Below are 288358 nucleotides of genomic sequence, written 5' to 3'. Positions count from 1 at the left end.
AGTATTTATTTATTTATTTCACTTATTTTTATGAATTGTTTTTTCCCTGTTTTCTGAATTTCTTTCTTTTTTCGTTTTTTGGTTGTTGTTTTTTAATATTTGTTTTCTCTTCTTTGTTTTATTTTTTTATAAATTCATTTTCTGTTTTTGGGGAAATATTTTTTTCTGGTATTCAGAATATTCCTTTCTGTTTTTGGAATGCCCCCCCCCCTTTTTTTTTTCTCAAAACAAGAAAAAACTAGTTAATGTCGGATGATTTCCTTCAGGACGCATCAGAACAGCAAGTGCATCAATATGAGCCCACTGCATAACTGCAAACAATCGTGGGGTAAAATATCACTTGTTTTAGAATGAGGAGGGTCGCTTGTTCCTTTCCGCTGCTGGGCTTTGCGACCGTCGCTCCTCGGGAAACTGGCAAATCTGCTCGCACAAGGACGTTTCTCCAATAATCTGCAAGGCGGTGGTTAATGACAGCAGCTGTGAGGCAGGCATGCACCACTTCCAAGCTGATTTAAGTTTAACGAGCCACTCCAGAGTGCTATTGATTCAAATCTATATTTGACAGGATACACTGTGAGCATATATTACATGGGTAAGAACACCTCTTAGACACTCTGAGAGTATTGCCATCTGGAGGAGGACATTAAGAAAAGATAGGGTGTCTTTTCTTACACTGCTACACCTTCATTTTGACACTGTCTTTCAACTGAGAAACAGTCCCATTAGGATGTTTGTTTCAGATGCTTTGCATTAACAGACTTTCAGACAGGCGGAACAATGGATATTTTGCAGCTCTTTTTTTTTTTTTATCAGATAAAACAAATGATGAGTTTAGATGACTTTTAAATGAATGTCATTTGGTCTACAAAATAGCTTTGCAACAGTTTAAGTAATTAAAGCCTAAAATATTTTCGTCACTGGTGTTTGGACACTTGGCTTCTTCAAAAAACGTGCATTTTGCTATATGGTTGTTATGTGATCGTATTTTTAGTTGTTATGCACAGCTGCTATGTCACTTGTGAAAATAATGTCATCAGTTTCTATGCAGTTGCTATGGTCCTGTATTAGCCATTCTTATTCTAATCACTCTTATTTTGTCATATAGACCCTTTATTCAGTCATATAGAATTGTGCCTTGCCCTAGCAAGAGTTACTGACTGACACATTTGTCAGTATGTCGATGTTTTTCTCAGCGCGTCAAGTGTTTCTCATCCCGACTCTTCCATACAAGCGTTCTTCCATGCAAGCAATTCTTCCATGCGTGTCGAGGTTGTTTCCACACATCCAGCCCTGCTCTTAGTTATTTTGTATTTTGCTTATAAAGACTCTGTTTCCCAACTCCCGCGTCTTGTCTGCGTTTTGGTCCTAATTCCACATCTCACGTGACAAAAACAGTTGAAATCATGAAAAGCAGTGATAACATTTTAGACATGTTTTGGCGCTTTAATTGGGATATAAAAATTACTTAAAGGAATTGGCAACGTCATTATTAATAAAAGGTATTTTTAAAACAGCTTTGCTACTCTTTTTTTCAACATGACTTTTTATGTTGATTTAAAAAATGTTAAAGAAAGGACAAAATCTGTGGGAAAATATTTTATGATCTGATTGAAACAAGACTCAAGTTTTTGACCATAACTCCACTTTAGAAAAGGTGGAAGGAATTATGAGCAGTTCGACATAGCAGTCAGGTATAGAAGCAAAAACTAAACATACCAAAAATAAAAAACTTGAATGAAAAGCCTACTAGAGCATCTATCATTTATTTGTGGTCAAGGAGAGGCACTGAAAATGGTGGCAGGTGTGTCCTAATTCCCATTTAACATGACTTTGAAAGTGATTGTTTAATTCTGATTACAAACACATCCTCACTTGTGCAACTACATTGTCTGAGTTCTTGTAGCATCCTTAAAACATTTGTTTAAAAGATCTTTGTGCAGTTTGTCACTTTTTTACCACCTCTGGCCCAAAGCATAACTGCAGCATCTGTGTCAGGCTCATTCATGGTTTGCGTGCGAGTATTTGCACGATCTTAAAGCGACAGCCGCAGTTGACAAAGGAAGACATGACTTCAAACGAGGTAAGAAAAACTCCGCCCTTCCCCTCCCCAAAGAAACACTCTACTATAAAGGGAAGATAAAAGCTGATAGGTGCAGTTAGAGTAAAACAGTCAGGGCTCTTTGTACTCATTTGGGCATTGCATGATGTAGAAAAAGCTTTAACATTACCTTTTTAAACGACCCAATGCACTTTTAAACTTCAGTTGAGTTGTGCATGTGATAGATGAACAATGGGGACAATTTTGAAATGATCACATTTGAACAGGGGTGTGTAGACTTTTTATATTCACTACTTGTAACCATAAAAGCAATTATTGTATGTGATTTTTGAGAAATAGGTACAATAATTTAATTGAGATCATAATTGTTAAATTAATAAATGGTGTTTTAGACACTCAACCTTGTCGTGTTACTCTTCTTCTTTTTTAAACAAGACTTTCATGTTGTTTAAAAAAAATAAATGATAAGGAAAGCCTCTGTGAGATAACATATTTAAAGTGCACTTGTCACTAATGTAATACAGAAAGACGTGCACTCAACAGTAGCCGAGTCATAACGAGTGTACACATGATAAAATAACAAGCCAGTGCATGACATGAGCTCCGTGATCCTCATGGCTGAGCGAGGCAGCAGAGGGTTACCGCGAAGAGCAGATGGTGCATGGTAATTTTCCGTTCCGTAACTCTCACTTTTAGGATTTTTAAATATTTTTTCCTCATGGTAAGCTGTGTGAAATTAAATTTAAAATGCCTCCTTGATTATATGCATTTACTTTTTTTTTTCTTTTTTTTTTGAAGAGGAAGATAACAACTGTTTGAAATGTTTGAACGAAAATTTGCGATGAGTTGGAATCTGTTTTCTCCACCAAGCCAACTGACAGCTTCCTAATGCTGCCACATTAAAGTGGTTTTCTAGTGCGTGTGATGCAGCTTTAACTAGGTCCCCGGGGCATTGTTAGTTATCATTGCTTACTGCTGGAGTGAGCCCCGGTGAAAGCAATTTTAGCTTTCCCCCCAATCAGTGGCGCAACATGAGAGATGGCCAACGAGAACAAATGGCTCGGTTCAACACTTTCCTCCGCCGATCTTATCTGAAATGCGGCTCGCGTCCCGAAAGGGGCGCACAAGCAACCCCCTCCCTTAAAAAAAAAAAAAGGGAGATGGTTGGCCCCAGGCCCTCCCAATTCATGCAGATATCCTTAAATTAGACTCATACTGATGCACCAAAACATCCTCTGAGGGCATTAGATGTGAGCACTTATGCCGCAGAGTGTGTGGGAGGCTTTCTGGGAGCGTGCAAGATCAAAATACATGAGAATGCCATCATCAAGCCCCACCACTGCCAAGTTTCCCTTCAATGCCATCAATGCGCAATTCAATCCCATGGGCATAGGAAAGGCACTAGGGGTGTAACGTAAACCGATTTGAATCAGAAAATCGGTTTTGATTTCAAAGATGTGAGTGCATCGAAACAAACCGAATCGTTCCACATGTGCTGTGCTTGAATCGTGTGTGTGTGTTTGCGTGTGTATATATATATGAGAGAGAGAGAGAGAGAGAGAGAAATTCATTCATATTGTAAAATGACAACAATATACTGATTGCATTATCTCGACTGCTCCGTACCATGACAAATCAAATTGTAATCCGACTGAATCAAATGGAATCAAATCGTTCCACTTTGAAATGAACTGTCCTTGAATCATATCACACCCCATATATCAAGCTACATATTGAATCATCTTTTATTGGAAGATGCACACCCCTAGTATAGTCAAATAAAATAGAAAAATGTCATATTTATTTTTTATTTTTTTGCTTTTTGTCTTCTTTTTTTCCTCTTTACCTGCTCTTGTGCAATGTACCGGACACTTCATTGGATACAGATACACTATATATGACTAATTATGCCATTTAAAAGGTAATTACTCATTAGCCAATATTACTATAAGGTGCCTTTGAGACTTCAAAATAGTTTTATATGTCAAACTTCACATTCAATGTGCTAAGCAGATGGTAGAAATGAATATTGGTCAAGATCCCACACTTTAAAAAAATAAATAAATAAATTACCTGCATGTAGACAAAATCCATGCAAACCGCAAAGTATGTGACCTTGATGACAGAGTGAAAATTACTGGCTAATGTTAGCATTTTTAGAGCACATGATGGACCTTCACTTGGTAACAAGATTCACTTCGGAAGCTGACTGTCTACTGTTTAAATAGATTTAGACTTTCTAAAGGTTTTTATATAGCCTAAGTGATGTCATAGTGTGCATGTTAAACTCCAACTACACGCAAGATATAAGGAGAAGTATGTAAGTATATAGTATTTACACTTAGAGTCAAATGTCATAATGTCATCGAAAATGTCAGAAAGTTTCTTAAAGGTCTCTCCTTTGGTCTCTTGAGGTCTCCCTAATTTGTTGGAATTTAGATGTTTCTGGGGTTGGTGAAAGACTCTGGTTGGTAACCCGGTGGGTAGGAGATGATGTCTGGTCGGTGCTGGATTTCACTTTCCTTTCCTTTCTTTGATCCTTCCTCGGGTTTCCTGACAACCTCACGACTCGAGCTGGATTCTGAAGTATTCAGTTTAGGTGAACGGTATGGTATTTTTAATAGGTTTTAGGTGAATTAATGAGTACACACTCACACGCATGCACACACACGTACAAAATAAAAATTAAAAAAATATTTAAAACAAAAAGAGAGAGAGCAATGATGATGACATGTTGAATCGGTAAAATTACTGAATGAAAAATACTGAGCTCTCTCAAGAAAAGAAAAGAAAAAAAATGTTTATTAAAGGGACGGTTACCCCATAAAGGCGGTTGACAGCAATTTCAAGAGCTCATGTATAATGTTCAATAGTATGTGCGCAAATGTTTGGCTACTTATCATAAAATCTCAGGGTTTTGTTATTCTAGTATATTTTGATGACAACAACAAAAGCACTTTATAGTGCTATTGACCCTAAAAATTTATTATATTAACATTACAAAGACAAACTATAAAAAAAAAAGTCCTCAGTATCATTCAAAATTTCAAACAATAAACCAAATGAGCATACAGTATCGCTAATTTAGAATGGCAAACTGTTTCCATCCATTATCTGAACCGCTTGTATATTTGATTTCATTTTAGGTGCCAGAAAAAGCTAAAGTTAAAAATCCCGTATACAGTAGATCTAGAATAAAGTCAAACGAACACTGAAGTCTTTGCTGCGACGATGTACAGAGACTTTTTAAAGCTGTCTGTGTACTTAGCAAACGGTGCACTTATTGTGTGTGTTCTGGCCCACGAGTGACTGAGTGAATACGAGCCATGCCTCAGTCAAAACAACCAATTTCTCTGCTTCTCTGAACTGAATCCAAATGTGAAGGAATCAATTAATCTCAGTGAGGACAGTCCTTTATGCGTTTTATCCACCAGCAGGCAGGAAGCAGGTCTGATGTCCTATACTTCACAGAGAACACACACACACACACACACACACACACACAAACACGCACATACACAACCACCGGCTATACCTATTTTCATATTATAGCCTAACTATAAATTGTGGGTGCTTAATTGCTCATCATTTCCTAAAGCTATAACGTTTAGATGGGTGCACTGGTCTCAGTCAGGAGGCCCTGCATTATGTAAATCAGTGTGTGTTGTTATCATTTTGTGCCGCTGCAGCTGTAGACAAGACACTTTAACCCGTGCCAAGGCGCTAATGGGAAGAACATCTCAGATGTCGAAGCTTGATTGGCCCTGTCGACAGTCAGGTACTAACACTTTTAATTACGGGATAAACAACGCGGCTAAAGGTTTTGTCTCCAGGGTTTTTTTTTTTCATTTTGACTAAAGTGTTGCCTTTATTTTACACCATTATAAATCTAAAGGATTGACAAAGAAACCCTCGTATATAGCTAAATGTGGTAGCCAACATAAAAATAGCTTTGAGAATAATGCAGTGCGCTTGAAATGTACACTATGGAAAAGACTGAATAGCATAAATTATTACAAAATTAAGTTTTGTCCAATCAAAACCACCATCTAATGCATCTGTGTAATCGTAAATAATAGTGACATCACAGCTATTGTATATCCAATTATAAATTTTTTTAATCAGTGAGTGTATGTTAGACAACAGATGAATGTTGCCATTACATACAGTACATAAGAACGTCCACTTTTCTGTACTCTCTTTTTATGTCCATTGCAAGTCTGGCGTGCATCTGCACAGGGGCAGGCTAAACCAAGTTTTGCCATTTTCACAGACCTGAGGAAGCGGGCACGGCATGGCACATTTTGTTAAAAAGAAGAAAAAAATCTGTAAAGTGGGCACTCGGAGACCGCCTTCCACCAAGATTGTGCTTGTCTGTGAAAGTCTACTGTCCAACTACAGATGAAAAAGCGAGAATTATTTAAAACAAGAACAGCTTTGCCTTCAAAAAGTCAATTTATGCTAATGGAAAACAAACAATGCAAAATGGCATAGATGAGTGTCAAGGTCTTATAACCCTCTCAGGAATAGGCTACACATTGTGGTGGTGCAACACATGTGGGAGAATAATGTAAAAATATTTACAGACATATATTCTTTATCCTCTGCGAGGAATGGCTGATGCAGCTAAATGAGAAACGGTGACCAGCTCCATATCCATTTGTCTGTTTTATACTGCCCCCAGGTGGCCATGATGCAAACACCAGAAGGAGTAGCACAACGTCCATTTGATTGAAACAAAAAATATGGCAAAAAATTGTTTCATTCTTTACTTTGTATTTAACAATGTATGTTAACATAAAATACAATATAAATACAATATCATAGACATGGATTTAGTGACTGTTCTACATACTGAACTATTACTCCTACCCCTTCTACTAACTTCCACGTCTCCCTTAGTCGCCATGATGTTATTTCCAGCAGTCCTTCCACGACATGTCAGCTCGTCCACGTGGATGAAAACAAGAGTGAGAAAGTGTCTTATTACGGCTACACTGCCTACAGGCATCTTTGCCATTAGGGATTGCACTGAGCATCGCTCATACATTAACTCAATTTAAACAGCTGATCAATACAGGATATATTGGTGTGTTCTCCCAAATCAGAATCACAACATGACACTAACCATGTGCTTCACCCTGTTCTTCCTTGTTTCGACACCAGTGACCTGCTCTGATAAAGTCACTGCTGCATGTAAGGGGCGTGTACATTTTCTACAGCTTGTAAAGGTTGTACTGGATATGTATGACATTCACTGAGAAAGAAAGTAACACGGCGCATTTGTCTCGTGTCTGAAACCGGAACAGTACTATGGGTATGCTAGTGTTTATTTCTGAGTAGCTTTATGTACCGACAGCAAATGACTAGCTATCCAGCTCTCGGGAATTTGGAAAAAAACAACTACACTGTGTAGCTGTCACTAAACTACTGATGATTATTATTGCTGTCTTAATTTCATTTTCAACTACAATGGTTCTTAAGTTGTACGCTACTGGTGCTTTTGCAGCCATTTATTGAACAGCCAAACACACAAATACCAAATGGACTTTTAGCTTAATTTCAATTCATAAAACTACTTTATTTATTTATTTTTACATTTATATTCTTATGGTGCAATTTGTATTTATATAACAAAAAAGTAGGTTTTGGGGGCTGGAACAAATTAGTGGCATTTGAATTTCAATTCATGTCAATGAGGAAAAGTGATTTTATAAATTGTGTCACGAGCTTGTTCACGGACCCAATCGTACTTGCAAAGGTTAGATGATGATGCTCATTCTGCTCATTGTTATTGCTAAGTGTTGTATACATGTACAGTACATATGCATTTGTTTACATTCTCATTCACTCTCATCCACACAGAAATCAGACAAGAGAATACAAGCTTGTTCTATTCCATCAAACTAAAATGTAATTTCTTGTTAGTACGTCATCCTCTGTACTAGGCTGTGGCCTGCAAACGTAAAACAAACAAACAGGTAGCATATGATGTTCCTTTTTTTTTCTTCCTCCACTTGTTAGCAATCCAGGCTGCTTGTTCATCTGCTCTCTCCTGGGTGTTGATTTTGTTTTTATTTGACTGTGTTATTTTGTTTTGATCTGCACAGTAAGGAATCATCCCAGTGTACCTAATTACTTACGAGCTATAATGCTACGTGCTAACTTGATCTTTGTAAACATCACATGAAGAGTGAACCTTTTAGCATCCGTGCATGTATCCTTCAAATTTTGAGGGCTTGGGGACAAAAGGATCTGAGGTCTGAAAATAGGGTTCGGGTTGCATTCATGTCCTTGAGCAAGGCACAGAACCCCCCCTTTTTTAAGATATGAGCCATTATTAGGCTATTGCTTTGACACAAGAGCAAAGACTTGAGACATGAGTGCTGTATGAGCAAAATCAACTCAACAAGCAGCGGCGTGGCAGATAGAATTAGCGAACAATTCTTCAAAACGAGTCGTCAAGCTGTTTATTTGAATTAGCCACATAGCTTGCTTTAGATAAGTATGTCTACATGAATCCAAACAAGCAATGCAAAATGTCATTGAGAGGCTAAGACGACTAGCATATATATGGAGGTGGTTGAACACAAACAATGGAGCGACATATTGTATGTAGACAGATAAGATGACAATACTCACAATGATGACTCTTGATGATGGTCTAACTGCCGTATCTAACAAAGGAATAAAACACGACGATGCGGCATTCAAAACGTTCAAAATCACACAAGTAGTTCAAAACGAACTTTCTAGTAAGTCTTCTCTTAATGTTAAGGCACAAAACGTTTACTTTCATACCTGAATGAGGGAGAAATCACACAGATGCGTCTTCTCAAGCGGCAATGAGCATTGCGCCGAGAGCTCCCTCTTCCGCCCTTGTCAGACATCACTAGTCGATCGCAAATCACACTTTTCAAAGAGGCTATATTAGCAGATCACAGATGACATGGTGTACAGTTATATAAAAATGTTCTCAAATGATATTAATTGTATTAAACATTTTAAACCTGTTTTTAAGCCTTTTTCAAAGACGTTTTAAACACTGTCCATAAGTTCCTAATAAGTCTGTTTACATTCACATTCAAATTTTTCTTATCAGCTGAAATATTAATTATTGGTTATTTATGACTAGACTAGACGTATAACAATAATCTACCACACAACCGTAATTACTGACTCCAAGTTGCCGAAGGAGCAGCACAATGTCCATTGAAGTGAAGTTTTGTTTTTGTTTTTTTACAATTTCTTAATGTCACTATTGCACTTTTTTTTTAAATTAAGTACAATATGATCGAGTGGTATTTTTCTCGTTATGAACAAACATTTTTGAAGGTTTTTTTGGAGGCATGATTGTTTTTCCTTTCATTTCAATATAGGGAAAGATTATTTGAGATCTCAAGGCAACACCGTGTTAGAAAATGCAATTGTCTTCAAGCAAAAATAAAGGCTTGTGTTTGTGCCTTTTACAACATACCAGCGGGCGGTCAAATTTCTCACTACGACGCTCATATTCATCACAGAGATGTGAGCAACGCTTCATTGTCTGCTCACATCAGATCTTTAAATGTGAAACGTGCCGCCGCATGTGCTAGCATCTCATATGCGCAGCATTTAAACTTTAATTGTGTCGAACTGCTTAAAACAGCTGGTGGCTTCCGTATGCATTTCCATGTTTACTGCTGATTGTGTGCACCAGAAAAATAATCATTCTTGGCACAGCGGGTCACGGGTGAGCTTGTGGAGGTGGATGATTAAGATGAAAACACATTGTGTTGGATGGAGGTAAGTGACCTGCCACTCTGTTCAGATAAGACTCCAATTAATCCAGACTGAATTGCAATAATGTAAAATACAGATAATTACTAAATCACCAGGCTGCATAGCTTTGATAGATTTTTGTTACTCAGTGTTATTGCTGCAAGGAATAAGAAATTAAATGGGTTATATCACAGCATTTTCAGATGGATTACAACTGCTTTTAAATAACCGCAAGAGCAATTTCATCAGCCCTGCAATTCGAGAAGCCACTGACAGGCACTGCATGATTCAAATTGAACTTGCTCTCATCATTTTAATAAAGCGCTACAGTCTTCACCCCCAGCGGGCACACACACGCACAAGCACACATTCATGCATAGACTATACAAATAACGTACACACAATATCCACACAACATTTATAAAACCAACAGAGTGTTGCTCCTGTTTTTGGAAATGTGTTTAAATCCTCTTAATGAGCAATCTGAGATTGCGGTTTTATTGTATTTCTTTGTACTCCCGAGGAGGGAGTGTAAATTCAGGCGTAGATGAGGCATAAACCCCAGCTTCATTTAATGTAGTAAGTATCCTAGTCAATGTACGAGCTCACTGTCTTGAGACTTACTTGAACTTGACTGGCGCACCTTTTGGTTTTAGTTCCCCAAAAGACTTTCAATGAGTTTTCACATTGTAGCTGAATGGCATTATTGTAAAGCTGGGACCGTCCTGTTGTCACCCTCGTTATGTGCACCTTTCTCTAAAAGACAATTCGATATGTGGGGTGGGAAACGATTGAAGGTTGGTTCGATCTGAAAGAGGGGTGATTTGATTCACTTCAACTCGGTGGGATTACAATTTAATTCAATATGGTACGACTCAGTTCGAGACCCAATGATGCAATAACTTTTTTGCAGTTATTTTACAAACATTTGAACTTGTCATTACTCGAAATGTGAAATTTCCTTCCAAGATATATTTACGATTCGATGCATGAACAATTCGGTTCAATTTGATGCACATGTATCGTTTAAAGAAGAAAACGATTTTCCGTTTTGAAACGTTTTTTGTTTAACCCTTAGTTGTTGTTTATCTCGTATGTTGATATTAGTGGTGTCAGGCGATTAAAATGTTTAATCCTAATTAATCACATGGATTCAGTAGTTAACTCATGATTAATCACAAATTTTACATCTGTTCTAAATGAACAATAACATGTACAATAAAATATTTTTAAATTCTCATACTCTTGTTACATAAAAGTGGGGGAAAAAAGTTAACTAATAGAATTATGGCTGCATATTTTAGTCATTGGTACAGTAATTTCATAATAATTCATCAAATTGAGTTACAATCAAGATGATGTATTGTACCGTAAAAACAAGTGTGATATTGATTTATGTTGAGGTCATTTTTTGCCACTAGATGGCATAATTGCATTTGTAAGACGTTGGGCATTTTTCTTTTCATATTGAGAGCTATGTAACCTTTAGCATGAAGTATACTTGCGAAATGCTGCATATTTTTAAAACTGTAAAATACAATTTGACCCCAGTGCACATTATTAGAAAATGTATTACTGCTAAATTTTGACGTGCTGTGTTGCGACTGGAACTCCGCCAGTACAGGCTTTCCAAGTAGGGTAAGGGGCGGTCGAAAGTTGCGTGTTAAAAAATGTTGTGGCGTGAAAGGAACTCAAAATTAACACACACATTTTGACACCCCTAGCTGTTATTTATTATTATCATGCATTTTTTTTGTACGTGTATAATAGGAACTAACACTGTCATACGTTTTGAAATACCAACACTCTGAGTACAATTAAACAAATGTCTTTTATACTTATGATAAACACCCCAGAAAGTAAAGTGGGGCGCGAACCCCTTTGACGAATGTCCCTGTGAAGAAGGCATTGTCAAACAAATCATGTTGTTTGCTGCATTTGAAGCAAACGGAGCTTAAAACAGTAACCAGTGGACAAGTAATCAAAGGCATGTGATGAGAGATTTCATGGGTGGTTATCTCAAGGTCCTTGCTGCACACTTTTGTGTGAGATTGCGCGCAAGAGGCGGTGCCAAGCGCCCAGGGCTGCTGCAGAGACCGCTCTCCTTTAAAAACCATCCTGGCACCGAGCCCCCTATCCAAGCCAAGGCCCGACTCCGTAAGCATTCATTATTGCGTCAATTAGAACAAACATCTCAACCTCCCCCAGCTCCCATGCTTTTAGCACAATTTGACAAGGTCGCATCCCGCCTGTAAAATGAGACATGCCCAAATTTGATGTAGTTATTCAGTTCACTATCTAGACTTTTTTTTTTCATAGCAAGTTCTCCCACGGCTTTCGCACGAAAAGCTTTTAAATGTGTGTAGGGGGGAAACTGGCAGCAGTACCAACAAAGAGTGGAGGAGGGCCTCGTTGCTAATCTGTGCTCTTCTTAAACACAGGCGCAGAACAGCTTTTGTGTTGATGCCTGTCAAATGTACATGAAATACACGATATTGCACAAGCGTTGCATTCATGCATGGCAAGGGACTACAACTCGCAAAGCCACTTTACTGATACCAAGGCACAAAACTTGGGTCCAGAAAGTCTTTGTTCTAATCTGAAGGACATATCTACTCACTAATTTTATTCAGAGTAGGCTCCAGAATGCCATTATCGTATTGATGAAGCACACAAAAGAAATCGATAGAGGCGGGCTGATGGTAAATATTCCACAAAACCGTGTGAAAGAGGCTGCCAGTTTACAGAAATCAAAGCCAAATGATTTATTGGAGTGGCTGCTTGGACAAAGATTCATGTGAGGCGTGTCAGCGCACACGTGAGGTGTGTCAGACAAATTCCAGGACAAGTGTAATTAAATATACGACATCAACCACACAGAGTTTCTGGGGCGTTTGCCTCATTCAGTGTGCGAGAAGAGGTGAGAGTTGTGGCAAGGTAACTTTTGACTGCTTCACCGTGAAACTGCGCCTGCTCAAAAGGCCCAGAGCATCTGACAGCTCCTGGATATGAAGAACATTGCCATGTTGGACCGACCTCCCTACTCACCTGACCTTGGCTCCGTAGGGATCATCAAGGCAACCCCTTTGGAACACGACAACACTGAAGAGGATCCAGGAAGAATCCTTAAATGTGCATGAAGATGTGGCATAAAAAGCTGTATTAGATTGGAGAGATATTACTACAAAAAGGAAAATGTGTAGTTTGTATATTCATTAATTTGTGGTAACTGTCCTGGATGTTTTCTGACATGCCACTGTATCTAATATGCACTATGAAGTGCATTCACAAAGCATTTTAGATTCTGCTTTAAATTGCTTTCTTCCAAAAATCTACAAATATGAATTTGAGATATTTTGGTAACAATGGTACAATTTATTAAATGGGGGAAACAATTGACATATAATACAGAAATCTAATAACCAGTGGCCGGCTGTGCATTTGGTACCTGATAAACCAACCATACTAAACAAAACAAAACAAAAATATGCAAAATCACTATGTCTCAGTTTAACCGTGCAGTTAGTGGCCTGATTTCGCCAGCCCCATTGTTTTTTCAATTCCAGTCAGCAAGCCAATAGTTTGCGTATGTCAATCACACCTTTGCCATAGTGATTCATACGATAAACCTATTAAAAAGGAATTTAAGTGTTAAATCACTAGCTATTTTCGTTATACCGGAACTAGAACTACTTCCTCTTTACTTGTCTAAGAATCATGGTAAATGTTGGATAATGGTGGAAAAAATGTCTGACTAGCGATTAAATCTGTTATGAATGATTCCTGGTGAGAATGTTTTGTATATTCAGCAAAAATGGTGTCCCTTTTTTACATTAAAAAAATCTGGTCACTCTAGCCTAATTATAACAGAAAGCAACGGTGCCACATGCATCATCTGGAGCAGTTCAAAATCAATCATTTGAATGAAATTATGACCCAAAAATATAAAAAATGTGATGATGATTATTAAATGTATTCACCTGTGCTATCAGGATAAAACAATTCTGAACGTGTGGGTGGGAAAAAAAATGTGACAAGGAGACTTTGAATTCTAACTAACTCATTATTTTGTGATTTATGTGCAGAAGTTTAACAAGAAAATGTTGTGAGTGAAAATGTAGACTAATGAGTTAACTTCTTGCGCTAGCCACTAGCTAGCCAACTAGCTAGCAGAGTTGACCACAAGTTTGCCGTTGATTATTGGTGTTTCAGGTTGACATTTTTGTCCAGTTTAGCAGCTCAATCATTTATTCCACCGCTGCTACTCACAAACATTAACGGGATGCAAGAGCCTGAGTGTAAAACATCTAGTAAGTAGGAGCGAAGGGTGGAGACGTGTTTTGCAGTGGGAAGCTTTGAACCTCACATCCCACATACACAGCAGGGTGTGTATAAAAAGATTCATTAACATGCCACTTTTATAAAAGACAGATAAACTTGGGAGGTGGATATGTCATCCTAAGTTTGGATCAAACAGGTTCATGAATGACAAAGAAGAAGCCACAATGTGATACATGTCTTGCTTGCGCACGCTGCTCAGGTGAAACAACAACAAAAAAAGAACAGAGAGGAACTACAGAAACGAAACATCAGGCATTAGCGCTGCCATTATTGACCAAAACAACAACAGAGAGCCTCTTGTCATATTAGTTTTCACTTTTGTCGTATGGAACAAAGCATAATATGGCTGCCTTTCCACTTTCATTTTTAGTGCTTGAGTTGTCAACTGGGCCTGGACGTGATGGTTTCATCAGCTCCTTTTCTTTCTTTTTTTTCTCATAACTTCACTTTCAACCTAAGTAGGCCAACAGACTTGACACTTTGAGTAGAGGAGCCCAGCATCACATAAACGAAATGCAGATGATTGGTAAAATGATATGCTACACAAAAGCAAGTCTCATCAGTCTGTCACGTCGGCATCTTTTGGTGTGTAGTGGCACGCCTTGGGCCATGTGGGCTCTCCAACAGGGTCTGTGGAAGACTGACAGGCACCAGGGATGGTGACAAAAGAGAAATGAAGAGAGAGTACAAGTCAACAGCTTTAGGTTGATGTCTTTAGAAGTGAAACTCACGCCACTACAGTTGGCCCAAAACTTTCAGAGGATTGAAGGAGTTTTTGGACAGTGAGCTGGAGTTTGGAAAGCTACTTTCCACTTGTTTCAGTTGTGAGATGTTTACTTATTTTCGAAGGATATAGGTTCCATCCAGTCAATCATCTTTTGGGTATAAGTATTGTATAGTGGTACTGTTATTTGACTGTGTTGAATTTTCAAAGTGAAATTCTCCTTGTTTTATGTTTAGCTTGACAATAAACAGGAGTGGGTATTAAACAGCTTGAGGTTTCCTTTTTGAAGAAGTATTTACCGTCTGCCAAACTGGGTGAGTTCAGCTGAGTTCACTGCAAGCACAAAGCGCTCATATTTCAAATTTGCACAACCGAATGACGGCTCGTATCTCGAAAACTCGTAGGCATTTCAGGGTAATACATTTGGAAAGAAGCTCAATTCATTAATTTTCAGGTGTCTACTCCACAGTATCTTCATATATACAGTATATATATTCCCTTTGTTGTATTGCTCTATGACATTTGAGTAATCTATAGATATACGACCTCCAAAGCACTCATCCTTAGCACTTATTTCGCCTGACAAACAATAGGGGGGGCAGTAACAGTAAAGGAAGACTAGTAGTGTTTCTTGGAAATTAAGCTAATTGGATCATTTGCTGCTTGGATGCAGCAGAATGACGTTCTTCCTCTTCAAATTTACAAGTAAAGCAGCCAGTAATGCCAAGCAATTAGAAAGGCCTGCCACCACACAACAGGGACTGGAGTGATTGCTAATGTGGATTATGCTGCATTATCTCGCCAGTGGAAGGAGACGGGGCAGCACTGAAACGTGCTGTTATACAAGCGCCAAGGACAATGTCCTAAATGCCACACTTGAGCAGCTATGAGGGATTTGTCTTTGAGTAATTTTTGAACATATCAATCCCCCATGCTGACAAGTCCCATCTCATGAAAAGTCACTGTCAAGTACATCTTCTTCCTTCTTTTTGTTTGAGTACAGTGGACCCTCAGAAATTGTAATACTTGAACAAGAATCCAGGTGTTGAAAAAAAATGTCCCTCCTTTCCTACTGTTCTTGAAAGTGGCTTTTCTTTAAATGCATAACCTTTCATGAGGTTTCAGTGATAATAATCCGATGAGGAAAATGATAACGATCATAATTTATTACGGAAAAGTAATGTTATCAAACATCAAATTGTAATTGTATAAGTTACTTATTTGTGTACATACCTGGCATTTAATTAAGGTAAAACGTTGATTGTGTGGAAGTGATTAATCACATCTCAAAGCAGTTGAGGCAAAATGCAGTGCGATACTTCACTGCAACCAGCAACACTCTCTTGACTCAGCCTACCCTTGTTTGTGGTCTAAGGCAGCAGTCCCAAACCACCGGGCCACGGACTGGTCCAAAAGCCACAGAGGAACGGAACACAAAACATTTTATTGATGATCTGGTTCAAGTGTGATTGTCACGTGATATTTAAACAAAAAAAAAAAAGGGAGAAATATATTTGGGTTAATCCTTTTCGTTGACGGAGAGGTATTACTTTAGCTAATGCTAAATGCTATCTTGGTTGACAGTTCTACAGCGCTAAACTAGACATTGCACTCGATACGCAAGACAGCCATATAAGCTCTGAAAAAGTGTTGAAATCAACTCTGAGAGTCAATTCATCATTGGGCTTTTTGCTGTGTACATAGCGCTGATATTTTGTTATTGTGTCCACCTTTTAAGTTTGTGTCTGATAACTTAGGTTATCTTTAGTTAAGTTATGTCTGTATCCCAATTAATGTGCCTTATGCAGCTGCTGAATGTGCTAACACATGAAGTATCTTGTAATCTAGTTTAGTTACTTTAAAAATCAAGTAATGAGTAAAGTAATTAAGTTACTACTTAAACAAGTAATCAGATTATTTTTCAAGGTAACTGAGGCAACACACTGATTTTTAATCATTTGTTTGGATGCCAGTCTGTCAAAATATTGCTTTATGTGAAACTGGGACAACCCATTTTTAACCTTCAAAACAAAAGACAGCAACCAACCAATAGTTTGTCATCTCCAGTCAATGTTAGTTGATATCTACAATGGCTACTTTCTTAAAGGATTCTTGGTTGTTTTCAACACAGTATCCCAAAAAAACAAGTTTGTAAACAAACAAATAGGTGAATAGTGATTGGATTGTCTGCTCATTGTCAACTGCTACTAAAACGGAACTAAAGTTAATGTAAATATCTCAACTATGTCTTCACTACTGCATAAAATGGAAACTCATTTTCATTTTTTTCCCCCTCACTCCTCGTACTTTATAATTTATTTCATTGTGAGTCAAACATTGTCTTCACTTCTTGATTTACTTCATGAGAGCTGGCATAAAAGTAAATATGGTCAGCTGTGATACACTTTGCTTTAAAGTCCTCTGTGCCAGGTTAGGAGAGTGTGATGCTCGGGCCAACAACAGAGCAGAGCCGAAGCATTTCCACACAAAGCACAGAGTGGAGCCTGAAGAGCTGCATTCTCATTTTTGTGTAGTCGCAGCCTGCTGGTCCGTGGTTACATAGGCATTTGGGCCAGTGGTTGGGAGAAGCGCAGTGTGAATGATAAGAGCCAGGACAAATTACAATGACGAAAGAGGAGGCCCCTCTCCCCCACTCAGCCATGGTGGCATCACAGGGGTGGAAAATGACAATTCCTTGAAAAGGTCATACATGACGCCTGCTCTGTGATATGAGCTTACAGCCAATCTGACAATCTTAATTCAAATCATGACATTCCGCACCAAAAAGTGGGATGTTTTCATCTTACCGTGTCGGAACAGAAGTCTGACCTTTTCCTTGTAGGAGTTTTAACAAATGCTAATCATCTCTTTATTAATAGGTCTCGCAGATCAGGCTTCCAGCAATGTGTGCATTTCATACACACTCATCAAATATTGCTCATATTCCAGTAATAGTTCCTACCAATGATCACATTTTAAATATATAGTTATGATATGATCAGGAGCTTAATTGGTTGTTGTTTTTCAATCTGCGTAATCAAATATATCTTTTATATGTATTTTTCTTTTTTTGTGTGAGAATATAAGAAACCTTGAAATCAACCTGAAATCAATTTCATGCTTCAACCAACCACCAACCCATACCTGTCGTCCCACACACAAGATACCACAGGAAATAAAATGTCTTTCAACAACTCTGCAGCAAAATGAACGCCATTTATTTCAGTGATTGAGTGATGTTCCCGCGTGCCGGTACAGGCAGCCAAAGGTTTACCTATGCTGAATATTGTGAATGTGATCAAACGGAACTTGTGTATGACATCTATTGATGTTTTGGCTTTTAAACACCTACAGTATAAGTTAAGGTTTGGTGACTTGAGGGACAGGCTTACACATGGACAAAATTATTGAGACACCTATCCATTGAACAAAGAATGAAAATGTGGTTTTGGACTCACCAACTGTGTTATAATTCAACTATATATATATATATATATATATATATATATATATGAGAGGTCTGGGCTTGCAACTTTCATTCATAAATAATAATAACAATAATAATAATAATAATAATAAATAATTAATAATAATAATAAATCATCCAAATAAACCTTTATCTTGTTTTGTGCATCAGGAACAGAAAAGGAGTCTTCCCCAAATAGATTTGAAAGCATACTATTAGGGAAAAGAATCTCTGGCCACCTTGCAGTCTGATTTGATTATGAATCAGACGACTACCATTATGAAAACACTACTGTATTTGGAATGACCCTTAGATTGATGTTTAAAATACAATAGCAGAAAGTGGCTGGGCTAGCTTGAATGGCGCCATGTGCGGCCGCACATATTGCACATACCAGAAACTGCCTAGCGTTACACACATTTTATTTTAATACATTTTATTAAACATATTAAAATGAGAGACATGTTGGCTTTGTTTACCAATTAAACACAATTAAAAGAAGATTAAAAGAAATAAAAGATGGTGGCAGCACTAGCTTGAATGGATTCATTCTTAAATTTAAACTTTACTCGTCAACACTTCCTGATCCTCTATCAGCTGACTAACACTAACCAATCAGATGCTAGCATACTTTAGGTAAATGCTAGTGAATGACGGAGAGCAGCAGATTTGACACATCAACTTAGATACTTGTACAAAAAAAAATACCATAATGTATGAACGTGTAAATAATAATATACATTTTAACAAATTACCTTAAATGCTTGATCGTCCGGGTGTGGACCTTCACAAAGGAGGCATCTTTGTCGCTGGCCAGTGGCCGTACACAACGGTTCAAAGAGCGAATGCTTAACATGATATGGTTAATCTATGCTAAAGCAATTAGGCTACTATCTCCTTATTTGCAAACCCAACCGAAAAAGTATTGGCACAAACAGTCGAGTAGTACGCTACGTGTATTTCTCGTAAGTTTTTTTGTTTTTCTCTCGCAAATCTGCCACTATATAAAGTCGCAAATTTGCCACTTAATTAAGTCGCAATTTTTTTTTTCTCTGAATATTGCCCCCGCCCTCTAAAACAATATATTTATATGTGGCCCTAATACGCCGTCGTACTATTCCGACAAAAATCCGAAGAAAATTTGTCACAGCTATCCTCCTCATTTTCACTTAGTCCATGACTGGGTTTTCATTTTGCTGTAAAATGTAAGAATTGCCATGTCAGTAAAATGAACGGGATGGGGTATCTGCTCCAAAGTCGTCAACATAGCGGAATATTCTGTAGATACAAATCCTAAGCAATGAAAGTTGCAATCAAGCATGTGATTTGCTTCACCCTCTGCGAGTTGTCGGGAAGCTGTTGGTCCCAAAGTCAAATCAAACATCGTTGACATACACTTGAAATATTCCAAAGGCCTTTCTTCCAAGCTTGATATCTGAAATGTGCGTTATTCTTTTTCCAACCTACCTTCTGCAAAAAAAGGAAAAGCATATTAACTTCAGTTGACTTCCCACTTTCTATTTAATGTGCTTAGTGTCACAGTTTGATGGTAAGCGATCTCATTTCATCATTTCATCTGCGTCTCCGTCTGTCTCTCCATCATCTCTCACAGGCTTAAAGGTTAAGATGCTCATGTATCCAGATCTACAAGAAAAGCTGTCAGCTTCAAAATATTCAACAAAACAGCCACATTCATTGGGCTTTGATCTGTGCTTTCTCTGCAAAAACCATCCCGGGCTCTCGATGAAATCCAAACAGAGGCGGCGACACCGACGGGCCGCTATATGGACCAGCGCAGATACGGCTGCTAAGCCTTCCTCACAGCTGGCTGCTCAGATTAATAGGCAAGATAGACACAGCGTATGTGTTTACTCATCACTCTGATTGCACCTGCCTGCTGCATAGCCTTTATTTGAACTGGTCAAGATTATAGGCGACGGTATGACAAGCTTTATAAATTAAGATATGCAGTAAGGAACGTGGTGACAGCGTAATGATGACATTGCTCATATTGGCTCAGCCCTGCACAGCGATGTTCCCCCTCTAGAATTAAAAACATATTTTACATTTAATAAAAAGCCGTGAAATGGATGTGTGCACAGTATATAAAACTATTTCATAATCCTTTTGTCTGACTGACTTCCTGTTTCATTCAGCTCTTTTTTTTTTCTTTTTCCATGTTGTTGCATGTTTACATTTATTTGAGTTGTAGAATTGATTTTTTAAAAACACACACAAATTAGTTTTTATCATGTCTTATGTACTATACACGAGTTGCCCATTTCAGGGCACAAGATTTTTTGGATGTCGATGTGCCCGCTTCACCTATATCAAAAGCTGGTTGTCTGCGCTTCACCATGTCGAAGATATCAGCATGTGCCTGGCGTGCTGCATTTAAAGGAGGAGCCGCTTTCATGAGCCATGATTGTAGTTGGCTGTAACCACTCCCACAGCGGTGCAGATCTCCCTCTCTCAGATCTACTGGCCTGCACTCATCTGCAAAATTACTAACACCAGGTCTAACCTGCCTCCACGCAGACTTAGGCCATGTTTTTCCTCAAAAATGATCATGTACTACCATCAAGTCCTGATACAGGGAGTCCTTGAGCTACGTCGCACGTGACCTACGTCGTTCGTACCACCTTCTTTTTCTTTCTTCCCACATTAATCACGCCGTTGTGTTGTTGCCAGCAACGGACGTCCATCAGCCAGTTGGCTCGCCATCAGTCGTCAGCAATGAATATCCATGCGAAAACACGAAATATTGGTTCCGCCTCTTTCGGGTTGTTTTTTATTGCATATGAAGAAAGGAATTAGGCAACTTATTTATATATGTATTTGTACTTGACTAGAAACGTCATTCAAGTTATAGGAAATAGAAAGAATATATTCCAGGGTCTAACTTTTCACCATAACAACACCTTTATTAACTATATTGGCAAGAGAGTATAAAATATAGTCATCACTTTTGGGTCATACAAGGGTAAACCTCATGTTTTTTTTATTACATTCATTACAAATACAATGTTAAAAAAATAGAAGGACTACAAATGCTGCCCTGCATTACAGTATATACAATAAATATTATTCAGACAGTAAAATGTGAATGCAGTTACTTCATGTAACTTCTGGTGCATATCTTTTGTCTCTTCTTTCCTTGTTCCTTTGTTTTGAGGTTGGTCCTTTTGGAGGACGAGTTGCAAAAAGGCCAAAGCAAAACACACTCTACTTACTGAAGGTTGAATAATATACTTGTGCAATTTGTGTGTTTTGGGAATAAAAAAAAATGTTGGTCAATTTCGATTTGTTAAAACTTTTGGGGAAGTTTCAGTGTCGAGCTACTATGATGCCACCTCGCCTGAATATTGAAATTTATTTACGGCATAATGCATGACTCGCCATTGTCCTTTCATCCCACCACCCTGGGACAAAAAGGACTTTAATATAAGAACTGCCAGTGGTGCTGTGTCAGTAGCTGAGAGTTCAGCTTTGACAAGGAGCTGCTCTTCAGGATGTGACCCCATGCCACGCATATCTTCTGGTTCATTGTAGCGTCTCTCTTGCCGAGGTTAATGAGCTTGACTTGGAGCGCCTTCGCACGGCGCTACCTTGCACCCTAATTCTCTTTCTGCGTGCAGCGGTTCTATCGTTGCAACGGCTGAAAACAGCAATTTCATTCAGTCCATGCAGTCAGGGGAAAGTTATCAAGTAGCAGAGTGGTCAGTGTTCAGCCGGGGTCATACTCTCGCCAATTAGCTGCGTCCACCAGGTTTGTCAGCATTCAGGGGATTAATTGTCCTCATTTTGCTTCACTCATGGTCTTTGGCAGACTAATCCATGACCGCTCTCTCCCTCAAAATGGGACCTCGGAGAAACATTTGCAAGACAGCGCTTGTATTTTGTAACAATCCTATTACTTTCATGGTGATTTGAATCTGTGGCTTCATACATTTTTAATTGAACATGGTTGTCGCATTAACAGCTGGATTTGCAGCCAGCCTTTTCTCACATTCAACTCAGCCTTAAGTGAGAATGCCTTAAATTAAAAGGCCCATAGAAATCAATAAAAGAGAGAACACGTATCTTCTCCTAATGCATCTGCCTGCTCTTGTGTCTAAAAGCACTTAATGTGCAATAAGGATCAGCCCACCTCAGATGTTGCCAAACATTCCGGATAGCTTGCTTGAAGAAGCTTGAAAGTTTGCTCTTAATGACACTTTTACGGTTTAAGGAGCTCGGCTTCTCAAAGAGCAAAACCCATCATGCAGATCAGCAGAGTGTACCAAAACATGGTTTTATGATTCTGTAAAAGCATTTCACATATCTGTACCATTAAGTAATAACGCAAAAGCAAGTCATTCAGTTGGTTGTTCAATTGCATTACGCGGGCCAGCTGGAATGTTGCAGTGCCGGATATGTTTTATAATATATACAATATCCATCCACCCATTTTCCATTGTGCTCGCCAGTTAAATGCTGGTCAACGAATTATCACAAATATACATTATAGGTAGAGATGGCAGTTTTGAAAAAAAAATGAAAGTGTTAACTCCCGAGATGAATTTAAAGTATTTAAAGTGTTAAAATAAATAAATAAATAAAATAACAGTTTGATTTACTTCCTGTGGCGAGCTGTTAACTGCTCTCAGGTGCAGCCAAACTTGGAGGAGTCACTAGCGGGAAGATGGATCAACATGGACTACAGCCGACAGGTAGTTTTACTTTCTGTTTAACATGCTTGATGCTTGCTGGATAATTGTCAAGTAATTTGGGAACTTTACAGAGCCAAATTCAAACAGCATATTAGCTGTACGCCTTTGGCGTATCATCTCTGAATCTGAGCAAAGTACCCTGCTCAAGTTACCTCCACGGGGCTTTGCAAACCAATGCTGCTGAAGTGTGGTGCAAAAGCTGTAAGCGAGAAGTTTCTAAACCTGTAAGCGAGAAGTTTCTAAACATGTAAGCGAGACGTTTTGAGAATTGTTTCTATGAGAAAAATATAAGACGTCTGTAAAGCTGAGTCTGTTTTTTCAACAGTTGTATTCAAGAATTCTATTCAAAGACCAAAGAAAGCTATTAGAGCAACTTTTGAATCTAAATATACTTTCTATTTGATGATTTTTATATTCATTCCAAAATTTTGGTCAAGCAAATACTGTATATGTGGACACCTGTCTAATTGTTTACATGAGTTTTGGGCATATCCGAGTTACGAACATTCGCAGATACGAACAAAGGCTGACTGATGTCTATAAAGTTATATTTTGGGTGTAAGTTATTATTTAAGCGTGCGCCACCTTCATACATTCTGGTACAGTATTGTACTGCAGTGCCAATTGTGTGTCTATTAATGCCGCGAGCTTGCATCATACAAATGCATATTGTAACGTTTGAACAGTGATCAGGGCAAGCAGTTATTTAATGTCAATTTGCAACGGTTACTGTCGGCCGTAACCGGGCCGAAACACAACACGCTACATACTTAGCAATAACTACCCTGCCCCACCCCCTTTTCGTCACATCCACACAATCGCACACAAACGTGGTCTCCCGGGCGGGAAGTGAACCGGCGCTGCCAGCGCTTACAAATACAATTACCTTCACTGAAACTATCCGGGGAAAGCAGAGTACGCCATCACAGTATGTGACTAAACGGACCAATCACGAGCGATGATACGCCCTGCCATCTACTGTGTACAAGAATAGGTGACGTGCACGCAGCACCCGGCCGCGAGCTTTCGGCGTAAATCATGTGATTAACGCAGGAGCAAACGCAGTAGTATAAATCAGGCGTAAGTACACGCCGAAGTACAAGCTGTTTATGCTTTGCGTTTGGAAAATGAAAGAAGCACAGTCGTCGATGCTCTTTCAGTCATTTATTGGGTGGAACAATCATTCAAGTGCAAAAAAATGCCAAAATGATAACAATGCATTCCAAACCACTATTTAGCGCTACAGCTGTTGTTGTGACTAAGGACATACTGGGACCAAAATTCAGCAAGGAAATTTCACGTAGTAGGCCAATTATCCTGGTCGAGCGAAACCAAACAACCGGCAACCATTTCGGCCTGAAACGGACCAGCCATACAGAAGTTTTACCGAAATTCCTAATGGATAACACACCCCTGGTTGTGACTTTTGGATTGTTCCTAGTTCCAACCCAGAAAATTACACTTCCACTATGAATCCAACCGCAATTACCCTTAATTGCCATTCAATGCTTTGAAAAATCCTGCAATTTTGCTAAGCAATTTTTCCTAAAAAACAAAACAAAACAAAAAAACTCAAGTCTAAATGGGCACAAATTACCACCCTCCAAAAAGTGTGTCAAAAAGCCCACCTAATGGCATTTTAACCATATCAAAAACACAATCCCGCAAGAAACAGAAGACTCAAAAGTTAAGCTGTCTGACATGGACAGAAATGGAGATTTGAGCTGTCCACTCTTTGTGGGTCATTCCCGCAAAACAATTTTATACCCTATTTTGTCCTGCTTGAAGATTGTTTTCTTCCTCTTGAAAGTGCAGTTTCTGTGTAAGTATGTATCCCTCCTCTCGCTTCAATTGGAGGCTTTATCCAAGCTACGTGGTGAATCTGCAGCGCCAGCGAGCGAGCCTTTGGAGGACTGCATGAAAAGAACTCGTTAAAAGTAAGACTCATACACAGAGGCGCTGGGCGTGCGTGGAGCTGAGATCGTTTGTGAGTGGCCCGACAACATGCTTCTAATTGCCCCCACAAACTCTCTCGTGCAGACACCTGTCCGCAAACACAGAGGCGCATACCATTTCCCCCGTCAAACAGTGATCGTCAAAACTGAAAAATGGATGAGATCTTTGTTCCTCAAATGGCTGTAGGTTTCTTAAGTGCTGTCAGAGCAGGGAAGGGGCCAACATGCATTATGGAAGATGGTGCCTCGCTAAGCGCATGGCTCCCTGCCTGCTCTGTGGTACCAAAAAAATAAAAAAAATAAAAAAAACATCTAATGGAGTTGATGTCTGGTCATTTCAGCGGCAAACTCATATTCTTTAATAATATCTTAAGTTGGAAGCTGCTGTAATTAATCTCGGAGGTATACGGCCTCTCAGTTCCGGGGGAGCTAATTCCTTCCATCTCGGGTGTTCAGGAGCATAAATGGGAGTTTACCAGCTTAGCGGCCGACATAGGATCTTAAAAGGGAACTGTTTGTTCTCCACAGATTGGAGCGCTGTCCTCCTTGCAAAGCATTGGGAGAGATAGGCTAACAAGCCCTAATTGTATGCTTATGTGACTGCAGTACTAAAAATGGAAGCCGTTGCACAATAGAAAGTCTTCTTTCTTAATGATATGTAAAGCAGGATGTGCGCTATCCACATTGCTTGCATGCCTTTCCAATTACTCTGCTAAACTTTCTTCCAGAATATTCTCCCTTCACTGGTAGATTTTCATCTGTGCAGCACGTACATTCTGAGAAGACACTTATCTTAAAAGTATTGTTGCAAAAGATTAGATGGCAAAGATCTCTGACATCTCATTATCGATATCATACTGAAGGGGGTTTATGTGGCCTAAATTGGGCCACAATGACAAATGAATAATGTTATATGTCGGATTCCAGCAATTGTATGGAATAATAACGTTATGTCATGCCGGTTTTGCTGAGATTTCGAACCTGTCGTGATAAGACCAAGGTCATCTTTTAGTTAGAAGTGTCTGCATAAGAAATGAGTGTTCCGTGAAGACTCAGCAGAATGGGTTAATAGTCACTGCCCTGGGTTTTCAAGTCTGAGAAGTGGAAGACAGATTTGTATTTTTTTTTGTTATAAGAGAGGTTTAACATCAGAATAAGGGAGCTTGTTCATGTGGCACAGCCGTCCATTCCTTTCCCCTAATCAGTTTCAAGTGAAGGTTTCAGTCCTTATTCACAAGCCAGAAATTCAAATTAGTCAGCGGTGCGGACTGGATCCCGAGTTGACTACGTTAGTTAAGTGAATTTCTCCAAGTGCCATTTTGGGTGGGCGCGAGGAGCCGACTCACCCGCAGTTTGTGTCAGTCACGCAGTGTCTGCAAGTGACAAATTATTAAGGTGGATTTGACATGAAATGTTGGACGTAGTCACCCTCTACCTTTTCTCCACCCATTAGTAGCATGAGTGGGGTACTTGACAGGGTGCGCCATCAGCGAGCATCAGCTCAGGCAGTGCAGCTCTCCTCTCTACTCCCCCGCAGATGCACCTTGGGCCCACAGTGGTCGCCTTCTCTTCTTTGTTCCACGCATCTGCTCAGCGTCACACGACAACACTGATTAGCCTCACTCGGGCTCTTAATAAGACAACGGGAGAGGAGGACAGACAAACACAACAGATCAGTCACGTGTAATCACTTCATACATGTGCCCGATGCTGCCTTGACCAGGACTTGTCCATATTGTGAGTTAAGGGTATTGCCATAAGTCCTAATGAGGCCTGGAACATCTTCCTTACTGCTGAGGAGGAGAACCAGATCCTTTCTCCTGCGTTTTTGCCTCAAGTCCACCATGTATCAACCAAGAGCGATAATCCAACAATTCTTCAATGTCATGCTCTGGAATATGTCAAAGCTTAATGATGAGTGAGTTTGGGCTATAAGGAATGTAACGCAGGAAACAGGCATACTGTAGTACTCAACAGCGGAGCCTGAAACAACCCTCAACATGTCCGTCTGACTTGTTTAATTGAAAAATCATGACACTGAAGGTCATACTCTTCCACTCCACTGCTAAAGGTGTAGCTCCATCTGCTGGATCTGCTCCACTTGGACCCAGTTTCAGTAGACTGTAACAGCAAACAGGAATTACAGTCATCCCTCGCTTTATCACGGTTCACTTTTTACGGTTGTTAATCACAGATTATTCGCTATATCATAGGATTTTAGTTGATTATTTTAGTACAACTGGCTTATTTTAAAGGAGAATTCAAACGTTAGACAAAACATAGTTCGTGAAAGCTCAGAGTGATATCAGCATTTTTCCGTCCTCTGATTGGTTGTGTTAAATATACACATCAAAGATTGATTTATGGAGAAGGACAATATCAGAGACGAATAAAAATTCTGTTTCAAGTAGAGCTGTCAAACAATAAAAAATTGTAATCAGATTAATCACGTTTTAGAATTTTGATTAATCACGATTAATCGCTTAACAAAAAAGGTTTTTTTATCAACATTTTTTTTCCTGCCAAATTGGAAGAGCACCAGGTTATGTGTTAATTAATTTAAAACGGAAAAATATGACCCCAATATTTTAACATGAGCAAATATTCTAAATGTGATACGCAAACATTTATTAAATGATTTACTTTAATGCATGTAATTATGTTTATTGCTCAAACACAACCTGCGCTACCTTAAACGTAGCCATCCACTGTCACGCTAAAGCAGTGGTGGGCAAAATCGGTCCTGCAGGTTTAGGATGAACGCAGCTGATTCCAATCAACAGGATCATTATCAGGTTTATGCAGAGCTTGTTTATGAACTGATGATATATCAGCTGTGTTGGAGAAGGGCAACAATCAAAACCTGCAGGACTCCGGCCCTCGAGGAACGAGTGTGCCCACCCCTGCGCTAAAGGATCATCTATGGTCAAAATTAATAGTGCGATTAATCTGCGTTAATTCACGATTAATGCAATAATTTTTTGTGATTAATTAATGAGTTAACGCTTTAACTTTGGTAGCACTAGTTTCAAGACACATGATTTTTTAAAGAAAGAAGAAAAAAAGAAAGTGCATTGCAAAGATATGTCTACGAACATCCTTGTTAGCTGGCTTGACTCCTAGAAGAAAAAAAAACGAAAAGTATTTTTTAGGGTAATTTCAGAGCAGCATGTGTGAGCGCTACAGCTAGCTTATATGGCCCGGCTGCAGCTATCTTATAAGGAAGAGCAAATAAAAGTCAGCTGTGTCTAATTAGCATCTCTGGTGAGTATTATGGACAGTTTTATTTTTTGTAAATGTTGCTGATAACTGTGTTTGTTTATTTATTTATTTTTTGAGAGAAATTGTGTTTGTTTCTGTTTCATTTTTGTATTCAGTATTATTTTGTGATGTATTGGTGTTATTAAGAGGTGGAAGCTAGCTAGCTAAGTGCATGCTATATTGGTAGAAATGTGCCATGTAATCAGAACTTAAGACCATATGCCACTGAGGGGCAAATGTTTGCGATGGTAGCAAATGTTGATTTCAGGTCAGGGTTCGTCCAACGTTGTAACGCTTCCTAAATATTCTATAAACTAAGTTGTAATGGTTCACTATACAGTTTTAATGGTCTTTCTTGTGGTCAATAAAAAATTTGCATTAGGACATTTAGTGAACGTTTAAGAAACATTGCAACCTTGAACAAACCTTGATGTTAAATGAATATTCACTAGCTTCAAAAAGGTTTGCCACTCAGTAGGATACGGGCTTAAGGGTCTTTCTTGTTCCAAGTAAATTTTGAACATCACATTTTGAAATTTTGAAACGATTCAAACTGTTTAGAGAACATTTAGAGAACATTTAGGAATTGTTGCGACCTTGAAGAATCCTGACATAACAGGCAATTGCGCCAAACAGCCACTGAGTTCTTAGTGGGAGAGGAGGGCCTTTTGACAGACTTGTGTGTCACGCAAGGCAGTTATAAGACAGCCCGAAAATCAGGAAACCCTGAAATGAGAAAAACAATTTAATGCTTTATTTTGACGTTCGCAGTCTTTGATGTATTTAGAAACATATCTTTGAATTCACTTTACAGGGTCATTAAGGGTACCACAGTTGTAACCTGAAGTACCCGCAATTTGTAGGTAAATAATCAGTCCTGTACCAACCAAGAGCTGTTTTCTGTAAATAAGAGCGGTGCAATTGTGTGTTGCTGTCAAATTAAAGGGCAAAGTCTGTACAATGCCGCTACAGATATTCAGAGGCTGCTTCATAACAGGCTTGCAAATTGTGTCTCTCCCTGCTTTCGTATTCCATTCCATCGTTCCATTCTAGAAGTTTGTTGACAAGTATTTTTAATCTGTAACAAAAAAATGGAAAAGAAGTGCCACAGAAACAAGCAATTTAGTGTGCAGTTATATGATTGCTAGCTGGCTAACTGTTTGACACATTTCCCACAAATGAAACGAGTACGTCTGTGATTCATTAATTTAAAATGAAACGCACTGTTTTCCAAACACGTGCCATTTAGGGCAGAGTGCAGAAGAAATAAACATGCATGTGGTGTTGATGCTTGGGGTGGGAATGCGTGTGAGATGCGAGTGGGTGGGCAGCCACCGCTCTCTTTAGGGCCGCGTTCCTGCAGGGTGAACTTCACCGTCTCTTACCCCCTCTGCATGCTGGCGGATGCTCCTCACTCTGATGTGTGTGTGTCCCAGCCCACCTGTTCAGGCCTCATTACTGTCAGGTCTGTGTTAATAAATATCCAGGTGTAGAGCGCTCCTCTGTGCCTGTACTTCATCACCAAGGAGCACCAGTCTACAGGGCGCCCCCTCCTCTCTTGCAGCAATGCTGACAGGAACCATGATTACACTGTAAGCACTGTAGTTATTCACCTTCTGCCCAAACTGCGACACTGTACTCCATCTTACGCTCCACCATGCGGACACATACATACACACACAGTGTGTGTGCACAGCAAGTGGCGACACACACTGACAAACAAACAGATATTTGTGCTTTCATTCCCATTATTTTTACCTTCAATTCATTCCCAGGCAGCACGAGTGCATCCTTTTCATTTGCGCCGTAAGGAATATCCTGCCAGCAATGTGGACAATTTATGTCATATGAGAAACTTGCAGAAATCAACACAGCAAAAGGCTGAAAATGTTGCCAATAACTTCCTCTTTTTGTCCTCCACTTCGTTCATGCATGGTTCACTATTGAAGGGCAATGTAAAAATAATTATTTCTTTTTTTAAGTTGCAAAAAGTTGAAAAGAATTTATCTGACATAGGAAAGATGTTGATCCCATTTTACATGTAGATGCTATCAAATTGAATTATAAGTTGACAATAGGCATTAAGATAATATGATAATATTCCATTGCAAGCTCACAAAATAAATGACAAAATATTTGGAATGCTTACTCGTTTGACACAACAATTATTGTTTCCTTTGACAAGCAATTTATTTGCTGATGCTATCATTGAATTATGTGATTCCACCCAAGCAATGCACTTCCTGTAGTAAAATAAGGTACCCGACATTCAGTATGAACGGCACTATAAACCACTGGAAACTATCAAGCCAGTGATAGCACATCTTAATAAATTAGTGAGAGAGATTTTGCAGGTGGTCAAAAGAGTTTTGTGCTACATGTGATTAATTATCGCTTTGGCTGCGGTCTAATCTGAATAAGAAATCAAAAACAGTTACCTGCGATTGTCAGAAAAGTTCCAGGACTGATCCCAAAAATATTTCGAATCCAAATGACAAATCAAGTCAAAAATCAGAAGTCATCCTTCTGGAGTCGAATGGACATTTCTTCCTGTGCCACAAGGACTCTCCACAACACCATCGTCACTGCCATCTTGATGACGTCCAAGTCTTAAAAACTCGTCCCCTTGATGTTTCACTTAAGCTTGACCAAGAGAAAAAATCATATTGAACAAGGTCAAGTTCTTCTTGGCCAGGAACTGCCGGATGCTCAGTGAGTTGTGAAGCAGCCACGAGTTGTCCTACCACAACTCTCGCCTCTTCTCTCTTGGCTGACATGCTGGTTGATATACAGTGTTTGTAATTTTGGTTTAGGTTTTATATGTTAACAGCAGTTTTGGAACCTTTCTGACACATCTCACAGGGTACCGAGTCAAAGCCTGACAATGAACAATCAGTCAAATAAAAGTAACTTTGAGTATGCTTTATCTTCTTAACGTAACTGATGACAAACAAGTGTATTCCTTTAAATTGAGTCAGTTTTTGGAATCAGGGCTCTAACATTTTACTGTATATATGGGATCAATGTGAATGGTTCAGAAGGGCCAACGTGAGGGTTCTCATCTCAACAACGACGGTGGCCCATGAATGACGAGAAAGACACAAGCACTTGACTCTGGAGAAGCAATCAGACGCTAAGGGCTTTAATGCACCGCCTTGGGTCTGAGCCACAGCAATTGGGCTTGATAGCCGTGTCATTATGAGCGCAGGGCGTCTGGAGGTCTTCAGTGGCCAGGGATTAGTGGAGAAGGGTGAGTCACGTTGCGGCCGAGCAGAGAAGAGCTTGGAGAGCGGGTGGTGGGACACGGGCCTTTCTCACCTCCTTGACTGGCTGTCATTGTCATTCGCTTACAGACTCGCTGATTTAATGCCACATAAGTGTCAAAGAGGCAAGCTTTGACAAGTCAATACTTGAGGTCACTGCTGTATGATTGTTTTACACCATGTGACCATGCGGGGAGATATATGCTTGTTTTTGAGTTTGACTAACGGGAAGGATGACATCAGTGACTTTGTGAATAGCATTTGTGTCTGTATTTTTTACATGCTGTATCCGCAGTGTATGGGCAAAAGTGTCGCGATACCGTACACTTAATCAATCAGAAGAACTTGAAAATCTTCTTGTCTAAAATAAATTAGCTCACAAATGATCTCCGGGTTGAATGGACAATCCCAGGAGTAAAATCTCAACATGGTTCACACGTTGTAATATTTTAAACGGTGGTTGACATGCGGAGACCTCAAAGTGGGCGGAAAGAAAGCAGTTTTCACGAAAACAAAACACATTAAAGGCACAATTTTCATTTGGGCTGTCACTATAGTTACTTTTGTTAAAAAAAGTGGCATGGTGATACAGTAACCGCTCACATCCTACACTGATCAACTAGCATGTTGTTGCAGGCATAGGGTTCTATAGCGCTGACACTTTATATTTATTTTCACATCTAAGCAGCAGTGGCTTCCGTAGGTAAACTTGAGGTATTTCTGGTGCATTTACACCATGATGTATAGTAGCTAGCTAGCATTTGTAGCAGGCAGCTATCAAGGCTAACGCTGAGAAAGCAGACGATAAACATACCTGCAATCATTTGGTTCTGGATTTTCGGCTGCTGGCCCATTTCCACCGACGAAATGTAGAGCGCACATATAGGTGTCTTTGGTGAAATTTTCCGCGTAAAACCCAGCGGAGACATTCCTCTGGAAACTCCCTTCACTCGATCCTGGTCACAACAACGGCATTCACGTAGCGGCAGACACCAAAGCAGCAGAAGTTTGTTATAACCACAATACGTCTGTTAAGTATATTTATGGTGAAATAGTGAGTGAATACACTCCCTCAGTCGCCTGCTTGTGTTTCTTGTCCGAAAATCAACTGGCCACGCCCATGCACTGTGCGCTGTTCTAAAAAAATAGTAGTTTGGGCGTAATTGCAAACTGCCCTTTTGTACAGTTGTGTGAGATCTCATTGTGCAGCGTTGATACGAGTGAAGGAGTCAACATTGGGGGCATGCCATGACACGGAGAGTGAAGAGATGTCATCAGCACTATGGCGATTTATTGATGAGAGCCAGGTGCAAGGCCGATCTGACCGAGTGTGGCTGTGCTGTTTGACACCGTGCAGCTTTGATTAGCTTTTCCATGAAAATGTATGCCCCATGCTCAAAGAAAAGTGGGGGAGTAACTACCTGTCAGGGAATTCACAAACAAGGCTAGACTCGGAGCACAGGGAACTGTATATTTTAAAGTGTAATATCCCCCGCCATTTCCTTTCATTTCATTGCAAGGGTGGTCCCTGTTGATACCCGACCGCACCCTTGAAAAACAGGGGAGTTACAATGCTAACCCCACCAACAAATACGTGAGAGAACCTGCGCTCCATCCACACAACAAAGACTGTCTGACAGCTGCTGTGGATACCAAAAATCCTTGAAAAAACAACAATGAAGTATATAAATTAATCAGTGCAGGTAAATAAATAAATAATGCATATGAGGAGCTAATTAAATGTGTTTATTCCCGTTATCATATGCTGCCCTCATTTCCACCACTTGAAGCCATAAATCATTAAGCGGCTGCTAAATTGGTCTCTGGGGCCGTCCCGGTGGCAGGGGGCGGTCAAATCTTGTCTGGCAGAAGGCAGGTGTGCGGCGGACGGACGGATGGCCTGTGCTCCCGCGGTCCTTGGACAGTGGCGTCTGACAGAGGGGAAGCAAGCGTCACGCTGGGAGGTGAGTGGCCAGAGGAGAGCCGGTAGCAGAGCGGCTGACAGCGCCGCCCGTCACAGGGCCAGACCCGCTTTGATTAATGAGGGCGTTTGAAAGACAATTAGCGGGAGCAGATTTGCCTTCAACTACCTTATCAATCAGAACCTGTTTAATTCAACGTGTGGCGCCCTCTGCACCAAAATGAGAGTGTGAGCACTGTGTAGCACGGCAGGAACAGCCTGCTCGTCCTCAGGAGGTACAGTAGGGTTACGCATAGAATGTGTTGTTCTGTTTTTGCCTCTATTCTCAAATTTGTTGTTGAACTTGGAGCAAACGAACTTCTTATAAATTGCATGCGAGACTGAGACATCCTTAATGCTAATGCTTCCATGTATCCTTGCACACTTTTTGTCTTTGCCTTTACCTGACCTGGTGTTCTGCCTCTCGTTGTAATTAGTGAATCCAAGCTATAGCGTGAATATTTTCACTTGGTTGTGTACTCACATTTTTCGCTATTAATGTCTGTATTTTGTGTTATTTTGAGGGAACAATACATTTACACTGTGATTCAGCACATTATATATGCCAAAATGAGTTGTGGCTCCGAGGGCTTTCTTTTTGTTGGGAGGAGTTCTCAAATGGCTCTTTGAGTACCAAAGGTTGCTGACCCCTGGCTTATAGTTGAACATGCTGTTGTTTAAATATGCTTTTTTTTTTCTTTTTCTTTTTTGTATGTTATGTATTGCTTCATGTGTGTTACACAGCTGTTGTTGGAAGGTTTATAATAACCATAAAAGCTATCCGAATTTTCATTAACCTGAAAGCATGTAGCCTTAAGCTAGCTTATTTTTGATGAAATTATATAGCTTGGTTGATCGCTTTTGGTGTTTAAATATACAATGTTACAATTCTCTTCTGCTTTATATGTCAGTTATGGTCATGTGTCAATATTTTCTGCCAGGATGTGTTGCGCGTGCATTTACTGTAATGCATAATCGCTTTTGGTGTTTAAATATACAATGTTACAATTCTCTTCTGCTTTATATGTCAGTTATGGTCATGTGTCAATATTTTCTGCCAGGATGTGTTGCGCGTGCATTTACTGTAATGCATAATTGTTGACTCATTCACTGCCATTGACGGCTACAGATGTAAACAATTCATTAAAACAATTTCTATTAGTTTAACATTTTTTCCACTTTTGTTAGGTTTTTGTTGTTGTTGAGTATAACCTGGGGGGCGGGGGGGGGGGGGTTACATTTAGAACAGATATAAAATGTATGATTAATCATGAGTTAACTAGTGAAGTCATGCCATTAATTACAAAAAAATGTCATCGCGTGACGCCCCTAATTTTTTATAATCTTTTCTTCTTCTTTTTTTAAAAAAGTAATTTTAATTATTTTATTTTTATTTTGTAATAATCTTTGCTTTTTTTTAAGAAAAGATTATTAAAAAAATTAGGGGCGTCAGACGATTATTTTTTTTTATCATAATTAATCGCATGACTTCACTAGTTAACTGACAATTAATCACAAATTTTATATCTGTTCTAAATGTACAATAAAAATAAATTTCTAGGTTTTCATACTCTTGTTAACAAAAGTGGGAAAAAAAATTTAACTCATAGAAATAGTTCAAATGAATTTTGACGTCTATAGCCGTCAATGGCAGTGAATGCGTTAATAAATAAATAAATAAACAAATAAATAAAAGGGTACCCTCATGAGGATAAGCGCTTCGGAAAATGGATGAATGGATAAACACAAAGAGCATGAAATGAAATATTCACGTAAAAATCTTACGACTAGGCATCCCAATTCCTCATTTCACATCGATAGGTTCGAGAACTGTTGGTAACCAGGTGATGCTTTATTTCTTTTCTTTTTCTTCTTTTTTTTCTTTTTTTTTCTGGTGATGCTTTATTTCTAACTGAACGTATACTGTGTGTCTCCAGTGTTTGATCTTGTTTTAGCCATTAACCTTCATGGCCATTACACTTGTCAATCATTAGAAGTCAAATTGTTTGAACCACAAGAGAAACAGAGGCTGAAAGTTTTCATGAAGCTGTAAACATGCAAGTCAAGAAGAGTCTCTATTGATCCTGTTGCCTGTAAATAAAACAGAGGCAATGGACAAAAAGCAACAAACAACTCTAGCAGAGTGAGCATGGGGAAACAAAAAAAATCAATAGGTTCCCTTCACTGGTGGGTCTTCTCTGGTCAGACAATTCTCTCTGGGTTTTTCTGCAGCGAGTAAGGACAACGAGAGCAAACAGTCAACAAGCTCTTGATTTACACAATATTTCTATCGGGGGCTTCTATAGGCCATGTGCTTGGTGCATTTAACCTGCACGGCCACCTGAGAAAAGAAGTATCAGTAAAGGTGTGTCTTAATAATACGAGATAAATGCTTGCTGTCTCTTGATTTTCCAAGATAGTGTTTCTAATTCTCATCTGCAGCCTTGAACACATTAATTGTCAAAAGTACGCACGGGAAAGAAAATGCGTACAGTAAACACAGCATACTGTAGAGTTCCCTTATACAAAGTGACATCTCCAGCTTGATGATTAAACCACGGCACTTAAGCCATATTCTGACATGATACATTTACAGTCCCACGTATGTTTATAGGATAGGAACTACAGGAACTGTGGCCTCCAGTTCCTATTCCTATTCCTTTTTAACTGCAGATTCAAAATAAAGTAAGCAGCATGCAGAAACCTTAAATACCTCAATTGCAGTATGGATGTAAATAAGTGCAGTAAATAACATCATGACGAGGACAAATGAACTGCCCTGTTGGTAGATGATGAGTTTTTCTGCACAAAGTCATCTGAAAGTTCAACGGGTCTGCCTGCCTGCCTCCCTTTCTTGTTCCAGCTTAGTGGGCAAAAAGGAATGCTGCCTTCCGCCCTCCGTTTCCCATTAGCTGTTTTATTTCACGGGAAATTTGCTTCCTGCTTGCTGTAATAGGTATGTAGGCACCTCTTGATGTGGACATTAGGAGTTTTGATACAATGTTTTATGCAGGAGAGAATATGCATGTATTAGCTTTTTAGTAGGACTTCACAGTAACACATTATGTGACTATTTAGCTCAATTATTTAACGCTAAAAGCATTTTTTTCTGACACAATTACTGATGATGATGTTTGCTCAGCAACAGCATAGAAAGTGACCCCAAAAAAAACAATGAGAATAAGCACATGAAAACAAAAATAAGCAATCAAGTCAATTTTATTAAAGAAGCGCCAATTCACAATCATTCTTAAGCCTCTTAGTGAGCAGATCAATAACCGTATATATATTATACACAGCGGTGTCTGGAGATACGAGTACTATGGTCTATTAGGGCCACGTATAAATATATATTTTTTAGAGGGTGGGGACAATATTCCGAGAAAAAAATTCACAAATTTCCCACTTTATATGGTGGCAAATTTGCAAGAAAAAATTTGTAAATTTGCGAGTTTTTACAGTGGCAAATTTGCGAGTTTATAAAATAGCAGATTTGCAAGAAGAAAAACTTAGAAACTGACGAGAAATACACTAGCGTATTACTCGGATGTTTGTGCCAACACTTTTTAAATAAATAAATAAATAAATATATATATATATATATATATATACATATATATATATCTTTGAAGCCATTGGGTACGGCCAGCTACAAAGACGCCTCTCTTTGCAAAGGTCCACACCCTGAAGATCAAACATTTAAGTTAATTTGTTAAAATCTATATTTACTTGTTTATTTATGTCTCCATAACAATTATTTACATATTCATGCATTATTTATTTTTTTTGTACAAGTAGCTAAATTGATGTGTCAAATCTACTGCTCTCTGTCACTCACTTGCATTTATTTAAGTATGCTAGCTTCTGATTGGTTAGTGTTTAGTCAGCTGATAGGGAATCAGGAAGTGTTGTCGCTCTAGCTGCTGTGAATGACGAGTAAAGTTTAAATTAAGAATGAATCCGTCTCCATCCTGCCTTTTCATTTTATGAATAGTGTCCCATTAACCACCAACGAATCCTCACATTAGAGTATTGTCGTGTATTTCTCGTAAATTTCAGAGGGTTTTTTTCTCACAAATCTGCCACTTTATAAAGTCGCAAATTTGCGAGTTTTTATCTCGGAATATTGCCCCCACCCTTAAATATTTATACATGGCTCTAATACGCCAATGTATTTACGACTTTTTCAAGATATGAGCCTTCGTTCAATTGATTTTTTTAAAAGGATTTATTTATTTTTTGCTTTGTAACTGTAACACTAAAAGCCCAACTAAACTGTACTACTTAGGGTGGATGTTCGGGGTTGCCATGGAAATCACAAATCTTATATTGTATTATTTTCTCATGTCGTTGATCAGGTTTATATGTGACTCACAAAGATAGATAATTGCAAGTAAATGTAGAGCAAATCACAAGCCAAAAACAAGAAGAAGAAGAAAGCTCCATCCTTGTAATTGTCTCACACGGTGTCCTTTTTAATTCATGAAATTTCACCGTTTGCCTCCTGAAAATTCCTCGTCAATTGAGTGTTTGCCATTCCGGACACGGAGTATTGAATGGCAAAATTGCAGTAAGTCTTTCTCAAGCAGACACCAGAACCGGGTGCCATAATGACATTCATTTTCAAACAGGAGAACATTCTAATGGGCAATTAAGATGATCAAGCCTGCCAAGATACATGTGCAGAGCAGAGTGCAGGTGCCAGTGATTGTGTGTCCTTCGCCCCAGCCTCCTTCCGGCGCTGGCCCAGTCTCCATCTTTTTGCATGTGCATAAGTAGCAGTGAAGGGAAAGTCGGGGGGAAAAAGGCTCCAAAAGCACAATATAATTGAACTTTCCACATTATTTCTCACTAATATGTGCTGCCACTTGGTCTCATTAGTGGAATGATGTGCTCTGCCATTCTGGAATGAACTCTTTGCCCGAGTAATTAAGGCTCCTAAAGTTTCTAGTCCTTTGTTTAAAGAATTCGTCCTTGTGCTCTCCATGCCCCATCAGCTGCCTAATTAGCAGGGTCTTTGTGTGATTAAAAATTCTCACAGAGATTCCGTTGGATATTTTCCTCTGTTAATGAGTGTTTGTGGACAGCTGGGAACAGACTGACGATCCCTCCCCGTTGGACCTCCTGTGCGTTGGGTGGACCTCTGTCAGGGCCCAGGAGTGAGAGCTGTCATTTCTGTAATGGGGATGGAAATTGGTCAAAACCTAGCGAGGCCCCCGCAGGAATGAAAGCTCTGAAATATGAATGAGGATGAATATTCATAATGAAGAAAGTGCTGAGTTTTAATCTAGATGTCTGTCCAGTGCTCTGAGCTGCTTGTGCTACATATGTCCATAAACGCTTAATGGCTGCACCGGCTATCCTTTTCTTCCTAATGTATGGAGTGACCCTCTCCACTGAGAAAAAGCACATTGGACCCATTCATTGAATTCAGTTTCTCCTACTTGTAGTAAGTGTCTGTAAGGCCCGCCGCACACCGATCTATGCGAGGGACTAGTTTGGAACGGGCCGATTATTATGAATAACCTACAGACGGTATTAACTTGCCCCATATATTTGGATACATTCACGTAGCACTGCCGTCCATCCATCCATTGAATGCCGCCCGCTGACAAGTGTTATCATAGACAGCATTTACAGTACATACACATACAGTAGACGGCAACGACGTCATGAGTACGTTGACGCCGCAGCCATGTTGGATGAGGCACAGTGAAGCTATTTGTAGAGATGTCCTCAGGACTTATTTACAACTACATACATGTTATACAGACATGTCTTTACACAGTACACAATGCACAATACCAAACAAAAAAAACTTGCAGCTTCACTTTACAAATGTACATGACTCTCGCACGCCAACATTGACGTATTCATCGCGTATAAGCCAGCGTACTTAGCATTATTTTCAGTAAGGCCGTGATTGGCTGTTGCAGATAAGACTGGTGGCTGGCCATCAATCAAACAAAATCACACCAATGTTGCTTCATATATTTAATGTCTTAGTGATAAACAACTTAGCATTAGTATTTTAAAACACAAAATGACCACTATGGCCCGCCCATGGCGACGGGTGTGATCCACACTCTCTCCTTTTTATTTTTCTCCTGTTTAATCTCTCTATTTATAGCTACAGCTGCCATGGCAATCTGCTTTTTCCTTGACAAACACACCATTTTAATTGTGGTTCAATAAAAAATAATAGAGAAAAAAGTGTTTTCCAAATAAGAGCACTGAGGGTCGCAGTTTTGTGTTGCAGTGAGGTGATTTATTTGTGCGAGGGTCAGTTGTCTGGTGTGCTAGTGGAGAGTCGCTAACTGTATGTTTTCATGATTGTCCTTAAAAGATGCATAGAGTTGAAAATAGGTGTCTATCTAGATGGAAAATGTAATTTACTGTCGCTCTTTCTTTTTTTATTTTGTAATTTCATTATCAGCATGATTATATGTATACATCTTTCGAAATTAAAGGCTGCTTTCATCATTACCATATTCAAGGTTTTGTACCTGTCGATGTCGCGCACTGGAATCATTCCACAGTTAAAAGCTCTGGGGGATTTGTTTGTTTTTAATTAAAATCTAATGTAGCTTTCTCACAGCCTGGCAGCTCTGCCCAGTGACTCTGGGATATTTAATAAGCTGCAGTGCTGAAAGTTGTTTCATTAGGTGTGAAAAGGCCTGATAACTCAATAGCCAACAGCCAAACATCCTCTATGTGTCGGTTTCCTACCTCTTTAATCTGCTTTTCATTCTGCCTGGCATGCCGCAGCGGTACAGGGACTCCACAAAGAGGGGAAAAAAACATCCATCACCATTGGGCCTCCAACCAACCAGAGGGTGACAGAGCGAGACAGCCAGTTTGCTTGAAGAGGGCAACAATCACTGGAGTGAATGAAACCTTTTCAGCCTGCATGCACGGAACAGCACATATCCTCCTAGGAGTGTTGAATTTAAAGCTTTTAATCGTCATCAATTTGCGACTATGTTTAGGGGATTAGGCCACTTTCCCACCGCTAAACTGCAAAATCCCAGCTGCATTGAATATATCAGTTGAAACAAGACCAAGGTAACAAACAACAGCAATGGAGGAGAGTCTTTACAATAACTCTCAGCTTGTGGCTGCAAATTTTATTCAGGAACAGGTCAACAAGAAAATGGACCGCTGCAGCAGTGTGGAGACTGTGGAGTATGATGACACAGCGTCTCAAGAGAGCAAAGGCACAGCAACAGGGTGAGCTAATGTTAGCATGTGTGTTTTTGTCATTTCTAGCCATCTAGATCTCCCAGAGCCGTCATTTTGACTGTTCTCAAAATTGGATTTGTTGTTACTCTGTTTACATGAATCAACGATGTTCCTGGCCTTTTGACTTTTCCTCTCTCTGTATATATGTTACCAGTAATTGTGCTTTTACACATAAAAAAAAAAAATACAGATTGACTGAGAAGATTTTGTTTTATAATCCAGATTGTTCCACAAACGGACACCTTGATTTAGGTTTGAAAAAAAAAATGTCTGTTCGACTTTACAGCTACATTATGAGAAGCTGACAGAGAGTCTGGCAAATCACGATGGATCGCTCGGCAGTTTCAGACAGCAAGTCCAAACAAGACCAGCCCACCCCCCGCTAAAAGGAGCCGTGTGCCGCTCCACTGGAAGTGGTGACGCAGCTCAAGGTGGAGTAAGAGTTTGTAGTAAAAATAAAATAAAAATTGGCTCATAGGTGTGATCATGACGTTTTTTGGCAGTACAAGCCTGATAATCAAAATCAATAAAGCTCCACCACCCGTTTGCTACAGAAAAGCAAGATAGGGGCTTTATTAGCTACTCAAAAGTAATCAGCAAATTATGCGATTACGTGAATGCCAGAGCGCAAGCCGTCAAAATGACGGCCCTGGGAGATGTAGTTGTTTTGGAATTCTAGTAGTGCTAGCCTTAAATGTTATCATGCTGATATTAGTAAGGATAATGCAAGCATTCAGCAACTGGTAGTGATTTATATCACTCATAGTCTCTGCAATCTAGGAACCCTGGCTAAGCAGGTACGAGTTATTATAGGACAGCATCAAGGTGAGCATACTGTGCTCATTTTATGGAACCAAGCATATTTAGCTGTGATCGCTACGTGGCAGGTTAACTCATTGTTTTGCTGCAGTGCTATAGTGTTTGAATTTGACAGTCAACATTTAAAAAAAACAACTAATTTGCCGTGCGTGGCCGTGAATTTCACTGTTTAGTGGCACCAATTTGGAATCATGGTAAAAAGACAAAGATTATGGCTATTCACAAATCAGCAGATCTTATCTCACTCTGACCAGATACCCAGTTTATTCATCTGTGTTAGTTTATATACAGTACATATTTCCATGTTCAATGTTTACATTTTAGTTCAGTACTCCTAAGTAACACAGATTTATAAAATATATTTCTTATGCTGTGTATCGGTTTGTTGCCTTGGCATTATATGAAACAAAATACTTTCTTTGGATTATTTGATCATATTTGATTAAATGGTGGCTAACTCCCGCCATGCTAGCTGTTATCTGGTCTTGATACTAATGCTAGGCAATTCTGTGTTCTTAAGTGAAACAGATTCAATTTTATTTCTGCTTGTCTTTGCACACAGTTAGGAGGTGGTGAGAGATTTTTGAAAATGTATAAAATAACTGATATGAACTAATTTTGGGTTAATCAAAACAAACATAAATCGGTCAACTACCAGTAGTCTTTGCATTTCAGCTTATCCTCCCGATCTCAACCTCCAACATGGCAAAACAAATTCCAATTACGTGATCGAAAACTATCTATAGAACCTTTGCTCATTAGAATTTTTTTAGGATTTAATACAAAAGAACAACTGGCATACTGTATTTTGAATAAGGTACTGTAATCGACTCACAATAAGACTGAAGCTTGTTTAATGAGCTCATTTTTAGCGGCGTAACAAACAATTTGTGTACTGAACAGTAAAAGGCAAACCTCTCCATGACTTAGTTTCTGGCATTATAAAATATGTTCGCAGAAGTCTGAAAAGGTGGCTTGAATGTCTCATCTTCTTTCTTAGATTGAACTCTATGCTCATAATTTGTTCCTTCCTTTGCTGCTTTAACTTGTGAACTTTTCCACTGTGGGACTAATAAGGGATCATATCTTATTTCTGCCACCCACATGTACACGTATCTCAGAATAATGTCAAATGGGAACCAGGCCATTAATTTCTCGGTATATTTAGAAATCAGTGACATAACACATGACTGGCCACGCAAACTAAATCAAAGTAACATTGGCTGTGCAAATGTAATGACTGCACAATATTAACCAGTATTTATTGCTTTTGTAGTCATGAGTTTTTTTTATACGTTTTGTACTTTTTGTACTTGACTGCACGCTTGGCTTATTACCTTTCCCTTGTGATGCCTTTGATTTGAGTTTGAGAAAATAGTGGGAATTTATAAAACACCTCTAATAAAAAGTTGTCTGTTCCAAACAAACATGCACATACTTTTACACACGCACACCCCCCCCCCCCCCCACACACACACACACCCACACAAAACACTGCTTCCGTAGAGTTTCCTGGCGGCAATGATGCAGTAATGATCATTAAAGTAAGACTCCGCCACAGAGTTATTTTCCCCCACCTGAAAAATGTGACAAGGCTCGTATCTCATGCCCTCTTTTTTTTTTTTAACATATTGAATAGATAACACAGCACCTAATTTGTGGAGTAGCTGAGGATTCCTCACACCTCCCTCTCTCCTTCAAGGAGGACATGAGAAGCTCTTACGGTAATAAGGCGACATGTATTCCTTCATGTGTACTACATCAAGCCCATTAATCCTTGTAGATTGAAGCCGCCCACTGATTTAGATTGTCATTAAGTGTTTCATAGGCGTTCCACTTGGAGGTTTTATATTCATAAAGTCTGAAGAGGTGGATGTGTGAATTGTTCTTTCATTACCCTTCAGTAGGCAGAGTTTCAAGTAGATGTGCTCACTCAACAGCTTTGTTCCACCTGACATGAAAGGCTATTTACGTCCGTCCATGGTGATGACAATGATGATGATGATGACGATGATGATGATGATGATGACGACGACGACGACGGCTGCAGGGGCAGCAAGGTTTCCATGCGACTGGCTTTCCCAGCTCGCTTCTATTTGACAAGCTTTGAGCATTGTTTAATCTCTGCAGACGTTGTGACCATTGGGCCTAATTGAGCAGAAGGGCTGTGCCTTGAGTGGCACAGTGCCTGAGGGCCGTGCAGTTTATTTATTTTGCACCTTGTGTTAAGAGCATATGCAAATATACGATTTTAGCACGCACAATGTAGTTGATCAAACCTGTTCAGAACTGTAATATCGGAGCTTCTGACAGTGATTTCCAAACTCTATGCTATGGCACATGGGTGTCATGCAGTTTTTATCAATATCAGGAGGCGGCCATTTTGCCACTTGCTGCCGAGTGGAAATGACATCACAGTTGCTCAGGTCTCAGGTAACAACCAATCACAGCACAGCTTCGGAAAAACAGGTGAGCTGTGATTGGCCTGAGGCCTGAGCAACTGTGATGTCATCTTCAGTCGACAGCAAGTGGCAAAATGGCCGCCCGCTGAGATGGATAAAGACAGCTGGATTTTACTTCATAACTTATGTTCCACAAATGTAATATTAATCAGAATGTCATGTTTAGACTAGTGAAGTCACATATAACATATTATTGTCAAGAAATGTTTAAGGTTAGCAACGCTGCCACTGGTCGTCATGGTAACACAAAGGCAAATCAGGTTTCTTGACATTTGCCTGAGACAGGACAGCCTTCTCATAACATGCTGACTTCACAAGAGCATAAAATGTGTGCTGATACTTGACCCTTGGGTGTTTTGACGTAAACATGCTGTAGCTGTGTAAAGACAATCGGCAACTGTTTTGCCTGCAATTGTCAGTCCACGGTGATAATTCCGGTACAAGTTCCCGTGACATTGAAGTCAAACGCAAAGTTTGGGATGGTCATGTTCATTCTTGTTTTGTGCAGCTACGATAAGCTGATGGCTGATAAGTGTAATTATTTTTCAATGACAATTAAAAATTCAGTTTTATCTGCTGCTCTGGTTAGGCATAATTTGCAAAAGTTTAGACTGAAATTATTCCACTAAGCATGTTTTTTAAATCAGTGTTCCACTTTTATTTATGGACCATAGGATTAAAAAGGGTGACGCTTTGTCTTTCTTATGACACAAATCTATTTGGTTATTTAATTAGACGTTTTTGCTGCTCAGACACGTGCATAAAGCCAAATCCCATACCCTACAAAATAAATGAATAATTAAAATAAATGTAGGCTTCAAGGCAATTATAGTGATAACTGCTTGAGCAGCACATTAATACCATTTGTCCTGCAAATTATCTGCCAGTGTGCATAAATGTGCATGCTGTTAGCACTTCAGGTGGAAAAAGGTTCCACAGCAAATAAGAAGAATATGGAACAAGTGAATCAGGCTCCTTCATTTTTCATGAATAAGGTCACTTATCAGTGAATGTAATGTCACCAAGTTCTTTTCATCAATTCAATAACAGTGCAAAAGTGGGGGAAAAAGTAGTCAGGTCATTTCTATATAATACACCCCTGGGCTTTTTTATTATGACTTCATTTCCCACTGTAATATTGGAGCGTCTCTATAATTGTAAAAGTGTAATAGACTCTAATATAATTTCATTTTGAACCCTGAATGTTCTATGCCATCGCTGCTCAATTTGAGAAGAATAATGATTTTTAATGTCCGCACATGGCTTCCCGTGACCTTATTCAATCTGCGGGCTGATCAGGAAATATATTGATTCAATTACATTGCTGATGACAAGCGAACAGCGGAGAGGAGGGAAAAAAGGTCAGCATATATTTGAAAATGTAAATCTTAACAATGTCTTTTGGGTTTCCTGAATAAAAAAAAAGCCATTACCAAATGCCATTTGGCTCCAGTGGCATCTCTCTCTCGCTCTCTCTCTCTCTCGCTCTCTCTCTCTCTCGCTGTCTTTTTTCCCCCCTCACCAGCGGGCGTAGTTAAAATATTTAGGATATCCAAGGCAGACTTTTCCTTTGTTAGCATGTGAGACATATTCAGAACATATGTCTCTATTTAGCTGTGTAGAGTATAACGCTTAATATCTTTACAAATTTGTTTAAATTTTCCGTAACATAGTCATTGTTGGCCTTGGTGAGACGTTCAGTGAGTGACTTTCAAGTCATTTTTGTATGTTGAGCATGGTTCTTGTGTAACCGAAGCTAGTGAAGAAGTAAATTAGCCTGTCTTTGTTCAAACACTGAACAAAGCTCTTAAATTCATTCTTGCTCAAATTACATGCACACCGGGCGCCTCTAATTATTTGTTTGGTCATTAAAAACTCATTAAATTTAAATTGTTCATTTGCATACCACTGAGTGTTGCATCATACATTATTAATTGAAGATAAATAAATGAATCCAATTATACAAAATAAGTAATGCAACATATGCAGCGACAGGGATGTCGTACTTGTCTTTCTTTTGACATTGACGATGCGCTTCAGCCAGATTTAAAAGTCAAAACGTGAACACATATGACCACCATATTTATTATGGTATTTGCTGTGGTGTAAGATTGCACTGCATCATAGAGAAATGTGTTTCTCATAAGGAGCAGCTGTAATTTAGAGCAACTACAATACTAACTATACAGTGGTGCCTTGAGACACCAGACTAATTCTTTCTAAGATGATGGCTTGTAACTCTCATATTGCAAATATCACAGGGAACATAATTTTTGCTGAAGTAGGTCTGACAGTTGTCAGCTTTTCTCTATCACGTCAAACTATAGATTGCCTCTCTGTTGTTTCACAAGTCTGAATGGAAAGAACATGGAGCTTATTTGGGAAATCAGATGGCGCTGTGGTGAAATAAGTTTCTTTGTAATGTATGTGTCACCCGCAGTTGAAATGCACATCTTCAGGATTGTTTGGCCTTAAATGAAGTTGACTGAGTCGAATGGAATCGAGATGTAATTGCTTTTTTTTTTTTTGTATACAAATGTTGGATCTCATTAGATTGTCGAGGTGGAGCTAATGTTATGGCTGGGGAGAAAAAGTGCCATTATTTATGCAATCTTAACAGTGAAAGGCAATTCTTCTTCGACTCATAACCTCACATCTGTTTGTCTGTTGCTTGTGGTTGAATCCTCTTTTCTGAGAACTGAAATTGTATTCCATGTTATTGTGAACAATTACTCAGCAGCCCAGGTGGAAAGCACTCTTGCTTGTTTACTTCTGACTCGGGCTGTTGTTTTTCTGGACGCCATAGTTAATTCTGTTACTTTCTCTGCCCACTATTTCCCAGTTCCAGGGATTGATAAACACTCACCCCTTTTAAAATCACCTCATTAATTAAATGGGATTGGGGAAGGTTCTGAGCTAATGGATTAGACTGGGGCTGGCTGGTTCAGGCCAGTTTTTTAATTTATTTATTTTTTTAACCAGAGGTCACATTTCATTTGCTGCCTATGTCAAGCGACCGGCATCAGGACCTCAGAGGCAATCTAATCAATGTCTGCGTGCCGGAGCCCTTGAATGAATCCATTAAAGCTATGTGGATGCGTCCTGCGCCAAAGAAAAAAAGTCTCCCAATACCGCTGATAGAAATTAGCTATGAATTAAGAGGGAGGCTGGACTCATTCTGGGTACTCGCCAAAATAGAATTAATAGGCCATCAGAGCCTCTTGTGTTTTGAATCCCATTTGTTTGCCGGCGTTTTATGTAAGCACCTCCTCTGCCGCAGCTGGCCCTGAGCGAGACCCTGAACACCCACCACAAAAATTATGTTGATCAATTCAGTACCAATTTTCAGCAACCAACCACAGTGGTAAATTGGGCTAATAAGAAGGAGAGCTAAGAACTGACTGAGTGATAAATTGCCACTCTTACTCTGATGCAACCTCCACCAAATCCACAAGTGATTGGTGACCCAAAATTGTAATCGCCTAAATAGAATCCACAAGATGGTAGCAAAGCACTACTTTTCTATGGCCTGACTGAATGAAGCTCCTCCCCTTCACTTCAACACAGTTCGTTGGTGCCCAGATGCGACAGAATGTCTATTTGCTATGAATAATAATAATAAAATAAAAAACTGTTAATTGACGCCGCCCCAGAAAGGTTTAGAATTGCTTATAGATGCAACAAGGTAAGCAAAGCACTTCTAGTCCTGTTTATTTACAAAGGAGATAATACATCTTTTAGACTGAAAATTATTTGACCAGGTAATCACTGCACCCACATAAATTGAAACAAAGCAAACAAGCCACCTTGTTCTTGAGTTTGTAACACTTTAATATAGACTTGTGATTCGACTACCTACCAAATAAGTTAGAGCAGTGGTCCCCAACCACCGGGCCGCACAGTTGAAAGAAAAAAATAATAATTACTGTACTTCCGGTTAATTGATTAGCCAAGGCTTAAAAATATTTTATTTTGAAAAGTGACCGGATTCTCTCTGTTTGCGACGGACTATTTGATGCATGATGCTAATCAACAAGTTAGCTAATGAGTTAAAAAACAGACACATTTGGAAAGTTTCTTTGCAACGGAGAAAAGGCCCAGAGATGAGACCACACAGGAGCCAATGACCATGAAAAAAAGAAAGGTGCATGGACAGCTACAGGTGTTTCCCACGTATGTGATGGTCCATTCTGCGGCAAGTGGCTCTTAATTTAGCGTTATGGTGAGTGAGTTACTCATGGACTTTAGATTTGTTCTGTGGAGCCTTGTTATGTTGGCGCATTTAAGGAGGGCGCTGCTAACATAGTTACATAAACATGTGGATTCACATTTATTATTATATCTTCAAAATACCCCAGTTTTTGTGTTGCTCGTATCATTCATAAGCATTACCATATTAAAGCGTTGTTGTTACCCTTGTTATGGTGTTTGTGCTGCAAGTACAGGTGCATAAAAATACATAGTGGATTTGCGTTTGTTGTTGTAGCCTTTTATTAATCAGCCGCCGAACAGATAAGCACCCCCCCCCGCTCCCAACCCATTGGGTTGCTGGTCCGCGAAAATTGTGGACTTGTATGAACCGGTCCGTGGTGGAAAAAAGGTTGGGGACCACTGAGTTAGAGGATTTAAGAAAGACTAGTTGAGCTCCGTTGTAAATCTTCAAGGTTGTTGGTCAGACATGGTCATGAAGTCTAATATTTTTTTATCTTCCGAGTAACATTTGCAGTTGTCAGTGTAAAGACTTGACAGATAGATTGCAATGAAATTTACTCCTGGCACTCGTGTCCTCCTCAGGGTACTGCTATAACTTGAGCACCACCATCATTCAAAATGTTAATTTGCCAGCCTTTAGTTTAGGACCAAATACGTGCAAAGTCCAAACTGCGCTCTTCAAATATGCAAAATCAGCGTAGCTATGGCAACACAGAAAACAACCTGTTCTTAAATGCAACGTCTCTATCGAGTGTCATCAAAGGTGAGCAGTTTCACTTTATTTTAATAATTTAAATGTTAGCTGGTAAACACCGGATTGCAGCGCACATTAATTTATTCAGCCATTATAAATGGATGCTAAATAATTTTATGAAGAATTTTCAAAGACAACAGCTAAAAATGCTTCAACAATTGTTGAGTTTCCATCTACCCATTTTTACTCAAAATTTCTAGAAATGCGAAAATAAAACTGAATGAAAATGCTAGAAAATCGAAAAAGGGCCCAAAATTTGCAAAAAAGCTTAGAAGGAGTAGATTTTGAACTGTATTAAAAAAAGGAAAATGTGAATTTAGGCTATGGAAACAGGTTTTGCGAATATTCACTGGCAAGACCTGATACTACGTTTGTAGTCCCAAAATAATGTCGGACGTTCCCGTCGACATGTGTGACTGTGTAGTGTGTCTGTCTCAGTTGTATTTCAGAGAGTTGAGACGATGGGTGGGAGCGCGCGGTTGAGGGGCGCAGGGGTGGGGGTGCGAGTGTTGGAACGCCGGAAACTACGCTAATGTGTGAAACCCCGAAGTCGGATGCATCTACCCCATACCGCCACCTACAGCGGCGGAGTCCCATCTCAATATTTGCAAAACAAGAACAAATGGAAACGGGCATAAGCTGCATGTCCGTTTTGCGCATTTTCAGTAAATTTGCTTTAAAAATTTTAAACAATTATATGGAAACCTGACTACTGATGAACTTGGAAGCTCATGCTGTTTCATATGAATACAGACTCACCTTGACAAACTACTGACAACTTCCAAAAGAGCTGGCCGCTCCCAAATCATGCAGTCAAGCAAAATAAAACCCAGCTCAGAAGAGAGGTCTCAAAGTGCTGCGGCGTACAGAAGTTTGCATATTGAACCCACTGGAGGGCCATTACAGTTCAAACATTCTCTCCACCGCACTGATAAACAACAATTCCCACTTTGCATGAGGTTTGGAGGCTTCAGCTCATGAGAGTGTTGGAGGTCAGAGAAAGAGTGTGTGCACGAAACAAAACGCAACTCCCACAACGGTAGCCATCACAAGTTCTTCCAAGGTTCCAACCAGGGTTCACGTTAGCCAGCTGTAATGTGCGATGTTGAAGTGAAGTTTATAGAAGTGAAGTTTATAGACGTGCGCATGCTTTAACAATGACATCAATATTTTGTTAAATACGCATTACACCACACATACATACTATACGCTGCTTTGCTCTACTGTCTCAGCTCAGCTTGGGTTCGACTCGCCTCACCTCCAAGTTTGTTGTTTGTCCACTTGAAGATACACTACCGCCAAACTACCTAAACCACTAACTCATACTACATTTTAAATTAACAAAACAAACTAAAATAAACGATAATTATACAGAAAAAATCATTTTATACATGAGCTTTCTCTCTATGTATCTGTCTGTCTGTTTATACATCTTACCAAAAGTAATAAAACAATAAATTAAGATGGAGCATTGAAGAAACAATCAAAACTAGCAAACATGCTCTAAACACATTGTGCTCCTTTCGGTGTGTGCCTTGGCCACAAGGGGGCAATATAATACATAGACACATAGAGACGCATACGAGGAAGAGTTTTAAAACTAACTGCATTGTATGTTAGCATTAAGCTAAGTGGACTTTTCTAGGGCAAACCAGAAAAAAATTCCATTCTCTCTTTTGTTTTTATTTAGTGTGACAGTAAACTTCAACTGGGAGTGGTAATAACATTGTTGAAGCCTTTTTTTTTCCTTCAAAGAATTGTACACAATTTGCTAAATTGCTTGTTGTGGAGTTGAGTTTGCTGCCACCACCTAGCGCCATTTTCTCCAATTTTTGCTCGCAAGTCAAAGCAAAAAACCCAGTCAAGCAAAGTTCACACATGGGGTCCATCGCAAGCGAAAGGCACCATTGGATTTTATTGTATCTTTACAACACTCTAAATTAATTGACCGTCTCCTCAAATATAACAACGCACAGCCATTAATGTGTAAACCGTCTACAACAAAAGTGAGCACACCCCTTAGTGGCGTCGTGTCAACAATTTGTGGCTACCATTATTGCCCAGCAGTACTGCCTCAACCCTGTTGAACATAAAGTTCACCAGAAAGTCCCAGGTTGCCAGTGGAATCCTCTTCCTCTTTTCCACGACACTATCATGGAGACAATGGATGTTAGCGACCTTGACTCTTGACTCAGGCCCTCCTGTGCTGAACAGCAATCATGTGAACGTGGGTGCGAATGGTGTTTGTCTATATCTGCCCTGCAATTAACTGGCAGGCAGTATGAGGGGTATTCTCTCAAGCGAGTAGATCATAAGACAACAAGGCTACAACATGAAAATCGACGTCTAAAATAGAAGAACAAACCCGGATGCAAAGCCATTATGTTCATCCAATCCATAAATTCTGTTCCTTTCATGGAGCTCCACTCACACAATACTGTACAGTGCATGTGGATGAGATCTGAAATGGCGCTCGCGCTTGCCCTCTTCCTCCGGTGCCAGAGTCACGCATCATTGTCAGCCAGCCAGCAAAACAAGATGAAATAAAATTCTAAGCCGTCCTGGCAGTCAAGGACACCATTCCCTCACCGTAATAGCCTGTATCGCCTAGCCACTCCATGTGTAGCTTTTCTTCATTGCTCTGGGCTTTTATTCCCGGCAATAAGCTCTTTATCACTCCTCAACACAATTCATTTAAAACCAGCGTCAAGAAGCAATCAAACCTTAAGTAAGCGGATTCAAAGTCAGTGTGTTATTGTTAAGCATAGGAGCGTTACTTCATTTCCATAATGCAGCTGGACAGAGATGCCAAAAAAGGTGATGATAATAGTAATAATAAGGAAAGAAGAGTACAGAACATTTCTTATTAATAAAATGATTTATCCATGTAATGGTGCTTCTGGCTCTTGATTCTCCTCTTCTCATACTCCAGAATGATTTTATGTTTGGGCTTTGTTGTCTCCCTTTCTTGGATGCCGATGATTTAGCAATTCTTGACATATCTATTACACCTCGCAGATTGGCTGCTCTCCTTTCCTGGGGTGAGTTGGTCACCTATAGAAATGACACGTACCTTTCCATTTTTTTCCCTCAGACGTCCTCGATTCACAGGTGGCACATTTAGGAAAAAGTGGATTCTAATTTCAGCAGTGTTCCCTCACTATTAACCATCGCTACAGGAGACACATCAATCTTGACAAGGTCTTTTTGCACAATGCCGAAAACTGCTATACCACAGTGTGTTTTTCACCTGCTCGCTCCAACGATGCCCATATATGGGCATTTCTGCTGCTGGCTTTATGATTAACTATCCGCATTATTTTGCTCTGGCTGTGTCCTCAATGTTGAGATTTACATGTGGGATTTCAGTGGTGGAGATAAAATCACATGCACAGACCCCTCAGATGGATTGATCCCACCTGATTTTTTTTTTTAAACAGTTGATTTCAATTTTGCCTCTGTATTGTTGATGTCCATCAATCAAGTGAAAAGGGAAGACCGTGCTCATGAAGCGAGTAGTTGTTATCTCCTGAAGTGTAATTTTCTCATTTTCAGAGTTGAACGGTGTCCAGAAAAAGCGTTGTCGTTTTTTTGTCATTTCTTATTTTTATTTGTAATTAAGCTCCGCCTTTGCACCTGCGCTCCTCCAGTTTGTAAGAAGACGAAAACTGACATTCAAACAACAGGACATTGGGCCCATGAAGTCTTTTTTTCCTTTTTATTTTTCTTTTTTTTTATTATTGTGAAGTCAATACATTGTTATAAGTGGTGCAATTGTTAAATACATTTTTCATACTTCAAATGTGGTGTCTGCACTGCACCGCAACAGAGAACTGCTTGTAATATGTTGGTTAGCATACTCAATTTATCAACATGAAAAAGGCACAAAATATTCAAAAGAGACAATATGATGCAGTACACTTCCAGCACTGCAAACAGAATTCTGTTTCAACAGATTCCTCCCTCCAGTGTTTCCTAGTTAATGCGCCTACTGCATTACCAGGGGAATAAAGGCTAATGCCGAAAGAAACACAGCCCCAAATTGAAAGGAATTAGTGTAATTAGCATGCTACCAAATGGCTAATGTGATTTCAATTGTAACATTTCATTAGGCAACATGTAATCTTACTCTTGAGAACCTCGTTTTTAAATCATGCCTGAAGATGTCGCTCCATTTAGAATGTGACCCACCCTGTAGTTAAACAAGCAGGTAGGCCTACACAGTGAAGGGCCATACAACAACAATATCAACACCCAGGCTTGTATCAAATAAGCAATACTTGAGCATCCTAGCAAAACAACATGAGTCACTTTGAATATTTTCTTAAGTAAAAGTCTTAATCTGATGTTTGCTGTTCTTAAGTATCAAAAGTCATTTTCTGATATTAAATCAACTTGATATCCCCCTATCAGTTTCCCTATTACATCAGTACATACTGAGCCATTTATGCTAGCCAGTAGGCCAACGAAAAATGTCTTCAAATTGTACTTTTTAGTAATGTAGTAGAAGTATATATTTCATTTAGAAAATGTAGTGGTGTAAAAGTGAAACTTGTGAAAGTGAAGTTGCTAAGCAATGCAGTTAAGTCCAGGTGAGTGCTTCTTGAGTACAGTAACAAAGTACAGTGGTGCCTTGAGATACGATTGAAATTTGTTCCATGACCATACTTGTAACTCAAAATACTCATATTGCAAATCATTGTTCCCCATTGGAATTAATTGAAATGCTATTAATCCGTTACAGTATTGCAAAAAAAAAAAAGCAACTAATGTTTTTAAATGTGGTTTAATAGGGACAATAAAACTGTATATTTTGTACTTGATGAAAACAGATGATACATTTAATGGAATGCAAAGAATTAAACATTTTCCCCGCACATTTTTTGTTTCAATTCAATAGATAGTGTGCTGCTCCTTCTGGTATGTGCACCTTGGCCACATGGGGGCAGTATACAGACATACAGATACACCGAATATGGAGACGTCAGAACTAAGATCAGTAAGCCACAGTGATATCAGTAATTCTTTGCTGAAGATAAAGAATATATATCCATGATTAGTTATATTTGCTTTGACTTGTTAGCAAAAAATTTGATACAAACTCACTTCACAACAAGCAGCAGTTTGGCAAATAGTAAATACTTCTTCTTCTTCATGTTATTCTTCTCGTTAAAAAAAAAGCAGCCTCTCCCATTGAAGTTTGTTGCCAAACTAAGCATCAAACAAAGAGAATAACATGTTGTGTAAATAACCAAACTGCATAGCTTTGCCTTAGGAAAGTCCATTTAGTAAACTCCAACCGGGAGTGGCAATTAACAGCTTGCCGTTTCTTCTTTCGACAAACATCAACTAGGAGAGGCTGCTTTCTTCAAGATATGGTAACTAACTGCCAAACTGTGAAGTTTGTGTCTCAAATGTTTGCGAGCAAGTCAAAGCAACATAATCGACCGAATGATGGCTCTTAACCCGGAAAAAAAAAAAACGCAAGTCGGTTAGTTTGTATCTCTTCTGTATTTGTACTGCGTTACATTACAAGACCGCCACAGCAGGTAGCACAGCAAATAAAGGATTGTGCGAACTGTTCTTTTGGCTCGTAAACTCAGCTAATTAACACTAGCTTGGAGCTTTCTGTATTTTGCCAGCTCTGTGTTCCATTTTCTTTCTTCCTCCCCCCCACCCCAAGGCCGCAGGACGTAAGCTGTGCGAGTATCCGCGAGCCAATTGTCACCGAAAGAGAACGCGAGCCGGTCACTCGTTTGTTGGCTGCCGTCATGATTACATGCGGCGTTATTCTCCGCCTTCTGCTCAGTGTCGCCGCCGCCGCCGCTCTCATCTTTTTAGTGAAAATAATAATAATGATGATTAAAATAGCTTCACTTCAATCTCACTTTCAGTGATGACATTGTTCCAGCCGTTTCCGTTTCTGCTTAAATTATATTTAACTTCATCTGCTGCGCTTTGCAAACAGGATTACTGGTACTTATCTGAAATGAAAGTGCATTTTTAACGCAGTTTAATAACGAGAGTGGAAAATCCAGTCGGTTGCAATAAAGCTGAAACTAATTCATTGCAATGGCTGTCAGCGCAGAGCGCCGGGAATCTCCCTCACGGGCTACATGCTACAAACGGTGAGAGAAAAGAGGCAGAGGGCCACTTGTGTAATCTGACATGAGCGTTGTGATCACAGCAACGGCGAGGAATCTTCATCCTCCCTTTTAAAGGCGCTTCAAAGAGCCAATAAAGGCGGCGATAAATAAAGTGGGCAACTTTTTCGTAAGAGTCTGGAGGTGGCGGCCTCATGCATCTCAAGCGGACAGCAGCTTGGAGCTCTCCGTGCGCGCCGTTCCATTATGGTAATAGTATAGCGAGCGGGGGCGTGCGGCCTGTTTGTTGGCCAAACACAATTAACAAGCTTTCTCCTGCACATCAATAGTGCCATTTGCATAGGATATTGATCTGCAGTCCTTATAATCACAAAATGTTAATTGCACCAATTAATTCTCAATCTGTTTGCGCCCTTGTCTGGCCGCCTTGAGCCCTGAAGGTCGGCGTGAAAATGAACTGCTCTTTGATTCTCCTCCAGGAAAAGATTTTTTTTTTTCTTCCCCAAGACAACACCGTTTGCTACTCGCGAATCAAAAGGCCTGACCATCCTTTATCGTTATTATCATTCCCTGTGAGTAGCAGCTAATGGGTTTGAAATCGTCTGATCTGATTTGTCCTTTTAAACAAGGTTTTTCTTGTCCGCTTCATTAAGCAGGGCTGCCTCCTCTTGTGTGCCGAGCCGGGCGCATTTACACCTCAAAAGCCAAGTCTCCGCAGCCTGTGGTGCCGCTGCTGCACCATGTTATTACATGCTGAAACATGACCTCCTGCTTTATTGTCTCTTTGAGATGATCACGATAATAGTGGTCAGAACTGTCTGCCTGACTGTTCCTCATGTGACACGCGGGAAGGTAGTGGAAGACTCATCTTTCTAATGATGATACTACGTCGTCGTAATGATTGTAAAATGCGCGCTGGCACATGCGATGTCATAAGATCCAATGCAAGAGGTGTCTGGAAATTCGTTTTTGTTTGAGTTGTAACTGAAATAGCACTCAGTAAGTCACAGGCTTCTGCCAAGGCCGCATACTCCTTTTTGGGAGGTGATTTTTTTTAGTAAAGAAAATAGCCACCACCACCACTACTTTACTTGATCAGGCATGGAAACATGCAAATTATTATTACTGCAAGCCACGGGTCCCCAAACCCCAAATACCAGAGCTTGTTTGACATCACGCATGCTCCAATGCCCAAAGGAGTACGAAGAGCCCTGACTGTTTTACTCTGACTGCACCTATCAGCTTTTATCTTCCCTTTTTAGTAGAGCGTGCGGACCCACTTTCTTTGGGGAGGGGAGGGGCGGAATTTTTCTTACCTCATCATGTCTTCCTTTGTCAACTGTGGCCGTCGCTTTAAGATCGTGCTCGCACGCGCACCATGAACGAGCCTGACACAGATACGTTACGATACAGTTACGCTTTGGGCCGGAGGTGGCAGTCGTGAGTGAAAAAAGTGACAAACTGCACAAAGATCCTTTAAAAATGTGAACTTGTGATCGCAATACGTCATTTTATGATATTTATGGAAGTCAGCGTTTGTTCGTATCTGCGAATGTTCGTAAGTAGGTCTGGGCAATAAATCGAGTTAATTTGATTAATGGTCATTTTAAAAATCGAATCGTTAAAAATGTGCTAAATCCTAAAATCGAGTTTTACCTTCTGTATTATTAAAAGTTGTTTTTCTTATGTTCTGATACATCCAAATGATAAGTTATTTAGAAATGTAATTTTGCACAAGTGGCAGAATTGATGGGGGGTTTACAAGACACGTTCACAATAGCTACCAACTACTTAATTGCGGCTTTTAAGCACAAACTATGAATGTTAAGTTCATGTTAAAACTGATTTAAAATCAGTATACATTATTGTTGTCTGAACATTTTGCACAGAAACGTTTGAATAATTGAAACCTTTAAAGGACAGTAACGTCCTAATTCCTCACCAAAATATCAACAAAGTGTTTTTTTTCTTCCATTTGCCCCTCTATGAGAAATTCTATGTCATTCTGCTCTCCAAGCACCAGCCCCTCCCAACCCGAGAAAACGAGCGGGTGCTCACTCTATGACGACATCAGGTGTGGACCCACCCTCGCACTGCCTATGCCAGTGGTGCCAAAGTCCGGTCCTCGGGGGCCTGAGTCCTGCATGTTTCACAGGTTTCTCATGTTCAACACAGCTGATTCATATTTAAGCTCATCAGCAAGCAGGAGCCTGATAATTATCCTGATCATTGAATCAGGTGTGTTAGAGTAGAGAAAGCTGGAAAACATGCAGGATTCAGGATGTTTAGTTTACAGTAATCGTCATTTGTCTGATTTAAAGACCTATTAACAAAAAAACATAACACAAAAGAGTGTAAAAAAAAACACATTAGTTTTATAAAGTCTGATTTAACTGAACGTCTTTTAGGGGCATGGCCTAATGCGTGATGTCAGGAGTTCAACTCGGGTTTGCCGTTTACCACATTGCGTCTGCTCCATTCTCGCTTCAAGTGTTTTCATTTTGTACGTCCCGTTCATAAACGGCAGAAAATTTAGTTTCACTGCACTAATTGTGATTTAATATTTTCCATTGGGTTTGATTTAATTACTTTTCAATACAATCAGCAATCGCCCACTGCTGGATTTGCACCCCCACCCCCCCCCCCCCCCCCACAACCCTCCCAAGCCCAACATCAGTCGGTATCAGAGCAGGGAGACCTTTCCAATGGCCGTCACCCATGCCTGAACAAAATGACAAATGAGGCACGCTGCGTGAAAGATGAATTTCAATCCACTACACCTGTGCAGTCCCACCAAATGAAAGGACTGATTGCCTCAAATTGCATATTTAGAATGCTTAATTCTTCCATTACGAAACCTATTTACATGAATTAGGGACAATTAGCATTTTCAGACCCACTTCAACTTTGTTCGCCCCCCATCCATTAACATTTGAAAGTGTCGACTCCCAGACACCAGAACGCCTTGCCGTCTGATTTGCGCTGACCCCATATGTCGACTGCCTGGAAAGACTTTTTATATTGTAACACCTTGCTAAATGAAGGGGCTGGCATTGTGGTTAATTGGCATTAGACGGTGTGTGGGAGTCTGTTGCGTTAAAATGAACTCAAGTAAGCTTGAAATAATTATTTCAGGGAATTTAATGAAAATACTACTAAATAAAACAATTTTTTAAAGAAATAAATTTTTTCGTAATTAATCGCATGACTTCAATAGTTAACTCCAATTAATTGCAAATTTTGTATCTGTTCTAAATGTACAATAATGTATTTTTCATACTTTTATTAACATACAAGTGGGGAAAATTAACTAATAGAAATATGGCTGCATCTTTTAGTCATTGATACAGTGCATAATCATAAAATTAAGTTAAAATTAAAAAGATGTACTATCCAGGTAAAAATCTAGCGTGATATTAATTTGTGTTGAGGTCATAATTCTACCACTAGATGGCGTAATTGCATTTGTAAGACGTTGGTGACAGCTCAGTGCATTTTTACTTTCATATTAATCTTTAACATGAAGTAACTTGTAAAATTCTGCACATTTTTAACATTGTAAAATTCAACTTGACACCAGTTTCCACTAATATATGCATTATTATTACATTTAGTACTGCTAAGTTTTAATGTGGACGTGTCTGCAGCGTTGCAACTGTTATTCCCCCAGTGCAGGCTTTCCAAGTAATGTAAAAATAAACAAATAAATATATTTGAAATCACTTAAATTGTGGACCCTGACGATCATCTATAAAAGTTTGGCTTTTTGAATGGAATTGTGGAAATGAATGAACTTTTCCATGATATTCAAATTTTCTGAAAAGGGTCTTATATAATACAGGCTTTTAGTTCATGTATTGTCTATACGGAAAAGACGGCTATCATAATTGTGCTATTGATTACACATAACTCACTTTGTCTTATTATGATTACATTTTAACGTTGACTTTCTGCGTGAAAGGAATTCTCTCCTCTGGCGTCAGTCTCGTTGACTTGTATGATCTATGATTCATCGATACCATTGATTTTCCCAAAGTTCATCCAAAACGTTCAATACAGCCGCATCAGTATTTTACATCCAAAAAGATGGTCGGCAAGGCAATCTGCATGTCAGCAAAATGTCACCATAATTGAGGCCGGCTGATGTTATTGTCCCTTAACGAAGTTCTGACTGTTTTATAAACAGGGACGGGACAGGAGGCATCGGTCACCAGGGAGCCTGTTAACATTACCAAGGACAGGAAGATGTTGAATTAAGCAGCCAGGTGCAGATGTGCCACACTCGAATCTCATGTGGAATTCTAATGTTCAAACGTGTGGCCGTGACCCACATTCTGTGTGTGTTCTTGCTAAGCGGTCACATCATTAGGTACACTTGTAAAAAATAACTCGCAGTTATACTATTTCGCAGAGGATAAAGAATACGTGCATGTGAGTATTGTTGTATTGTCTGTTCACGTGTGTTCAGTGTCCGTTGTTTAAAGGGTTCTAACACCAAGACACTAATTAGTGATAACTAAACCGACGATTATATATATATATATTTAAAAAAATAATAATAATAATTCTATGCACGCTGAGAGCAAATTTTTGCGGTATCCATGGAAACTGGTGGTTCCCTCTGATATTAAGATTGTGAAGATTATCCCAGCTTTTAAGTCAGGTGATCCTGGGCTTTTTTTAAATTACAGACCCATTTCAGTGCTTCCATGTTTTTTATTTTTATTTTAGAAAAACTGGTATATAGCGAAGATAAAAGCTGATAGGTGCAGTCAGAGTAAAACACTCAGGGCTCTTCGTACTCATTTGGGCATTGGTGGAGCATGCATGATGTAGAAAAAGCTTTAACATTACTTTTTTTAAACGGCACAATGCACCTTTCATGTGTGCTGCTAGGGAATTATTTTTGCAAAAGTAATAATTCAGTTATGTTGAAGATATGTTTGTTGATGCTATATATAGCATTGGTAGTATATTTTTGTTATTAAAAGGTTTCTTGTGAGGTTCTTGATAAGCCCATAATGGGTTTCTACCTCACCTTCACATGTTTTGTATTTATTTAAAAAAAAAATAATAACAATAATACTGCCATATTTGTTTTTGTTTTTTTAGATTGTGTAAATAAAAACATTAGCACTTATCACTTTCAAAAAGTTCTTCATTAAGTCTTTCAAGTTCAAATGGGCTCTCGTGGGCCAAGAAAAGATCCATATGCCGGTAGTCCATGAACCAAACTTGATGGCGTATATAACAGCAATTCATAACATTTTTGATGTTCAGGATAAAAACAAGGAGTCCCAGTATTGACCCTTGTGGACCCCCGCGTTTAATAGTGAATGGTCTTTTCACAAAGACATCCAGACCCTCTACCTTTGCAGTTATAATGTTTGATACCACTCTTTATTCAAATCTCATTAAATTGTGCAAGCATATCCAGCTAATGAAATGGCCAGTCACATCCCTGCTGTGTGCTTTGCAGCGGTGCGTGGCTATTTGCTGCGCGCACATCTGGATATCTATGGCTGTGGCTCCGCCGGCGGACACTGCGGTGACAGCAGGCTGCCCTCCGAGGGCTCTGGATATCCGGTGTAAATCCGGCCCGGTGGAGCTGTGAAAAAAAGCTAATAATATGTTATTGCAGTCCAGGTCCCCCTGTCGCCTCTCCATCAGAGCACCACTGTCACTTTACACATGGACCACGGTGTGATAATGGACAATAATGCCGAGTATAGCTGAGAGTGAGAAGTCCAATCTGCCTCCCGAGTGGTAAAAGGGTTGAGAGAAAGTACACCCCCTCTGCTGTGGGAGTGCACGCCGTATGTCACGCTAACATGTTCCTCTGGACATCCCTTCCAATCAGTAAGCATACTTTTCATTGTCGTCTCATTCTATAAATCATGACGTGTCCGCGTGAGCCGCGTGGGGCTTTTCGCCATCCAAAACTCATAATTACGCTTTGTTGCAGCGCCGAAGCTCATTATTGTGCTTTGTTTTTGTTATTATTACAGTTTTAGGCCTCCGTATATAGCAGCTACTCTGAAGACCACTGGACAATTATTTCATCATGTGTTCATTCATATTTAATGAAATGTAGATGCATTTTCTAGCCGCAAAAAAAAAACACGGTCATTAGCTGGAGCTTTCTTTGCGAGGGTGTAAACACAAAGATTTGTAGCGATAGAGTTTAAGTTTCTCAAAGAGAATTTCAAATGACGTTCTCAGCCGTGACTGCGGGCGCTACCGCACGTGCACTGTGGACACATTGTTCAACAATCGTCGTCAAGTAAAAAATCAATAAAACAACTTTCAAAGCATGCATAAAAACTCTGTTTTTAAACATAAACATGGTAAATAGGCTTCCTTTGAGCCATGAATTGTTTCTGATTCGACTTTTCCTTTCTTTTTTTAAGTAAAAAAAAAAAAAAAACACAACAACTCAATGATCAGACGTTAACTGGACATCATCAGAGATTTTATTACCATAGTCAAAATATTCTTCTACTGCACTTTACTGACTAGATTTTATTCTATTTTTATATTTTATTCTATTTTTTCAAAAATCCATTATGTTGGTCAGTCCACACACGTGGGTGTCATTTTTATGAATTATTGACTAATACAAGTATTGAAAACATTTTGCTCTCTGATCATGTAATGTTAATAATGGTTGAGCGAACCGTTTTTGAGGTCTCCTGAAAATATATATATTTTTTTATATTTTTTTACACCACTAGTGACTGCAGGTGATGCCACTCAATGTGTGCACATATTAATCAGAGGCACTTTAGCTACCTGATTTACATGGCTGTTTGTTTCTTTTCATGGACTAATGCTGTTTTGCTTTGTTGTGGCCAAAGGGCAACTGCTGGAAGCGCGTTACAGTCAAGTGCACTGGGACGATATAAGGCAAATTATATAATAATTATATATTTCGCTTTGCACAGAATATCCATTTTACAAAGCACTTCATTCAGATTTTTTTTTTCAAGCTGTTTATGGCCAATATTTCTATTCCCATTTGATATTTAAATATAAAAAGAATTACCTGTCATATATTTATTCAAACTTAACTTATCAAATTGTGTTAGCTTAATGCTAACACACCATGCGAACTCCATTGACAGGCTAATAAAACTAGCATTGATGTTGCCGTGGTGGTAGTAGTATGTATAGTGCAGTATATGCATATATTCTTTATCCTCTGGGAAGAAAAATCCCTATTACTGCAGTTCACTGAGTCACAGAGTGGTAAAACTCTCCTTTGTTTGATGTATTTCCGTAGTGAAGCATGAAATCATGACAGGTGAGAACTTCCATTAATTGTCACTTCCCGCCAATGACGACGCCCACCTTTATTTAGCGAGTGCTTAATGAGGTGAAGCCTAAAAAAAATAAAGCGGATTGAGCACCGACTGATGCAGGCTTACGTCCTTCGATAGGGGTGAGTATAGACGGTCCTTCTCATTTTGTGAAATTTTGCAAGACTTTGCGTCATAAAGTATTCGCTTAAATTACGGAAGCCATCCATCGGCGAAAGGTGGGCATTGTCATTGACGGGAATGGTTGATTAACGGAAGTGCCCACCTCTGATGATTTCATGCTTTACTATGGAAATACATAAAGCAAAGGGGAATTTTACAACTCTGTGAAATCTGTGACCTGCAGTAATAGTGATTTTTCATCGCAGAGGATAAAGAATATACACTTATACTGCGCTATACCTATTACTAGCACCTCGAGTACGGCTGATTGTAAAGTCTAACAGCAGCGGGTAGGAAGGACCTTCGGTACCTTTCCTTGTTACAGATTGGGTGAAGAAGCCTTGCACTAATGGCGCTCTCCATGGCTCGACCGGTCCCGCACGGGTGGTGGGCGGCGTCACCCCGGATAGATGACAGCTTTGTCACCATTCTCTTGTTGCCTATCACCTCAACCGTCTGGGGACTGGAGCCCAGAACTGAGCCCGCCTTCTTCCCCAATTTGTTCAGCCTCTTCCTCTCCGCAGTTGAGATGCTGCTGCTCCAGCAGACCACACCATAAAATAAGACTGAGGCCACCACAGAGTCATAAAAGGTCCTTAATAAGTCCTTCCGCACCCCGAAGGACCTCAGTCTACGTAGCAGGTATACTACTCAGTCCCTGTTTGTACAGAGCCTGAGTGTTGTCAGTCCACTCCAGGTTCCTATTAAGGTGAACACCCAAGCACTTGTAAGAGTCCACTATCTCAATGTCTACGGGATGGATTCAATTACCTTTACTCAAGGCGAAAAACCCAACACCAGCTGCTTAGTTTGTCCTGCATTAATCCGGAGGCGATTTTCCTCACACCAGGCCACAAAGTTCTTGTTCAGTTCTCGGTACTCTGTCTCATCTCCACTGTTGATGAGACCAACGATGGCAGAGTCATCCGAGAACTTTTGCAGGTGACCGTTCGTGGCGTGGTGCGAGAAGTCGGCTGTGTGAATGGTGAACAGTAGAGGCGCTAGTACAGTGCCTTGAGGCGCCCCCGTACTGCAGATCACCATATCAGACACGCGTCCGCTCGTCATCACATACTGCGGCCTATTGTGAGAAAGTCCAGAACCCGTGTTGTTAGCTGGTGGCGCACCCCATTGAGCTCCAGTTTGTCCCTCAGGAGATCTGTCTGGATGGCATTGAAAGTACTGGAGAAATCATAGAACATGATTCTCACAGTACTTCCGGGCCTCTCCAGATGGGAAATGGATCTCTGGACGAGAAAGATGGCGGCGTCCTTAACTCCAATTTCCTGCTGGTAGGCAAATTGTAGTGGCGCTGCCAATGTACTCACTAGGGGGCGCAGGTGGTACAGGACCAGTCTCTCCGGGGTCTTTGCCAGGTGGGTCCGGACCAGTAGCCTTCTTGACCTTGAGCCTTGACAGTTCTCTCTCAAGCTGCGCCGACATGTAATTCTTTGCTCGAAGTGCTCTGGAAGTCATCATGTACAAACTGCTTAATTCTCAAGGCACCACTTCGGAGTTTGAAGTCCTCCTTTATTACTGTTAGCAAAGGTAACAAAAGGACAGCATTAGTAGCTAGTTTAGGGCTGACTGTTAAACGAGGTTATGTCTTGCATGTGAGCATTTGGCCTCCGCAGGTGCAGCATTTACGAGCCCCTTTAAGAATGTTTGCAGTCCTCACACAAGCGTTTCTAAATTCATCAGCTCGGAGTAAATTGCAGTCCCCTTGTAATTATTGCAACGTTGAGAGGGCACGGGGGCCATTTTATTTTCTGTCCAATGATTGAATTTCTGCCCTTCTTCTACGGAAAGTTCCATTTCGGCACACGGCACCCGTCTTTGTGCTTTTCCGAGCCTCGTGGGTCCAATTCCCATTATTTACTTGACTGTGACCCCGTATCGTGACCTCCGGAGTCTCTCATTCTCCGCAAGTCTACTTTTAAATTACCCGCCTAATGGCAACCTGCATTGTACACGGAACTGTAATGAACGCTCCAATTATTGCTGAAGGTGACGGAGGTGATTTGGATATGAGAGACGGGGCGATTGGATCCCCCACACTCCATTTCGCTATCTCTCTGCTCTTCTGGCATTCCCACAGACCTGTGGTCAGCACTTTCAGTTGGGAGGAAAGTAAGCCTCCACTTGTGGTAATGCACCCACTCGGTGCGCTGCCAAGCCGCGCACCAATGAGGTGACTGCGGAATTAAGTGCTCGGAATAAATGAATTCATTCTGGCAGAAATGTGTCAAATGACCTTTCTGCTGCTCATTACACATGGCGCACATTACACCAGAGAAATGCTCCTCCTTTGTTTCGCTCATCCTCTTCCCCTCTTGTTAAAGGGGAGTGGTAATTAATTGAAATCATTTCCATGTGTAAGGTTGCGTGGATCCCTCCTCAGGGTGTGTCAGCGGGTCGATAGATATTTGTGTGTGTGTGTGGGAGTCAGGTGATAAGTACTGCAGTCGCACAACACTAAATGACTGGCCAAGCTCGAGAAAACCAATTGGAGTGCAGAGGCGTTTGAGGGCAGGAAGTACCAGAGAGGGAGAGGGGGCGCCGAGGCGAGGGCACTGCCCCTAGCCGACAATATTCTGACGGCGGCGTCTGAAGAAATTGAAATGTTTTGCACCATTCAAGGCTGGCCACATTTTTCATTTCCCGCCATTTTTCTCGATGATTAAAAGGCTGTTTATGAGAAGTGAACAGTCTCCTTGGAGGAGATCGCCTGCCTGAATGCGCACAGTTAGAGGCTGAGGAGAGTTTATCCTCATGCAGAGGTTGCTTGGCAAGGAGCGCCGTGGCTTCATGAGGCCCATACATGCTGCTGTTGATTGCTTTTTACAGAATGGCTATGCAGAGACCAATACATTAAATATGAATACATTAAAAATGTACTCTGGCAGAAAATTGCTTGGAAAACAACCACGCCGCCATTAATATATGTAGAATGCCTTTTATGTCAGGCAACCTGGGATTCGATATCACTGCAAATTAGCACGCCACCCAAACATAGTCTAGAATTTTGCATTTTCATCACTGGATTTTGTCATAAAAGCCCTTGTACAGGGAAATTGAATGGATCAATCAAGCCATTGTGGGCGTGTCCGCTGAATACGTGAAACCACACCCCACTGACAAATCGATGCAACTTTTTTTGTACCTACACATCCCTACATGTTTGAGGCAAGAAAAACGGGTCCATTTACTTCCGCCTCTCCCCAGCCACTTCATCCAGCTCTTAGAGGCATTCCCAGGCCAGCCGGGAAATATGGTCTCTTCAGCGTTTTTCCAGTGGGACATATCTTTCGTTTTTAGTAGGGGTGTGAATTGCCTAGTACCTGGCGATTCGATTCGTATCACGATTCATAGGTCACGATTCGATTCGATGCCGATTAATCCTGATACAAATCTATAAATAGATTGTTGCGATTTTTTTCCTCTAATTTAGAAAATACTAATCAGTAAACTTGTACATGTACACTGTAAGAATTATATAAAAATGTATTTATTTATCTAAAAAATCAGGCTTATAACTGAGCCACTGCATTTAGCAAACAGGTTGCAGTCTGTTTCATGTTTGAACAGCACTGAAATAAAATATTAAGGCTTAATGTTCCATTAATAAAACATTCTTCCATGCTTAATGTGTAAATCATACAATTTTGTTGAATATTCCCATTAAAAAATGTATGTTTAAAAATCGATTCGGCCACATTTTGAATCGATTCGAGAATTGCGCACTGTAATATTGCGATATATTGCTTAATCGTTTTTTTTCTAACACCTCTAGTTTTTAGTCTTTGGTAATTAATTTAATACATGAGCCTTTGGGGGTGATTTTAAATGTGATTTTATTTATATTTATTTCGATACTAACCCTAATAAAGACGTTTGAAAGTGTGTCACACAAAAGTGATGTCATCTTGCAGCAGCCAATAGAAAAGCACCTTCAGATGCTAAGCGACAAATTGACTTTTGGCTCCAATGACTCGGCTCGCCTGCTTTTTCATTCAACTCAGCCGAAATGCACCGCTAGGTAAGAAATGTGTTACTTTTTTCATTTTACCATACCATATTGCATAATGAACATTAAATAATAATAATAATAATAATAATAATACTGAAACTAACAAACTACACTAAAACTAAGCCTTTAAAAAAACTAAAACTAATAAAAACTAACAGAACCACCCTGAAAACTGAATTAAAAACTAACTAAATTTAAAAAACGAAACTCAAAACAAAATAAAAACTAAACTAAAATGAAAATTCCAAAACTATAATAACCCTGATATGTAGACATGTGGACTGCACTTCATAAAGGGGAAGTCAACCCAAATATTTTCTTGCGTGTGGCTCCACTACTCATAACATGCAATTCTGATTAACTCATTCACTGCCATTGACGGCTATAGACGACAAAAATTAATTTGAACTATTTATATTAGTTTAAAAAAAAATCCCACTTTTGTTAACAAGAGTATGAAAACCTAGGAAAAAAATGTATTGTACAATTAGAACAGATATAAAATTTGTGATCAATTGTGAGTTAACTATTAAAGTCATGCGATTAACCACAATTAAAAATTTTAATTGACTGACACCCCAATTTTTTTATAATCTTTTCTTTAAAAAAAAAAAGATTAGTTTAAAAAAATTCTAGGTTTTCATACTCTTGTTAACAAAAGTGGGGAAAAATGTTAAACTAATATGAATAGTTCAAATGAATTTTTGTCGTCTATAGCCGTCGATGGCAGTGAATGAGTTCATCAGAATGAACATGAGGGGCGGAATACTATGTAATGACTGATTGAAATGAAGCAGGGTTCGTTTCTTGCATTTTAAAACTTGCCCGAGCCTTGTGCGTCACATTTCTGAGAAAACCATTTGCCCTTCTTTGCGTGACTTGATAACCGCACAATACTGAGAAACGCTGATGAAAATCTCCCGTTTTTTTGAGGGGGCCTCTCTTTTCATCATCGTCAGTCGCCTTTAAAAAAAAAAAGAAAAAAGAAAAAAGCTTAATTACATCCGCTAATTATTTGCCGAGGAGGTAGAGAAGCATACGAAGGCGCTCGTCCCTGCTCAGGAAGGCAACACAAACATGGAAGGGGATCAGGATCATCAGCATGTGTGATGAGCTCACACAGATAACGTCGCCACAACACTTCCATGACATTGTAGCTGTGTTACCTCATTACCGCAATGTCACAGCAGCGGCGTGGGGATGTTGTGTTTGGGGAAGTGGTGGGGGTGAACGGGGGCATAATAAAGGCGGCGTACGAGGGGGTTGGGGGTCCGCTGCAGGTATCGGGCCTCTGCAGATGAGCTGATTAATTAAAAGAGGCTCAATTAAGGTTACTGAGCTGATCCCCTCCCCACCCCTCGCTTTGCTCATTGGATAAAGGTGGATGGAGCAGAGGGGGGGAAGCATCCTTGCTTCTTTTGACATTAGCTCGCCTGCGCTCACTCCACGCACACACGCATGCGATGTTGCCTCAGTGCGGAACACCACACCTTGGCAGGAGTGACAGTCTTCAGGGTCTCAAATGGGGCCCACAGTGTTTTAATCCCTGCAGCCCATCAAGCCACCCGCCCACACTTCCATCTGTCAGGGTGGAAGCGTTTGGGGGAGGGGGCACTTGGGTGCATCTCGTTCCATCCCAGCGGATTTTGTAATTTCCTTCGCCTCCTCGCTTTAGCTAAAATTCACACCCCTAAACTAGCCACCGTAGCATCAAGTCACTGAAATCTCTTACACTTTTTTTTGGGGGGGGGGGGGGGGCAAAATACAATACGTACTGCAAGTACCATTTTATATCTGGACCCACCTTCAAAGTAAAGGTCCTGAAGTTTGACTTCATATTTTTTGTTTTCATTTAGCGTGTCAAAAAGATTGTCTTAACGTTTACGCTATTAAACACTCAAGACCAAAGTATTTTTAAACTGGCCAATTTTTTAAATAGAGATGAAATGTATCTTTTATCTGAGAACGACACAAGAACTATAAAAAATAAAATAAAATAAACTGCAAAATGTAGTAGAAAGTATTTGAAATATTATTATAAATGTCGATAAAGTTCCAAGAATGTCCTTAATTTGTTTCTTTTTTTCTCTGTGTACTGTTTTTGGCATATTTAATATCCTAGAAATATTGATTTTTTTTTTAAGTCCAGGTTAAAACTATAATTTTTTCTCATTCGTAAATTTGAGCTCTAAGCATTTAAAAATCTTTTATTTGCACTGCATGTTCTCCTAGTAATTGTACTGTCTTTTATTTATGTACTTTGTTTTTAAATGTCTTTAGTTATTAAATGTTTTAAATAAAGCTTGCCCATAGTAATCAATTATCATTAGTGACCAGGATCGTATAGAATGGTTGAAATTGTCACGGGTGTGAATCATTTTCAAAACAGAACAATTTGTTTTTTATGCTACATTTAAAAAATGAGACCAAAGTTAATTGTTTAAAAAGTTTCCCCACAACAACTGAGATAATGAGGTTGCACAAGTGTGCACACCCTCTTTTTCAGATTAAACCAATCACATTCACTCGTGTTAAATAGGAGTCAGCATACACTTGCCACCATTTTAAGTGCATAAATAAAGTTCAGATGTTCTAGTAAGCTTTTCTGGACATTTTTGTAGACACATTTTACAGCGCAAGCCATGGTTTGCAGGTTGGGTCATGTTAATGGTAGAACATTTTTAAATCATTTATATTGGGCTGGCATTTATTTGAACTGGGGTGTGTAGACTTTTTAAATTCACTGTATATTTTTAAAAGTACACAAAATAGCAAGTAAATACAAAAAATATGGACCTAACATGCTTTTCATTTGGCGGTAGCAATATACACTGAAATTAAAGTGGCATCATCACTTTTCACAGTTTTACAGTTCTATGAATAAAATTGATTGTTGTAAAAAAAACAAAAAAAACAGGTACTGTATATCTCAGCCATTTATTTAGTTTGAAGACAAAAAAAAAAGCTTATTTATTTGTGAGAAAACGCACAGCATCACAGTTTTAATGAGCAATTTGTAATTATACAATGTCAAAAACACAGGTAGTAAACATCAGCAACTTCTCCAGGAAATGAATTCAGCAACCGAAAACAACATTGTGTTTAAACCAGTGAGAAAACATCAGCTTCGCAATTACAATATAATCTCAACAATCTTAATATTTGATGGTTCGCTTTAGTGGGGGAGAAAATAAACAATTCAACTTTGATCAACGTTTAAGTTGTTTCTCGTGCGTAATGCAAACCAACAGGTGGAAGAAATGACAACAAGCAGCTTGTTTTTGTGAACGCAGGCACAAAAAAAAGGCCCCATTGCTGGCCCTCATTCACTTCCAAGATGCAAATGGGCGGATTTGAAATTCAGCCTCTGTGTGTTCTGCTTGGCTACTTTAATGTTGTATCTATGCGAGGGATTATTCTCTCTACAGCGGAAAAAAACCTGTGCTTGAATGGAAGCGCCCTCAAAGTAGCTGCGGCTGCTTTCAATGGCCTCCAAACAAGATTAGAGCCGTGGTGCCCTCAGTCCCAATCCTCTGCATTCGCACAGAGCAGAACCAGCCGCTGTGACAGTCTCTCTGTTTTGACAGCGAGTGGGAGCAGTCGCTGTATTTGAAATTGAGAGGTCACAGCGTCAGAAGGAAAATCCCCATCGCCCACCGCAATGTTGGGATATCATCTTCATTCCGCATCGGAGGAATTGGCTAAATGTTTTTTTGTTTTCTTTTTTGCTTTATGTAATAAAAGTGAAATTGTTCATGCTTTTGGCACGCACCATAAGATATAAGCACACCATAAGATGAAAAACTGGCTGTAAAGTGTAAATAGGGAGAGGTAGAGATGTTGAACTTTGACCTTAACAGGGTCAAGGTACATCTTGTGATTGTGAAAATGGGGTCCAGCGAAGGACTTCCATAGAATCACCAGACCTCGGCCATTTTGTGCTCTTGGATGTCAGTACAGTGAAAGACCTTCTCTGCTATAAAGGGTGTCCACAAAGTCTCCTGCAAGAGCAACTGATGACCCTTTTGTTATGGTTAGCAACAATTATCATCTCATTGCACGTGTGCATTTCAGGTGACCTATTGATGAAATAAGGTAAATACCCTGCAAGAAAAGTGTATTGCGGTTTATTGAACCTAAATCGGATATGCAGACTCAGCAAAAATGTAGAGTGAAAATCACTATGGCGTGCCTTTTGTGTCTTCATCAGTCATAGTGACAATGTAGCAGAATAATGAAGCTCTGAGGTTTCTCATCGGCTAAACATTTGCGCACATAAAAAGTGTACAAAGTCTCTTAAAATGTCTTTCCTTTTTCATTTGTTTATTTATTTTTTATCGGATGAACATGATTTTGGCATGTCTCACACACGCTGCCAACTACTGTGTAATTGATACTAAAAAACATTTTTAATAAAAAAAACATCCTCGCTGTCGGAGTGTAACCAATATGCATTTTTAACAGCATAAAATCTTAACTCATTCACTGCCAATGACGACTATAGACGTCAAAAATTCATTTGAACTATTTCTATTAGTTTAACAATTGTTTCCACTTTTAATCACAATTAATCACAGATTTTATATCTGTTCTTAATGTACAATTAAAAATATATAGGTTTTCATACAAACAAAAGTTAACAAAAGTAGAAAAAAAATATTAACTAATAGAAATAGTTCAAATGAATTTTTGACGTCTATAGCCGTCAATGGCAATGAATGAGTTAATTTTAACTTCATGAATATGAAGGCAAAGGCACCGTATGGCGAAATGAACTCATCTACCAAACATCCACGTCACGTCCCTCAATTTGCACAAAAATACATTTATGGAGACGGGGGGGGGGGGGGGGGCATAGTTGGAGAAAGGATGCTCATATGCAGGTATGATCTACTCCTCATTTTCCTTTTGTAATAAATTGTAGAGAGACTTTATGGACACCCTGCACTTCCTGAATGCTAACATAATATAAACACATTTCTAATAAATAAGCTTTGCTGCATTCAAATGAAGAATTCTCACATGCTACATTTGCCTTTTTTTTTTTGTAGTTTCTGTATGTGCCAAGTGTATTTAAATACCTTAAAGCAGGTGTCTCAAACTCAACCTTTTTGGGATCTGTTCAAGATTCAGGGTGTGTCTGGGCCGCATCAAGTATTCTACAAAAAAAAGGGGGTTCAACTTGATATTCGTAAAAAGTACAACTAATCCAGTATTCTCAATCTTTATTAATAATATTTCGGCAGAAGCTTTCGTGAGCCTGCGCCATTAAAAAAAAAAGTGTTTTTTTTTTTTTTAAACGGCACAAAAGGTGGGGCCAATAAATATCATCCTGCAGGCCACAGATGGCCCCCAAGCTGTAAATTTGACACCACTGCCTTAAATAGTGCCTGTATTGTTTGGGCAGCCTGGCAACAGCTGCTGGTGACAAAAGTCAATATTTGCATAGTCGATCTGCTCTGTCCCACAGACCGAGGCCCTTTGGCAAAAATAGGACAGTAGAGGAGAAATTCTGGATTCATACCGTGGTTAGAAAGTGTACATACTGGCCACGCCATTAGGTACACCTGAAATATGTTTGTGACTAAAACATTAGAAACAGCTCTCAGTATGAGATAGATGTATACACACTACAGCTAATGTGACAAAATCATTTTTTTACTTTGCAAAGGCAGAACGTGAGCAGGTGTACCTAACCAAGTGGCCACTGACAGCATTGTACTATTATTATTTTATTTATTTGACATAACCATCACCAGCGTATCTCTCCTCATTCCCCTCAGATTGCACTATTCCTTCACTTGCCTGCTAAACCATACCATTAAATACAGGAAATCTCCTTCAAACCATTTCTTCATCAAACACTAAATCTACTTTTGTTTGTTTTGTTTTTTTGGTCCCTCTTTGTCCCGCGAGGCAACTCTGTGCCTTTAGTCTTGTTTTGACATCTCCTGACAGTCAGTCATACTTTTAGAGGAGATGGAGGAGATCTCTGTCCGTTTTGATGGGAGTCTGCTTTCTTCTCAGAGTTGACGTTTGTCTTGCGTTGAGACTTGCGTGATTTTAAACTCGACAGTGGGCGGGGTCTCACGCCACTCTGCGGGGTTTCACAATCAGATTCATCTTACGTAACACAATTGTCAATCACATTCATTTAAAGTATTGCTTCAGGAAAGGTTTATTTGGCACCATCTAGTGGTGAAAACAAAAGTAAGCAACATGGATACTGTTTGTTAAGCTTCAACTTTCCTGTCATCTTAAAAATGTAACAATAAAAGATGAGCTAAACTGGGGTGAATTTAAATCAAGCTTATGTGATTCTGGTACAGATATTACAATGTAAGTAAGTAGTATGTTTGTACTGACCTAAAAAGCCTTTTGAAAAAAAAAGGAAAAAAAACAATCATAGTGAACTCAGTATTATCTTACACAACATGAACAAATGTGTGCAACGTTAATATTTTATATTATTTCTATTATTTATTTTTTTATTTTTTTACATCTAATATACAGCCTGGGCTAAAAACACCAATGAAATATGAAAAAATATATATATTATGTTAATTTATTATGTATACCCAGTTAAAGTAGTCATGAAACAGCTAAAAAAAATAATAATACAAAAATAAACATCTTAAGAACTTCACTGTTGAACAAAATGACTGTTATAAAATATGAAATGGGAACGGTGCGGGTGGGGGGCGATCAAAGACAATCGCAATGTTTATTAATGTCAAACATTGAATTGGGTCAAATTGACCCAAATTGAGGGTTATTGGGATAAATGAACAAAAGCAACTAAGGATCATATTCTCCTTCTTCCTTTTTAACACACCTTAATTACTTCTGACCCACCCACCATCCATAAGTGGCAAATGTGTGTGCAGAGATCGTGGAGTTTTTCTAACACTTGAAATTATGGCCGTAAATAAGCAACAACTAACACACAAACTAGAGGAAAGCTGAGGGGAAAAAAGTCCAACATACCAGTGGTGTGGTGGGCTTAACTGCACTGGCAGTGATTTTCTCTTTGTCCTGTGGATGGCCACTGTCCTCTTTGGTCTGAAGAGAAACAACCATAAATAAAAATGAGTATGACTTTTATCAAGAGGTATTAATTGAACAATGTTTTATCAATGTGGTTGTCGTAGTGTCAAGGTCAAAATGTTAAGGAATGGATTTGAAATCAAAAAATAAATGTTTTCACATTTATCCAGATTCATCCATCTTCTCAAATCCACAAAGTGTTGTGAAGAATGGATTAATAGTTTAGTTCATAATCTCACATCGAGACAAATAGCTCTAAATGAGCCCATATAAAGTTTTTCCTCTCATGCAGTTCCTCAACTTTCAGAGGAAATGTACGTTTTATCTGGCTATGTACCTGTCGGCAGTGGGAAAGTGACAAATTATGTTTACGAATTGCAACTGCGAAGCGCGGCGTCCTTTATCATCAGAATGTAAAATGTGTATACTGCCGACTGAAACGCAAATCCTTTTTTAATAGAAATGTGATATCATGTTTACATGAGGGCCATACAGATCCCCAGTAAGGAAATGCATTTGCGGCTCGAGTGACTGAGTACCGGTTTGTTGGATGTGGAAGGTGAACAGGAAGTGTCATCATGGTTCAAGCCGTTGCTTTTAATCTCTGGCGATGTTGGTGAACCAGGCCGGGGAACATGGGAGGGGTCCAGGCTTTTGTTCGGGTTCTGCGTATCTGGCATGGACGGCAAGCAGAAGATTTCACATTTATAATTCATATTTACTTCGTTTTTTGTTTGTTTGCTTTTGCCCATTTTGTTTTGGGTTTTTTGCACTATTTTTATTTTTTAATTTTTTTTTACAATTGTATATTCTAATTTCAAAACCATCTTACGTTTTACTCAAAGTATTTGATGTGAGGTAATGCTAATACTTAGCTAATAGCTAATACATTAGTGTGGGGGAAAAATATATACTAAGAACAGCAGAAAAAGTACTTCCTGAATTCAATTCAACTTTTTCAATTCAAAAATTTATTTCACTCTTTAAAAGAAAATAAATGAAAGGGGACATAAAGAAGTAAAAACTTGTTGTATCTGTCCCTGATCAACATGCACAAACACACACACATATATAATCAACACAAAACAAGACGCTTTCAGTATAACAATTTTATAAAATAATTCAACAGTATGTCCTTGTGCTATACAGTGTTCCCTCGTTTTCCACTGGGGTTAAAAAAAAATACCCGCAATAAATGAAATCAGCAAAATAGTTAGCTTTACATTTATTATAAATGTTTTATGGCTCTAAAAACCCTCACCATACAGTTTCTACACTTTTCTCATCGAGGCATTTACATTTTCTCACATTTGTCTTGTTTAAGCATTTTTCTCAATGCTCAAACATTTATAAATTTTATAAAATAACTACATTATTGTAAAAAAAAATCTGCGAAAAGGGAACACTGTATATGATTTTTCAGTAATTGTGCTTTTGCACATTAAAAAAATAATAATAATACAGATAAACTGAGAAGATTTTGTTTTATAATCCAGATTGTTCCACAAACTGACACCTTGATTTAGGTTTGGGGGAAACAAATGTCTGTTCCTCTTAATTTTTACTCACTTTCACTTTCCCTTTTTTTTTTATTATTATTATTTGATTTGTATATTGACTGGTAAAATGTCATGATGGGCTTTATACATCACGGTTAAACTCCATCAATTCATGAAGTTTTTAGTTGTAAAAATAATGTATTAGTGTGGTCTCTGTATCCACAACCGAAAACGACACAACTAGCACATGTTCAAGAATTCAAGGTGAAGAGAGCCAGATTTGATGGAAAGGCCACTCTCGCTGTTCATTTTGTTTACCAGTAAAACTCACTACACCTATTTTGAATTTGAAAAAAAAAATCTGACTCCATTTTTCAATAAAGAAGGATTTGGTGCATGTGCATAGGAAACTGGTCGGGTTCAGTGCCGCCAACAAGGTTAGGAACCGCTGCATTAGTGTGACCTATAACCTCGACAATTCAGTTTCACTAAAAACATTCAAACTCATTGAATGGGAGTCACCAATCACCAATAATCAAACTCCAATAATCTCTCAATAAAGCTCAGAGGTTCTAGTAGGATTTTCAATGGATATTAGTTGTGTATTTGTCATTAAATGATGTTACTCTTCTCTTGTTGATGGAAGTTGTGCATCATCTCCAGTGCATTGAGCGGCATCGCCGGCGTGTTGGTGTCACCCTGTAAACAAAGCACCCAGTGAGCGCTCGTCATTCCATTCACGTTGGGCGCTTTGTGGATGCAATCGGAAGAGTCGGCTGCCTTACTGTAATCCACGGGTTGTCGCGTAACTGATTAGCTGACATGCGGTAAGCAGGGTTTTCTTTCAGCAGGCACGTCACGACTGTTTTTGCTGTTGACAAAACAGTCAAGACAGTCGGGGCATTTGTCAAGCGTTTTCTCTAATGACACAAATGTTTCCCTCTTATTTCAAGACCAGTGCGTTGTGCGTTTAGCGGGTGGGTGTTTAGAAAAGGACATTGGAGATAAAGTGTCACCTGCATCACTGACTGTGTCCCAGATGGGCGAAGAAAATTGGACTCCTATTGTTCTAATCTCCTTAAGTCGGTTTTCTTTTGATTTGGATATAAATGGAGGCTCCCCACACAGCCTGTTGGCGGACACAGATGAGACTCATGTATTCATAGTCTATGGGTGCATGAATAGTGCTTGTGTGTGTGTGCACAGTTAAGCCCATGATTGTTCATACTCAAGACAAATTATGCGCTGAAGCCCATTTGAATTTATCCAATGGATATCTTGAGAATGGATGACACAACACGTTGTGAAAAGTGTTCATGTTCTCTTATATGTGACAATTCTGAGGAAATAATAATTTTAACATCAGTCTACAGCATGGGTGTCCAAACTTTTACGTTTAAGGGCCACATACAGAAAATCAGAAGGATACAAGGGCCATGTAATGTTATGACGAGAAATCTTGTTTAGTCCTAACACAAATAATTTATTAGTGTTTTTGCATATCTAGAAAAACGCTACAGTATATAAAACAATTTATTTGTAATAGTGGCATCTATTTAAAAGTTATCAGGTATCACTGATTGTCACACCCACATAAGTTCTTTCTTCGCATTTGACCCATCCCCTGAAGGAGCGGTGAGCAGCAGCAGGAGCCGCGCTCGGGAATCATTTGGTGATCTAACCCCGCAATTCCAACCCTTGGTGCTGAGTGTCAAGCAGGGAGGCAAATAAATGGGTCCCATTTTTATAGCCTTTGGTATGACCTGTGTCAAAACTGTGTCAAATGCCATTTTTAGTATATGTCGCGGGCCACTGAAAAATGGATGCTGGGCCGCAACTGGCCCCCGAGCCATAGTTTGGACACCTCTGGTCTACAGGATAACAACGCAACTGTACCACTGAAAAAGCGCATTCATTATTGGCGACATGACTTTTCATGTGCCTCATACTCCAGCTATAGAGCACCTCGTTGTCCGCCATGAGTGTGCGCACTAACTCAAAATTTGGCCTGTGTATGAATAACGTAAGGCTCAACTGTAAGTGTATACTTACAAAATATACATAATGACTCCTACGCTCCACATATCGCACCAGTGTGTGTAACCACGTTGGCTCATCATTTCCGGAGCTATAATTAGAGACGGGGAATCATTTGAAAATGACAATATCACATTTACAACCCCGACTAATTAAGTTCCAGCATAGGCCCCGTGGCGGCAAAATCAAAGACAGCCGACCACATGCGTCCACACTGCGGCTTGTGCCACCCTTGCTATCATCACGACCATCATCGCTATGACGGGATACTGCTGGCATACACACCCATATAGATTGGAGTCCCACAAACGTCCGACAGAATGTTTTCGCTTCCAACACCCAAAGTCTTCACCGATAAGCCAAAGTCTGCAACCTGGTTGGAAAAAAGCAAATGACATCATCGCATTGTTCCATTGGGATCTAAATAAATGTCCCCGATGATGTGGCTTGGAATAAATACAGCAATCTGCACCCTGAGAATTTTAGATACAAACCACTCAGCTACCATGCTTCTCGCTGAATACCATTCAAAAAATTGCATCGTTAAACAAAACAGTCCCTATTCACAAAAAAATTAAGTTCATTTCAGTTCCATTCATTTGCAAGCTTGTTTCCGTTCACAAATCAGATCATGTAAATCAAATACACACAGATAACAAGGTTTTCTCCTCAAATGGGTATGTTGTTTGGAAATGTAAAGCAGCCGAGCTCCCTTTCAACCTGCGCGGCACAAATTGCATAGCTGGCTTCTTATGAATGCAACAACATGCTGAGCTCAGCTGGTAGTTTGCTTTAAGAAACTGCTGCTTTACTTTTGTGCAGGTGTTTGAGACCAGAGGGAGGCTGTCCTAATGAGTTATAGTTATTGCTAAATATAGCGGAAATGGTGGGTGAAGAATATTCCAACACAGGAGAAAAGAGAAATTATGGAGTCGGGTTTGAGAAGAATTGTAACCTTACCCTAATGTCAAGTCTGCCGTTGTAGTCATCAAGAGAATTTTTCAGCAAAATGTTCTCAAGTTTCAAATCCCGATGCATTATGTCTGCCAGTTGAAAGAAGCATATATTATTAGACACACATACAAAAGTACTTGAAATAAACATGCGCGACGTCCCCTGCTGGCCTAAAAGGAAGATGAAGGTCAACAAAGCAAATGGCACCACGCAACTAAAAGCTACAGAAACGTGCACAGAAAAACGCACGTCCAGCATGTAGCAATTTGGTCATGAAGCACATCCAAATGTTATCAAATCAAATGTTTGCTCTTTCCTGTTCGTCTTTCATAATCCAAGAATTGTAGTGTCGAAAAAGCTTGATATCAATGCTGAAAATATGCACTGCTTTCAAAGTTAACAAAACAGAAATGTGTTACTTTTTTTGTGAAGGTAGGTGATGGCGTCAGCTAAGCATCCGATGATGTGTCTCGCCTCCTCCTCAGGAAAGAACTGCTTCTGATGTAACACCTGCTTCAATTCACCTCCCACACACAACTCGGTGATCAAATATGTCATCTAGGGAGGAAGCGCAGATGCACCTCACCACCCAAACTGTAAATGTACCTGAACGTACCTGTACATGATAATAAATGCTTACCTGAGCTGTTTCATAGATCTCCACCAGACGTAATATGTGGGGGTGTTCCACTTGTTTGAGTATTTTGATTTCTTGCTCCAGCATCTTGACCTTTGTACTTCCCGGCTAAAAATTAATTAACTAATTATAATAATAATAATAATAATGAAAAACAGTAACATTACATTTTGATCTTATGTTTTTTTTCCAAAAACAAAACTAATTATAATAATAATAATAATAATAAACAGTAACATTACATTTTGAGCTTACTTTTTTTTTTTTTAACAAATCCTTTGAACGGGTTAACCGATGGTTTTCAAACTTTTGACACCAAGTACCGCCTTAGAAATATTGCGGTATTCGAGTACCACCATAATGATCAACATTAAAACTGTGCAATAAAATCGATATACTGTACTGGATATATTTTAAAAAGTGCTTGAATACAGGAAGAAAAAAAAACTACTTATTGATTCAATTCAATTTAGTGTGCATATTTTTTTCTTTATCAGAATAAATGCTTAACAAACATTTATAAAACATTAAATGTCAATCTATTGTACCTAAAAAGTTAAATACAACTGAACTGTCCTAAAAAAAAAAAAGTAAGGTAACGCTTAAAATAAATAAAACGTTTAAGCCACTATAACACTATGCACAGTTTGATCATGTCATTGAGTTTTTCACGTTCCACACCCAAAAATGTTCTTTACAATATTATGTTGTGCAGCCCCACTAATCTAAACACAACATTGTGATTAATATTTTGCTTGTGAAATATGAGTAAGTTAAGAAGCAAAATCCACGTATTTTTATCCATCTCAGGTGGCGGCCATTTCGCCACTTGCAGTTAACCGAAAATGACATCACAGTTGCTCAGGGCTCAGGTAATGACCAATCACGTCTCAGCTTGCGAACGTCACATGAACAAACTCAGAAAACAGGTGAGTTGAGATTGGTTATTACCTTAGCCCTGAGCAAATGTTATGTCATTTTTAGTCAAAAAGCAAGTTGCAAAATGGCCGCCCCCTGAGAAATTTATTCATCAGAATGCCGTGGTTACACTAGCGGGGGCGTATCGAACATATTGTAAAGACAGTTTTCGGGTTGATTCGCTCTTTAAATGAATCATTCCATTCTAAATACTCACCTCTGCTTTGCAAACCGTTTTGATGGCCCATTGGGTCTGTGTTCTAATATGTGTGGCTTCATACACCACCCCATAACTTCCGTGGCCCAGTTTCTTTCCAAACATGTATATATCCTTTGGGGATAAGAAAATATCCAAATTTGTCATCTTTATTTGCTGAAACTTGCACGTGTCAGACAGCAATATCCAGTTGTGCCAATTTAAAAATCTGGCAACATAGAAAACACTGTGTGTTTGTTTTGTTTTCCAATCTGTGGAACTACATAATATAATAATTTCCATTCAAACGACAAATGAGTTTGCGTCTGCATTTGGTTTCAATCTCAGGTCTAATTAACTCACTCATTATCTGTGTGCACGCAAGGCTAACCAACAGTGCTGTGTGTGTGCTGAGTAGCAGTTACGTATACCAGTAAAGTGAGCTACAGCGCAGCAGCAAAATGAACTTTGATTCATATGGTATGTACAGATGCAAAAGTGTGTGACTGTGACTGATTTATGTTTAAAAAAAAAAAAGTCACTTTACCTCCACGTCACCATCACCAACCAGACGAAAGTGAGGCACATCCCTCTCAGAGATGCTCTTGGCCACTGTGTTTTTTCCTAAGCCACTAAATGCTGCCTCTGCCATCTAGAGACAGAAAAAAAAATGCTGTTATTTTTATTTGCCATGCCTTAATTGACCAATAATGACTCTTTGCTTTTCTAATCAATGAGAAATGTAACTGGAAAAATTGGTGAAGCTGGCTTACAAGAAGTGCTATAACGTTGTAAGTGTTTTGTTGTGGGTGAAATACTGTATAATTTGCGTTGGTAGGTTATATTAATTTTGCCAAAACTAGTACCTTGTGTTGGCGATTGCAGACTGTTTTGTGGTACATTAGCTGGCTTTTTCTTGCAGCAGACACGATGCACTTTGTTTGCTTCTTTTTGAAGTGTAAAAATGATGCCAAACTTTGGAGGTTCTATCTTTTGGGCACTCTTTCCTCTTGGCTCGCCGCCATATTTCTACTTGGAGTGGTGCGTGAACATGAAGAAAAATGATCACGACAAGGTTTCTTGTGATCAAATTATTCCAGTTATTCAATTCATTGTTTTAGCTCTATAATAGGCTCATACAAGATTCTTGAGTTGTGACAACAGCGCAACTTTTGACTAAGAGACAAACTATTAATTTTTGAGAACACGTTTACTAAACTGGGTCTTGATGGAAGAATGACTCCCCATCATCCAATCTGTTCTCAGTTCAAATGACTTTACGACCTGTGCTATGAAAAAAAGGAACTGTTCTTCTAAGTATTTAACTTACGTCTTTCGAATAATTTTTTTTTATCAGCTCCAAAAACATTCTTGAGTTAGCTACGCTAATTAAATGAGTAACTCTGACTCAATCTCAGACTTAATACCTTTGGTGTAGCTTGTCATTTTTTTAATCACTCGTCTATGACCAAACTGCTGTCTCTGTCTGAGCCCACATTAACTTGAAGCGCAATTTAACCACCTTGAAAAACAGTCTCTGTAGCCAAATTAAATGTAAAGCAATTATCAAGTGATGACTGGGCGCAATGAAGTGGATCCACCACATGCACAGCAATTAATTATTAACAAGGAAGCTGTGTCTTTAACCTCTTCACTCTGGTGCATCATTTTAGCCCTGACAGGGCTCTAATAACAGGCCTGTCTTTCCCATTATCTCCTGTCTATTTTCACATCAAAATGATTGTGACAGCCTCTGGAAATTCCAATCACCACAATCATATCTCATTTGGGGAAGGTAGATGTGTGTGATGAGTGTATCAGTGGGGAGGTGACGGCTGGAGGAGGCAGGTTCCGGGTACTTCCGGTGGCGCTACTGATAAGGTGGTGGCGCTTATACAACCAGATCTTCCATCAAAAAGAAGTGGATTGTCCAGTCAGAATTTTCCAATAACTGATTCAAATTACAGTAGCAGAAAAAGTATATGCGTCGTACACTCACCCAAAAGTATCAATATTCAAGGAACATAACTTTAAGAGCAGCAATATCACACTTGAATACACATGTAACATAAGTTAGGGGGGGGGGGGGGGGCAATAACCGAGCAAAACAACATACATAAATAAAAACTGTAATTTAAAAAAAAATACTTTGATGGAAATTCTTGCAACGTGTCATTAAGTAGCTCTTTATAGCTCAAGTGATAATATATTGTATTACCTGAACTTCACTGTAAATGCTGTAAAATTTTGAGTCAAATGATTTGTCCCTCCCTTCATGACAAGAGTTAAACGTAATTTCATTAAGTCATTTCTAAAATGTAAGATATGCAGTTTAGATAATGGGTGGATGGATGGATGGCTGGATGTTCTTTTTTTTTATCTCATTAAATAATTGGTTATTCAATAAATAATACATAATTAAACTTTTAATTTTCTTTACTATAAGATTGTTACATTAAGTATAAAGATTTTTTTTTTAATACCATTAAAATAATTGTCATATTATCAATAGTATTCATCATTAAAAAAATACAAATAAAATCAGACAAAGTTCGGTTTTTGCTAACCAACTTTCCCCTGGCAAATTTCAACGTCTCGACCATGAAAGCGTCTTTTAAAATACTGCAGTCAATCTCGTACGCGTTACATTATCCCTTCAATCGGATTGGCTAATGAATTTTGACAGACAACAGCATCGTCCAATCACGTGTTATATGTCCTTAAATGTGCCAGGTCGCTTCTTGGTTTGTGCCGGTTGATTTCCCAAGTGGAATTCAACATGCATGAACAAGCCCTTACGAGTCGGGTTACAGGTGACAAGACGCTCATTTGTTTCGAGGAAGCATCAACCTACCAGTGTTGTTCCTGCTCGCCTTTCCTCTAAAACAACAACCCCATTATGAGAACACCAAAACGGTGGCATGTTTCACTCGTTTTGAGGGACATTTCTCGGACAGCCGGCACAAGTCTGGGAAAGGCGCTCCTCTCCGAATAAATGGCAGCTTTGGGAGGCTTTCAAGAGCAGCGACCTACATAAGGAGCGATGTGCTTCAATTGTCTTGTGTTGTAACAACGAGTGTTTGAGATGCGGGCCACAAAAAAAATAAAAAATAAAACACACAAGCGAAATACAGTCGTGACGTCATAACCACGTTGCGTCAACAAACTGCTAGTTTTCATCGTTTTGTCTTTCATGAAATACATCACGGCGGTACAGTGACTAAGTGAAAATATACCAGCTGACTGACTACATCAAGACATTGACCAGGTAAAGTTTGACTGCCTTTAAAAAAAAAAAAACGTATTAGGACCAATTAAAAGTGTATGAATAGCTAAGTGCCTTTGCCATTGCAGTGTACAACAAAACTAGAAAATAAACATTTTAAAACATAACTTTTTTTTTTTCTTTTTTTTTTAAATCAAACTCAGTTTAATATTTGACAACCCTTTACGATTCAGTGCAGTCAGCACCAACAGGCCCTTCTTCTCTGCTGGCCTAAACTATCATAAACTGTGACCTACACATATAACCTAAAGTCTAAGATTGTTTATTATATTAAATTGTGTTAATTTTTCCCAAAAAAAGTCAACTCTCTTAATTTTATAGAGTTTTTCTTGGCTGCGCCACTAATTATAAAAACTCATAATAAAAATGAGCAAATATCACAATAGTAAGGCAATGTGTTATATACTATATTTGCTACTTTCTTTTATGAATTGATACTACCTTTAAAAATAATAAATACATAAATAAATACATAATGGAATTACTGTACCTTATGACTAGCAAAAAGATGCGCATGCATTTACCAAGTAAAAACTTTAATTCAAAAGGGCACAATAATTTTGGCCTCGATTGCATTGCTACACTTTATATTGGTGCATTTACACAAAGTAAAATGTCATGTAAATGAAAGGTTTGCAACAGCATGCAGATGCCACACGATGGTGGCTACGCACTTAAAATGTAGCTCATAAACACTATGCATCTAGAATGTACGCAAATCTTCCCATGTGACATAAATAACTATTTAGTAGTTTAATGAAATACAGGCCATTTGTAACATGGGCTATTAGTAACTGCATTTGGGAGGAGAGAGATACTTTTAGTTTCACTTTTGATTGAGCATTTAAGGAACACAAACAAAAAGACTATTAATGAATTAATCTCATAATATTTGTATTGCTTTGGCGAATTTGAACATGCCAAACCAAACCAATTATTTATTCTTCTTTTTTTTTATGTTCAAACAGTCGTACAGGCCAAACCTAACCAAAAAGTAGCAGAGAAGGAACTAATCATATTTGTTCCTTTGCAGGAAAAAAAAACAAACAAAAAAGAAGTGAAGAGCATACATTGGTGATCCGTGCCGCGCTGAGCAGACTGACTGAGCGCTGCTCTCATCTCCAGTTTGGGCAGGAAGTAATTAGAGCCCATACTTCATTCAAGTCGAGTCCATACTCTCTCCATCATCCCGTCAGACAGCAATTTCTGCTTATTTATACTCTACGTGGGCAGGAAAAAAGCATTGTGCTTGCTTACAGCTGGTGAGTGCGGGACATTTTTGTCAAAGCACACACGGTGTCACTTTGAAACAAATAGACCAAGAATTTACAAAGGTTAGCCTTGATTGTCTGACTTTTCTTCCCCATCAACTGGGGATTACGCATATTTACTTTTGAACTATAATCCTCCAAAGGTTGCTAGGCTGTTTGGTGGATGCATATCTTTGGGGAAGTAAAACAAAACAAAAAATATGAATACATAAAATGGATATAAAAAGTCTACACCCCCCTGTCCAAACGCCATGTTTTGTGATGAACTCATTCACTGCCATTGACGGCTATAGACGTAAAAAAAAAAAAAAAAAAAAATTTTTACTATTTCTACTACTTAAAAAAAAAAGTCCACTTTTGCTAACAAGAGTATGAAAACCTAAAAAAAATATTGTACATTTAGAACAGAAATACAATGTGTTATTAATTGTTAGTTAACTAGTGAAGTCACGTGATTAATTACAATTGAAAATGTAAAAAATAAGAGGGTTTTAATCATAATTAATCGCATGATAATTTATATGTTATAAATGTACAATAAAAAAATTCTAGGTTTTCATAAAAAATTTAATGAAATGAAAAAATGTTAAACTAATAGAAATAGTTCACATGAATTTTTGACGTCTATAGTCGTCAATGGCAGTGAATGCGTTAAAAGAAAAAGAAGAAAAAATACTAGATACAATGTTTCAAAACATTTTACACCAAAAATGCAACCTAAACCTGTAAAACTCACTTTTTGCTGTTACTTTTTCCAAAGAGGAATAAAGAAAATATGCCACTGAAATAATGCGGTTGCAGAATTGTGCACACTTTTTTAACTGGGATGTATGTGGCTGCTCTTTACAATACACACACCTGCCATCATTTAAAGTGCCTCTAATTAGCTCCGCATAAAGCTCAGCTTTTCTAGTAGGCTTTCCCTGACATGTTGTTTTGCTTTCTAGCAAACGCCTGAAGGTTTTAGTGGTAACACTGACTTGATTTGGAACTGTTCATATAATTCCCTCCACCTTGACAAAAGCTCCAGTTCCCATTTGAAGAAAAATAGCCCCCAAAGCATGTTGCTCTTTTGTCGATGAGCAGAGTTTTAGAATTATGGTGGGGGGGAAAAAAGTTTAGAAAAGATTTATCTTGGTCTCCTTTTTGTATCACAGAAAACTGGCATTTGAACAGGGGTGTGTAGAATTTTTCTATCCACTGTAACTGATCAATTTCAGCGTACCAAAATTCAGCCCTGATCCCATCTGGCATATGGAAATGAAACTTAAATCGTTACACCAGCCACTCCAACTGCATTTCAATCTCAGTCACATTATCGAGCTAACACTTTAATTATTGTACAGACTCTCTGGAGGTTTGTTTTCTTTAATAGTTGAGCGCATTTGGTTCAAGCAGCACTTTGGCTGTAAAATAGCAGCCACTAAAATTTAGCGGCAACATCAAACAAAGTCTCTCTTCCTAACTGCAATTAACGTGTAAGCTCAATCAATTTTGCTGGAGTCCAAAAGTTACATTTTCCAAATGTGGAACTTAATCATATATTGACAGCTTGGCTTTGATGACAAATGATAAACTTCACAGTCCTAATGAAGCGTGGAATTACATTACCTGATGAGGCAAGAAATTGCATGTTTAGAATGCAAATATAGCACTCATCTTCGTCACCCAGTGATGAGGTGAAACCTAATATCACGCAGGCAGATTATCAAAGCTTGCCGTCGAAATCTGATACAGCGAGGACGTCACGCCCAACACATCGCTGAGGAAAATGTAGTGGCCGTTTCTTTAGGTACACCAGCACAGTCACATTGGTTCAATAAAATACAATGGCGCAAATTTGATTGAATGCGGTAGTGAGCTACATAATAGACACAGTTGGTCGGTCAACTGTGACGTGTTTGGCAATTTCATTGGTCAGATGTGACACGATTATTGGCGGCATGATGAATCATCAGTAAAAATTCATACATGATGAACCACGTCACATTTTAAGCCGCAGGGCTCAAAGCGAGAAAAAAGCCCAAAAAAAAAAAAAGTATGGGCTATGTAGGCCCAATCGCTCTGATCAATTTTCCCTCTCAGCTTCAAAATGGTTTGCTTTTCTCCCATGGACAGCTTCTTCATGTTTGCTTAACAGCAAAAGCAGTTTTCACTCGTGAAACCCGTCAGTCACATGTTCCGATACTTTTGCTCACTTGAAAAGTGGGTGGCTTCAAACAAAAGGTGCTGACATTTTGTCTCATTCATCTTTTAACCCATTCACTGCCATAAAGTAATTTTTTTTAAAGATTATTAAAAATTTGGGGTGACAGTTGATTACAATTTTTAATCATAATTAATCACATGACTTCACTAGTTAACTCACGATTAATCACAAATTTTATTTAAAAAAAATAACATTTTCATACTCTTGTTAACAAAATGGAACAAATATTGAACTAATAGAATCAGTTCAAATTAATTTTTGACGTTAATATCCGCCAATGGCAGTGAATGAATAAAAAAAATGTAAAAAAGATTATTAAAAATTCAAGTCGTCAGGCGATTACATTTTTTTTAATCGTTATTAATCGCATGACTTCACTAGTTAACTCACGATTAATCAAATTTTATATCTGTTCTAAATGTACAACAACAAAAATCTAGGTTTTCATACTCTTGTTAACAAAAGTGGGAAAAAAAGTTAAACTAATAGTTCATATGAATTTTTGACATTTATAGCCGTCAATGGCAGTGAATGAGTTCATCTGAAACCCAAATGTCTTCAGTGTACAACAAAAACAAAGGAACTGACCTTGCCGTTCCAATACTTTTGGAGAGGAAACGTACGAAGCTGCTTTCAGTTGAACTCTTCCGCTGAAGCCCCTTTTTTTGCTTTAATTACACCTTTCAGTATTTTTGTGTAGAATCATCAGTAGGGCACATCTTGACTTGGCAACATTTCAATATTTGTGCACTGCAGCTTACAAATGCACTCCAAGTGCCCACGTTTGTGGCGGGATCGTCTGTGCACAGTCCTTTTCAGGTCACAGCCCAGATTTTCAATTGGATTGCCCGGGCCAATTTAATAAAGACATCTTGTTAGTTTGGAAGTAAGCATGCTGAAAAGGTGAATTTCCTCTTCATCTCGAGTTCAAGGTTTTTGCCAAAATGGACTACTATTTGGAAGTGTTCATAAGTCGCTCCGCAGTGGCTATGGCTTCAGAAAAAAATGCATCCAAGTATTAATGCTGCCGCCACCGTACTTCTGTTGATGTGGAGTGCTATTTTTGAACCAATCAGCTAATAATTATGCTGATAATCCATTAATCTGTCGATTATTTTGTCCGTTATTCAATAAAGCACATTTTAGTTTCCATCCCATTATTCAAAAACGGGAAATTGCACAAATCATGACTTCAACCGTATTTTGACCTGGTGTAAAGTAGTTGAACAAATATAGCCGACATTTTGTGCATTCTTACCGTTAAAATGTGCATGTAGCAGTTGTCTCAGTCTTATCGGTGATATTTTTGCCATAGAGACAGAAAATAACGTGAAAACGCCACAGAGAAATCAATGTATTCAAAGTAGGTGGCCTTATAGCAAGTGGCAACCTAAAATGGCCGCCGGTGGTTTCGCTTCTCGCGACCGAGTAATCGTCGTGGTTAGTCCATTCATATCTACGTCCGTGATTTTGAAGCTATAGAAACTGCAAATGATGATTACGTTACTGATTTAGTCCGTCGCAATGTCGGAAAATAGGCAACAATGATCATCGTTGTTTTCCAAAGTAAAAGCAAAAGTCTTATTTTAATTCCTATTTTTGTAGACAGGCAAGGGCAAATCTAGCTTACCGTGTTTGGGAATTTGGCAGACCGCGCTTCGCCTCGCTGGCCGTTCTGGCAGACTGAGGGCGCTTTCTATTACACACCCCCGGCGCATCTGAAAATTTAGTGGCAGAAAGTAGATGAGACTTTAGACCGGGTGAAAGCAGGCACAGGTGTGAAATTCAGGTGTCGAAAGAAAAAGCCTGCCACAGTTTGACTTTTACCACAGCTGCTTCTACTGTGCCAAACTGGGGTCAGTGTGACAGACATGCAGATTAATGTTACAGAACATGAGGCGGATCTCAGCTGTTCAATAAGCCCCAATATGATTGGTTGTTTTTTTTGCAAAGGATAAAGAATACGTGCCTGTATGTAGACATACAATTGTTGTCTAGTTGTGTTCAAATATACATGGCTTAAAGGGTTATAGCACTACAGCTTCTAGCTAGTCCATCTATGCTGTTTTGTTTTGTTTTGTTAGCATTAAGATAAACTGACGTACACTATGTGGTTATTTTATATACACGTGTAAATCTTTGCTTCGTGTTTTGATTGGCAGTTAACCTTGACTGAGTGAAATACAGGTTTTCAGCCACATTAAAGGTTTATCATGGTCTTAATTTTTACTTTTTGGGGGGGTTCTTTTAACAGGGGTGTGTTCACTTTCGATGTCTGCCTGATGTTTTTTGCTTTGTTGTTGTTTTTAATGCTCAGGCAACTTGGTCAATAGGAAACACTTGATTCAGCTGTATTCTATGTATGTGGGATAATAAAGTTGAATCTGATTCAAAACGGAGACTTATTATCTTTGGTTAGCTTTATTTTTCTTGACAGCTATGACACTAAATTTCAGTGCATCTACTAACCCTAACTAACGTTTTGACTTGAGACATTACATGGCCACAATACTGAGAAAATCAACGTCGTCTCCCTGAATCCAACTCATTTGCACCCCCCAACCTCTCAGCCCCCCCTTGAAGAATTCCATGTTTCTAGTGGTCATGTTTACTAAGTGTCATCTGGCATGAAAACACGCTTTGCCAAAAGGGAAGCAAAAGATCAACTTGTGCCATTTGCTCAGAGCCCTCCACATGTTGCTGGGAGATAAGGGCCAACAAATTCAATTTTTTTCTCCCCTCATTGGTTTAATCCCGGTTAAAGCCAATCTGTGCCCTCAGCCTTTGGGACGCGACGAGGGCAGACGTCTGGAGAAATGTGGGCAGTAGCAGAAACAAGTCCAATTCCGTCGCAATGACAAGCCAGAGAAGTCAGCACATTTCTATCAAGTCGCTCGCAACAGCAGCAGCAGCAGCTTGTTATTAAAATCATCCAAACTGCCGCCCCTCACGTCCCTCAGCATAAACACTTACACATCGTAGTATAGCAACGTTAACCAACCCACATGTACTTTAAGCTTTAACTCCAGCCTAAAGAGAATACACAAAATAGTCCACTTTTGAGCCAATATCCTAACGGGTGCGTTAGCTGGTACACGTTGCCATGGCAACGAGTGTGAAGCAGCACAAACGCGTGCTATGGGCGCTTACAGGCCCCCCGCCCCCCTTTAAAAAATCAAACACACACATACACACATATTGATTAAAAACATGACAACTTTGACAGCGGGTAGTTCTAAACAATCCGATAAAAGCGCCTTACCTTGTGAGGTTTTTCATTTTTGAAAGACTTCAGATGAGAAGTCGGCGATTGACTACGGGAAGGAAAGAGGGACTAAAAGCCTTCGAGTCAAGCAGGCCTCTAGAGGTGGTCTTTTAGCGCCCTCACGAGATAGCATACGTTACTACATGTCCCATCGACTTGAGCGATGGGCAGCCTTCTCCTTTTTTTTGTCCTGGTCAGTAGTCGCCCTCCCGCGGGCACAATTCCTACTGCAGCTTTTTAAGTATTTCTTCGCCTGGTTGAACATTGAATTCATTTAAATTGACCATACTTTGAGGTGACAAAATTACAGGTTGTATTTTTTTAAGTAGAAGTGCAGCTACTGTGTAAAATAACATAAAAAATACTCATTTGGCATCTATAAGTTTAAAATTATTACTTTTTTTTAACCGTCTTTGCATGATAATGAGTTTTACTTTTCCATTTAAAAAAATATTTAAATTGTGTTGTTATGATATTGGTTTTCATTTATTAAAATACTATTGTTCACAAACCTTTTGTTTTATGTATCACAATAAATAATACAATAAATTTGGTATATTTGTCCATCATGTGATTTTCTTTACAGTATGTAAAATGTTTTTAATAGAAACAAATTAATTGCTAATGTGAAATAAAGGGTACTACTGTATTGAATCAAAGTGTGGCATTCTGATTCGACTCCGGTACTTAAGCGAAAATGTAAGTACAAATTAAAATGATCTTTAATACTATTTTGATATTTTGGGACAACATACTATAGTTTCCACTAGCGTCCTCATTTCAAAAACATATAGGTTAATTCAGCTGTTTTTAAATTGGTAATTAAAATGTATGTAATTCATCTATTGAAATAATTAGTTGTTGCAATAAATTGTACTCAAATGTTGTCAAAAATTAAAAGTAGTCCTAAAGCCCAGTTTTCAGGCGGTTCTATTACTCACCCAAGAATAATAATAAAAAAATGCCAGAGGAAGAAGCTACAGCATATTTATTTAATATATTACATACAACTTCTCGTCGATTTCTGGGGTCAAATGTCATAGTGGTATGTGAATTTTGACAGTCGTCTTAATAGAGATTCAATAGGCTGCTCCGTATGAATGCTACTGTTGCTGTTGTTATTTAATGAATACACTGATTAATATTGATCTTAAGAGCACCGTTCCATGTGAGTAGCTTGCAAATGAATAAGCACACACAAAAACAATTGACTTGTTTTTGCACATTTAGAATATATCATCATAATGATGACATTATGTGTCCCGTCCTCAACTGTTTTAATCAAAGCGTTTTGATTCAACGCTTACAAAGATTGCGTGATGTCACTGAGCATTTATGTCTGCACTGTATTAGCATGCATTATATTGAACCACGTCCGGGTTCAGTTTGGCGGATAATTATGGTAGAAGTGCATGTTTTTAAAAATGTCAGAATTGGAAAACCCGCACCAAATTACCTCTGACTGCAAAGACTGAAGGCATCTAATAGAGCAGTCCACTGAAGGTTTGTATGCACATTAGGGGTGGGCCAACATTTGTGCTCAAGGGCTGCGTTTGACTTTGAAAATGTGTGTACGTATGTTTTTCTTACTTAAAATATGTATGTAAAATATGTAAAATTGTTTATTTCGAATATTCAATAACAAAATCTTAATTCAATCTCCTTTTAATTATTTATAATTGCTAAAAATGTTAATGAATGTATTGGGGGGAAATTATATTTTATTATTTATATTTTAAAAAACAATCACCCAATAATCAATAATAATAAAAATGTCCCTGTAGTTAAAGCGCTGTATAAAAAGCAGTCCATTCCGTTCATTAACTCATTCACTGCCATTGACGGCTATTGACGTCAAAAATGATTTTGAACTATTTCTATTAGTTTCACATTTGTTTTCCCCACTTTTGTTAACAAGAGTGTGACAACCTAGAATTGTTTTATTGTTCATTTAGAACGGATATAAAATGTGTTATTAATGAGTTGACTATTGAAGTCATGCTATTAATTACTATTAAAAAATTTGATCGTCTGACGCCCCTAATTTTTAATAATCTTTTCTTTTCTTTTCTTTTATTAGGGGCATCAGGCGATTATTATTTTTTTTATTGTAATTAATCACATGACTTCACTAGTTAACTTAAGATTAATCACACATTTTATATCTGTTCTAAATGTACAATACATTTTTTTCTAGGTTTTCATACTCTTGTTAACAAAAGTGGGGAAAAAAATGTGAAACTAAAAATAGTTCAAATTAATTTTTGACGTCTATAGCCGTCAATGGCAGTGAAAGAGTTAATTCAGCAGCTTCGTGCTTAAGTGGTTAGCATATCAGCATCACAGTTCTAAAACCGTGGGTTCAAATTTGGCCTCTAGCCTTCCTTTATATAGTTTTCATGTTCTCCCGTGCTTGTGTGGGTTTTCTCTGAGTATTGCATCTTTCTCCCATATTCCCCAAAACATGATTTTAAGGTTAGTTAAAGACGGAATTGCCTGTTGTATTGACTTAATGATACAGATACTACACAGTAAATTTGACTCTATTTAGAGTGGGACCAAATAGACTCGGTTTTAGAGTAGGCTGATATTTACACTTGGAAAAGAGTAAAATAAAGAATTGGGGAAAAAAATCAAAATAAAAGTCACTAAGGGTTGACCAGAGCTATGCCCCTCCTACTGTTTTCTTATCTCCAAGAGGAGAACAAAAACATAATTGTGGGTCTTGGAGTTAGGAAGATTTCAGCTGACACGGCTCGGGGAGTATATCAGCTGTTTTAAGGTCGTGAGTTCGATCCTCAACCCTTGAGTGACTTTTTTTTCTTCAAATTCTTTATTTTACTCTATTCCAAGTGTAAATATGACTCTAAAATTGAGTCTAATTGGTACCACTCTAAGTCAGATTTACTCACAAACAACACATTTCTCATCAACAAAGCTGAGAAATTAGGTTCCCGTCACTCATCAATAAATTAATGATCCAACTGTCAATTATGTATAGCATTTGTCCTCATTAGGAGTGCGGGTGACCACATCCAAGAAAACAGTTTTAGAGTCTTCAATTAACCTAAGAAGCATGTTTTGGAAATGTGAGAGGAGAACTGAAGCACATGCGTACACAAACACGAAGGCCAGAGTCCACATTCAAACCCTGAACCCTCGGAAATGGGCCCCAATTGTTGATCAGTTATCCAAAATGTCATAAACACTTCTTTAATTGTATAATAATTACAGCAAACAACCAACATCTAATCCAGGGTGTGTCAAACATACAGCCAGAACCGGCGCGTAGTCGTCACTGAGTCTAATCTGGCCTTAACTACACATTTTCAATAAAAGTAATTGTTGTTGCTAATTTTGTCCACTGGAGGGCGCACATCTGAAATTGGCTATCGGTAATTCAAGATTTGAAGCCTGATCTTGATTAAATTGAGAAGGCTAATAGATTCCATATTTTAACAGAAAGTACATCTAGAATGCTGTGCTACCTTTGCACTGTGAAGAATACCGTTCGGTGAAAATGAATGCCAACTGTGAAACTATTTTGAGACTGAATATTGCAAAATATCGCTCAACAGCTTCACGAGTTTGGTAAATATGACTCTTATTTGGTGTTTACTACCTTATTGAATGAAATGTTTGATTCCTCTTAGATCAAATGGACGGCCAAGGAGACGGAGACCACAACGGTCCAAATCGTAAGTTGATGTCATGCGATTGTAGAGCGTTTTGTCTCAGCTACAGTATGTTTTGGTGGTTTTGGTGTTCTGGGGTAGGCCGCAGCGCTGGCCACATAGCAAGTGGCAAAGCTAAAATGGACGGATGCATGGTCGAATCAACTCCAAGTCTGAATTATCTTGCAGGCTACCGTACGTCCATGCCAGTAGGAGATCTACCACCAAGTGATGATAGTGATGATGATGATGATGATAATGATGATGATGATGATGATGATGATAATGATGATGACCATGACGATGTTGGCGATGTGGAAGACATGGAATCCGTTTTCCTCATGCATTTGTTTGTCAATCATTACATGAGATTCTTTGTACCTCCGCGAGCGACGCTGCAACAAGCTAACGCTGACAGTGAAAACATTGTACGAGATGTCAAGATTGAAAAAAGTAACGCTGATGATATCGTTGACCATGAAGATGAGTTGGACGTCTCAGTCGGGGCCGAGGCCGAGTCGGGTGCCCACCAGCCAATGGAAGAGGAAGAAGACCCCTTGCCGGGACCGTCAAGGAGCAGAAGTCGAGAAGACGAGGAGGAGGAAGACGAAATGAGGAGCAGCAGCAGATACTTCCGCTGGTGGCACGAATTTGACAACAGTTCGGACGGCAGCACAGACTTAGATAATGACGAACAAGACCCCGTGCCAGGTGGCGCTAAGAAAAGGTCGCGGGACGACCTGGACGGGAATTTAAGACTGCAGGGCGACCTGTCCCTTATGACTCTGAGCGGCCATCACGTTCACGGCTCCAAGAATCCTGCCAACGAGGAACGAGGAGGAGCTGCCAGGGTGGGCGGCTTTCATTTTGGTGCGCAAGAGACTATGGATGATGCGCCGTCCAGAGAAAACTATGACAAAGAAAATAAGAGCGGCAAGAAACGATTCAAGAGATGAGAGATGTAGTGGCTGTCTACAGAAAAAAAATGATTACACATGTAGTTTTCACTTCATTTTAGTCACTTTTAACTGAGACAGACTTTTATTTAATTTCTGAGTCCTTTCATTGACATGGAATTTGCTTTAGCACAGCAAATAAGTGAAAGAGTCACTTAAATGGGGATACAAGCATGACATTTGGTAGTTTTAGACATACTCTTCAAATTACACTTTTATTTAAAATATATATAATAATAATAATAAAAAATGTATATGTATATATATATATATATATATATATAAAATAAAATAAAAAGCTTAATCAGTTTCTACTACTAAAAACTACTAAAGGCTTCATCTTCATCCGCAGCATGAATGTGGAAAGCTCCATGAGACCGAACTCAAATTTCTTTAAACACACTGAATAGTCAGTGCAGACACAGCTACATGCTACATTTGATCCAGTCGCTAAAAAATCAGGGTCATCTTTATAGCATTGAAAAGGACCATCTTAATCAATAGCATTGAAAATCAATTTTGTATATGTGTCAATGCAGACATTTATCCACTGTCACCACTACTAAAATATAAATAAATCATTGGAATCGCATTAATAAATAGCACGAAAAGGTCAGCACATCAAATCGAATAAATGATAGTCCAACATTTTCATGTGACCAACTCCTGATTCGTCAGGAATCGTTTTTCTCTCTTAGTGTCTTTCTGCCTGCCCTTTTCATTGTTTACCAAAGGTTACAGCTGTGTCTGTCTAATTAGCATTCTGTAGCATTTGACTCTGCTGACTGAAAGGTCACCAACCTTGTCGGACAATGAAACTTAGCAACGTGGCTGAGTTCAGCGAGGGCCACTGACTTACAAGAGTGGCATCATTATATGACATCCATGTCTGGGAACAATCAGATTAAGCTTTAAGATTTTATAACACTGCCTTGTGGTGTCCCCCCCAAAAATTCCCCACGTCCAAAAATCACAGTTTTGCAACATAAATCTTGCACTTTTTATTGTTGATATGTGCGGTTATGGCTCACTTTTTAAAAGATGGAAAATAAAGATCCAAACTGTTGTACTAAAAATGAAAACAGTGATTTAGTATTGTTTTAGTTTCATACAAGAGGAAAATGAAATTGAGTGAATTGACATTAACATTAAATACACACTAGCACTACTACTGATGGAACATAATTTATTTCTATAGCACTTTTCAACAACAACAAAATCAAAGTGAACACCCAATATTGTGAACATACAGTAAAAGTCTGTCTAGGGAAGCAAATAAAGACGTATAAAATTGTGCTATAATTAGCGAAAGTGGCTTAGCATAACATAATAACAAATATAATTATCAAGGATGAAGAGCAAGACTGCAGTTTACGCTATATCTGGGCAGAGATGGCAAATTCAGGTCCAGAAAGTTAAAACCCTGCCACAATTTGGCTTTAGCCCCTCGTACTAGCTAGCTAACTCCCTAGCAAGTAAACAAGCACCCGGGGAGCTAGCGAGCTAGCACCTGGGGCTAAAGTCAAACTGTGGCAGTTTTTTTTACATTCTGGACCTGGATTTGCCACCTTTGTTTCTGGGCCTGAGATATTTGGGGTTACTGGGTCAATCATTTCCTGCAACCGGTAAGATAAACATTCATGGCAGACAGATTGTTTCCATGTGGCACTATTAAAATCTTCACATACCTGCACCAATTAAATACGTTTGGTAAGTGGCACTTATCGTTTTAATCTGCATATGGGCCTTTATTAACTATGTAAAGACACCGGAAATTATTTCGAGCAAAACACAAAGGACATTTTGAGTTCATGACGATAATCCATACAGTACATGTACGCCCCTACAGCAGCAGGTATAATTTACATTACAAATGTAATTAGGCAGGATGATTGACTGTCTCCAATATATAAATAATATTTACATTAATTGCGTACAATCCTTTTAGCAACTATTATGAAATCTGACTAAGACTTAAATTGTGCATCATTTGACATGTACACTGGACATTTACTTTCACTGTAAATACGATACAATATATCAAAGTGCTGTCATGAACAAAATGTTAAGCTGTTCACTCTCTAAGGACATTTTTACAAACATACAAGCGCAGCATTCTTGTACTACGGTAAATTTATATATCGTACAATGTAGATAGAGGCAAGTGATTGTTAGTGCATTAAGGGTGAGGGAGAGAATCATAATGAGTCAAATATGGCGTAATAATTATTGTACAATTCTCTGCAACAGGTTACAAAATCCAACCCTACAAACTCTGGATTCTTGTCTGCTTGCTATCCTTCTCAACATGTTGTGATATTGGCTGTCACTGTCATTATTTTCACGAGGAACTGACTTTATTCTTCAAGGAATGTTCTCAACACATTGAGTCAAAAAAATCAAATCTGGTAATTTTTTGGTAAATCCAGTTCAATGTTGAAACTGAGTTGTTTGGATATTCTCAGATCAGTTTTTGGTTAGCTGTGCTTATCCAGAAACGTCATAGCTATTAAGAAGAAAAGCTTGATCACGATCCAGCATTCCTTCTCGCTCCAAGGGAACAAAACATCAATATGACACTCAAAGCCACTTAGTGATTTCGCTACTGACAAAGATGTTTAGCCTTAGCACTGTCAAAAGTGCTTTACTTACACCCATCCATCCATTTTGTACAACACTTCAAGCCTCTCCCAGGTTGTGAAGACGCCCTGGACTGATCACCAATCAATCACAATCATTCTCACATTTTGAGGACGATTAAGACTCAACTAATATAAATCCTTTTGGACTGTGGAAGGAAGCCGCAACGACAAGGTGAAAACACCATTTTGACAAAGTCCAAAAAACACATTCCACCAGTTGTTTTAAATACAAATATCAAAAATACAGCAAAAATAGTGTCGTCCTGGTTACATGTGATGTCTCCTTGACTTAAGCGATTGTCTCCTCTTCCTCTTCCTGTGGCACTGCTCCCTCCTCTCCGGCCAGGGAAAGACACCGTCAGTTGCTCGGAACGCCTCATCGTACTCATCGCTGTCACTGTCCGCCTCAGCCACTGGGAAAATTATGCCTGGGAACACTTCTTCCAGCTTGCCGGCAAAAAAGGCTTCGAGGCTGCGGCCCGCTTGCGCCACCTCTGAATCGGGCTGAAGTCAAACAGGACAACAATGCTCGCAGCAGTCAACAATAATGAGAACCTAAACAATAGAAGTGAAAAGTGTCATAACTTACGTAGTTGAACTTAGCACAGTTGTGGAACATGAGATAAACATCAGCCACAAACTGGTCAGGTGAGTTGTAATGTTGTGCGCTCCTCTTGAGTCTTGCTCGGATGACGGACAGGTCAATAGGCCTCTTAATGATCTGGTAGTAATGCCGAGCCTACACCATCAAGCATCCACATGTGATATTTTGATATTTCAACCCTCATCCCGGCATTATTGATTTCAAATTCATCAGCATTGAATTGGTGAGAGGAAAACTTGTCTGCAGTGATTTGCACACATTAATAACGTTTCATAATCTATCTATGGTAAGTGATGTATTTTATTAAATGTTTTGTTTTTGTTACGTTACCTAAATATGTATTCTGAACCAATCATCTATGTGGCATAGTTGCCTACTATAATACAGTATTGCCATTTTACAGAGGTGGGAGAAACCGTGAATACAATGGTCCGTCCTTGACGGATGCCCGCGAGTGCTTCCGCATTTTCGGTAGTGCTGTCACCATCGAATATTTTTTGTAATCGATTAATCAACTAATTTGATTCATTACGGTGTACAGTATTACAAAAGCATAACCCACCACCCACGAATACTGTTTATTAACTAGTCATTGGTGTTTATTTCATACTTCGTGTTCGTATAGTGATTAAAAAAAGGGGGGTTGATGTTCTTTCATGAAGGACTACAGAAATTAGTGAACAATTAATGTTGATATGCTGAAATCAGAGGATATGGACAATTTTAAATAAAAAGATGGCTCCCAAAAAATTACTTGATTATTAACTCATTCGCTCCCAGCCATTTTCACTGAAGCAACCCCCTTTGCTTCCGGCTGGATTTTGACTGATTTTGTAAGGCCCACAGAATATTGTGTTCTATTGCCATAAAAACATGGAAAAGAAAGATTAGAGTTTCTAATTTCATCAGGACAAAAAGTATATTTGTATCTGTTTCCGTTTTGCAGCAATTAGCATTAGAATATAGCTAAGTTTCATCATTATTCAAAAATCTGTTTAAAACACTGGGAAAAACAGCTTTTTTTGCAACATGGCCCTGGTTGATCTCTTATACTCCGTTTTTGTACTACCATTGCTTTAGAAGACCTCTTCAGGTCAGACTGCATCAAAGATTTCTGTTTGCTCTAGCATTAAAAAAAAAACGCAAACTAAAAACGTATAAATACGTTTTTGGGGCCATGGCAACATTTACAATAGAACGTTTTTATACGTTTTGGGGAGGAAATGAGTTAAAATAGTTGTCAATTAATATGATAATTGATTACTTGTCAATTAATCGATAAATTTTAATAGCGCTAATTATCAGCTTTATGACGCCAACCCTTGTAAAAAATACACAGCCTGAGCACCGATTGACGCAAGTTTCGGTCCATCAATCGCGTTCAGTACAGATGCTCCTTCTGAGTCTGTGTATTTTTACGAGGCTTTGCGTCATAAAGCACTCGCCGACAACTCTGGCCGTTGTATTGACGGTTTTGCCCACATCTGCCATTTTGTATGGGCTTGATCATTTCTATAAAAACGACCCGATAGTGATGCATTAAGAGGTGGATCTTCCTCACAGAATGCTGAGCTGCCAAATGGACAGCCCGCCTCTGTGTCCATGACATTAAACATTAAGTTCCTGATCTTTCTTTTTTGATAAGCGAAGAGAGAATGTTGACGCCTCAAGGACAACATACGAGACGGGCTTTTGACATGCAGTTGCCTAAATGAAAGAGGACGTATGAAAAGCACTCACAAGTGGACTGACGGGCTCGTGAAAGGGAGCGCTCAGGATGTTATTGAGGATCAGGAGGGTCAGTCGCTCACATTTCTAAAAGAGAATTAACACAAGTGAGCATGTACATAAGCCGTGACGGTTTGTTAAAAAAAAAAAAAGGACTTTCTACTTACTCTCTGATCACATGCAGACAGGCTTGGTGTGTGCTCCCCAGATGTTCTTTTATTTTCACAGTCATACTCAACCTCTGGCTGCTCAACATCTCTGCACAGGCTGCAAAGCCAGTCGCCCCTGAAGGTGACAACAAATTAACATTTGGTTTGGAGGTTAGCAGTAAATCAGCAAAAATGGGTATTCCGAGCAAGAGAATTGTTAACTTACGAAGGGAAGCTTAGCAGAGGTGGGATGTGACATGACAAATGGTAAACTTTTGGACAGCGATCACAACATAAAAGATCGCCGCCGATCAGACACACCGCACAGAAGTCCTCACTCTCAATTTCCGCATTGTCATCCTCAACTTCTTCTGGCCTCCTCGGCAGGCCAGGGTTTGCGATTAGAAGCGGCCTCTGACCGGGTCCAATAGGGTACTCTTCGTCGAGGTCAGAACGCAGAGGCTGAGGGTCATCTGTTGTTTCGTGCTCAGATTCGACGTCAAGTTCCGACTCCACGGACCCCTGAGAGTCCACATGCTGATCAGACAAATGGTCTGAATCTGTTTCCGTATGGAACATGGCGTCAACTTCTGGTTGGTCATCTGACTCTGTGTCTGCAGCGCCAGCGTCCGGTCCTCCTTGCCCGTCCTCGGATCCTGAAGCTGATTCTGAAAACACGTCACAATCAAGACTTTGATCGTAATCCCCCATCGACTCATTTCTGCTGCAGATTTTCAGCACTTCATTTTCCTTGCCCGGACTTTCCAGTTCTGTCTCTGATGAGAGCTCTGGTGATGTATCCGAGTCGAGTTGCGGTTCCGCTTGAGAGACAACCGCCTCTTCTGAGATTGACCTGGGGTCAGAGTCAGAGTCAAAGTCCAGTCCAGAGGGATTATCCTGAGGGTCATCGGGTGGCAGTGTGGATGCTTTAGGAAAGCTGGCCCTTGGACGAGTATCCCGCTCACTGTCTACGGTGAGCCACTGACGATTGTCTGGAGACCGCGATGCTGTGACTGCGTTGGTCTTCAGGGGATCGGGGCCTCTTGATAAAACCTATAAGGAATAGGACAATCATCTCGCCTCAGATTTTTCAATTGAAAGACGCCAGTGACACGAATGTTGTATTTTAAGGGCCGTTTGATCATGCCATACTTTTCTGCAGTATTCTACGTACCTTGTATGTTACATGGTGCCAGGTTTGCTCCTTTTCTGTCGTGCTTGCAGGTAAGGGGTCGCTCTGCCTTCGTCCATGTGGGGGAAGTTGAGAGATGAGAATTTTCAGGCGTTCCAGACAAACCACTGGAACTCTGGCTCTTCCAGAGCCCCTCTCAGAATCCCTGCTGCTTCACAGGAACATGAATAACAAATTGTAAACAATAAAAACGTCTCATCTTGTGCAAATACCACGGTCGGCTGCGCATACCCGTTGTGACCGTTTCTTGACACGCTGTACTTTTCCTTGGCGTCAAGACGAACATCATTTAGGTATGAAGGATCTAACGAGGAGGTACAGGAGGTATAGAGCTTATAACATAATTAGTGGCGTAAATAATTCAAATATTTAATCACGTGCCATCACCTGGCTCAGTTTTATAGGAGAGTAATGGAGACCGTCGGCTTCTGTTGAGGATTACGTCGGATGAGGTTTCCTTGACAATGCAAAGAACACCATCTGAAGCTCTTCTCTGCCTGGAGTCTGATCTGGGATACTAAACATAACATAATCAACATTACAAAGTCTGTTTCAAGACTTCTCCAGACACTTCAACTTAAAGACTAAGTCAACCCAAAATTAGTTTTTGACAATATGTTCTATGCAGCCCCACTAGTCTAAATATGGTATCTTGGTTAATGTGTTATATGAGTAAAGCAGCAAAATCCAGAAGGCGGCCATTTTGTTACTGGTTCAGGTAACAACCAATCACAGCGCAGCTTCAGAAAACAGGTGAGCTGTGATTGGTCGTTGCCTGAGCCCTGACCAACTTTGATGTCATCTTCAGTCGACAGCAAGAGGCAAAATGGCTGCCCCAAGATGGATTTTGCTTCATAACTCATATTGCACAGATGTAATATTAATCAGAATGTCATGTTCAGGTCCCATATATTATTGCCAAGAAATATGTAACTCCTTCAGAGCTGCATTTTTCTGCTGGGCAATTTTTTTTAAAACTCATTTTGACTCTTTTCCCACATAAGAACAACATGAGGAAAAAACGTGTTTTTATCTGGTATAGTGGACGCCAGGATAATATGACTAATGTGTTGTAAAACTTACAGGTTAGCCCTATATGTAACATTTTAACATGAACATCATGTTGTGATTGGTTAGCTAGGATCCAATCATGAACCAGAAGTGTTGACATCTAAATGATGCGTTTTTATTGGTCTAGACACGCAAATATGTCATGTCCACTGCAATTATCTATGGGGATCAATTATTAAGGTTGACTTCTCCTTTAACTCCACATTCGTGTGGAAGCTTGCATTCATTACAAGCCTTTATGATATCTCCTGATAATACACACCATGGCCGTCAAGTTTAGTCATGGTGCCAACATTTTCCAGAGATCAGATGAGATTATGTCTTGACTGTGTGTCTATAACTACCTTGCTTGTTGGTAGATTTGCAGTTCCCACATCAGGGCTATGAGTCGATCCTGTTGGCCTTTCAGAATAAGAGCCGCCGGATGAGGCTGCTAGCTCTATCGGTGTACTCTGACAACATCTCTTTCCGCTAGCGCACGCTGAACTTGGGTTGAGTCTGCACTGCTGCACATCACAGCCACAATTGTTGCCTGTCACGGGCACCTCGAGGGACGTGGATCTCTGTGCGGAACACAGATGAGCAAACCTCAACAGTGTTTCAAGCTGTGCCACACACGCAGGTGCACCTGTTCGTGTCGTGAACAGCAGACGGGTACGATGTGCATACAACAAAAACATCACTCAGAACCGATTCTGGCACTAATTCAAAGCAAGTGGTCCTTCAGAATCACAGCTGCATACTCTTAATTGTTTATGCAATGAAAGGATTGGTTACAGTAGTAATTACCACATGTGCATTCCTCATTGAGAGAGCATTCATTAAAGTCAAAGCATTAAATAGCTGGTAAGTGTTTTTTGTTTTTTTTTCTTGCTAAGTTGTAAAATTGAAAGAAATATGAGCAACAAAGAGCTGGGCAGAATTAAAAAAGCCGAGCCATGAATTACAGTGGTGCCTTGAGGTATTATACGAGATGAGTTTTTGCTCTGACCTGTGAATTCAAATATAATATATACTCAATATATGAGTACTGTATGGTACTGTATGGTGGGAGTCAATTCAATTCACTTCGCAACACTGACAGAATAAGTGAGCAATTCCTCCAAAAAGAGGCTTCGAGCTGTTTATTGCCAAGTCTATTGTCACACCACACATAAAAGGGAAACACCACAGACGAATATCATCTGTGGCGCACAGCGGCGGTGTTATAACCTTAAGCAACAGAGATGGGAACACGCAAGGTGGTACAGATAATGTAACGATACTCACAGGAATAGATTCTTTATCCTCTTTGAAGAACGACTAATAATCCTGGTGTCTGTGTTATACTGACCCCCAGGTGGCCAAGGCTTGTGTTTATCAACTGTTCTCTATGAAACAATATTGCCGGCCAGATTGACAGAGCAAGCAAAATGTACAGTAATTCAGCTGACCATCTTAAAAATGCTTTCTTGACAACTGTAACCCATTAAGATGATTTAATAGCCATTAACGACCGAGAAAAACAGTCTGACCGGAGTACGCCCCGCGCCGAAGCTGCTCCCAGAAGTTTTTACGACTGACACCTGCGATTCAACAAAGCTATTGTTCCAAGGGTCATCTCACGTTCAGGTTCGGGCTCATAGCCTACTATAATATTTTTTGTCACACTCTAGTGACATCAATATGTTCATAAGAAGGTGTTGACTTTTTTGAAATACCAATAGAAAACTAATCATGTCGAGGTGGTTCTCCCCTGGGCCAATGAAGTACAGGGGATGGCCGTTGAATTTAAGCTATACAAACAAATGCATTTCATGGTTGTGTAGTTTACTCTGCTTGCAAAACGCAGCATCTCATGTCTTTGTCAATAAAACCATTGTGTTCAGCTTGAATCTCGGCCAGGACTTTTGTCATTTTAATTGGATCCTGAGTACTTTGTTTTTTGTAACCTGACTTCGCAGAATCTTGCCCCGGGCATGGACCAGTAGAACCATCTTTTTTATACGATCGCGGCTGGAGAGGACAAAGGGTGCTCTGTGTTCATTCAAGCGTCAGCCTTCAGAAACATGTCCCCATCCTCGGGACATTTACCTGCGCTGAGGGCTGACGCGACAACATTAGCGAGCGGTTTCGCCATCCATGGACAACCAGTTACTATGCTGGACGGTCCTTCACCACCTATGCCTGGTGACAACACCAACAACCAGGGGACACTCTCAGCAGAGACACGAACAGAGAGACACTACACTTTTTGGATTAAAGGTTAAAAACAACATCTTAAACATGGAGAGCTCATTTGCCTCGATTCATCCTTTACAGATTACCATGACCTTGATGAACCACCTTTACCACAATAAAAACATATTATACAGGAGCAGTAGACATATATATTTTATTGCTAATGGATTGGTGCTGCCAAACTATATTTTCCTTCTTCATGTTGGTGCTTTACAGCCACACTACAAATCATCCCTCTGCTCCGTTATTGCAATTTAAGTCAGACGTCACATCGGGCTTCTTTGAAGATTCAGCTGAGTCTTCAGCTTCTGTAAGCAGGAGGCTAGAAAAACGATTAGCTTTTTATACACGCCCTTCTTTCCAAAATGAGGTCAGGCCGATATAGAGCACCTGCTCTTGAGTATCATGCGATTAAAACACCTACCTGATCCGTACCTCTTCAGAAGACATATGAAGGATTGCGACTGCTTCAGAACATGCTTTAATCCGTCTTTCTGAAATGGTAGTGTAGGAGTATATCTCCGGGTGTTAACTACAGCTGAACGATACTTCTGCTATTTCCCGAGTGGCTCATTAATGGCAGGTTAAGTACATAAATGATTACGCTCAAGTGGTTTTATGTCATATTCACAGTCTGTGACACAGAAACAATGCATCTCTTGTGTTTCTGACTGTGTTTGTGATCAAGCATCCCGAGGATTTTTAGCGAGATAATTATTGCGGTTGCTCAAACCACTGGCAGCAAATCAGGACTATGTTTTCTCCTAAATTCTTGGATGCTTTGCTGTGAAATGTGAAACTCTGTTTTCCCGTCATCCTTTCTTCATAAAAGCAGAAGCTACTTTCTGTTGTACCATCTGTTTTCAGGCAAGCTGTCAGCTGTGAGAAGTGATCATTCTGGCAATAAATTAAACCGAGTGTTTTTAGTTAAAGAACTTTGCAGATTTTAATTAAAATGGAATAATCTTGCTCTCTCTTACATGTCAGCCAAGTAAATCAGTCACTGCCTGGCTGCCACCATCGTATTTATTTAGGTATTAGCTTAATAGAATTTCCTTTGTGCAAGCAAGTGTTTGAATGCCTAATCTGAAATATGGTCTTGATTCTGCAAGCTTTTTTTTAAAAAGAAGTAAAATCATTAAACACATAATTAAAATAACATGCACCCCAATATTATACGTCCCCCCAACCAAAATCAAACTTAAAAAGCATTTTTCTTTTCTCTTTACTGATACAGTCCCTCGAATTGTTGTATCTTTTATTATCAGAGTGACTCATTTGAATGAATAAAGATTCAAAACATAAATAACAATAAAGTGTACAGATCCTTTCAAAAAAAATTGAATATCATGGAAAAGTTCATTTATTTCCATAACTCCATTCAAAAAGTCACACTTTCATGGATTATCAATTCTGGGCCCACAATTGAAGTGATTTCAAGTACCCATTTGTTTATTTTTACATAATTTGGGCTTCTAGTTCATAAAACCCATAAAAACAGGATAAAAAAATTGGGGGAATACTGTTAAGAAATCACCATTTACTTCTCAGAAAAAAAGAAAGAAATTAAAATCACATCAAATAACTCCAAATATTGTACTTTCAAAATGATGTGTCAATCTGTAATACTAACTGATGTCCTAGAAGACTATTTGGGAACGTTTTATTTTGATGTTGGCCTCACCATGTTGGCTACGTGTTTCATAGATTTCATGAACAATTGCTAAAAAAATTTTTTAATCAAGGTATTTATCTTACATAAATTTGTAACATTAGACAATAAGTATCATGATGGAATAAAAAAAAATCCCCCCTCTTTCTTTTAATACAACTTCTAGGAAGTGGTAAATGTCTATAAAATAAAATAATAATTTCAATCCGTGTATAATACGGGGGCACAATTTTGTTCCTTGCAAAAAATTGTGTATTATGGTTTATCCACTATTATACACTCACTGAAATCATCATCTGTATAATGTATTTATTGCTATTATAACTTTGGATTGTGCCATTTTAGTTAACTGATCATTTGAAATGACTTCTTAAATTATAGAATTGTTGGGAAAACTTTCTCTCACCCGGCCATTCGTTTGACCTCGTAGCATCAGTGCAGAACTGGTTCTCTGTTGCTCTTTCATCAGCTCTGCTGCTGGAGAAACCTGAAACTGTTGTTGTTGGACAGGACTTTTCCCACTTCTGTCGGGCTGAGGCTCCTCATGTTCTGTAACAACTGTTTGTCTGTGATTCTCCTCCACTCTGCATCTTTCCTCAGCCGCGTTGTCTTGCTCCGCAACCGTATGGCCAAGCACCTCCCGCAGACTTGGGCTGCGTGACAATTTCTCCTGGCACGGGACATGGTTCGGGCGTGACTGAGGTTGGTCTGCGCTCTGCTGACCGTTGCTGACTGGAAGGGACCCTTTCTGGTGATGGTGATGGAGATGAGCTTCGGGAAGCGACTGGGACTCAGAGGCGCTTGCTTGTGTTTGGGATGCAGGTCCACGACTGCAATTCATCTGGTTTGGCTCTACGATGGGGACATGCGATGGAGGCGACGAGCACTGGGAAGATGTTTGCAAGGTAGAGGAGTCACTTGGGTCCCAGCACCTCGGCAGCTGTTTGCTCTGCACCCGGCACCCGGGTCCAGTTGGAACATAGCTGGAGTTGTAGAGTGGACCTCCCAGTTGGCTCTTGTCCAGATCTGACTGAGAAGGGATGCCATGCAGGCAACACACCTGGGGCTCATAGCACATTTGGTAGCCACAGGCTGATTCTCGTCCTCTATGGCAAACGGACGGCAGAGCCAAGCATGTGATAGGCTGCGGCCTTAAAATGGTGGAACAGGCCAAGCCCTCAGGGTAGGGGCAGTGTCCACCTTCCACACTCAGCTGGCCTGTGGAGCAAACAGTTACACAGGTACATATGAAATTGAAAAAAACACATGGCTATTAAAAATATATATTTTTCACTTATTTAGCTTTGTGAGGAAATATCATCATTGTCGTCCTGTTGCCATCTTACCTAAAGAGGACATCTGTTTAGTCCAGTAGCTGGCATCCCAATTGAACTTGATTTTTACAGGACTCCAACTTTCAGACTGCAGTGATGAGTCAAGCAGTTGTTGAATTTGCAGAGAAACCTGAAGGAAGAATAAATAGTAATGTGATGGGACGTGCCATTTACTTGATGCAGTGTCCTATGGTATTGAATGAATGATATGGTGTATTTTTTTTTTCTTCTACCGTCACTGCATAAGTGTCACCATGTCCAGATAGAGGCATCTACATTCAACTATATATTCCTCTGAAGCTCATTGAATGTAACCTATTTTAAAAGTATTTTTTCCAGACTTCTCCCCACTTCCAGTGAATGTCATTGGATAATTCTGTCGGCGTACCAATCTCCTGCTGAAGAGCACCGGGCCCCGGCAATGGTGTGTCGTTGCCCAATTGATGAACTTCTGCACGTGGTCCAGTTGGGCACATGTCTCTATCGCCCCCTGCAGCTGGTCCTCCAGACTCTGCTGGAAGTCCTCTGAGATTTTCTGCAGAGGAAAAATAACGTGTGTGCAGTCTCTTGTGCCTACTGGCCCACAAGGAGCAATCACCGATCAATGACTCCTCCAATCAATAAATGGTGTGTTCAGATCATTTGATTTAGCACTATTGGCTTTAGTTTGCTTTCTTTCAGGACTTCTAACATTCTTAACATGTACAAAGGCTAACTGGCTAAGAGATAAGAAGTAAAGAAAAGGAGAACGTAATTACCTCCAGTTGCTCTATTAATAGGTTAGCTCGTTTGTTAAGCTCATTCATCATAATCATTTTTGCCATCTTAATCTGGTTCTCAGCCTTCCTGTGTGCAATCTTGACTCCGTGAACTCTACAAAAAGACAGAAAATGGAAAATAAATCTCATCTGGCAGGCCAAAAAATACCAACCAATTCCACTTGCATACGATTGTAAGAAATTCACAGGGCTCAATATTTAATATGGAGTGGATGTAAAAGGTTCACACGCCCCGGTTCAAATACCAGTCTTTTCTGATATAAAAAAAAAGAAGAGACATAGATAAATGTTTTCCAACATTAATGTGACCTATAATCTTACAATTCAATTGAAAAACTTCATTTAATTAGGCCAAAAATGTACTTTACCCCCTTTTTGTGGCATGTGGCAATTACAAACATTTCTGGGTGGATGTCATTTGCTTTTTTTTTGTTATATTTTTGCTATATATTTTTGCTAAGTTAAAGTTATCGAAAGCTTTTTGTTTAAATCTAATCTAATCATGGCCGATAGCTGACGAAACTTTGCACACACATCAGACCTGTCATGCAAATTTATATTTTATCAACTTCTTGTGCAATTTTCAATAAAAGGCTCAATAACGGCCTCCACAAATCATTAATAAAGCATTCCCGGTTGTACGTTTCACCTACACTTGAGAGGCATATCTATCAGCCTAACACCTACAAAAAAGTCAAGCCATACGCTAAACCTAACAGGAAGTCCACCATTTTGATTTGATTTTGAGAATTGCGTACCATTTTTGGCCGTTTTATAATGAATACGCATGAAACTTTGCCCACACAAGCCCTGGCAAAAACTATCTATTAAACTATCTATATTAGAGGGTTCTTATCCTGACAGTACCCCAACGTGCCAGTACCCCAATGTGCACGAACCCCAACGTGGCCCGGGTTGCCAGGGCCCTAGTTTTATTTAAAAAAAAAAAAAAAAAAAAAAAAAAAAACTTTTTAGATGTCTATATTCAGTTCCATCTCAAAAATGTAAAAACAAAAAAAATGAAAAAAAAAAATGGACTTGTGTTTTTCACATTCCAGCGATGTATTGTTAAATTATGACACATCTTAATCAAAAATGGACCTTTGCAATAGAGCACATGAAATGGAACTCATTAGATTAATTAAGTGTCTGGGAAGTGAAGATAAATGCATTTGTCATGTTACATTTTCAATGCCACAGTATAACACAGAAGTGAACTCAATGCCATCACGGATTTCTTTCGAGCCGAACCAACCTGTCCTCCATCTGCTTTGCGTTGTTCTCCGCTGCAGACCTCCTCTCTTCCACCTGTACCATCAAGCTTTCAAAGAGCCACCGCTGATCCTGAAGAGCCTTCCCAATCTGCACCACCCTGCACACATTAGGTGTCGCGTTCACAGCAGTCACCGCAGAAGAAGTTCATGAATAAACAACGCCAGAAGGAAATGTGTTTCTCCCGGGATGCAGGTGACCTTAGAGCCGAGTACTGTGCTGTAACATCACCGAAAAACAAAAGCATATGAATACTGAATCGATGTGAGGCGAGCCAAGGGTAGTGTTTATGCAGATACTAATGATAAAAGTGACAGTTAACTTTTTAACCTGCACTAAGCCCTTCTTTGCAGTGTCCTTGTGCGTGTGAGAAGACTGACCTGTGGGTTTTGTGGGAGGACAGGTGACAGCTGCTGCAGCACAGGAGGTCACATGATTCACAGAGCAGCTCCAAGGGCTGCTGTCTATGAGAGTGGCACATGAGGAGGGAACAAGGATACGACCCTGTACCCAAAAAAAAAAAAAGATAATATGCAACAGGAATTCGAAAACAGGTGACTCGGGTAGACAACTCGGCATGTGCCAAGCATTTGCGCAACAGGTGTGGATGCATGTTAACGAGGTGCTTCATTAGGCACGTATTGCATAGCAAAAAATATTGTCTTCAGGAAAATTGTGTTTTTTCTTTGTCTTTGAAGATCAGGGATGAGCAACTTTAATAATAGAAAGGGACAAAAAAAATCATCAGTGCTACTGGGCAGAGGACCACACACTTCCTAACTAGATATACGACAAAAAAATATATATATATTAAATATGGACAAAATACGTGCATTGGTATAAAAATGTTGTGACCAGCAAGTGTGTTCAGAGAGAACAAACAACTACTTTAATATCCATGGATCCATTTTCGATCACCTATCATGTGCAGGGCCAGGGAAGAGGCTGGAGTCAGCTTAAGTACAGTATGAGAATGACAACACCAGCAATAGCTGCCATAAGTGAAATAAGCAGTTTTGAAATGCTGCCAGAAAATGATGATGTCATATTGATGTTAGCATGGTAATCATCTTTAGCCAGGAGATTACACATGAACCAAAACCCTGCTGTTAAAAAGCTCTAACTAAAGACACTATTCATTTGCATTATTTCTCTACTATTAGCCTATTTCTCCTAGCCTAGCTTAATGGAGTACCCATGTACTGTAAATAGATTCTATTTTCCAAGAAGTTCGAAAACCTGTCCTGTCAAAATGCTTTGTCTAGTATCATTATTATGCCTAACTACAATTAAGCTGATGATTGATGCATTTAAAATAATTCTGGGGATGGGGATCAATAAGCCATGGGTTCAACCCGTCAGCCCTTCTTTAGGATATTGTTGTAAATGATGTGATCGGTGAAATCTGTTGTAATAGTAATAATACGCCCAACGGAAAAAATATAATTAAATAAATGTTTAAGATGTGAAAATATATCCGCATAAAGCCAACAATGGCTGGAATGTATCCCACCAGGTTGTCGCATTTGGCTTTTCCACGTCGCGACAATAGTGAGGCACTCTCAAGAGGCAACACCAGCGCAAAGCCACACGCTGGCTTTCACTTTGGACATTTTGAAAATATACCCTCCCTCCAGGTGCTTCTGCTTTTCTATAGCTAACAATGAGGCACTCTAAAGCATTTTTTTCCAGAAAAGGTTGCAGAACAGACACACATAAATACACAATACACATATATTGTGTTTTACAACAATACTTAACTTTATTTACAGTTCATTATTTACCAATAGATGAAATAGTGAAGCTTTTGGTAAATTGACGCGGGCCATGAGCACGTTGCTGGTTTTCACTCACTCTCTGAGTTTCTGCCACCGGACACACAAGGCAGAACTTGGCTGTAAGGGAAAAGGGCCTTAAGTAGCTACGCCAGTGGACTATGCGAAGGAAAGATGCACTTTCGGGTGTGGGTGTAGCTAGCTAGCTAACCACAAGTCGCATTTTTGTTGGATAACCACTGATGCGGACGAAAACACTCGAGTAAAGCAGGGTACTCCATCATTTTAGCCATGCCCGAAAACATCTGAAAAACTGAAATAGTTTCACACTGTATCTCCACAATTGAGTACTACATAGTTCATGTATTAGCTTCTAGCGAAACAAATCGCTGAATTCACTTTACAGGCCCAATTAGCCATGTTCCCTCCCAGGTGTCAAGTGACATGTTCGTGTTGATAGATGACACTACATAGCATACTTTGCTACAGACCACCGGGCAGCATGAATTCCGGCTACTATTCAAGTTGGACTCAAACAGAGCAAGAGCAATCTGAGCGATAAAAAAAAGTGAGCACAATATTCCGTGCTGTCCAATCGATTCTTTGATGTAGCAGCCAGCTGCACTCTAAAATATCTTTCAAACACTTGTAAAATAGGTCAGCATGGAGAGTGCCGAACACTCTCTGTTGGCCGACCCGCTCACACTTACAGTATGTGGCTTACGAGTGCAACGTTGTTCAGAGTTCACAAAGGCAATGTGACTGACCGCATCCTGTCTGCCAGCTCTTCTCACTCTTCACATATTATCACTCTTCATGTTATCAGTAAAGCCTCACCATGAGCGAGCGCAGAGGACAAACGAGTGGTCTACAAACGCTTCCACTCCACTTGAGGCTCTTTAAATAGCGCCACGCTAATATTAGCAAATAATGAAATCTTACAGCCTCTTTACAAATCTGGGACACTTAGTCAAATAAAGGTGTGATGAAAATAGAGACCTTCAGGAACCATTTGCAGCTATTGCTAAAAGGCAGACCATATTTCCTGAAATAATGGTATGGGGTGTATTTGAAGTAAGTATTATTAAATAAAATGTAAAGTAATCAGTGCTTTGCGACGTTTTGCTTCCATTTAATAGACAATGTGCACTTGTGCAGTACTACTACTTCTGGCGTGCGCACTTAGGCCACCTGGGGGTAATATACAGGCATGCAGATTTACAACAGTACATGGAGAGTGTCACTAGTCATTAAGCCGGTTTTAATAGGATTTGCTCTTTGCAGAGGATAAAGAATATATGCCTGTGAGTATTGAGTCTGTTTGCAAGTGTTGCTGCACGTTTTTGGCTCAAATCGCTTAAGGTTCAAATACCGTGACACGGATTCTATTTGTTAGCCCATCTATGGGTGTTTTGCGCTTTTTGTTACCCTAAAGGTAGTATAATTTTACTAAGGCAAATATATGTGGTTGTTTGAAATGCACTAAGTGTAATTCTTTGTTTTATGTTTACTTTGACCATAACTGGGAGTAACTATCTGTCAAACAGCATTTATTTGTTGATAGTGGACTTAGGCATTAATTGAGGCATGGAATTTATTCAAATGGAGGCCAATGATTAAGAAAATAGTTTTTCACGTATTTGTACTCAGAGGTGGGTGGTAACGATGAACTTATATATGAGTGGAGTAACAATGCCGTTGACCCGACGTTGGGAAAAGTGACGCCACCAGCGGCCATCTTACGTTGCCATTCACTAAGCTCACCTAACTTGAATATATTGATTTTCCTGCGGCATTTTCATGTTTTTTTTTCTGCCTCTATGGCAAAAATACCACCGTGAATGACATACAGTTGTACCAATAAGTCTGGGAGAAGTGCTACATGTGCATTTCATCACTAAGAAATAGACTTTTAACTTTTAAGATTTGTCTACATGTTGACAGGGGCCAATTGCCAGTCCAACAAGTTACATTTACGCAGTTACTTTTACTTAAGTAACTTTTGGGATAAATTGTACTTTTGAGGGTAGTTTTAAAGCAAAATACTTTTTGCTTTTACTTGAGTATTTTTGTTAAAGAGGAACTAAATCCAAACATTGCCAGCATTAGTCAAAACACTGTACTGTACTCTGATGAATATTGCATTAGTGGAATAAGAATTAGATGAATAATTCATCAACGTATTGGGGGCCGCAATGTTCGGCGAAATCGTCTTCAGCTCCAGACTGGAAGTGACGTCACAGCTGCAGTTGCACTTTGTCTGCTTCTACTGAATTGTGTCTGCCGAGATGGAAAACATACTACGGCCATCAGAGGAAGTGTAGTAAAGAGTAAATCCGCTGTACATCAACTTTTTGAAGTGAAAGACATCCGTGAAAAGAAATCTAGCATTTAAAATACTTCAACGAGATGCTGGCTGACTGATTGAGAACTGGATCATAAAAAAACCTGTCAGACGGCCCAACAAAGAAAAGTCATATAAAGAAAGCACGCTTGCCTGGTGCAGTCGCCGGAAGGGAGCCGGATCCTCTCTGGGGCGGTTCAGGCCTCTGCTGGTCGTGCAGGTCCGTATACTGCGATGACACTGCGGCTCTCTGATGCTGATGCACATCCGTGCACTGGTAACACAACCACTTGTTGCAGAGTGTGCACAAGCTCTGTGCAAGCGTCATCTCTGAGCATTCTGAGCAACTCTGGTGAAGGGAGGAAAAAGTCAACAACACTATCAGTAAATAGAACAAAGCACAAAGGTGAGATAAAAAAATAAAATAAAAAAATTGTGAGTCTATTATAGATTTCTTGTCATTCATCTTGTTGTTAGAACCTTTCAAGACTAATGAGCACAGATTGGCATGTTAGGTAATTTTATAGAGTGCCAACAAAAACACTGTAAAAACCTCAGCAAAAAAGAAAAGAAAAAAGCTTGCATGTGCAACCCAGAAGCAACAAACCACACAGTAAAACTAATCATCAATGCAATTAACAACCTTACGTTCTCCATTTCTGTGGCTTGGCAGAGCGGCGGCGCCTTCGTGGCGAGAAGCGTGTGCCGCCTGGCACCTCGGCAGCGGGAACACTGAGCCTGAGACAAGACTGAAAAGACTTCTTTCTACCTGAGGCGGGAAGCGCTGTGCCCCGGAGGAGACCGCTTACATGACAGCCTCGCGGCACGCTCTCCCTCTCACCACTTCATCCGAGTGGCGGACCCCCCCTCGCTGCGGCGGAGGAGAGAGAGAGAGGGTGTCACACTCAAATTCATCCCCTGCTTGCGCCACATAAATCGGGAAAATCTCCTATTTAAATAAGACCGTGCATAATAATTGGGAATTAGGGAGGATTTTTTTTTTTTAATAGGGCAAAACATGCCTGGAAGCTCTTTTCGTGCAATGGAGGAAATAGGACAAAGTGAAGGAGGGACGAGGAGGAGGAGGAACATTTGTTTGCCAGCAGGTGGGCAGGTGCAACAGAGGGATGTTTGGGACAAGACTGAGGCAGCTGTGGCCTTCTACAGCCCTGTGTCAGCATCAGCACGAGGGCCCGCAGGAGCTAACGTGGCTCATCAAAACCAGGTCAACCTCTGATATGCGCCAGATGGGACCGGGTTACACTCCTGCAACCCTTGCTAAAATTACCAAATCAATTAAGATTCTCTGAGACTGACTGAGATGAAGGTCCAATTTAGACCATGGCTCAACTGATTAATCGGCCGACCGGACTTAATCTGTGTGAATCTCATATGCTCTTTAACTCATTTGCTCCCTAGAACGTATAAATACATTCTATTTTCAACATTTTAAATGTCCCAAAGACGTATTTATACGTTTTATGTGTTTTTTTTGTTTATGCTAGAGCATACAGAAGGTTTTGATGCAGCCTCTGAACTGCAGAGAACGGTTGAAGCAATGGTAGTAATTACAAAAACGGCAAGCAGGTGGCAGCAGAGTGTAAGAGATCAACCAGGACCATGTTGCAAACAAGCTCATTTACCCACAGGTCTAAACTGATTTTTGAATAATGATGAAACTTAGCTATATTCTAATGCTAATTGCTTCAAAACGGAAACAGATATAAATATAATTTTTTTCCTGATAAAAGAAGATACTCTAATCTTTCTTTTGGTAGGTTCCATGTTTTTATAGCAATAGAACACATTTTAAGTTAAGATACATTTTCTGTGACGTTGATATCATCCGAGCACTAAAAGTGTCATCACTTTATGTTAAAGAAAATACGAGCACAAGAAATGTGATTTCAGCATGAAAGGGCATTATTCATAAATAATCTTTTGCCAGTAACCTTATGTTGCTTATTTACTGCACACATTTACAGGCAAAATCAAAAGCAACCCTGGGCCTTTTGTCTGTGTTACGTTTCAGATTGGTGATCCAGATTTCTTGTCTCGGTTTCTTTTAATCGTCTCACTCAGGGCGATTCTAGGTTCTGAGGTTTAGTGGTGCTGATCTCCCGGCGAGGTAAAACCAATTGAACTATTTTGTAAATTTTTAACACAATTTCAATCCCACATTTGTGACAAGAGGTTTTTGGTCATGGGCATTCAATCAGTTAGCACCTCGACTTTAAAGTTTTTTAAAGTTTAACGGGACACAAAAGCTATCTTCTCCCATTCCAACTCAAAGAGGACAATGGTGCTGTCTCTGACCAACAGTGAGCTAAAATGAAATAGAGCTACAATGAGGACTTGTAATGATAATGTCCGATGTCCAATTTATTTACTATTTACTATTACACGGTACACTATAACTGTACTGTTGTCAGTATATGATTGGAAGGTGCAAATTGGCTGTGATGAGGTGAGAGGAAAGAAGCCTTTTTTTAGGCGGGGCATTGCTGTAATTTTCATCAAAGTACTGTATGTAATACACTTCCCGTATCTTATTTAAGGACATACAGTCCACACACATAACCTCGTAATCTTTAAGGGGGCTGTAATAAAATTTAGGGGTGGCTGAGCACCCCCAAAAATGGACTAGAAAACGACCATGGCCTCACACAAAAAAACTGATAAAAGCCCAAAACTGAATCTTTCGTCAATTGGGGTGATAAAATGTGCCCGTACACAAATTGAATGACACAGCAATGAATTAAAAGACGTAAACTTGTACATTAAAACAAGAACGGTTTCTCGAGCTGTAAGGACACTTCCCTCCTACAAGGACATCAAGAGAAAAAAGGGAAGAATCAAAAGGGCAGTGTCACATTAATTACTGCAGTAGGGAACACATAAAATGTTTGTTCCATCTTTTGATAATGGAGTATATAGTAAAAGAACATAGCATGTGTTTATTTATCATTTCACTGATTTGGTGTAATTATACAGTACAATAAGTTTTTCACTGGCCCTGTTACACTTGAAAATTCCTCTCGTTAAGTTAAAGTTAAGTTAAAAAAAATACTAAAGGACAATTATAAAACAATGAGATGTTCTGCCTGTAATTCATATCTTTTTTTGATGTAAGCGTTAAGGAACAAACATTTAAAAAACGTTATTTATATAATAATAATATATGTTGTAAAATAATCCGATGATTAATCGGTTATCTGATTTTTTTCCGGACAAACATCATAATCGGCCTAATTTAGACACAAATTTGGGTGGTATTGCAAAAGAGGAAAATATTCGAAGCTCCCGGAAGCTGTTATTAGCTGTTATTAATCTGCCTGACAACAACCTCTGCAGCAGCCTGACCTACAAATGTGGCAAATTTCACATCCTTGGGTGCTCCAGTGGGGAGCTCAGAGCAATCCCGTTCCCCGCGGTGCGCCCATGGACCCAATTTGAGAACACAATTAGTCGGTCGTCATTCACTCGGCTTTTAATATGGGCACGCTGGAACAAAAAGGGCACAGTGCCGTCTCCTACGAGCTTCCATTGCTCAAAGCTTGAATAACATGTCAAAGGTGTGACAATTTACTTTTGCATTTCATTATCCTGTTAGGCCACTGCAATCTGTTGACGGCCTTTTAGTATCCCGGCCTCACACGAGATTAAAAAACTTGCAGTCCATTGACCCTAAATTGTGGAATGCACTTCCTTTCGAGTTGAGAGCTGCCTCCTAGGGAAATATTTAAATCAGCAGAAAGTACTAGAAGATTGTTTTGATTTATTTTGTATTTTAATTAGGAATGCTGCATTTTAAATGTGATCAATTCTTCTCTATTTTTATTCTTATTTAATTGGTTAGATTGTTTTGTTCGGATTTATGTTTTTTTTTTCTTATTAACTGAAAAATGTACTAGTAGTGTGCAGATGTCCACTAGAGGACAGTTTTGCCTCACTGGTAACATAGTTGTACTAGTAGTATGCCAAAGTTGTCCTACGAGTGTACAGAATCATCAAACAGTAGTGGAAAGTGTAAACTTTTGTTTATGAATAAGACACAATGGCTCGCCGAGTGTGCAACTGTCTTACTAGTGAGGACAAATGGTTTTCCATATGAGCCACAGATAGTGTGGCAGTTACAAAATAAATGTAATGTTTCAGATGAGTCCTGAGCACCTAACCCTCTGTAATGCAACATCAGTGCTGTCAATTAAAGCGACGCAAGCCCCGCCCCCCGCATCCAGCGCCTGCAGCTTCAGCATCGGAGCACATTTTGGGAGATGACGCACCTATCTATCATGGCAGCATGGCGCAGTAGAAGAAAAAAAAACATAAACATTATACAACCACCGGAGACAACGCAGCACACGCACAAAGTTAATGACTAATATGTTAACAAAATAATGTGTCGACTAGTTCGAATGTGCTATTTGAGGTGCACCCAAAGTAAACATCCTACCAGGTGTGCGCCAATTCCGTGTGAGCTGCTCCAGTCACGCCGACTTTCTTTCTCCGTCCTCCTTGAGTGTCACAGCTTTAATGGCAGCCTCCAAAAAAAACTTGCTCCGTTTCCCCTTCTTCGTGAGCTGACTTGTTTCAGTAGTTTGTGTTTTTGAACCTTGTTCCCTGGCAGTATCTCCGATTGTCGGTCATCACCAGCGGATGTCGCTCTACGGCCCAGCCAAATTTGGGAGCTTCAAATGTCGCAGTGTATCGCGAGACTATGGACTTCTCGTGGATTACTTCTGACGTCTTGCATAACTGTGACATTGTTATGTTTTCTCGTTTGTTGTTTTAATAAAAATATACACTTGACTCATTCCAGGATTGGAAGATTAGTTAGGCATTTATTTTCAGAATGTTTGTTTTTAAGAAAAACAGAAAATAAAGACAATTTATTTGATTACATTTTTTGCAGTGTTTAAGAAAAATAGCTTATAATCCTTCATAAAAATTTCATTGTCTAGATCAGCTCTCAACAGTACACTTTATTCCATTTATTTGCCATATGTAATTTGCTGTCTTTAGTGTAACCCTATTACAAATACTCTCCTGTAAACTATATTTAAAAATATATTGCTGAATACATTTTTACATATAATACAAATTTTATGTAAATACTAATTTAATTTTAGTATTATTCTATTTACAGTAACATATCGGTATATCAATGCAAACATTAAAGACTTCTTGCTCAAGAGTACATGCTATCTGTGTTAGCTATTAACCTAAATGATACAAAACAAACTTAACTACAGTTTACCTTATACAAATTATAATAAATAAATAAATAAAAACTTTGATAATACTGTGTGTTTTTCTGATAACATGAGCGTTTGTTTGAGTGAGAGACTCAGGCTGGGGGGAAAAATAAACAAATATGAAAAATAGAAGTGTATAAGCTCTTTTTTCTTCTTCTTCGAGATGACTAAAGGTTTTAGTAACAGGTTGGTGTGTATGATGAGAGACACAAGCTTACAGCAAAACATGCTTGCATGTCTTAATGTACTGTACTTTAGTTCAATTTGGACACAAGGTTTGCAATTTTAAGGCTATTTTGTCCAGATTTAGACATGTTAGTTACAGTAATACAATACAATATAAATTGTTATTCATCTAAAAAGTTTGAATAATCCTGGAAAATTTTCAAATTTACCGAGCAAGATTAAGCTCTTAAAATCTTTTTTTTTTTAATATAGTATTAGCTAACAAGTGAATCATCTAAATGCTTTTACTGTAGGCCTACCGGTAATTGAGAAGAACATGAATCAACATTTACTGTAATATAGCATTTTGACCACTTTAATCATGTAAAGGTAGGTGTGTCTCTTACCGTGAGGTTGAAACCTTTTGCTTTCTTTTCCACTTCCTTTCTTCTATTCTGAATTACACTGCGCTGCACCAATTCCGCTTTATTATCCTCACAACCGTACCAACGTTTATTTCGCAGGCATCTTCGTGAATCAATATGCATCGTAAGATGGAGGAGTTACATGAGAAGAGGGGTAGGAGTCAAAGCACGGAAATTAAGACTAAAACCCCTGCTTTAGATCAAATAAAATGTTGGTTTTTTTGGTATGTGACATTGGGAATCTCGGACCCCCAGGCATGGTAAGATGGCCCCTGGGTTGACGGTAACGCAACCATAGTTGCAAACAGTGATTTCATGTTACATGAAGTGAAGAGTTAATTGCAGACAAGCAGGGGGAAACGAAACATGTCAGCCCGAGACAACGGGGAACTAATGAGAGCATGGCGGTGACAGGCAACAGTGATGAGACCAGACGTAATTGGGTTAACGTCGCTGCCGTTAGACTTAGCAGGTCTTATGGGATCTCTGCAGTGGTCTCAGCGGATGCTGGGCGTAACCTGCTTCGCTTTGGGACACAAAATGATTATTTAGAGGAGATAACTAAAGATAGTGAAGTTGAACATGTATAAAACACATTTTATTGAAGTTTTTTTTATTGAAAGATTGCAAAATATGTTTACAGTTCACCATCTTGATGCACTTTAGAATACATTCTGACGCTTCTGTCTTGAACTGATTCATCATGGAAGCATACAAACTGTACATTTTATGCCATTGTCGTGTCACATACACGCTTTACAAGAACACCAGTGGTTTCTGAGTGGCCCAATTGCTGTGTACCATTCTGCCATGGCTATAGTTCATACTCTGACCAGTATCAAGGCCAGCTCACAGTGAAATATGTACTGTACAAGTTATACACAAAATAACAAGGATCACGATGCAAAGGCGCAGGACAGGCTTGAAATCGGGATCCGGCCACCTCAGTTCTTCTTGTGGAGAAACTTAATTTTGCTTCCTGGGAAAGTCCAAACAAATCATAGTAATTAGTTACTGGTAATTATGTAATACAATTTACGAAATCTACAGTCAGCACACTTTTAAATGAAATGGTTAACGACTAATTGTATTTTCCTTTTCATTCAGTCAATAGCAGGACAGCCACTCACAATCACAATCACACCTATGAATAGTTGGCATGCATTTAGGATGTACTCATTGCTTTGTAACGGGCCTTCAGACACCTCACCAAGGCCTTTGAGGAACTTGTTGACGCCACTCTGCTCCGTGTCTGGCAGCTCCTCCAGGTACTGATCCACCCTCTGCTCGAACAGACCTGTCACAGTATAGCCACTAGAGGTCAGTACGAGTGCAGCGGAAAGCATTACAGCTCGAGCACAAAGCAGGTCAACACTGAACGAAAATATGCAAAGTCCTTTGAGCTTTTAAAATTCAGCACACTAGTAGAAAGATGTTACTTTTTTTTTCCACTTCTGTATGACATTTCTGCCTATTAGTAGGACAACTTTGGCATTCGAGTACACACAATTCTATAGTCATTCTACTAGCGCAATGAAAAGTCTTACTAGTGAGGGCAAAGCGCATACTAGTACAGAATACCTTTGGCACGAGTCTTCCTCAGCTCTCGATCTTGAATGAAGCCGGCGAACATCTGCGACTCCATAAAGACGCCCAGGAAGCGGCGAATACTCTTGGACGCCACAGACTTGCGGAAGGCCTCTCTCTGGAAAAGGCGCTCGCCGCGTTCGTTCTGGGTGATGAACAGAGAGTAGTGGCCGATGGTCTCTAGGAAGAAGCGAATAAAGGCCTCGGACACCAAACTGTTTAACGAGTTGTACTCTGCAAACACACAAAAGGGGGAAATAAATTTGGATGGCAGGTTGAGACGTTTGAAAGGAAAGAATGGGTCTTTAAGTAGCTTGAGAGCAGCCCTTTTTAAGGAGAAACAGAAGTTTGGCTCAACTTGGCAATAAAATGCACCCGCTGCTCTTGACGGCACAGTGCAGATTCAGGGACACCACTCATAAATTCTCCGAAGCTGATGAACAAATGATCTCAATTAATTGACACAGTATGCTTGTAACCTTCAGGTCATTATCCCAGTATCTCATAATAATCACAGAAGTGCACGGCCACACAAAAGGTCAAACGACGCTTGACTGTTATGCTTACCTTCTTCTTAGTATTTTTTTTCTTTTTGTCTTTCTTTTTTTTTTTTTTTTTTTTTTTTTTTTTATTATTTATTTTTATCTTCTTAGTATTTTTAAGAACACAGTTGATTTGAACTCATCCTAGAGTTTTGAAATTGAATATACTTAACATTAATGTAGACAGTAGTAAAACAAAATTAGAAGCTAATGAAGCGAATTAAGCTAATAAAGGTACCGGTACAAGCTTTTCTGGTATAATACCATGTCTTGGGATCAATGTTGTTTAATTAATCTAGTTTTTACATTTCATTAATGCTATCAATAAAAATATGAGAGGTGTCTTGGCTGATCCACCATCTATTTATTTATTTATTTATTATTACCCTCTGTTTCATGTTGCACCATTAGACCGGGAAAAAATATATATAATTGTGAATGTACTTTGCACTGACGATGGCAATAAAATCCATTTTGATTCTGAAAATAGGTGATGTAGGGTTGCCATGGAAACCGCTGCTGGTATACCAAACAAATCCTGGTCCTGCTTGTCGTAGTAAGCAATAGTAGTAACTAGTTGAAAACAAAACAGTTAAGCAATCAAGCAGTTTTAAGGGCATAAAATGTTCCATTTCAAAAAAAATATATATATATATACAACGCTGAAATATCATAAATCTGTCTGGTAGAAAAGTGGGGGGAAAAAGGCAAGAAAAGCCTACTTGGACAGCTGAGCTTAAGTGTTAGTCAGGAATTTTAAGAGAGAAAACTGTGGCAGACCATTTTACACGAGTTTGAATTTGACGTTTTGAAATGGATTATATTGGTTTCATGTTTTTAACCACAAAAACCTGGCATTTGATAAAGGGTGTGTAGACTTTTTATATTCACTGTATAATTCATTATATGCATTGTGTGATGGTGAATGTGGGGTTTTTGTTTCTGATGTAACATACAAGTCTAACCTTTGGAAAATAATTTCCAAAATAATTAAGCTTTCCACAATATTCTATTTTATTGAGATGTGCCTTTACACTACTCATCAAGCAGTGCAACTTTTTTTTTTTTTTAAACTCTACAGAAGCTATTGTTCTACTTAACATGGAAAGCATCAGTCACAGTGTCACAGTGCAATGGTTTGTCACTTATTTACCCTCGTCCGACTCGCTGTCTGAGTCCTGACTGATGATGTCATTCCTCTGCTCCAGCGCTTGTTCCAGAGCTGCTTGAAGTTTCCGTGGCAACAGCGAGGCCTCGTCATCCATCTATAAACAAACAAACGTATAAAAAGACAAACGGCGCAATCACTGGCGATAAACACAATTTTACAAGATGATTTTCAACATGTTTCAAAGCCTTGTTAAATAAAGTTCTTCCTCCACGTGTTAAAAGACAAACCTGTCTGATGAAACGGTCAGTTCCCAGGTCCACCATTAATGCCTGATGACAAGGAGAAAAAAGTCAGGAAAAAAAAGGCATCTCGTCACTGTTGTTTACACTCACCAAGGACATCCTAAAGACATCTAATACAATACTTGTATCAAAATATCTGCTTTTACAAACGTCAGTTGGCAACATGGAGAGCAACGTGGATGTTGAGCACATGTGGCTGATAGCCATTGACAGACAAATCCACACTCTGTCAGAATGTAGCCGCCAACACTTTAATGCTCACCACCTGCTTGTGCGCGTGTGTACTTGAAATAATACATTGAGGAGAATATTTCACTTCCCTGTACTGGATTTCTTAACTCTTACATACTTCTCATTTTCACTGTTATAATAATTATCTCTGTAAAAGTCTGAACTACACAGCTACCGTATTCATATCTCAAAGCATCATTTACTAATAAAATGAATGGAAATGCCATTAATCCGATCCTGCCTTACCCCCCAAAAAGCAACAACAAAAGGTTGTAGGCTAATGTGTATTTAATTTTGGTGCTGCACTGTTTTGTTTCAATCCATTGACTATAAAGCACCACAACACAAATGATAATTAGCATGAAGCTAACGGGCTGTCAATTTTTTAAATCCCTGTTGTGTAGTTATCATGTATTTTCATTGCTGTCAAATGTCAAAACACTTTAAATTTGATCTGAACACTATCTAAGGGTTTTTGTTGTAAATGAAGCAAAAACTGAGTGAGCAGGAGCCCAAAACCTGCTGGCTGGTGCTACATTGCTTCAGGCACAGTGCCAGCTGGACATACCTCGTGCAGCTGTATTATCTGTGTGAAATATTGTATACAGGTACAAAGGGGATGTAAGGTCTAGAAGAGATTTTAATAACTCATAAACACACAGGTGCCAATTTTGCCATGTGCAACAGTTGTATGACTGTATTAAAAAAATATATATATACACTTGAAGACACAATAATATTCTGACTCAATTTAGAAGGCACTCTTCATAAATATGCATTTTTTTTCCCATTGAGTAGGTAGTAAGGTGACAACAAAGACACTGTACTCACTTCTTCAACAGGCAATTCTTTGAGCTTCGGCAAGGAGCTGGACAGCAGCCCCACCAGGAAGGGGGTGGGACAGCAGACAATATCCAACATGGACCCAGGCAGCACAGGGATGAAGGTGTGTTGCCAGGAGAAGGGGTAAAGCAGAGCCACCACGGCGTGCATGCAGCTGGACAGCGTACTGATGGGGGGGTAGACAAGCACAATTTCATTACTGCATTGCACAGGCCACACCACAACATTAATGATGTTTTGTTTGCTCACAGGGCTTGAGATGAACACCATTGGACAAGTAGTAAAAAACAAAACAAAGAAAAAACATACTGTCATCACAGCGTGTTTCATATACTGAATGACAGTACAATGATACTCAGTAGAGCTGAAACCCCTGCCAAGGCCAGGGTTGCAAAATTCTTAATTAGCAAACTTTTCTCGGGGGTTAACAAGTATGTATGGGACTAAATCGGGGGTGCGTGTGACCCCAGGGAACATATTGGTTTTTTTGCCTTCCTAGAATAAAGTGCACTTGCACATCTATAACAGTAGGTGGCACTGTTAAAGTGTTCACAAGAAGTATTAGCTCCTTTGAAGAGGCATACTTACAGAAATTTTATAGACAAATGATACTATTTATAGTCACAGCGGAGAGTTGGGACAATATATTTTCTTCCCTGGGGGGTGGGTGCGTAATAAAACAATAATTGAGAAGCACTCATTTATATGTTTACACTTTTTATTTAAAGCTACTGAATGCAGAAATATAATTTCCAGAGCCGTATATAGAGAGAGTTTAGCCAACTAGGTTTCAGCAGGGTAACAAGATGGCGTCCATATGTCATGTGACCAGCAGTTGACCAATCACAGCATGATTGGTATACGGCTCTGGTCATTTTCAAATCCCTACTGCCACCTGTGGCCAAAAGACGAAACTAGATTTTCCTTTCTTCATATATACAATGTGCACATCACGTCACATCCGCAGACTGAGACAGAGGGCGGGAAATTCGAACCCGATATCCTGTCTGAAAACTATTGGCCAGAGGCTTGCTAAGGTATTAATCTACTAATTAAAAATGTCATAAATAATGTAATAAAAAGGCTATTGTAAAGATATTTTGGGCCAAATTGTTCCAGTGTAGCTTTAACTCATTCACTGCCATAAATTCATTAAAAAAAAAAGATTATTAAAAATTAGGGGCAAGAGGCGATTCATTTTTTTAAATTGTTAATAATCACATGACTTCACTAGTTAACTCAAATTCTATATGTTCTAAAAGTACAATAAAAACATTCTAGGTTTTCATACTCTTGTTAACAAAAGTGGGAAAAAAAAGTTAAACTAATAGAAATGGTTCAAATGAATTTTTGACGTTTATAGCCATCAACGGCAGTGAATGAATAAAAAAAAAAAGAAAGAAAATATTATAAAAAATTTGGAGCATCAGGAGTTTTTAATTGTAATTAATCGCATGACTTCACTAGTTAACTCGCAATTAATCACAAATTTGATGTCCAAAACTAAATGAACAATAAAAAAAATCTTGATTTTCAACAAAAGTGGAAAAAAAATGTTAAACTAATAGAAATGGTTCAAATTAATTTTTGACGTTTATAGCCGTCAACGGCAGTGAATGAATAAAAAAAAAAAGAAAGAAAATATTATAAAAAATTTGGAGCATCAGGAGTTTTTAATTGTAATTAATCGCATGACTTCACAAGTTAACTCACAATTAATCACAAATTTGATGTCCAAAACTAAATGAACAATAAAAAAAAATCTTGATTTTCAACAAAAGTGGAAAAAAATGTTAAATAGAAATTGTTCAATGAATTTTTGCCGTTTATAGCCGTCAATGGCAGTAAATGAGTTAAGAAAAATAATACAAAAATATCTGTAATATCTAATATCTTTTCGTATTATTTTCTAAAATATTTTTTAAAATAATTTTATACTTTTAATTAAAGAAAATACTAACGCTTCAACATTTTTTAGGGACTTTTTTTTAGGTAACACTTGATCGAATATGTGTCAGGCCCCCCAAAAAAATGTGCAGAACATACTGCCACACACTTGACCCGTTTATTGACTGCTATCATAAAGTGAAGCACATTTTGTGTGTGAAACCATCATATCAGCGCACATGGATGCAGAGGAGTTAGCATGATGAATTATTGAGTCACGTCCACTGGACATGCTGTGACAGTTAAATGGGAGCCCAGCTGACGCAAATAGCCCCAAAAATGCTGCAGTTCTGTTCCCCTTTGACAGCTGCGGTATAACATCCAGATCCCAAATAGCAGCCCATCTTTCTCACGATCCGTCACTTGTTGACAGTGGCTGACCCTCCTCCTCCTCCTCTCCCTCCCCCCTCGTCCGCTACATACGGTCCAGTCTGTTTCACAAGAGAGTGAAAATAAACTGCAGGCCCGATCACATACACACACACACAAATAGCAGAGCACCAACAAATCAGTATGGATCAAGAACAAGACCCGGGGATCAAACATGGTATGCAAACACACCCCACTTGAGATACACTTTTAATGAGAAATGTCTCTCTGTGCTCACTGTCATCAACAGTCAGCATAAACAAAAGTTGTTCTCTTCATGACAAACACACACACACAGAAACATAATCAATCTGTACTGATAAACCATGAGAGCATGTTCCTATTCACTGCGGCGTTTTGGAGTCAAACGACCAGCTCTAAATTATGTTTTCTTCACAGGGTAACATTTTATTGCATTGATTAAAACCCAAATTACAGTATTTTGAATAAATAAATAACATGGAGGACTTGCATGTTTTTTTTTGACCCGTGGAAGCTTTGATCATTCCTAACAGATCCCGTCCCAATAGGGACTGACGGAGCACACATCTTGTAGCACACGGTGATACCAAAAGGATCAGTTTCATTAAAGTGCCCCATACTACCACCACACACACCGCTGCAGTGAAAACACTCATACACATACATAACTGTGTCATAAAAACAGTAACACACTAAAAACGACATGACTCCGTAAACATAAAATCAAAGTAAAGCAGAACTTTCAGACTTTATTTTTTACAATACGAGTCCATTTCTACCCCTGTAAAGTTTTAATAAAATTTATTCTACTTCCTCTTTGGTCTGTTTGATCAGACCATCAGATCAAACCAACCTCATCTAGGTTGTCACTTCCAAACAAATGCTGGCACAGTTTGACAAAGTTATCCCGCCTCACTCCATCTAAACCAACTGCCAAATTAACCAATCCGACTTGACTCTAATAGTATAATGATGATGTATCTACAGGTTTTACTATCTTTGTGGGGCCATCTCATTGACATAATGCATTTCCTAGCCCCTTCCCCTAACCCCAACCATCAAAAATGATTGCCTACCCCTATTCCTTACCCTAACCTCAACCATAACCCAATTCAAACCTAAACTCTAAAACCAAGTCTTGACCCTCAAAAAGAAGTCTTGAGTAGTGAGGACCGGCCAAAATGTCTTCACTTCACAAAAATGTCCTCAATCTGTTGGTTAAAGATGTATTTTGGTCCTCACAATGTCGTATGTACAAGCACACACACACACACACACACACACCAAAAAAATAAAATTAAAACATGTTGGGGCACAGAGAAACCATGTAAGGAAAGGCACCCAGGAAACACTGGAGCAAAAAAAGTAAAAGACAACAAATGCACTGGGAACTAAGAAAATAAATAAAAGGGGTTAAAAAGACCATTTAAATGCCAAAGTGTGTCTTGCGCCTCTTAAAAGTATCAATAGTCTCTGCGGACCTGATTACATAGGTGAGGGTCTTAAACACGTCCTCAGTTTAACGTGCGTGGTTAGCATTAGAAACACAGCCTTGTTATTTTATTATTGACAAAAAACAACTTTTCCAGATGTTGTGTTTCACTCGCTATTCCACGTAGAAAATATTCTTCCTGTTTACATACAATTGTAGTTCAGTGTGGGAAAAAAAATTCGATCAGCAGCTCTCAATCTCCTTTACATGAATTCTCCTCACGGGTACAGCCATCCTTTCCATTCAAATAGCTTCCCCGTGCGCGCTCATATGAAAACAAGAAGAGAATGATGGAGGCTCTCTAAGGGGTGGGAGGAGTGGAGCGAATATGTAAAGGTTGTCGGTAAGTGTGCGGGCGTAAACTGTGATGAGAGCTCCTGATGTGAAAATCAGCTGGTCTGCCTCCTCCTCTCTTTTCGAAGCGTTTTTCACAACACGTGTTTTGAGTGTGTAGCTTTCACTCAAGCAACAGCACATATATTAAGTGCATTACATTAACACACATCAAGTTATATTGCTGATTGGAAAATGGTCCGACAGCAGTGATCACACTCAGAACACACTGCACCAGGTCCAATTACTAGCAAACAAAGTGATATGCTACTATGGGTTTTATTATTGGCGCAAGGGATGGTGAAACCCAAGCAGTCCAACCCTTGATGAGTTCAGCATGGCCATGAGAAAGCCATTGTTTCAACAAGCTCTCAACCCTCCTCCTTTTTGCTCTTGCTCCTTCATCACATAACCTCCTTGCCATCTGTGTTAATGCGAGGCCACTTTGCATCAAGATTTCGACACATTATTGACATGTCATCTGTAATAAGAAAGGTCAGACACCTATCAGGAAGGAACGTTGAACAGACGTTAAACAGAGGAACACGCCAAACAGAGATGGGTGACTATCAAAGCAATTAGCAGCATTGAGGAAAATATAGTGAAAAATAATATGCCAAAAATGAGCAATCTTGTCTTGCTATTCATTCTGTACTGACTCTATAATCTTTTGTTGAACCAATTTAGACATTGCCAATTATTTGTTGTAACAGGATCAAATTAATGTTTGTAAAACTGCAGCTACAAGTAAATGTTATTTTCAAATGGATTTATTGAGTTTTGGAAAAGAGTTCTTCAAAATTGTACCTACACCAGTAAGCCAGAAAAATAGCTATGCCTACACAATCTTCTCAGGTTTGATTAACGCTGTCATAAATGTAGTTATGTATTAATAGGCACTCGATTTACTTTTATAAAGTCTACACACCCATGTTAAATTGCCAAGTTTTGGTGATTTAAAAATTGAGACCAATGTAGACTAGACTATAACTTGTACAACTCAATTGAAAAAATTAATGAAATAACTATGATTGTATAGTTGCACAAGTGTGCACACCCTCTCACTGGGTATGTGAGTATGTCTTCAACATTAACCAATCACATTCAAACTCACAGCCCACACCTGCCACCATTTCAAGAACCTTTGAATAACACCAAATAAATTCCAGATGTTCAAGTAGGCTTTTCCTGACTCTCTGCTGTTTTCTAGCTTAAGCCTGAAGTGTTAATAAAGGTAAATGGAGCGCACTTGCATACCACTTTTATTTACACCATAATAGGCTAAAACTTAAAAAATTCCCGCAGAAATTTTGAATGAGACTGCTGACTTTTGCAAGGTGGAAAGCCGCATGTGCTGAACAGTTTGTACACTTAGTAGTTGTAGTAGCAGTAATTGTAGTGGCAGTAGTAGTTGTAGAGGTTGCAGTAGTAGTAGTAGTAGTAATAATTGTAGCTGTACTTATAGTAGTAGTAGCAGTACTTGTGGTACCTGTAAAAGTGTAGTACTTGTAGTGCTTACATGAGCACTTGTAGCAATAGTAGTAGTTGTAGTACTTGTAGTAGTACATGTAGTAGTATGAGTAATAGTAGTAGTACTTGTACTTTAAGTAGTAGCAGTACTTGTAGTAGCAGTACGTGCAGTACTTGTAGTAGTATTTAGTAGTAGTAATAGCAGTACTTGCAATACTACTACTACTAGTCCATTTACTAAGTATTAACAGTACAGCGACCTCATAATTATATTGAGTGTAAAAAATAATACAATTAATCATGATGACTAATTTTTGCACACAAGGCAAAAAAAAGGTTTTCTCTATGTTTCTCTTTATCATTCCCCAAATTAACCTGACAACCATGAGTGTTTGCTTACATAACATAACACATGCAACAAGCATCCAGCCTCTGCAGGTTGATTCAGTTTAGCGAGGGTTAGTTGACATAGCTGACGGTGATGTCATCCCATTAAACACTCGACATGCAAAGAACAAATGATCTGTTGAAGAGAAATTGCCCTTACAGGATGGAGTCCTTGAAAGTGTGTGAAATTCCAGTACAATAGTTACATGCAGACAGTATGGCTACAAAACAAAGAAACTATTGTTTCACTGCTTTTCCTCTCACTGTTTCCCTTTTTTTCTGGATGTACATTTTCAGGGAAAGACGCATACATCATATTCCGCCGAGGAGCTATTTTGGGAATGAATAACGCAACAAAACCCCAGAGGGAGCAGCCCTTTTATCATGGCAGTCATTGATGCGGCATTGATGTAAGGAAATAAGAGCTCTGCACGTAAGCACGCTTACTAATCCAAACACAGGCACATTATTCAGCAATTCCACCGACTGTATCGTTAAGACTTGTAGATTTCAAAATTATAGATAACTTGTAATTGTGTGATGCAAGTTGTGTGACTCAAGATCTTATCTCCTCTGACGACAGCCGTTTAGTTTCGTGCCTTCTTGCCAAGACTCGCGCACGTGAGCTGCCGGGCACGGCATCAGAAGACGAATGGTGGCGGCCGAGCAGCACACAGGAAGTGCATTCCGTCCCCTGCGCAGTCACGGCCCTCGCCAGTGTTTGTTTAAACTGGCCTCTTGTGCATGGAGACTCGCATCTCCTCCCATTCCACCCTTGCCCCCAGCGCTACAAAAACGCCTCCCGAGTCCCGAGCCTGCGACAAGTTGACACGGCGGGTCCCTCGAGACCCCTCATGACTCATTGTGTTCGACTGAAAGAATATGAGTGCCGTATTTATCTTTGCCCATTTATTTGTTGGTTACACTTTCCTGGTTCATGAAAGATGACGTAGGAAGGGTTCGAATGGCATTTGTTTCCAAGATTGAATACTGTATTTGTGTCATAATGACGCACATGGCAAACACTCCAAATGCATTGTGTAAGCAGCTCCTTTATCTGGATCGCCACCTAAATCTAACAGCCGTTGCCCTGACCCATGAACCACCCTTCAATATAGTTTTGTGACAATCAGGCACTATAGTTCACACACAAACAAAATTTGGGGTTAAATTGAGTTTTCATTTATGAGTAATGAGTGTAATCTGTCTGAAAATTGAGGAAAATTACTGGAAGAAATTCTATTAGAAATATAAGTAGAAGTATTTGCTATTTCTACTTACATTATCAAAATTATTCATACTCATTATAGGCTTTTTCAATTATACATTTAGCACTTTAGCTATGCCTCTATTAGGAAAAGCACTAACTAATTTACAACAGTCAAAAAAGGTGGTTGGCATCGTTAACACCGGAAGTCACTGATAACTTTTTTTTATTGCATGGCTAGTTCCATAAGGTTTTTTAGGAATATTATAAATATTTGTCCATACACTGTAACCATACCAAATACTGCAAATGTGTTCAAAGTATATGCTTCTAATTATATTTTTATTATATTATATGGATGATGACCAAACGTTCTACCTTTTCTGCAAGGGTTTTAATTTCTGAAATAGTATTTGTGACCTACGACGGGGACCCTCCCCTGAGTTTATCAGCCACAAAGATGACCCTGCGCTCCAACAGCAGCGAGGCAAAGACCCGAATAACCTGCCGAACACCGAGGCAACCAAACAGACTGTCAAAGTCCACGTGCTCCAGTCTGGAGTCGGCGGGCCGCCTCAGCTCGATGACCTGAACAACCACAGAGTTAACATCTAGGTGTTAAAACCAGATAACATCACACATGAGAAACTACAAGAGGCTTTCACAGAGTTTCCTTTCAAATGAGAAATAGTAAAAGCACTTCATGTGTGCCATGAAACGAACAGGTTGTGTTCTGACCTCATTTCCTGCACCAGGCAGAAAGGTCTTGACTTTGATGAGCTTTCCGGGGGCAGGAAAGGGCGACTCCATCAGGCTCCTCATGAAGGGATAGACCAGCGCTGCTGATACACCTCGCCGCCGCTCCACCTCATCCAAGATCTAGACAACAGAGAATTATCAAGAGTATGGTATCAAATATGGACATCATGGTGTATCTTTCATTGAATAACACAATGCCTGCTGCATGATAAATCATATTGTTGTTGTCACGATACACTATAATAAGGTTTGAGTATTGTTTTGAATTTTATTAAACAGTGAACGACCACTACATCGCAGTTCACCTGCTAACACCGCTGCTGAATTGCAGTTTTTTAAGTGATTGTTTTTTTAATAGGTTTTTACAGTACTGCATACAAATAGCTTATAGCAAGCACACCGTCTCTTATTTTGAGAACCATGCAAGTGTGAGAGTCATATTTTCATTTTCTCAAAGTGATTTTAAACTATTTCTTGACTAAGACTATCTTATAATAAGTGTGTTAAAGGGTGTGGCTAGTGTAAAATAATGCAAAAAAAATTATATAGTCTCTATGTAGCGGTGCTTCAACTACTGCAGATGGGTTTGGAATTTATCCCTTGCAATAAACAGAAGTTCACTGTACACTGAATGCTTTTTTTTTTAGTACATATTGTATATTAAACATAATTCAAATATATATAATCCGTAATCAAAAGTAATATGAACTTTGACCGGTTAACTTTAGTACTGCTATGAGGTGTCCTAGTTCAGGTTTCTCTCATTAACTTTAAATTTCGGCATGACAACATTTAAATCTTATCATGATGACTTGAAATCTCGTCTTGTCACTTTTTTCTCTCTCTATCTCTCGATAGGTAAACCTAATAATCAGTCGTAGTTTTGGTGTGCAAACAATAACTCTGCGAACCAGAAACTAAATTTTTTTTTTTATAATAAATAAGAAGAAGAAGAAGAAGAAGAAGAATGGACACACATAGAGCTGAAGTTCAAAATTGAGCCAAAACCACACACACACTCTGCTTATCTCGGGTACATGTGTTTGAATGTACTCACTGTGGAGAACAAGTCAAAACAGCCCAGCCTGCTGATGACACAGTACACTTCTGGAAGGCGAGGTCCTTTACCACTCGGCTGAAAGACAAAAGATCCAGTTGAACAGCAGCGATGACAGACTTATCAGCTTTAAAGGAGGAAAGGGTTGCAAAGGTTGAAATGCACCTAAAAATAGAACTCTGACTGCTCATGTTGTTTATAGATTGTCACTGAAATCTCAAATCTATTTGAGGTGAGCCACTTCCTAAACACAGGTGCTTTATCTGCTGCTACTGATACTTATCTACCTTCATATAGTACACTCGCAGGCCGAGACGTTCCTCGAGACACTCACACAAGGCCTCAAGAAACGCCAAACCTCGTGTCCATATTAGGTATACCATTTTCTCTTGTTTCTCCTCTGCCTTTCCGAATGGATGATTAAATCAACTGTGTGGAGCTTGATTCAAGTGCTCAGGAATGCTCACTTGCTGCCAACTTGCTGGACAGACAGGAGGGAGGAAACAAAGCCACCGAAGGAGAGCGGCTCACCGCTTGTTCTACTTTCATTAAAGTCTTCGATCGACATTCATCCTAGCTCATCATTGGAGTGAAGTACGAGTGGAGGAATTCACTACATTGACATTCTCAGTGACCTTTTGAACATAAACATTCGCAGTATGACTAAATCGCAAATTCTGCATCATGAAGCTCGGTACCCGCAACTTAGAAACTGAGCAGGCAGCTCAATTAAAAAAAAAAAAAGTTCAAAAAGCTCTGTGGCTTCATTATGAAGATGAAATGTCCTTAAATGACAAAGTTGAGATCTTTAATGGTTTCTGTTGGTTTTTCCTTCCCCCTTATATGCTTATAAACTTAACGAGACTCAGCCACTCTGTCCTGAGCACACAACTGACAGCAAGTAAAAACTCCCCGAGTCCCCGCGAGCAAGAAGCAGACAGGATCAGACGGCCATCTGGCTTGATCAGAAGGTGAACGACAGGCCAAATTCAACAACGTCTTTGATTTTGTTATTTCAATGACAAATACTACTATTGCTAATTCGCTATATTTATCTTTGTTTCAAACATCTTGATGAAGAAAGGTACAGCGGTTAGTCCTGACTAAGCTTTATTGTTGTTTAGTCGTAATTATTTTTGGCCATCAAGGATCAGAGTTCCAAAGTACGTTACGTGTACATTTCATTTACCTTATTTAAATTTTAAGTTGGATACAAAGGATATCCAAAAATGCTCAAACAACTTCCGATTTGAAAGTCTGAGCATGGGTTAAAAAGTAGGGCCCAAATGATTAATTGATCTGCCGATTTGATCCGCCGATATTGGCTCTTAAAAATTAGCGAAATTGGCCATTAATTTTTTTTTTTGCCTATTATATATTCTTTTATGCATTAATTAACACATTACAACATAAAACACATATTGACATTCAAGCCTCCCACCCCCCCAAAAAAATAATTTAAAAAACCCAAAGAAAACAAACTGATTTCTGTCAATTATGACCTCAGCTTCCTCCATCGATGTCATACAAAATCTTCACCAGTTTTCTTGCATTGAGAAAAAGTACCGAAATCGCCTTTTATGACAGATTGTCTTATTCAAACTTATGCTACTTTGAATGGTTTTGTTAACATTTTCATTTATGCTAATCAACGGAATCATTTTAAGCTACATGATTCAAACCAATGTACGGTACGAGTGTGTGTGTTTTTTTTACACTATGTTCATATGTTTACCTTCCTCCAAGCCCAGAAAATCAACTATGGCGTCACTGGAAAACCCTATCTCACGCGCTAATGAAAATGTCTGTCACAACAAACAAGGCTCAGCAGGGTGCAGAAGCACTGAGAGGGTGGGGAGGTGAACGGTAGCTGACCAGCAGGCGTCTGCAGTAGCCGAACCTCCTGCTGCCGTCTTCTCCAGTCAACATGAACGAGAAGGTCTCACTGTAGCATAGAACAACAATTGGCACAGGGTAAGTCACAAATTGTAATGGGCCAAAAAACCTGTAACCGCTTTGAAATGACGACATTTTGACATTGAATATGGCTTATTATGAATAATTATGTATGATTTACATATTTTTGTGTTTAAAATGTATGTGTTAAAATACACACTCAGCCATACCTGGAATACTCCGTCACGGGATTCCAGTCTTTTGCATCAGGGAAGCAGAACTGAGGAATAGCTTTGAGCCTCTGTTCTGCCTCACGCATCTGCTTGGTGAGCCTCTCGAGCTGCAGGGAGCAAAAGAAAAGTCATTCAGATCATTTTGACCACAAAGATCTCTGTGTGACATCATCATTTATTAAAACACCTAGACATGGGCAGTGCTTTTGTAATAGACCATTGCCCCGCTGGCTTGACGTCTAATCGTATATAGGAAAACAATCATTAATGCCACTTTGCCACTGCAACTATTTGGCTCACCATAGCTCTACTGTTTTATGATTGCAATTTGGTAGCTACAACACAAAAACCTGATTTACTAAAAGTTTGCCCATACAAACAGATGTGGACGCTGATCTACGAACCAGGCTTGCGTCTGCCAAACACTCTTAATTGCTATGCACACTGCAGTTTATATTGCACGTTGTGCGAGGATTATACGCGCATAAGTGAATTTAGCACAACGCAATGTGATTTATCAAAGGTCATTTGAATTTCGCGGGCCTTTTTTTCATCTTGAAATAGTGCATCTGAAAAGAGATGCCAGGGTAGTGCGGGAAAAACGGCAGCTGGTATTCCGCTTGTGTAAACATTTTTGAAATCCTGGAAACAAAAACTATTGCAACATATTGTTTAGTTAGCAATTGAATTTGGGAGCCAATCTTAAGAAGGAGGCATGCCTAACAATGACAAAACTCATTTTAACTCCTTTTAAAATGTACACATTTCACACTGTGTCTGGTTCATTTCAACACGCTTCAACAATTGGTGAGTCCCGGAGTAGAGTTTCGGCTGTTTCAACACTCACAGAAAGGAAACATACTGAACAACTAAACATATTCAATTTCTGTAACTCAGTAATATTAACACTTCTAATTCCATCCTTTTAAATATCATTTTGCACTTACAGTACTCTCCCAAATGTTCCATGATGAAAACCATCGGCCATACCGACAGCACAAAAAACTCTCTTTTTTTTTTAAAATACGTCCGCTTCATGCAGTGTGTTAGGGTGAGTGAACAAGCAATTAAGCGCCCACTATTTGAGATCTTAGTAAATCAGACCTTAGTTGAGGCGTGAGGTTGCTTTTTGTCGGACCACACACAAGGGAAAACAAATCACTTCAAATTCTTGTCTTGCCAGGTGTAAAATATGCTTGATGAGAGGACTTAGGACGATCATGCCCTCACCTTGGGGAACTGGTAAGTGACCTCTGGGGAGTAGGAGTTCTTGGTCTGCTTTTTCTTCAAAGACACAACCACAAAATACTCAAATAGTTCTCTCTCCTGCCACTCAATCAACTGCAGCTCCAGCGTGCGGTAGCTGGGGGCCCGTCGAAGGATGGATTGCAATTTCAACAACCTCTGCGTGTGAGCTAAGGAGGGAAGGGCAAGAATAATATGAAAAATGCAACCTTAGATAATTTTCCAGTAAATCAACAAATGCAATTTCTTGACTTCACTTCAACTGGTAATGACAAACTGTAAACATTCAGGAATCTTGATCAAAGTCACATTAACTGCTAAAATCCCATTCATTTGGCAGAATTTGTAAGGTCAAGAGAGGTCCAATTCACAAAAACAAAACTGACGTGGGAACCTGCACCAACCCTCACAGGAGTCTCACACCTCAGCCCTGGAAAGTGGCGATGTGGTCACTCACCTTTGAACCTGTCATCAGAGTCGCTCTCACTCTCGCTGTTGTCATCTGGGGGGGGGCAGACATGAGACAGACAAGAAACGTTTCTTCGGTGCAAAGGGCAATATCACAAGCATGTGGGAAAGACATGGCTAGATCTATTTAAGGCTGTTTGGATGAAAATACCCTCCCCAAAAGAAGAAGAAAATGGCAGATCTACCTCTCAAAGACGTGTCGAGATTGGTCATGGACAGCTTTTTAAGTCTCTTCTTTCCACGTTTACTGCAGTAAATGGAGTTGATTCTCTGGACCAACTGTAAACAGAACACACTATCTGTAGCGCAATCTCAGCAAATACAATTTTTGATGACTATTCAAAAGTAATAGTTAATAAAAATATCACATCGAGTTTAAGATAAAATAATACTGCAGTTGTTGCTACTGAACTGAATGATTTACTCTAAACGAGGTAGGCCTCCTCTCAGAGAACATGAAACTGTCTACCTTGTCCCCGCGGTTGGTGGTGCGCACCAGTACAATACAAACATTCTGGATTCTATTTTCATGATTTTTTGGCTCTTCTAAAGACTGCGGCGCGCCAAGTGGAAGCTGAAAGCAATTGGTCAGTCGTGACTCCTCGCCGCAACACAGCCAGCTTGTTTCCATACCAATGGAAGTATGAAAGGCGGACGCATAGTCTGACATTGACAAAACAGAAATTGATTCTCTGGCGTTCATGCAGAAGTTGTGCAAAGCACAGACCGCTGACAAATACATCACCACTGTGAAGTGGGCACCTACAATGATTCAGAGGGTTTGAGGCACAATTTTGTCATACACATCTGTACCACAAATCAGTGGAGCGCAGAATCTGTCTGCCTGTGCCTTGATGAAATTCACCAATATCCCTTTCCACCACCTGTGCCACAACTTAGGCCTGGTTTCACCTAGTCTAAAGCCTATTCTACTTTCTAGTATTGCACTGAATATTCGGCCACCAAAAAATTTCGGCTGAAAATGGCAAAAATATGCATTTTCGGCATTCGAAATAAAATTCAAGCCAAAAAAATATGGCCGAAAGAGGATGGTGTGGTGATGCAAGTAAAAGCCCCTCGAGCGCTTCCACTTTTTCACTTGCATTCTGGTGGCCGTGCTAAATACTTTGGCTAATGTTAGCCCTATTGCTATCAACAGTTTTAAACAAGTAAACATGTACCACTATCTCCGGGTGAATACAGATCTGTGCAGGACGCTGTGTGTGACTTTGCAGTTCGTTCCCAAAGCCGACATGTCTCTGATGTCTGTGGTGTGGACGCATTTCAATTTATATTGTGCTTTGTTAAATATTTTATAATAATATTATAATTTTAATTACTTATAATAAATGCAATGATAATAAAAAAAATGGCATTATTTTTTATCGCCGTTTCGGTTTTTGGCCAAGCATTTCTCATTTTCGGTTTCGGCCCAAAAAATTCATTTCGGTGCATCCCTACTACTTTCTGTCACCAAATTGTTAGGTAGAACGGGGCAAAACCAGTAGCGGACTATTATGAAAACTAGTTTCTGAACTCGCATACGGTGCAACATTTCAGTCGCTTGTGGCAATGTCCTTAGACACTTCTTTCCTCTCTCACCGATGGAACGATCAGTCCCTTTTTCCATGTACCTGATGTTTAGATGCTAAGCCGATTACATATTTATATTAATATATTTAAAATGCTCTTCATTTTTCTCATACTTCTGCGTCTTACACTGAAGTTATCTGACACCCCTCACGGGAGGCATGCCTCGCGCTTTGGAAACCACTGCTCTAAACCAAAGCATTGTAAGAATCCAAGAAAACTGGAAAGGAACACAAGTAGGGCTCTGCGAGGGCTAAGCGGAGATGTTTGTGTTGGATCCAGCTATGTGTACCTTGGGAATCCGCCAATGCCTGTGTGAGGCCAGGTTATCACTGGTGCCGCAAAGGCTATCGTCCAGCAGGCCACAAGAGGAAGTTGATACACCCATCTGCGGGAGGAGCAGCGTTTCATCATGACTGTGGCGTTTGGACAACTGTGACACCCGGTGACTTTTCCGGTCATTGGTGCTCATGAGGCGAAGGGACTGACTGCTGGGTTTGGACGGCAACTTCATGTGATTACAGAGAGGAGAATATGAAATGATTAGTAGCTTGAAATTAATAATACCAAATACATCAACCACAAGATTTATATTAAGTGTTTTTTTAATCAAAATTAATGGAAATCCAGCTTCCCCCTAAAATAAATAAATTAATAAATAAGGTGTTTTTATAATATGGAAAATAGCACTCTATAATATTTGACTTTAAACAAAACAGAGTACTAACATAATTAAATAGGACATAAAAAAAAAGTTTTAAACAGTCTGTCATTATTTCATGCTTCAATTCGATTCATTGCACTGTGCCATCTGGTGTACCACCGAGGGCCAGTGCAATACAGTCATTCAGACCAAAACGAGTAACTACTACTGGCAGGATTCAGAAGCTGCGATATTAGTTGTTTTTGTTTGTTTGTTTTGCGCATAGGATATATAATGTTTGTGACTACTGTGACATTGTCTGTCTACATGTGTTGCTCCAACGTTTGTGTTTAAATAACTGTTGTCCAAAGGGGACAATCAATGCTATTCATTAACCTGTCAATAGCATTTCCCATTATGTGTTAGCAAACAGTGGCATTCTTAATAGTTGTATGAGTGTTTTGAATACATAACACTTAATTCTCTGCTTTTAGTTTGACAATAAACATCATCTGGTAGTACCATTTAACAGCTTGAAATCTCTCTTTAGAATAATTTTTCAATATCTACCAAACTGCTGCTTATTGTGGAGTAAGAAGAGTTGGGTTTACTGCCACCATACAGCGCTCATGACCGTATGACAGCTGATCTCTCGAAAAACTCGTTAGTCAGGTAACTTGCATCTCAAGGCACCACTTTATGAAACCTTTACATATTACAAAATAAAAACTGCATGTGAAAAGTAGCAACCCAATAAAGCTGTTGGTTTACCTGAGGTGGAGAGTTCTGCTTCCGGTCCATAGCAGTCCAAGATCTGCTGCTCTCCAAATGAGTTTTACGACCCAAACTCCTCCTCTTTAGGTCAACATCCTCGTACGGGTTTTCCTTCTCTGTGGACAGGATGTTCAGATTCAGTATATATTCAATTACAATAAGTTTACTCAGGGATGAAGTCCAAAATTCAGAGCAGACTATGTGGTCAAAAAGGGCAGCTGAGGGAAGAAAGGTAAATCAAAGGTCATTCCCAGCTGAATCTTGCTTTTTCAAAACAGTTGTTGGCACTGGGCCTCATAGAACCCAGTGAGCCCAACTTAAGCTGATGAGTCACTGTCCAGGCATGCAAACCGTCTGCTCCACTGAGGAAGAGCAGGCTCATCTTCGTAAAGATTTCTTGGTGTGATAAAACTTTTGTGATAAGTAATTTCCTTTCCTGCAAGATGGTAAATCAGATCAAGTGCAGAAATAGGAAGATTAAAAAAATAAAACAAACTTCTACCCCATTAAATTTGGGTAGAAAGGGCAGTAGCACCAACGTAAACGAAAATTGCATTCTAACCAGGGCCTCAGAAAAGCTATTGTTTTCTCTATCTATCTATCCATCCAATCATCCATCACTGTTCCGCTTCTGCGACTATGTCAGAAGTTAACAAATTCCCAGTGTGACCTCAAGTGACATACAGTATAGGGCAATTTCGCTATGGTGTTGGACTAACGCGTCAAACGTTGACAATTTACTAAAACTTAAAAGTGCATTAATGTGCACTGTGTACTTGCGTCTCAGTAATTAAATAATAGTAGAAATGGAAAGAATATGCACATTACAGAGAAATGCAGCCTGACTGAGGGCCAACTTAAATAAAGGGAACATTTGTCATGAGTCCAGGTCAACTTAAATAGCTACACTGAGAAAAGCCTTTTGGCAAGGTCTGACAACTGTGAGAAAGTAAGGGAGTCAAATCAAGCAGAGCATGTACCCCACACTTCCAAACAATAGGGAGCAATATTACAGGCAGATCGCTCATGGTGTAATGGTTCACTGACCTGACTTACCGACAATATAGCAAAGTTGACAATCCCTAGTTCTAAGTTGTGTGTGACATTTTTCTTGGCAATGTGGATAGCACAAACCGCATGAATCAAATCTTTTCCAGATAGATAAATAAATAAATGTGATATGTATGTTATACAATACGACCATCCTAAGCAATCCAACAAGACATTGTGTTGTCTGCGCATGTAAGCCAATTCAGAGGCAGAGAAAGCATTAGCCTTGCAGTTAAGCGTCAAAACTTGCAAACGGATATGATAGGATGGAGCGATGTCCGTTGCCAACTTGTTTTAAATTTCATACGTAGCAACTTTAAAAGAACGAAATGTAATTGTATCTTTCAAAGCAAAAGAAAATAATGCAGCTCTTAAATGAGTGTTTTAGGTTCTTCCTGAGGGGAAACATGTACTCAGGATGTCAAACAATGGGTGTATGTGGAGTATGTTTACCATTAACCCGCCGCCCCATCTTTGTCCTGTTATTTTAAGGTTAATTTTTAAACTTGAAGGGGAGGGAAGAGACAAGAAAATGTGCTTTCCTGAGTGACATTGCGTGTATCATCAGAGTTGAGCAGAATGAGAAAGACTTACTTGGCCCCTTGCGGGGCAGCAACTCTATTAAACCGAAGCAGTGCTGTAATGAGAGCCTGCTGGGAAAATTACATGTCTGTGAAGCAGCTAATGTACTGCAAGGTACTAGTTACTCCTCTCTAACACGCAGTGTAATGCAGAGGGTGGACACACCTCAACTCCACTCTGTGATTGAACATCTCTGTGTACACAATGGAATCACTGAAGCACTGAACAAACTACGTATGTATCAGCTTACCCTATTAAATGAACACGTTACAGTACAGTATAGAACCCTGATTGTGCATGACAAAAAAGTACATTTGGCAACAGTGGGCACATAATTATGTTTGTCTTTCCTGAACTCCTTCTGCCTCGAATCTCATAAGACAAACCACATTGAGTAACAGACAATAGTGTCTACGTATAACACCACCATTATGTGCTAAATACTAATGCAACCTGATACTGTGTATTCAAAAACCTTTGGCCAGATGCATTTACAAGAATCTAAGCAGATCATTTTGTCAATGACAGTAACACATTAGAGCATCACTGAAATGAACAACACAGACGGCTGACTCATAGCATCAGGGTTGTAAAGTGTGTGATTCATTCTCTGCTTCAACAATTCCCTCATTGACACATCATTAATACGTTACACTTGTCTGGCCTCTTTGTCTCAGTGACGAAACTCTAGCACAACTGACTTACATTCTAAAATCCACATTTAAAGTAAACAAAGACCAGAAGCCTATACTTAAGAGCCTTTAAAGTGAATTCAGAAATGTATTTCTAAATGCATTATACGTTTGAAGATAAAGGCTGAAAACATATGCAAAGGCTGTGAACTACGTAATACTGTGCTTAATTTTTCACCATTTCACATTTCCTGGTTGAGTTTGGGTGTGATTAAAACAAGGCCCAGCAACGCCCCTTCTTCATTTTAAAGAACATAAGTGCCTTTACTTTTAGGTAACTAACTAGTGATGCCTACACCACAACGGTATCTTCCATTCGGATAGCTTGCTGCCATGGCCACTTTAAAGTGCCTCGTCGTTGGCTGTAAGTGTGCACACGTCACACAGAGAAGGAAGTGGACTGTGAAAATGTAAAATCTTTGTTGTAGAAGCAGTATTTAATTAACGGTTGACAGTTGAGTGGGGTCTGATTTCAACACATGCCGACAGCGTTCGAGAGTGGAGACTAGAGAATGACTTTATTTTTCATTTTATACATTTGGCATATTTTTTGAATCACAAAATAGGCAGGGCTGTTAACATTCTTCTGTATGGTGTCAAATTTTGAAGTTGTTTTTATTTTCACTTTACAGGGACTTTCAGCAAGAGATGCTTCAAATATGTATCATCTGGCCCCATAACATAGCATGCATGGTATTGATGTGGCAGTCCGTTTCCATTATCTATTTTGGAAAAAAGTCCATTGGAAAACTGCCACTCTGCTGCAACCTCTATACAACCTGACAAACAATGGGCCCCTTGTTGGGATTTCAATGTTCTTGTGCTCTCTGGAAGACTACAAAACATCCTCAACCTCAATGAACTGCTGATGAGCACATTGCTGATCATTCAAAAACAACACAAATAATATGATTGTGTGATACAACGTGTGTATCAAAATTTAGACAATAATTGGATGTTATTAAGAATTTTTATATGAAAGCTTTTTTTCCCCCACTGAATCTCAAATTAGTTTCATCATGAGACACAGTATATATGCAATTGCAAGCCAGGCTTTACTCACGCTGACACTCATTTCCAGCACATTAAGTATACCCATGGGAGCTGACAACGGGAATGGGCAGAAGGCCTGGGGGCATTTGCTTGTAGAAAGGAATTTGGCTTCGACATCTCCAGCATTTCATGCACACATGATCTCACAAGTAATGACTCAGTGCAGCTTACAGTAAACTACTCAACGTCCATGTCAGATCGCCTTCAAGTTTGCTTCTGTTTTCATGGGCAAAAAGAAAATCAAGATTACTGATTGCAATGAATTATTCAGTTCTAGTTTGGTTTTCAAATGTAAACTGTAAAAAAAAGAGAAAAAAAAGGTAAACATTCTGTAAAATAGCCAAAAATGTGTTAACTGTTAATCTCTTCAATTAAGGACTCAGAGGGCTTTTCGGACCATTTCCGGGCTGACACATTTGCCGTGAACATCACCCCTCAAAACAGGACAGACACAAGAGCAGGGACAAACCCGACAAGGGTTAACACATGACTGTTCTTCTATTACCTTCTACGTCTGCCTTATCTACACTGTACAATAATGGAAAATTTTAACAGCTTCTGCTTTGTTCGCTTTTATACACTACACTCAACAACTGTCAGCTAAATACACATTTCATTTGCTTTACCTACTTTTCATCCAAAAGTGTAATTAGTAGGAAATGCCTCCTTCAAGTATGCTTACCTATTATGTCCTCATATGCATTCTCCTCTAAAGTGCTTTTGGAATTGGGTTGACTCTGCGTCTTTGTGGTTACTGTGCCATTCTCTGAGGGCGAAGAGGGGTGTGACGACAGAAGGCTTGTAGCATCCGCTGCTTCACAAGGCTCTCTAAAGGAAAAGAAAGTACAATTAGGCTGAATAGGGTGGTATCTATATGAGTTCAGACAGAAAACGATAATAAAGTATTCACAGAAGAAGGCATATAAACGTTTAGTTTTGACAAACTCAGCAAATTCCCTAGGAAAACCTTAATCAGCAAATGCTAATAAAAAGTTTCCAGACGAAATCCCTAATTAGTGTCATGTGGATATTTACTTGGATTTCTGAGTATTCATTGCACATACTAGAAGTACAAATACACCATGGTTATGTTTTTTGGTGCATTAATGCTAGGATCTACATGATGGCACTGCTCGTGGCTTTTAAGCTTGGTCTGAAATTGCTCAAACCACAGGAATGTTCAACACAGTCTAAGGGATAAACAATTTTCATCCCTATTTCATATTAGGGACAATCTGGAACAGCCCCACCCTCTCAACAGAGGACATCCGATCACGAGAGTTTAAGTTAAAAATAAAGGAAACATTAGCCCACAGTTCCAAAAGTCCAGTCTCTGATTTCATAGGTAGTTACGGGATAAGCCGCGCTGCTTGTTTCAATTAAGATGAAAAAGTCAGTATTTTCAAATGAAGAGTAAGTGGGCATAAGGGCAATTTGCAATTCGAAAGAACCAAGTAAACAGTCTGCAAATTCCAGACGAAACCACCAGTATGAAAGGTAAGATCTATAAAGTCAGTCGTCAACATTTTACACATCATAGAGAAAAATGTTGTTAGCCCTGCCAAATGTGAACAATTTAAAGAAAAAGCCAAATAAATACATTGTAGCTTAAAAATCGTGAAGAATCACACCTTTTTTTCCCCTCTCTCTTTTAGATGAGGTGTCTGTCACTCACATACATTTACCTTTGACCTGAAAAAAGGATGCTGCTTCATTTACCATCGTTCTTATGTCCACACATTACTACATGTTTGAGCTGAGAAAACATGCTTAAGTCTCCGGTGGCTGGAATATATCCCACGGGTTGTCGCAGGGCTTTTCCACGCTGCGACAAGCAAGCGCTCTGAAGCGGGCATGGCAACGTATTTACGGGGTGTGGGAATCGTTAGCTAGCTAGCTAACCGTACATCCAAATGTCACCAGATAACTACTGAAGTGGACAAATACACTCAATTTCTTTCAAAGGGGGGGCAGAAATGTGGAATCCAGGTCTAGAAAGTAAAAAACCCTGAAACAGTTTGGCCTTACCACAAGTGCTTCTATTCAAAATGTGGAGACAAGCTCGTTTACCTGCCAGCTGAGTAGACACACCTGTGGCTAAAGCAAATCTGTGGCAGGGTTTTTACTTTCTGGACCTGGATTACCCTTCCCCAGTGGGGGATGGGTGATTTATTGCCGAGCCGAAGTGTATGCACTGTTTTAACCACGCCCAAAATTGTGAAAAACAGCTAAATACTTTGATATATCTGTATTTAGAAAAACGTCTCTGAATTTTCTTTACAGTGTTGTTGAGGACATACATGAGTGAGTAGGAGAGCAAATGTTAAAAAAATCCTACTCTCACCTGTCCTGTGATGGGCTGGAGGTGCCGTCCACCAACTTCACCGTCCGTGTGGTGCCGGGCGCAGGCGTTGAAGGCAGGGGTGGGGGAGACTCACAGTCTGGAGGTAGTCCATTCACTGACAATGTGCCCTTCTGCTCACGTTTGGCCTCATACTCAAAAGTTCGCTTGGGTTTAGGGAGGGGGTTGATGGGAGGTCCACCTGATGTCTGTTGACTGGCTGGTTCCGGGCTCACAGACCTGACTGAAGCCACACTGAACCTTTGCCTGTGTTTTGTGAACTTATCAGGCACCAAAAGAGATTCTGGTTCCGTGGCTATAGAGCAAATACTACTGCGCTTGCTGGTGCATGTGCTGTCAAAGTCCTCGCCAATCACAAAAGATTTTTGACCTGTCTTGTCTGAAGCGTAGCAATTACTCAGATAACGAGGTGGAGATGGGCTAGGATTCTCCTTGAGGGCTTGCTCTATCTTTTGTATCCTGTTGAGGACCGCCGAAGTCTCCTTACGAGCAGATAGGGAGCGTCCAAATGCCCCAGATGACTCAATCTTACTTATCCGTTTCTGGAAGCGACCTAAGCCGTCTTTGTCGGAAGCTCCTTCCTCTTCCTCCGTTTCTGTGTAGGAGCATTCTGAGAAAGCTGTGCTCATCCTGCGAATCCCCTTAAAGTCAAATGCTTTCTCGCTACAGGGAGAAGAGAGCAAACTTGGGCAGCCCTCACTGCCTCCGATGCGCTCTCGTCCTGGCCTCTTATCCAGACACAAGCTCATCCTAGGCAAAGAAACCCTCCTGCACTCCCATTCTGAGATCTTTTTGCGGACACCCGTTACTTGCCTGTTGCGCTTGTGACCTTGGTTAGAGAGAGACCCAAGTGAAAGTGTACTCCTACTCAGGGGTCTACCATTAAGTCCCTCCGATGGAGGGACACCCCCTTGGTTCTCTTTTTGCTCCTGGGCGTCTTGACTTTCACAATACTCCTTAGCTTGAGGCTTATAGATAGAGAGACGGTTGTCCAGGCAGCTGATGCTTTTCGACTTTGTGAGACGGTGTTGTGACTCAATATCACCTGTGAGAGACGGTCCACTGTCAAAGCTTGTGGTCGTGCTGTTCCAGCCAGCACGTGCCAAAAAGCGTCCGTCTGTCCTGAGGTACTTGCTCTGTTTCTGATCGTTTTTCCCGTCGCCAAGGAGAGGTGGCTCACTCGGACCCTGGGCACCGGACAGAGCAGGGCAGGGAGATGCAGACTGGCACCTAAAAAGAGATAAGGAATCAGCAATGCGAGTAATTAAATGTTTATTCAGCAGAGTGGCAAACACTTTGCATAGCCTAGGCAAGGTAAACTGCAAAAACTAAAATCTTACGTAAGATATCATTTCTTAAATTTAACCTAAATTTGCTTATTTTGATTTGACAAGTTATTTTTTTACTTATAATGAAATTGTCAGGCAAGCTCATTGTGCTTATTTTAAGATACTTATTACCTAATTATCTTATTTGATCAAGCAGTCTTGGCATTGAGTGTTAACAGTCAGTTGTAAGTACTGTGAGGATTAAAACAAGCATTTCACACATTTTAAGATGACAACAAACCAACATCAAAGGCCCTCAACTGGGGTTTCATAAGTTTTCTTATTTGAAGATTTTGCATGCAAGTATGAAAACAGATGAGTGCAATATGGTTCATTTTGTTATATTTACTAAGCTAATTTTTCCTTTTTTCAGTACCAGCATAGTGGTCTAGTGGTAGAGTGCCTAACCTCAGACTTGGAAGTTGTGTGTTCAATTCCTGGCTGGGTCATGACAAACAAAATGGGACCTGTTACCTCCCTGCTTGACACTCAGGCTGTTATCCAAGTGTAAAAAAAAAAAAAATACTCATGTATTTTAAGAAAATAGTTATATTTATTACAGTTTGAAAAAAGTCAACATTACTTCTTTTTAGTCTGAAAATACTATTTTCAAGACCGCGGTGGTTGATATGGGCCTAGTATTGTTTTCTTATTTTTCAAAATCTTACAAGTAAATTTAAGTTTAATTTTCTTGTTCTGTTGGCAGATAATTTTGCTTATTTGAAGTAATAATTGTCTTATTTTACTATATTTTTTTCTTTAAATTTCTACAGTCCTTTTTGCAGTGTAGAGTCTTCCTCCCATCCACTTCAAGAAACAATCAAGGACACAGAAAATGTTTTCCAGAGTCAAGAGCTTTTTGTCGTCTCTGGAGAGCCTCCCCATCTATCGAGTGACATTATACAACAATATGTTTTATGATTGCCTATTTCTGAAAATGTGCCTGTGAGCAAGCGATTCTGAGTTGTTCAGAGTGTGACGCAACAGTGTGGCTAATTGAATACCACTCTCCTACACCTAGCTCTGAATTGGCAGCTAAGCTGAGCAATGATCCATCACATTCAAGAGACAGCTGGAACAACTGAAACATGATGTCAAATGGACAACTGCCAACTACCAAACAACTAAGAGAAAAAAGCCATTCCCCACCATTTTTGCACAAACTGTGTCCTAATGCAGGGACAGCATATCTGGGAGGCTGCATTTGAAATCCAATAATGTTTTTCCCAAATGAAAGACTCCCTAAATGCAGCCGACCAGTTTTCTCCATTTTTATTCTATATTTTTATCTTTTGTAGGATGCAAAACATGGAAACGTCTCCCAGGCTACACACTCCCATTTAAACAAAGAATGGCAGCTTTTAGAGGCGCTTCCGAAGGCGCGTAGGCCGGGTCCTCCAAAGGGCGGAGCTCCTGAATTGGGTCACAACCAGTGACGTGTAAAACCCCTTCACCTGTTGTGTTCATCCACAATTACATTTAAAGACTTCCTCTGCAGAATATATATATTTTTTTTTTATAGTTTGAGTTATGCTGGTAACAACAGTCAATAAAAATACAAGCAGGTAATCAATCACAGATGTTGAAGAAATCAAATCAATTCAGACAGTGTCAGACAAATCAGACATTTTCAATTCATTTCCAATTGTTTCTACAATATTCACAGCAAAAAAAATCTGTATCTTGCATGAATGTGAAATTCTGGGCAAAATAAATCTCCCCTGCATTACAAAGCCAACATATGTTTATCCAGATTTCAATATATCAAAAGACCTCACACAGTAAACTATGTAAAGATTTCATCATATGTATAAGTGTGTTTTACCTGTAAGTGTCTTCTCAATCCTCTCCTGTCCAAAGCTGAGTGATCTTTGTCGTTAAATGATACTAGATGCTTATCCCAAGGCTGCCTGGACCAGTTTCGCGCAATGCGTCATTCTAGGTTTTTTCAGAAAGGCAAACTTTGCCTGTAGACAGCAGCCTTGCCTCACACACCGTACAACTCATAAATGTTGAGTAAACTTACCATGACTTGGAAGCTGGTTTAGTGCAGCGTTATGAGATCTGATGTCACAGCTTTGGTTAGAATAACAAGCAACGTGGGAGGAGGAAGCTGGGAGCTGTGGGACTGCGATCCAACAATGCAGGTTGGGACAAATCTCTCCTCACACCTGCCTGCCCTTCCCTGGTTTCGATCCTCATGCTCCAGGGTGGGAGACTTTTAGGACCCATTGAAACCTGCTTGCTGCTAGGATGAGGACTTCTTACACAACGAACTTCGAAAAATACCTTGTCAGACTAAATCAATGGAAAATAATCTAGAGCTTGCTCGATTATTTATTCTCAAGAAAATACAAGAAGAAATATATAACAAATTAATTTGATGAAGAAAGCCATCAGATCCAACAGAATACATGTTGCATTAGAGCCAAAGGGGGATAAAAGAATGTATTCCAAACTAAGTTGGACTTGGTTCTTGGAAATGCTCCAAACTAAATGACCAAATCACATATCTACCATGGGAAGCAACAGAGAAGCACATAGTAAATATGAATGGGAATGTTTTAGAAGTAACCCAACACAAAGACTCACTAGCGTCTGTCTGGTTGATTATTAACTTATTCACAACTGAAGTTTACCTTGTGGGATGTTTACCTTGACATATTCTCATTTCACCTTTAGAGTTGTGTCCCAGCAACACAGAGGACTGCCTGACTGTCTGCTGACATCATCTTAAAGGCATTAAAGAAAATATTAGCAGAAAAAATTGTCTTGTGATATCAATTCATCCATTTTCTATACTGTTTATCTTTACTCGGGTCACACGCAGAATACTAAAAATAAGTCCACTTTAGTCACTGTCTTCATATATTATTCACTTCTGTAGTAAAAAAAAAGAAAAAAGAAAAAAAAGTTCACATTAGGCTATAAGGCTGCCCTAATAACTTCCTCAGTGCAGAGCAGAATGTTCTCAAAAGCTCAATTTATACTATAAACAATCAATTCATATCAATGAGTTGGCCTGACTACAGTATTACATTTAAAACAATCCAAATATATGAACATAAATTATTATTTTTTTCATATACATAGCCCTCCTTAAAATGGCTGAGCTGTCACAACGTGCTGTATTTGCTGTATACAATTCGCAGAAGTGCATATGAAAGGAATGTTGCACTTTAAACACATAACTGAACTGAATAATTGAATAAGGCACTGTAAATCTACCTATTTAAGATTTTGCTCAGGAAATGTGTGGCTAATGTACTCTCATGGAATATGCAGTATAGCCTACATGCACTTGCAAACCACATTGCTCAAATGCGAAGCAAAGCTAAAATGCACGATAGGAGTGCATAGACATTTAGCAACCACATCCTATACAGTCCCATATAATTACAATGAGTGTGGCGAGCCACCTCAAGTGGGCCAATCTTACCATGCAAAGTACAGTGGAAACTCTCAGGTCAATTGAGGTTATGTCAACCATCATTTTCAGGAAACATATGCCTTTGAAGTTGCATAAAACTTTGGAGTTCGTTCCACCGTCAATCCTAACATCATTTGAGAGACTCTGATATTCTTCACTTGACCTTAGTTCAACAAGAATCAAAGAAGTATATCCGTGCAGTATGCTCATTTCCTTTTTTAATTGGGCTTTTTGAGGGCTTACTTCTTCTTTTTTTTAGCAACACTAAATCCAAAAGAAGGAAGGACAAAGGGTGTTTAGACAAACATACCCTAAGTTACATTAAGGACAGCCGCACACCAAGCAAAATGGCCACTTAACCGTGAGTCATGAGCTGCCAACCATCAGCCAATAGTGCCATTAAAAAAAATAATCACATCGATGCAGATGTAATAGCCAATCAAAAATGCCATGTCGTGTCACATGAGCATTCACAATAAAAAATAATGTTACCGGGTATGATCCAGCTGGCCACCTCAAAGTCTTACCAATAAAGTATATACAGTATATATTGTAAATATTCTGTTACATTTATAATTTCATCTGTACCTGTGACTAATATAAGAGCGCAGTCAATTAATGGGTGATCACTGCCAAGAGCCTCTCAACTATCCACACTTTATCCTCTATTTCTTGCTTGTTTCCGCTTTGACTCACATTAGAATTGAATTGGATGACGTCCCACGTCCCAACATATTTTTGCCCAGCCTTAAAGAGTCTTCCTCATTTAGACACAACAGGTTAAAAAGTTCATGAAAATATTGCCTTGCGCGTCTGGCCCAGACTCAAACTCACAGCTTTTCAGCACAATATACAAGTGGGCTGCCAAGAAAGTTAAACCCTCAAGCATGAGCATAACATACAGGCATGTTTAATAGCCAAAACATACCGAAGAACACTGCTTTCACTGTAAGGTCAGTACCACCATTTTTTTTTCTTAAACCAAAAATCAGCCACTACTCAAGCTGGTATGATTGTTGATGGATTACATTTCACAGTTGTAGCCACCACTGTAACTTTATCTTTCTGTTTGAAAGAGTTTAAGAGTGTAAAGAAAATGCATGACAGGATGACGGACACGCTAGGCAAGATATCCCATATCATTCCTGAAGCTCGTTTCTCTCATTAGCTCACAACATGCTGCAGCTCGCTACTGTTAATAGTTGGATGGGGCCCTTGTCCAGGATCCAGGGACATACAGTACTTGCAAAAACTTTGGAAGTTTTTTTTTTTTAACATGATTGAAATGTGTTGCCCCTTATTTCCCAGGAGTAAAAACAAATACTCATTACATTCCAAGAAGCAGTTACATAGTTTAGAAATCAGGAGACATGACTGTAAGTGGGGTCACTAACCTGTCAGGGGGGTCCTGTGGAGCTTTACCCCCTCCTGCATGAGGCACAGCCTTTGGACTCTTGTTGGCAGTCATGCTTGCCTGCAAACCGCCCACTCACCTAGTGGACAAACGCAAGCATGTTCAGCATTTTCATCAATTTTACAGTCGATTCATAGACAAAAATATAAATCATTGTGAACTCATTTGCTCCCAAAAACATATAAATATGTTCTATTTTTAATATTACCATGCTCCCAAAGACACATTTATACGTTTTTTTAATGCTAGAGTATACAGAAGGCTTTTATGCAGCCTCTGACCTAAAGAGAATGGTTGAAGAAATGGTAGTTATTACAAAAACTGCCAGCAGGTGGCATCAGAGTATAAGAGATCAACAGGGGCCATGTGGAAAAAGAAGCTCATTTACCCACATTTTGAAACAGATTTGTGAATAATGATGAAACTATATTCTAATGCTAATTGCTGTAAAACGTAAACAGATAGAAATAAACTGTTTTCCCCTGATAAAAGAAGAGACTCTAATCTTTCTTTTGGTAGGTTCCAGGTTTTTATAGCAATAGAACACAATATTCTGTGGGTCTTGCAAAATCAGTCAAAATCCAGTAAAACAATTGAGAGCGAAGATGGTTGCTTCAGTGAAAATGGCTGGAAGTGAATGAGTAAAATGCCAATTTAACAATGATTTTTACTGGCAAACGCATACGTTCAAACGTATTTCAAATTCAATACGTTCATACGTATTTGAAAGTATGCTTGAACAAGAGCGTTTAATCGTATTTATACATTTGTATGTATTTGCAGTACTTTTTTCCCATAATACGATGGGGTAGTTAAACGAGGGGGTAAGTTATAAAATGTTTGTTATTTTAACATTTGGCCTACTTTATACCAATATGTTTTAAAATTAAGTAAGTAAACATTTATTCGTAATTTTTATGATTTGTTATGTCTGCAGTGAATATGGTACTGACTTGTGCATGCGCATAACTGGCGGCATTATAGGCAAAAATGCAACAACAACAAAATGTATTTAGCCTACAAGTATGTTCAAACGTATTTGCCAGTCAAACATCATTACTCCACATTTCAGTTCAACTGTTTTCATTGTTTAAAAATCTCAAATGACAAAAATGACAAATGTACATATTTCGCCAGCTGTGATAAATTGAAGACATTATTATGCCAGATGCCATTTGCCAAGACTATTTAAAAAAAAATCCATCACTGATGAAAGCTGAGCAGACAGTTGGGCTTTCATGGCTAAATCCCACCAGATTACAGGTACATGTTGTGTGCTGTACGTTCATGCACTTCACAGGGAGAGATAAAAAGCAGTTTCTCCGCCCTGCCTGTTTGCCCTCCGACAAGAGGCCATTACTCATGAAAATCACATTTCCCAAAGTACAAGTGACCCTTTGCAGAACGCTCATAGCAATTGCTGTGCACAACAATGAGGTCAAATGGAGATCCTTAGAGATCAGACATGGAGGACGGGAGGGCGCTTGAGTAGCATGTCATGTTTACAGGAAGTTGTTGTATGAAGAAGCCAGCCAACCAGAAGTGCGGCTGAGTCCTATAGAGACAGATGAGAAGAGAGAGGGAGCATTCCTGCTGTCAGCTATTTCCTGTGACTGTGGACCGTGCTGCAGGGACGGCGCATGATGTATTCTGATTAGCTTCGTGAGACAGACAATGCATTTCATGCATGACACTTCAAAGGCTTTAAGAAAATGTGACATTAAAATATTGAGATATGTGGGTTATATTTTCCTCATGATTAAGATGCTCACAAGGCGTATCTTGATTTTTAACAAATATATTAAGATAACAAATTTCAATATCTGTCATACAGATATTGTTGATTATGCCTGCTCTCACTGTCACATACCTGACTTTTGTTTTGTTTTTAAATCTGACCATTGCTTGAATGACTTTTTTATTTCATGTATTTATTTATTTTTAAAAGCTACAATCAGTGTGTCACATGGGGCCCATGATGGACTTTTCAGTGTAAACAACAAGGCGTTAGCCAACTGACTTCCTGAGCTGATAGCATCTCCCCTCGCAAAATCCTAGTGAGTAAACAACAAACCCCTGAAATACTATTGCACGACTCCACAGAGTGAACATGTGATTTGAATAATTCATATGAACTAATGAACTTAACTTCAAATGACACATTTAATCAGAAAGTGGAACATGTCAAGATTCTTACTGCTTACATACAATGATACAAAAACAGTGGCGCCTTGACTGGTAAATTTAATTCATTCCCTTGGCCAAACTCTCAATATGAGTCTGACGTCATCATAATATGTAGTTCGATGTAAACAGGTTCACACCAACCTTCAACAACAACAAAATGATCAGCCCAAAATTGCGAAATTGTGGAAAAGCCAAGGGGAACCGGTATTTAGAAAGACAAAAAGTCCAAATTAAAAAGAGCCACTTGGAAAAATCCCCCAGTCATCATCACAATGACCTAGCAAAAACATTTCAGTTTTTTTTTCCCCAAGTCTTGCCATGCTCATGTCTACAAGTGCTGGAGAAGATAATGAGTTTTCCCTCAGCGAAAAGCTTTTACGGGAAAGAGGAGAACAACGATGTCTTTATGGCACAAACAGATATTGCATAGAAGAGCCCTTTGTGTTCAAAGTGTATGTCTTTGAAAGGGAGGGAAAAATGTCTTATCAGCTTGGCTTATGCGCGCATATAAGTGTGCATAAGACACAGACTTAATTAAGTTGAATGTCTTTCAAAAAAAAAGGGCCAACGTGTCCTTGACCCTGTCACATTTGACAGATCATCTGATATGCAGTTCACCGCCCAAGATGCAAGAATGTACTAATATTTGTCCAATCCATCAGGCTGCCGCAGCTACACTGAAATATATCAAAGGCTGTTTTCACAGACTGGAAGAAACAAAAGAGCGATGAAAACACATCATCAACTGCACAAACAAACTCCATGAAAGGGCACAATGACTTTTCAACAATTTAATGATGATATGATATGTCAACATTTGGTTAATCAGGCATTTTATTTTCATCTTGGAAGGCAAACAGAAGGACACAGCGGCCTCTACAAAGGCTTAAAATATCTTAAATCACTCGTCTCCAGCTACTCTACTATTCAGGCTAATCTGTTCCTGAGTTTCTGCTGATCAGCAACCTGCTTTTTAAAAACCACAACGAAGCCGAGCGAGGGGCGCCAAGAGTCAGTGGGAAAAGGAAGAATCAAAATGCTCAGCTATTTTCAGATCTAGCTACGCACAAAGCCAGCTACGACATCAGCCCTCAAACTGATCCGCGACTTTAAGTGTCTTGGAGATAAGAATTGTCCGATATGAACAGGGACAGTAGGAGGATGTTTTGACCATAAATGCTGGGTTAGTAGCATGCAGTGGAAGCGGGGCATTAGTCCAACACCCATCCAGTGTTCGTGTTAAAGCATTTACAGTACACATCAACTGTGTATGACAGAAGGGTTATTCCGTTCAAAGCCTCTGTCTCTACAGGACGGTTTAACGCTCTTGACAGCTTCTATAATGTCTACATGTCAAAGAGAAAGCTGACTGTTGCATATAATCATACCTATATAATTACCCGCGTTGAACATATGCTTTGCCTTTTTATCTCCATTTTAGCTTTTACAGAGTAGCCATGGTGTATTTTGGTCATGGCGGCAGAAGGAAAAAACCCTCTGAGTAACCTAGATATGAGCAAGCACAGCTGCAGAGGCAGGCATGTGGAAAACAGGCTTTTATCCATCTGTGCTGCAGGGGGGGGTCAAAGACTCTGTGTCATCTGACCTGGGAAACAGTCTTTGACTTTTCCAAGGACATTAAGTGGATAAGATGATTTTTTGTTGCTGTCTGGACGTCTGAGTTCATCTGGTCTGCTCAAAAGAATGACATACATTTTGTGACTGACATTTCGACATTATGTTGTTGGCCTGCAGTGTTTGTAATTGTGATGGGTTGAATCAGTTACGATTTGTGAGGGCAAGAGAGCTGTTTAGCCTGTCACTGAACAGAAATGCCACATCATGAGCCTAATGGCATAATTGTCAATGTCATTTTTTACTTACTGTCACAATTTCAAGAAAATACAATTGCGATCTGACCTGCTAGCATAGGCTTCAGAAGCTTTGTTTTATTTTGGAATATCCACCTCGGGGGAAAAGGCGTTCCCTTTGTTCGCTAACAAGTGGCCATAAGACAAGCAAACAGAAGCAGAGCAAAAGGAACCTCTGGCTACCGAGAGGATTTAGAAGTGACACTTTTATTTATTTATTTTACTTTTAACTGCTTGCACATTTCCCAAAACAAAACTTCTAACTGATAACAGTGTCAGAGTAACACTCTAATACAAATAAGTCACGCTTCCAAGCAGCCATGGCTAATGTCAGCTTGTTTACGGTGCTAATGCTAGCTTGGTGTTGCTAGCGCTGCTATTTTGTTGAAGCTGGACGGCATTCTCCGTGACTAATTATCCCACCTATGCACTTTCATAATAGCATGCCATGACGAATGGCCATGTTTGAGAATCATACTCATGCATGTCAGTGAGGGGCCCGCTGGTCAGAGACTCAAAGGGGGCCGCCGTGAGGCTACAATCAAATCTTGCTAAAGGCTTGAAAAATGTCAACTCCGCCATTAACAGAAAAATGAGAAGCACAAATAGTGGAATGTGACTTCAACAATGTTGAACCCACTTTTCTGTTGGTGCTATTAATTACACCCTGATGTAGTGACTCATGGGAGAATTATATTTTGTGTCCGTGATGCCAATGTAACGCTGTTTCTTCTGCATTAAAGCGGGCGTTGCGCAAGAAGCAGAGCTGCAGTGCAAAGCTCACATTACACCAGTCATTATGAGTTCTAACCTCACCTGTGGTCAAGAACCATTGGGAAGTGACCAAAAGAATGAGATTGTGGATCCAGCAGCTGACAGGAGTTTCCTCTGTGAGGTGGGTGGGCTTGCATTTAGACATCTGGAGGGAGGCTTGGAGTCGAGCTACTTTTGAGTTTCCATCCAGAGGATTACCGACGTGGTTTGGGCACCTAATTGGGATGCTTTCTTACACGGTGCTAATGCTCAGCTATAACATTAACAAAGTTCCTGCTTGGTTAGACCGGCAAAGGGTTGCATTCCAGGAATTGAAACCGGTATCAAACATTGTATTAATACAACTCTTGTAGTTACTTTCGGCTTTAGTGACATTATACCCATGTTCCAAACTTGCTGAATTGCTCAAACTGTACATGGAATGTGGAACTGGCGATCATTTGCCATCCCTGTGAACATGAACAGTAAGCAAGTGCCAAAAGCCAAAGCCATCCTTCCAAATATCCCATTCCAAAGCCACCAATGTCAACCAGTGCTTGTGAAAAATCCACAAGATTCCTCGTCAGCGCATAATGTCATATTTAGCTGCTACTCGTTTTGGACATCAACCAACAAACAGAAAGGAAAAAACAAGGATTCTTTGAAAAGTAGTGTTGTGTTTAAAAGGCTCCTTTCCATGGAATTATTCGAAATTAACCCCCTAAAGAAAACAAGGCATTCCTTCTCAAGACTGCATTGTTCATGCAAGTCAGAGCCAGATTTTAATTTGATAAATACATTTACTCAAAGACACAACAATAAAGTCTGACCTTCCATTTAAGTGTTGCCAACGAGCAGCAGCACTTATCACCAAATCAGCAACTATTTCAAATATGTACAGTATTAGCACATTTAACAACCTAAAACTTAGTTATATTCTCACAAATGTTTCTGACAGTTGAACCTCCAAAGCCGAATGCTTCTGATTTAGTATTGCTCTATGATGATTTCTTGTGCAATACATTATTCCAACAGTTTCTGAAATTTTGGAATTGACAAGTGCAATGAGTTGTTTCCAATTAGGTTTACCATTAACAAGTACTCCTAAAAATGTACTCACTCATACCTACCTTTTCTGTCTGAGAATTACACGTTAACACTGCTGACTGATTAACATTTGTTTTAGGGATGCACGATAATGCCATTTTCAACCGATACCGATAAACCAATAATTTAGAAAGTGCCGATGTCGATAACCGATAAGTCAGCCGATAATTGTTTGCAAAATTAACTTGAATACAAATATACAAAAAATACTTTCAAGTCCTACTATAAGTGTAACATGTACAAATACATTGAAACATTGTGTAAAGCACCATGAAGCTGAATTTTATTGATATCTCTGCTTCAAAGACAACCAGTAACTCATTTTGAGCTTGACATGTTTAAAAAAAAATGCAACACATGATTATTTGCGGCTAAACAATCACAAAATGTTTTCCAAGTTCTGTATTTACTGTTTTATCAATTTATCATAATTCGGATTAGAGCAAAGAATAGTATGCATTTTAACCTTACGTCATATCTAAGAAATGGGTTTGGACCCATTACAGACACTTATAGGACACTGCATTCTATTGGAAATTCATTAGATTTAGTAATACTTATTCAGTCAAATTGGTGGTGGAAAGAAAAATACATATGGTTTATTGAGAAACAATGCATCCATACGCATTTTGGTTAAACTGGTTGCATTGCAGGCGTGGATTTGAGGTACGGGTAAGTATGACAATTTATATTACAACAACAGCAATCTTTGTATTACACAATAGCAACCGGTGCGTGAAGGTAAAAAGCCCAGTCAATGATGTCGCATCCAATCCTAAAATGGCGACTTGCATTCAAATTAACCAGGGGGATTGCAGGTGTGCTGTTTTGACAAATACAGGACTAGACAAAAAGATGAAAACACCAGATATTTATCACACTGCACAATATTGCTCCGTTAACCCCATCAATACATCGGAATGGACTGCCTGCCGGGGTACACTTTAACAACTTCTGATCCAATCGTTCGCTATTCATCTATATGGCAGTTAGCAATGTTCAAATCTCCCTTTCAAATGTCCACAGTTAATAAAGGTTTTTAGAATGGTAGCATCTTAACCCTGAAACATATTATTTCCATTTCTATTGTTCCTAAACCACAACAAATCACATAGATGTCGACCAGCGTCAGAGGTTCTACTGTAGTTTGTAGTTCTTCAATCAACAAAATAACAGTTAAGCTTCTATTGATCAGCAACTATTTCAAACAAATACTAGTTACTGAGTCGAATCTCTAAAGTGTGAAATTGTAGCGCAGCACTAAAAAAGTGCTTCCATTTCCACATCAATATCCTCAAAAATATGTACATGATAGTATTGTGAGTTAAAAAAGATGTCCTATATGATTTACAGGTATGCTTAGCTGGACACACAAGCCTCAGCCTCGGAAAGAGATCTTTTATTGTGATTCAGAATGAACAAGAGTCCCTTTCAGGGAAAATGGGGAAAGGCCAAATTCTCTCTTGAATTACTGAAAAGGAACCAGCAAAGAATCTCCTCAATAGATTTTGTTGATAGTCCTGCCTAGTGACTATACACACAGGCAATGTCCTCAATAGAATAATGCAAGTGAAAGGAAAAGACCAATAATCCCAAAAGGAAGCAATTGTACGTTCATTTTTGCCACAGCCATATACAATTAATTGAAACAAAACATGTCTGAAACTAGCGAGAGGTAATAAAGATTAGTTCAAAATTCATTTATCAGTAATTTTCTTGGTCAGTTTTATTGATAGTCACCGTACTTGCATAATTATTATTGCACTGTACTTTAAAGTTAAATACAACTAAAGTGTACATAAAAGTTTAAACAGGCAGAGGTCATGCTTTATTCTTTTATGGGTAACATATTTTAAATGTAAATTGACATTTGTATTGCTAATTCAGTGATTCTTTCTTGCACCACTAGAGGGGGCCTGTGTGCCACAAATGGTACTCATACTACACTTTGAGAATCACTGTTGTGACTGCAAAGTGTAAACTACACAGAAAGACAAATGCCACAATACATTAAGATATAAAACACACTTAACATTAATGAAGAAAATCATCACGTGCATTTAAAAGAAAAGAAGCAGTTTCTACTATCACAAATAACTGTGATGGAGACAAAACAGTGTGCTTCGCTCCACTTTATCTTGCATGAAGGTTTAGGGAAAAACAAACATTCCCATTTCCCATGATCCAAATTCCCCAAATAGTGACACACCGTCGCCTTCAGTCACAAATAACTTTTTTGTAGAAGTGATTTTGATTTTTGAGAACTTGATTTTTTTCCCCTTTTAGGACAGACCTTTACTGATGACTTTTATTTATTTATTTTACATATACATATACATACTACTGCCTGGACTTTTGACTCCCTTAATGATAAGTAATTCTACCCACAATGTACACAAAAGAGCAGAGATGCAATGTTTAGCCATTTAGCTCCCCATTCATCGTTAAACATGATGACCAAATATGGTCACGTGGAGACCACTTTTTAAAAACGCACCTTGAAACTTTTCACAACACCTCCACTAGAATGCTGCAACATATTTGTTGTAGCTAAAACGTGTTTTGAGCTAACGTGCAGCCTCGCGGGTCGTTTTGAACTTCGGCTTGAGAGTGTTGTGTTGTGTTGTGTTTTTGTTTTGTTTTGTTGTTACCTCCGAGTGGTTCCTCGAGCGCATGGCGTCTGACATTTTGAGATGTTATTCCATTCAAGTTTGTCGGATACCTGTCCTTTCCAATAATGTCCCACTCATGTCTTTGCGAGTATAACTGACACACACACACACAAAAAGGAGAGAGGAATGAAGCTCTCCAGCCTCCTCTTTAGAAGGCTGGACTTGTTGCCATGGAAACGGGTTGTTTGCCCCCACTTTTGTCGTGATTTGGCCCCAGCGTCTTCCTCCTCCTCTTCCTCCTGCAGGCATTCTCTCTCTCTCTCTCTCTCTCTCTCTCTCTCCCTCTCTCCCTCTCTCTCTCTCTTTCGCCTTGTTTATTGTCACGGTGGATGAATGGCAGATTTCGGATGAATATTCACCAGTGGACGGCTCGCACGAATCTACGGAATGTCACGAGGACTTCCTCACATCCACTCACAAAGAAAGTCTTTAAACACAACATTAATGGCGTTTGAATTCAGAGATAACAGAGATACTTGTTTACCTTAAAAAAATGGAAATCCCCTTTGACCATTTAATATCTTTCAATGTATAAATACATTGAAATGTCATATCAGACTAAAGTCCATGTACTAATACCTACGTTCTTTGTCCTCACTCAAAAGATAATTCATTACAATACTAAATCAACAGTGTCTTACTGATCGTGTTTTTTTTCTACTATTAGTACAGACGAGTAGCATAAAAATTCCCAGTAGTAACATGTTGTCCTACTGGTATGACAAATATGACCTACTGGCTGTGCTACTGGTACAAAACATTACTAATAGTCACACACAGTCTCTCTACTAGTGCGCCATTGTCACACTAGTTGAATTGTGTTACTAGTAAGTACAAAGAACATGCTAATGCTGCAACACTGGCAGTTTTGGTGTCTTTCTCAAAAGGGGTGCAGATTATCTCTCCAACAACGAGTTGCATTATATTTGTGAAACTGTCATATTTTGTCAAGCTCAAGAGTGGCTATGAAGTACAATACAGGGCCGCACAAAAAAAAATGTTTACAACACGATATGAAGTGTTCCTGTTGACAATCCATCAGACTGTCTTATAGTCCCCTTAGCCTCTCTGGGAGTTTTTATCACCTGACATAGTCGGGAAGAGAGGAAGTGACAAAATGCAGACATCCGTCACGGCAGCGTGTAACATCAAGTCAGCAGGAAGCCTCGCAACTTTGCTTTGCAGCGATTGTCCTTCCTGAACCCTTGGAATGTCCGCACACAAGAGACGGAGACGCCGCTGTGGGAAGCAGTTTGAGGCTCAGCATCTATTCCATATCCTTGATAGCCAGCCGAAGGTTCATGTACTAGTATGCTCTGTGTCCTCACTAGTAAGACGACTCAGCACACGAGTACAAGGATTGTCTTACAAGTAAGACTACTAGTAAACCCTAATCATTCTTAGTGTACGTGTCTTACTCATGAGGACAAAGAGTGTACTAGTATCTGTACCTTAAACTAGATGCCAAGGAATAAATACTGGCTATATCCTTCATAACGTTTTTCTGCTAGTGCGTACAAACATCACACAGTAGTAAAAAAAATAAAAAATATAAATGCCACACTAATTGACAACTGCATGCTACTAGTACTTTTACTGACATGCAATTCTACTAGTTAACATTCACTGCTACATGTGTAGTACAAAACGTTTTGCCTCACTACTAACTTGGAGATGTGCCACTAGTATGCCAAAGTTGTTCTACTAGTAGTGTGCTGAAATGTCATACAGTAGTAGAAGGCAGTAATGGAAAATGTGTTACTAGTAGTAAGACACCAGTGCACTGAATTATCTTACTAGTGAACACAAATGGCGTACCAGTATGGCTGTCAAGGACATTACAAAAATGCTCAAACGGCATTTGAGCATGATATCTAGCGTGGGTTTATGTAGTAGTATGTCCATAGTAGTTGAACAAGTACACGTTGCTAGTAGTGAGGCAAAACTGTGCACAACTGCAGATATAACTGCATTGTAGATTTCTACTAGTTGGCATCAAAGCGCCACTTGTAGCACTACTAGATGTCTACTAGTGCAGTTTTGTTTCACTAATAACATGTAGATGTTCTACTAGCATGTAGTTGTCCTACTAGCGTGTAGAAATGCCATACAGTAGAAGGGCAGTTAAAAACAAAAACAGGTACTAGTAGAAGTCTCACTAGCGCACTAATTGTCTTACTATTGAGGACCAAGAGCTAACATGAATCTAGCACTTCATTAGTAGTATTAGTAATGCACAGATGTTTTGTCTCACTAGTAACACAGTTGTCCTAGTATGCCTGTTTTTCTACTATTATACTACTAGTCTACTAGTACGTGGACCTCGGCTATCAAGGATATCAGCTGCTGTTAGTCACACGTTGACCCTACGCAGGCCTCATTTGAACTTATCGCCGTTCTGCGAATCACGTCTGGATTCCGCCCGCCGCACGACGTCCCTGGTGATCATAATACAGGAGCATCCCCCAATCAAATCCGAGCAAAACTCTTCACGTCAACAGCTGCGCAGATTTAAAGACTTAACATACTTGATTTCCACACCTGCTCAAGCCGCCATCACGTTTATTATGTCAAATAAAACCGCTGAGCTCTACATATGTTTGTTTAGGATTCAGCACCAAGCCAAAATCCTCAAACATCTAAGGGGGATTATTCCACACAGCTCCGGGGCTTTTGCCACCTACTTTCCAAAAATTCAGCTCGGATTCTATCGAAAAGGTGGAAACACTGAAAGCTTTGGTGAAGATGACATCATAAATGCAGCACGCGCATCTTTACTTCCAAAGAAAAGTGCATATTCACGGTTGGACCACTGATCATAAACTCTCGTGTCAATTTTGCAATGACAATGCAAAATTTGATTTATAATCACATTTGGCCTCAAACGTGTTCCTTTATCATTTCTATCAAAATCACTTGCAAACATTAAGCTCTACTTGCATTAAAGTGAGAGATGTTTTGAAGATTTTAGTCCCACCTAGCCAAATGAAGGAACCAAAATAGTTTTACTAGTGAGGACAGAGTGCACTAGTACATAGACCTTATGCTTAGGCCAACTAGTAGGACATATTTGGCATACTATGGGACATGATACATGATACTTGTGAGGCGACATGGTGACAAATCTACTACAGCAGTTAACATTTAGCTTTTCACTGGTAGTACTAGTAGTAGCATGCCCATGTCAGCTAGTGCACAGTTTTGCTACACTAGTAACATAGGTGTTACGATACTGTCAAATTATCTTACTGGTGCTTATTAGTACAAAGAGCCTAACAGTACAGTGAATTTAAGATGAATATCAAGGACGCCTTTCAAAAAAAAAACAAAAAAAAAAGTCCCATCCTAAAGAGCACGTCATTGGTGTGATAATGTTTCTATTCAACAAATTGCGCCCACCAAGTTTTGCAATGCAACTTGTTGAGGCAGACAGACAACAGGGAGTGTAACATTTAGAGAGAGAAAAGAAGGGGTGGGGGGATTTGTACTGTAACAAATATGCGTCTGGTGTTTAGGATTGAGCCATTTCATAGACTGAAGCGCCACCTGTAGGCGAATAGCTGTAAATGCAGCCTTCGACTGGAAGTTTGTTCCTATGCGTTTAAATGTGACATTTCGTGATGGGAAGACAAATAGAGTGTAGGCGTGTACAGTATTAAAAACTGTAACTTAAGTCGTTTCAATCATGAACATCATGGAACAAATGAAGACATCCGAACTGTTTTTTTTTTTTGTCGAACACGCAATCACGGTTGGCTACCAAAGTTGGGGAAAGTGTCAACTTTTCCGGTTGATGTTGACATTTACAGCATCAAGCGAAGAAATAATCAAGCCCTACCTGCTTGTTTGCGCGGTTGACGTGTTTACTCAGTGATCCATTCTCCAGCACACTGTCGCTCTTCTTTGCGTGTGCAGTCCCAACACTTTTTTTTCCCCTCCTGTGGAAAAAAAAATCGTCTCCTCCGTGGAACTGCAAAGAAGACGTGAGAGAAAAAAAAAAGTGAAATGGACAGGAAACGGTGACGCAACTTGTGTGGATCACTTCTCTGGATGAAAAGATGCGAATGGTGATTACATATTTGCTCAAGGGTCCGCTAATTAGATGTGCCTTTCGGGTCCAGCGGGGTGAAACGAGTTTTTGATTTTAGCCTGTGCGCTTTTTCCAATAGCTGACTTTTTTTCTTCTTCCTCTCATCAGTTTATGCAGCTCAGAGATGATGAAGCGTGTCGCACGATTTCAGCAAACACCGCGCGGCTCATTTTGGTTCCGCATTGTTGACTTAACTTTCAAACTTTAACTCTTTTATCCTTCTTATAACTACATGACATTCAGATTATATTTTGTCGCATATGCATAAGTCAATATATGCACACGTGGCCACGGAACTGAAAGAAATTCAAGAGTGGTTTTCCTGGAATTAAGCCGGGGCCAAATGTGTTGTGTCGACGTGTGCTGAGTGAACGGTGTCATTATTCTTCAAAACGCTCAACCCTGCTGCTGAGTGATGCGCTCATTTGCATATGAAAGGGTAAAGATTTGGATCCAAAAACCACCATTACTGACGAGTCAATATTACAAAGAAATGGGTAGTATAGCTAATTACCAATATTTTCAAACAAGAAGTGGCAAATTTCCCTGGTCAAGGTCATACAGTGAGTGAGCCACACAAATATTTTGGTGCAGATTTTACACTAGATGCCCTACCTGATGACATCATTGAATGTAAAAGTAAACAGTTCCTTCGCAGAGGATAAAGAATATATCTGAGTGTTGTTATATTGTCCGTTTAAGTGTTGCCACATAGTTTGTGTTCAAATATATGCTGCTAACACCACCAGAGATACTATTCATTAGCCCATCTCTGTCATATCCTATAGCATTAAGCTAGTGGATTTCAAGGCGAAGTTGTGATTTTATTGTATTTTTAAATGCAGTCGCTCATATCTCAAGGCATTACTATCATGATCCATTTTCTATTCTTAATTAATGTCAAGGTTTATTTGGTATTACATTATTTATTATTTATTGTTTTATGTTTATTTTCAAACTTTATTAGTGCGTGTCGTTTTTAACAGCATTTAAAATTTTGATCTTTGTATTTTTTTTGTTTAAAGCAAGCTGCTTGATCCTGGAATTTCCCCCAGGATTAATAAAGCATATTTTCCGTAGTCTCGCTGGTCCTTTTGTGCTCCCCTACAAAGAACGTAGCATTATCATCATTCTCAATTCAAAAGGTCATAACAGTAAATCCAAATAGACACTTTCAAGGATTACAGCCACCTTTCTAATCTAATCCAAGTATCTGCACATTTATGGTTCAAAAGCAATTGGCGAGGAGGAAAAGCAGCACATCCCAATGAAGAGCATTGATGGTGCATACTGATGAGGTGTCTGTTGCTACAACGTGCCAGATCGACTTTAACGCTTGGCATTCTGCTCAGATTGAAGCCAAAAGCAGCAAAAACAAAAAAACAGTGGGATAAAACTGTGTTTCACAGTGCAGGAAGTTTGATGACCCAAAACATACAGCCAAAGCAAACCGTGGGCTTTTCAAGGCAAACAAATGGAATATTCTTGGCCAAGCAAGTCACCTGACCTCAACCCAAATGAGTCCCACAAAATTACAGTCGAGGCCTGGAGCAGCAACCAAAGGGAGGCCACGCAGCAGTTGGTGACGTCCGTCGGGGTTCGACTTGAAAAAAATAAAATAATCATCTGTGTATAAATATCAAAATGAAACGTGGCTTTAAATCTTAAAACATAATTTGGGGGGGGGGGTCCCTTTAATCACAATCACATGATTTTGTTTCCAATCTATTGTGGTGGTGCATCGGAAAATTCTCAAAATAAATCACTAACAGATGTGAGTGGATGCATTGACTTGTGTACGGATTGCACCTGGAGGGAACGTTTGTCGCGGATCGGGCCACGACTGACAAAATGGCGACGGCACAGTTGCAAGGATCACAGATATTCACATCCATTTATTTCAAAGTTAAAAGGTAGCACACATGTACAACGGTTAAGAACACTTCCAGAGGCCTCCCAAAAGCAGCCATTACAATTAAGTCCAGTGTGTCGCTCCAGTGGCGGGTATCCAACTAGACATGTTATTTAGGACCTTCATAAAAGGAAGTCAAGTTAACGGCATTGGAACGTTTATACATCTCTATCATTAAGTTCACATTTAGCGTCATTGATCAACTTCCTGTCCCAATGTGGAATCCCATCTTGTGGATGCCAGGCATACAGTTAAAAATAAAAAATAAAATTTAATGAGAAAACAGGTCAATGGTACAGATTTTGAGATAAATAGCACAAGATCACCTATAACGCTAACAAAAAATTGTCAAACATATTAAATATACTGAGTTACTGCTTACATTAGTTATCACAAAGGAAACGCCTTCATAAGATGTCATCAGCCTGTGCATGTTGTATTCCGAGAGCCAGTTCAGTGTGTAAAATATACGAGGGTGGCCCAGCGCTGATCCAGCTGGTTCAGCGGATATAACAAATCATTGTCTTGTAAGGTTTTTACTTGGCATTTATTAGTCACATTTCCATGATATATTCCCTGGCGACTTAGCGCATCTGTGCACGGGTTCAGATCATATCATTGAACACAGCGCAACAATAGTAATATGAGAAACATCAATGTAATCTCTTGTGCTGTCACTTTTCGTCTACTTGGTACTTCAACTCGACACTTGGTGAGATGCAAACCACACAATGAGAAAAAGGGAAGAGATCTAAGTCACAGACTCTGTCACAGTGTGTTGTGGTTTTAGTGTGTTTTTTTTTGTCCTCTCCACCTTTAACTGAGGACGACATGGCGGTCGAAGACAGACTTTCTCTGTTCCTGGACCTGTCTCCTCCAGCGCTGCTGGGCGTGCTCGACTTTGTTCAGCATGTTGGGTCGCGAGTGTGAGCGAGACAGGACGTTGTGAGCGTTTGCAAAAGGCTGCTGGTCCTGAAAACACAGAAAATAGAAAGGTTCTGATATTAGTTAGTTGTACGACATTCGATGACTTAGATTCCAAAGTTTGTAATGTAGCAAACCTCAAACTTTCTGAAAATGCACTGTGGGTGATGTAAAAGGTTGACAGTTACAACTGCAAGGAATTACGAACTGTTCCAAATCGTTAGCGTTATAACATAATTGTCCAAGTCATTCAATTAATTTAATTTAATGGTGTACACACTTAAAGTGAGTACAGAAGAACGTTGTGATTGAATTCTATTTTATTTTTCTATTGTTTTTCACACATTGGGTGCCTTTGTGTAGTGTTATTTCACCTGTGGGTATGTTTTCCCACAGCATTTGCGTAAATATTCGTTACTTGAAAGAAAAACTCCCGAAGCCGATGCTAACATCCTGTTAGCATTTGAATGGGATCCTCCCTTCGCTTTTAGCATTAGCGCAAGGCTAGCGATGTTTTTAAAACAAATAATGTTTTGTATTTAAAAAATATGTAATTCTTAGCACCGTGTGTTTAGTTTTACAGTTAACTCCAACTGGGGTGTCATTAAACATCCTAAAGGACACTTAGGGACAACAGAATAACCAGAATAACATACGCTACACACTTGCTAGTTGCTAATGCTACGCAAACAAAATGGTGCATTCAGGGTACTTTTACAGAGTCGTAAACTTTGGTTTTCTTCTATGATAATGTTAAGGGGAAAATAATCGGCCATTTGGCCCAATTGGCCGATTGTTTTGGCCGATGTTTGAAGGGCAATCATCGGCCGGGCCCTAGTTAGCCCAATTGCATTATAGCCATTTTGGCTAGCCATTTCAGAAAGTTTTTTGGAAAATAATAAGAAAAAAAAATTCAACAACAACAGTAGCTTTGAATCAACCTTTGTGGATCACACTGAAAGTCTATCAACTTTATTTTTGGGTTCAGCAATAGCACATGAAATGGTGGAAGGTGTGTGAAATTATATTTTTTAAGTGTGTTGTACAGGTTGTAGGTCACATTACTTGGTTTTTGAAAAGATTCATCTTGAGTTCTTTATATCACCAAAAATCTAGCATTTGAACGAGGTTGTGTAGACTTCTTATGTGCGTAAACAATGTCACTTTCAAAGGACATCGACAGCAAGATAGCAAAGGAAGCCCAGGTCAAATGTTAGATCAGTTCATGTTTACTGTCAGCATTTTTTTTCCATCAAGTGAATTTTCTGCAGTGCTAATTTGCAAGCTCGTTGAGGGCCAAAAATTCTCCAGAGGATCGTTTGTTTTCCCTGGTAGAGTTTCAGTGTCTTCCTGGCACTTTTCTCACCATTTAAGGGACTCAAAAAATTACACAAGCATAACAAGCAAATAATCAAGGTTATAATGCAAAAAATAAATAAAATAATAATAATCCAACAAGAAAAATGCTAGAATTGACCTAAAAAAACATGCCATAATAATATGATCTCCACAAGGAACAAATCAAAACGTTAGTTGGAGAGATGCTCGTGTACTGGTGAATCCTGCCGAGATGCCCCTGGGCAAGTTTCACGTCCGTCATAATGTTGTTCACGCTCTTTTTCATTCTGTTTAAACTCCACATTTTTCCCCACAAATTCTTGGTTACTTCCCACAAGATTACACATTCAAACCGTAATCTGATCACTGATGTTACTGCATTCCAATACATTTTTATTCTCCTTGACCGAACTCTGCCAAACAACACACAAAAAAGGACGCTGTGCTCCTCTTTGAGCTATTGAACAAGAGGTTCAAAATTCCGCCTGTGACCACATAGCCTCGGGTTCAATTCCCCTGGGCGAAATGAGTTTATGGGCTGGGGAGTGAATATGCAGTGGAGGTGTGTATATTGCTGAAATACTTAATTCATTGCATAGGTGGTGCTTTTACTTACAAGTACAAACCACACTTGATTGAATGCATCTCAAATCGTCTTTCACCATTGAAAGTAATGAAAATGCCATCCATTAAAAAAAAAAATAATAATTATATAATAGTTTTTAGGAAACAAAGCACTATACAGTATTGTACCTTATAAAACCTTACTGTAATACCATAATTAAATAGAAGGTTAAAAAAAACTGTTTGGACATCATGACTTCATGCATTGTTGACTCATCACTTATTTGTGTACACTTTGACTACAATTTCATTCTTTCGGGCTGCTGGGAAAGGAAAACAGAGACATCAAGGAGATTCATTTGGAGAAATTCTGACCACTCGATCTATTTTTAGCCAGACGGGTCACATATATCTTGATCGCATTACGGTAAAACGCATTTTTAACAATCTTACAATAATACATAACTTAATCAAAAATGGTCAGAACACACTTTGGTAGACTATGTCGGATGGAAATCTGTCCGGTATATCTTTGCTATTTTCTCCAGACACTCCTTTGTTAGTCCACATTCGCCATTCCATGAACGGCACACAATGCGTGGCACATGACGTCATGTGAATACCATCCATTGTTAAATCGTCTGTCCACCATTGTTGCTTCTAAGTGTTGAAATTACTTTATGATTACTGTGATATAAATGCTAGTTTTGTTAGCCTCTCTTAATGTGTTTCCTTTATGTGTTAGCATCAAGCTAATAATATATTCATAATTCCATGCTAAAAAGTTATGTGATTGGGTTATACTTTAAGTGTGTTGCCGGACACAAATTTAGGAGCAACTATTTGTGTGGAGTTTGTGTTTCTTCCAAGTCATTCCCCACAATATACACAGGCAACAAGATCTAATAAAAGGAGCTGTACTGTACATCATCTTTTCTTTGTAGCTGCACAATGTTTGATACAAATCTTGTACAGTATTGGATTTCATTTGATTGTGCAGGTGCGGTGTATATAATGCTGTTCCTGCCTATGCTGCTACATTAGCAGACATGACTGCATTCTAAATAATGAATGCGTTATGACGACAAGAAGACGAGCACTCGGAAAGTGAGCATGTGATTGGCCTCTCAAATGGATCCTCCAGTCAACTCTCCCACACATTACATCAAAAACTATCATTCCACTCACAACTTCTTTTAAGACAGCCACTTTAAGTTTTTGTTTCTTCTTAACCCGACTTCAATTTCTACATTTCAGTATTTCAGCTCTACAATCTTGCTAAGCTTGTTCAAGAAATTGGATTAAGGGGAAATCTTCTTATCTTATACACACACAAGCCTTCACAGTTAAATGTTAATTAGTTCAGTCAATGTTTAAATAGGAAAAAAATCCCATGAATATTACTATTAGACAACGGCCACTGGTTGGGGAAGGTCATAATGAGAGAAATATGTTCTTGAAAATGAGTTTTTGATGAGGTGATATGATCACATACCCCGACATCATCGTCACTTTGAATGAGCTGCGAGTGACCGAACAGACGTCTTTTCAAGATTGGCTCCAGGAGCGTCAGGTAGACCATGTAGAGGAGCAGCAGGCCCAATATGGACAAGTAGATTATGATGGTGACCTTAGGTGAAGAAGAAGAAAAAAAAACAGTACAGGTTAGGAGGGTTGAAAAGGGGCAACAAATCTCCATGCATGTCCCATGGACCATTTTGGGGTCATCAAGTAAATCAAAAGGAAAATGTTATGTGACAAGCAAAAAAGAAAAAGAAAAAAATTGAAACGATTGAATGTGTAATTAGTTAGCAGTTGAAACTGAGTCATTTTATTAAGGAAACAGCACTCTAGTCTATAGTATTGCACTAGATAATAATAATATAATGAAATAAAATATTGTAAAAGATGAAATACAATTCATTCTTTAATTAAATGGGTATTGTACTTGTCCTATAGGTACGCATGGCCACCAGGAGGCAGTATAATACTTGCATAATTATGCAGACAGAAGACTGAAGCTCGAGTAGTATTGGTCGTTCCTCACAATATATTCCCGTAACTACAAGTATATTGTCTTTCTACATGTGTTCCAGCATAGTTTGTGTTCAAACATCCATTGCCTTAAGGGTTATAACCACAGCGACACTAATGCTAGGTTCGTTAACCCGCCTATGGCACTTTGCATTTGTGTGCTAGCATTAAGCTAGTGGACTTTAAGTTATGTGGTTTGGGTAAGGACATGTTTTGTTAAAGTTGGCGGTAGAAAGTTTTGCTCTGACCAAACAATCAGAGGACAGAAAATACGGATTTTGTTGAGGGCCAGCTCGCTGGCTTGGTGAGGACAAATTTAAAATCAACAAACACAGCATTTAGTCCACACAGAAACAGCAAATTCATAAAATGTCATGAAACAAATATCAGAATGTAGGTTAGTATTTCTCATACGTACTGTAACTGTATTTGTGCTAATAACACACATACAGTAATGCAACTGGCGTACAATTTACCTTAATAGTGTCTGAGCTTCTCTCCTCATATTTACACTCGCAACGTAAACAGTAAGCCTCCACGTCTCTTCCATCCACCGGCATTGGTTCCACTACATGCAGACAGTTACTGGAAAAGGGAAAAACACACCAAAAGACATTCACGCCGGGAAAATTATTCATCCCTTGTTGGAAAAACATTGAGCATACCAGTCTTTAAGAGACACGTTCTGCTTGTAGATATGTCCATCGATTTCTCTGTATGGTGGACAGATGCATTTGCAACGGTAGTCTTCAGAATTCTGTAAGAGATTACAATTTGCCATCATTATATCATATTATTTAAAGCCTCAGTGTGTAATAAGCAACCACTAGATGTCACTATAGGGTATAATGCAGCCGAAATGCAAGCATTTAGAAACATGCAGAAGCACACACACTACGGTGGCTCAGAGGGACCACACTTTGCAATCCTACTACCTTGACGAGTGATGACGAAAGACCGCGAGAGCCAGATTTATCCGGAGCAGCTAACAAGAGCAGCTAGCAGGAGTTAGTCGGAGCCATAGGCTGGAGTGGCTAACAAGAGCGGCTAGCGGGAGAAGCTAGTAATTATTTTAATTTTAGTATTTAAAGGAGAAGGGGACAAGCGACGGGAGCCCAAATCACGGGACTCAGCGACGACCCAGCAGTGGGAGGTAAGCGGCGGTCGACCCATTGGCTACGATACAAAATGCAAGCACCACCAGGGCTAACAACGTTTGCAAAGTTGTTCCTTTAGGAATCTATAGCAGGAAGATGGTGCCAAAACACCAACAACAATTACAACTCTTGTAAGGTGAGACTCCAGCCATGTCATATAATTAGTGATTACAAGACCCACAGGTTATATATATATATATATATATATATATATATATATATATATATATATATATATATATATATATATATATATATATATATATATATATATATATATAATTATTTTTTTAAGGAAGGTTTAAGTGATATAACATATTTATTTGCATGAATTATTAGTTCACTACTACATGGTGCTAAAGATTACACCCTGTGTCTTTAATGTGTTCGCCATTTCAATTGTATACTATACGACTGCCATTAAATGTACCCCAACATTAAAATAGGTTGTGCTCATCCCAGTGTAATATTATTTTTCACTGATTATTCCTGGAACTAGTAAGAGTAACCATAGTGAGTTTGAGGCATTTATGAGCATCCTAGCCTGAAATAGGTTGGGGATGCATTCTCACGGCAAAATATCCACTGCCAAAAAGAAATAAATGCTCAAAAACGACTTTCCACAGCTATCAGAATGTAAATAGCTAACGTGACTACATAGCATATATTTGATATAATTTTATCTGACAACACTCATTCAACACAAATCCGTATGATTTGTGATACATAAATAAAACATTTGTGATTGCAATGTACATATTTTCCCATGTCACAGCTAGCGTTAGCCTTACCTTCGCTGTCACTTCGCAAAAAAGCAAAAAACACACAAAGATAAAAGACCGAAGAAGAAAGGCGGCCTTCATTTTAAAAACGTGTAGTGTACAAAGTATAGAGGAGGTAAACAATTTCCACGCAGCACGCCGGTAAAAGTGTTTTCACTTAACGAACGGCTAGGTCAGCCATGATGCTAGCACGCAGACAAACAGCCTCAGGTCGCACCAGCTGACTTGGAGCTTCCGGAGTATGGCGAGTTAATTCCACATCTCTTTCGGCGGGCGGTAAATAATGTGCTTTTTTTTTTAACAGAGCATTTTCACAAACATAACATATTAAGCAGGTTTATATTCAGATAAGACGACCTTATAATGATGATTTCTTATTCAATTGTGTCTACTATTACAAGGACAGACGGGTGGAGTTAAATTCCGAAGATTATTGGATGACGTGATGAAGAAACGAACGAACCTAATGATTCGCAGTCAAAGTGAACGACCGGGTTCCAAATTTTGGTGCGCGAAATCTCGCAAACTTGATGCTAAAGTAAAGTAAAGTGAAATAAAGAATATCCACGACTTTAAGTACAATACTTTTATAGTGGCCGTTTAAATATTATAGTATTTTTAAGTTAGTCTTGCCCAATGTAAAGGCAATGTTTTTACTCACATTATTTTCCTCTGTAGTTTAAATGTGGATTTATTTGAGCAGACGAAAGTCCCACTCCCAATGTTAAAAATAAAAACCAAGCACTGACTGAATACTGTAAGGTTTCTATCTTTATTTACAGCATAGTAGATGTACAAAACAACCATAAAAATATACACACACACAAATCGTCTATGACAGATGAGTAGCTCATTTCTATTTTACAAGACTTTTCAAGGACTTACCTCATTTGACTGATACTCGGAAACATGTCATTCCATTATATGCTCTCAATTATCAGAAGACTTTACAGCTGTCTTTGGTTGTTGGTTCATAATCAAATGTAAAATAAAAAAATAAAAAAATGAAAGATTTGAGGTGCCCTAATTTCATTTATTCTCTCCCTCTCTTTTTGGAATAATGTTTTTTAAGTGATTTTCCATAATGTGGCAACCTCTGAATAGGAGTTGCAGTACTATTCTGTCAAACATGTCATCGCTAGCATACATTGCACCTAAAACTTTTTACATCATATACAAAACATTCATCGGGATAATTGCTTTTTGTGGTTCCACTACTTTTTTTGTAGTGCTAAAGTTCCCCAAAACAACATTTGTGCTATCATTGTTTCTCTGATTGCGTACCTCTGTCACTTGTAAAAGTAGCCTATGTTAAAACTACATACACACTCTATATACAATGTCACTGAGTTTCAGTATATGTTTACTTTCCTACTCCTCGTCAGAATGCCATCAGCAAACATCTCCTAGTGTTATAATGAGCAGGTTGAGCAATATTCAAATAGATGAATACAGATAAGATGAAAATACAGAAGGCATCATGAGACATATACATCTACTAGGAGGTTATACAGTTAATGTAGTTGCTCTGTTTTAATACCAACACAAAGTGGCAGAAGTGATCCTGATGCTCTATTGAGGACACATTGTTCCCCCGCTAAGAAGTCCAGTTCAAAAATCTGCTCTCTTTCTCTTACATTTCTCGTCAGGATTGCTTGCATCTGTTACACGATCCACTTCATTATTAAGCATATAACTAGAGAAAACATTGAAACCAGACAAATAGCCTACTGGGAGCTGCTTTAACTATTCATCAGCACGGTGTCATTTCAGCACTTCCTTACGGACGAAGGAATCGCAAGACTTTGGAACGCAGGAAGCGGATGAAGGATTTGGGGAACATTTCTCGGGATTCTTGTGCCGTGTAGTTGAAGAAGTTTTGTGGGTGAGCCAGAACATCGAACAAGGCTTTCATGAGCTTCTTGTCCTGCATAAGATCATAGGGGAGGGGGATTATGACAAAAATGCACTCAAGTGGAATAAATGTTGGAGGTGATAAATGATAAATTAGCATGTGCTCTAGCGACAAAAATAATATGCAGCATTAAATGTATTTCACACAAAAATGCAGTCGTTCAACTCTTACACACTGAACACTTCTTACAACAAAAAGTCAAATGGCACCCAAAAAAAGTACTTAATAAATTATCATCATGTTTGACAACAGCAAATCTTGAGGTAAGAAAAAAGTGATACTAGACTTTTACCAATACGAATGAACCAAAAACATTAGGTGAAGGCTTGAAATTGCCAATCATCTCATATTTAATTCCTAAACATCACAACCACTAGGGGGCGGTCGTTTTCATTAGTGCTCTAGCGAGGGTCGGGGAGTCCCGTTCCTGTGCGTTGAGTTAACCATATGAACCAGTTTTTCTGGCGATCTTGTGCCAGCTGCTCTGCATCCTCCACGGCAACGCCGTGTTGTTGAAGGTCGCATATTTGCAAAAAAAATAAAATAATAAATCCTGGGATTTGTTATTATATGATATGATATGTTGGAATGTATCAAGGTAACAGCAGTGACATTTCCCATTTCTCATTGTGATTGTAGTTTGTAGGTGTTCATAATGTTTTCACTCGCTCTTGTAACTAAAAGAAGAAGGTAACCAACATGTTTGAAACGACTCAGCATAGTTCTATACCAATTTTCCATTGCTAAATGAATCCCTTCTGATCAAAACCTTGCAATATTATCTTTTGTGAAAACAGTATTTTATGTGTTGGATGCCGTTAGTAGATCATGTTCTAAATGTTGTGGCCAGTGTGCGTATTGTAATATTTCAGCTTCATGGGAGAACAAGAGGCTACTTCATCTTGACTTTGTGGTGGGCCTCTGGAGAAGCTGGCGGTGTGGTGCCGCTCCAAACCAAAACATATTTGTTCTTGTGGCTTGTACGGGAGGGCAGCTACGGTTTGCATGCATGTCTTCATCCTCATGAGAACAAGCACTCGAGAATTGCAAAAGCTAAACTCAAACATGACTTTATTAATATTATCATTATTATTATTATTATTATTATTATTATTATTATTATTATTATTATTATTATTATTATTATTATTATTATTATTATTATTATTATTATTATTACCAAATTCCATCCTGACTCGTTTTCTTTTGACTTTGCCACTAACGTTGGCATGAGCAGATGCTACTTGCAGTTCTACCTGTTTCCAAGAGAGGGCAGTGCCCACTTATATAAACAAACAAAAAAAAAGTTGAGAAATGTTTACCGTAACTAAAGGTTCCCAAACTTTTTAACACCAAAGTCCCACCTCCTACATGTCAGACGTTTTAGTCCTAAAAAGTAAGTTTTATATATTTGTTAGCCATGTAACATTAACATAGGAAAATGAAACACTGATTATGCAATAATCATATGCTAATGATTCTATGAAAATGTATACTGTACATAAAAGTTTAATAAATATTGTACTATAATAAAATTAAAACAAGAAGTTGTTAAAAACTAAATGTGAATGTACTGTACTTAAAAGTTAAATACAACTGAACCGTTTGGTGCTGGATTAAAAAGAAGAAGAAAAGATTTAGCCACTGTAATTATGCGATCTCAAAGCTGCAGAGCGCAGAAAATTGAACTGCAAAGCGTGGCTGCCACCTGTGGCCGAAAAATGAACCCCCCCCCACCCCCCCCCCACACACACACACACCTCAATCCAGACTGAAAACTATTGGCCAGAGGCTTGCAGGAGTACACATTGAGTGTGATAATACAACTGAACTGTACTAACTGCAAAAACAAAAAAAAGATTATATGAATACCTTTAGAATCTCTTGATGATTCTCTGATGCATATAACCTTCCGTCCCTTACGATGTCCTCTATCAATTCTTGGTAGTCCTCTAAAATAAAGCCCATCAAGAAAGTCATAAATAGCATCTGAGTGTAACAAGAACAATTTGCATACATATAGACTTGGCAACATCAAATTAATGGGACAAGAAATGCAATTTTATGATTTTTTTTTCTCTTACCGTCATATGTAACATATGGGACCTGGAAGCCTTTCCCACTGTTTCCCTCATTGGATCGGAATTGAATCCAGAGCCTCTTGGAGCGAGAAGTGAAGGCGATGGGACGCTCGTATGTCTGACACGTTTCGTACGTCGTCACAGAATTTAACAGAGCTGTGAAATTCAACCATATGACACAACATCAACTACATGTTCACAATAGAATTACATCTATTCATTCATTCATTCACTTTCTGCAATGCTTGTCCTCATTAGGTTCAGCCACCTCGTTTTTATAGTATTTATTTTTAGTAGTATTAATAGTTATTTAGTTAATTAATAGTATTTTTAGTATTTTTTTGGGCAAGGCTAAAACCAGTGACGCACCTCTGTGGAGGACCAAAAATACCAAAATTAAAAAAATTAATAAACACGACAATAAAAACGGATATATAAAAATATAAAGCAAAAATTAAATATAAAAAAATATAAATGGAAATAAAAAACATAAAAACATATACTTATATAAATAAATAAATAAATAAATAATTAAATAAAGTAAAAACTCAATAAAAAAACAAAAAAATTAGATTAAAAAATATAAATAAATGTAAAAATAAATGTGGAAATAAATACAAAAATAAATATATCAATAGATTTAAATATCAATAAATAAATAAAAATGCTTGTGTATATATATATATATATATATATATATATATATATATATATATATATATATATATATATATATATATATATATATATATATATATATATATATATATATATATTCTATTTTCACATTTATTTATTTATATTTTATTTGGGCATTTTTGGTCCTCCATACACCTTGGCCCTGGTCGTCCCTCCCCCCAATGTAAAATAACGTTTTGTTGCTTGCCGTGAGAAAGATGGAAAAAATTAGGAGGAAAGATTATTATTATTTTATTAATAAGTCTGACTTAACAACCAGCGTGCTGACCAGTGCTTCGGGCTAGCTTGACAACTAAAGAGCGCCTCATTGTCTGCTATGAGAGTGTACACTTCACTCAGAGAAAAGTTGAAAAGCAAGGAGGGAGGAAGATTTAAAAAAAAAAAAAAATCTGACGTGACAGCGTGTGTAAAGGGGCTTTGAGCTGGCTTGGTCACTTTAGAGTGCCTCGTTGTTGCTGTGTGGAAAAGCTCTGTGACGACAGGGATACATTGCAGCCACCAAAGGCACACTCTTTTCTGTATATCAAATTGACTTTAGGGGTACTTTACAAGTTAAACACAACTGAACTATACGCAACACATGTATTGTACTACATTCGAAACAAGTTGAAGCCACGGTAACATTATGAGAACAGACTAACACAAACACTGACCACTTTTCCTCATGACTAAGTAGTCTCCACACTCGTCCTCAATTGGCAGGAAGATTTCTGGCACCACAATCAGAATCCTGCGTTTGGGCGGCGGATTGATGGTCCACGTGCACTCCACGTTGGCGGGGTAGTTCCCGGGATAGTTGGGAGACTCGATGTAGCCAGTGAAATCTCCCAGCTCGCCTCCACACTGTCTGTCTGTGAACCGACACTGTTTTGTCAACTCTTTTGATTTGTCCAAACCATCCAAATGTTTAACGGTGTACCCACATACTTTTGCACTGCATAATGCTCGTGGAGCCGTCAAAATCAGTGGAGGTGTTTCCAGGGCAGGCGATGCAGTAGTTTTGACCAAACTCCACCTGAAAGGTGCCCGTGGAGCAGCGGATGCAGCGGTGTGTTGTTGTGTTGTAGTAATGGCCAGGAGAGCACTGAACTGCAAGGACCACAACAAAGATGTTAGTCCATCATCATCTCTCTTTTTTTTTTTTATTGTATTCAGTGGATGAAGTTAAAAAATGTAGTGAGTAAACTCCAAATTGTACTTATCAGATATTGTTCATCCTCACATCAACAACAAATATTTCAGATCATTTTAGTCAAGTCAAGTCATCTTTTTAGCTATTAAGATCCTTCAGAATCACAGATCTTGGAATTGCAACAGTTTGCTATAAGGCAAGACGGCTGTCCGTGCGTCTTGAATGAGGCTCACATCTTGGTGTATTTTCGACTTTTACTGGTTGTTATGTGCATTTATATTTGTTAAATAATGTTAGAGGCGGGGTAACTCCGTGGTACTTTGAGGCAGGTTCACCAAAACGCGCTCGCTACAGTCAGCTAAAAACACACTAGCTAATGATGCCCTTTGACAACTAATCACTGGGCTGCTGGGAAATGAAAATAGAGACTTTCAGGCGTATTTTGGGGGAAAAATCTCAAAAACAACGTTTTTGACCTGATCTATTTCAGTTAATTATGCAAAACTACCTTTTGCAACATACAAACCCTTTAGCCCGAGTAGGTCACATAAACGTATATATCTTTGAAAGAAATGCAACATTTCAATTCATATTGCAAAATGACAAGAAACTCATTGTATCATACGCCCTCAAACTGAGTTGCACCAAAACAAATCAAATCTTAATCCCACAGAAACAAACCCAATCATACCACTTAAAAATGAACCGCCATTGGATTATATCGCACCCCGTGTATTGAGACACGCATCGAATTGCCTTATGTTGGATAGCTGCACTCACTAGCGTGTATGTATTCATTAAAACAAAAAACTAAATATTAAACAAACAAATAAATAAATAAAATAAATAAAATAACAACCATAAGGGTGTTTAAGTCAGTATGAAGAATAAGCACAAAAGCACACCTTTGGTCTCACACTCTTGAAAGGTGACTGCACCGCTGCGCTTGGTGACCAGGTTGCCTCCACAAGGGAAGCAGGTGGTACGTCCTACCTCTGGCTGGTACGATCCCAGAGGACACAGCAGGCAAGGGGTGAAGCCGTCATGGGAGAACTGACCAGGGAGGCACTGACCTAAACACGCACACACACACGACACAAGTTTAGCAAGAACTTATTCCCGTTTGGACTGATGTGTTGCAAGTGCTTCCATGAAGACAAGAGAACAGATGGTGGACGAATAAGCATGTTTTTTTTTTTTATATCTCCAATCACATCACACATAGTAGCTGCTGGGTGACTAATACAAAATAGGCGCCTCTGGGAGTGTACAGATAAATCTTCTTGTTTAGTCTGTCAGGAGAGATGTGGATTTAAGCTATGGCATCACGCCACACGCTGAGTGCGATAACGACCGGCGGGGAAACCAAAACATGGTGGCTCTCCCTCAGCGTTTAGAAGAACAAAAAGATAAGTTCACCTTGAAACTCAGCTTCTTTGGTCTTACACAAAGCAGAGAATTTCTGACAGAGAATCCTTATCGAGCTATGGTTGCATCTTGTGTGGTTTCTCATCATGAAAAAGTTACTTACAAGCTGGCTTTTGTATTGCCCGGCGTTATTATTTTACTGTAAACTTCCATTCATTCACATGATCAAATTATAACAATTTTGAATGCGCCTCTAGGCCAACATTCTTACTGGATTCAGTTTGGTGCCTGTTAGGTCATTTCGATGTCTTTTTGCCTTAAAAAGTTTTTAGTTTTAAAGAATGTGACTTTTGTAACTCGAATTTTACAAATGTTTAATTGATTTCATAACGCGCGGAGCACTTCAGTTGGTTCTCCCAGGGGTGTTACCATCATTTTTGTAGTAGCTGTAGTTATGGTTATGACTGAGAGAATTACATAAATCATCACCACATTATTACATTATACACAACTGCCCACACATGGAATTATGATCAATATTTCAAATTGAAATCAAGGAAAATAGTCGCAAGCAAATATTTTAGTATACAACGGTGGATTACAAAATGATTGCAGCTCGGCAATCATAAATTCACCTTTTCACAGAATTTTTTTTTTTCTTCCCGGAATTTATCCCCTGTTATTTAATCAGCATTAATCAATTCTGTCTGTAAGAATCTGGGTTTTGGAGTCATTTTCATTAAAAATGAAGCTAATTTGTTTTTTGTTTGTTTGTGTGTGTGTGTATTATTATTTTTTTGTACATCCCATAGTTATTCATAAAAACGTGGATTTGCATTGTTTGCACAAGTCAGAATTAATTAATTAATTAATTAATTTTGCGTTATTGGGCTCCTATTCGTGAAATTTTGCTATTTGCATTTGTGCTTAGTCCCTATCCCTTCTCCAAGTTCTCCACTATCTACTGTATAATTTATGTGAAAAATTTATTTGGAAAAAATAAATACTTGTAAAGCAGTGCTTCTCAATAATTTTTTGCTACGCGCCCACCGCCCCAGGGAAGAGGAAAGTATTTTGCGCCAACTCGCGCCCGAATCTGTATGCCCGTGCCTTGATTCACTCACCAAAATTGCCTGTGCCACCATTTAGACCAGGTTTTTGCAAGTGTAAAATCAAAGTCTACTTCTGGTCACCAAATTGCGAGATGCACCAGGGGCACAGCAGCCGGAATGCCCAGCGAGGCGTAGTGTGCCTACCAAATTCACACAAACCGCAAAAGGAGACTTGCACCGGCACGAACATGAAGATGCACCCGTTTTTACGAGCGCACGGGTGCCCCTCTACGAAAATACGGCCCCTCTCTCTAATAGTATATGTAAAAGAATCAAGTACAGTTTACCTGTATTTAGCACTAAATCTTGAATAACTGACTGTTTTTAATCATTTGGTGCATTTTTTCTTTAGCCTTTTCATGCAATATTGTAATTGAATCATTATTTATTTATTTTATTTTCCAATACTTTCGCGCCATTATGTGACAGTAGCTTACAATAGAAGGCTATAACGTTTTTGTCTCTTTTTTGAGAACACTTAAGTCTACTATAGCTACTGTATCCCATTTGGCCATAAAGGTGGAATTTGCAAAGCACTTTTTGAGGTGGGTTTTTTGGAGAGGGGGGGGGGGGGGGGGTCTCAGAATCCCCATCTTAGACGTTACATTTTACCTCCGCATTCTGAGACGTTTCGAGCTCCGGCCACTTTGGCGATGTCCCTTCCTTCGGGTGTGGGGCACGCCTCGCAGGACATTTGACCCTCCTCATCCTGATAGGTACCAGCTGGACACGTTACGCACCTCCCCTGGTCGCCATCGTAGTATGTGCCAACACTGCAGCTCACTATTGGACAGGTGGGGAGTGACATTGGTATTTAACACATCAGTGAAGAACCTTGCTCACACACAAAAAAAAAACTTGTCATGCTTGTGCTTACTCGACAAGGTGAATGTTTTGTCTTGTGTGGGAAAAAAAATACACATCCCCTGAATAAAAATAGCCTTGTCATGTGGCATCTTGGTGCTTGCGTACCCAAGTTGGTGTCCTCGCAAAACCAAAACAAAGAATTAGAAGAGCCAAAGCTAAATGTCGTCTGCACTTGTAATTAACATCCATTTAAAAGACAGATCAGTATGTGGCGTGTCATTAGAGCACCCCCGCCGCAAAAGCCATGAGAGGGGAAGCCAGACAACAAATAAACCCGTTTGCCCTGCGGCCACACAAATCAAACGGGCCTGACAACACTGCAGATTTACACCATAAACACAGCACTTCAAGTGTGTAACAAGAACATAAAATGAAAAAAGCAAGCCAGACTTCATCAGCACAGCAGCTGCCTTCAACGGGACCTGACGCACAGGTGACAAAGCCCGCTACTTTTAAAAGCACCCGCTAATTCCCAGCACATTTTCACATTTTAGCACGTCTTGACAAAAGGAACGCACGCTATGATAAGTGCAGTTCATTTGAAAGCACTCACTGCCTATTTTTCCCCCCAGCAACAAGTATGTTTTACTTTTGTCTAACTTGGTGAAGTGATGTTACAAGGAAGCCAGTGAAGTCCTTAAACATTGAGGAAAAGAGCATTTCAGTTCAACACTCCATTTATCTCATCCTAACAAACCGATAACATTGTATGGAAAGCCATTTCAGCATTACAATATCATTGGCATGAAGTTGAATGTCCACGAAACAGCTACTATTTGTTCTCTGTAAATATCAACAACTCTTGCTAATGTGACCAAGTTATATTGTTGATGTTTTGAAAATAATCGACGGTTTGTTTTTTCAACCCAATTTGCAAAATGGCCGCGAAAAACAAGAAAAAAATTAACAAACAAGGAGACCCAAGTTGCCTCAATTCAATCTTTGTTTATTAACATCACTGAAAAACTATACTAACATAAATACAAAAAAAATAATAATGATACGCAAGCACATGGATATTTTAAGTTCTATTGTGACACCAAGTTCAAAATCACTTATATAATAATGCTATTAGGCAAACAATATGTTTGTTCATAAGAAATAAATACTAAGCTCTGGTTTTAGTAAGCAAATGTGTAAAACTAAGTAAGACCAGTAATTGTACTCTAGTAAAAATTATGTTGCTTTAAAATAATAATACCCGAGTAAAAGTAAAACAGTAGTCCTCCAAATAATTACTTGAGCAAGAGTAAGTACTCAATGAAAAAACTACTCAAGTGCTGAGTAACTGGAGAGTATTTTATTTTATTATTAATTTTTTTATTCATTTATTTATAGATAGAACAAAAAGACTCAAGTAAAAGTAAGAATGTATAATTACACTGACAAGTGTAATTTATCGAAAAAGTTACTAAAGTAAATGTAACGGAGAAAATATTGTACATTACTACCAACCTCAGGGTAGGACGTGAATTGATTTACATGGGTTTAACATCAATGTCATCATGTTATTAAACACCAAAATATTGAGTTGACCAAAGTAGTAATTTCATGTGTTCATCGCACTTAATACTAGTGTTGTTCCGATACCGGTATCGGGAGAGGCCCCGATAATGCATAAAAACAGTGCTATCGGCAAGTACTAACAAGTAACATGCCGATACTATTATTTCCGATGCTAATATAGGGCTTTGGATGCAGCATCTTGTGTCTTGCTTGTGCACGACATTCACTGATGTGCGATGTGTTCACTGCATGCTGAGCCAAGATATCCTATTGGCCCTTGAATGCTCTGAACCAATGGCAGGACAGCATTTTTCATGTTGAAAAAAAACAACAAACCTAGGTATTGGTACGGTATCGGCAATTGGTATCGGAACACCAAAATACAAATAATGACTGCTTTCTAATAAAAAAAAACATTTTTTTTTATTCATGGGATGATTGAGACCACTTTTTTTCAAACCAATATTGGTACAAATATTCAGCTCTTGAGTAGTTATTGATACTAACACAAAATACCCATATCAATAGTACTTTTCAGACAAAGAATTTGTAAAAAAATAAATAAATAAAAAATAAGAAAGAAAAAAAAGATAGATAGATAGATAGATAATTTTAAAGAAAGACCTATATCTCCCAATATAGCATTTCCCCCTAAAATTGTATGAAATTAAAGTCAATTTTCTATTCTTTTCTAGTTCCTGATCGCAAAATGGTCACGAGAGGAATCGGCCGCTATTGCGAGTGCTGATACCTTGAAACAAGGCCTGACCCTGATACCTGGTATCGGTAATAACATTTGGGCTAAGTTACACCTAACAACTGTAATTTACCAAGGTAAACACTGACCAAGCCTCGCATACCTCCTGCATGAGCCTACAACATACACACGTCACATCAAGGTATGCATGCTCATTGCTCTCCCTCATATCAGTTAACATGTGATGCATGAAACAGGGGCACATCAAAACGTGAAAAAGCAGAGAGACAAAAGAGCGCCGGGCCTCTCCACAGCCGCCTCCAGCCGACCACTTGATGGAGCACGGCTGCTGCGCGTCGCCAAATGACTTTTAATGTCGCCGTAAGCGCCCCAAACACAGGAGCAAATCAAAGAGCGCGTTTCCCTCTTATCTCTTAAACGCATAATTAAAGGGACCCTTTGCTCGGGTTCCTCCCATTCAGCCTGTAATTAATTTGGGAACCACTGCGTGTTATTCTTAAGAACTCGCCTGCAGAGAATACATCAAGAATCCGAACGCTCCGTGCTCACAAAGGCATTAATTAATTACGTGTGGTTTGGCAAATTGTTAAATTTTCCTCCTTGAAAGAAAAGAAAATATCATCTCAAGAGCGCTTCAATTTTTGGAAGGGCCATTGTTTACCGTGAAACAGCGCGAGGAGCCATCATGGCATTGTCCGAACAGCTTTTATTTGACAGAGGAAAGCAGTGAGAGAAGAGACAGAGTGAGAGCGAAAGAAAGAAAAAAACCTTGAAGCCTTTCAAATGCAAAGAGCGCTTCCATAGAGTCCTCCAATTGATGGCCCCAAAGAGGTTTAAAAGACCTTTCACCTCTATTCAAGCCCTCAGTCTTTGCCCACTTGATGACATAGGAAAACACTCGGGTATCACAGTGGTAAGGAGCTGAACCCAATAAAAGGGGTCAGCTTTCTGAATCCCCCCATTCTGCTTGGCCCAATCGCTGCTCGCGCCCATCAGGCCGGGGCCCAAACAGCTGATGCTAATTGATTCCCATGGTGTGGCTGAAGTCAATTCTCTTCAGTAGTTTAGTGGCTGGGGGTCATGCAAAGTGGCCCCAGCTGGGGGGCACTTTGGATGCAAGGGGGGGGGACACTCAAACTGCCAGCTTGAATCAACAGGACTTCCTAAACAACTTAAAACAAACAACGCACCTCATTTAGTCACTTTTTATATTTAATAGTGGTCGCAATTAAACGAGCTCGAAAGATAGCGTCGGCCCGTGCATGCAAATGAGGCCGAAGGCGCCAGGAAGTGAAAGCGCACCTCTCCGAATGCACTGGAGGCTTCCTTGTGGTGGAGCGCCTCGTCGCTCCGAGTGGGCTTTTCAATGAAAGGCACCAAAATGCAGAGCTAAGCCAAAGCGGGAGGTGGGGGAGGAGGGGGAGGAGGAGGGGAAAATATAGCTCCTTTAAAGAGCTGGAGGTTAAGAATGCCTTTCACTCACCCCCGCTCCACCTCCGCCACCACCTCTTTTCTCCTAAATTACATGTCCACCCCTGCCACGGCCAATAGACTGCTTAATGTTGACCTGAAAATGTAACACTTAAGACCTGAATAACTGCCACAGATTATCAAAACAACATTATATCAGCTCGTGAAAATAAATCAACACCTTTCACGATAAAAAAGAAAGAAAAAAAGATGCCTCATGTAGGGAGGATTTATTGTCGGGAAGGTGTGTTTTTTATGTGCATCTAAATTGTTCATAAATGTGTTGAGAAGTGAGCCTAAAGAGGAATTTGGTAACACTGTATAACAGTGAACACATTATTAAAGGTATACTAGAATACGACTACAACGAGGCACTCTAACGAGCCACGCCAGCCCGAAGTCCTGATCGACACGTTGGCTGTCAAGTTCAACTAAAAAAAACTTTTTTAAATCCCCCTTCTCGTTCTTTCACCTTTCTCTGCGCACACTCATGGTCAACAATAGGGCTGGGTTGAAAAGATCGATATATCGAAATCGAATCGATATTCCTTTTCATAGCCCAATATCGATTCATAAAACCATGAATCGACACTGTTAATATGACCCTCAACATAAATTAATGTAACGGGGAAATTTATTTGACAAAAAAGCCCTGTGTTTTTGCCACTTTACTTACATAGTGCTGTGGTTGTAATCAATTTCAATTATTATTTTTAGTTTTGATCAGGTCATGTTCAATAAAACATACACGATGAATGTAACTGCATTGGATTCAATTTTAAATGGAAATATTCATATAAGAGCAAGAAGTTTCTACTATTTACAGCATTGATACTTCTGAGAATGTCTTCCATATCAAATCCAAATTGGTACTGAATGAAATCCTTAACTGAATCAAAAATCAATGTGTATCGAATAGAATCGGGGCCTTCTGAATCGAATTGAATCGATTTTGGAAATCTGAATCGATAACCCCAGCCTTAGTCAACAATGCGGCCAAAATGGTCACGCCAGCTCAGCCCTGGTTCCCACGTGGGCCGTCAAGTCAAACATTTTTGTTTTGAACACTATATATAGTTATAGTATGAATTATTTCCTCCAAGATTGGTCAGCTGCAGAGAGTTACATAGCTTCAAATCTCAGTGCATATCAAAAGTCTACACACCCTGCCTGTTAAAATGCCACGTTTGTCCAAATTTACTCCACAACATGAATGTGACTTAGAACCTGTATAATGAAATTGAGAGGGGAAAAAAAAAACTTTTAGAGAGGGGAAATAAAATTCAGATAATGTGGTTGCATAACTGTGCACACCCCTGTTATTTTCGCTTATTGTTAACAAACATAAACAATTATGAAATGGTTGGGCAGTTGTTGACCTTTTAATGTATAATAAACATTGTTGAAAAAGCATAAAATAAATAAAAAATCAAACTCACCACACCTCCTGCCCACCAGCACCTGTCCGGCTACGCAGTGTCCCGCCGGCTGCGCCAGATTCTTGGCAAGCTCGTAGTCCGAGCCGGCAAAATGGAGGTGGAACTGTTCCCGGTTAATGGACTTCCTCAGAGTGCGGATGGTCTTCCTCAACCTTTTCTCTGAGCGTCGTCTCACGCAGTTCAGGTCGCAGCCCTCTGCTGAGAGAAGAGCTAGATACCACAACTGTCTCCAGGAGGGGAGGAAAGATGTCATCTTTGTGTTTGGTGTCAACTGATGCCTTCCTTGGAGGCTTGCATGCAAATGTGGACATGCATGGAGACAAACACCCTCAAGTAGAGAAACACTCTTGGCAGGGAACAAATTGTGCCATTAAAATCTAAACATGAGAGCCTTGAGCCCCAAACTACTGCCCACCACCATTGCAGCACACTCAAAACAGGAGATACTTGAACAGGCAGAAGCGAAAGGAGCAGACAGGGAAGCAAAAACTGCAGGCAGGCAGGCAGGCAGGCAGGCAGGCAGGCAGGCAGGCAGGCAGGCAGGCAGGCAGGCAGGCAGGCAGGCAGAGACCAACCTGTTACCTCCTCTAGGTTCACATCCAGTTCAAACTCGGCCGTGATGGACGATCCGTCCTCTTCGGCCGCCTTCCTGCCGTGGCGGCTGCGCCCTCGGTGCGCCGACGAGGTGCAGCGCAAGCTCACGTAGCTGAACTGCACATTCTCGGTGAAGAGAAACCTGCTGTCTGTGGACAGTGGGAGAGCATCATCACTTGTCAGACCATCAATAAGTGCTGCAAATTGAGATAGAACGGCATTATGTCGTTAGAATGTGATGGATTTAGTGGCATACAGAAGCCCTTTACAAGAAACAAAATATTCATACCGCATGTGATTTAGGGCCCGGGCTCAGAGTAGTAAAGAATTCTTGCGCTAATTCCACCCTCGCTTGTCACTGGCAGACAAATGCCGTGCCAAAATCATCACGACAAACCAAACCACATCAGTTGGCCCACAAATTTCTTTCACATATGCGTCTGCTTTTTGCCGTTGTTTTGAAGCAGCCATCGTGTATGCTTGATCTTCTTTCAAGGGCGCCTCGCAAATCTCTCTTCTTGGTATAACCAAATGTGTTTTGAAACAACAATTATACAAAGCTTTGTTCTGAGTCGTTGTTGTTTTAGTCGTGATATTTTATTTAGAGTCGTCTTGGCAAATAATGCATTCCGGAGGGGTTTTGCGAGTAAAGTCAAACGAGAGCGAGGACTAATTTGACGGGAATTTGAACCATTGTGTCTGTGTGTGCGTGTTACTTGCCAATAGACAAACTATCGACGATTAGGAAGGGGAAAAAACACAGTTGTTTGTTTAAATTCATACAAATGTCAATGTGAGGGAGCTCTGCTTGTATATTTTAATGATAAAAAAATATGTATTTATTATTATTATGATAATTACTTTTCTCTTTGTGACAGCCACAGATATTTTTTTTTAAGTGCTCTATATAAATTCAAAACGAATTGGGACTCACTGTCAGCAGTTTATATCTGTGTATTGGTTAACCGTTCATAGGTCACTGATTAAAATTCTTGAGTAGACAATTACTAAAGGTTTTGTCATTTTCTTTTTAATATGTTGACAGAACATTGTTTGTTTTTTTTACTCAGGGGTGTTCTCACTTTTGTTGCTTAAAGTCTGTTTGTTGAGTTATTTGGCAGATATAATAACTTGTAGATTGACTACATTTCATCATTTCGTCATGTAAAGATAAACCAAAATGATACTTTTTCAACTTCTTTCACTTCTGTGTTTTTGTTTTCGTTTGCTATATATTTATTTAGCAATTATTCAGTACTGTGTGAAAGTAAGTGTCTACCATTAAAACGATGCTGTGCAAAAAAAGACCACCATTATATTGGTTGTTTTAGGAATGTCATAATTAAATTTCCATTCAATTCAACACAAAGTACATTTAAAAAAACTCACAATAAGAAATATAGTTACAGAAGGCCATCTCTGTTTTAAATGATGAAACGCAATCATGATTAGTTTCTGTATTGCAATACTATCACATAATACTGAAGAAAATCATAAAGAAATGATAAAAAGCAGAACCATAATATTTATCTTAGTTAGTATTTTATTTTTAAGACACTGATAAAAATTAAAACGTCCAAAATGGAGCAAAAATCATTTTGCACAACAAAATTACGTTACAGGAAGCTGTCTCTTAAAACTGTAATTAACCATAATTAACTCATTCACTGCCATTATTTCATTAAAAAAAGATTATTAAAAATTAGGGGAAAGAGGCGATTACATTTTTTTAATTGTAATGAATCACCTGACTTCACTAGTTAACTCTCGATTAATCAAATTTTTTTACATCTGTTTTAAATGTAGAATAAAAAATATATATAATTTTCATACTCTTGTTAACTAAAGTGGGAAACAAATTAAATTAATATAAATAATTAAAAGGAATTTTTGACGTTTATAGCCGTCAATGGCAGTGAATGAATAAAAAGAAAAAAGAAAATAAAGATTATTAAAAATTTGGAGTGTCAGGCGATTAACGTTTTTCATCGTAATTAATCGCATGACTTCATTAGTTAACTCGCGATTAATCACAAATTTCATATCTGTTCTAAATGTACAATAAAAAAAATTCTAGGTTTTCATACTCTTGTTAACAAAAGTGGGAAAACATTTTAAACTAATAGAAATAGTTCAAACGAATTTTTGACGTTTATAGCCGTCAATGGCAGTGAATGAGTTAACATCATTTACAACCAATCAATGACTCTTTTACTACATTTAAACGGCGGTCCATAAAAGCAACCGCAGAGTAGGTCACGGGGTGTGACTTTTGCACAATTCTGTCTTCTACTTGCACTCATTTTTATCGCTCTTTTTGTCCACTAAAAATTTGGGAGGAATCCTGTATTTCTCCAGCCCACCTTTTGAATAGCCAATTAGGCTGCCAAATATGCTTCCTTGCCCAAGTTGAGTGCACTTGCGTTGTATTGTTGCAACGTGTGTACCTGAGCGTGCTGAATTCAAGCTCTCCCTGAGTCGCTCCTGACTTCTTTTTAAGTTGCACTTGGTCGTGCCCGACTTGAATGTAGCTGTAGTCTTAATGCGAGGCACACCGGACAACTCTGGAGCTATGTGGAGAGGGCAAAAAAGAAAAAGAGAATCTCGTCATTTTGATCAAAGTAAACATGCAGTGAAAACACTCAAAGCCTGAGTGACGACAATCTGGCTTTGAATCGCGAGTGTTTTGTACTTGCCGAAGCATTGCAAGCCACTGTTGTTCTTTTGTGCGTCAGCCAAGCAGGGCAGTGGCATTCCACAGGTCACAGTGTATGAATCCTGCGTCCCTGAAAACACACACAAGAGGCCGCGGCACATACAAAAGTTAGGGCCACAAAGGCAAGTGAGCAGCATGTAGGAACACGATGCGCCTGTCTGCGGAAGGATGTTGACGACTATTTGGACAAGAGATCCCACAGCGGGTTGACGTTTAAATCATGTTTTATAACAACAGCACCATTGAGGTCTTGCTCACATTCTTGACTGCGGGAGCATGCCATTAAAATAAGGTTTAATGAACTGTACTAGACTTTTGGTGTTTATAACGATTTTCAAGCAGAAAAGCGTCTGCATGTACAAAACCACAGTCAACTCGTATGCAATTTAACCGTACTGTGCTCCACTATTACTAGCGCATCACAAAAGTTGAATTCAAAATCCTTGACATCTGTACTCGTATTTTCTTTGTCCTCACTAATAGAAAGTATTTTACAAAAAGTCTTTCCAGAAGAGTGGAACCTGTTGTAATTGCAGGTGGTGTTTTTCCACTTCCTGCCTATGCCAGGTGTCCCAATTCTATTGTCCACGCTGTGCAGCTGAATGTTTTTCTCGAGAGCAGCTTAGCCTTCGAGTAAACTTGAATGAATCAGTCATAAGCAAAGTAATGTGGATTTATTTTTTATTTATTTTTGCGTGTGTGATCTTCCAACTGCGGCATTATTAAAGGCCACGGTGGTGAATGGAGGAATGACAAATCCTTTTGAACGGCGTACAATATGAAACAGATGCAGGAAGTGTTGCGTGGGCTACAAACGTTAAGCCATCAAGGGCGGTACCAAAGTCCACAACTGGCATTTGACTGCCTTTAAGAAGTAGACATGTTTTTGTTTCAAGAAATTGGTCACAGCTATGTGGTCATTTCAGAATTGGAGGACATTTTCTGTCCCGCCCGATGAAATGTAAAAATTTCCATGAGCTTTTTGTATAACTTATAGTCGTTCTAGACAAAATGTAACTGTAGCTGGAGTAAAAGTGATTCCTCAAAAACCTCTTAAAGTTCCTTTTATCACCTGTCGCTCCCACATGTTGACTCATTTGCATATCAAATATAAGAGATAAATTAAGCTAAAACACTTGGTTCATCACAGACACACCATGCAACTGAAACACTTATATCCATCTAGATTTTTTTTTAAGTGAGCAGCACAACTCAGTACATTCTAAAAATAAATTAATCAATAAAGGCTATATATAATATAGTATCACCAAGCTAACTGTTCTGAACATAGTTAGCTACAGTGAAGATTGGTTGTCTCTTCTATTGTTCATATTTTTTCAATCTTTTTTTTCCAATTTTAAATGGAATGTGTCACTCAAACCAATGAAAGTTTGTGAATCATAAAATCAGACAAACATATATTAATATCACAATTTTCTTTTTAGCAAAGCTTGTTGTTGACCCGTTAGCTTAGCAGCCAACACGGCTAGCATGTACTAACATTAGCATTGGTTTGCAATCCTGTTTGTGTAATTTGAGTAATGCTAAAAATTTAATGATTTTTAAAATAAAATCTAACATTCTTTATTCAATTGTAAAGGATTTATTCAGCAATATATTTTATTTTTGTTGCACCAAACACAGCCATAAACGATAATTTAGCTCGTAAAAAGTGTAACCTTGATTCTTGAGTTGGACCAATCAAATTCTATGATGGTTTATGACCTGTTTTCTTAAAAAACATAACAAAAATGTCCCCCCAAAAATTTTGGAATGAACCTTAAAATTTTCATTGTACAGAGCGATGCGCTTGATCTGACTCACCACTGCTGATATGAACTTGGGACTGGCACGTCAGGAAGCAACGGTCGCCTCCCTCCTGCTTGCTACAGTTCAATGTAGGCTTTGAGGCGGCTTTCGCAGGTAGTAAACCCTCTGCCTCTAGATAGAAACCACAATAAAACTCCAAGGTAAAAGAGGAACGTGTTGGACAGTAGCAAAGAGGAAGAGGAACCCAATATTTGGACAGCAACAACAGCACGGCTCTGATTATTTTACAACCGCACACGAGAAATTGAGCGAGTGAGAATACAAGAGAAAAGGAACAGAATTCAAAGTATCTCCTGTTTTTGTCCCACACTCCCTCCGTCTTCCAGAAATGTCACAAATACATTGGTTTTGCTTCAAATGGCATCTTATCATGCAGAGGAGGCATTGACTTACCAATACAGTCTTTTTTGTTCCAGTGGAGCTTGTAGCCAGGGTTGCAGGAGCATTCAAACCCACCCTGGGTGTTCTCACAACCCTGCTCACAACCGCCATTGTTCACGCTGCATTCGTTTATATCTGAGAGGAAAGAGTGCAAGTAAGCTCATATAGAGAGTTTTCGAAAATGCTGGTAACCACTTTTGGTTACATAGACAGTGCCCTTATTACAACATAATTGTGGGAATGCTGTGTATTCTCCACACTTTTTTGCCATGTAACAACTCAAATTTCAACTTTCTACAAAAACTCACGCCTCCCGTGGTATGTATCGTCTGATTTCACATTACTTACAGTATTCGCACAATTTAACTTTCTAAGTCCCACTTCCATACATACAACTTATCATCATTACCACCTGTCTGATACTGCTCAGATGGTAGAGTGCATTGTCCAGTAACCAGGAAGTGGCGGGTTCAAATCCCACCTTTCGACTGTACATTGCAAATATATCCAGGCCCACTATGCTAAGTGATATATGTGTATACTAACTTTCTACCATATCAAGAAATTCATTATAATTTCACTGAAATGACAAAATGAATGTTAGCTTTCAGCATCAGATGACACTTTTCAAAATAAATACACTATTAGCCATGATTTCAAACAAGTCAAGTAAGTTCAGCGGTTAGAGCAAATGCCTTCCACCACGGAGTACCTGGGTTCAAACCCCGCTTGGCCCACATTTTAAGACTTTAGAAATGTATCTTTCAATTTACTTTATAAGCACGTTCATTCAAATCTTAGCATTCAGCTAATAGCATTCCCACGCAATTTCTGCAGAAACTGCACTTAGTGTTAAATGAATACCTCTCCATGCCAACAACATTCGAATAATTTGGTACAGATACACATATTGTATATTGGGCTTTAGGGTAAAATTTCAGGATGAAACAGAAATTCACAACATTTACTGGTGATTTTAATTTGACTTTCTCTAAAACTTTCACATCGCACTAATCTCTAAAAAAGAAAAAAAAAAAGGTGCGCAATCCACGAATGGACCAATTTCCTGGTTACAGTAGAACTGGCAATACTTCATTAAAATATCCCTATTTTGATATTATTTCTCAGAGAGAAGTGGCCACTGATTTTAGAGTGTCATCATCGGCAGGTTGCAACAGAGAGGCTGGAAGAGTCACAAAAAGGCACAGACTGAACAATTTGACGTGCATCAAAAAGGGTCCAATTCAGATCACCGATGTCATCATGCATTTCAGCCTACAATAACCCTAACATTTTGAGATTAGTGTGTGTTTTTTCCGTACATTCACGTGCCTCCACCTCCACCCCCACCCAGCCTGATCTCACCTCCACAGTGGGCCAGTCCGTACATGGTGTAGCCTTTGTTGCACAGACACTGAAAGCTACCGGGGGAGTTGACGCACGTGTGATCACACGTCCGCTCAAAGAAGCACTCGTCTATATCTGTAATTAAAAAACAATCACGTGACATAAAAGTAGGGAACTGTTCATAAGGAGGGATTTCCCATCCACACAGACAAGCAGGTGCATTTGAACGAGTGCTCAAACGGCTCGGGCTTTGACAATAATTACAAGGGAGAAGAAAGAAATGTTTAACTGAGAAGCTGTGTAGCTACTATCAGTCATACATCATATACTTGCTGAGATGTAAAAGGTTTGATTACGAATGCATCTTAACACAACACTTAATAGAGAATAAAGGAGATAGAGGGCATGGCAACACAAGGAATGATATTTATTCCTGAGTTTTGCATTATAATTTTCAGATTGTTTCAATGTGAATTAAAAAAATATTTTGGAATGCCATTATTTGATGCCAAAAACAACAGAATGACAGATTATATACATATATATATATATATATATATATATATATATATATATATATTAGAGCTGTCAAACGATTAAATATTTTTAACCAGATTAATCACATCTTAGAATTCTGATTAATCACGATTAATCCCCTAATAAAAAAGCCTTTTTTTTATCAAAAAAAAATTCCCGCCAAATTTATAGAGCACCGGTTATGCGTTAACTCTTTCGACATTTAATGTTATGAGGACTTCTTCAACATTTTTTGATCCACTGCACACGCTCATCCTCCACTTTTTCTAATCAGTTAATTACTTACTACTTAAAAAAAAAAGGACCCCCGATAGTTTGACATGAACAAATATTCTAAATGTGATACGTAAACATTCATTAAATGCTTTACTTTAATGCATGAAATTATGTTTATTGCTCACAACCTGTGCTACCTTAAACGTAGCCATCCATCCGCTGTCACGCTAAAGGATAATCTATGGTAAAAAAATTATAGTGCGATTAATCTGCGTTAATTCATGATTAATGCGATAATTTTTTGTGATTAATTAATCAATTAACGCTTTAACTTTGACAGCACTAAAATATATATATATATTTTTTATTTTTTTATTTTATTTTATTGATTTTCTTTTTTTAACCAGTGATCAAACACTATCAGAAGCACTGACCCACATTTACAACTTGCGAATTGGCTTACTGAAATGGTTGTTTCTTTTTTTGACCAATCAGATTTCAGATTTACCATTTTGTGCCTTCAAAAGGTTCAGAGTGACATCAGGATTTTTCAGTCTGATTGGTTCAGCTAAATAGTCTGCTATGTTTACCCCTCTGATTTTTATGCTAAACATACACATTAAAGCTTGAATTACAAAGGAGAATGACGCCGAACATAATTAAAAATACATTGTCACGATAATGTGGCAAGCAAACAATGTTGCCGGCTAGCTTGTTTCAACCTAGAAAAGCATTTTTTTCAGCACTTTCAGTAGTCAACTTCCACTTATTTATTTATTTATTTATTTATTTTTTAAACTATTTAAATGTTACTTGGTCTAACATTACCTGGACACTAAAACCACTTATTCTTATTTCCATTTTTTCCTATTGGGATGGATTTTTGTGTGTTTTATGAGGTACCACTGTACTATTGTTCTCAATGAAAAAGTGATTGTCACGTCAACTCAACTGCAGTAAAAGGTGATGTATTGCTTTTTTTTTTTTACACAAAAATGCGAGTCGCATGTTATACCTTGGCATGAGCGTTCATCCGTCAGCAGCTTGAAGCCTTTCCTGCAGTTGCACTCAAAGCTGCCGATGGTGTTCCTGCAGAAGTGATCGCAGCCGCCGTTTTGAAGCTCACACTCGTCGATGTCTGCCGGAAAAAGTGTGCAAATCATTTAAGCATTTTATTCCGTAACCTTGATATCCAGCATGTACTTGAATGCTCTTTTTCGTCACTGGTTACCTATTTGAGATCACTAGTGGCATGAGTATGTCTTACACATAATGTTTTTGCCACTACTTGTGGCACTTTTGACTTGCTAGTAATTGATTCAACCTTACTAATAAACTACTGTGCTGCACTACTAACATTTATAGTATTGCCACACTAGTAGCATGTAGTTGTCCTACTAGTAAGTTATTCTATTAGTATGCAGAAATGTCATGTTGCCATGGAAAAAGCATTACTAGAGACATAGCTGTTCTACGACTGCTCTGAACTGGAAGCCATTTGAGCTTTTATTCAATAGCCAGGTGCACTAGTAATCTTTGTCCTCACAAGTGCAACAATTCAGCACACTAGTAGAATAGCTTGTTTTACTTGTGAAGACAAAGAGTGTACTAGTACAAACATGGACCTAAACTAGATATTAAGTCATTCACTGCCATTAACGGCTATAGACGTCAAAAATTCCTTTGAACTATTTCTATTAGCCTAACATTTTATTCTACTTTTGTTAACAAGAGTATGAAAACCTATATATTTTTTATTGTACATTTTTAGAACTGATATAAAATTTGTGATAAATTGTGAGTTAACTAGTAAAGTCATGCGATTAATTACGATAAAAAAATGTAATCCCCCCTATCGATTAAAACATTTAATTAAATTGTTTTATTGTAATTAATTGCATAACTTCAAGAGTTAACTCATGATTAATCACACATTTTATATCTGTTCTAAATTTACAATATTTTTTTTCTAGGTTTTCATACTCTTGGTAACAAAAGTGGGGGAAAAAAGTTAAACTAATAGAAATAGTTCAAATGGATTTTTGACGTCTATTGCCGTCAATGGCAGTGAATGAGTTAAGTATGGACTCAAACAGCTTGCCGTAAGATCACACGTTCTCAACAAGACGAGACGGCGGCAGCAGCAGCAAGACGGACCTTTGCACGTTTTGGCATCCGGCTGCAGCGTGAAGCCAACGGGGCAGCTGCAGCGCACGCCCGTCGATGTGTCTTTGCAAGTGCAGTCGCACCCGCCGTTGTTGACTGCGCAGGTCTCTGCAAGGGTAACACACAATATGCAAATGTATGGGAAAGACGAAATCCTGCAACAGACACAACATGTTCAGTGATGGACAACATGGGTTGCATCCAAGCGACTGTGGAAAGTTTTTCAATTTGTATGTATAATCAATGTGTGTGTGTTTTGTTGTACTGCATATGATATTATCACAGCCATTATTGGATACTATGATGGAATTGCTTTTAGTGGCTTTGATTTTGAGTTTATTTGTTTTTCTCTACTGCTGATCTTTTATCGTATACACAGTAGAGAGGCAGCATTGTTTGGAAAGCCATTTATTCCACATCCTTGAAATTCAGCTTAAGGTCTATGTACTCTTTGTCCTCACTTGTAAGACAATTCAGTGCACTAGTAGAACCACTGTATCTTACTCGTAAGGGCATAATTGTGCACAAGTCAAGTTGTCAGAAGCGTACTACTAGCGCCACTAGTTACATTCTAAAATTCTACTTGTTCACAGCTATTGCCCATTTTTTCCCTCACATGAAGATGTCAAAGTTGTGGCGGCCTTGGCTCAGCGTGTAGAAACGGTCATCAGTAACCAAAAGGTGGGCTGTTCGAGCCCCGCTCTCCCCAAGTCATGTGTCGTTGTGTCCTTGGGCAAGGCACTTCACACACATTGCCTCCAGTGCTACTCACACTGGTGTATGGAAGGTGCGAACGTTTGGTGGTGGTCGGAGGGGCCGTAGGCGCACACTGGCAGCCATGCTTCCGTCAGCCTGCCCCTTAAGTCGCTTACCGCCACCACAGTGTGAATGTGCGAGCGCATGAATAATGTATCCGTTTTTTAACGAAAAAACAAAAACTCAAATTCAAAAAATGAAATAAAATAACAACGAAAATGCTTTTTAAAAAAACGAAAACTAACTGAAACTACATTTTACGTTTACAAAACTAACTACAATTATAATTATAGCGAAAATGTCCTTCGTTTTAGTCTTTGGTAATTAATTTAATACATGAGCCATTAGGGATGATTTTAAATATATTTATTTCAATATTAACTGAAATAAAGACGTTTGAAAGTGTGTCACACTGAAGTGATGTTTTCATTTTACGATAAGGGGTTAAATACTGTACTCAAGTAATACACATAAAAACAAACAAAACAAAAACTAATACTTAAACTGACTAAAACTGAAATCTAAGCATGAAAAAAAAACTACAACTAATAAAAACTAACATAACCGCCCTGAAAACTAATTAAAACTAACTAAAATTAAATAACAAAACTCAAAACTAAATAAAAATGAACTAAAATGAAAATTCCAAAACTATAATAACTCTGGTACTAATACGTGGACCTGAAGCCATTTGAGCATTTACTCATAACGCACTAGCCGCCATTCAAATTGCATACATGCTCAAATGGCTTCATGGCAAGCAAGGGCTCATTAACTCATTCACTGCCATTGACGGCTATAGACGTCGTTTAACATTTTTTTCCACTTTTGCTAACAAGAGTATGAAAACCTAGAGAGAAAAAATATTGTAAATTTAGAACAGATATAACATTTGTACTTAATTGTGAGTTAACTACTGAAGTCATGTGATAATTACAATTTTAAATAAATAATCCCCTGACGGGCCAAATGAAATGAAAAAAATAAAAAAACGTTTTAAAATGTTTTAACTAATATAAATAGTTCACATGATTTTTTTACATCTACAGTCATCAATGGCAGTGAATGAGTTAATAGGCTAGTTTTCGCCACAACTGCCTTTCTCTACTGTTACTATTTTTGGTCTAGTGACGAGTGTACAGCTAAACATGACTAATACTACTGGTGAAGTGCTATAGTACTAGTACAATTTTACAATGTCACTATTAATGCAACTAGTACACAGTTTTGATTCACTATCAGCATATGGTTGGTTGTTTTACACATGAAGCCAAAGTTGTCTTACTAGTGAAAACAAAATGTATGCTAGTACACGGCCCTTTACATTGGATTTAAAGGATATGGCATAAATGCTGAAACAGCTTTCTTTAGCACTGTGGTTATGGTTGAACAACACCGTGACCAAAAAGGTCATGTTACACATTGTCAATGATCTTTGGAACCACTCGAAGTTGTCCTCGCAAAGAACACTTTGTAGTCAGGATTAGAGTCAGCGGACATAACATTAAGCAAAGCTACATAATCTGATAAGGTTGAAGAGAAAAAAACGAGAAAAGTTTCCCGCCAGGCATCCTCCAAAATGTTAAATACTACTGAACAGCACTTGACAAATGTGTTGTACTGAAAAAAAAAAGAAAAACATGACACACAGTTTGAACACTTCTTATAATTCTTAATATTTCATGTGATATGCTAATGAATCAAGGATGCATTTAATAAACAGTGGAACCTCTCGGTTTTCGCATGCCCTAGTTTTCGTACGATTCAATTTTTGACCATTTTTTTGATGATTTATTTCCCAGAATTGATGCACGGTCATCGGAAGCGATTCATAAGTTGCGTAGAAATACAATTCAACAGATGGCAAGGCATTTTGCACAATGCAACGTTACTTACAAATCAAAGCAATAACCCTCCCAGCAACATCTGCGTAATGCATCCTGTCAAAATCCATACTTTCAAAATAAAAGCATGGCGTATAATAAAACGGATTCACCACACTTTCTGTGGTCACACGTTGTCTTATTTAACAGTCACAGTCAATAAACAAGCACAAAATAGTTTAAGGGTGACTAAAATGCGTGTGGTTAAATAACTGGTAATAATGTAATGGCAGTAGTGGAAGTAAATAAGTGACTTGATAATAATCAGGAGAGCCAAATTCAGTATAGTGAGACTGCTTCATACTGGTGTGCTTTTATTTTGAAGGCCTGATTTTAGACAGGATGGCATGCCAATGTTGCCGCAACTTGTCTGAGTGTTGCCGAGCAGATCGGGAGGGTTGTTATGACCTTGAGTTGTTAACTCATTCGCTGCCATTGACGGCTATAGACGTCAAAAATTCATTTGAACTATTTCTATTAGTTTTACATTTTTTTCCACTTTTGTTAACAAAAGTATGAAAACCTAGAAGAAAATTATTGTACATTTAGAACAGATCTAAAATGTGTGATTAATCGTGAGTTAATTATTGAAGTCATGCGATTAATTACAATAACAAATTTTAATCGCCCGGCGCTCCTAATTTTTAATAATTTAATCGCCTGACGCCCCTAATTTTAAAAAATATTTTCTTAAAATAAAAAAAATAAAAAAGATTATTTAAAAAAAAGTCTGGGTTTTCATACTCTTGTTAACAAAAGTGGAAAAAAAAGTTCAACTAATAGAAATAGTTAAAATAATTTTTTGACATTTATGGCCGTCAATGGCAGTGAATGACTTAATAATAAGTAAAAACGAACTCAATATTTTTTTGTTGACATTTTAGGGATTCTGGAATGGATTAATTGGTTTTATTTTCTTTCCTATTGGAAATTTTGTGTTGCACTTTATGTAATGGATTAATCATGAAAACCGAGGTTCTACTGTGCAGATTCAAATTATTCTAACGAGACGAGCACAGGTGTCACAATTAAGGCCACATTATTTAATGCGCATCTATTTCATGTTTCTTTCTAAAAATGTGTACAAAAATAGCAGATTCTCTTCACTTTTGGTAATGTTGAGGAATTGCAACCATTTTCCTCGACTTGTGATTTCTAAACCAGTTATGCATGAATTTGTTGTGTATATATAATAATTTGATGAGGTGATTATTCATTTGTATGGTTTGAGTCATAACAACCCTCTGAGGGAAACCAGAAAGTAAAATGTGGCCCGCAAAGCCCCCCCCCCCCCCCCCCCGACTTGGAGTGAGCAACAGCAACTAATTAAATGATTATTTGACAATAAACTCCCGATAGGGGGGATTTAATTAAGTGTTGCCATTGTTTGATTTACGCTTGCTTGTGAACTTGAAAGTGCTCATATGGTAGCCACACATTAAGCAAAGTTTTATGACTAACATGTAAGGAGTGGCCTGAAAATCTGTCAAATCCAAAGTGCGGAGACAAGTCTTTCACACTCGAGCCTTCCCAAATGGAAGGAAAATGTGAAATGTACCACACTGTCACAAGTGCATATTTTTCAGGGGAGAAGCAGTGGGCGAGACGGTGAGTGTGCAGCCATTTCACAGTTTGCTCAAAAGGCTGAGGAATGCTCTGGTTTACTAGACATTTCGCCTCTTCAACGCCCAGCACTTCCTGGCAGCTCCGCATGCCATCACACAAGCCAATGGACTGACGTTCAGACTGCTATATTACCCATCAGAAGCCTCCGCTTGACCCGTTTGTCCACCTCGGCGAAGGACGTGGCGTTGTGGTCCGACGACTCGGTGCTGGCCTCGTCTCGCTCTGCGACACAAAGCTCAGAGCTTAGGGCACACAGTCACTATTCACACATACTGCTTGGGCAGAACAAAGCAAGTCATGTTGAGCGCTAATAACCATTCCACTCACACCGCAAACAAGGACTGTGGATAGGAAAAGTCTACACACCCCTGTTCAAAGGCCAGGTTTTCGCGGTGCCGAAGACATGGGACTGAGAAGATTCATTTCAAAAACAAAATAATGTGGGTTGCAAAAGGGTGTCCAGCCTCATAACTGGGAAGTACCGGTAGCTGCGTTCAGATTTATGCAAAATGGGACTTAGTACACACCTGCTACCATTTCAAGTCCCACTGATTAACCACAAATACTGTAGATTTCAGATGTTCTAGCTATTTTGATGGCCGATGAAACCAAAAACTTGAACTTTTTGACCAATTCCGAAAGACACTGCACATCACCCGAAAAAACACCACGCCTAGAGTGAAGCATGATGGTGGCAACATAATGCTTCGGGACTATTTTTGTGGTAGAGGAAATTACCAATGATTCAAAATAGGAGTCAGCGTTAACACTAATACTTCAGGCTTCTACCAGAAGGCAAACAATGTCAGGAAAAGCTTATTAGAACATCTGAACTTTATTTAGGGTTTTTTGCAGGCACTATAATTTGTTTCAGGTGAGTGCTGAATCCCACTTAACACAAGTTTGAAGGTGAGTGATTAATTCTGAACACAGTCATGTCCCAACAATAAGAGGTTATTCAGTTTCCATTTAGTTTCATTTAGTTTCCCTCTCCTTTTTGCAAATGTAAAAGTATTTAAATAATTCATCTTGATCGTATTTTTATAGATCACAAAAAACTGGTGTTTGAACAGGGGTGTGTAGACTTTTTATACCCACTGTTTACTGTGAAATCTATATTCAAAGAGTCCAAATATCTTTCTCTCCTTATGTATGCTCTCAAAGAAGGTAATGACGAATAACTGGATTGCTCTCGTCTAAAGACAGCAAACCAAAAGCAATAGAAATAATTACCGGTAATTTGGAGATGGTTGTCTTTTGATGACTAATTACATTTAACATGTTTCTTTTTTCTTGACGTAAGCAATTGATTTTTGTCTTAGCTCTATTACAGTGCCTTTTCGTTTTTCTCTTTTTCAAATGATTCAGTTTTTATTTTTCTGTCTTGAAATGTAATGAAATCGGGAAGATATTGAGGTGCATTGGGTTGAAGTTTTGTTTTGGATTTGAATCACTGAGAACAAGAATGGGCTAACTCCACCTTGTCCTCAATTGGGTGAGCGGGAACCTAACAGAGCTGACTTATGGTGAGAGACTGGGTAGACCCTGGACCGGTCGCTCGTGAGCTAATCGCTCAAAAATCAGTGTGGGCTAACTCCATTTTGTCATTTGGCAGGAGACGGATTTCAAGTTTTTATGGCTGCGATCAAAATGTGCGGGATTTATCTATTAGTTATTACTGTGGAAACTTTGGATACTTGTTTTTACAGAAATTGGGTGTTTTCTTAGTAGGGATGTAATGATAACGGCAATATCGTGATATCGGGATATTAAAAAGTGCCACAATATATCGTCGTCGTCATGTCACGATATTAAAAGCAACACATCTTTTTTTTTTAAATCGAGTTGATTTCCATGTGTGCAGTTCTAGCACCCTCTGGTGGCTACTTTTTTAGTGCAGTTTAATTTTCATTCGGCATGTTTCGGCCCTTCTATTAAAATGTCTTTGTTTAAAATCCATGCTAATGGTCAGATAAAGGAGAACGTAATATGCTTGTGAACCGAGTCAATATGTGGAGGAACTCAATATGTGCGTGCATTAGCAAGGAAGTGCCTCAATATTAACTCATTCACTGCCATTGACGGTTATAGACGTCAAAATTAATTTGAACTATTTTGATTAGTTTAACATTTTTACAAAAGTATGAAAACCTAGATTTTTTTTATTGTACATTTAGAACCGATATCAAATTTGTGATTTATCGTGAGTTAACCAGTGAAATCATGCAATTATTTACGATTACAAATTTTAATCGCTTGACGCCCCTAATTTTTAATAATCGATTATTTATTTATTTTTAAATAATAATCTTTTCTATTTCACAAAATATTGTAATAATTTTTTCAAATTTGTAATAATCTTTTCTTTAAAAATATCTATATTTATTTTTATATTTTTTTGGTTTTTTTATATTTGTAATTGTAATTTTTTATCTTTTTTTGAATTATTGTTTGAATTTTTTATAATTTTTTCTTTCAAAAAATATTTGTAATTATTATTTTTAATCTTTTCTATTTAAAATATATATTTTTTTTTAATTATCTTTTCTTTAAAAAAAAAAATATATATATATATATATTTTATAAATGCGCAGGGGTGAGTGTGCGGGTGTTGGAACGCGGCCACCAGTGGCCGGAAACGACGCTGATGTGTGAATGTTTGGATATCGTTACATGCCTATTTCTTAGATTTGGACATTTTATTATTTATTTCAAATAAACAAAATAAATGGATCGTTTAAAAAAAAAAAGGTTTCATAATTTTTGTGTTAAAACTCCTTCATTTAATAATAAGCATGTACTATATGTATAATATTAGTTTAACAGGAAAAACTGTGTGCACTATTTGTCACGAAGATGTGTGAAATCACTATTTCCTGAACGATGATAGACAACATTCACTATGTTGACTTTCTAGAACAAAAAAACACTGCATTATTTTTTTATTTGTTTTAAATCTGTATTTATTACAAAAAACAACTTTTTTTTTGCACTTCTGAAGTCAATCAACTTCTCCAAGAGAACACAAAAATATTTAAAATCTGGGAAAAAAAGACACAAAAAAAGTCATCGTCCATTTGAGTCCTCTTACTCATTAAATTAAAACCAAACTCAAATGCAGCCAATCACAATGCAACCCAAAACTGTCGTCTGTTGTGCGTTGCGTTCGACTTGTGTCATCATTTTATGGCATGTGGCGTGTGCAGTCAGCTGGCCATGTGAATTAAAAAGGACATTTACCCTTAACAATTTGAAATATACTTTTCTAAAATAATAGCCAAATAAAATATTTTTTGTATTTATTGTAGGTGATTTTTGCTCCTGAACCTCAGCATACAGCGTCGGCATATCAGGGTTGTGATCTTCCAATTAACTGCACTTAACTTTTACAAAATGACAAATATGGAGTTAGCCCACTGTGGTTTCAGTGGCTCGTTTGTGGGGCAGTCATTTGTGTAGTGTATGGATTTGGATCTTGGGAGTCAACAAAATATTCATTCATCCAAAATATCACTAATCTTAGTGCTCATCACGCAGCATGTTTACACTTGTGCTTTTGGGCCGTGTGTATCTCGGCAAAACGGGAGACCCGATTTGGACCTCACACACACGCACACACACATGAAAAGCCGCCACGGTGGAGCAAAGATATCACCTGATATCTGCAGCCTGATCCCTATCCTTCATGGTCCACTCAGAGCGCGTTCCCCCGCTACCGTGTTTTCATTCATTCATCAAAATAAGCTCTGCTCGACTAAAGAAACAAAGTTTGAAACTAAGCCGGCCCCCGGCCTGTGCCCTCATCCACTTGCGGTGAAGTTTTGGTTCTATTTTGACAGGAAATATGACAAAACACACTGAAAAACGATTTTAACAAGCACTTTTGCCCTGTTCCTTTTCCCCTGTGTAGGTCTGAGGTTGGAAAAGATCCGTAGCCCCCACTCACAATATCTGTTTTTATAGCTGCACCGTTCCACCAAATGGAAATATTATGGATGCCTTTTGTACAACTTCATACACATTCACCCAAAATGAATCTTGACATATTTGGTATCTTTGGAAAGTACTGTATGTGATATCCAATGAAACTCTGCACATTTGCGTCTGCGTCGTCGGCATAGCATGAATTCACACTTGACTGACCTACAAGGAGGTCTGCAGGCTTTTTATAGCTTAAAACGCCGACTTTAATGGAGTATTCATCTTTAGGGAGTTGTGTAGCAATTACAGTTTTGATAGCCTGCCAGCTCTTTGTCAAGTTGAATTCACTGAAATAGTTGGAAATGAGAAGCTTTAACCGCAGAAAGTTGTTATGACTTTTTTAATGTGCTAATTTTAAAATGAAAATGACTGAGCAGCATTATTACCTTTGTCAAGGCAGATGTTGTTGTTTTTTTTGAAGGAGCTCTTGTACTGGATACTGTATAATGGGCAAGCGGTCATATGTTGTAGCTGGTGTGTAATGTAACTGAAAACACAATTCTAATTCCATATGCGAGTTGTGTGGAGAACAGTAAACATTGGAACCACCAAACTGTGGAAAGCCGTGTGAGCATTTATTCGCTTGGATATCCTTGATACAGTGTTGTCATTTATTTTTTGTTCTGTGTCAGTTTTACAGTACAAATACGATGCTTTGCCTCTTATTTGGAGAACTGTGCGAGTCTTCTTTACACTTCCTCAAAGCGATGTCATACAATCATCTTTTTACAGTGAGAATGTTAACATGCAGTCAATTACCCTTTCAAAACCCCAATATTGGCAATTTGGCAATATTCACGCCAGAACATGAATGAGCTATTGAGGATATATATATATATATATATATATATATATATATATATATATATATATATATATATATATATATATATATATATATATATATTAGGGGTGTGAATTACCTAGTACCTGGCGATTCGATTCGTATCACGATTCATAGGTCACGATTCGATTCGATTAATCCCGAATCCACGAATCTATAAATTGATTATTGTGATTTTTTTTTTTTTTACTCAAATTTAGAAAATACTTATCAGTAAACGTCTACATGTACACTGTAAGATTTGTATGAAAATGTATTTATTTATCTGAAAATTCAGGCTTATAACTGAGCCACTGCGTTTAACAAACAGGTTGCAGTCTGTTTCATGTTTGAACAGCACTGAAATCAAATATTAAGGCTTAATGTTCCATTAATATAACATTCTTCCATGCTTAATGTGTGAATCCTAACCCTAAGTAAGATGTTTTGTTGAATATTCCCATAAAAATTTGATGTTTAAAAATCGATTCGGCCGCATATCGAATCGATTCGAGAATTGCACGCTGTAATATCGCGATATATTGCCGAATCGATTTTTTCTAATATATGTATATAAAAGCATGTATCGGGTACCTCTTTTGAGTGGAACTTTGGTTTGTGTTCTTTCTGCGCATGTTCAATGTGCAAAGTATGCGCGGTGGCCATCTTACGTTGCCACTCACTAAGTGAGCCTAACTTGAATACATTGATTTCTTTACAGCATTTTCACGTTATTTTCCGTCTGCATTGAAAAAAATCCCACAATTTGTATCTTATGTATACACGCATATAATATGCATGAGTATACGTCTGTGCGTCTGGCGCGCAACCCACTGGAAATACACAAGCAGATGTAAACAAATATGGAGTACCTCAGACGCAGCACACTTTTGGAGCGAGGAAGAAACCGGCTACTTTATTAGTGCGGTGAGTGACATGCATATAATTACTTTTATTGGCCAAAGAAATTTAATAGCAAGACGACGAGACTCTAATCTTTCCTTTGGTAGGTTCCATGTTTTTATAGCAATAGAACACAATATTCTGTGAACCTTGCAAAATCAGTCAAAATCCAGTAAAACAGCTGGGAACAAAGGGGTTTGCTTCAGTGAAAATGGCTGGGAGCAAATGTAAGGATTGTCATGGTCCCAAAGACTTATTTATACGTTTTTTAAATGTTTTTTATTTATTTATGCCAGAGCATACAGAAGGCTTTGATGCAGCCTCTGACCTGAAGAGGACGCTTAAGCAATTGGTAGTTATTACAAAAACGGCCAGCAGGTGGCAGCCGAGTATAAGAGATCAACCAGGGCCATGTTGCAAAAAACTATTTCCCCCAGTGTTTTAAACAGATTTGTGAATAATGATGAAACTTAACTATATTCTTAATAATTGCTACAGAACGTAAACAGATAGAAATATATTTTTTTCCCCTGATGAAAGAAGAGACTCTAGTCAGTGAGAGTAGGCGCTAAGGAATACTTTAAAAGGTTTATTTTGATAAGTGTAAGTAGGTTTTAATAAGTGATGAATTGTGTGTGAGGGGGTGTTACAACTAGCGACTGTCGTTAAAGATTACTTGAAACTTTGCCGATTCTGTAAGTAAAGGTACTATAATCGCATCGTGGGCATCAAACACTGAATTATTGTATTATACATTTTTTTAAAGCAGCTGTGGGGGAACTTCACAGCGCGGATGTACTTTTGCCGCTCTCGTGCGACGAGCGACATTTTTAAGGGAACAAAAGGAGCTGATTTGACCCATTTGATTGGTCATGATTGAAGTAGGCTGAGACCGCTCCCACAGTGGCGCAGCCCTCTGTTTTGACCTGAGATTGCGAAATTACTAACATCGAGGGTGAGTGATACGCCCGCGCCAAGTCGCAAAAAACAGAGGCCATGGTGTCCAACTCAAAGGTTCCACTGTTTGCGTTTAAATGCAATGTGCGCTCATAATGCATAATATGTCTTTAGCATATTAACCAAAGTAGCATTTCTGGTGAGTACCATGTATTTTATTAATTATTTTTGTTATGCTATTAGGTAATTATGGATTCAGATTCAGATTATTCCTATAACGAGAATGCCAAGCCAAGGTTAATATGGTACTGTAATGCTTTTTGTATGTGTGTGTATGTGTGTGCGTGTGCATGTGTGCACGACATACACAAACATGGACATAAGGCTAAAAGGCTTACCGACACACGACCTCCTGTCAGGCTGCAGGGTGTACCTGACATGACACTTGCATATGGGGCCACTATCCGTATCCTCACAGGTGTGCTGGCACCCCCCGTTGCCATGGTTACATGTCACTACGGGAATCAACAACACGCAACTATGAGCCGCACAGTCAGCGATTTGAGGCCGTCAAATGTGTATGCATGTGTGTGTTTGTGGTGTGGAGGAAGCTTCACACTTACAGATGCAGTCGCTCTGGTTGCGCGCCAGCTCGAACCCCGGGCGACACTCGCAGGCCGCGCCCCCCTTGGGCGTCTCTTTACAGATGTGGGCGCAGCCGTGTTCCTTATTCATACAGTTGAGGCCCTCTGGGATGCACAGAGGAACACAATGAGGCTCTCGAGACACCTACAGTGAGCGAGCGGCTCCACACAAAAGGCGCTCATAATGAGAGATTAGCACGGGGACGGACGGGACTGCTTGGTCTCACGTTTGGGAACAATACATTAACTGGCGTCTTATTTTTAATGCAGGAAAAAAGAAATACAACATGTTTTTAGTTATGAGTGTGGTCAGGGAATGAATACAACTCTCAATCTCAATTCTCAAATGGTTTTTCCCCATTGAAATTATTGGAAATGACATTAATCCAGTCCAGCCTTCCAACAACAACAAAAAATTGTGGCTACAGCTGAGACTCGCACCAAAAATCCATATTCGCTATTCAGCCACCGAGTTGAAAAGGTTATTCAATGTTTTTTGCCGAATATATATATAGTTTTTATATAGTTCTATTTTGAACATGTAAAAAATAATGGCGAGAATTTTAAATCCATCTATGTTGCTACTAGCTAGCGCTTCCTAGCTAGCGCTAAGCTAATTTATCTCTTAGATCCGGCGACCGGCGCCCAAGTTTGAAAAATCTGTTTCATTTGTTAAGCATGGTGTTAGCCGGCCCCAAAAATATTTCCATACCTACTTACAGGTGTCCGTCCGCTCAAATGTAGCGCGTACGTAGCTTTCACGTATGTGCACTTCCCCTTGTAGATACGTCAAACATTCCTCTCTGACACTTTCTGACTCAAATGATATAATGATTTGGCGTTCGTTGTCAAAGGTCAATTAGCTACTTTATCCGTGTTGCCAGCGATTTGAGCGCAGCCCGAGTAACGACATAATTACAGTAAACTGAATTAAAGGGAATGAAAGCACTGCAGCATAGATGTTAATTAGCATTAGCATCAAGCTAGCCGACTGAAAGACTTAAGCTACCGGTATGTGATTGTTTTAAATACACAAGGTCGAATTGACTTTGTTTAGTTTGACAGTAAACGTCAACTGCTGATGAATTGTTCACTATTTTGAATATGTGGTTCGAGAGTGCATGCGGTGAAACGGTCCTTGCGTGCGCTACCGCGCCCCCCTCGATGCTTTCATCTGGAAAATGAGATATGGAGTATTTGTAAAGATGGGTCACAGCGGAGCGGCCGGGGTTTAAAAGGCCTGTCAGGAAGCGATGGAGTGGAGAGCACAAAGGCGCTCCAGTGTGACGTGTGACACAGAGCACACAGGGGCGAGTGTTGCACTTATTAACTTGTTTTGTTCTCGGGGAAGCAGACATCCTTTTTCCCACAGCGTGTTGCCGCTGCGGATGAAAAGCGAAAGAGATGGAAGCCAGCTTGAGGCTGTCAAGCCTCATTGTGCCCACGAAGTCTCGAATTTGTATGAAAATTTGTTGCTCACAAGGAGACACAAGCATACTCAAATCCCACTTCAAATGTTCAATGCAGAGATGCGCGCGTTTGTTTAGAAAGTCATTCGGTCGCTTCTTTGGTGACCTTCATATCTAGCAGCTAATCATATTGCAAACTGGGCCTGGAACTCAAGTGAGATTCATATACTTTGAAATGATGCTACATTAGGATGTCTCAGCTTCCCCGAGTTATCAGCACGTCACTAATAATGGCTGTTCTATGCAGAGGATAAAGAATATATGATTGTTTATATTATCTGCATTGCTTATTATAGTATTATTTTTTCCACTACTGAAGCCACATTTGTCAGTCTAGTATGACTTATACGGTAGTGTTACTATTGTAGCACATTAGTTTAAGTTTAATAGTCGTAACGTTTAATTGCAGCTAGTCGTAAATAAGATACAGTAATTAGCATACTACACGGGCCTCATGCTGGATATGAAGTAAGCCCCGACCAATATGGATTTTATGAGGCCAATGCTGATTCCGATATTTGGCACAATACAATTCCGATAACCGATCAATTGGTCGAGTAGTTAAAAAAATATGTAGGCTATTAACAATTTTTTGTTTGTTGGTCCCCTAACACTTATAAATAAAATAAAGATATAAGTTACAGGCAGAACATTTGACTGTTTTACATTAATTGGAATTATTGTGTTACATTGTCTTTTAGTAATTGTTATCGTTGCCGATTTTTTTGTGATTTTGGTGGGGAATGTATATATATATATATATATATATATATATATATTAGATCTACTAGCAGCTGATTAAATCACCCCTAATTATGAAGGATGCAATAAATATTTGATGGGCTTTCCATACCCATGATTACGTGCGTGTTGCGCACTCACCAACAGAGCGGTGGATGCACGTGTGCTGGTTGTCGCTGAGGAAGAAGCCGTCCTTGCAGCGGCACTCGTAGCTGCCCATGGTGTTGACACAAGTGTGCTGGCAGCCGCCGTTGTTGAACTTGCATTCGTCCACATCTGAAATTCAAAGTCGAAGCCATTCATGGGGGTGTTGACAACCGCGGGTGTCCAAACCACGACCCGGGGGCCATTTGGGGCACGTCTGGGTTTTTTTTTTCAGATATTGTATATATGCACAAAAATGAAAATTTGACAATGCCCAATATATACAGTGGATATATTGATGTTATAAAAAGTCAACACACCGGTGATGAAATGCAAAGTTTGTGTGATTAACAAAATAAGACCAAGATAAATCATTTAATATTTTTTCCACCATTAACGTGACCTATAAGCTGTACAACTCCATTTAAAATGTTTTGTTAAAGGCTCTCTAAAGAGAATTGCAAGAATACATTAAACATGAAATAAGATAATTCATGAAAAAATTTGTAAAAACTAAGCGGGTGCCCCGTGACACACTCTTTAGATAGAGCGCCTCGTTGTTGGCTGTGAGTGTGCGCACATCATAGTGTGAAAGACAGAAGGGCGAGGAAAGGGAATTTTTTTCCCCTTAAACAGTCCAACTTGACAACCAGTGTCTTGACTGAGGCTTCACGATGGTGTGGCAGCTTTAGAGTGCCTCGTTGTGCTGTAGAAAAGTTCCGCGATGAGCAAGTATTCCCAGATACCGGATAGCTCAAGCATGTAGGGATGTCTAAGAACAGGAAAGATGTGTGGTATTTGATTGGCAGTTGACATTTGATGTGGACGGAGTTTCATGCCACCATTTGCGAGAGAGAGAGAAAAAAAAATTCCACGAGTTTGAAGCTTCAATTTAAGCACATGGTGATTTTTTTTTTTAACCATTCCAAATTGGCAGGGTTGTTAACAAACACGCTCTTTGCGGTGTGTCAAATTTACAAGACATTTTACAGGGACTTAATAAACAACAGACAGAATGTGGTTGCAAAAGTATGCACACCCACTCACTAACTGGTGATATGCGATCAGAATCAACCAATCACATTCAAACTCATGTTAAATGTGAGTCCAAATACATTTCAGATGTTCTAACTGGCTTTTTATAACAGTTTTTGATGCATTTCGGTTTTGAATTATGGCCTTTGCATTGTTTGATTTTAAATATGCAGCCCTTGGTAGAAAAAGTTTGAACACCCCCTGGTTTAGACTCATTGTTTCAATTCAATCAGCAAATGTTAATCCATCACATCATTGTTTTGTTGATTGCCCCAAACATACGGTAAATACAGCTTTTTCACCCCCCCCCCCCCCCCACACACCCCCCCTTCGCTCATTTCATTTCAGACATAAATATTTATCCGACTTTTGAGACAGCGCATGAACAAAACCAAAACTATTTGTATTAGGTTACATTTTCTCTGTGTGTGCGAGTTTGAAAGCAAGAAAAGAACTCCCGAGTTAGTGTGAGAACGTTCGCACGGAGCCAACACAAATGTGATGCGCGCCATCAAAATCTCCCCCCAGCTGATCTTACCTAAACAGTTGTGACCGTCGTGGGCCAAATTGAAGCCGTCGTAGCAAGTGCAGCGATAATTTCCCGGGATATTGTTGCATTCGTGTACACAGCCGCCATTGTACTCCAAGTCGCATTCATCAATGTCTGGGGAGTAAGCAGCACATAAATCACTGAGGTTGAGCAACACCACTACAGTACAAACTTATTTGCCAGAAGGTCAGAGTGGGCTAATGATGCTATGCTATGAGGGGCCTGTCAAGAACATACTGTAATTCCTCTCTCACACACTACTGAAGCACTCTCATGTGCTCTAAATGAAATGCACACTACTGAATTGCTCTTATAAACACTACTAAAATGACACAACTTATACTCTCACACATAAAATTTAAATAATCTCCCACTCACACAACTGAAATACGTGAAATAAATTCTCATACGCACTCAATGAAACGTTATGACTCACATTACTGATGATCTCTTACTGATGGATGAAATGCTCTCATTCTCACTACTGAAACACTCTCACACACAGTACTGAATTGCTCTCATGCTGTGACTGAAATGCTCTCACACATACACACCACTGAAATCCAATCGCTCACACACAACTGAAATGCACTCACACCCTCTACTGTCATTTCTTCCACTTGTGTATACTATTGAAATGCTCTCACATCCAGTCTCATCACGCTACTGGAATGGCGTCATACACAGTACTGACACGCTGACATCCATGCTCTCATACACACTACTGCCTTTTTATTGCTCATCTAAACTACTGAAATGCTCTCACACACAGTACTGGAACATCTCAAACACTACTGAAATGCTTTCATGCGCACAGGTGAAACACTTTCACATACTATTGAATTGCTCTTACATAACAGTCTCATGACACTACTGAAATGGCGTCATCCACAGTACTGACACGCTGACATTTATGCTCTCATACACAGTACTGACGCGCTGACATTTATGCTCTCATACACACTACTGAAATGGCGTCATACACAGTACTGACACTCTGACATTTATGCTCTCATACACACTACTGCCTTTCTATTGCTCATCTAAACTACTGAAATGCTCTCACACCCAGTACTGGAACATCTCAAACACTACTGAAATGCTTTCATACACACAAGTGAAACACTCACATGCTACTGAAATGCTCTCACACAGACAACTGAAATGCTCTCATGGCCTACTAAAATGTAAATTACTGAAATACACCACATACCATTGAAATCCTTTCACTCACACACAACTGAAATGATCTCGCACACTCTACTGATATTTTCTCACTCATGTTCACTATTGAAATGCTCTCAGTTAAAGGTCTCATGCAAACTATTGAAATTGTCTCATAAGATGAAACGCTGACATTTATAGAACTGTGCTCTCATACTGTCATTCGCAATACTGATATGCTTGTCAAAAGCTCTCTCTCACACACACACACACACAAACACACCCCCACACACACACACACCTCTCACACTATACAGAAATGTTCTCATCCGAATCCCGTTCACATTCAACTGAAATGCTCTCATGCTCACTACCAAACCACTGTCAAAAAACTATACACTCATACATACCACTACAACACTCTCATGCTGAACCACTCTTCTCTCACCACTGAATTTTGTCACTCATATACAATACAGAAACACTCTGGAAAGCTTACATGCACACAACTACTGTGTTACTGTGGCATGCATGAGAGCTTTTGAGTAGTATGTGTGAGAGGTAATCCTGAATAACTTCCCTGACGGCCCCCTGATACGATGCTATGTGCACACATTACCTTCACAGTGTTGGCCGTCTCCTTTAAAGCCTGTTTTGCATGTGCACTTGTATGAGCCCTGGGTCGTCTGACAAATAGCATCTATGTGACAGCCATCACTGCCCTCTGCACATGGGTCTGCTTGGAATACCACACAGCACAGTCAACATGGATTTCAACAAGCATTGCCAACCACAGGACGCAAATACGAACATAAGTATTGCCAAAGTAATCAAGCCAAAAAAATAATTAATTGGAGAAAACGAGAGAGTTTGGCGTCACAACCATAAAGTAAACGTTAAAATTGGGCAAAGAGGAAAGAACGAGCGCACTCTTGAAAGCGTGCGTAAAGTAGACGTCTCAAACACACACGCACATTCACACTCGCGCGCGCGCGCGCGCATATACACACACGTACGTATATATATATATATATATATATATATATGCACACGCGCACGCACATACACGCACTCCATAGTCCCACCTCGAATCTCTGGAAGCGCAGCGCTTTGGCGACTATTTAACAAGAGCAAAAACAAACAAAAGTCCCTTGTAGCCCAAATAGCTCCCATGGTGATACGATCCAAGTTTAGAGGTCTGCTCAAAAGGACGCGTACGCACTGGAGTCGTGACCGAGCGTCCGCCTCATTTTCATTCTAGCCTGTCAATCTGCCCCACAAGGGCCTTTTGAAAAGAGAAAGGAGTGAGTAATAGTGAATGTGTGGGTCTGCCTCTGTGTGCGTGTGTGCGTGTGTGTATGCCCGGGGGAGCGAGAATGAGGGCGTGCGCGTGTGCGCGTACACGGGAGAGAGGAGAGAGAGAGGAAAAGGCTTTTGAAGAGGCGCAGCGTCAAGGTAAAGTGTTAACGAGTACAACACCGGAAGTACTTTTACGCAAAATAAAAGCACCAAGGTCCGTTTCGCAAAAAAACTTTTAATTATGAAAGAATCAATCTAAGGTTTGGCGTGTGTGTGTGTTATTTCACTTGATGGCATTTGGCTTTGTAAAGCTCCGTAAACGTTTCGGGTGCTTTTTAATATCAGCAATAATAAACTACGAAACTAGAAAGGCAAACATTTAGTGCAACTAACACTATACGTTTCCGCCAGCTAACTGGTTGTTTGCTTATATTGCCCAAACGGCAATCACGCTGACCCAACAACGCGGTTGCTTAGCAACACAGTTTTGGCAGTCAACCGGAACATACATCCGAAATTAAACAGTAGCTTAGTAATTTGTTGCAGAACTGTTAGTGTACCTTACCTTAATATATGCAGTTACTTTATCCAATTTAATAGTTAATATTTATAGGAAAATTTAAGGGCCGGGAAACTGCAATTTTCGCAACAAGCTGTCGTCAAAACTGTGAGCAATTTAAATGTGATTGGATGGATGGAAGAGTTGTACATTTTACATGAACTAAAAAAAAAAAAGCAATTCGTATCATTTCGTTTTTGTAATTGGTGCAACAAGCTGTCGTCAAAACTGTGAGCAATTTAAATGTGATTGGATGGATGGAAGAGTTGAACATTTTATATGAACTAAAAAAAAAAAAGCAATTCGTATAATTTCGTTTTTGTAATTGGTGCAGTTAAAACGTGTATATTTTTTCTTTCTTTCTCTTCTTTTTTAAGAAAATAGATAAACCACTTACAAAAGGTTTGGGTTATTCAGTTTCAAAGTACAACTTTAGGATGAACCTAAAACGCACTATAATTTTTACAAGTAAAAATTTTGAAAGCACGTCCACACATCCCATTACCTTTTACACAGTTTGCTCGTCTCTAGCAATGCGCTTTCAAGAGTTTAGAGGTCAAATTAGCTTGAAAGGTTACATTCCAGGTACCTCCTGACATTTCAGCAAAAGTCCTATACTGAACCCATAAATCGTCTCAGTCTTTCCTGTTTGTGTCTGTCTGGGTATGTAAATAAATCTGGTATTTAATGAACGAGAATGACTCCGACAATTAACTACAGTACAACTATAAATGAGTAACAAGGCGTCTTTCTCTCGAGTTTTAGTCACTATAGCTATGTGGCGCCATCTAGCGGCAACTACAAACTTCACAATGACACCGTTTTATTTTTTTATTTTAGCTCATTACAGTACAGCTCTACGCGGTGATACAGTATACAAAAAGAATTGGGAAAACATTGTAATCTTGCATGTTCAAGGGAAGTGCGCAAGGACAATTGGGAAAAACGCTCCACACCAGCTATCTCAGAAAAAGAAAAAAGAAAGTTCTGCAATAAATAAATATAAATTACATGAGAAGACAAGGTCAGGTATCCATTAAGGCACATCTAACTTTCAAAAATGCACCTGCCAAAAACAGCTTATCAAGCAGTTTAAAAAGGAGCCAGACATTCTCCTTTCACTGAGAACCTTTACAAAATAAAATAACCCTGCCACAAGAAAAGTTCTGATGGTTTACAAAAAAAAACAAAAAAAACAGGCAGAGAGAGCATGCCATGGCTATCACAGTGCAACCTGAGCATCATGAACATTAGACATATATTTAGACAATAACAATGAATGGAGATTATGGGCTCTTTATACAATTCAATTTGGTAGAATCAGGACCACGGTCACATAATGCCGGGAAACGGCAAGTGACCGAATGTCACACACTCAAAACGTCTGCATAGTTTTTGACAATTGACACGACAGATCAAATGCAGTCACCTATGCGCACAATTTCGAACATATTACACTTCCCTGAACTTTGTATCAAATATTCATGTGAGCGTCGAATGACATTTCAGCATCATCGTCAATAGGAATGAATTGTAAGATGGGTTAGCATAAGTAGTGGTTTCCAATTCTTGTAAACAAAAATAGTGTGGACCAAAACTGCTGTACATTTACAAAAAAAAAAATCATTTCATTGGTGACTGTACAAAAGGAATAAATACACAATGTGTTCACCCCAAAAGGCAGCGAAACATACTGCATGCATCTTCTAATCACATCTATTCAGATCAATGTGCTCAAGTATTTAAAAAAAAGAAAAAAGCTTCAAACTCATGTGAGATGCTTCATCTGCCAAAAACATCACAATTGCTTTCGTCTACAAAAATATTAAAATCTAATTCATTTGCTCCCTGCTTGTCGCTAGCTGCCACTCTCGTGGGTATTTAAAAAAAAATCATGTGAAAGACGACAGGATAAAATTTTTGCAGCATTATGTGAAGGAATAACTCCAACACAGAGGAAAAAAGCTGGTTTTAGAAATAGCTGGTGTTTTCTTTTTCTCAAAATGCAAATCATGGAAAAATAGAACAGTCTTGATATGTATGAAACTGACAAACTATTTACACAACTTGAAACACATGGATAACCAAAAATAAACGAGTTTCAACAGAATTTTTCTCCTCTTCCTATAAATAAAACTAATGCCCATAAGTTCATCTTTTTTTGTGTTGTCATTTTTGTGTTTTGTATATAAAACAAAAACTATACAAACGTTAAAATAATACCCTTATGGGAAAAAAAAACCCAAATACATCTAACCAACGGATCTAAAGAAGATGGGAAAAAGGGAAGTCTGCCACTGGAGACAAATTCCGGGCGAGTGCCTTGCATAATAACTCTTGTGAGGTTAAACGAGAGCCATCACCAGGTTTCTTTCCTCCGGGAGTTGTGGCGGGAGCGTTTCCGGAAGGAGGGAAGGAACTTGCGTGGACACCAGAGACTTCTGCGTTTTGGAATTGCAGCAGGGCTTGAAGAGCCGAGGATCGATGATCACCTCCCCGAAGCGGCCCTTGTACACGATCCCGCAGCAAATCTTTTGCCTGCAGATGATTTTTTTGTTTTTATCACTAAAATAACATCACTCATTAACTCATTCACTGCCATCGACGGCTATAAACGTCAAAATTTCATTTGAACCATTTCTATTAGTTTAAATTTGTTTTCACTTTTGTTAACAAAAGTATGAAAACCTAGATTTTTTTTGTACATTTAGAACAGATATGAAATTTGTGATAAATCACAAGTTAACTAGTTAAGTAATGCGATTAATTACGATAAAAAAACGAATTGCCTGACGCACCAAATTTTTTACCTTTTTTTTTATTCATTCGGTGCCATTGATGGCTATAAACGTCAAAATTGTATTTGAACTATTTCTATTTAACATTTTTTCCCATTTTTGTTAACAAGAGTATGAAAACCTAGAATTTTTGTATCGTACATTTAGAGCCGATATAAAATTTGCGATAAATCGTAACTAGTGAAGTCATGCGATTAATTACAATCAAAAAATGTAATCGCCTCTTGACCCTAATTTGTAACGCGAAAAAAAAAAAAATGAATTTATGGCAGTGAATGAGTTAAATTGCTCAAGACTTCATAAAGGTGGCGGCATTTGTCACACATTTCACTTCAACATAGCCTGAAACACAAGGCATTTCCGTTATGTAGTACTCCGTCTGAACATTAGGGGGCAGTATGTAAAACAGTCTATCATTGGAAAGCAATGAAAACAAATTTTCTTACAGGACTGTAATTTGCCGCCATTGGATGGCTGTGCCTTTAGCGGGGGACATTTTCTCACCTTTTCCAGTAGGAGCGATCCAAGAAAGAGAAAGTGGAAGGTGAAGAGCGCCGTTGTTTGGACTCGATGTCTGAGCCGTCGTCGGACAGGTTGCTGTAGCTGGGCGACTGCGCGGGAGACACGCTGGAGGTGGTGCTGTGGGCATCTGAGTCTGCTTGCAAAACAAAACATTTAGTCAGGATGGGAGTTCTGATGCACTATTTGTCAATCATTTTCATTTTTGTTCCATAATATTGTATCATAACAGTTTACTCTCTTCCTTTGGTAGCGTTTCCCCCCTTTGATTTACTGCTTCCAGTAAGTATGTAAATGTCAAATTTTTGCTTCAATCCAATCAAATTCCAGCCTTATCGTGTTGCCAAGTCAGTGTAATCTACCCAGAGCCTTCAGAAACAGCAACTTAACTCATTCACTGCCATTGACGGCTAGAAAAGTCAAAAATTAATTTGAACTATTTATATTAGTTTAACATTTTTTTCCAATTTTGTTAACAAGAGTATGAAAATCTAGACATTTTAAAAAATATATATTTTTAAAGAAAATATTATTAAAAATTTGGGGTGTCAGGCGATTAAAATTTGTAATTGTAATTAATCGCATGACTTCAATAGTTAATTCACGATTAATCACAAATGTTATATCTGTTCTAAATGTACAATAATTTTCTTCTAGGCTTTCATACTCTAAACTAATAGAAATAGTTCAAATTAATTTTTGACGTCTATAGCCGTCAATGGCAGCCAATGAGTTAAACCACCAGTAATTGGACCGTTTCTTTCACCGACTGGATTTCAAGCAAGCTGGCCCTCAATCAATCAGCATTTTTCAGTCTCCTGATTGGCTGATCAGAGCAAAACTTGTATCATGTATTTGTATGTCGCAATCTGTACACATCCGCTTTTGTATGGAGGGGGAAAAAAATGGGCCTAAAAGACAGACACACTTCGTCTCTCGCTCACAAATGTAGTTGAGTAGATAAGATGGACTCACTTTGTCTCTTTAGCTTGTGAAGCCTCTTCAGCTTGCTTTTCTTCTTGCCGTCGCCGTTCTTGACCTTTTTGGGTTTTGTCACTTTGAAGCCCGGTCCAGCTCTGGCATCCACCACCTGCGTCAAGTCAGTCAAAACAACAAGTCTGATAAGTGGACACAATGTTTAGAAAAGATGAAAAGCACAGGTGACGGGACAATGCGAAAAGAAAACATTGTCAAGCAAAGTACAAAACCCTGAGAAAGTTACTTCAGCACAGTAATAAAAAAGTATTAATACTCTGTCACTTCCCATCGCCGGTGAAAGAAGGGCAAACGCAACTTACGTGGTTCCAGTTCTTCTTGGAGCCATTGGGCAGTTTCTTCCACCTCTTCACCAACAACACGCAGGCGTTGCAGATGTCCCCGACACGGTCCTCCGACAGCCTGGTAAATACATACAAGTTCAAGTAGCGGTTCTTCAACTACCTAAAGAATACTTTGCTTTCCAAGCGCCGCCATCATGACCAACATGTTTTGAAGCACTTTCGGCAAATAGTCGGGGTCTTGTCAACTACACAAGTTCCATCTCCGTCGCCAAGATGGACCGACCTAAATGTGCTTGGAGGGTCCACAATTTCAGGATTATTAGTTGTACTAACTACACGGTCCTCATATCGTTGAATGAGCGTTAGCCAGTTTTGCTCACTCCGGTCAGATGACATGTAGTTGGAGGAGGCTTGTCGAAGAAATTTACAGTTTTTTTATCAACAAAAAATATATTAAATTGTTATTATCAAAATAAGTTTGGTAGCATTGCAAGCTCAAATGGCTGAAACTGGATTAGAGGCACAAACTCTGGGAGGTAGGAGGGGGCATGTCCTGTCCTGTCATTTCAAAGACAACACAGGCTCACATCTTAAGAGCGTTGCGATTTTTTGGGTTCGATACTATATTGCTCCAGCTCAAGGTGCGACAATTAAATTGCCAATCACGCCACGATTATTTTTGATATTCGATTATTCATTCAGAGCCATTGTTTAACTTTAAATTGTCTAAATTCTCCGAATTTTAGCCCCTCAAGTAAAGATTCATATTTCTGTCATCCATGAAAGTAGACTTGTGTGATTATCTTTGTGTTTCGTCAAAATAAGACATTTGCAAATACCTGCATTTTCTGCACTCTCAATTTGAAATAATATCCTTTTTATAAAATAAAAATAGACATGGAAATGTAAAATGTTATATCTAATTCATTGATTAAAAGAAAAAGTCATCAACAGATTATTATTGAAATCATACAATTGGAAACCACTGAAACATTATTCAAAGTTTGAAAATAAATACTGCACTTCAGTATAGGGCAATAAAAAAAACCTGATTAATGATTTGCACACACGTTTAATCATAATTACACCTAAACAAAAAGCTGTACTGTAAAAAAAAAATTGCACAAAAATTTAACAACAGGGCTGTACTTAATGACTTTTCTACACTTTGACAGTAAAAAACAAGAATTAAAAAAACAGCATAAATGCAACATTACCCAAAACAGAGTCGAAACGTGTCTTCATAACGACTGCTGTCTGTGAAACGCGAGCTGGATGACTTGGTCTTGCAGATGCAACAGCCGTCGTTACTCCGGTAGATCTTTGACTTGTGAAAGCCAAACATAGTCTTCCTTCTTTTGCAGATCAGTACACACGTAAAAGTACCTGGACGAGGAACACACACACACACACACACATTGAAAAGAGAGCTAGTTCTACTAGGCTTGCACAAGGAGCGTATGCGCTGCACACTCTGGCGCTCTCCACCATTGTGCAGAGGGGGGCGGTCCCCGCACGGAGCACACGTTAAATGATTAAACTAATCTATCGTTTTTAACTTACATGTTAGACTCGCATAGAGATATTTAGACATCCGAAAGCCAATAATCGGATTTGAATGGGCCACTTTTTGCTCAAATCCAAGCATCCCATACCGATTTAAATGCAGCTCAACTATGGCTTCACAGGAAACCAAACATGACTTTTAAACCCAAACTGCAAGGCGACGTCCACCATCAACTGACAACGACGTCGCGCCTCCAGACAGTCGTTAACACGCAAAATACTTCTGTGTAAAAAGCGCATATATAATTTTAAAAGTCCGTGGGTGCCATTCGACGACCCGAGAGCAAAGACAGCAGCTCGCGTCTCTCTCGGAGAAACAAAAAGCTACCCGGAGCGATTTGTTGAAAGATCAAACAATTTGCTTCCAACGCGGACAACTTCATTTCACTTTTATTTATTCACTCGAGTTAGCCGTTGTGGTCACTAGGAGAAACGTCGCGTAAGAATCGGTGTTCCCTTTAAATTCTAACTTTTGCCCGCCAGAGCGCCAAATATGGCTCATTGTTGTTAGCCGTTAGCATGCTTGCTAGCCCGCTCCCCGCACCACGCCATGCTGCCATTCACTTCCATTGTCGGCGGTTCTTTGTGCAGCCCACTCGCCACTACAGACAACTACACAGTCGACATTAAACAACGTTCCTAGCTCACTTCACCCTAAATACATTAGCATTATTTCACGAACGTCAATACGACATAAAGGAAATAAACGGATACTTACCGAAGAAAAACTTTGAATCTTCGTCGTTTTCTTGTCAAGCACTGCGCATGCTCCTTACTACGACTGCATACAGCTGGCCATTAAAATATGATTAGCATACAAAAGCCCAATGAAGCGCGCGAGTGCACGATGACCATATATGGCGTGCAGGCGTAGGGTTTGAAATGGGCTCGACCAATCGGAGACTCGCAAAGTAAAGAAGAATGCTGGGAGTTGTAGTGAACAGCTCGGCGGGAGCGTTGTTTACGGCTTATTTAAAACTATCATACCCATAAGCCACCTGGTGTACGACTTCAAAGATAAACAGGCATTTGACATGGCGCGAACGAGTTTGTTTACATGTTCTAGCTAGAAAGGAGCTCACACCTAGACCATTATTAAACGAAACGTACTCGTCGAAAATATATATATATTTGAATGCTTTAGTAAAAAATAGTAATCTTTGGATCTTCCACATTGACTGGTGCAAATAAAAGTTCATACTTCACTATTACTATATTTGTAAAACAAGCCATACATTCAGTTTACTTTAGACAAGGTACATTTATATAAACCACACATGAGCCTGAATTGTTGGGTATTATTGGCCTAACATAATTGCTGAAGTAATTTTTGAAGGTTTAAAAAATAAAAATCAGCCAGTTGCCTCAATTTAACTTCAGATTTGCATTGAAAATGCTATCGTTCCAGCGTTTTTGCTCATAATTACAAGTTAAGATCTGCAAATTTCACCAAAATTACATTACAGATGCTTTTATTCTTGATAGATTTGTACACTGTACATGGTCTCTCACTTAGTAAACACTACATTACACGGCTATTTCATAAATGTACAAGTTTTTTGGAAAACAAAAATATATATCCTGCAAGATGCTCATGAATGAGTCATACAAAGGAGTTCATTCCAGACACTGTTGGCACAGAAAAGGAGTCCTTCAATTATCAAATCTCTTTGCTCTATACATACAAGTTCATGAGATGACCTGGTGTGACCCCAGGCAACCCTGACATAGGCTTTGTAAGCGGGGCACATTTTCTGCTGTGGGAATTGCATAGCAAGAAACCATGACAACAAAATCAGGTGTAGGACAATAAAAACATTTTTGCTCCCATTATGGATGGCTGCAGAGAAGTAGCAAGGTATCAAGGATATTTTCTCCCGAGATGCTGACAGGGATTGGATAACGGCTGAGGATGGGCTGGTTGGAGCTATTTACATAAAGGCTGCCATTGTGCATAAAGTTGGGACCAAACATCTGTTGAGGAATTGGAGCACAAACCAATAGCACATTGAAGGTGTTGTATCTTCCATTCGAGATAGTCTCAATTTCATGCAAGAAGGATCCTTTTTCTGCGCTCAAGGTACTTCACATAAAAAGGTCTGCATACATTTCCCAAGAAAAGGCTGCAATGGATGCGGCCTTTGCCTTCTTTAGTAGGTTCCACAATTCAACTCTGTCAGTCATACATACTTATAAAGCATACCACTACATTTGCTTTAAGCTCTGCATTATGACATTGGAATCCGAGTTGACAACAGAGCAAGCAACTTGACTGATTTTACAAAATAATACTGTTTTTCTCTGACAAAATATATTAACAGTTTTGAACCCCACAACCCCTTTAAATACAGCCATAGTCAGCAGTTCACTCCATCAATGAAAATATTAAGCTTTTGATAAAACGTATCACAAGGTCATTGTCAATAATATGGAAAAACATGGTTCATTAAAGAAAACATGTTTGAAACATGACCACATTATTGAGGATAAAAACTACAGATTTGAAAAGGCTCATTGCACTTAATACAATATATGGCAAACGTAACAGTATCTTTCACATAAGCCCAAGTATGTCATATGTTAAGAGTCTGTTCCTGCATATAAAAAGTTTCACTGAATTGGTGCAACCAGTGGGAAGCTGGTTTGGTTTAAATGCCGACACCTTTAATGAGCGATGCCTCTAGAGTGATGTTGAACTCCTGCAGAGTTTGCAGGACACGAATCAGAGAGTTGACCAGCGAGCGGTCCTTGATCAGCGCGGCGTCCTCGTACATCTGCGTTGTTATTGGACAATCTGCGAGAAGCGCGATCCAGTGATGTAGCAAATGGTCCCTGAGAGAAAAACAGAACAAGGGGCAGACTCAACAAAAATGCACATCCTTATCATATAGGTATGTTAACAAACACGGCATTAAATATGTTTATTTTTATGATTTACTCAAGACAAACTCTTAATGTTGGTGATTAAATTGATGACCAGATTGAGCTTGAGCACTTTTTTAAAAAACATTTAAGAGTTAATATTTGGACATCGTAATGCCATTGAAACCATCAGTGGGCTTCTTAAAGTTACCCAATAATGACAGGGTGGACAGCACTTTCAGGGACACATGGAAAATGTTCAATATGATTGTAAAAATAGAATATGCATGATCCAAATGACTTAAATTGTGAAAAATAAAACCATGTAAAAGATGATTTTGTGTCATTTACCACATACTAAACACACAGTAATTAGCAAAGTAGTATTTCTTTAATAAAAAAAAGAAAGAAAAGTAAATAAATAAATTAATAAGATTTCAGCCTTTTTTGGCCATTAACTCCCAGCCATTTTCACTGAAGCAAGCCCCTTTGCTCCGGCTGTTTTACTGGATTTTGACTGATTTTGCAAGGCCCACAGAATATTGTGTTCGATTGCTATAAAAAAAACATGGAACCTACCAAAAGAAAGATTAGAGTCTTCTTTGATCAGGATAAAAAAAAAGTAAATATCTATCTGTTTCTGTTTTAGAAACATTTAGCATTAGAATATAGCCAAGTTGCATCATTATTCAAAAATCTGTTTAAAACAGTGGGGGAAATGACTTGTTGCAACATGGCCCTAGTTGATCTCTTACACTCTGCTGCCACCTGCTGGCCGTTTTTGTAATCACTACCATTGCTTCATGCGTTCTCTATAGTTCAGAGGCTGCACTAAAGCCTTCTGTATGCTCTAGCATTACAAAAAAAAACATAAATACATCTTTGGGAGCATGGTAATATTTAAAATATATTGTATTTATACGTTTTTGGGAGCAACTGAGTTAATATGTTGTTGTTTTTTATCAAGTGACATCTTGTCCATTTGGTAGATGCTTATAATTTTAAAATTGTTAATAAGGAAACACTAGCTAACATTTGTAATAGATGCTAAAGATTAAAGTGAATCAACATTCATCGTTGAATTTTCGGGAGTTGTTAACTACAAACAAATGTTTCCTGCCTACCTTGCACCCAAACAAATGAGCATCTGAAACTTTCCGTCCTTGCCAATGCTTCTCGACGTGCTGTTGATGGCGCGCATGAAGCGGCAGAAGTGACGCACTCGACTTTGCCAATTCTCATCCGGATTCACCTCCCGCTGCTCGGCGCTTTCAAAGTACACTTGTGCCTTTTCTGTTTCATGAACACAAGATTTGTAAAATGCAGTATAGAGCAAATGTGTTCTTTAAAGGAGAGAGTGGCTCTTACCCAAGAAGTCCCAGATGAAGACATTTTTAAAGAGTCGAGGTGATTTAAAACCATGCTGGAAAACCTGCTCCAGAGCCCAGACGAGGCCAAACTCCCCGCAAAGGAGAAGCGTCAAACTGCCTCTCTGTAAATAGCAGAAACAACAGATCTGATTTCTATTTACCTCCAAGTCAATGTTAACAAGAACATTCCATTACATAAAACTAATTGGAGACCATTGTTTCAAAACACAATATCAAGTCCGCCAGTATTGAGTACCATGTCGATTGCAAGGCGAAACATACACATGAAAAGGTGTACAGAGCATATAAGTAACAGTACAAGACTTTTATGATCTGAAAATTATCTGGCTCAGATCAAGGATCGGGATTTTCTTGAACAATATGTACTTTGTACGAGTATAATGAAAAACGATTTCGACCTGTAAGCCACAAAGTCAACCATGCACGGGAAAACTGTGACCTTCTATTGTGTTTTGGGGCTGCACATACAGTACAATGTACTTTAATTTTTTATTGAACCACAAAGACATGATGTGATTGTCAAGGAAGAAGCTGAATGCCAGAAAGAGTGAGTGAGAGATTTGTGGCAATGATTCATCATATTCAGGTTGGAGACATTTGAGTATGCCTGTTTTGTTAAAAACAGATAACTGTGACACTTCAGTGCAGAAGGAAGTTTGCCAGAAAAGAAGGTAAATGCCTATAAAATCAATTTCCACTTATTAAACTCCTTAGTCAGCTCATCGTTGTATTTACTACAGCACTCATGAATTGATTAGCTTTGAAAAAGTTGGGAAGATGCTGTAACCACATACTTGTTTGCTTTTGTGAGGTATTAAAGGCTTTTTGTCTGGTTGGGGGTCAGTGTGAGCACAGACTTTGATGTGGACGGCTGGCGTTAGCAACATATTCTACAGTTATTATCAATGAGAGTGTCATAATTTTGCTTTTTTTTTTTTAATATATAGCATATTAAATTAGTATTACATCAACATGAACGATGCAGTGTTTGGTAAATCAAATGAGATGGGGTTTTTGTTTAGTTGTTTCCCTCCTCAAAAGTAGTCAGATTCAAGCATTCTGCCCGACAGCGATGATAAGGAATTACACCAAAATCCAAAGCCGCCTTTCAATTCAGTCGAATTGGAATGAATCTGCTTTGGTGCTGAATACCATCGACTCAAAACATGGAGAGCACTCAGCATCATTCTACAGTAGGTCAGACGATTCATGTGAGATTTATAACAGCTGATTCATTTAAACTTTAATATGTTTTTAACAGTCCGAAAGAGCCCACAGAGCGGCTCGGGGATCGCCAGAGGACGATGCTGCTTCGCAACTTGGGTGATGAATAATAGAAGGACATGATGGGGGGGCTTGTCTAGACTACTGTCTCCCACCTCCTTTTCTGGTTTGTGGAAGTGCTTCACGATGCCGTTGATGGCTTCTCCCACTCCCTCCTGGATCTGACCTGTGTTTAACTCTGCCAGAGGAGAAAGAAGATCGGGTTGATGAGAGAAGTCGCATGGAGGGGAAAATGCTGAGCACTGAAAAATAACAGCTGCCGTTCTATTTCATTCCCAATGACCTTAATATGTGATTATTTTGTCTGTGGTCCTCCTCGTATGTATTTTTCAACAAGCCCTAGCAATAAATTAGATTGTATTAAAATAAACAATACGGATCAGATTTGTTATACATTCATTGTTCTTTATTCTAGGTTTACGCTTAAGTTAAGATAAAGTAAAGGCTAATAAAACATTAAAGAATACGAAAGATGGTACATTTTTGTACTCACAGTTACAGTTGTTAAGTTACTTGTAAGCATTCGCGACAAAAGTAAAATTTCTGTGAACAAAAGTATAATACAAAAACTAAAGTGCAGATTACAACAATAATGCAACTTTTAATTTTTTATGAAACATGATATGTAAGCATGTGGACTGCATTTCTTAAAACACTGAATATAGCCAAACAGTCTTTAAATAAATAAATAATGCATTTATGGATTAAAAAAAAAGAAAAGTTTAATGATTTCCAGTTAGTAATATCACACATACTCAAGTGCAGGTAAAGTAAAGAGAACAAATATCTGCTTTTTATTCCAGATTTTATGACGTAACATGTTCCGATTTTAAAACGGGGAAAACAGCCAGCAAGCATTCCAAGTGGTGACAACGACGTCGCATCAGTCAAATGTTTCGTCAGTGTTCTCAATTTTATTCCTGAAATCAGACGAGGCAACATATATTGGCCAATGCCCCCTATAATATGTAGCCGCTGACAACTTGGCTGAGGACTGCAAATCATGTGACCGCAGAATCCATTTTGATTTGCTCACTGCTAAAATGACGCACACCCAATGAGTTTTGTACCTCGCAAGGTGAAAAACAAAACTCACTGGAAAATTATGCACAGAAAGCCTTAATCACAGCATTGGCAATTTAGCAGCACTGCCAACCTATAGAAACCCACTTCCAGGAGAATTTATGTTTATATTTTAAAAATTTGGCCAGGAACATTGAAGTGGGGACAGTGTTTTATATTATACTGTACCGTCTATCAAGTATACAAAATAAAAAATTGCTTGTTTGGAATTCGGCAAAGTTGTATGCGGCTGTTTCTTACTTGGCTTGCTATTTGGTGAGATGGTCACAAATCTCCTCCTCATCCCCGGCGACTGCTGCATTGGCGGTGTGCGACACATCCTCTCGTCGTTCTCCGTGCTGGGCGTCATGAGTTCGCCGACGAGGATCCTCTCCAGGCTGCCGTCATCCACGCCCTTGCCCAGCCACCGGCCGCACGGAAACCTACCCAGCAAACAAGCTTGTTTGTCTTGTGCTTTTTGGTCAAAGCATTGTTGTGGCGAACTTTCCTTGAAAAGCTGAGCTTACTTGTATGTGTGTCCTGTGATCTCATTACGGACCATAACGCATTCCACTAACCACTTGGCGTAGAGACCTGTGTTATCATGACCCATCTGCACTGTGGTCAACTTACCCAGGTTCTGGCACTGGAAGAGAAGGAGCATGTTCTCTTCAAACTTTGGCTCAACAGAGAATACATCAAATACTCAAAAATTGTACTCAAGTAATATTTCAGTTACTTTAGAATAATATGACTCAAGTAAAAGTCCTCCAAATTACGTGGGAAAAATACTCAAGTACTGAGTAACCAGTGAGTAACTTCTGATATATATTTTTTAAATTTTGAGCATGAATGGATTTGTCATTTGCTACTAACAAGTGTGTTAAAACATTAAATAATCCACATGTACAAAAAGTCAGAGCAAAGAAAGGACATATAACGTTGTTTATGCTCATGTGCTTTATTTTAGCCTATATCTAACAAACATCAAATGTCAGATCTGAAAATGAACGCACTTTATCTGACATGTATTTTCAGGAATTTGTGTCAGAACAGAAAACCCAAATACGAGACAAACCTCGAATGTGATCTCCTGAGTGTTCCTGGGGACCTGCAAGACGCCCGTCTCGGCCAGTTCACCTGACACGCACACCCAAGGATTGGCTGTAAACATGGAGCCGCCCAGCTTCTTACTGGGAATCACCACCACGTGATAGGGGATCACTGGGAGGCAAAGGAGACAAATATCAGCGATATAATCAAACACCAAACCAAAGAGTGAATTTTGTGAACTCACTGATGGTGGTGAAGACATTGGTGAAACAGAAGTAGTCCACTGCGTTGAATGACAGGAGATGGTAGAGAAACTGCTCTTTCTCTTCGTCACAGCGCAGGAAGGCATACCGCTTGTATAGTTTTCTAACATTAAAGTGGATTGAAAAAAATAATAATTCAGATTACTTCATTCTTCGAATTATGTATGCACAGTTGATCATAAAAGGGGTGGAAAGTTTTGGTATATTTTAATTAAGTTTTAGGCAAATTTCCATCGGAAGTTAAGATGGAGAATTTTAGAAACATTCAAAATTGGAAACTTTCTATGGGAATAAATGGAAATGCAATTGAAATGATTAGTGAACAAGTTGACTTTACTACTCCATATCGACATTTAACACTTGTAGTCAATCTCTAATGACACATTTTTTTAAATCTCTGACTTTTGACTGGCCTATCTGACTCCCACAAATTACAACAAATACAATTTGCGTAATGGTGAGTTTCATTTCTAATAATTTCTTTATATGCTTACTTGTCGAAACAAAGTAAAGGCATACCATTCGTTACAAGAAACCGGCCCGTGGAACAAAACATTTTCCACTTCCCTCGAATTTTCCACTCAAATCCACTATGCGACGGCTCGTGACTCAAAACACTTCTAAATTGGGGCCTTTCTATGTCAAGGTACCACTATGCTTGCATGAAATCTAGTTATGTACCGTTGTTATTTTAATCAGGATTAGGATAAAATATACACTCCTTTTAAGTTACCCATCAAAAGCCGCACTTCAATTTTGTAAATTGCTGCTTTATTCCTGCCAATTCCCATGTAAAGTTTCGAACATTGAAAATTCCCGAAATATTGCAACCTCTTGTTAGTTCATTTGCCAAAGTTTATTTAGAGCAAATTGTAAAAAAAAATAAAAAATAAAATACAGAACGTAAGGTCAGAAAGGCAGACAGAAACCCTCCTGACCTAGTTCATCACCTACCATATCCATTATGAAGTGATGTTGATGTGAATTATTTATGCAACGGCAGACTACTGTGTGATGTTTAGCCGTTTCAGAGAGTTAATTAATTATACATGAGTGGATCACATCTTCAATTCTTGTGAGTAAGACATTCATCCACAAACATGAAGTAGGTTGGCTATGATCTTTTAGTGCCAGAAAACAAATATTGTTGTTCTGCTCACTTTGTTAGCTCGAGATCGGACAGCAGCTGCTTCAGGTGTCTGGAGAGCAACTTCTTCTCCATGGAGAGGCGAACCCAAGCTCTGGCCTTGCCCACGTCCGTCTTGATCTCACTTATGTTTTGAATGTGTCTAGAGGGGAAAAAACAAAAGGAGAAACACAAATATTAATCTGATATCACCATTAAAACATTAAAGTGAACCCACACATATTTGCAGTTAAGCATTCGCTAATTTACAGATTTTCAGTTACTCACTCTTGTTTGTGCTCACGCTGAAGTAAATGAAGTATTTGGAGCCATCTTTTTACCAAGGAACTACGATGAAGTGGATTGGGAGTGTATCACAAGTTTGCTACCATTTTGTAGCATTTGCATTACTTTTTGCTATTCGTGGCATGGCAAAGATGTAGCACATCCACTGTATTTACATGATTGCAGACCTAGCGCGTTGTGTATTGTTTGAGGTTTTTGTTTTCCGTTACATCCTTTTAAAACTTTTAATTTGGTGTTAATGCCTCAAAAAGGTTCCTGGTCGTGGGACTGTACCAGTCGACATTTGTGTGTGTCATTGCTGCAAGCCACTAACATGACTGTAATGTCCAGACACATTCCCTTCCACTCCACCTGTGCCAGAAGCTTGTCTGCTCTCCTCTGCCTTCTACAGCGCCCCCGCCCCGCCCCGCCCCTCCCCATGTCTCCATCCTTTACATCCAGTGAGTAACCCACTTTCTCTGCACGGCATCGCCATGGCAACAGAAGTAACATTTACATGACGGCCAAATATTCCAGTGAGCTATTGCCCAGTTGTGAGATTGCACCATTAGCATATTTATCAATCATCTGAACATAAATATCGGTTACATGTTATGACAAAGGGATGAATTATTACAATTTATTAAGGGATGTTTGACAATTGTTTTTGTATTCTGAGTCAGAGAATGTCTTGGCGTCAACACTGAGTTGGGGGTGCAGGGGGCGTGTTTTACTAGAAGCACAACTCTGTATATGTGTGTGTGACCTGACTTAACCCGGCGGGCGTGTGTGGTAATTAGGCTGGAAGTAATGTACTGATACACCCCCCCCCCCCCCCCCACACACACACACACAGACGCCTCACGGTGACAGTTCTGCAGCCATAGAATGAGTATCATCACACTGGCACACAGATACACACAACAAACAGATGATTGATCTGTTAAGTTTAATTTCATAGTGGCAAATTTAACGATGACTTAAAACACGGACCTCATTTGTGACTCAGCTACTTACTAAACACAGTGAAATTAATTGAAATGCTATTAAGCTGTCCCATGACTCCCAAAAATCTGAATTGTTTTTGTTGTGGGTATTTAATAAAGGAAAATGTATTAATATATAAAAAACTAGGGGTGTCAGGCGATTAATTTGTTTAAATTGTAGTTAATCGTATGACTTCAATAGTTAATCGAGAGTAATCGCAGATTTAATATCTTAATAAAATATTTTTTTTCATACTCTTAACATAAGGTGGGAAAATGTTAAACTAATAGAAATATGGCTGCCTCTTTTAGTCATTGATAAAGTTATTTCATAGTAATTCACAAAATTATGTTAAAAATAAAAATATGTACTGTACTGTAAAAAACGAGTGTGATATTGATTTGTGTTGGTAATTTTGCTGCCACTAGATGGCATACTTGCATTTGTAAGACACTGGTGAGAGCTCAGTGCATTTTTCTTTTCATATTCAGAGCTATCTAATCTTTAACATGAAATAACTTGTGAAATTTTTCACAATTTCAAAATTATAAAATACAGTTTGACCCCATTCTCCACAAATATATATATTACTATTAAATTTATTACTGCTAAATTTTGATGTAGACGTGTCTGCTGCATTGCGACTGGAATTCCCCCAGTAAAGGCTTTCCAAGTAAGGGGCGGTCATTATTCGCGCATTAAAAAAATTTGTGGCGTTAAAGGAACTTTAAATGAACTCCAATTCAATGCACTAATTTTGACACCCTAATAAAAACATAAAAGTATGTACAATCTTGGATACAAACATGAACCCTATTGCTCTTTTTTATACTCTTCCTCACCTCATGTCCTGGATCAGGGACACTTTAAGGGGGGGCATGGCAGATCCACCACCATCCGATTTCCGTCTTTCGGTGTCGTGAATAAAACCTGACACAGAAACACATGCCAGGTTATGTTTTCACTCTCAACTGTTTTCATGCAAAGTCAATGTCAGGATGTTCTCTACCTGGAGGTCCCAACCCAGCTGGGGTCGCACTTTTCTTTTCTTTGCTTTCCTGGTAATGCAGCAGGTGGGACCATAGAGCTGATTTCCCCTAAAAAATTGAAAACGAGGTTAAAAAAAAAACAAAAAAAACACCCGAGTTGAGTCCTGTGCAGCCCGGTAAAACTACCATGTTGTTTTCCTGACCTGTTTAACCTGCAACCCGTGGCTCCAGATCCTCTCCAACAAGTCACACAGACTGGCAATCAGAGTGTTCTCTTCCACACCAGTGATGCTGACTTCGACATGACCCAACTCCACTGCCTCTCGACCCATCTTCTCAACAAGCATACGTTTGGTCTGCAGGGTAATGGACAACCAATAAGCGGGAGGTCAGTTTTTGTTTGGTTTTTACTTGAGAATTTATTTGTTGATATATTATATTGAAAACATTTATCTGTACTTCTACTTAAGTAGAGAGTGTGCTTACTTGATGTTTTACAGATGAAAATGGAACAACAAAGAGTGCAAACAACATGCGCAAACCTTGATCCGGCACTCTTTTAGTAACCCCTCGACAAACTTCCAGTTGGTATGAGCGATGACAGAAGGTGACAGGTTGGACAGTTTGGGCTGTCTGATGGTCGTGCCCAAGTTCCGCGCTTCTTGGATGTATTTCTGTTGAAACACAAACTTCTTTCAACAACTAAAAATAAAACTGTGCCAAAGTAACACTACAGTTAGCATTTCATTTATAAAGAGGAAACGGCAGATCTACATTTAGTGGGATACAAATTCATTGTTAAAGGGACATTTGACTCATTGACCCATTTTAAGCAGTACAAAGTTAATATTTTGTCCAGAATTAATTTGATATAACCTGGCAATAGCCAGATTGATAATTGTGATTCACTCAACAGAGTTCTTCATATTATCAACCTGGGACTGCTCCGCGGTGATTAGCTCGGGAAAGGCGGGACATTCTGTACAATACTTTGAGCTGATTGGATGATGCAGCACGAACATCTTTACCAGATGAAAATGCATGAAGTGTTGTTAGAATGCTGTTCAACATTCAACAAGGAAACTGTGAGTAATTCTGCAAGAACAGAATTAATTGGAGCGGCCATTAATCTATGTTAGGTTTGTTTGTTTCTCCCGGTGTCTGGTTTTGCCACAGCTTCATGTCCCGCCCTAAACAACGCCTGATTGGTCCGACCTAAAAAAAGGTCGGTTGTGAAGGTATCAGCTGGAGATGGATTTGTGAACAAATACTGCAAGAATTCAGCTTGCTGGTAAGGTTAAATTTGATAACTTCATTATTTTTCATGTACAATTAACACCTTGTAAAAACACATTTTCCCACTTATTGTCGACTGAAGATGACATCACCTGTGCTGAGGAAAGAGGTAACAACCAATCACGGCTCACCTGATGTCTGTGTTTGGTCAGCAAACTGAACCATGATTGGTCGTTACCTGTTTCCTCAGGACAGGTGATGTCATATTCAGTTGACAGCAAGTAGAAAAAATAGTTTTGAAAGGTATTAATTGTTCATGAATAATAAGGAAGTTATCACATTAATTATAGACAAAATATGATCTTTTTACTGTTGAAAATGGCTCAATGAGTCAAGTACAGTATCCATTTAAATGAATAGCTCTCAAATGGTATTTGAAAGTGAGCATTATTATCCTTCAAGTTTAAAAAAAAAACGGTCTCATATAGGAGAGTGTGCAGGTGTGTCTAAAGAGGTGGCCGTTGAAAAATCCTTGTCATCATTCTGTTACTGAACAATCCACATCCATGAGACTACAAATTGCTTTGTAAGGATTTCACTGGTGCCAATTAATGCCAATTAAAGTGGTCTTATATGACATAGAATCTCAGGCAAAGCTGGTCTGATGGCGGAGGAAATGGGAAAAATCACTAGCGCAGCTCATGTGGTCTGAGCATGAAGGCCTCACCAAAGGCCAGCACATACCACATCCACAGTCACCGACTTTAGACAGGGCTTGAAGGACTGCAAGTGCCAGTAGTAGTCAAGAAACAGCAGGAGCTGGAGCTCCGGAAACAAACACTCTACATGCTGAGAGTGTGCGAGCATGAGTGCAAACAAAGAGAAAGAGACAGAATGACAAAAGAGATGAAAAGAAAGCAAAGTAAAAGAAAGGATCATGCAGAAAGAACACAAGAAAGCTGAGGCCGTCGGTGCGCTTGAAAAGAGGGACGCTCACTTCTCTCTGGTCATTATCCAAATAAAGGTGCTCGGCGTGCTGCTTTTGGCGGTCCCGCCTCCTCCACTGGGCAGGAGCGCTCCTCTTGGCCCATCTGGAACAAAAAACATGGAATAAATGGCGTGAGCTAAGAGGAGGGAAACATCAGTAGAACATGCAGGTGGTGCAAAATAGTCACTTGTAGCTCGTGGGCCCAGAGGAGAGCACATCAGACTGCAGTCGTGGGAAGAAGCCTTGCTCGTAACGTCCTTGGCCGATTTTCATGTCCAGGAGATGCGGATGGAGGGCAGTGTGGTCGATCTTCATCACTCTCATCTCAATGGCCTTCTCTGTGAGGAAAATATTCATTCTTCATCATCATGTCCTCTGAATAAGGTTGCAAAATGATGTTCATTTTTTAACATTGGAAACTTTCCATGGGAATTAACAGGAGTATCTGGAATTAAATTGGGAATTTACATAATTGAAGATTGCCTCTTAATGGGGAACTTAAATATAGTTGGGGGAAAAAAAAAACATTTTAGCAGAATCCTTACTAAAATATTTTAATTTCATGCAAATGCAGTGGTGCCCCAACGTGTTTCTTTGTAAGATTTGGATATTGCCGCCACTCAAGTGAAATTAAGTGAAGGTACTATAATGCTCTCACCCGTGGGATAGGACAGCTTTCTATTTTGTATATATGTCTGCTTATGATGAAACTAGGGCTGCAGCAAACAAATTCTTTTAATAACCATCCTTTATTCATAAAACAGGAAATTATTTCATATTCTCAGTAAAGAAAATGCACCAATATAAATTAATTAGTTACAGGTTTGATTCATAACGTCAGAAAATAGTCAAAAATGTTGATCGTTGTTTTCCAAAGTAAAAGCATTTTTTTTTTTTTTTTTGATTAAACACTGGCCATTCAATTGACATTTTATTGGATTATTTCTGGCTAAATCAGAAAAATTACAATTAATTGATGTGCTTTGACCGTTTACGAAATGTACTTTGTTACTTTGACGTCACCTGTCTGTTTACTACTAATATTGTCTAAATTTTAGAATTTTTGCTTGATTTCACATGAAACATGATTAACTTGTAGAGGGCCCTCTGTGATAACGATTGCAGACTAACAATATTGCGTAAAAAATGAAAGAATAACTGTATAGACTTGCTTGAACAGACAGATACAGCCTCATAAAAATTGTAGCATAAATAGAATACTAATGTCATAAATTGCGTATTATTAGCATTTGTTTTAAACAAAAACACGGATTATCCGCAAAAATTAAAAAAAAACAATGTCATTTTTAGATTGATTGATCAAAATAATCTAAAACCACTGAAATTTTCCTGGCAGCAAAACGTGTTGACCAGTGTAATCAATCAGATAATTTTGGGGATATATTTTGAGGATTTACACTATTGTAAATTAAATAAGGTCTCAAAACAATTGCCAAAATAATGAAGATTAATCAGTGTACCTTAACAAAGCAAAATGTCTCCATTAAATGAACCTCAATTCCCACTAAAAGTTTCCAATTCCCCAGCTCAACTTCCCAGCCCTCTTACTTACCCGCCTCGTCAATGTTTGTACACTTCTGGTACATGGAAGTGCGCAAGGTGGGTGTGCGGACGTTCAGCATGCGGACCTTATCGACACGGCTATCAAACACCCTCAGCGTGTGCTCCTTGTCCTCGTCATCATGGCAGAGGATCTTGCTGTCGATGAAGGAGGCAAACATCTGTGTCTCCAGGAAGCGAGACAGAAAAGGTAGGTAGGGCTCCGGCTGGTCGGACAAGAAGGAGGCCTACAAACGTGCACAAACACACAAATGTACACAAACATAAAAGGCTGTTCAGTATGAAATGAAATGGGATAACTGTACAGTAAAACCCTTTTATTACAGGGAATACATTTCAGAGATACCCGTGAAAAGCCACAATATGGAAAGACCGTACACAGCACTCTAAAAACGGTTTCTTAAAAATAGTTACACCCCTCCTAAAAATGACAACATCGCAGCCACGTCCTCGCACTGTTTCCATAACTTTCTGTAGGAAAGCTATGGAGGCTTACTTCCCTTTCGTTGTACTCCTTTGAGTCAAAATGACATCCAAAAGCCCGCAATGTGGCATTTTGACTCCTTTTCGGTGATGCTTTGCTCAGTAAAGGGCAGCAACCATTCTATTCATGGCGGCATACCTGGAAATAGTGCTTCAAAATGCCTTACGCAACATCTCACCTTATCAAAGTTCTGCATCTGGTCTCGATTGGTGAACCAAGACTCCTTATCCTGACTCGGCTGGATCACAAACACCTCGTAGTCAGCAAACATCTGGGTGAAGCGGTTGGCAAAGACCTCGCGCACGTGGATGTTGAGCTGGTGCATCTTGAGCTCCTCTTCGTCGCAGTGAAATCGTGCATCTTTATTGCCGCCGGCGTCCTCTCGAGCCTCAAGCTGATGTGGACATGTGCATGTGTGAAAAGCAAGTCAAATGCAGCATACTCGGTAATAACGAAAGGGTGTAAAAACAGCTTTGTTGCCTTAATTGAAACTCAGCATTGAGTGCAAGCGCTTCAGTGAAGACAGTTATGGAAAGTTATGACTGTGTTTTGAATGAAAATGAGCTGACAATTTTTTAAGTAAATTGATCATTTACTTCACAAATGAGCCTTCCACTTATCTTGATATCAATGTTTTTTCTACTGTAAAAAATAAAAAAGACCATTTAAATGGACAAAGGCACAATAAGCATAATGTATATTACAGTAGAAATCTAAATAAAAACATTCCATTCAGTATGGTGCATTCACCAAATGCACATCCTAAATTAGAATTTCATGTTTTTTGCAAGTGAAATTTCAACACACGCCTACATTTTATTTCAAATAAATGCAATATAACAAGTAGCACGTCTTTGGTGCACTGAAAACACCTCCATAAATGTCTATGATGTGTGTAAATGGTTCCCTCTTGTGTTCACTTGAGGTTACTGCAGTTTTTTTTTTAGCAACTATCAACTATAGTATTGTTACTAAATTCATATTAAACATGGAAAATCTCTTCACTAGAAGACGTATGTTCTAAACTGAGCATACTTATCACACGGAGGACATTTTAGTTGGATGGAAATTGTTATGTAAAAATATTAATTGTACAATCACAATTAAGGACTTGAAATACATTTTTTGATTGTTATAAAACACACTTAAATGTCACAATATTTTCCCAAAATTTTTAAATAATACAGTGAATAAATTTGATTGATTTGATTGAACATTTAAAGGATAAAACATGTCATGTCACCTTCTCCAAACTGACGCCTGTCCTCTTGACCAGAGCCTGTAATCTGGCGATGGTTACGTTCTCCCTCAGCAGGTAGGAGTTGAGAGGCGACGCCAGGTTACCGTTGCGTTTGTCGGAGACTGCGTCCACCGATCGTAAGCCTCTGTGCTTGACCTGGCTGTCAGTCGAGTGGATGTTTCCTTCCGGCGACATGCCAAAGGATACGAGCACCTCTGAGATTTCTTGTATGAACTCTAGCTTGTTGGGAAACTGTGGCAACTCTTCCGGAAGTTCTATAAAGTGGTTGTCGATGTCCACAAAACATAAGTTGGCCTGGAGGGACACACAAAAATGTAACAGATTACAGGAGCAGAAATACAGGCCTGGAACTGTAATGGTTTCATTCGCCTTTGTGTGACATAAAAGAGGTAGGACAATAGATTGGAAACAATGCTAAGAGCAATAGCTGACCTTGAAATACTCTTGTGCACTAAGACTACTTTGCATGTTTTACAATGAAAGCCCAAAAGGCTAAAACATCTGGAGGAACTTTTAAAGAGCTCAACATGCAGGAATGTGAATGATGCAACGGTCTTATCAGTACTAGTAAAGGAAAAAGCTTACACTGTAAAATATAACTCGCACGTTGACTGTGGAGTTAATAAAGGTTTCATGACAGTGTAAAAAAAAAAGGATTACAAAATATGTATTTAAAAAAAAAAACATCTGGCTCTGTGAGGCTCTGCTATGGAAAGCCATTTGAGCATTTATTCTATATTCTTGATGTCCAGTTTAAGGTCCAAGAATTAGTAGATACACTCATTGTCCTCAAGAAGTAATACAATTTTCACACACTCAAAGGGCAAATACATGTAACCAGTGAGGCAAATTTGTGCATTAGTTGCAAGGTTATTTTAGTTATGGAAAACTAACGAAAAAACTAAAACTAAAATTAAAAAAACATTTTCACTAACTAAATAAAATAAAAATTAAAATGCTTTTTAGAAAACGAAAACTGACTGAAACATTTTATGTTTACAAAACTAACTAAAACTACCGGTAACTATAATTATAGTGAAAATGTCTTATGTTTTAGTCTTTGGTAATTAATTTAATACATGAGCCTTTGTGGATGATTTTAAATGTGATTTTCAGTATATTTTTCTTTATTAACCGGAATAAAGACGTTCAAAAGTGTGTCGCACAGAAGTGATGTCATCTAGCAGCAGCCAATAGAAAAGCACCTTCAGATGACGTCGTTCCTCGGCGACAAATTTGCCTGCTTGACTTTTTGCTCCAATGACTCGGCTCGCCTGCTTTTTCATTTGACTCAGCCGAAATGCAACGCTAGGTAAAAAATGTGTTTCCTTTTTTCCTTTTACAATGGTGTTATTTAAATATTGCACACAAATAATACACATTAAAAAAAGAGAAAACTAATACTGAAACTAACTAAAACTAAGCATTTTTTAAATAACTAAAACTGATAAAAAATACCAGAACCTTCGTGAAAAGTAATTAAAACTAACTAAATTAAAAAAAAATCCTAAACTATGATAACCCTGACTAGTTGACAACTGCGCGCTACTTGTACAACTCATGAAATTATAAAATGCTACCAGTTAGCATTTCACTCGTAGTTCTAGTAGCGTGCAAATGTCAATAAGTTTTGCCTCACTATGTAAATATACTAATAGTATGTCAAAGTTGTTCTACTAGTATGCAGTAATGTCATTCAGCAATGGAAAAACGATACTAGTGAGGCACAGTCTCAGTGCACTCACTGAATTGTATTACTAAAGAGGAAAGACAACGAGCGTACTAATATATGGGCATCAAGGATATCGAATAAAAGCTCCAACAGCTTTCCATAGCTTCACGATATTTAATTAAAGGACTGCGACAATGCTGAGCATCCAATGGAATATTTCATTATGACACATGACGCCTCCTGACATTTTGTCAGATTTGATGTCTGATTGGATTTTACCAGAAGGGCTAACGCATTGCTTTCAATCTACAGTAGAGACATGAAATTCAAAAACTGCATTACAGTTCTTTTTCAACAAAATAACTTATTAAAAGACTCCCGTGTACTAATTCTCCATCTGCATAGACAGTTCGAACTGGCAACACTGCATTTTTTTACATGCCGAGATGAAATGTGTGGGACAAAATGTTCCATCTCATCTATGACGGTAGTTAGTCACAGACGCAAAGTGAAGGCTGCGCACAAAGACAGCTGGTATGAGTGGACACAATCAGGGTGGACGCTGATGCGGTCATGTTACATGTCACGCGTCACTCATGACTATGAGATGTAGAGTCACACACTATGCAAAGCTGATACACGCTGGCTTATGTGTGGTTCCATCCAAACGAGTGACGTGACATAAATGGTGGGGTGCGAGACTGCGTACCTCCTGTGGCAACTCGAGCTTGGTGCGGTCATCCTGTCCATTGGAGTGAAGGCCCATGAGATACGGAACAGGGGCGTCAAGGAAGTGGAGGAGAGAGGCAGGCAGAATGGGAACGTACACGTGTTGCCACTGGTAGGGGAACATTAAGGCTGTGATGCTCTCAGCTACTGTCATCAGCCTCTGGTAATCTGTTAAACACACCAGAGAGAACCATTTTCATTTGTCACTTGTGTGACTACAATGGCACCCATGTGAGAGTAGTTCTCATCAAGGATGAATAAAATATTGTTTTTTACTAGACAAAGTGTCTTGCCCATTGATCGAATCACATCCATATTTAAATCATTTGCTCCCAAAACGTGTAAATACGTTCTGTTTTAAATATTATCAGTGCCCCAAAGACGCATTTATACGTTTATGGGGAGCAAGAGTACAAGAGATCAACCAGGGCCATGTTAAAACAAGCTGTTTCCCCCCAGTTTTAAATTGATTTGTGAATAAGTATGAAACTTAGAAATATACATTTTTTCCTGATGAAAGAACAGACTCTAATCTTTCTTTTGGTAGGTTCCATGTTTTTACAGCAATAGAACACAACATTCTGTGGGTCTTGCAAAATCAGTCAAAATCCAGTAAAACAGCAGGGAGCGAGGATTTTCAGTGAAAATGGCTGGGAAAGAATGAGTTAATAATACCAATTTAAAACATGTACTTAAACTATCTCGAAGACTGGAAAATAGTATTTATTGCCTGCCCTGCTTCCTAAAATTTGACTTTACCATGACATATCATAGTTTAAATCATTCACAACTGGGATATTTTTTATATAACTGTTCCTCAGAGGTGGCAAATCCAGGTCCAGCAAGTAAAAACCCTGCCACAGTTTGGCTTTAGCCCCTGATGCTAGCTATCAGGTAAATGAGCACCATGGGAGCTAGCTAGGGAGCTAGCTAGCTAGCATCAGGGGCTAAAGCCATACTGTGGCAGGGTTTTTACTTTCTGGATATGGATTTGCCATCTCTGCTGTTCTTCATCCCAACTTTTCTTCAAGCTAAAATTTCCTTTAAAAAAGAATAAGAAAGAAAAAAAAAAGCTGAAAAAACAGCGAATAAGAGTATTGCTTTGATGCCATCTGGTGGCATCTTGGTACCAAAGAACTATAAAAGTGAGCCGAGGAGCTTGAATTAAGTTAGTCATTTGCCCCCACCTTGTGGCATCTATAGTAGTACAGTACACTACAAAATACAGTGACACAAATATTCAACAATGTCTTCATGGTAGAAGCAAAAATATATATAAATGTGTTCTATTGATTCACATGGTAAACAAAAAGGTCACAAGCTGAATTTTTCAAATACATAGCACCTCCAGGCCAGTGTCCTTGGGAGTTCCCAGTCTCTGAAGAGTGACCGCCAAATTCAGCTGACCCTCTAAGCTCATGACAAATTCCCTTTTCGTGACTTCACACATCAGCACTGCTTTATATTCACCGTTTCACTCCAGTCAAGTGGGCCACATACAAATACGTGTCTGCTCCTCCTCATTCACATTCCGGCTCTGTCATGTTGACAGTTACTACACGGCGCTGCCTTTCCTCTTATGGCGACAGACTAAATAAGCCTCCTTCCTTTGGTCATGATCTGGTGGTGCACAAGACTGCTACATCTAAACCAGATTCCACTCTCAGGAGGGAGACTAGAATACTAACCCTCACCCCCTTCTCTTTTGCCAAGGCCACAATGACAAGAACCACTTCATCTTTGCTGCTTAATGCACTACATATTCCTATTGCTATTTATAAGGTGCATACTCATTGGGCACTCCATTCTGACTGAACTCAGGGGGAAAAAAATCTTAGAATCCCCTCTACGTATGACACAGCACAGCTCTATAACCGCATTTCATCAGCAGAGAATGTTTCGTTGTTCTCAGCGTGCATTTACTCGTGTGCGCAACTTCCCCTCTACAGTTTTTTGATGCGTCAACCTGGAAATTTTACGAGTGGGTATCCTCTCAGGGATGTCCTGATAAAATTTTGGGGACAACCCCCACACAGTTCCATCATAAAAATATTTGTGTAAAACCGAGAAGAACTTTGAATCTTATCTTGATTTGAATTTGTCAGAAGTTGTGACGCAAATAGGGCTTCGCTGTGTTATATCTGTGTAAAATATCATTACAGGTGGGTGTAATTAGAATAGATGTTGCTGAGTAGGTGTAAATATTTATCTGTCCATCCATTTCCTGAACCACTTTCTAATCTTTGATACAATTCATTATGTTGTGCAAGGATACCAACTGAAGTTTGTATTTGGTATCTACTAGATAGACCGATATGTTGTCGAAAATTTGTTATTTTATTTACCATAATATAAATACAAAAAATACATTTTAGAGCTGTAAATTCAATATCTTGATACGTGACACCGCATTATTTTTCCTCAAGGTTATCATACCGTCAAAATCTGATATCGGTCTATATTATACCTAGTATCAACTGTATATTGTCCACCATCTTAATATGTATACACTTTGGGGCTTTTCTATTTCATTAAAAAATATTATGCATTTTTTGTTGGCACATACAATTCCCTTGCTCGTGGCTCTCCAATTGACATTGTAGCAGCGTTGCAACATTTCTGCCTGAAAAAGAAAATCGTCTCTCCCTGACTGCAGTTCAGCAGCAGTTTGAGAAGCTTTACGGCCATCACACTGTAAACGTCAACGGGACAGAAAAAGGTTTTGAAAAGTGGCAATTTTGCAACGCCCTAGGGAATGATATGCTTAAAAAACAACAACAACTGTAAATCCAAAATTGTCAAATGCTGATGGCCTCAAATCTGTCTAAATGAAACCTGAAACGAAAAGAGAAGTGTATAGTACTTTTGGGACACCCTGTATTGATTCCTCCCAGTGTTTTCCTTGCTTCTACTCTCTTTTCCACTAAAAGAAAAAAGCAGAAATGGGCAATAATGTGACTTTAACTGCAGCATGGCACAATGCTTGCCTCATGATGCACCCCCTGAGAGATTGGGTAAACAAGATCATGGGAAAGATGCTGACCACAATTTTTAACCAATTATGAATCCCAGCGTTGCGTAAAAGCCTCATTTTCATCTCCTTTTCATCAGCGCGTGTGTATGTTTATGTGCGGCGCTTCCGCCAAACAATCCTTTACTTCTTTTCCCCGCAAACTTACTGCCAGTCGACACCCTTCACACGTTCTCATCTCTCTCGTGGGAGAGAGGGCATGATGTCACCTCCAACCAATGATAACCATCCTGCATCCTGGCTATCCTCCCTGTCTGGAGGTCGCCTAGCAACACCACGGCTTTCCCTTTAAAAGCTTCTCACCCAGCAGCTCATGGTGTTTTCTAAACCATTTGCCCAGCTCTTACTATTGTAATGGATCCAAACACCACTCCACTCTAGTACACAATCTCCAAAGGCCTTCTGTGCTCCGCAAATAATTGATTTACTCTCGCATGACCACCAAGAAGGTTTAAAAATGTTACCTAGAAGATTTTTTCAACATGTACATGCAGCATCATCAAATAATGCATAAAAACCTCTGACTGAAATGGGCACGAGTTTCAGTATTATACAAGCTCGTACTCAAACTGCATTACTTTAATGGACACTTTAGTAGGTTATGTAACCACATGTAACAAGAGAGCCACCATGTATATCAAAGACTTGCCGGCGCCTCCGGTCTATGTTCTTTAGACAGTAAAATGTTACATCACTTCATTTTAAAAAAAGAAAAAAGAAAAAAAAGGAACCGGCAGTATTGTTAATAGGGCTCACAGTGTTAATCAAAAGTATCCAGGTGCAAAGACAGACAATTTTCCACTTTACAATAAGGGTACCTCTTTTAAGCTTCTGAAAATTGTAACATCTAAAATCAGCTTTCCCTTATGAAGTTTAAGAAACATCATTAAAAAAATGCAAAAAAAACTGTAAAAAAAAAAAAAGTTGAGCTAAATGTCAACTAAGGATTTTTGCTGTTAACTACTGAATTTATCTAGAATTTTAAATGCTGTATTAAGAATCCCCTTATTTGTAAGTAAGTAAATGTTTTTTCTATAAAAGTGTTTCCATGCTTAAAATGTAAAATTACCAAAAACATAGTTGTTTTTTTTTCAATTGCAAGAGGTACATAAAAAAAACTTTTCAAATCTGACTTCACAACTGCTACATTTAGAGTACTTTGTCAATGAGGTATTCATTTAACAGTGCTCATTATTGTGGTTCTAGTTTTTGTATTCTATGCTATTTTAATACAGTGGTGCCTTGAGATACGAGGGACTAAAGTTTTTCGAGATACAAGCGGTCGCTAAGCTGATTTTTGTGTTGACTTGCAAGCAAAAATTTAAGAGTGAAGCAGCTCATTTGGCACAGGCTTCAAGCTGTTTAATGCCACTGCCATTTGAAGGGTCCTTCAAAACTAAATGGAGTTGTCAAAATTAATTCATTAATCTTCAAGTAATCGATTATCAAATTAATCGGCAACTATATTAATAATTGAGTAATTTTTTAGCGCAATTTTTTTGTTAGAAATTGTCAAAATCCTCTGATTTTAGCATATCAACAGTAATTGTTTGCAGATTTATGTAGTCCTTCATTAAAGACATTTGAAAACATCTGTTTTTACTTTGTAAAATAATGACCAAACGGGTAACATAGTACAGCATTTTTTTTCACTATACAAATACAAAGTACAAAATAACCACCAATCGCTGGTTAATAAACAATCAGGGGGAGGGGGATTTTTGCAATACACATATTTGCAAAATTAAAATGGATCCGATAAGTCGATTGATTGAATAATCGATAGATTAATCGATTCTAAAACTATTTGATAGTGACAGCACTAAAACTATATAAAGAGACTTAGAGATTGTGTTGTGATATAAAACAACCACACAACGTTGCCTTCTGTTAGCTTAATGCTAACAAACAATTCAAAACGGCATATCATGGCTAACAAATACCATTGAGAGTTTGTCGTATTATTCTGTCCATCAATGGAAAAGTCAGAAATACCAAATGGAGTTGTGATGACTTAATCACAATGGACAAACGGTTTCATTCTTTACATTCTATTTTTAAAGTACAATATTTTTGAATGTCATTTTCCTTAAATAAAATTGGAGAGTGGAGCAGATGAATGGCATTTCCATGCATTTCAATGGGGAAAGATGAGTCGAGTCGTGATAGAACCAATTCAACTCGAATCTCAAGGCACAACTGTATTATTATGTACTGAATCTGCGATACAGCTCTTATATGAGATTCCATTTGATTATATACAAGTGCCTGCGGTGGCTTGTCGAGTGCAAAAGACGTGCTGATGGAAACATAAACTAAACACTGGTTGAAAGGCTGAGGGAGCGCTCGCTTACTTACGCTGCGAGTAGAGCAGTATCTGCATCTCGAGCAGGGCGCAGGTGAACAACTGAAGAACGTTCTCCACCCCCAACAGGGTAAACATTTCACCGATGGCAAAGTCAAAGAGCGGAAGTTCTGACGTGCTCGGCCTCTGGCACACCACAGGACCGTAGACGCCTGAGAACTTTAGGGATCGCCCGGAGGGTGGCAGGGGCACCTCATAGAGGATGTTGAAGACGTAGCTCTCCAGCGGGAGAGGCGGGGGGTGGGGCGAGGTGACGGCCTGGTAAAGTTGCTGCAGCACTTTCTGGCATGCTTGGGCAAAGGCCATGGGTGTTATCAAGCAGATGCACTTTGACACGTACAGCGTGTCTCGGCTGATGTCGTACGAATTGAAACGTTGCAGGCGAGAGATGGCCGGCGCGGCGTGGAGGATGGGCCGAGGGTGGTGGATCCGCGGCTCCTCGGGGCCACGAGGGGACGTAGGCGTATGCAAGATGTCGTACTGCTCCGCGTTGTGCATGTGGTACAGAGTCTGCATGGCGCTGCAGATTTGCTTACTGGTCACCTCCTCGAAGAAGGTGAGAGCAAACCCGTACGTCCGAGAGCCGTCCTCCCTGGTGATGATGAATGAGTGGAAGTGCGGCTCCCGGGAGTCCACCTGCGTCCTGAAGGCCAAACCCTTCGGCATACAGAGCTGCAGGGGGGCGGGGAAAGAATGTTTGTGTCATTCATTTGCAGGGCTAAGCAATGTTTTTTATTTTTGTTCAATGGTAAAATCGCAATCTACTGTAATATGGGATAATTTTTTTAAAGGTCCTCTTCCTATTTATTAACATACACAAGCAATAAATCAAGCTGGAATGTTGGTCTTACAGGTTAGAGCTACGCTAAAATGCAGATGAATAAACCATGAATTAATAGGAAAGACAAATGATTTACAGATCTACTTGAATTACAGTTGTTATATTCTTACTAAACATTGTAACATGCAGTATTTTAATGAAGTGGAAGTCAACCTTCAACATTACTTGACAATAATATGTTATATGTGACCTCACTAGTCTAAACATGGCATTCTGATTAATTACGAGTTAAAGTATAAAGCCAAATCCAGCCATTTTTATCCAACTCAGGGGGCGGCCATTTTGCCACTTGCTGTCCACTGAAGATGACATCAATGTTGCTCAGTCACAGCTCACCTGTTTTCTGAAGCTGAGCTGTGATTGGTTGTTACCTGAGACCTGAGCAACAGTGATGTCATCCCCAGTCGACAACAAATGACAAAATGGCCGCCACCTGAGAGGGATAAAAACATCTGGATTTTGCTGCTTAACTCATATTCCAATAACATAATATTAACCAGAATACCATATTTAGACTTGTGGGGCTGCATAGAACATATTATTGTCAAAAAAAAAAAAAAAAAAAAGGTGGGGGGTTGACCTTCGAAGCCCTTTAAGCATTCACTACGTCAACTTTACAAAATTCTACCAAACAAGTGTGGGGTATACATAAATCAGATTACAACAATAATGCAAACATATTCGTGACTTTATCACTTCAGCTTTTCATGTTTTATGAAACATAACACTGTACTACATTACATGTGGATTGCAATTTTGAAGCACTGGAAATATCTAGACATTAAATAAATAAATAAAATACAGTAAACATGTTTATAAGGGGAAAAAACTACCAACCAAAACACTGAAAATCAGTTTTGTTTCCCCCACAAAAATTTCAGCCTTTGCATTTGAAAATTGGATTCTACTACATTGTGATGAATTTGATTAATTTTTTAGCTCTATTAAATTGTCAGATGAGTACTGTACAGTAGGGCTGGACAATATAGCCAAAAACTAAAATATGGATTTTTTTTCAGTCATTCAGGATGATTGTGATTGTTATCGATTTTAATCCAATAAACACAATTAATGTTTATTTAAAGGTTTCATTTATTCAAAAATAATCCTTGTGCAAAATGTTCAGACAACAATAATGTATACTGATTCTAAATCTGTTTTAACATAAACTTAACATTCATAGTTTGTGTTTAATTGCCACAAGTAAGTAGTTGGTAGCTATTGCAAACATGTCTTGTAAGCCACCAAGTAAAATTACAAGTCACAATAACATCTGGATGTAACAGAACATAAAAACAGCTTTAATAATCCAGAAGACAAAATTCGATTTCACGATTTAGCAAATTTTCAACGATTCCATTTTTAAAATGACGATTAATTGAATTAATTTGATTCATTGCCCAGCCGTGCTGTACAGTAAAGCAAAAATCATGAAGAATTTGCTATGTGTCTGAAGGATGAAGACTTTTATGGATAGAATTTCTTCTCAGCACAGCCAAGGCCTTGACTGTGTCCGGTATGGTGACCTCAGTATTATTGTTATTGTTCTGTTGGCGTCATCAAGCTGCGCTCTTCAGGTCGGGGATGAGATCGCGCCCAAAGTGGGGGATCAATCATCTTTCCAACATGTGTGCCGTTATGACCTAACTTCAATTCTTTGCAACCGCATTCTAGAGGTAATTGGCCAGTGCATTTGACATCAAATGGATCTTCTTGCATAAATAATTCTTCTTCTTTTTTTTTTATCCACAGGGAGCCTTTGGCTGATTTGTGATCTTACCATGCCAACTGCATCCTGGTCAAACGGATTCCACTCCACATTGTCCGGGTAATGTGCAAGAACTTTGGATTTGAAGGTTCTTCGTAGGGGACTCTGCTCAAAATTCTCACCTGAAAAGGCCAAGAGGAAACACAGGAAGTGAGGATACAAAGGAGAGAAACACTCGGCACAAATAAAAGGCAGAGGTGCACAGGAAGTGGTTGATCAGTAGCAGGCGTAACTCTAGAGGGGAGAGAGTCAGTTAGCAAATTGGTCTACAAGGAAGAATGTATTGCGTCATATAAAGCTGCCATCTGCATTCTCAACTTAAAAAAAAGAGGCTAGATCAAATATTAATGGACCATCTGATGATGTTCACCAGAAAATTAGAGAAAGGAAAACAAATTACAAAGTTCAAGATGCTTCCTGACAGCTTTAATGGCAATACACAGACACACACAAAACAATCCGTTAAGAACAGCCCGAACGGAGTTTGATTTGAACCCAGAATGAAGCAAAAGTGATGCACACGCCAAGGCAGTACTGAAAAGTTCATTCAGAGTTGTAGGGGAAGAGTAAACATTGACCAGGCAATACCAGCGCAGGCAGCACTGGATTCACCAGCGAGTGAGAGCGCAATGTGTGCAGTGTGCGCGCGAGCCCGCACAGGAAACAGGAGCAGTGATTGTCAAACATAAAGCTCATTGTTCAGCCGCTGCTTGGGGACGTGAGGAAGAGGGAGGAAGGAGAAGCCGGGAGGAGAAAATTGAACTCAAGAGGGTGCAAAAAAGAAAGGGCAAAACCTCACAATCTTTGAAAATAACAAGATACAAAAAATGGAGAAAAAAAAACTACTGAAGAATTTTCATAACCAGGTTAACGGTTGAGGGGTTAAAGCTCAGCAAGGGTTGAAAGAGAGTGTGTGGTGGGAGGGTTACCTTCATTTGCCCCTGCCAAATTTCCTCTGGCCCCATCTCTGAATTTAGTAGCCTCTATATACTGGCATAAAGCTACACAGCAAATAAAACAAAAATATCATTACAAGCCTGGTTGCGAGAATGGAGCACATCACACTTCTCACACCCTGATGCCTTGCTGCACACAGACATGAGCTTTCCAGGTTCATTCCAAGCTGATTTTGCCACTTAACACAAGTTGGTAGTGTTTTGGTAAAGGTACAGGAAGCCTGTGACGGAATTTCAGCGGATTTATAAAATGTCTGCACATCCCTGCTCACTGGTGTTTAAATATATATATGTATATATATTAGGGGTGTTAGAAAAAATCAATTTGGCAGTATATCGCGATATTACAGCGCGCTATTCTCGAATCGATTCGATATGCGGCCGAATCGATTTTTAAACATAAATTTTTTATGGGTTAGGATTCACACATTAAGCATGGAAGTATGTTATAATAATGGAACATTAAGCCTTAATATTTGATTTCAGTGCTGTTCAGACATGAAACAGACTGCAACCTGTTTGTTAAATGCAGTGGCTCAGTTATAAGCCAGAATTTTCAGATGAATAAATAAATTTTCATACAAATCTTACAGTGTACATGTACAAGTTTACTGATTAGTATTTTCTAAATTTGAGTAAAAAAAAAAAATATCACAATAATCAATTTATAGATTTGCATTGGGATTAATCGGCATCGAATCGTGACCTATGAATTGTGATACGAATCGAATCGCCAGGTACTAGGCAATTCACACCCCTAATATATATATATATATATATATACACACACAAAACAAAGTAAATGTTTCCACCATGCCATTAATATGACCTATAACAACACTCAATTGGGGAAAAAACACACACAAAAAAACACCTCTGATTAACCTGAAATAAAATTCACATGATTGAGCATGCTTTTCATGACATAAAGGTTTACCTGTACGGACTTCAGGTTGTTCAAAGGCTTCAAGCACAACATTACAATGCTCAACAACTGGAAGTCGATATAGTGTATAGTGACTTTTGCGACACCTTGTATATAGTGTATGCATTTGTTTCCTATTCATGTTTTTTTGGGGGGGGGAATTAGATTGAATTCCACAATTAAGGACTTTAGACTTTCTGAGAAATTATGTAACATTTCAAGCCCATTTTGTCCACTGTGACCTCAAGCTAAAACATGTCAAGGTGGAGAGAAACTGTCACAAATATGGCCATCCAATCGGTGGACAGTCATGGGTTTGACTTCTGTGAATGGCTCTTCTTAGTTCTTGTATAACAAACCCTGCAGCAATGGAGCAGAGTGAGGTTATCTGAACAGAACAAAATAGCCACACGAGAGCCAGTCAAATCTTTTGCACAATATTTGTTCTGTTTCACATGAAAATGGCAAGACTTTATCAGCAATTACTTCTCTTAGAACAAAATAATTAAATTGGGTGCACTGTATTATATTCTGTGTACAACGCCAGACTAACGGAAGCTCATGATTTCTAGTTCCCTTGAACTAGTGCTGCCATTGTGCCTCTCCTTTAGAATTATAAAGATTATAATTGAATATTTGCCCCTTGATTGTTTTACCACAAAGAAATGAGCTAACAGCCAAAGAGCCATCTCAAGTCTATATTTGAAAATACTGTTTTGTGCCTTATTTGACAATAACGGCCAAGTCGTATTTTGTCGTTTGTTTAAGCGGTATGTTAGAGTATTGTCAGAGTTGCTGATAATCCACCCAAATTACAATCACTAATGACACAAGACCACGGGGGGATGACCACACACTGAATTGAACCCGAGTGATTGGATTTACTCTCTTTTCTAATCCTAACTGGATGGAAAAGCTTGCGGTACCGTTATTCTGACCAGTAGGTGACACCGCGTAGAGAGATGTGTATGTGTGTGTGTGTGTGTGTGTGTGTGTGTGTGTGTGTGTGTGTGTGTGTGTGTGTGTGTGTGTGTGTGTGTGTGTGTGTGTGTGTGTGTGTGTGTGTGTGTGTGAGAGATCACGTCCACTGTCTAATCTTCTTTCAACGCTGCAGTGCAAGAGATGTTGAGTTGAGACAGGAAGTAGTGAGTGGATACTCGCAAAAGATTCATTACACTAATAAAGCTTTAAATCTTTAGGATTAAGGGAATTAATCTGTTGTTGTTTTTTCACCTCCACATTGGCCACACTAAAGCAATATGCCAAATTGATTACATTAAATGTTCATCTGCATTCAGTGACAATGTGTATGCTACACATTGTAAAATCGGGAAGTAATAAAAGTACACACAGGCAGGAATTTATAGCTGTAGCATAACGAAATAAGTAATCATGGTTTTAACAAAACCATGTTAAACGGTATTTCAAGTTATCGCTGCATCCTAGTCCCAAGTTGCATGTTGAAACATGACACACGTCGTTGCCGAGCCTCTGTTTTCATTTATTCATAGAAGACTGCACAGGTGTCACCTGTCTGAAACTCTCGGTTTCCATTTACTGTGTACTTTATTTCTGCGATGGTTCAAATATACACTCAAGTAGATGTTTTTGCAGACCACAATAACAACCACAGGGTTGATGTTGAGTAATTTGGCAAGTGTTCTTTTCTGCATTATGTCGAAAATCTGAGATTGCAATTCAATATTTGTAGCCACTCATTTGGGTCTGAGATCACAACAATCCTCACAGAGCATTAAAATGTATTTGATTTTTGTAACAGCAATGAGAGTATGTATACTGTTAGCATTACCGAGCTCTCAGTTTCACACCGTCACCAATCCAGGAGCCACCCACTCGTCTCTGAAATACATGCACCCGCTTAGAGTACTTGGCATTCCCCCCCAACATTTTCAAGAAAAAATACGTATGCAGCAGAATGATCATGTGAGAAGACTTGTGCATTTATTAGCATTTGCTCTCATTGGTTACTGTTAACGTGAACAAAAAAATGGAGGCTTGAACAACAATTGTCTGCATTTCCAGGTATTAGTTTCAAGTAGTGCTGTGTGAAAACGCACAAAGATTCCACTAAAATTGCGAGGCAGCAGATAGACCAAAAGAATTGTAATGTCACAAATCCATCTTGACAAGCTTCAAACTGATGGATAGATTTACGGTTTGTTGACAAAAAGATTAGCATGGCTGCTGCTAGCAGAAGTACAACATTTCTTCATTAACAGAGACAGAAACAGCACTGAACTGTTGACTCGATTCAGGGAGAGACACCAGCTATGTCGTTCCACTTATTGACATGATTGGGCTGTAATTGGCAATGATAAAGACACACTGAAGATTTGTCCAATCACTGCCCGCCCTTTACCCAGTTAACAGTTAGTATAAATGTTCAGAAGCACCGGCGAAACAAACCATGTGAGTTTGACGTATGAATTTCAAGCTATACAGAACTCCGTGGATTTTGAGATGTTAGTAATAAGGCTCTAAAAACAAAGTGAAATGTGTAATCCTGTGTGAGCTTTCCTTTGTTTAGCCAGTCATCCTCTCATCTGTTTGCTGATTAGGACTGGGTGGGGAGGTTTGTCTGTGAAATTCTAAAGGTTATTTAGCATTTGAATAAGCAGAGCCTGCGTGTGAACGCACTTATGTCCCTGAGCGCCCCATTTTTCAGCGAAGCTGAAGGGTCATACATATGCTAATCCAGGTCATCATGCGCCAGAAAGAACACTCTGGTCACTTCTTTTTGTTTTACTGTATAAAAATCCATGCGCTGTGGATATAAAAAAAAAAAAAAGTCTACACACCCCTGTTCAAATGCCAGGTTTTTATGAGACTAATTTCATTCAACTCATGTTGCTTCACAACTACTGCGCTAAATGACATTAAAGTGAAAGTCAACCGTAAACATGTGACCTCACTAATCTAAACATGACATTCTGATTAATATTAATTTTTGGGATTATGAGTTGTGAAGCAAAATTCAGGGGCGGCCATTTTGCCACTTCACACAATGTTGCTCAGGGCGCAGGCAACAACCAATCACAGCTCACCTGTTTTCTGAGGTTGCGCTGTGATTGGCTGTTACCTAAGACCTAAGCAAAATGGAATGGATGTCATCTTCGGTTGATAGCAAGTGGCAAAATGGCCGCCCCCTGCGATGGATAAAAACTACTAGATTTTGCTTCTTAACTCATATTCCAACGCGATACTGACCAGAATCCCATATTTAGACTAGTGGGGGGCTGCATAGAACATATTATTGTAAAAAAAAAAAAAATGGGGGTTGACTTCCCCTTTAACTCATCTGGATAAATCACAAGATCGATGTCCGCACATCTTACGGCTGCCGCGGGGCTGATCAAATTAACGGAGCAGAACATGTCAAAGGCAGATCGGAATGGGTCACGTCACATGTGAACAGGTGACCAAAGATCGGAATGACAAAAGAAAAAAAGTCTTCATGTAAACATGGCTACTGTCTACTTAAGCATGTAAACCTATTGATGGCAGATAAACTAAAATGCCTCTGATTAAGCCCAAATAAAGTTCAGCTGTTCTGGTCGGCTTCTCCAGCGTTTTATTTTTTATTTTATTTTTTATTTTTTTAGCAGTTAAGAATAGCATTGACTGCTATTTCGAACTGATCATAATTCCCTCCAACCTGTGTAAGGCCTTTTTCCAGCTGATGAAAAACGACCCCAAATCAAAATGCAGTCACAATGTAGGTGATGAGCTATGTTGTGTTTGCTGCATTAAATACACTTTTTGGCATGATGGCTTAACACCTGCACCTTGGTTTCGTTAACTCATAACCAAAATCCCCCAAACACATTTAGGAAAATGTGCTTTTATACCTACTGTAGCTACCTTACTATAATTGTGGGCATGCCATGAGTAATGAAGAAACTCTGTGGTATTGAAAAACTTTCACTTTGAGACTTGTTTTCAAACGCAGTAGTGATACTCGCAACCCAGCTGAGTACCTTTGGGAGTTTTTGGTCGGATAGCAGAATGTACAGCTAACAGGAATTTCCAACCCATTTCCTCCCTTTGAGTCAAACTGAAACAATTGACAAGCGCAAGCCACCTGTTTTTGACATGTAAGTAGGACAACACGAGTGTGGAGAACTTACTCTGGTTTGTGCGTAGCATATTTGACACCTTACATTTTAAAATCAAATCCGCAACCAAGTCGCTGGACAGTACGCCCCCCTCTGCCTTTGAAATTTTCAAAGCAACATTTGTAAGAATGATTGCGAGAGATGCTTAAGACAACATCATTTCACAAATCTGCCTTCCTGACACTCTATATATAGAATCTGACTTCATATTTGTTCGCCTCGAACGCAGCTACGTAATGAAAGCACGAATGACAATCACACGGCAGCATTTTCACAGACTGCTAATGCAAGGTCGGCGCTTTTAAATGCACTCGCTGTGTTCAAAAGGCCTCGCAAGTGGACAATGGTTGGTCTCAGGTAATGAGACCGGGGTGTCAACAAACAGTCAAATACTTTTTACGATTTGCATGAATTCAAAGAGGAACCTCATTGTGGAAATGGAAACAGGAAGTGTGCGTGTGGAGGCTGGTGTGAATCTTTGAAAACTAACTGTTTGGGGTTAAGCGATATTGCGTCGGAAGGAACACTTTCACCAAGACTTTGACCTCCTGTACACTGACTCAACATGCAATTCACGCTCGTATTGGACACGCTGGGATGGGGAGATAACGAGACTCAATATTTCTCAATCATTGACTGACTTCCAAAATGTCATGCTGGTTTCTTAGTCTGAAAACTTTTATTAGAACATGAGGTCAAAAGTTGAGTGACAGTAGTTTAGAAAAGTTAGGAGTCGTGGTCAGTCACAAAAATAAACTAAGTTTAAATGAAGATTACCTTGGCATGACCCCATTCAAATACTTTTCCTATTTTAATGACATAAGCACCTCTCTTCTACATTATTTAGACCTTATTTAATGGTCTATGCGTTGGCTGTAGTTTAGATTTACAGCTGACATTTGTGCGTGTTTATGTACACATCATCGATCGGCATGCAGTGGTGCCTTACTCAAAACACATATCATCTTTCCCATTTGAAATAAATGAAAAATGTCATGAATCCGATCCATTCCCTCATAAAACACCAATGAATTTATGTTTTTAATGATATCTAATAGAATGTAGTAAAGTTGTAAAGTAAAAGTCATTTCATGCTTAACTCTTTGACTGCCAGACGTTTTCAGAAAAGGGATGCCGCCAGTGCCAGCCGATTTAAGCATTTTGACTGATTTTCAAGGTCCACAGAAAATGTTCTGTTTGGACTATGGAAACACACGTACTACCAAATGAAAGATTGGACTTTCATCTTTCATCAGAAAAAAAGAGTTTGTTTCTACCTTATTCCGTTCTTTAGTAATCAACAATAGAAAATGGTTAGTTTCATCCGATTTCGCTTGTTTTGAACTCAAATACGGAGAAATCAAGCTTTTAGTGAAACGATATTATTTCATGCATTCTAGTGAATTTGACACTTCTTTTTGTCCATGAATGATGCCACAAACACCTAAACAGTGCTTTACTTCTATAAAACACTACCACCAAGAATGAAAAAGTGTTTTTTGATAGCAAAATACGTTTATTTACATTCAACAGTGTAACAATTTGACAACAATTTGGCAAACTATTTACAAATGTGTGCAACTGTGGTGCTATTTACAAATATGTGGATGTTTCAACGACAGTTTTTCTTTGTGTAACACTCTCCTGCGTGCAAGAAGACGCAACAGCATTTGCATGATCCATTTTATCCACTCCATTCATGGTGGCATCGTAGTCCAGAAACAGTGTCTTCTCCGTGATCAGACTGTACCCGCTCCTCCGATGAATATGCATTGGACTCGGGGTACTCTTCATTGTCCGATCGAATGTCCGCTTGTGCAGCTCCGCGTTTTCCGGCCTTAGCAGCGCTAGCCGCGCTAGCCGCGCTTTGCCGATGAGGCTTACTACTTGTTCATAACAGTCACGCCAAAGCTTCCAACTTTGGCGTAGAGCTCGTTGTCATCTTCATCATCATCATCAATCTGCATTGGTCGATGCCAACTCTCCATCGCCCGATCGAATGTCCGATTGTGTAGAAGTACCCGGCCGGCTATTGTGCGCGTTTTCCGGCCTTAGCAGCGCTAGCCGCGCTAGCCGCGCTTAGCCGTGAGGCTTACTACGTGTTCATAACAGTCACGCCAAAGCTTCCAACTTTGGCGTAGAGCTCGTTGTCATCTTCATCATCATCATCAATCTGCATTGGTCGATGCCAACTCTCCATCGCCCGATCGAATGTCCGCTTGTGCAGAAGTACCCGGCCGGCTATTGTGCGCGTTTTCCGGCCTTAGCAGCGCTAGCCGCGCTAGCCGCGCGTAGCCGGTGAGGCTTACTACGTGATAGTAACAGGCCAAAGCTTCCAACTTTGGCGTAGAGCTCGTTGTCATCATCATCGTTGACATCAATGCGCTTTTTAGTATTGATTGATGCTTTCCGTCTTTGAAAAAAATGCTCAAGCTGAGCTGCTTGTAACCGGTTGCTTGGTCAAGCCATTGTGGCTTGGATCAGCCATTGTCTCCTCAACACTCTAGCTCCGCCTCACGTCTTCTACTGACGCCCACGGTGGGCGGCCCATCCAACCTTGTGCAAAGAGAGTCATCGCTGCCCTCTAGGGGCCAAAACGAGTCTTTGACTAATCAGATCAGCCTGATTCTTTCAGCACAGCTGCCCAAGGCTTTCCTGCACCCGTTTTTGAAAAAAAAAAAAAAAAACATAGGGGACGTCTTTTAACGTCCTCGGCGCCCTTCCCTAGGTTTATGCTAAACGTTTTATAACGTTTATGGCAGTCAAAGAGTTAAATACATTGTGCGATTCATTCTTGGCCATCAAGCAGCTGTATAAGATGCAGTACTAATAAGTCACATTTCACAGAGGATAAAGAATATATGCCTATGAGTAGGGTTGGGCAATATAGCCCAAAAATAAAATCTCGATTTTTACAGACATTCAGGACGATTTACGATTTTAATCTAATAAACCCAAGTAACATTTATCTAAAAGGTTTCATTTATTTAAAAATAATTCCTGTGCAAAATGTTCGGACAACAATAATGTATACTGATTCTAAATTAGTTTTAACATAAACTTAACATTCATTGTTTTTTCTTAAATGCCACAATGAAGTAGTTGGTAGCTATTGTAAACATGTCTTGTAAAGCACCCATCCAGCATTCTGCCACTTGTGCAAAATTACAACTTATAAAAACGTTTGAGTGTAACACAACATAAAAACAACAGCTTTTTAATAATCCAAAAGACTAAATTCGATTTCACGATTTAGCAAATTTTCAACGATTCGATTTTTAGCATGGCGATGTATCGAATTTATTTGATTTATTGCCCAGCCCTACCTATGAGAATTGTTTTTGTCCGTTTACATGTGCTGCTACACTGTGTTCAAATATCTCCTGCTTAAATGGTTATAACACTGCAACATCAATGCCAGTTTTGCTAACCCTATCTATTTCATTTTGCATTATGTGTTAGCTTTATGCTCACATAATATTTAAATCGTTCACTGCTGCTTGTTGTTAAGTTTGCTGGCACCATCTAGCACAAGTAACTCCATTTTTTTTGCTCGCAACTCAAAACAAAAGCATTGACCAAGCAATGCCTTTTATCTTGAGGAACTCGTAAGTCGGGTCACTTTTAAGTCAAGGTACCGCTGTACTTAAATGACAAGATCAAATTCACGCTTAGTAGCCACACTGGTAGATATCTGACTCTAAGCAGATTTCTATCCAAATTCTATCCACTTATGATACAACGACATAAGTTATTAACTAATTTACTCTGTATCCGCACACCGCTTACTATTTATGCAATATGATTATATATTTCCTATGTGGGTCCGTGAGTTTACTACTCTTCCACACATACGTCCCGCCTTTATGACATCATGTCTGGTCTTCGCTGATTGGATCTTTTCACTGTCTGTTTGGTAAGTTTTTCCCCGCCTCATAAATGTGCTTTATGCCGATGATGACCAGACTCATCCGCTGATTACAGTGATAAGTCCAGGCTAGTTAAAAAAATAATAATAATCAGGAACAGAACATAGGGTTTAACACTCCAAGCCATGGCAAAACAATTTCAAAACACTTGGTCATGTATTCATATTTTGATGAGTAGGCACATCTAGAATAAGCATTTGCATAAGCCAGTTTTAAAAAACTAATAGATGGATGGATGATTATAAAGTTTGACATTGTTTCATTGAAAATGTAGTTACCAAACTGTGTATTAAGAGCCCAACACAAATCTGCGTTAGTAGGTGCCGCTCCTTTTTAAGGTAATACGTCCACCAGACCTCATAAGTGAAACATATCAAGATGTTTATTACACATCATAATTACTGCACAGGTGTGCCTTTGGCTGCTCACGACCAAAGGTCACTCACACAAACAGGCCTTTAGTGTACGGTACATATAAGTCTGATCTTTGCATTCAGCTCAAGAAAAATGGCAGCAAAAACACAAATGTTGTGTTGAGGTTTTTCTGTAGTTTATGCTAATCTTGCTCATCTTCGTATCACAGCAGCATGATATCAAAGTGAGACTTTAATTGAATATGTTGCATCATATATAACCGTATTTTCTTTGTATTGACTGCAATATATTTGTGCATCTTGCGTTGCACTTTGGCCGACCCCTTATCAGGTTGAACTGCTGCTATCAAAATAAACTGACCAGACTGTGGACACACACACACAAATAAAATATTTGACCACATTTGGGCCTAAAAGAGGAATTGGCTCATGAAATTTATAACATTGGGATCATCCGACTAAGGTGTTATTTATGTTTTCCTTAACATCTTGTTGTTCTAAGAAAACAACATTAATAGAAACTCAAGCCAGGTGAATGATGCTACAAATAGATGCACTACTTACAGACAAATGTTTTTTACAAATCACTCACTAACCAGGATTATTGTGTTCTGCAAAAGACAGCACTAGGATTCAACATGTTTATGAATTATTACACATTCAATACTGCTAGTAACCTCCATGTGTTTGCTTATTGTTTTTTCAATAACACATTGGCAATGGCATCTTCATCTGAACCGCATATTGCCCCACCGACCAACTATTATATAATGATGTATATAACAGGTTCGATTGATTTTAACATGAAGAGTATTAAAGGCCACATGACATTTGAGGCTTTTAAATGGAAAGGCACATAACAAGTCAGTAATCCCTCGCTCTGTGCCGAACACTGCAAATAAACAAGGCAGGAAAAGGACCAGAGCCAGGCCTAGCATTAACATTAGCACCATATACGCTACGGTATTAACTCACACACGGTGGGTTTGGAGGAAGAAAAACATCAGAGGCAGAGTAAATGTGTCCTAAAACGCAATGGGCTGACCGAGTAGTATTATTTTCCTTTCGTTCTGACCTTACAGCATCGGCCCAGGGAAAATGTCCTCGATGGCTAATACGCTTACCAGATAGTTCGTCTGGTTCCAGCCCGCTTTCGGTGTCCAGTCCGCAGACCACGAAATAATCTGCGAACCGACAGGAGACGGAGCTGATGCCGGTGGTCATTTTGAGACTGGTCCGGTGGCTCCCTTTTTCCCGCGACAGGGAGCATATTAAGTGGAAGCAGAGAAGTGATTTGCGCCTGCCATCACCGATACTGTGTATGCAGCCTAGAACGCACTACGCACTGCTCTAGAAAATCACAACCTAGCCCTTAACTCAAAGGCTCACAATCGGTCCAGCAAACTTCCGGTTACTCCCTTTCAAAATAAAGCGTGACTATCTGTTGCGCTTTATCGTCACAACAAAGAAAGAAAGAAAGAAACAGTATCCTACTTGAGCATCCCCCCCGACACCTAGTTAGTAGTTACGCATGGTGGTTTGCTTTTATAACATTCTCTCAAATTCTCAGAAATTCTTTACACTTCCGGCTGAGTTTGAATTACTTCTGACTTCACACACGCTTGTGAAGAGTTGCAGTCCGGCATGCGTTTTAATAATCCGCAATGACAAAGTCATGAAATTAATAAACCTGATAGTTACAGGCGGCTATTGCGCACAAAATCTACAATTTTCTATACTTCCATTATTCTCAACAAAGTGGCATAATGATTGCAATGGTGCTATAGCCCCGTCACAAATATGCAGCCCCATTAAGCCCCTCCAGCATTTTATTTGCTGTTCTAAAATGTATTTCAAAATTATTTTCTGAGCTCCCATTAGCTCCTGGAGAGAGAAAAAATCCTGGAACCGTGCATGTGGCACGGGCCACCGACATGGTGCCTACCTGCAGCACCAGGAAGCCACCAAGGACTAAAGGAGGAGTATTACTGTATTAGTGATTGGATGTGATTTCCGCGGAATGTTGGTGACTCTCCATACAAAACTGTCTACCAAGAAAACAACCAGCTTCTCCATGATTCAACTCTTTTATGTCTATCCCCAAGCTGTGGGTCGCCACATTAGAGTGCTATTTTTCTAATAAACACAAAAATGGTTGGTGTTTTATGCAAGGGAGCTGGAACGGATTTGTCATTTCATTAATTTAGAAAAAAAAGCTTACTTGTTGGTTCAGAGCATTACTGGTATAGTGGGGCCACCTAGTGGGGTGTCTTCTAGTTTGCAAGAACTGTTTCCACTGTCTCGCAGCAAGATGTAAGGAGCAATGACATTTTGCAAAACGGATTAAACAAAACCTAAAGCACCCCAAGACGGGAAAATAAGCAAATATATTGTACATAGGCTTCGTCCATTCCAAGTATTGATATACTGGAGGGGGGGTGACAGAAAGAGATGCCAGTGTTGACATATTGAGGCATAATTTATTAAGACATTTCATTCACCACTTGAATTACCCTGTAAAATAAAGCTTCCTTCTAAAGCCGATGAGAAAAGAAAACAAGTCCCAAAACTTTGATGAGGAACACATGACAGCAAATGTTCATGTTCATACACTTAGATTTACACATGACAGGTGGTTTATTTTATTTACTTGTGTGTTTGTCTCATTCAAAATTCAGTTTTGGGAGGCTCTTACAGTAGTTTGCAGAAATATATGTTGTGTTAGTCTTAAGACATTTCATTGACCAAAAGGAATAAAATAAAAACTCTGATAATGCTATAAATAAAAAGCTTTAACAAGATTCAGCAAATTCTGTCATATAAAAATGTTGCCTGCATGTTTACTTCATCAATGTTACTATCGTACAGTTCATGATCAGTCCAAAAAAAAAAAACACGCACAAAATTAACGATTTGGTCAGCCTCATGATACAGAAAATTATAGGCCTTCCCAAAAAACATTAATCAGTCATTTTGCACAAAATAGAATGCACACGTTAATCAATTGGCACTGTACTGGAGCATTGCAGTGACTTGACAGTCAATCCTCCAGATTCAAATTAAGGGGGGCATGAAAATGCTTCCATGGTTTATGTTGTTATTTAGCCATTACAATGTCTAAAAAGACTAAAAACAAAACAAGAGAAATAGTAGTGTGGGTATACAGACGAATTTAGGGGGTAGAAACTCATCAACAAAGGTTGCACTTGCTTACTTATCTCAGCCAACTTTTTTTTAATCTTCCTTACATTTTAATTCCCTCCTCTGCACTGTACATTTGATAAAGTAAGAACCTGATATGATATTTAAAAACTGAACTTCACTTTCAACACAGAGATGACAGTGTGGCAGTTATTGCTTCCTTAAAGACAAAAATAAAACAGGGGAAAAAATACTAAGACATGACTGGGAGTGAACATTGAGGTGCTACAAATAGGTTGTTGAAGTCATTCACTTGGGGGGAATTCCACAGTGGTGCACTTCACTCTGAAGTGATGTTATTTTTAGCAAGCAGAAACACTACCACCAATTAGAAAGGAGGCCAATTGCATTTTCTAAAAAAATGACAATTTTCTTATATCATATTTATAAAGCACTTTACGCACCATATGGTGTCGCTAAAGTGTTATGTAAGTGCACTCCATAAATTTAATATAATCCAATCACAACATCCTACAAGTAAGTAGTGCCTTTAAATCACTCTTAAATAAAATAATACACTTTCTCTTACATAAAATGTTAGTTATATGGAGCCCCTTATTTGGGTTGAGGGGGCACGTTTCTTGTGTGCACCAGAAGGTTTTTGATACTTTTTGTTGTGTACCAGAAAAAGCTAATTTTCTTGTGTGCATGAGAAAGGCTCATGAGTGCACCAGAAAGTTTTCTCTTAAGCATTAGAAAGATTTCTCGTGCGCACCAGAAAGTAACGTACCACAAAGTTTTCTTTGGCGCACCAGAAAATTTATCGAACGTGGCAGACACTCTCGTGCGTGGAAGAAATTTTGTTTGTGATAGTTCTCTTGTTAACGTTTTCTTGTGATAATTGTAATGTGCGCATTGGAAAGTTTCTGGTCTGTCCCAGAAAGTTTTATCGTATATGGTAGAAAGTTTTCTCATGCGTGTTAAAAACTTTTACACAAACTCTAGAAACTCTCTCTCACAGGCCAGAAACTTTTTCATCCGCACCAGATATTATCTCACACCAGAAACGTGTCCCTTTAGAGGCTCCTTGTGATGTGCCACAATCAACAAGGTAAGCATGTACGCAACATCGGGAACAAGCCACCATTGTGCGGACCATGCGGTCGAGCCATGTTTGTTGTATTATCGGCGGGGGAGGACCTCCCACCAGGATGCAGCTGTTAGCAAAAGGCGCACGTTCCTGAGGCGAGAGGGTTGTTACTGTTAGTTGGGCTCAGCCTGTAGATCAGGTGCCGAAGTCTTTTGTGGTCTACTCTAGTTTCTGCTGCAGCTTTTTCTGGAAGCAGACAGGCAAGATGGAGAGCACAGCGAGGACGGCGAGCACAGCCAGAGAGTTCCAGGACACGGCCTCGCCGGCGGTGGTCAGTTTGTACAGTGTTGTACCAGCGTTGATGGCTACGAAAGATGGCGGCGCCACACCTGTGAATAACATGGGCAAATTCATTCCAATAGACTCAATAACAAAAGTTTGTTTCAGCACAACATACAAAGAAGGAATCAAAAACTCCTTACCCAAAAACGTTCCAATGAAGAAAACCCCCAAAGGTACATTGATGACAGGTGAGGTGATGTTTATGAACCAGTTTGGAAGAAAGGGAGTTATCCTCAGGAAAATTATGTAATTGATTAAATGGTCTCTGTGTTTATCCACCTGCCAGCGAAAAACAAAATGTCAAAAGTTAAATGTCTAATCAATGGCTCCAACGCTATACACTAAGTAGCACCTCAAATAATTCTTAGCTCTCCAAGTATCACCATCATAGCTAGCATTTAATTTAAAAAAATCTTACCAAAAGAAAACCTAAATAAAAATTTTAAAACAGTTTTTAAATATTACATTCGGATGTATTGTTATAAAAAGCTTAATGCAACGGTATCTTGACTCACAACTCTTTTCAGGACCACGCTCGGAATGCTAAAAATATTTTCCCATTTAAATGAAAGGAAACGCAGTTAATCTGCTCCAGCCCAGCAAAAAACAAAATAAAATAAAAAACGTTTAAAAAAATAAGTATAGAGTATTGTACTTTATAAAATATACATTAATAACAAATATAATTGTTTCATGCTTCTTCTGGTGTGCACGCCTTGGCCTTCAGGGGGCAGAAAGACGTACAAAAATCACGAAGAGGGGGGGGTCACAACCATTTGACTCAGTAAGCTGCAGTGATATTACCTTTGCAGAGTTAAAGAATAACTGTTGCCTAAAGTTTTATAACTACTGCAACACAGATGCTAGTTTTATTAGCTTGTCTAATGCATTTGGCATTTTCTGTTAGCATTAAGCTAGCAGTCTTTCATACTTTATACTAGTGTTTCGATAACCGGTAAACAAATACACAACGTGTAATAGTCTTTGTTTAGTTTAATAGTAAATTTACACTACGAAAGGCAATAAACAGCTCATAGTCTGTTGTTTCTTTCTATTTTTTAATGAGAAAAAAAACAAAGCTCAGGTCACTCATTGGTGACAATTCAACTGTATGACTGAACCTAACTTAAACTTTTTCACATAACACAAGAGGGAGCCCACATGCCACCACGCCTCAAGAATTACAGGGCAAGTGTTCTACATTATCCCCCGAATAGTATTCCCTTTCAGTCACAATTGTTCTTACCTGCTGTGACCACTTTTGGGCTTTTTCCGTGAGATATTTGTACACTATGGGTCGACCCACCAAGTAGGACAGCATGTAGCAAAAGGAAGCCCCCAAACCAGAGCACTGCCATGACACAAACACATAAATTATAATGACAGGTGCTTTTTTTTTTTTCATCTTTACACAACAAGTGATTGAGAAACTTAAGTTCCTCTTGGCTGCCAGGGGACACAAGAAAAAGGAAATCATTTTTGTCACGTGTCCACCAAGTATAGCGCACAACTTCTATGCTGATCTGTAATTCTAAATTGAATAAATTGCCAACTGTATCAATCCTACTACGTCACAAAAAATATCAGAGCTTTAATTACCTATTTTCTTTGTAACATTATCTTCCTAAATAGCCACCAGGTTAGTTTGTAACTATGCTAATAATAAAAATTAAAATTAACACTACAGTGGCTTGATTATTTTTTTTTTCTTCCCCCACACAAGAAAACTAAAATGTATGTCTTTACATAAGCGGAATGTAGCCGAACAGACATTCTCTGGCTTGTCATAAGTTAAAATGGGTATCTGTAAAACCAATGTTAATATAATTTCTTTTGATTACTCACCAAGCAGACTAAGAAGAGAGCCAGGGGGAATGGGTAAAGATATCCACACAGGATGCTGAGGAAAATCGATCCAGGGATTGCAAAGGTCTGAAGGCTAATGGAAGGTGTCAAGGTATAGAATTTTTTTTAAAGACGTTAAATAGAGTACAGTATTATACAGATATGGAGACGGTCACAACTGACTCTGCTACCGTCATATTAGTCGTTCTTTGCAGAGTATAACTCAAAAGCCTCTAACCCAGCAACACCAATGCTAGTTTTATTAGCTTGTCTATGGCATTTTTCTCTGTTAGCGTTAAGCGTAACAGATATGACTAAGACACTGTTGATACAAGAGGGAAAAGGGACAAAAGAAAACAAATATTTAAACACAAACTGTTGCAATCGGTGTCCTTTTCCACTTGAGGATACAAAACATATGTTGCAAAGTAGGCCACCAACACCTGGCTATAGTAGGTGTCTTTGTATTTGGACAATACAGTTCCCAAAGCTTTGGCATCGTCCATGTCTTTAGGTATCTTGATTTTCTCCATTTCATCACTGAAAGAAAAATGAACAATTAGCATTTTTGCTTGTCCTTTAAAGCTCATTTTGGACACCTGCTTCAGAGAAAACTAAGACGCATTACCGGTCAATGTGTTACCATCACGGTAAACACAGAAGCGAGAACACATCGCCACAAATTCGCAGAAATGCATAACTATGTGGGTTACCATGGCAACCAAAAGCTACTTACTCTGGAAGCTCTGGGAAGTTCCTATAGACCAGGTACATGAATGAGGCTGCGCAGGTGAAGATAGCGAGGAGAATGAAGAGAGACATTCGTGTCGAGCTCTTTGCAGCATGATGGCCGTCTGTGAGGAAAGGACAAGAACAGAAATGAATATACACACTTAAATGTGTTTATTTTGGGTTGACCAAAATGCATGTTCAATGGAAAATGTTATTTTAAGATTCACATCTTTATTTATCGGTCTGTCTGTTTATCTGTCTATTAATCTGTTTCCTGTAACCCATTGATGCCCACGCTGTTCTACATGTAATCATGTAAAACAATGTAACCAAATGAAATCTCTCCGGGCTCAAATTTTCCCAATCAACCAATTACACAGGTTACAAATCTCAGACAACGTTTACCAAATTTATAGTTAACAAAACCGCTCAAAAACATAAAAGGTGAGTAAGGTTTTTTCATAACTTATCATAATATCGTTTAATCAATGAAGTCTTTAAAAGATATGACTGATAACACTGCACTCATGCAATAATTATAATAAAGTGATTTTTTTTACACATACGTAGTTAATTAACCAGTTTTTTTGTGTTTTGTTTGTTTTTTAAAGTAACTAAATTATTTAGAAATAGTAATTAGTATGAAGCACAAGAGAAAAAGTCGCCAGAAAAAAAAAATACTTTAGAGTATAAATACTTGAAAGATCTACTGTAACGTACTGTAATGCAAATTACATCACGACGTATCCCAAGATGCAAAGCGGCTTGACTAAAGTATTTAAATAAATGTATCATTAAAGCCTTTGAAGCTGAGTCCCAATGTTTAAAAAAACAACAACCGAATTTTGCAATGGCATTGAGGCACAACGTAACCCTTACGCTAATCGTCACGTGACAGTGACAAGAAACTGCATCATGACAGCACTGGTTTTGCCCTGATGCTAAGCTAACGGAGCGTTCAAATTGTCCTTAGCTGCATTCAACTAGCCAAACAAAGCCAAAAGTAAATCATCTACTTAATCGCTAACTTGGGCAGACTATAAATTCCGTGTGGATTAATAGTTGACCCGTCAATGCCAGAGTTTACATGTTAAATTAGCCACTTCAAGCCTACCTCTCGATGCTATGGAGTCCTTAGCATTAGCTTTAACGTCCCCCTGTGACAAAACCAAGTCGTCGTTGTCTCCTCTGTCCCTCCGCTTTGTGGCCATTTTCTGCGATAACACCATTCCGTCCCTCGAGTGCCGATTGAGCCGGCAGAAGAATAGATACCGATGCACTACCGGTGGGATGACGTTACACCGGACGAAGCTTTCCCTTCGCTTCTATTGCATTACGCGTACAATCGACAACAGCGCCTCCGCCTGGAGCACATTGTTACTACATGTGCGACTTGGCTGGTTAAATTAAGCATCACGTAATAGTTGATAGCCTTGATATGATATCACTACACACCCCTTTTAAGGTCCATGTACTGGTTCGCTTTTTTACCTCACCAGTAAAGCAATTTGCCCCACTGGTAGAATGACTGTGTTTTACGAGTAATGTTCCAGTGTATGCCTCACCAATTGTCCTACCACTATGCCAAAATTGTCCTACTAGTCAATGTTCACTACTAGACTAGTAATGATCCCCTCCGCCTTCCATCACTGTATGATATTTTTGCGCACTAGGATGACAACTTTTGCCATAGAAGAGTAGAACAACATGTTAGGACTAGTGAGGTAAATCTATAGTGGGCATGATTTTGGTGCTAGTAGGATCCAGAAGGCTAGTAATGTGTAACATGCATACTAGTTGGACCTAGGAGTGTGTTACTAGTGCAGAGTAGAAGAGAAGTCGTTTGAATGTCATGCATAAGGAGAGAATAATAGTAATAAAGTGTCAACCTTTACTATTTAAAACCTTTTAAGACCGAACCTCTCGGACTTTGAAGAAATTGTGAAGAAGTTGCGTGAAACAATACACTAATCGTGAAAGAATATCAAATTAAACTACAGAACCGGGGCTACAGGAATATATAATCCATTTTACATGCCCCAAACACAACTAAAATGCCAACTAATTTAATTATCAAATCGGTATTGCACAACACAGTGTAAAAAAAATTGGCTTTCCCGCTGTGCTACTTCATGCAAATCACACAAGCTAAACAAATCTCACAAGTGTTCCCTTTATTCTGACACAAAAAATATTCAAATAGACATTGTGGTTGCAGAGATATCCTATTTTTATTTTGGGTATGTAATTTTCGAGCAAAAGACTGAAAAACAGCTTAAAGAGTTTTAATTTACTTAAATATTTTCCTGTTAACCCTCGATACCCCCCCCCCCCCCCCCCCCCCAGACAAAAAAAGGCAACATAAATAGTTGTAACACTATTGTTTAGGAGAGATCATGAAACCCATATCGGGTTTATAAAAAGATCTCACCTCATACATAATCTTCATATTCAGTATACATATTCAATACAGAAACAAATATAAATATGAAAATATGAAGCCCTACGACTAGAGGCAATACACCGTCTGACTACCTTACTGTTCTTTGCTTCAAGGTGTCATCTGGTGTTTTCACGAGACACTTTACAATGGCATCATGAAGGATATTACATCACTTGCTTTGAATTTTGTCATTTGTCATCCCTTTTAGTGCTATTGCGCATTTTCCAACAGCAGTCAATCTGCTCACCGTGACCAACAGTCATCCGGTAGAAAAACACCACATTTTTGTTTGTTTGTTCGTTTGTTTGTTTTTGAATTATGGATGACTAGTATACACAGATACAACATGTTTTCAGCTTGCCAAAACCTAACTATAGTCTCATTCAAAAGTCGGTTGGTTTTAATTGCGAGGGAAATATGTAAAACTTCGGTTATTTGACAAATTTGTTCAAAAACAAAACAAAACTACAAGTCCCATAGGTGTGCGGGCGCAGCCGGAAATTGGTTGCACACATTTGGCGCTGATCTATCCGGGTTCTTCATTCGCTTCTTCCTTTCGCGCCGGGTAACCGGAGAGCTGTGCGTCCATGTGCGCAGTCCCTGGGAGCTGATAAGACATCTAAAACAGCCTCAATCCGAGCCAAGCAAGCAAGATTATTTTTCTCTCCCCTCGCCAGCGATGGATCCCGAGGTTTTAGTCGAGGCCCTGCGGGGCACCATGGACCCCAATCTGCGAGAGGCGGCGGAGAGACAACTCAGCGAGGTAAAGGTTTCCAACTTGGGCTTTTTAATGGCTGACGATGGCGCGGTCTCGCATCGGGCCTCTGCTCACAACATCAAGATGGTGTGAACGCGCAGGCTGGGCTCTTGCTTTTTCCCGAAACTGTCCTACTGTTTCACTTCCCTCTTTGGTGACACCGTACAAGTAATTGGCACGTAGTTCCCAATCGTGCGGTTTTACGTTCTTCGTTCATCGCCAGCTCAATGAGCCAGCTGTGTGGCTAATAATGCTAAGCTAGCTGCCTCGTCGTTTATACCCGCTAAAGGAGACATGTTAGCGTAGCACGCTCACATTTAGTTAAAAGCTAATCGTGTAATGAAATGTAAATATTCGGGGTGGTCAATCGCCCTTTAGCGCACTGAAGACAAATGAGAGCTATTTCGACTAAAGATGAGCTAGTTTAGCAGAGGGAGGGGGGGCGGGGGTTACTTAGCTGCTGCTGCTCACGTGTCACTGACAAACCGAGACGCAATGACATGTCGATTCAACGTCGAAATATTTTTTATTCCCCGAATATAGCCAGTACGTTTGGTACTCATGATATACGATGACATATTAAAATAACGATTTCCTGTTAATTTATTTGAATATGTATGAATATCGAGTATGGTTAACGCCAAGTTAGCAACCTCTTCGTTCGGGCAGTGGTAGTTTTTTCTCCTCTGTCGTTTTAGATACACGTTTGCGTCCCAGGTTTATAAAACAAGGTTAGAACATATATGACGCCTGTTTTACTATTTGTGTAATCGAGTTGCGAAACTAAATTATATTGTACGCTTTGCTGTTCTAGTGTTGTGACGATACAAACATGGTAGTGGTTATTTTGCCGTGACCGGCATCCCTCGCCTGCTAGCGTTATTTATTTATTTTAACTGTGGACGGCTCTGATTGGTCAATCGCTGGAGCGATACATTTTTGGTCTGCTGTAAATCGGCCATTTTACCGTCATTATAGTAGGTTAGCCGTAAATAGAATATTTTAGTAATGTGTAGGCTGCTGGGAATTTGTCATTTTGCCGTGAGCCATGCACTGTTTGTAGCTCCGTCCTCGCTTTACCCCCTTCTATTTTTTTTAAATTAAGTTTTCATTTTGCATTGCCACTAAAAACATGTTATCGACATTACCCGCCAAACCATAACCCTCAGAGCAGGGTCATCAGGCAGTAGGACACACTTTTGCGTCTTTTCAAATGCAGACATCGCATCTTCTACTTCTTTAAATGTGGAAAATTCATCAACGCAGAGCAAATCCAACTCCATCATGGCATTATTAACAGTCAAATGTGGCAACAACTGCACTGTTATTCAAGTTCTTCAGTAAACACGTGAAAAAAAAACCCTGCTCAGTTACAACTCCCATTTGTCTGCAAGAATTGTAAACATAGTAAAAAATAAAATAAATTAATAAAATAGTACAGAGCAGTATTTGAACTCATCACCCAACACTTTCTATCCGAGCACTCTACCCACTAAGCTACAAGCTGGTACGCTCAGACATAACATCTGTATAAAGTACTTCACGGAAGACAGATTTATGTCAAACTAGCGTAGACGTGTGATAACTAGCACACCCATTTCTTTTTCCACTCTTATTTTATTGTTTGGACAAGTGTTAAAATGCCCAAATTCTGCCTTCAATACTGAAACGGTATGATCAAAAACCCAAAGCAGTGAAACTGTTGTTGAAAAAAAACAGGGATCTAACATATTTTAGTTTTATATAAAATGACTCATAGCTGCTAAGATTTGTAACTTTTTTTTCAACAGTATTTCCTCAGAATAGTTAAAACTGCTCAGTAAAGTACAAAAGTGTATGGAGTCATTTGTGTAAACTCTAATTGTAGTTAAATGTACTGCAGTAGAGCAGTTTAATAGTCCTGCCAGACATATTCATACTCGGGATGCTCCGATCCACTTTTTTCATTACCGATTCGATACAGATACCATGGGTTCAGTATCTGCTGATACAGATCCGATCCATACTAAATTGTCTTTGCACTAGTCCCCCCAATAATATTCAATATATTTCCCAAAAAGAACCTCAAATGCTTTTAGATGTTCTTTAATGTCTTGGAAATATTTTTTTGAACATTTATTGGAGAACGGCTTCCGCTAGCTGGCGACACTGGGCCCGCCTTCCTGCCAAATGACTTCCGATGTCCCACCCCCAGTGCAATTTTGACAGGCGGCGCAGTGTAGCAAAGGGGAAACATTTACCTCACCTTTCCCTGTTTCACCTCGTCATTGGAGACGTGAACATGCGCACGCCCTGGAGATAAACCTCTGTGGATCGGACCATTTTGACAGATGCCAGATCAAATTTTCCCACAACCGTGCTTTTTAAACGTCAGGTATGAATAGCCGCAGCCGTTCAACAACACCGGTTATTTCTGCTCACGCGCGTCGCAAAACGAGCTATGCAGCATAATTGATAGCTCTTCTGTTTCCACACGACCCATTTGGCAGGCGCACAACAACACAGAGCTCAGCTTTGAATGCCACCCTGGGAGAGTTGCGTACCCGACGGCTGTGGGTAGGGTTCCGAGGCGGCTGGTCTGCGCTGGCACCGGCGGTGGGCGTCCCCGCGCCGGTCGCGGCCTGTCCTGGACCAGGTTGCGTGGACATGGGGAAAGGGGCTTTTTGGTCGGGCTTTTTGGCCGCCGCCGCCGGGAACTACCAGCACACTGCTCGCCGTGCCGCCACTACGTCACCGCCGACCGATCGCCGGCCGCCTCCCCAACCCCCCGGGGCTCCGGTCCGCGGCAGGATGGAGGCCGTCCACGGCCGCCCGCTGTAGAGGCCATAGGCTGAGACATTTGAAGCCGCGGAGCCGCCATCTTGGCACTCCCAAGGAACGTATCTCGGCATACGCATTATGGCTGTAAAATGCCTACACGTGTAGCGGTAAACTGCACAAATTGCCAGTTTAAAGGCTGTGGACGAATATTTCACCTGTAAGTATGGTTGAAATTGGAAGAAAAAGAGGGTACATACCGTCCACTTGTTATACATGGCGGCCAGCCTTTCCTATCTGCTGTATGTGTTTTAAAAGGCAGCAACTTATTTTTTGTTGTTTAAAAAAACTTTTTTTTGTGTGTCTACAATAAAAACCGTCAAACTGTGTTTTTTTCTCAGACAATAACCGTACACAAAAATGTGAAACTGTTGCACCCCTAGTTCAAGCAGATTGCAGCCTGTTTGTTAAACACAGTGGCTCAGTTATAAGCCTGAAGTTTCAGATAAATAAATACATTTTCATACAAATCGTACACGTTTACTTATTAGTATTTTCTAAATTTCAGTAATAAAATCACAATAATCGACTTACAGTTTTGAGTTGGGACTTATCGGCATTGAATCGAATTGTGACCTATGAATTGTGATACGGATCGAATCGCTATATACGAGGCAATTCACACCCCTAATTATAAGCAAATGTGTATTCCATAATAACTGAACAGCCGTTTATGTTACATGGTTGTGAGTCACTGTAGCTGTGATTGTGTCCACAATGCAGCTGGCAGCAGGTCCCAATTTGTTTTTGTGCTGGTAGAAATTCTATACTTGTCATCAAGTTGTGCATCTAGCGAAAAGCACGTTGTCTGGGGGAGGATGGAGTCCTGCTCAAGTGTACACTTTCTAAATCAAGACCTGTGCTTAGTCATGGGCTGTTTTTTTCTTCTATTTATTATGGAAGCTGGCCAAGCACAGACGGAACGAACAGGGCAATATGTTGGAATGTAGAACATGCGTTTCATCATGTCAGAGCGTAATTGTAGAAGAAGGGACACATTTAGATTATGGCATGGATCTTCTGGAATGAAATCTACACACCAATCTGTGCTACATGGTGCCACCTTCACAAGGCACATTTATTAGTGACTGAATGGTTGGTTGCCAATGTGCCCTGCCATTGGCTGGCGACCAGTCCAGGATGTACCCTGCTTTTTGCGCAGTCAGTTGAGATAGGGTCCAGTACACCTGGGAACCTATTAAGGCTAAGCGTTACAGAAGATGGGTGGATAGATGTTAGTGATAACATTGCTTCTTTATTGTATGATGATGATGAGATGTTTGTTTCTGATTTACAGGGTCACACCCAGGTCAACTTTTTATCCACTCTGCTACGCATCACAATGACTGATCAGCTGGATTTGCCGGTCAGGCAAGCAGGTGAGTCTCTGGTGTTTGTCTTCTCTGTCAAATGCGTTTAATGCAGCAATACAGATTAAACCTAAACAAAAAAAGTAAAGGGGTGAGTAACAAAGAAATGAGAGACGTTGAGGTTTTACCATTACTAGTTCAAATTGATGTGTGATGGTTTTAAAAGCCTTTCAATTGCAGTTTATTTCAGTACAAACCAATAGATTGTGCAGTAATACTTCTAAAATTAAAACAAGAGCTGGGAGTGCAAGTTGAGCCCAGGTTTGTGTTTCAAACTTTTTTTTCCCCCATTAGAAATGCATGTTTACATTTTCTGTTCTAGAAACTGTCCTCCATGGAAATAAATATCGATGATGTGGTTGCCAAAGAATTTGTGTGGCATGTACAACTTCTCTGGGCAGCATTGTTCTGCTCAATACAGCAGTGTCACGGAAACGGGAGTTCAAATGAGCTTGTATCTAATAGGACGTTTTAATGATAACTTAAATAGTAAACTTAATAAAACCACTGTATAAATCACCAGGGGGGGGGGCATATACAGGTTATTGGTAGAAGGTAGTACTGCAGTCGCTTGATTTTTTTTTTTTTTAATTGTACAGTAGTTTGACTCGTTGGTCAGCATTAATAGGCTTTGTTTTGATTGTCTAGCCAACGGTGTTGACATTTGTGTCAGCATTCTGTCAGCATCCCATGCGACACTCCTCCGTTCCCCCGTTACCTCCCACTTTGCCACAGAGAAACACACATACTACCGGTGTATATACCCTGATAGCACCTGTGTCGCATTCAAAATGAACTACAGATGACAGGTCTTTGATTCTAAGGGACGGTAATGAAAGTAATCTTTTCATTTCTATACAGCATTGCTGTGTTTTTGCATACATGTTTAAGCATGGTCAGCTGTCATGCCTTCTAACATGTTCATGATCCCTTTCATTATAGGTGTTATTTACCTTAAGAACATGGTAACTCAGCACTGGTGTGTTGGAGATGGTTCTTCTACAGAGGCGCCTGTCAACAACATCCCTGATGAAGACCGACTATTCATTCGAGACACCATAGTGGAGGCTATCATCCACTCGCCTGAGCGCATCAGGTGACTACACGCGTATCTGCTATTTAAGTATAATGTACTGTACATCACTTCACCCTCCTAACTTGGACTAGTCGACTGTTAGCCACCCTGACAACCAATATTATCTTTGGTTTTCCTTTCCAATAACTTGAATTGCCTACACAACAAATTGTGATTTCTAGTATAACAGTTGTATCTTAATTTAGGGATCATACAATCTAATGGATTAAGGTACTCAATTTAATCACAAAAAAGTTTAAGCAAAATTTCTGCCTCGAGGCTTGGCATCGATCATTTCCCCCCACAAACTATTATTGCAGTTGCACGCAACACTCCATAAGTTGGTGCGATGACAGTAAGTTACAAGGAAAGAGTCGATAAATGACAATGTCCAAAGTTAGGGATTGTTTTACACTGAATGAGGAAGATAAAATGCAATATGTATCGCAACAGCACATCTGTGACTGACAACACAAGGTAACGTATCAATGTTAGCTAATTTAATGTAGTCTTCCACCGTAGTAGAAATGCCCTTGTGGATGCTGGCTGGTGGAAGAAAACAAACATGTAATAAGCACATTCATATGTGAGCTGCTGATAGCCGCACCTCACACAGTTACTTAACACACAGTCAGTCAACAGCCAGCTAACTTTATACTCTCATTCCCTGACGCCCACGTCACTTACCAGACCAGACCTGGCCTTTTAAAGCCATACACACTCAGTCACAGATATTAAGTTATTTTGTTTAATAATGCAGAATCAATTTGTATCCAATTAATCAATAAGATAATCGGTAGAATAATCCATTATGAAAATACTCGTTAGCTGCAGCCCTTGTATAGTGTATATTGCTATGTTTAATAAGTCTTTTGTCAGACTACTGCATCTCTGCAGCATGGATGCATGTGCTTGCCCCAACTTAATAAGTAGTAACCCCTACTTAGCAATGTTTCCTACATGGAGGTCTAAAGTTTCAAATGTCCAATTCTCTGGAACACGGAATCAAACCTATCTATTTTTACTTTTGACAGAGTCCAGTTGACAACATGCATCCACCACATGATCAAGCACGACTACCCCACTAAGTGGACGACCATCGTGGACAAAATCGGCTTCTACCTTCAGTCCGACAACAGTGCAGGATGGCTCGGCATCCTGCTTTGCCTTTACCAGCTGGTGAAAAACTATGAGTGAGTCAGTGTACCATCAGATAGGAAGCCGCTGTCTTGCTCGAGGCTAACTTGTCCATATCAACCAGATACAAGAAGCCTGAGGAGCGTCAGCCTTTGGTGGCAGCCATGCACATATTCATGCCCATGTTGAAAGACCGTTTCATCCAGCTTCTCCCAGACCACTCTACAGACTCTGTGCTCATACAGAAACAGATCTTCAAAATCCTCTATGCCCTTTTCCAGGTAATACCACCTGGTTGCCAAGGGTACTTGAAAATAGCAAGTTTTGAAAGCTTGAGTTTAGATTCGTAACTACAAAACCAAAAGTTTTAAAAGGCAAAGTTAAAGTACCACTTGACGGTCACACTCCCTACCTAAGTTGAGCGAAATTTGTAACAATGGTTTTATGCTATGGGATAATTATAAAGTTGAATTGTTTGTCTATAAATTTCTAAAGTGTCCACTTTTGTGTTTATACTATATTTTTGTGTATTTGTAGGTATGTTCTGGAATGTAAATGTCTATATTGGGCTAACTAGTGTACACATGTGCAATAGGGTTGGGATGTTTTTTGAAAGCAGATTGGTTCATTGTTGTCCCCCTTCTGCTATTGCAAACTTTTTTTGTATTGTGGCTTAAATCTCATGTTGTAAAATAAAGAAATAGCCATTGTAGATCTACTGCTGCAAATGTAAATGCTGGAAGACATTAATGTTAAAAGTGCAGTAATAATGTGAGTGGTGTGTGTTTATGACAAACCAATTTAGATAAAATTGTTGCATTATTAAAGTGACTTCTCTCCTCTTTGCACAGTATAACCTGCCCCTGGAACTCATCAACAGACAAAACTTGACGGAATGGATGGAGATTCTCAAGACTGTAGTGGATAGAGATGTCCCCCCGGTGAGAGCTTGAGTCTGCATGTCGCTTTAAAATTGCAAGTGATCTCTTGCACGCATTTCCGCATTATCCACTTGCCTGGTTGTTCTTGGTTCAGGAGACAATGCGGGTTGATGAAGAGGAGCGTCCCGAGCTGCCTTGGTGGAAGTGTAAGAAGTGGGCCCTTCACATCTTAGCTCGGCTATTTGAAAGGTACAGATTTCAATCGTCTTAACATGTCATTGGTGTTACTTTCAAATGTTACAATTTAATTACATTTCTAGATACGGAAGCCCAGGCAATACAACCAAAGAGTACGTAGAGTTTGCTGAACTTTTCCTAAAGGAATATGCAGTGCCAGCACAGCAGGTATGGTCCAGAAGGTGTGACGTATGCTGCAAACCGCTGGCCAAACGTCGGACGGCAAATAATTTTAAAGACATTTGTTCATTGGTCTGCTTTTAGGTGCTGCTGAAAGTCTTGTATCAGTACAAGGAAAAGCAATATGTGGCTCCTAGAGTACTCCAGCAGACGCTCAACTACATCAACCAGGGGATAGCTCATGCGCTCACATGGAAAAACCTCAAACCACACATTCAGGTACGCAATCGATGCAAAGCCATTTGAATGATTGGGTTGGAAAGTTTTTGTCAGGCTCATGAAGCCAAAACGTTCAGCCAAAAGATGATGAATGATTTTTGATTGTTATTGGAAGAACTATGATTTTTGTACATGACATGTGCTGACTATAATGCAGATGTTTTGCTCATTTATGAGTGAGCAATTTTGCCCATGCTTAAATTTTTTTTATTTTTTTATTGCTCAGTAAAAAATAAAGGAGACGATAAAGTGTTTTTTCTTCTGTTCTCACGCTGCCATGATTCTGACTTCTGTCTTCTGTCTTTGTCCTTCAGGGCATCATTCAGGATGTGGTTTTTCCCCTCATGTGTTACACAGACGCTGATGAGGAGCGCTGGCAAGAGGACCCCTATGAGTACATTCGCATGAAGTTTGGTAAGCAAAGGAGACTACATACAGGCAGTGTCTGGTCATCCTTAAGGAATTAATTTACTCACTGGTGAGTAATTTGTTCAACTCAATCACTTCTGTCCACTTAGATGTATTCGAGGACTTCATTTCTCCTACCACAGCTGCCCAGACGCTGCTCTTTACTGCATGCAATAAACGAAAGGAGGTCAGTTGAGCTGCTTTTATTTTATTTTATTTTATTAATGCTGATTTGAGTTGATATCATTGAGTGTTTGTTGTGTAGTTGGTAGAATCCTCTGAGTGGCTAGATGAAACCCAGTAATGGCAGTAATACAAGTATTTGTCCTCTTCTGTTCAGGTGCTGCAAAAGACAATGGGCTTCTGCTACCAGATTCTCACTGATCCTACCACTGATCCCAGGAAAAAAGATGGTGCCCTCCATATGATAGGCTCTCTGGCTGAGATCCTGCTCAAGGTAAGTTGCATCATTCGCAACCCACTTTTAAAAGAGACTTGGCCTAACAGGATCTTTAGCAAACATTCTAACTCTGACACAACTAATTTCCTGTGGATTTTCAGCAACATTTCTGACCAGTGACCTAGAAGGATCTTACATTTCAATTAATAATCATTTCTCTACAACTCACCTAATGACCTTTTCCCAGCTGTAAACGGGGGTTTACATAAGCGGTGTGTAGGTGTTCTTTCACGCTAGAAACATTGAATTGCCTACCAGATTCAAGTCTTAATAGTGATAAATCTGATCTCCTAGAATCGCCACTGCTAGTGAGGTCGATGCATGGTTCGGGGGGGGGGGGGGGGTAAAATGAGCACCAAAATTATGTGCACCCCCTAACCATAATATTGTTTAACTCAATCCCTCATTAACCAATGCGTTATATAAATGTCATTATAATTTTTTTTTTAGTTTCAGTCAAATTCGAACTTTTTTTTTGTGTTTTTTGCTTGACATTGTAATGGTGAAGCACTGACACGTACACACGCAAAAATCTTAGATGTTGCACATCCTAAACATACAGGAAATGTCTCACACAGCATTTTGCTTTGTGTAACATGATTATGTGATTACAGTCTACCCCCTCTCCTTTTTTTTTTCCCCCATAGAAAAAGGTTTATAAGGACCAGATGGAGTTCATGTTGCAGAGTCACGTCTTCCCCTTGTTCCGCAATGAACTGGGCTACATGAGAGCCAGAGTAAGTGATTATCTGAATGTTTTTGTTTGTCCATTAATAGCTGTGAATAATTCTAAATGAACTAAAAACTATGGGACAGATTTTTCTATAAGACATCATTTTTGTGGGTCCCCTTTAATATGATCTATATTTCTATTAAACCTTATTGTAGGCCTGCTGGGTGATCCAGTATTTCTGTGAGGTGAGGTTCAAAAGTGACCAGAACCTACAAACTGCTCTGGAGCTGACCCGCCTCTGTCTAATCAATGATAATGAGATGCCAGTGAAGGTGGAGGCTGCCATTGCCCTGCAGGTTCTCATCAGCAACCAGGAGAAAGGTGATCAAAGATGATTCTATCATAACTCTTGTATACATAGTATTCACTGACGTCACGGAATCGCAAGTCCGCCCCTCATGTTGGGTCAACTTTGCTTCTATTGTGTTTACACCAAATGTTCTATTGTTATTGATGAATGTCACCCCCAGCTTCCTCTAACGTTATTTGTGTAAGCAAGATGTATGCGGAAGATTTAGCTCAAAATTCTTTGCAGCGGTAAACGTTGAAACGTTTGGTTAGTGGAATTGTTTGGATTACAAACTTTTGCCGAAACTGCTAGGACGACATGGCAATGTATGCGCTAAGGTAGGATGGCTTGGCTCTCAAAACACGGACATTCTTGCGTCTTCTGTACTTTCGGCTTTTATTGGTTGCTATGTGCATTTATCATTTGTAAATTCAAAGTGAAGAATCTCGTGTTATTTTTAAACCAAGTTATTTTCATACACTTTAACAGCAATTTCAACTTTTGGGCTGGGAAAGGAAAAAAAGAGAGTATTTGGAGAGATCTCAAAATCGAACATCTTGACCACTAATCTATTTTTAGCCAAAACTAGCAATGCCTAACGGCTCACACATCACGATTGCATTATGGTAAAAGCATTTTTACCATCTTACAATAACACTTACCATAATCAAAATGGGCAGAACACACTTTGGTAGACTTTGTCGGTTGGAAATCCTTTTGATGTATCTTTGTGGGGCAAATGATGGCATGTGAATTCTGTCTAGAAGTTTCATTTCATATCTTTGTTTGCCCAATTATGCACCCGTGAACGGCACACGAGTGCACCATTGTGAAGCGATTTGTGAAAATCCGGAATGAATGAACAAAATGAATCAAAGTAACTTGTAGTAAGCAACATGAGCGCTCCTCAGCATTTGCTTGCGTTGACTCACTGGCCGTTTGTCCCACCAAAGGTGTGTTGGGTCGCTAGGTGGGGGTCGGTGACGTCATGGGAATACTATGTATAATTCTGGAGTAATGTCCGTCCTCCTGTTGTCTGTTGTGTGACTGTATTATTTTCCCTCCCTTAGCCAAAGAATACATCACCCCCTTCATTCGTCCAGTAATGCAAGCATTGCTGCATATTGTCAGGGAGACGGAAAATGATGACCTCACCAACGTCATACAAAAGATGATCTGTGAATACAGCGAGGAGGTCACGCCTATTGCAGTAGAGATGACTCAGCACCTGGTAAACACCTGTGTTTTTGTTGTTGTTGTTTTTTGTGCTAGGGCGTGATTGACTCTCAGGTAGAAATTAGGAAAAAGGTGGCTGTCTGAATTGACTAATGGTTAAAAAAAAGATGCTCAAAGTCAGGGCTGAAACTAAATTAATTAATCAAACAACTTGAATAATTCCTTTTCCAAAAATGAAACAAAATCTGCCTTGAAGTTTCAAAGTGATAATTTTTCCACACAGACTTATGCTATGGTAGACTGTTGTAAATAAGTTGGCGCCACAGCACATCTACAATCTCCAATTAAGTTATCCATGTCAGTAATTCACTAATTCAGTATAGCTTGCCACCATTACTTCCAACATATTGTAGTGGTGGTCATGGCACTCAACAGTATGTACACTGGCACACTGTTAGCCAGGCAGCCGCTAATCTGAGATCACAGCAGCAACAATACACACACTTGCTCACGAGACCCCACTTTTCAAAGCCACAGTCACAATTATTATATTGTGGAATGTGAGGATCACCACCTGAAGTGCACTATAGTAATACCAGTATCTCATGCTAATTTTGTTGTTAAAAATGGCAAAATAAACAATGCTCAAAATATTCAATCGTTGCAACTGTACTCCAAACACACCATCACAAGTATCTCTGTTTGCTGTCTGGCAGGCTATGACGTTCAACCAGGTCATTCAGACTGGGCCTGATGAGGAGGGAGGAGATGACAAGGCTGTGACAGCTATGGGCATCCTCAACACCATCGACACATTGTTGAGTGTGGTGGAGGACCACAAAGAGGTTAGCAGCAAAGCCTCTGAGCAGGCTGCCTATGCGTTGTCTAACACACACGCCTGATTTATCTCTGTACCACTTCCCCTGACTTGCTGTCGCCTTTCTGCCAACACACTTTCAGCCGCCCACCACCTCCTTGGAACGTGCTCTCTTCTCGCTGTGTTCTCATTCAGGCAGTTGCTACAAATAGTTCTGAGGCCCACTGCCAATGTGTCTGCGCAAGCACAGGCACACACAAGGCCAAATTGCTATTTGATGTTATAAAGCCTTGAGCTCCAGAAAAGACTTAACTGTTTGGTTGAACATTTGTTTCTCCACGTGTTCATCTTTATTTGTGCAAGCAATAACACAAATATTCTGCTACAGTACATGCATGTTTAAGCCAGTGGTTCCCTACCTTTTGTGCTCCACCCCTGAGATGAACTTAAAAATGTTATCACACCTACTTCAAAAGTAGATTCTGATTGCAAAATTGGATGGACTGCAAAATTGTTTAACTCAATCATTTTTCTGAATTTGCCATATTGCCAGTTGTTTTAGAACATATTGTGATTAATGTTCAAAGTCCCATAGAATATTGGTTATACATTATTTTCTTTCTTTCACTTTCATTATATTTAACTAGAAAAATTTTTCTTTTTCCATTTTGTCATCAGCAATAGAGCATCGATAGGTTTCACCAAACACAGCCGTTTCTAACCAGAAATTAAGGAAAACTAGCTTTTTTGTCCAAAGTATATCAAGAAGAACAGTTACTTTGATGCTAAATTGCTAATATATTCATTTCGCTTTTGTGTCTCCTCAAGCTATAAAATAATCATAACAAGACTGAGAAACAGTTCCTCATTCACTTCATGAACTACTGCATAATCCTTTCTCACATTTACACACACACTTAGTACTACCTATGGCAGCGCATGCTCTGTTTATACGATACACATACATACTCTTGAGTGTGAGGTGCCTACACTTGTTGGACTTCTATGTTTGTATGCATTTCTCTTCCTCATAATCGACGTGACAAGCCGAGATTTACGGCCCAATCCTTATCTTCCACTCAAAAGTTGTGCTAATCTCAAATACAGAGTGCTTCAACACTGCAATGTACAGGGATCTGTTAGTCTTAGCAGTGGGCTACAACGAATACATACAACAAATAATGAACAGAATTTTTTTTTTTTAATACAATTGTATTTTGTATAATTTTCTATTAAGTATTGCACAATTTACTTGATATTGAAATATGATGACCCAATTTAATGTCACATTGCCATAATTTAAACAATGCCTATCAATTACCATCCGCATACAATATTTGTATGCAAGTGTATATGACACTTAATTGTCACATTGACGCCAACTGCTTTTTAACCTTGCGCAGATCACACAGCAACTTGAGGGCATCTGTCTGCAGGTGATTGGCACAGTTCTGCAACAACACGTTATGGGTAAGCTGTGGCCAGTTCTTCCTGTTCAGCCACATTCTGCCTGCCTGCGCCTTGCTTCCAACACTTACTTGGAGAGAGAGAGCCCTGTTTTAATTTGTTACTTGACTTTTTCCAGAGTTTTACGAGGAGATCCTGTCATTGGCTCACAGCCTGACTTGCCAGCAGGTGTCACCACAAATGTGGCAGCTCCTTCCACTTGTGTATGAAGTCTTCCAACAGGATGGATTCGACTACTTCACAGGTTCACAGTCACACCCTCGAACAAACGCCTCCCGTCGATGCTCACAATACTCCAGATCCACACCGGGTTTCCTGTTTTTAAATGTCACCATGGTTACAACCAGTTTTGTGTGACGAACACCTGTTTCCATTGCAGACATGATGCCTCTCCTTCACAACTATGTAACAGTTGATACAGACACCCTCCTCTCAGACACCAAATTCCTGGAAATTATGTATGATATGTGCAAAAAGGTAAAATGCTGCAAACTAGTTAATGTTCAGAAGCAACTTGTGTTGTGACCAGAAGGTTAAAATTTGTTTTTGACCCCACCAAGATTCTGACAGGTGATCCAGGTGAAGATCCCGAGTGCCATGCAGCCAAGCTTCTGGAAGTAATCATTCTGCAGTGCAAAGGCCGAGGCATAGACCAGGTCGGTTTATGTACATTTCAAGATCATACTTGAGGTTCACAGTACCAAGGGATAATCTACCCAATGCTATATACCATCCCAAAGTAGTTATTTTTTGTGTGCAATTTCAGGTTGTGCCCTTGTTTGTGGCTGCTGCCCTGGAGCGTTTGACACGAGAGGTGAAAACCAGTGAGCTGAGGACTATGTGCTTGCAAGTGGCCATTGCCGCACTTTACTACAGCCCCCCTTTGCTCCTCAACACACTGGAGAATCTGCGATTTCCAAATAACACAGAGCCAATCACAAACCACTTCATCACCCAGTGGCTCAAAGATGTCGACTGCTTCCTTGGGTAAGCGTTTTTATTCAACATCAAGAATCTCTCAATACAGTAATACGTCCAGCATAGCTGTTGTGATGGATTATAATGATATGACTACAGTAATTTCTGGACTACAAGCCGCTACTTTTTTTCCACTTGCATTCGACCCTGCGGCTAATACAAAGGTGCGGCTTATCCATCAGATCACAAGGGGAAGCACAAGCGCGTCAGGCAAAGCAAAACAAACCAAGTGAACCCAAATACAGTAGGAGAAACCGATCGAGAGCGAGACAATTTGCACCCTCATTATGGAAAAAAAAAGTAGCTGGAACCCGGTGCGGTAACATTAAAACACCTGCGGCTTAGTCTGGTGCGGCTTATAACAAACTCGAGTATTCCCCAAATTTATCTAGCGCGGCTTATAGTCAGGTGCGCTTTGTAGTCCAGAAATTACTGTAAATGGAATATAAGCCAAAATATATATATATATATAAATAGCTGTGGGGCTATTAAATTTATAGGCTTTATTAGTCAATCCCATTAAATGAAATGTTCACATTTTTCCCAATTTGAATAGAGTTAAGACTATGAATTAGGGCTGTGCATGAATCGGTTGTGATTTGAGTGGGCGTGGAAAAGCTTGGATCAGAATGAACCCTTGTAATACTGTTGTGTGTACTTGTGTGTCCATTTAATTGAGAGCTCAATGTCTGTGATGTAACGTGTAGCCATGTGGGGGAGTGCTTGTGGGGCAAGCAGTTTCGTCAAGCTGTTAACACGGAAGTGTGTTCCTACAGCCGTAACTGGATGTGCGTGTGTGTGTGTGTGTGAATAGTAAGCCAGTAAATGAGCTTTTAATAAACTGGTCACCAATGAATGCCATTTGCGCCAGAGAGAACGTCTCCTCAGCTAGTTATCTTAGCTTTATTATGCTGCTGATGCTCGCCAGTGTGGATACTTTATTGTGACACACCCAGTAGGTGCAATAACTAGCTTCTGGCTCTTTTGGCGAGGCAGGATAAAGTAATCAGTTTTTTAAAAAGTAAAATTTATTTAGGAGTTAAAATGGCAGAAGGCAGCCACCAGTATTTGTTACAGTTGCCCCTGTAGTTTTCAATTCAATAGATTAAGTTTGCAAATAAATGAATGGAAGCGGTTTGGGCACCCACCGACTACTAATGGTTGGATGGATATGTCATAAGCATTTGAAGGGTGTCCTGTGGGGATACATTGGTAATCTATAGCATTCTGATTTCAAGCTTTGATCGCTCTATTTCTTTTCTTTTTCTGTTTTTTTCAAACAGTCTCCATGACAGGAAGATGTGCATCCTGGGCCTCTGTGCCCTCATTGACCTAGAACACAGGCCCCAGGTCATCACGCAGGTTGGCGGTCAGCTTCTTCCAGCAGCTATTCTCCTCTTTAGCGGCCTCAAGAGGGCGTACGCCTGCCGAGCAGAGCACGAGAATGAGGATGACGACGACGATGAGGATGGGGACGACGAAGATGATAATGGTATGATTTAAGTTTTGAGGGTTTGCAATGGGTTATTGCTCGAGATACACGTTTTATAGATAGATAGATAGTGTACAGCACAGTGCATACTGGCCTTAATTATTGTACACGTGTGTGGAGTACTCTGGTGTTATTGTAAACCTTTGCTCTGTTTGTAGCTGAGCTGGGAAGTGACGAGGATGACATTGATGAGGAAGGTCAGGAATATCTGGAGATGCTAGCCAAGCAGGCAGGAGAGGACGGAGATGACGAAGACTGGGAGGAAGACGATGCAGAGGAGACGGCACTCGAGGGTTACAATACAGCTGTAGATGACGAAGACAACTTGGTAGACGAGTATCAGATCTTTAAAGCCATACTACAGAGTAAGAGAAACACTGAAATCCAAAAAGCTGTATCACTTTCAGTCCCTGTAGTCACGATTGATCGTCACTCTTGCGCAGGTATCCAGACGCGTGACCCGGCGTGGTACCAGGCATTAACTCAAGTACTCGACGAAGATCAAGGCAAACAGCTTCTTGACATTGGCACACTGGCAGACCAGAGACGGGCAGCACATGGTGAGCTTTAGTCAATTTTCAGTAATTACAGGAGGATTTAGCAATGGTTAAACTGCTAGCAAAACGCCTTCTTTCTTTGAATGGTTGTTTTTCCTCAGTCATGGTGTTTCTTAAAAATCAAACTGAGATACAGACTTGCCCTCCTCCAACCAAACCCCCCACAAATTTACTCACCATGAATCCACATTTGCTTTTCGTATTGACATTAGTCATCGAATGACCCAATCAACTTGTGATTCACTCAAGGGAGTTCTCCACATTATCAGTCTGCGACTGCTTTACTGTGATGAGCTGGGGAAAGGCGGGACATTTTGTACAATATTTTGAGCTGATTGGACGATACGGCAACTTGTGCACACTTGCCAAACTTTTCTTTTGACCAATCACGGCAATGGATGTGAACGTCGTCGTCCTGGAAAGAAAAAAGCATGAACATCTTTACCAGCTAAAAAGCATGAATCGCCTCTCACTGTTCTTTAAAAAGGAAACAGAGTAATTGTGCGGAGTGGCAAGCAGGATGAGCAAGGGGGAGGGTTGTGAGCTGACAGAGGATTTCTTATGTGAATTCAAAGAAAGGAGCCCACTGTGCCCGTCGCTCACACTCGCAATCTACTGGAGAGTTAAAATGTACAGTAGCGCTAATGCTAGCCAAAAAGCATGTTTGTGGAGGCTCCTCGTTGTTGATCTGTGCACTATTTTCCTTGCTTGTTTATTATTCTGCAAATTGAGTGACGAAGGGAACCTGATACCTGTTTCGAATGCTTTTCATTATTTGTATTGTACCTTTGACCATCCAAGGGAAGAACATTGAAATCACTATATGCCGCTTGCATAAATATATATCTCTGATTAATAAATAATATGTAACTAATAATACTATAACAAAATAATTGGTAACTTTGTGAGATTATTTCATGTGCTTTTGCTCTTTCAAATTTAACCAGAAACTACACAAGACGTAATTGATTTTCCCAAATATCAAAGTGTACTGAGCAGTGACCATAAAACCGAGATACAAATCAAACTTTTGTCTATATGTGTGTGTGTGTGTTTCATAGGAAATAATCACTCCTTGTCACTAAGCGTTGTATTTTCAACTTTCAGAATCCAAGATGATCGAGAAACACGGCGGATACAGGTTCACAGCGCCAGTAGTGCCACCTACATTTGACTTTGGAGGCACCGCTCCCGGAATGAATTGAGTCACCCGCTCTACTTTTTATTACTCTGTGACTGATTGTAGTGAAGTGAAAAAAAAAGCTTGTGTTGTTCCCTTAAGTAGTGGTTCCAGAACTGGTTCTTCTCAGCCATTCTTCAATCTTTATCAAACGAGGGAAATAGCACGAGAAGATGCGGGAGAGCAACCAAAATGCAACCAATGGCTGGGGAAAACAAACCAAGAACTTGAGCAACAGAGGAAATGCTCTGAACAACACTGTCTTCTGGAGTCCAGTGACGAGGGCTGTCCCGATGACAACTCTCCTGCCCCCCCCCCCCCCCCCCACTGAAACAAAATTGGAGGATTAACCTTAAATTTGATAATGGGACTAAATATTGCATTATCACTGTCTTGGCCACATGGCCGTAATAAGATTATACCTCTGGTAGTGGTGGTATCTGTTTTCAGCATAAACAGTTCGGTCTATGTACATACAAGCCAAGGTTATTGAGTTTTCAAGTAGCCTTGAAAAGCAACCAGAGGCGTTTATAAGGTATCAACAGCTGTATTCATATGTAGCATATTGGATACTTCATAGCGCTATGTGATGCCTGATCTCTGTAAATTAATGACTAGCACTTTCATATTGTTCAGGTCTCCTAGCCTTCTGTATCAGACTGCAATTTTTTTTTTTTTTTTTTTTTAAAGAATTGAAGACTATTTAAAAAAGAGTTCAGCTGTAAGTTTGTTGCGACAGCTGCTTGTCTGCATACAGAGCGGATCCGAGGGGCAACTTGGAAACAGACATTTCTACAAGAGGAGAATGTTCTTGGTGTTCAGTATGGCTACAGGATATGTGTTTGTGAGCACTGAAAAGTACAATTGATTACATTACTGCGGCATGTACAATTGTACTTATCGTGAAGGTCTCAAGCTTTTGGTTGGTGTATGGATGAACCATCTATATAACAACATATTAAAAACAAAAAGCTAAGGGAATGTATGTCCCAGCGTGTTTCTTATGCAGCCATGTTTATTGTATTATACACTTTCTGGCACAAATATAGCTAGCATCAGACTTTAGAAATATAATGCTCACTAGTACCGTATTTGAAATAATTAAAAAGGACTGATGGCCAATGATTCTCACAGCATCTGTTTTTCTACACTAGACCCGAGCATGAAAAATGAATGTCTATTTTATGGTGACACTCAACTGTCACTTACCCCAAAAACAATTTTCACCTTGAGCAAATTGTTACAGTACAAAGGTGTATCTCAAATTGAAT

General features: G+C 39.2%; 10 protein-coding genes across 31 annotated transcripts; 2 read left to right on the top strand and 8 right to left on the bottom strand.

The window, feature by feature from the left end:
• Nucleotides 1-69524: 69524 nt before the first annotated feature.
• Nucleotides 69525-90026, bottom strand: stk33 (serine/threonine kinase 33). Of its 7 annotated transcripts, none has more exons than XR_015094293.1 (16): nt 82749-83073; nt 80442-80546; nt 79916-80029; nt 78784-78888; nt 78563-78701; nt 78150-78232; nt 77475-77562; nt 77205-77280; nt 76169-76281; nt 75938-76023; nt 75779-75851; nt 74193-74326; nt 73594-73668; nt 72575-72703; nt 71688-71765; nt 69525-70209 (listed from the first exon to the last, which is right to left on the bottom strand). XR_015094293.1 is itself a non-coding variant. In XM_086070405.1 (16 exons), the coding sequence occupies exons 3-16, from the start codon at nt 80544-80546 to the stop codon at nt 71757-71759; spliced, it is 1329 nt and encodes a 442-aa protein (XP_085926531.1). In that variant the 5' UTR covers nt 88291-88378; nt 89923-90026; the 3' UTR covers nt 69525-71756. The 7 variants fall into 7 exon arrangements, 6 of the variants coding, with proteins under 6 accessions (XP_085926531.1, XP_085926533.1, XP_085926532.1 ...); XM_086070405.1 differs by lacking the exon at nt 82749-83073 and adding exons at nt 88291-88378; nt 89923-90026 and having other exon boundaries at nt 69525-71765; XM_086070407.1 differs by lacking the exon at nt 82749-83073 and adding exons at nt 88291-88378; nt 89666-89750 and having other exon boundaries at nt 69525-71765.
• A 1253-nt stretch (nt 90027-91279) lies between these two features.
• LOC147177177 (uncharacterized) lies at nt 91280-94823 on the top strand. Its single transcript, XM_086071637.1, has 3 exons — nt 91280-91428; nt 93579-93623; nt 93789-94823. The coding sequence occupies exons 2-3, from the start codon at nt 93584-93586 to the stop codon at nt 94553-94555; spliced, it is 807 nt and encodes a 268-aa protein (XP_085927763.1). The 5' UTR covers nt 91280-91428; nt 93579-93583; the 3' UTR covers nt 94556-94823.
• A 718-nt stretch (nt 94824-95541) lies between these two features.
• On the bottom strand, nt 95542-118030 carry trim66 (tripartite motif containing 66). 3 transcript variants are annotated; one of them, XM_086071636.1, is made up of 18 exons: nt 117794-118030; nt 113981-114208; nt 113491-113686; nt 109599-109722; nt 109202-109318; nt 107926-108040; nt 107556-107702; nt 107180-107297; nt 106240-107051; nt 102286-102504; nt 101258-101387; nt 101102-101174; nt 100853-101021; nt 99905-100731; nt 99697-99814; nt 99542-99616; nt 97787-97936; nt 95542-97701 (listed from the first exon to the last, which is right to left on the bottom strand). In XM_086071636.1, the coding sequence occupies exons 3-18, from the start codon at nt 113663-113665 to the stop codon at nt 97465-97467; spliced, it is 3606 nt and encodes a 1201-aa protein (XP_085927762.1). In that variant the 5' UTR covers nt 113666-113686; nt 113981-114208; nt 117794-118030; the 3' UTR covers nt 95542-97464. The 3 variants fall into 3 exon arrangements, with proteins under 3 accessions (XP_085927762.1, XP_085927760.1, XP_085927761.1); XM_086071634.1 differs by having other exon boundaries at nt 113986-114208; XM_086071635.1 differs by having other exon boundaries at nt 100853-101018; nt 113986-114208.
• Nucleotides 118031-119764: 1734 nt separating this feature from the next.
• On the bottom strand, nt 119765-164124 carry dennd2b (DENN domain containing 2B). 3 transcript variants are annotated; one of them, XM_086071010.1, is made up of 20 exons: nt 163993-164124; nt 151545-151643; nt 145375-146622; nt 143713-143858; nt 139651-139769; nt 138529-138744; nt 136832-136925; nt 136636-136680; nt 136164-136348; nt 134931-135040; nt 134680-134749; nt 132805-132882; nt 131727-131867; nt 131413-131576; nt 123790-123967; nt 122713-122754; nt 122468-122579; nt 120767-121006; nt 120396-120482; nt 119765-120164 (listed from the first exon to the last, which is right to left on the bottom strand). In XM_086071010.1, the coding sequence occupies exons 2-20, from the start codon at nt 151616-151618 to the stop codon at nt 120130-120132; spliced, it is 3384 nt and encodes a 1127-aa protein (XP_085927136.1). In that variant the 5' UTR covers nt 151619-151643; nt 163993-164124; the 3' UTR covers nt 119765-120129. The 3 variants fall into 3 exon arrangements, with proteins under 3 accessions (XP_085927136.1, XP_085927135.1, XP_085927137.1); XM_086071009.1 differs by lacking the exon at nt 163993-164124 and adding an exon at nt 160134-160383; XM_086071011.1 differs by lacking the exon at nt 163993-164124 and adding an exon at nt 160134-160382 and having other exon boundaries at nt 119766-120164; nt 123790-123971; nt 131432-131576.
• A 1995-nt stretch (nt 164125-166119) lies between these two features.
• On the bottom strand, nt 166120-173204 carry tmem9b (TMEM9 domain family, member B). Its single transcript, XM_086071449.1, has 5 exons — nt 172965-173204; nt 171682-171773; nt 171493-171601; nt 170478-170612; nt 166120-167128 (listed from the first exon to the last, which is right to left on the bottom strand). Exons 1-5 carry the CDS (start codon nt 173034-173036, stop codon nt 166973-166975), a joined length of 564 nt encoding a protein of 187 aa, XP_085927575.1. The 5' UTR covers nt 173037-173204; the 3' UTR covers nt 166120-166972.
• A 504-nt stretch (nt 173205-173708) lies between these two features.
• On the bottom strand, nt 173709-215055 carry scube2 (signal peptide, CUB domain, EGF-like 2). Of its 8 annotated transcripts, none has more exons than XM_086072115.1 (23): nt 214751-215055; nt 214285-214404; nt 212490-212615; nt 210914-211048; nt 208542-208667; nt 208317-208433; nt 201447-201536; nt 197041-197157; nt 195899-196021; nt 194149-194265; nt 192796-192918; nt 192397-192513; nt 190553-190642; nt 190304-190426; nt 187838-188005; nt 187263-187457; nt 181875-182045; nt 179688-179855; nt 178578-178739; nt 178304-178501; nt 176955-177107; nt 176743-176822; nt 173709-174882 (listed from the first exon to the last, which is right to left on the bottom strand). In XM_086072115.1, exons 1-23 carry the CDS (start codon nt 214836-214838, stop codon nt 174736-174738), a joined length of 3054 nt encoding a protein of 1017 aa, XP_085928241.1. In that variant the 5' UTR covers nt 214839-215055; the 3' UTR covers nt 173709-174735. The 8 variants fall into 8 exon arrangements, with proteins under 8 accessions (XP_085928241.1, XP_085928238.1, XP_085928239.1 ...); XM_086072112.1 differs by having other exon boundaries at nt 187263-187460; nt 214751-215054; XM_086072113.1 differs by having other exon boundaries at nt 187263-187460; nt 214285-214401; nt 214751-215054.
• A 1285-nt stretch (nt 215056-216340) lies between these two features.
• sinhcafl (SIN3-HDAC complex associated factor, like) lies at nt 216341-222532 on the bottom strand. 3 transcript variants are annotated; one of them, XM_086071465.1, is made up of 6 exons: nt 222405-222532; nt 221338-221506; nt 220139-220238; nt 219816-219930; nt 218826-218979; nt 216341-218061 (listed from the first exon to the last, which is right to left on the bottom strand). In XM_086071465.1, the coding sequence occupies exons 2-6, from the start codon at nt 221463-221465 to the stop codon at nt 217869-217871; spliced, it is 690 nt and encodes a 229-aa protein (XP_085927591.1). In that variant the 5' UTR covers nt 221466-221506; nt 222405-222532; the 3' UTR covers nt 216341-217868. The 3 variants fall into 3 exon arrangements, with proteins under 3 accessions (XP_085927591.1, XP_085927589.1, XP_085927590.1); XM_086071463.1 differs by lacking the exon at nt 222405-222532 and adding an exon at nt 221684-222379; XM_086071464.1 differs by lacking the exon at nt 222405-222532 and adding an exon at nt 221684-222378 and having other exon boundaries at nt 218826-218976.
• A 609-nt stretch (nt 222533-223141) lies between these two features.
• Nucleotides 223142-260622, bottom strand: dennd5a (DENN/MADD domain containing 5A). 3 transcript variants are annotated; one of them, XM_086071428.1, is made up of 24 exons: nt 260389-260622; nt 249874-249945; nt 248957-249066; nt 246329-247007; nt 240920-241107; nt 238521-238832; nt 237456-237671; nt 236786-237020; nt 235400-235550; nt 235222-235315; nt 234969-235073; nt 233531-233662; nt 233192-233344; nt 233009-233096; nt 232842-232929; nt 230762-230890; nt 229583-229704; nt 229364-229509; nt 228813-228931; nt 228547-228728; nt 227319-227401; nt 225917-226040; nt 225673-225841; nt 223142-224518 (listed from the first exon to the last, which is right to left on the bottom strand). In XM_086071428.1, the coding sequence occupies exons 1-24, from the start codon at nt 260486-260488 to the stop codon at nt 224335-224337; spliced, it is 3981 nt and encodes a 1326-aa protein (XP_085927554.1). In that variant the 5' UTR covers nt 260489-260622; the 3' UTR covers nt 223142-224334. The 3 variants fall into 3 exon arrangements, with proteins under 3 accessions (XP_085927554.1, XP_085927556.1, XP_085927555.1); XM_086071430.1 differs by lacking the exon at nt 234969-235073; XM_086071429.1 differs by lacking the exon at nt 249874-249945.
• A 1102-nt stretch (nt 260623-261724) lies between these two features.
• On the bottom strand, nt 261725-267751 carry tmem41b (transmembrane protein 41B). The gene is made up of 7 exons (XM_086070389.1): nt 267529-267751; nt 266419-266536; nt 266094-266222; nt 265683-265776; nt 265084-265188; nt 263978-264116; nt 261725-263884 (listed from the first exon to the last, which is right to left on the bottom strand). Exons 1-7 carry the CDS (start codon nt 267641-267643, stop codon nt 263715-263717), a joined length of 870 nt encoding a protein of 289 aa, XP_085926515.1. The 5' UTR covers nt 267644-267751; the 3' UTR covers nt 261725-263714.
• Nucleotides 267752-269095: 1344 nt separating this feature from the next.
• On the top strand, nt 269096-288068 carry ipo7 (importin 7). Its single transcript, XM_086071630.1, has 25 exons — nt 269096-269620; nt 273729-273810; nt 274744-274897; nt 275911-276069; nt 276138-276294; nt 276865-276954; nt 277049-277143; nt 277215-277299; nt 277396-277530; nt 277845-277944; nt 278049-278125; nt 278279-278395; nt 279046-279135; nt 279287-279452; nt 280491-280651; nt 281313-281441; nt 282817-282883; nt 282999-283124; nt 283260-283357; nt 283441-283536; nt 283647-283867; nt 285142-285350; nt 285509-285715; nt 285794-285910; nt 287015-288068. The coding sequence occupies exons 1-25, from the start codon at nt 269537-269539 to the stop codon at nt 287110-287112; spliced, it is 3120 nt and encodes a 1039-aa protein (XP_085927756.1). The 5' UTR covers nt 269096-269536; the 3' UTR covers nt 287113-288068.
• Nucleotides 288069-288358: the final 290 nt, after the last annotated feature.

Source organism: Leptonotus elevatus, chromosome 3, assembly GCF_054856555.1.
Source record: "Leptonotus elevatus isolate MCC_2025b chromosome 3, RoL_Lele_1.0, whole genome shotgun sequence".
Taxonomy (NCBI): Eukaryota; Metazoa; Chordata; class Actinopteri; order Syngnathiformes; family Syngnathidae; genus Leptonotus; species Leptonotus elevatus.
Note: the sequence above shows the minus strand (reverse complement) of the source record. Positions and strands in the feature narration are given on the sequence as shown.

What these genes read in the sequence shown, in the direction of transcription:
- LOC147177177 (XM_086071637.1), top strand. Translation starts at nt 93,584, where the DNA reads ATGGACGGCCAAGGAGACGGAGACCACAACGGTCCAAATC. An exon ending in AGACCACAACGGTCCAAATC is followed by an intron (nt 93,624 to 93,788) that starts GTAAGTTGATGT and finishes ATTATCTTGCAG; the next exon opens with GCTACCGTACGTCCATGCCA.
- dennd5a (XM_086071428.1), bottom strand. Translation starts at nt 260,488, where the DNA reads ATGACCACCGGCATCAGCTCCGTCTCCTGTCGGTTCGCAGATTATTTC. An exon ending in CTCAGGAGATCACATTCGAG is followed by an intron (nt 228,932 to 229,363) that starts GTTTGTCTCGTA and finishes CTTCTCTTCCAG; the next exon opens with TGCCAGAACCTGGGTAAGTT. An exon ending in CTCATTTGTTTGGGTGCAAG is followed by an intron (nt 224,519 to 225,672) that starts GTAGGCAGGAAA and finishes TTTTTCTCTCAG; the next exon opens with GGACCATTTGCTACATCACT.
- tmem41b (XM_086070389.1), bottom strand. Translation starts at nt 267,643, where the DNA reads ATGGTGTTATCGCAGAAAATGGCCACAAAGCGGAGGGACAGAGGAGAC. An exon ending in TACTTTGCAACATATGTTTT is followed by an intron (nt 265,777 to 266,093) that starts GTATCCTCAAGT and finishes ACCTTCCATTAG; the next exon opens with CCTTCAGACCTTTGCAATCC. An exon ending in CCCAAAAGTGGTCACAGCAG is followed by an intron (nt 264,117 to 265,083) that starts GTAAGAACAATT and finishes TTTCGCTGGCAG; the next exon opens with GTGGATAAACACAGAGACCA.
- trim66 (XM_086071634.1), bottom strand. An exon ending in TCCTCCCACAAAACCCACAG is followed by an intron (nt 109,319 to 109,598) that starts GTCAGTCTTCTC and finishes TAATGTGTGCAG; the next exon opens with GGTGGTGCAGATTGGGAAGG. An exon ending in GAGGTCAAACGAATGGCCGG is followed by an intron (nt 102,505 to 106,239) that starts GTGAGAGAAAGT and finishes TGTTCCGCACAG; the next exon opens with AGATCCACGTCCCTCGAGGT.
- tmem9b (XM_086071449.1), bottom strand. Translation starts at nt 173,036, where the DNA reads ATGAAGGCCGCCTTTCTTCTTCGGTCTTTTATCTTTGTGTGTTTTTTG. An exon ending in GAAGCTCAGACACTATTAAG is followed by an intron (nt 170,613 to 171,492) that starts GTAAATTGTACG and finishes TCTTCACCTAAG; the next exon opens with GTCACCATCATAATCTACTT. An exon ending in AAAGTGACGATGATGTCGGG is followed by an intron (nt 167,129 to 170,477) that starts GTATGTGATCAT and finishes CTGTGTTTTCAG; the next exon opens with GACCAGCAGCCTTTTGCAAA.
- scube2 (XM_086072112.1), bottom strand. Translation starts at nt 214,838, where the DNA reads ATGGGAGCTATTTGGGCTACAAGGGACTTTTGTTTGTTTTTGCTCTTG. An exon ending in TGCGCTTCCAGAGATTCGAG is followed by an intron (nt 214,405 to 214,750) that starts GTGGGACTATGG and finishes TGGTATTCCAAG; the next exon opens with CAGACCCATGTGCAGAGGGC. An exon ending in TCAAGAGTGTGAGACCAAAG is followed by an intron (nt 178,740 to 179,687) that starts GTGTGCTTTTGT and finishes TGGTCCTTGCAG; the next exon opens with TTCAGTGCTCTCCTGGCCAT.
- sinhcafl (XM_086071463.1), bottom strand. Translation starts at nt 221,768, where the DNA reads ATGCTTGGATTTGAGCAAAAAGTGGCCCATTCAAATCCGATTATTGGC. An exon ending in ACGTTTCGACTCTGTTTTGG is followed by an intron (nt 220,239 to 221,337) that starts GTAATGTTGCAT and finishes TGTATTTACCAG; the next exon opens with GCTGTCGGAGGACCGTGTCG. An exon ending in GATCGCTCCTACTGGAAAAG is followed by an intron (nt 218,062 to 218,825) that starts GTGAGAAAATGT and finishes AATCATCTGCAG; the next exon opens with GCAAAAGATTTGCTGCGGGA.
- stk33 (XM_086070403.1), bottom strand. Translation starts at nt 82,817, where the DNA reads ATGCCACCGTTTTGGTGTTCTCATAATGGGGTTGTTGTTTTAGAGGAA. An exon ending in TTGGTGATGGTGACGTGGAG is followed by an intron (nt 80,030 to 80,441) that starts GTAAAGTGACTT and finishes TTATCCCCAAAG; the next exon opens with GATATATACATGTTTGGAAA. An exon ending in CTTCCATCAACAAGAGAAGA is followed by an intron (nt 74,327 to 75,778) that starts GTAACATCATTT and finishes CGTCCATGCCAG; the next exon opens with ATACGCAGAACCCGAACAAA.
- dennd2b (XM_086071010.1), bottom strand. Translation starts at nt 151,618, where the DNA reads ATGACTGCCAACAAGAGTCCAAAGGCTGTGCCTCATGCAGGAGGGGGT. An exon ending in GGCATTGGCGGATTCCCAAG is followed by an intron (nt 136,926 to 138,528) that starts GTACACATAGCT and finishes TTCTGTTTACAG; the next exon opens with TTGGTCCAGAGAATCAACTC. An exon ending in AGACAGCGAGTCGGACGAGG is followed by an intron (nt 121,007 to 122,467) that starts GTAAATAAGTGA and finishes GTGTGTTTGCAG; the next exon opens with AGTACAACTCGTTAAACAGT.
- ipo7 (XM_086071630.1), top strand. Translation starts at nt 269,537, where the DNA reads ATGGATCCCGAGGTTTTAGTCGAGGCCCTGCGGGGCACCATGGACCCC. An exon ending in CACTCGCCTGAGCGCATCAG is followed by an intron (nt 274,898 to 275,910) that starts GTGACTACACGC and finishes TACTTTTGACAG; the next exon opens with AGTCCAGTTGACAACATGCA. An exon ending in CATCAGCAACCAGGAGAAAG is followed by an intron (nt 279,453 to 280,490) that starts GTGATCAAAGAT and finishes TCCCTCCCTTAG; the next exon opens with CCAAAGAATACATCACCCCC.